Source organism: Leguminivora glycinivorella, chromosome 26 (assembly GCF_023078275.1).
Source record: "Leguminivora glycinivorella isolate SPB_JAAS2020 chromosome 26, LegGlyc_1.1, whole genome shotgun sequence".
NCBI lineage: Eukaryota > Metazoa > Arthropoda > Insecta > Lepidoptera > Tortricidae > Leguminivora > Leguminivora glycinivorella.
In genome coordinates this window covers 2,081,794-2,370,151 of record NC_062996.1, presented here as the reverse complement: position 1 = coordinate 2,370,151, position 288,358 = coordinate 2,081,794, and the positions used below count along the sequence as shown (strand labels likewise).

Genomic DNA, 288,358 nt, shown 5'->3' with positions numbered 1-288,358 from the left:
AAAACAACATATTACACACAGAAAAGACAAAGATATTACATGCTTTTTTTTTTTTAAACTATAACTACTACTGAACGAATCATTTAGAATAGAATAGAATAGAAAAATGTTTATTGCAGAAACCATCATACAGCATCACATACATTAAAAAAGAAAGAAAAAAAGAGATCTTAGGAACTAAATACTTAAAACTATATTGCTTATTATTAAATACAACAAAAGGTGCTGATGCTGCAGATAGAGGCCACAAAAGGACTCCCTCAGCATATGCTCCAGCATATAATGCTACAGCGCTGGTCTTCCGTGAAGCCCAGGAAGTAAGAAGATAGCTCAGAAAACTAAAGGCAGTGCCAATATAAGGAACAAAAAAAAAGTGATTTGATTAAAATAAGGAAGTGGATAGCAATTATTTAAATAATATATAAACAGGTCTGTGAATGTATTAAATATATAATAAAGTAAAATATATAAATATTACGTAAGTAGTTTATAAAATTAAATAGTCATCAGATTTTAAACAACTAAACACTCATACTCATAGTTATCGTTGTAACGCCGTTCAGACATAGAGAAAGTCATTTAAGTATGTATTAGGTAGGTACGCACAGTGTTACGGCTAAAGGCTACTTGCATTAAATTACCTAAATGTGATGTACGGAACGCGAAGAACACGGCAGTTGCAAGCTAAAAAGATATTGCTTGAATTTAAGTTTGAAGGAAAATAATGTTTTGCAGTTGCGTATGGGAGGGGTATGTTGTTCCAGCACTTCGTGGCAGAGTAGCGAAAACTGCCACGAAATGCTGCAGAGCTGCCGTGTCTTGAACAGAGGAGTCGAATCGCTTCTCTCATTGGGCGGGAGGAAAACGATAACTTTTCAAATAGGTAATGAGGTTGCTTGGTATTTATTATCCCAAAAAGTAAGTACAATAATTTACAATGTTTGGTTGTCTGGATAAGTCAACAGTATCGTACCGTTTTAAAGGGTCGGACACCGCTTGGCCGTGCATTAAGCTTGCCAACCAGCGCCATATTTCGGTCTGCGTATTGAAACGTTAAGATATACTTAATTATGTTTTCTCTTGTTCCAGGTACCAGAACATTCCAGATCTACAAATTAAATATAAGCCCGACCAAATAAAGCCAGTGTCATGAAGATGACGCCACAACAGTACTGCTTGCGGTGGAAGCACCACCACTCCAATGTGCAGAACATGTTCGCCCAGCTGCTCGCTAAAGGTGTGTAATGTGTAAACTGTGTAATGTAATATAAGACCGAATAGTAAAGCCAGTGTCATGATGACGCCACAACAGTACTGCTTGCGGTGGAAGCACCACCACTCCAATGTGCAGAACATGTTTACCTAGCTCTCTTACGTCACTGACCAGTTCTAGTCTTACCAGAAGAATTCCAAAATTTTAAATTACACTCCGGCGACGCGGCGTGCGTCGTCTGAGTGTGGATAGTCCCTAAGTGGCCACCATTCCGTAATCCGTACACATTTTAGTCCACCTGTCATCACTCTGCTTAGCAGCATGTCCTCATGTCCTGCCTCCACTTTAGCCAGCGTCCACACTCATGAGACGCATGTCTTGCGGTGCGCAACGGACGTCCGCGCCACGCCGCCTGAATGTAATTCAAAAAACGTCTCCTCAGTACATTTTGTATAGGAAGGACGTAAGACGCGCCCCAGGCGGCGCGGCGCACGCCACGCCGCCGCCACGCCGCCTGGGGGCGCGTCTTACGTCCTTCCTATACAAAATGTACTGAGGAGACGTTTTTTGAATTACATTCAGGCGGCGTGGCGCGGACGTCCGTTCCGCACCTCAGAACATGCGTCTCTTAGATGTGGCCGGTCCCTTAGTTTGGTAATGACGATATGTGTAATGGAATATATAAGACCCATCAAATAGTAAATACAGCCAACATTGATGGTATAAGTACTGCTTGGAAGCAGAGGCCGATCGTAACATCAGCCCGATCGTCTAATTCCTATGTAGAAAATGCCGCCTATCAATTCTTACCAACTTCAACGAACGGACCGCACGCGAGCAGCCGACATTGTGTTCTATTGTGTCGCGCGAAGGTCGTCACCACACAATGGGCCGCGAATACGCGGCCGCCGGCATGTACTTGTAGCTCGGCGAAAGAATCGCGGAGTGAGCCGCCCCTGATTCGGGTAGGCTGACTTTTCACGGTCCGTTTGTTAATGTTGGGAAGAATAAGAATTATGACAGGCGGCATTTTGTGGTCATCAAAGCAGTGAGCCTTCTGTACTGGTACTATTATATATTCTGTGCCCGAATGTTTATATAAAAAGCCAAAATGGCGGCCACAAAAATGCGCCGGAGTCGTTTTCTGAAGCATCCTGCGCTCCGTGAAATTCGATCACGATTCGCGGTATGTGTGAAATTTGATAACGGACACGCCAAAACTAATCTTAATACTTTATGTTACGATTTAATATGTATTGTGTATTTGGAATTATTGCAAATCAATAATTTAAAAATAATAATATTTGGGGAGCGGCATTTCTTTTAATTAGGAGACGTTTTTATAGTGACATGATCTAAATATATAAATGAGGAAACTGACTGACTGATTGACTGACATATCAACGCACAGCCGAAACCTGATTCTAGAGATTCCAAATTTGGCACGTAGGTTCCTTATAAGTTCCGTATAAGAAGCACTAACAAAGGATTTTTCAAAATTTACCCCCTTGGTGAAATGGGGTCCTATGTTTGAATAATATTACTTTTAGTATGCGGGCGAAGCACAGACCACGTTAACTAAATAACTACTCTCGTAACTACTAGACCACTGGTGGGCAAACTTTTTTAATTAAATAAATATTATAGTATAGGACATTCTTACACAGATGGGATGGGATTCTTCTTCTTAATTGCGGGATTTGCGAGTCGAAATTGAAGGAATTTTAGAGTGCATTTTTACTACAGTGTTGGCCATATCACACACTATTTCAAAGGACCGGTGGCGGGCCGGACTTGGCCCGCGGGCCGTACTTTGCCACTGGCCATCGCGACGAACAAAAAGTCTTAATGCTCAACAATTTTTAGCTAATATTACAATAGTATTAATTAGTACTCTGTTTTCAATTCCTTCTGCTTGCAATATAAGTTGATAACTGTTTTAATTTTAATATTACATTTTTGGCAGACGCGACACTGTTGACACCTAACCGGCTAACCCTTTAGCAAGTTTAGCACAACTTGCCTTGTCACGCGCGAGTCCATATATCAACGACTACAAGTATGGACTCGCGCGCGAGAAGGCAAGTTGCGCTATAGAGGGTGTAATGTCGAGTAGTGGTACTGATAATTTACGCTATTTGACGCGTGATTGTCGCTAGATGTCACTACAAATAATTTGCATTTACTGATGTGTGGAGTAACAACTCTTCCCTTAATTATTCCTCTATGGTAAAAGTAACCTTATTTTTTTTTATCTTAGTCCAAATCCGTTACAATCACGTGCGACTGACATGGCCAAATACCAGGGCGTGACTATATCACAGTATAATAAAGAGTACTATCGTACAGTATGGCCACTCCCGCTCCCCGCTGAAAGTGCCGCCCACCCCCTCTCGGTTACCTCACAGTTACCGCCGCGCCTGTCAAAAACGCAAACAGTCGACCTGTCATATTTCACTCATACAAGCATAGTACGCGTTCACTTACACGAGCTTATACTGTGTGCTAGGAACGCGCTTCTTACGCCGTGTCTTGCTCTCATACTTCCATATCGATAAGGTTTGATTTCGTATGCGTCGCATCGCCGTCGCGCGACAATCGCGCGACTGTCGCCCACGCAAGCCACGGCGTTACATATATTTGATCGCCAGTGTCCGAAGTGTGACCATATGCAAATATATATTTATAGCCATCTAATGGGTGCAACAAACTCGAAATAGCTGGCTATTTTTAGATTATACCGTATAAGTGCAATCACAGAGTGCAATTAACGGGTCAAGATTGGAAGGAAGCTAAGTTTAGACGGCTAAGTAGTGCAATAGCAAAAAACTGTGCTTATATTGTTAGTTGGGTTGAGTAGTATAATGAAATGACATAAGAATATGATTTCTCTCACCAGTTTTACATTACTACGAAACCAAAGACTATATGTAACTCTGAATATAGATAGATAAAGTCTAAGAAAAAAACGTACCTCGGAACCATCAAGAAAAATGTACGTTCGCCTAGGTGGTTGATTTTCGGCTAGATGGCGCCTATGCACAGTTTTTAACCCCCGACGCAAAAACGACGGGGTGTTATAAATTTGACGTGTCTGTCTGTCTTTGTGTGTATGTCTGTCTGTGGCATCGTAGCTCCCGAACGGATGAACCGATTTGGATTTAGTTTTTTTTGTTTGAAAGCTGAGTTAGTCGGGAGTGAAAATCGGTCCACTATGTCGCGGTCAGGGGTTTTTTAAAAATTTTAATCGGTAGAAATCATGGTAAGGAAATCGGACTAAAGAAGGCCTAGTTTACTTTCTGGTTTGGGAGGTTAAAATGGCAGTAGTACTAACTAAGGCAGCGTTCCCACTTAAGCGTCGCGTGTCTCGCGGCGCGCAAGGGACGTCTCCGCCACGCCGCCTGAATGTAACGCCACCTGGGGCGCGTCTTACGTCCTTCCTATACAAAATGTACTGAGGAGACGTTTTTTGAATTACATTCAGGCGGCGTGGCGGAGACGTCCCTTGCGCGCCGCGAGACATGCGTCTTATGAGTGTGGTTGGTAGCTGACTCTTGGTTCCCATGAGACGAGCAGTCAGAGTAACTATTGGAAAATGTGTAGTACAGCATAAGATCCATTACATCATAGATTAAATATAAGAAGATCATACCATCCCATACATTAAAATGCGACCGCCTAAGAACGCGCTTACACTACACCACACATAGATGGCGCCATAAAAAATGCCTTGTTGCCATCGATTATTTGTAGATTGGCGTTAAGTGTCACTTTCGAGCCATAAACCTATCTCAAAAGTGACACTTAACGCCATCTACAAGTATAATCGAAAGCTACAAGACATTTGGCGACCGGTCTGGCTCAGTCGGTAGTGACCCTGCCTGCTGAGCCTCGGTCCTGCGACTCCTGCGTTCGAATCCCGGTAAGGGCATTTATTTGTGTGATGAGCACAGATATTTGTTCCTGAGTCATGGATGTTTTGCTATGTATATAAGTATGTATTTATCTACTTAAGTATGTATATCGTCGCTTAGCACCCATAGTACAGTCGACTACAAAGAGATGTATCCATTTTTTCACCTTATTACAATGCAATAAGAACACAAGCCTTCTTGAGCTTACCGTGGGTCTCATTCAATCTGTGTAAGAATGTCCTTTAATAATATTTATTTATTTATTTATTTATACATCTCTTTGTAGTCGACTGTACAAGCTTTGCTTAGTTTGGGGCTAACTTGATCTGTGTACGGTGTCCCCGATATTTATTTATTTATTTTGTGGCGCCATCTATGTGTGATGTAGTGTATGCGCGTTCTTAGGCGGTCGCATTTTAACGTATGGGATAGTATGATCTTCGTACATTTAATCTATGATTACATAGATGTCTTCTAAAACACAACCTTTCTCTTTCAATCCTCGTGTATCCGTTTTAAAATGCAACTATGATATTTTCCAGAGCGATTCTGCGACGTGACGCTATACTGTTCGCCGAGCTTCGCGACGCAGGTCGACAGCAGCAAAGACCTGGTCGACCCGGACAGCATCCGAGGAGTCTCACTACGAGCACACAGGTTCGTGTCTTACTTACAATCTATCCCTATTACGGATGACGACTACATAAAAAAAATGGCATTCTGTTTAGTCAGTCAGTTAGATCGTTCACAAATACTGAACACATATTTTTCGCTTTTTCTAATTAATGAAAAAAATAATACAAAGATATAAAGCACCAAAGTTCCGGAGTAGGGGCTTGTGACGTTACTGTTGAGTAAAAATTGTATACCAGGCGTGACGTCACGCGAAACTTTTCACGCGTCACTTTTCGTCAGAAAAAAGAAAAAAATCGTGTCTAAAATTCTTTGATAATGTAGCTGACGGACTAATTAGTTTTTTTTTGTCGTCTCGCCTATTATAGGTGACGAAACCTCAATCTAACCTCCATGCTGCGCGCGTGTTGGCAGCCTGACCGGTACGGATGCCGTGCCTTTTTAATCCCCGACGCAAAAACGACGGGGTGTTATAAGTTTGACGTGTCGGTCTGTCTGTTTGTCTGTCTGTCTGTGTGTGTGTCTGTCTGTCTGTGGCATCGTAGCTCCCGAACGGATGCCCGATTTAGATTTAGATTTTTTTGTCTGAAAGCTGAGTTAGTCGGGAGTGTTCTTACTGTTCTTAGCCATAAAACCGGCCAAGAGCGTGTCGGGCCACGCTCAGTGTAGGGTTCCGTAGTTTTCCGTATTTTTCTCAAAAACTACTAAACCTATCAAGTTCAAAACAATTTTCCTAGAAAGTATTTATAAAGTTCTGCTTTTGTGATTTTTTTCATATTTTTTAAACATATGGTTCAAAAGCTAGAGGAGGGGGGACGCACTTTTTTTTCCTTTAGGAGCGATTATTTCCGAAAATATTAATATTATCAAAAAACGATCTTAGTAAACCCTTATTCATTTTTAAATACCTATCCAATAATATATCACACGTTGGGGTTGGAATGAAAAAAAAATATCAGCCCCCACTTTACATGTAGGGGGGGTACCCTAATAAAACATTTTTTTCCATTTTTTATTTTTGCACTTTGTTGGCGTGATTGATATACATATTGGTACCAAATTTCAGCTTTCTAGTGCTAACGGTTACTGAGATTATCCGCGGACGGACGGACGGACGGACGGACAGACAGACATGGCGAAACTATAAGGGTTCCTAGTTGACTACGGAACCCTAAAAATGGGTCCACTATGTCGCGGTCGGGGGATTTTTCAAAATTTTAATTTTGTGGTTAGGTTATTAAACATAATTTCTATTCAATAAACCAAATATGTAGAAATAAGATATAAAGTAAATGAGTTGACCGTGACGTCACTCAGGATTTCATATTCATTCCATATTAGAATATCGTTTTGACAGTTCTTAAAAAAAATTTAAAAAACCCCCGACCGCGACATAGTAGACCGATTTTCATGAAACATGGCTAAGAACATTCCCGACTAATTCAGCTTTCAGATAAAAAAAACTAAATCCATATCGGTACATCCGTTCGGGAGCTACGATGCCACAGACAGACACCCGCACAGACAGACAGACACACACACAGAAAGACACATCAAACTTATAACACCCCATCGTTTTTGCGTCGGGGGTTAAAAAGAAGCTGATATAGGTGACGGAAGTAGTATGTACAGATTTTTGCAGTCTCGAACTGTCAATATGCGGCAAATGTTTCGTTTGCACATTTTTTTGTAAAATATTATGTGTAAATAGCTTGTTGTTTGTGTACATTGTTGTCATATACTGTACAGACATATATATTTACGCATTTTATTCGTCTTCGGCGGCCCGACAGCTTATGGCCGCTGTACACATATGGCCAACGGTTCCACCAACCCTTTGTGAAACCCCTTGGCCAAGATAAGAGCCGCTGGTTACACATTGGCGAACCAATCACTTGGCATTGGCTCTTCATGAAAGATGGACGTGGAATGGAAAAGGCTAGGAAATTCTAGGTCTTTTACGTTGTCAGCAAAATTTGATTAAAAAATAATAACGCCGTAGTAAAATTAAATTATTTGATATATTAACAATTTTTTGAATATTCTGATAAGAACATTTATCTTTTTTAGGAAATACATTAAACATTTGCAAGGTTATTTTATTTCCTAAGATCTACACTATTATTGGCATAGATAAACTTATTATTTTCGTAAATATTTCACTACTGTCCTCTGACGGCTGACGACCAACTGAATGAAGCGCCAACGTGTAAACGCAGTTGGCCATTGGCGCCAAGATCCTTTGATGTGTGGACAAAAAACCGACACCAATCGGTTGGCCGGCAAGCGCAAGCGCCAACTGCCAACTTACGGCCAAGTAGCCCTCTACACGCTTGGCCAAGGGGGTTGGTGAAACCGTTGGCCATATGTGTACAGGGGCCATTACACTAATCTTATTCCCAGTCAATAAAAGATGGCCAGCATCAGAGTTACAAATCCCAAGTAGGTCATTTTCTTTTGTTTTCTCTGTACATTCAATTGTTTCTCACGTCACGTTGATATCTCAACTTCTTCTTATTCCAGAGTTGTCCTAGCAGCTTGCTCCGAGCTCCTCGGCGCGTTACTAGGCGCGCATGAGGCGCAAGGAGAACCTGTCCTTGTCATAGACGGCGCGGAACCTAAACACCTCAAGGCGCTTCTCGATTATATGTATACGGGAGAGATGAACGTGCACCACGTAAGTGTATCTAGTGCTATACTACTTCTAGGCGCGTTGCTAGGCGACCACGAGCCGGTCCTTGTCATAGACGGCGCGGAACTTAAACACCTCAAGGCGCTACTCGACTACATGTACACGGGAGAGATGAACGTGCACCACGTAAGTGTATCTAGTCCTATACTACTTCTAGGCGTGTTGCTAGGCGACCACGAGCCTATCCTGGTCATAGACGGGTAACCTAAACACCTCAAGGCGCTTCTCGACTATATGTATACGGGAGAGATGAACGTGCACCACGTAAGTGTATCTAGTCCTATACTACTTCTAGGCGCGTTGCTAGGCAACCACGAGCCGGTCCTTGTCATAGACGGCGCGGAACCTAAACACCTCAAAGTGCTTCTCGACTATATGTATACGGGAGGGATGAACGTGTACCACGTAAGTGTATCTAGTGCTATACTACTTCTAGGCGCGTTGCTAGGCGACCACGAGCCGGTCCTTGTCATAGACGGCGCGGAACCTAAACACCTCAAGGCGCTACTCGACTACATGTATACCGGAGAGATGAACGTGCACCATGTAAGTGTATGAAGTGTATCTACTAGTCCTATAGGGGAGATCCGCCATGAAACAGACATTTAACTTTGAAGCAAGATTACATACTGTAGTCACACCTCGGACACTGGCGATCAAATATATTGAAAGAGGCGCATTCCTAGCACACAGTCTTAGCTCGTGTAGGTGAACGCGTACTATGCTTGTATGATTGAAATATGATAGGTCGATTGTTCGTGTTTTTGACAGGCGGTAACTGTGAGGTAACCGAGAGGGGGTGGGCGGCACTTTCAGCGGGGAGCGGGAGTGGCCATACTGTACGATAGTACTCTTTATTATACTGTGCTGTAGTTGAAAACTTGGGAACTCGTTAACTATCTTTATGAATTTCGGATATTCTATTGTATAATTATTAATACCCTTTAATGAAACCATTTTTATTGAGAAAAACCTATATTTTATTTATCTCATTGAATCGGACAGTGGGTGTCTTGAAGCGGACAAGGAACCAATGCCTTGTCCACTTCTGAACGAAGTCCTGCCTCTCTTTTTTTATAAGCTTTTATTCAACTTGCCTTGTTAGTATGTTAGTTTGGGTCAAAACGCAGAAGCTAAATTTGACCCACTTCCCGGTTTCCGATTGAGTTGAAATTTTGCACACATATGTAAATCACGCGACAATGCAATATTATGGTATCATGGAGCTGATCTGATGATGGAGCAGAAAGGTGGTCATAGGAACTCTGTTATGAAACGTCGTATCCCCATCGAATAAGGAGTTTTTAGAAACGTCTCCGAGAGCAGTAGATGACTGTTGAATGAAAGGTACAGCGATAAAAGCTTGTGCCAAAAATTACATATTTGCAAAAAAAACTTATTCCATCGATGACGTCTCTGCAAAGACGGAGTATCGGATTTCAGGAAGGGATCTAGTAAAGGGATAAGTTCGCCTTTGTACTGTTCGACTTTGTTAAAGACAAGAATTATATCATGTCTTGTATGATTTCTTGTACAATAAATTGTATAACTTACTAGTTCTACAACTAAAACACGTCAAGATTGCACGCTACACGGCAGCGCGGCGCGTACTGACGCGACCGGCATCATCCAGTTTCGCATGTACTCTCTGCACCTCGCTGCGTGCGAGCGCTACCCAAGGACAAACCGCGCGGCGCAAAATTTGTTAGAAGAATTATTACTGGTTTTATACTGTGACCAATCCCACCATCTCTCAGATCTAGCGGCGCACTATGTGTGACTTCCACTCTAGTTAACATAAAAATGCCTCTTGTAGTTCTCTCACTTTTATGAAAGTTCTGACGTGTGAACGTTTATTCCAGTCGCAGCTAGCGAGCCTGCTGAAGACGGCAGAGGAGCTCCGGATCAAGGGGCTCACGGATATCCGGTGGAACAACAAAGATGAACCGCCCGATACAGGTACATCATCATTTTAGCCTTACTTAGTGTGAGCCTTAGTGCTAGCCCGGAAAAAAAAACCTTATGGAATATATTAAGAGGTATTAAAATTCCAAAAATTCATTAAGTTATGCAACATGACACTAATGTTAAAAATTTGTTTTAATTTAGACTCCCTAACAACAACAACGACGACAGCCACCACTGAACCAAAAAAGCCACAGGACAACGCTAAACCCGACCCCAGACCCGAGGCGAAGAGGCCCAAACCCGACTCGCAAGCGAAGCGACCCGAGAGCAGCGCTACTCCCGAGGAAAAAGCAGATAGCGATGTGGATATCAAGCCTGAGAAGTTTAGCGTCAATGGTAAGTAACCTATGCACTGTGATTACACATTTGACTTTGACAGTAACTGCCTAGAACACCCGATCCTCTTAGGTCATACAAAGTTAAGTTGGCAGCGAATTTGACTCAGTATTTGGGTAGCCTAGCGCCATCTCCCTTTAAAGTGTATGTAATATCATCTGTCCTTGTCCCGCAGGTGGCCCGCCGCCGCTGATCAAACTGCCAACCAAAGAAAAGACAAGCCCTCTCAAGCGGGAATTCTCTGACACGTAAGTATAAGATACAGGAGCGAAAATGCTAAAATGAAAAGGGGGGCTCCTTTCAATTTTAGTTAAATATACTAGTGTTATTAACTAGATTTATCGAAAAAATTGTTCATTAAGGGTGCTTTTGAGAAAAACGTCAAAATAATGTAAAATTGATAGTTTTAGTCGGTGAAATACTACACTTTCCGTTATCCAATAGATATATTTAATTCAAGTTTCAATTAGAGCATTTTATTATTTTGATGCTCATCAGACTGGATTTTAGAAAACTAACTCAGTAAATTCATTATGAATTTTTCTCCGATGCACGTTTAGGAAAACCCGCGTATAGCGCTGGATTAGTCGATCTTATTTGTAAAATTTGGACAATTTGGAATACTGAAACTGGTAAATTTATAATACGTATATCCTGTACTACAAACTTCTCAGACTACATTTTTATTATGAAGTTTTAAAAAAGAGTAAACAAGGCTACGACGAATTCATTTTTTTTTTAGAAATTACTTAAAATTAAGTGACAATTTCTTTGAAAATCTACATCACCTCAGAGTTATTTCAGTACAAAATTAATCTGCAAAGTTTACTAAAATTGCTCTTATGCCTTAGTGATTATAAATTTCTATTATATATTTTTGGCAATTTTTTTAAAACGAGCCTTCCCCGTCACAATTATTGCCACTTCTGGACATTTTCTCATATTTTGTTAGACTAAGTAGAAAAAATCCTATAATATGTTATACATACATACATACATACATACAATCACGCTTGTGTCCCATGAAGGGGTAGGCAGAGCACATGAAACTACTCAGGTTTCAGTGCCACTCTTGTTAATATGTTATATATTTGTAAACTACTCAGAAAGCTCTTTAATTTGATACCACACACGGTATGATTAAGCGCTCGGTTGCAATTTCACTATTTTTCACATGAAAGCCCTCTTAAATTAATACCTTTGAGCTTTGAGTATAATATAATAGGCTAGTTTCCTACACTTAAAATAAAATATTGTATGCAGCGCACAAAATAAAGCACCACATAATTAGAAGAAAAACATGGACCAGTAGTTATGTTTAAACATAATTTATATTTAATAAGTCAAAAAGAAAGATATAAAGTAAATGAATTGACAGTGATTCACTCCTCAGTATTTCATAGTAATTCCATATTAGCAAATCGTTTTGACAGTTCTTAAAAAGAAGCTGATTTGACTAGTAGGAAACTAGCCTATTAATCATTTTGATCTGAATTACCGAGAGAAGACTATTTTTATTCCATTCCTGTTCAGGACCAAAACAAAAAAAAAACGACTATAAAACTCATAAATAGAGAAATACAATATTTTATTCTACTCGTCTCTCCCTATCATCGGCGTAACCAAATCCCACAGACTTCGCCGGTTCGGCCACCTACTAAGAATGGGTTCGGATCGGGCTGCCAAGAGGGCGTATCTGGGAAGACCAACTGGTGGCCGCGCGGCGGGTCGGCCCAGATACCGCCGGGGAGGCAGCGTGATGGCGGATCTGTGTCAGCTACAAGCCGATGATTGGCAGGAAGCTGCGCAGGATCGGGATAAGTGGCGTGCTCTCGTTTTGGAGGCCAAGATCCTCTTTGGATCACAGTGCCATACTAGGTAGTGATAACCGATTGTGGTGCTTGCTGTGTCAAGCCCTACGGTCGGTGTCGCGTCACTAGTTGGCGCGGGTGGAGCTGTCAGAGGATCGTCCGCCATTACTGCGTCGTGCTGTGAATTGTCCCAAGCTACGCTCTGTTTTCTAAATGTTATGTATTAAACCTGTATTTGATGATGTCTGGTGTTTCCCCCTTTAACAGTAGTTAGTTAGTTAGTCTCTCCCTAGGATATTTCGAAACTAGCTACTCTTAAATAAATTGTGTTTTTTTGTTTTCAGAGAAAGTCCTAGTCCGAAGCGGCAAAGAATGACAAGCATGAACGAAAACTCGGAAGATGAGTGAGTATTAACTATGTGGAACTTTTTTTTTTAATACTACGTCGGTGGCAAACAAGCATACGGCCCACCTGATATAAAGCGGTCACCGTAACCTATGGACGCCTGCAACTCAAACAGTGTCACAGGCGTGTTGCCACCCCATTAGAAACTTGTACATTCCCTTTTGCTGTGTTAAGTACACAGCAAAAAGGAGTGTACAAATTCCAAGGAGGATTTTTGTATAAGGGCATTTTCAGAATTTGGGACCCCCCAATTAGCGTAAGTTGTTAACAAAAATTTACTCACTGTCAGTTTTGTGATGCTAACTAAGCATGAAATTTCAATAAAATAATTGTTTTTGTGTTAATTACATAAACTTTAAGCGATAATCTACATTCAGAATGTGAAAAAAGTAAATTTTTAGACAGATTTTATGCTTAATTGTCGTCACAAAACTGACAGCGAGTTAATTTTTGCAACTTACGCTAATTGGGGGGACCCAAATTCTGAAAATGTCCATAATATCCTCACAGTTAAAGTAAAAAGTAGATTGTATAACTCGGACATAAATGATCCATATTTTCCTTGACCTGTATCGGTCCTCTCTTACACTCGGACCTATAAATTCACTTTATACCCTTGTTACCCCTACTATACAATATTTTCATGTGCTTAAATACAGTCTGGCTAGCAGATTTCATTGATTTTTAAATTTTTAATTTTCTTTTTTTACAGCGATCGGGATCAAGAACACTGGCAACACGGAAACTTGGTAAGTATTTTTTAAATTGTTTGAGTTGCGTGCACAGACAGAAATATAATATTACGCCGCTACTATTGGGATTGCAGTGGAAGGCCATAAGCTCTCTAGGCTCGTCCTGCCCAATGTGGATTTTAAAGGACATATTCCATTTTTTGGAAATTATCTATTAAAAACCTGGATAGGCATAAAATACCTATTTTTAAATGTTTTACCTAAACCGTGATACCCAGGAAAATCTACTCTATTCATTCAACAATTTGGTTTAAATATCAATGGCTCAAATTGTATATGGTGGGCAGGACGAGGCTAGATCGCGGTTATAAAGTGTACCTACAGAGATACAATTTTGAAAAATTGTAGGTTAGGATTGGGAGACAAATTTCCTATTTGTAGAAACCTGTAATTGGCTTTTCTGTTAAAATTAACACAGATTAACATGATTTTTGTTAACTTAATTTTAGATTTAAAAGCTATTGGTTTTCGGATTAAAATAAAAAAAAATTGTACCTCAATGGTCCATATAAAATCGGTCTAAAAATATTTTTTTTTTCACATTCTGAATGTAGATTATCTCTTAAAGTTTATTTAATTAACACAAAAACAATATTTTTATAGAAATTTAATGCTTAATTGTCGTCACAAAACGGACAGTGAGTTAATTTTTGTTAACAACTTACGCTAATTGGGGGGCCCCAAATTCTGAAAATGCCCTTATGACAAACTGATATAATATGAAACCGATATTAACGTTGACAAAATTTGTTGTAGGATATAACAGCAGAACGCGTAGTAGGCTGGGGCGATGGCGACGCAGCCGCGTCCTGGGAGCGAGACGCGTCCGACGACGAGTGGGCGGACGCGCCCACGGACATCGGCTCCTTCCTGCACACGAGACTGCGGGTCGACGGGGACAACAGCGCCGGTACACTATACTATACTATTACCACGGTGTTTTCAGTCAAAGGAAATAAGGAAATCCGATGTACTTTGGATACGTTTAGGGAAATTAACGATAGAGGGCGTGAAAAACGATTTAAACGCAAACTGACGCGTACAAATACACCGTAGTGCAAGTTGTAACTAGATGTCACTATTACCACTACAATCTGGCTAACGACTTGGCGTCGTAAAATGTATAAGTATTTTTTAATGTCCTAAATTTTTCGCTAGATGTCGATGTACCGCCTGCAAACTAGCGAACGACATTCTATGGTTAATTACAATAATTATGTAATTAAATTGTAAAATTTGATGTTACTATTGGAATTTTGGAAAATAAGTTCGTTTTTTTGCTCAGTATTATCATGAAAACGTCAAACCTATTTAAAAATCCCGCCATAAATATGTGGCGTTCCATGTCTAAAGGGTTTAAATGTTTGAAGTGCTATGACGAACCTTTACGCGTGGAAAGTCACATGAAAAGTTGTCGTAACTTAATAATAGATGGCGCTGCATTCGAAAAACTTTACTGATAACTCTATACCATACTATTCAATATACTCTATATCACAGATAGAGGAATTAAGGAGATCGAACATGCTGGGCGATTTGTATTTAATACGCCTGTCGAAATTTCTTGAATCCAAAGCACATACACTAGTAGATGGACGCTCCTATTGCTCTATACACGCGCATCATTTGCATGTCTGTGTACGTGCGAACGACAGCGAGTCATGTCATCACTCATCAGCATCACGTACGCACACAACGACAACTGTTTTAGTTGCTGTGCTGAGTTTAAGACACACCAATCCGATGCAATTGTAGCGTGACAGGCCACACTCACACTACTACTCCTAACCATGGTATTTAAGTTGCCGTACACTGTAATCCTGGGCACAATAAACCCATATTCATTAACATCAACTTCTCCTTTACTCCCTCACATCACATGGCGACCCTACCAGGATTATAGTCACAATTAGCGTTGGAAAGTGACTGTTTATTTTACAAATCCATACTAATATTATAAATGGGAAACTGTGTGTATGTTTGTTTGTCCGTCTTTCACGGCAAAACGGAGCTAGTTGAAGGGATGGAGAGTGACATAGGCTACTTTTTGTCTCTTTTTAACCCGTGGAGCGTCCTATAGACACACGGTGTTTATAAATAGTGTATAATTTAGGAGGGCGGGTGCTCCACGGGTTACCCCCCCCCACTTCCCTAACATGGGGGGGGGGCAGTTTGTATGGAGCATTCCGCAATTTTCGAATTTAACGCGAGCGAAGCCGCGGGCAAAAGCTAGTAATTAAATAAGAGGCCTATTTTAATTTTTTTGTTTTTTTTAGATGAGGAATCGAACGAGGGTGCTCCAGCGTCCACGTCATCGTCAGCGGGCACCTCCGCCATCGAGCTGCCCAACATGCAGGCCAAAGCCTTCAGCGTCGTACCAAAACGTAAGTCGTACCATAAATTAAATATAACAAGATCATACCATCCCATACATTAAAATGCGACCGCCTACGAACGCGCTTACACTCCACCACACATAGATTGCGCCACAAAAATGCCTTGTTGCCACCGATTATTTGTAGATTGGCATTGTGTCAATTTCGAGCCGTAAAACTATGTCAAAAGTGACACTTAACGCCATCTACAAGTATAATCGAAAACTACAAGACATTTTTTTGTGGCGCCATCTATGTGTGGCGGAGTGTAAGCGCGGTCTTAGGCGGTCGCATTTTAATGTATGGGATGGTATGATCTTGTTATATTTAATCTATGGTCGTACCTAATAGGCTACTTGACCCTTTTTCAAAGTATGTCTTATACTATTAATTACTGTCTAATTAAACGAAAAAAAAAATACCCTATTTTATTACGACTTAAAAACCCGCAAAAAAAAATTAAAGTTTACTTTTACATGATTAGGCAAAAACAACATCAGCCATATTAATCTATAGAATATCTATGACATGACGTAAGTCGATTTAGAAAAAATATTTGACATTGTCACAGCCGAGCAACGACTATGAATTTTAATAAAATAGAGGTTGCTTCTATGGAGATTAGATTAGTACCTCTAATTTCCATAATTGATTTGAATTATGTGACGTCACTCCATTGGCCAACACCGTTTTCGGAGTTCATAATTTAAAGAATAAACATACACACATCTTTATTTAAAAATACGCAGTCATCACGCACTTTTAATCCCCGCAAGCTATAAATATTGATTTCTTAAGTCAAATACTACAGAAAACAATAACTTGATGTGCTAAATTCGATACGAGTCTAGTAGCCTATTAACTTCATAACTATTTTTCTCCCATGGACGGTCCTGCTGGCTGTGGAATGAGCCTAAAAACGAAATCAGGCGTCCGTAGACTATCTACCACATTTAGCACCAACCTGGTACTACAGAATAGTGATTCATACTTTGAATATCTATGAGTTTCGAGTGAAATCGATTTAAAAAATACACAACAGTCTTGCGAACCAAAGAGGATCGAGTATTTAATTGTATGACGACCGGTCTGGCGCAGTCGGTAGTGACCCTGCCTGCTACGCCGCGGTCCCGGGTTCGAATCCCGGTAAGGGCATTTATTTGTGTGATGCTGATGAGCACAGATATTTGTTCCTGAGTCATGGATGTTTTCTATGTATAAGTATGTATTTATCTATCTAAGTATGTATATCGTCGCTTAGCACCCATAGTACAAGCTATGCTTAGTTTGGGGCTAAGTTGGTCTGTGTAAGGTGTCCCCAATATTTATTTTTTTATTTTATTTAATTATAGAGAGTTACTGTCAAAGTCAAATGTGTAATCACAGTGCATAGACTGCCATATCTCGACACAAGCTTAGAACTTTTGAACCTCAGTTTTGATAATTTGGCCCATATTCTTAGCTTGATATGTACCTATTAAAGTGTCAAATATTTATATTAGCGCCATCTAGCCGAGCGTTCCCCAAAGGTGTAACGCCATCTAGGTCACCGTACCTTTTTCTCTATGGCTTTGAGGTACGTTTGTTTCTTAGACTTTATCCGTCTGTACGGAGTTACATATAGTAAGAGGAAGTCTGAGAGTAGCGCCAGTGACAGAGAAGTTGAGAGGAAGTAGATTAGCATGGTATGGGCATGTAATGCGGAGGGATGACAGCAATGTTATAAAACGAGTGGTAAATATGAAGGTGGATGGATACAATGGTAGTGGGCCTAAGAAAAGATGGATGTAATGTATGAACAATGATATGAGAGTGAAAGGTATTAGAATGGAAATGACGGCTGATAGAGAGGAATGGAGGAAGATGATCTGCTGCGCCGACCCCAAAAATTAAGAAAAAGGCAAGGGAATGATGATTAACTCTCTACTTATATAATACTCGATCCTCTTTGTTTTTTAACAACATGATAATATTTTCAGAACCCGTCACTGAGACGTCGGGACCTAAGTCGGGTCCCACCGATCCCCGCTTCACGGACGTCGTCAAACTGAACGACTATCTGCGTCACGGACGGCGCCCGCAGTTCTGGGAGGAGAACTACGTCAAACGGGTAAGATATTTGTAGATTAGTTAGTACTAACTATTGGCTTATAATCACTGGTCCAACAAAAGAGTCGTGAGTTATAGCATAAATTAAATATAACAAGATCATACCATCCCATACATTAAAGTGCGACCGCCTACGAACGCGCTTACACTCCACCACACATAGATGGCGCCACAAAAATGCCTTATTGCCACCGATTATTTGTAGATTGGCATTCCGAGCCGTAAATCTATGTCAAAAGTGACACTTAACGCCATCTACAAGTATAATCAAAAGCTACAAGACATTTTTTTGTGGCGCCATCTATGTGTGGTGGAGTGTAAGCGCGGTGTTAGGCGGTCGCATTTTAATGTATGGGATGGTATGATCTTGTTATATTTTATTTATGGTTATAGTTCGTCGCAATTTATAGTTCATAGGAACTATAAATTGCTCGCTCTCTCTATTTAACCCCCGACGCAAAAACGACGGGGTGTTATAAGTTTGACGTGTCTGTCAGTCTGTCTGTCTGTCTGTCTGCCTGTCTGTGTGTATGTCTGTCTGTGGCATCGTAGCTCCCGAACGGATGAACCGATTTAGATTTAGTTTTTTTTTGTCTGAAAGCTGAGTTAGTCGGGAGTGTTCTTAGCCATGTTTCATGAAAATCGGTCTACTATGTCGCGGTAGGGGGTTTCTTCAAAATTTTAATTTTGTGGTTATATTTACACGGGAGCGCCTAACGTTTAAGATTCTAGGTAAGATTCGCCATCGGAGCATTTTGAACATGGGGGGAACAGTATGACCCTTACGCTGTGACGTAATATGTAGATGACCTCTAATTATCAGGATCACATATAGAGATGTTGATTGGCCTCGGTTTCTGTCCAGCCACAGTATAACAAAGAAACTATCGTACAGTATGACTCCCGCTCCCCGCTGAAAGTGCCGCCCACCGCCTCTCGGTTACCTCACAGTTACCGCCTGTCAAAAATACGAACAGTCGACCTGTCATATCTCACTCATACAAGCATGGTACGCGTTCACCTACACGAGCTGAAAATGTGTGCTAGGAACGCGCCTCTCACATATTTGATCGCCATTGTCCCAGATGTGGTCTTTGATGACCGTGTAGAAAGCACTGAAAGAAGGATCTCGAACTTGATCGGTCCAATTTAGGTTAAGATATCATATTATATTACTGATATTAGGAACCAAAGAAGCATATAAAATCATCGGGCTTCTGAATTACTCTTGTCTCAGAATTCAAATGCGTCAAAAATCTTCATTAACAATTCATTTTAAAAGTAATTTTTATTAAGCAGAAACGTCTGCTAACGATTCTAAACATTCCGTGGCTTCCGTAGCTCAATTGGTAAGAGCATTGCACGGATTGCAAAAACGGTGCGGGTTCAAGTCCCGCCGGAAGCGTAAATTTTTCCATTTTTTCCTTTAATATAAAAACATTTTAAAAGTGCTTATACTGCTTATATTAAGCCTATTTGAATAAAGAATATTTTGATTGATTGATTGATCATTATTCATTTCCCAATAATTTAAAGTGATACTGATAATGACTAAGTGAAATGACTGAAATGACGTGAAAGAAAACTATTTAAACGGATTATATAATGAATTAAGGTTAGCTGGAAGAAATCACTTAAAGGGTTAAGCTCGCCTTTGAACATAACCATTATAATTTATTCACTGTACTTGTAATTTGTTCTGTGCAATAAAGTGTATACAACTACTACTAATTTACAATACCCGACGTTTAGAACCTGAACCTGTACCTGAACCTGAGCCTGTGTGGTGACGGGTTAAGAATTTCACCACCCCCTTTCTTCCCGTGGGTGTCGTAGAAGGCGACTATGGGAGATGGGTTAAATTGTGGCGTAGGCGAGAGGCTGGCAACCTGTCACTGCAATGTCACAGTTTCGTTTTCTTTCAACCGCTTATTTGCCAAGAGTGGCTCTGAAGCTTTAGTAGTTTCATGTGTTCTGCCTACCCCTTTATGGGATACAGGCGTGATTGTATGTATGTATGTTTAGAACTATTCATTATACGCTATATAATCGGTTTCCATAGTTTTATTTCATGAACAACTATCGCACTGACCAAAGACAATATTGTAACAAAATTAATTTTTTGAAATCTTCTTCAGGTGATGGAGGCAGTCCGAGTGAAAGAACTGGAAATGAAACAAGCGGCGGAGATACTGGGCGTCAGCTACGGAACCCTCTACGGGAGATACCGAGACGTCTACGGCTGCATAAACAGACCTTACCGGTAAGTATACCCCTTTATCCTGGCAGGGTCGCCATGAGAGCAACTGAGGTATTTTACGAATAATTCCCGAGTTTGCAATTGTAAATGTAGCAAGCGGCAGATATTAGGCAACAGCAGCGGAATTCTAAGGTCAATAATTCAATATTGAGGTAAATCATTCTTACCGGCAATATCCTTTTATAGGTATTAAGTTTAGGTATAGATTTTACTTACCTCATATCTTTGTATTCGCTGTGTTGTGGCAATAAACGAATCTTCTTTCTTTCTTTCTTTACCAGTTCTTTACCATCATATTTTCAAGGGACCGCAACAATGTCCTGGTCGGGCGATTCCGGCTCTTCCCACTTTACTTTATTTCTGACAATTCCAACAAAAAGCGTATGGACATACATTAGAAAGAGACTCAAATTTTTTAATTTTTTTACAAACTCACCTTTCTGTAGGTACTTAGTACAACCAAAGACATATGTAACTCCGTATAGACGGATAAAGTCTAAGAAAAAAACGTACCTCAAAGCCCTACAGAAAAAGTTACCGTGGCCTAGATGGCGTTACACCTTTGGGGGACGCTCGCCAAGATGGTGCTAATATTCATATTTGACATTTTAACACATTAAGCTAAGAATATGAGCCAAATTGTTAAATTTGACATGCACTGTGATTACACATTTTACTTTGACAGTCACTCTCTATAATACTCGATCCTCTTTGGTACAATTGACTGAACTAACACGGCAAATATGAACTTATTAAGAAATTACGATGGCAAAGGCCATCATAGCCAGAGATACATTTAAACTATTACTAGAATAGCAAAATCGTATACCTGTCCTACCCTCATCAACTGTATGTTAAAATGTATTAATTCGTGGATAACGTTGTTGACTGTGCATAAAACAATACTTATTATGTTGTTGTACAGTTGTTTGTTATCCCTTGAAAATAATTTAAAAATTTTTATTATCATTTCGTTTCAGGACCGCCCGCGACTTCTGGCAAGCCAAAGGCCCGTCGGAAGTCCTGGAGCGCCTGCAGCGCGGCGAGCTGTCTCTCGACGCGGGCGCCACCGCCCTGGGGGTGTCCACCTCCAACCTGGCCGCCTACATGGCCGACCTCAACCCTGTGGAGAGAGGTACGCCCTCCCACAAGACCAATACAGACTCAGGTAACATGGCAACCAACACTAGTATAAACAAGGTGGTGGGAAGTTATTCCAACATCGTGCTGCATGATATCTACAACGCATCAAGTTTGTCGAGTCACGTCATACGTGAAGAAACAGCCAGGAGTTTCGTTTCTAACCTGGCGGTCTATATGGCCGACCTGAACCCTGTGGAGAGAGGTACGCCCTCCCACAAGGCCAATATAGACAGGTATGTCTCGGGTACTGAGGTGGTGGGAGGTTATTCCTGCATCTTGCTGCATGATATCTGCAACGCGCTACACCGTGTATTATCGAGTTGGTCAGATGTCTTTTAGTTATTTTGTTATTTTTTATTGGTTCACTGTCTACTTATGATTACAATTATTCTTGATGTTTTAATTGCCGTTGAAATTTACACCAATTTATTTTAGTTTCTACTTTTTCAACGCACAATATTATTTAATTTTACCTTTTTTATTACTGTATGTTATTTGGTTCTTATTAATTATTTCTCAATTCTTGTTTTATGGAGCGCCAATCTAAGCTAACTCTGCATCAATTTTGATAAAACAACGTAGGCCACGAAATGTAATATAAGCATGAACTTTGTATTTTCATAGACATATGAAATGTATGGTAACATAATAACAAGTCAATCATATCAAAGCTTATACCATGCAGAGATAGCTTGGTCCGGTTCTACAGTATTTATATTGTTAAACAACGAAATGTTAATACTATTGTATTTATATTTTTTACAGAATTCGAGCCGATCCCAATCGAGATTGACCCCTCACTTACGTTGAAGTCGTACACGAATATAGTGAAGACTATGAGGAAAGCCGTCAACCCCACCACTCCTCCCGACAAGGTAATCTTTACTGTAATGTACATTTAGGTTGTATCAGGAACAGAGTACAAGACAATCCCTATAAATAAACTAGTCTCACGTTGAAATCCTCCCTCCCTCGTTGCCTCGTTGAGGCTGCCAGAGCTCAACGAGGGTGCGGTGCTGATGACGGGAGGACTTACGGAACTAACTTGTTCCGTCTATTGTCCTTTGAGTCGTCGGCAACCCGAACCCTCCTTAGGACTTGTACACTCCTTTTTGCTGTGTACTTGACACAGCAAAAGGGAATGTACAAGTTTCTAATGGGGTGGCAACACGCATGTGACACTGTTTGAGTTGCAGGCGTCCATAGGTTACGGTGACCGCTTTACATCAGGCGGGCCGTATGCTTGTTTGCCACCGACGAAGTATTAAAGAAAATCCTACACGGTTGTAGCGAAATCCACGAGAAAAACTGTCAACCCCACCGCGCAATCGGATAAGGTAGATAATTGGATATACCCACCCACATCCTAACCCCCTTATTCATAAAAAAGTTCAGAACTGATTAGTTAAAAGTATTTTGTCCCTTTCTCTCTTGCTGACCTATGTTTTTGCGAGAAAGGGACAAACATTTTATAGCTAATCAGTTCAGTAACTGTTTTATGAATAAGGGGGTGAGTTTTCATCCAGTGTGTGTATGATTTCTGATACACACAAAAAGCGTAACTTTTTAACCCCATCGATAGAACGAGACACTGTCATTTTCACGCTGTCGTGTTGACAATATCACTGAATTTGAAAATTGTATCACATTACTACAGTATAAATTTAAAAGGTGCAACATCGTTGTGTGGGTCCTTTCAAGTCAATATATAGCTGGCATGTAATTTGTTATATATATATATATATATATATGTATTTGTATGTTTATGTATTGTATTTTATTTTTATGTGTGTAGTATATTGTTTTGCGTAGTATAGTTTGTGCTAGATTTCATCTAAGTCTACATTTAGTACACCTACTTACAAGGTTAAATTTATTATTCTCCACTACCTAGGTTGTCTGGAAGAGATCGCTCTTTAGCGATAAGACCGCCTCTTGTTTTACCTCTTAAGTTGTTGTTTATACTTGCTATGTTGTTTCGTGTATTGAGGTGTGCAATAAAGAGTATTTCTATTGTATTGTATATTTACAATATTTACATACCTACGAAAACTGGAGGATCTGTTTGCCACATTTGAAATAAGACAATTAATAAAAATGCGAACGTTTCATAGCGGAAATAAGTCCAGTAACCAGTTTGTGAAATGGGCACCATACTGCATTTTGGCGTCGTTTTTTAAGTAGTATGAATCTAGCGGACCCTGGTGCTAGGCTGGGAAAACGGCTAGGCTCGTTAGCATCAGCAATTTCGATGGTCATATACAAGGTGCTCGCGAGGAACCCATATAACTTTAACGGCATTTTAAGACTAAAATGTCATATAAACTATTCTAGATTTAGTCTAGTTTCAGAGTTATTGCCAATTAAAAAAAAACATTTCCTTATTGTTACTCAGTACAAAAGGTCTTCTTAACGGCGCTGATGCGCAATTGTGGAGCATAGTCTCACAGTCGTCATTGATAGATGTCAAAGTGTGACAAGAAAAACTTCAAAAAAATTTGGTTTTTAGAAAAATAAATTAAGAAACTCATTTTAATTGACAACTTTATGGATAAAAATTACTTTTTATGTGAAAATACGTTCAAAAAAGTTTAAAAAAAAAAACAAACAAAATATTTTTTTTTTTCGCGAAAAATTTTCAAATTCCTATAACATTTTTTCTTTTTTTTGGCCTCAGAAACGCGTGGTTCAAGTTATGCGGGTTCCTCGCGAGCACCTTGTATAGATTTTAACAAAAAATGGATCCATTGACATGTGTAATAATTTCAGCCGAAGAAAATCTTGATAAACAGCATAACGGACGAGGACCCGATCCCTGCGACGGTGATTACCACCAGCGACGGCAAGAAGTCTACTACCGCTACCGCCACTGCCACAAGTAAGTATTCACAAAGATATATACATACATACATACAACATACATACAATCACGCCTGTATCCCATAAAGGGGTAGGCAGAGCCCATGAAACCACTAAAGCTTCAGTGCCACTCTTGGCAAACAAAGGGTTGAAAGAAAACGAAACTGTGACATTGCAGTGACAGGTTGCCAGCCTCTCGCCTACGCCACAATTTAACCCATATCCCATAGTCGCCTTCTACGACACCCACGGGAAGAAAGGGGGTAGTGAAATTCTTAACCCGTCACCACACAGGCTATACAACCATACAACCATATTCCGTTAACTTTAAGGCAAGGTTCTTTAGATTAAATACAATTAATTTCTCTAAAAAACTAGCGTCTTAACTCTTACGGTTATCGAGTTATTAAAAAAATAAAGATAATTACTGAACACGTGTGTGACAACCTTTACCAATTCCTAATGTTATTTGTATTGACATGTGCCGTCAATCACTTGACACTAACTTGAATGTTATTTTTAAGGGTCTCTCACACTAATAAATTAATTTATTATGTATGAAAATGATGAAAAATTTTTTTTTGATAATTTAACTAAAAGTGATATACAGGGTGGTTCCTGATAATGAACCTAGCTACGTGTCGAATTTAACGGAAAACAAAAAAAAACACGATGTATATCTCCAAAATAATGATTTATTTATTTAATCTTTATTTAAGTTGTATGTACCTCTACCTTGTATTTGTCCAATTTGATGTTAAATAAAGTATATTCTATTCTATTCTATTCTACTAAAGAAAAGTCTCACAGTACAAAAGGCGACTTAATGTTCTAAGGCATTTTCTGCCGGTGAATTTCGAGGCCGAGCATAGGAAGATTGTGAAGGATCGCTATACAACTAGGGAACAAATCAAGTTATTTTATTGAATATTTTTCTAGTGGCGAGGACGTTAGCCGCGTAAGCTGAAGACCCGGGTTCGATTCCCGGCTCGGCCACCAGTGGGCCCTGTCGTTTATTCTTTTTACACATACATACATACAGTCACGCCTGTATTCCATGAAGGGGTAGGCAGAGCACATGAAACTACTCAAGTTTCAGTGCCACTCTTGGCAAATAAGGGGTCGATAGAAAACGAAAGTGTGACATTGCAGTGACAGGTTGCCAGCCTCTCGCCTACGCCACACTTTAACCCATATCCCACAGTCGCTTTCTACGTCACCCATGGGAAGAAAGGGGGTGGTGAAATTCTTAACCCGTCACCACACGGGATTCTTTCTATCTATTTTCGGTGAGTAAGGCTGCCAGAGCTCAACGAGGGTGCGGTGTGCTGATGACAGGAGGACTTACGGAACTAACTCGTTCCGTCTATTGTCCTTTGGAGTCGTCGGCAACCCGAACCCTCCTTGGAACTCGTACACTCCTTTTTGCTGTGTACTTAACACAGCAAAAGGGAATGTACAAGTTTCTAACGGGGTGGCAACGCGCATGTGACACTGTTTGAGTTGCACGCGTCCGTAGGTTACGGTGACCGCTTTACATCAGGCGGGCCGTATGCTTGTTTGTCACCGACGTAGTATAAAAAAAAAATAAGGATCGCTATAGTTTATGGATGTTATTGCAGCGCCGCCGGCGGGCGGCAAGTGGCCCTCCATCCGCGTGGCCTCGCTGGACGCGCTGCGCGGGGACACCGCGCCCCCGCGCCCGCCCCCTCCCCTTCGCCCTCGCCCAGCCTGCTCATGCGCACGCGCCCCGACCTCACCATCGTGGCCGCCAAGAAACACGACAAGCGCGACGAGACGTGATCGCGCACACACATCTGAGGTCACTACCACCGAACACATATATACTCTGTCAAACAAGTCTGTCAATAAATAAGAACTAAGAAAACTGTAGATATCCTTTTCTCTATCACCCTAAAGAAAAGGATGCATATAGTTTTCTTTGTTCTTATGACTTGTTTGACAGAGTTTATAACTCTATCTAGACAGAAATCTAACAAAAATACGTACCTCAGTACCATACAGAAAAAGGTACGGTAGCCTAGATGGCATTACACCTTTGGGGTACGCTCGGCTAGATGGCGTTAATATTAATATTTGACATTTTAACACATATCATATATATATATAACACATATCATATTCTTAACTTGATATTTCTTAAAATGTCAAATATTAATATTAGCGCCATCTAGCCGAGCGTACCCCAAAGGTGTATCGCCATCTAGCTCACCGTACCTTTTTCTGTATGGTATTGGGGTACGTTTTTTTCTTAGACTTTATCGGTCTATACGAAGTTATATAGGTCTTTGCACATATCAAGAATATCGGCCAAATTGTCAAAACTGAGGTTCAAAAGTTTTAAGCCTGTGCCAAGAGATGTCAGTCTATGCACTGTGATTACACATTTTACTTCGACAGCAACTCTCTATAATACTCGACCCTCTTTGATACAATATACATTTTGAATAGCAATACAGAGCCAATTATAGTAACTCACAAATAGAATATTTTGTTTCAGAATATTATACACTTATTTAGTAGTTATGGTATAGTATAGATAGTATGGTTAATTTTAGGTGTTGCTGTGCAAAAAAAAAAAGAGTCAAGACTCTTTTCTTGCTCATAACTAACATGTTATTTTTTCCACAGGTTGCCGCGAGCCACTCGACCAGCGACCAAAAACTCTGGCTATTACAATTCGTAGTCTACCCAACCCTTAGAATAATCTTCACTTCAGGCAAGTTGAGTTTACACACACAGCTGGGCCATTTTTTTTTTAATCGTCCCCCTTACTTTTTTTCGATTTGGAAATTTTTATGTGATTTTTCACTCAAAATCGCGATGTCTCTTTCAATCCTAATAGGAGAAAAAAAGTGTCCCAAGGTTTTTTCCAATTCCGTTACCATTTTTTTATACATTTTGTATGGCGGTAACGGTTTGAAAAATGTATGGAAATCTTGGGACAATTTTTTTCGCTTATCAGGATCGAAAGACCTTGCGTTTCTGAGTATGAATTGCGTAAAAAATACCTTTGTTGCAAAAACACTTTGAAAAAAAAATGGCCCAGCTATATTTACATAACACGATGCAAATACGGGGGGGGGGGGTCACGTGGTCTATTTGTATGGCAAACCTAGGCTCCAGGGGGACCCCCATGATCCCCCCCCCTGGATCCGCGCATGGGTGAAATAGCCCTCAGGTTTCATACAAATCTTCAAAAGCTTTTCAACCTTGATGAAACTTTGATTGAATTTGACTTGTTATCATGAAGTCATATCGTCGCTACTTTGAAAAAATCTCGTATCTCACGCTGCTCCTCAAAGTTAAAACGCAGTAAGTATATATGCATTCCATACATACTTACTACAATTTTCTTTTCATTGACAGACGAAGATACAAGTTTTTTTAAAAGTAGTGACGATATATCATGTGTTTGTGTGTGTGACCCCAACTCCAGCCTATAACCTATACATACCAAAACAAATTGTCAGACCAATTTAATATCTATCACTTTCTCAATCATTCATTTTTTATACTTTAATGAGTTGTACAATATCCATAATTATTATAACACATACATACACTTTTCTAACATATTGCATAAATATGTACATATTTGTTGAAAAAGTATAAACTGATTTTCCTAGTTCTATTTTTTTTTTATGTTGCAATATACTATGGATTTGTAGAAAATACACATGTGAAGTAAAACGTAGATCCTTTTGATAAAAGCACTACTATACTATGTACAATATTCAAATGAGACATACAGGTTGTTAATTTACCACTTGCAATAATACATTACATTTATCTTTAAAATATCGCAAGTGAGTAAAATACACCCTGTAATAAAATATACTACACTTAAGTGTTTAAAATGACTAGACAAGATATGTTCTCCTTCGAGACTTATATGTTAGAAAGAGACAAAACATGTTAAATACATTCGTGGCTTTACTATTACTTTAGATTAAAAGATAAACTCCTAAGTGTTGTCCTGTGAACGTATAAGCATAGTTATATATTTTATATACGGATCATAATATATATATTTCCGTTATTATTTCATTTTTACTACAGAGTGCTTATTCAGTGATCTACAATAATGTATTTGGTTAATATTTAGGTCATACTGACTCAGTATGACACTGAGCAACTTGGTACCAACCCAAAATGGCAAAAAGTTGGGTGTTTCATACATTTTGGCGATCTACGGGTCCCATGTTGAAAGTATCTCAGTGTGGCCTATTCAAACTGTAAATTATTGCAGGTGATTCCATACATCCTGTATATTATCAATCTAAAACTTGTAGAGGGTACGTGCATATGTGACATTTTCAAGTAAAAGGTACCGAATTGTCGCTTATCGTAAGAATGAAATTTAAAAAAAAACCTATTAGTGGGCTCTTATGTGGTACCTACAACTTGAAAACGGCATATATTTTCTTATTTACCAGCGATTCTCGCTTTAAGGGTGCCTTTCCACCAGATGCGCTACGTGGATGTGTTTCATATCCACCAATCATGAATCACCAAAATGTTCATTGTTCCATAAAACATAGCGCTAGTGGGAACGGGTTCTACTAAGCATATCTGGTGGAAAGGCAGCCTTAGTGCCCCCACCACGCACTTACATAGCCAATACGTTAGACTATAATTTACCCTTTTATGAAATACTTTTTCGTCGTTATTTGAACAAAACTTGTCAAAAAAATCGAATATCGTTTTCTAATCGTTTTTAGTTGTAAAAGTTAAAATTAAACAAAATATACATTAAAAAATCAATATCATGTTATTATGTAATAAAATATAGTTAAAGATATTATATTTAGGCCATAGTTTACATAATATATTTGTATGATAAAGTGAAGTTAATGAGTAATCATTTAGAGTAAGATATGAGATGTAATTTAAATATAAAAATTAAACTTATTTGTTCTGAAATTCTTACATTGAATTAAATACTTTAAGAATAAAGAGTCTTAAAAATCAGCGTTCGCACTTCGACCAAACGAAGTCATAAATATGTATACCTGGAAAATGTCAAAACATGTCTTAAGGTACTGACCCCATCAAAAGCGAGAAAGTTATGATCTTTCGGCGATAGAAAGGAACAAAAGTAGACCAGTCCCTGAGTTTTTTTTAAAAAACAATTTGACGTTAAAAAATCTCACTCACACGCCAAAGTAACTAATAATCCAATATGTGTGATATCCAAGAAATTTAACTGGTAAATATCGAATGACATTTCGCACATAAGTTCCGAAAAACTCATTGGTACGATCCGGGGTTCGAACCTGCGACCTCCGGATTGAAAGTCGCACTCTTACCGCTAGGCCACTATAAAATGTGCTTCTAATTAATGAATTAAAAATGAAGTTCTCTTGATTTTAAGATATTTTTGCATTTGTTGCCATGTACATATTTATGGCTCCACCCCGCTATTATATGTTAAATTTGTTCCTCTGATATGTATTACTATAAGATTAGTTAATTATTAATTATACAAAATTGTATGTTAATTATTATATTCTTAATATAATTTAGCATTCCATAGCGACAGTTTCTGTTAGGTTTAAATTTGTGTCGTTGGAGCGAGAGGCAAATATCATTGTGTCTCTGTCTCACTCTGTTCTAATATGAAATGCAAGTAGATTTGTGACGTAAGTACGGGAGAATGAGAACGTAAGTACGAAAGTAGATTAAGTATACATATATTTTTTTTTTCCTTTGCTTAAGACAACAAGAGTCTTTTACAACTCTAAAGTTATTTTAGTTATTCGGTTTTTTTCTTCATGTATAATTTTTTTAGATGTACTTTGACACTTAGAGACTCTATACATCTCTAAAATCTCTTATTAATAATCATAATAGCTTTGTACTTTGTATAATTTCTTGTGTTAATATTTTTTTTTTATGAATACTTTTGCTTATTAAATTGTATCTTGTTTTTTTTTAATGCATGTTAAATATAAGATGTAATGTTTTGAAAAGAAGTGGCCCGCCGAGTTTCTTGCCGGTCCCATAGTGGATACCCTCCTCCAACTGAGGGGGGACTGAAATCTTCTCGAGGCTGAGGCGTAGGGTTAGAGCCGGCGTAGTTTTGTTTGACGTTCATAAGCGCATTGTAATATGCCTACTTGGAAAATAAATATTTCATTTCATTTCATTTCATTTCATTTCATTTCATTTCATTTCATTTCATTTCATTTCGAATTGTAAATTAAGTATATTTGTGACTTTCTGCGCAAAAAGGGGCCTTTCTTCAAAAGGAAAAAGGACCTTTTTCATAATGGAATTACTACAGAAATTGGTCATTGTAAATGTAGCATGGGACCCTAAATTGAATTTCACATTAGTCCTCATACAAATGTTAAAATATTTTATGAATGAATTATATGTAATGTCATATAAGTTTTTCAAGCTATGAGAGAATATACTTAATGTATAATTACTCTGAGTCATATATGTTTTATGATAGTTAATTTTAATATTCATATGTATACTTCTAGGCTTTTCTGAACAGCCTCATTTAGAGACTTGGGCACTTAAGAGACGTTTTAAGCTGTAATGTAGATGGCGCTGATATCGTTTACATCCAAGAATGTGTACAAAATACACATAATAACAACAAGACAGAAAGGAATGAAGTGCCACGAAATGGCCTCATCTCAGCGTTGGCGTTCAGCATTGGTGCTAATATCACAGAATACATTTAATAATAGTACTTACACAGAAAAGACACTTCCTACAAAACCGTAGATTGACAGCATTTCAAGGCCAACTGGGGTTGTCCCTTTCTGATGCACCTTTCGACTATTTATGGTTGTCAAAAACCAGGTAATTTCATATAATAATCAGGCGATGTTTGTAAGTGTTTGTTTGTAAGTGCGATATGGGCGGCCAGATGTTTTATCATTTATCGCGCGACCACACTTGCCTGACAGGACGTCAAGTTATGTCCACCCTAATAATTGCTAGGTACCAATTCGGGCCCACTGCTAATAATTTTACCAGCGCCATCTATCGTTTGGTGTCGGTGTCTCGTGCCTTCGTTTCTGTACCACCTTTTTTCCCACCCTTAGGTATTCTTTGTTTAAGCTGATTGTTTTTATAAAATGTGTTATTTGTAAAAAAAACTTCAAATTTATTTGTAAAAGTAAATATATTTGTAACTTATGATGGACAGTAAAAATCGTTCTTGAAAATACTTAATGTAAAATTATGACAAAAAAATTCAGTCAATTTCCTTACTAGAATTATAAATGCCTATGCTCAAGTCAAAATGACTGTAGGCACACCTCGGACACTGGCGATCAAATATATGAAAGAGGCGCGTTTCTAGCACACAGTCTAATCTCGTGTAGGTGAACGCGTACTATGCTCGTATGAGTGAAATATGACAGGTCGACTGTTCGCGTTTTTGACAGGCGATAACTGTGAGGTAACCGAGAGGGGGTGGGCGGCACTTTCAGCGGGGAGCAGTAGTGGATACTGTACGATAGTACTCTTTATTATACTGTGCTGTAGGTATGATTATTTGAAAAAAATAATCATATTTTTCCTTAAGTTTGAACTTTATTTTATAAAGGTGAAACTTATAGTTATCAAATTCTAGTTATGAATCCATAAATGTATTTTCATGTATTTTGTCGTATTTTTTTTACAAATAACACATTTTATAATAATGCACTATTTTAGACAGAATAGTTTGAATTCACTTTTTAGTGCAGTGCTCATAACGTGTTATTTTGTAAGCAATATATTATTTTATATTAAGTTATTGATTTAAAATTTCAGTGCTTCTGAGTGTCTGTAGTGATTGAGAAATTAATTGCTAAAATGTTATACTTTATGTTTGATTGTCGCAAAATAACGCGACTTAGGCTTTTAAAGTAGGGTAAAACTATTATAAAGGCACTGGACCCACCGCGAGCTAGCAAACTATGAGCTATCGGCTATAAAAACGAACAAAAAATAAGCACTGCTGCGTAAATAAAAGAGACACGGCGATGTTTATAGTTACTCGCCCAGCGGTGAGCTATCAATATCGCCGTGTCTCTTTTATTTGCACGGGAGTGATTATCTTTTGTTCGTTTTTATAGCCGATAGCTCATAGCTTACTAGCTCGCGGTGGGACCAGTGCCTAAATTCATGACAGAAATACAGATTAAAAACTTTTATAGTAGGCCCAAAGGCCCGGGGTTGAAAACGAACCAGCGTACCCTGAAATCAAAGCAAATGCCTATTGGAACAGTTCGGGGGAATTTTTCACCATATGAATTCTTTAAGGACTTGTGGCGCCACCTAGCCACCTCTAAGGTTTCTACCAGTCAGAGGCATCCTCCTAAACGGTGTTTCCGATATAGCGAGAGAAAAGTTACACATTTTTTTTAAATATAAAAAATGTATTTGAGTTGCAGGCGTCCATAGGTTACGGTGACCGCTTTACATCAGGCGGGCCGTATGCTTGTTTGCCACCGACGTAGTATAAATAAAAAAATAAAAAAAATGTATATTGGTAACTTTCATTTTAGCAATTTTTACTAAATTTTATCAAGATAGGTAGTTTTACCCTACTACTACTATGGATACAAATTATGCGAATCGTGCATAATTATGTGAACGTTACGCCATGTTTGTGTTCAAAAGGCAAAATTTGCAATGTCGCCTGAAAACTAAAAAGTTCCAACTGCAGATTTACAAAAAAGAACTATTTCAGTCGATTTAAGATTTCAATCCGTTGGAGCGTTTTAGTTAGCAGGTATTTTGTGTTATATTTAGATGATTGTTGTATAATAAAACTTGTTAGCGTCAACATTTTTCTCATATGATATTTAAAAATATGTATTTACCATTAGATTGATAAAATGAGTCTTACAGATAAAAGTATAATTTTAAAACCAGATGGCGCCACATTTTATGCGTGAATAGTTTTACCAACGTTATAGACGGTCAACCAAATCTTGGCACTAAAAAAATGGCGCGAAATTCAATTGTTCTAAGATGGGAATTCCTTCGCCCCTACATTTTCAATAAATTTTTAAGCTCGTTGATGATTCCACCAACAACGTCAAGGTTTAGGAAGGTACGCGTTTAATGAAGTCAATTGGCCGCCGAGCCTTACATTTTTCTGCCGCCCTTTTATTAGTGCCAAGATTTTTTTTATTATGAATGGGCTTACTTTTGACCACAGACTAGCCAAAGGCAAAGACGTGGCCTACGATGGAGTGAGCTCGCCCAGAAGATGCCTGTTCACCCTTGATTTGAAGGTTGCCGGGTTATATGAGCTCGGAAATATAACCGCTGGCAAAAAATTTGGTTGACCGTCTATAGCATTCTCACACAGATTGACTAATCCCCACGGCTATATGATAGATTTTGACGCTACCAACTAGTTATATGTATACATATTTACCTTCTAAGTCTTCTATTACTGTCCAACTTGAATTGGATGTCTCGTACCAAAACGTCATTAATTTTAATCATTATTTGATATGTTTTGTTGTTACTCATAGCGTACTTGTTTATTTATTAGTGCTAGAGTTTTGAATTGTTAGTATTTTTTTTTTACTCATAGTTGGATAAACTCAATATGTTAAGATTAAAGTTTTTTTTAAGTAATATAGTGTGATTTTCTTCATATATCCTTATATACCTTCCTCCCATAGTTTAATCTAAAGTGAAAGAAAACGAAAAATGTTGCGAAATAGTACATTGCGCAACGTGGGACGGAAGATAAATATTGTAAACGAGAAGTTAAATCGTGACGGCTTACCGGAGCGATTTAAAGACTCGAGTTTGCAATGTTCTTACGCGCCGAGTTACACACAATGTTTTCTATCACACTTGCAATGTTAAAAGTTAAAAACGGTACCAGAAATGTCATCTCCAGGGCCCGTAACTTTCATGCCGATGACATCAATTTGACGTCACGTTGCATATAGGTGATTCAAATAGTTTTACTGTAATAATGAATCATTAATCAATTTAATCATGTACAAATGACTTCAAAAGAAAGCTATTCATACGTGGAATAATTAATACCTACTTGATACGTGAAACGAAAAGGAAACAATTTGTTTTGTTTAATTTATTGAAATATGGTAACAAAACTATTTAATAAAATGTATGTATGAAAAATAAACAAATAATTTAATTTACTTTTCACATATCAAGTAAGTATTAATTATTTCACGTATGAATAGATTACTTTTGAAGTCATGATTAAAATGATTGATGAATAATGATTAATTATTAAATAAAACTCTTGAATCATACTTTATGCAACGTGACGTCAAATTTACGTCATCGGCATGAAAGTTACGGGCCCTGGGGCCCGTTTCTCGAAAGGTACAAGCCTTGTATTACAAGTGTGTTTCCATGACAACCCATACGATTTGACAGTTCGCGCACTTGTAATACAAGGCTTGTACCTTTCGAGAAACGGGCCACTGGTCATCTCCCTAGGAAGAACGATTTTTCTAAAACTCTCGCTCCGACTGCGTGCAATGAGGAGACACAGACATTTTATCCCGCCAGGCGGCGCCTGTGCAAGTGTCTAGGCATGTACTGTCATTCATATGTGAGAGAAAGGAAAAACATATCATCTTCTCGCTCTCACGTATGGACTAATAGGGTAGCGCCATCTGTCATTTACTGTGGGAGTGATGAAAACAAATGAAACAACCAAAATAGTAAATACTTTTTATATCACCATAATATGTACAAATTCAATAAATTAAATAAAAAACCTATTTACAGAGTTACACTACAAACATTTTTAAACCAAAAACTATACATCACACAGTCATGTTTCAAAGTAACAATGTACACAGGTACACACATGCAAAAATGCATGCTCACTGAATGGATCTCTACTACGCCTCGGCCGACAATAGGGATGACGACTACATAAAAAAATGGCATTCTGTTTAGTCCGTCAGTTAGATCGTCCAAAAATACTGAACACATATTTTTCGCTTTTTCTAATTAATGAAACATACATACCGGTCAAAATCATAACCCTCCTTTTGCGTTTCCGTAGTCGGGTAAAAAATACAAAGATATAGAGCATCAAAATTCCGGAGTGGGGGCTTGTGACGTCACTTCTAAGTAAAAATTGTACCTAGGCGTGACGTCACGCGAAACTTCAACGCACTGTACCGTCGTCATTTTTCGTTTACGAGAAAACAGAAAAAATCGTGTCTAAAATTCTTTAAGACGATACGGTAGGGGTCAATTCTCCGTACAAACGCTCTCGACTATTTCCTCCCTGGTTTTTGAAGATAGAGCAATGATTTTTTCAACACAGATTGTTATTATTTTTATTTGTGTCGGACCGTTTAGATTTTTTTGATATTCTGCTTTTTAAAGACTCTAGAGCCAATCAAAAATTTCCAAAAACGGCCTTTTTCATTGTGGCGCAAAAAAAGGTGTGATTCTCAAGATTGGTAACAATTAACCAAAAAAGCTAAACGGTCCGCATAGATTATTTCATTGTCATTCAGATTCTCAAATTTCGTTCCGATTGATTAATGTTAAGAAGGAGGAAAGAGTCGAGAGCGGAACCTCGATTTTAAAGATTTTTTTGAAATATCTTTTGACTGAGTTGTTCTTAATGGACATTTTTATATTTGTATATTTGACTAAAATTCCCAACACTTGTATATTTAACTAAAATTCCCAAGTTGAAAGGGGGGCTCCTTTCCATTTTAGCATTTTCGCTACCGTATCCTAACTGACGGACTAATTAGTTTTATTTTAGTCGTCTCGCCTAATCCATGTTATCTGAGGCGTATCTTACTTTAGATACCTAGGTATGTAATCTATTATTACAGCTCGTTTTATAACTTACAAGGGTTAAAGGCGGTAATTTCTATGTAACTGCTATGATTTTACCTCATCAATTGTCTTTGACTAGACCTCTAAGATTTCTAGCATTGGAAGAAACTACCTAGGTGTATCCTATTAATTATTGCTTATATGAGGGTCAGACATGGATACTCGGACAGCATCAAAACGGCTATATTATATCGAACTAGCTTTTACTCGCGGCTTCAATCTCCATCCCTTCAACTATCTCCACTTAAAAAATCACGTCAATTCGTCGCTCCGTTTTGCCGTGAAATACGGACAAACAAACAGACACACACTTTCACATTTACAATATTAGTATGAAAGTATGGATAATAATGACTTTTTTCAAGTTTTGTAATAAAACTACCGTGAGACACTGACATAAATATATAGAGGTATTCAACATGTAAAATAAAATCAGCCTCTCTAGTACAACATGCCTTGTCGCGCGCGAGTCCATACTTAGTAGGGGGAAATTAGCTAAAATTACGGCATAATTAATAGAAGGTTTTTTTTAATTGAAATATGTACGTTATAGACTGAAGTTATTTTTCATCAACCCTCCCCACTCCTCCCCCCTCTGCGTCACCCCTCTACCCTCCCTTAAAGTGCCGAAAATGCGGTTTTTCTCGATTTCTGACAAAACTGTTGAAGATACAGAAAAAGCGCGTAGGAACGAAGTAATCCTTAATAAATTTACTACAAATTATTCATTAACACTTTGGTTCTAGCACTTATAGTTTTCGCGTGATCCGTCACGAAAGTTGGTCCTTTAGTGCAATTTTCTTTAATGAATGTTAAGTTTTCGCCCAAAATGCTTACGAAATCGTCGAAATTTGTTTAATATGACTAAAATATTGTAACCCATGACTAAAATAAAATTAAGGGGGAAAAATCACTACCATGGGTGGAATTTCCAATATGTCTTGGAATTCCAGTAACTATTTAAGACGTAATATTCTCACGGTAGTAGTCACTAGGAGTACCATTGATCCATATAGTATATCGATGATTGGGGATGAGCTTTTGGTAGCTGTTGGTAGAGCCCTGGAGTTTCAATCCAGAAGCTGTGAGTTCAAGTTCCACCCATGGTAGTGATATTTACCCTTAAAATTCATTTTCAGTTTATAATATTTTAGTAACATCAAACAGATTTCGTAAGCAATTTGGGAGAAAACTTAACATTCACTAAAGAAAATTGCAGCAAAGGACCAACTTTCGTGATGGATCACGCGAAAACTATAAGTGCTAGAACCAAAGTGTCAATGAATGATTTGTAGTAAATTTATTAAGGATTACTTTGTTTATACACACTTTTTCTGTATCTTCAACGGTTTTGTCAGAAATAGCGAAAACCCGCATTTTCGGCTATTTAAGGGGGGGAAGAGGGGTGACGCAGAGGGGGGAGAGATGGGGAGGGTTGATGAAAAATAACTTCGGCCTATAATGTACATATCCCAATCAAAAAAAATCTTCCATTAATTATGCCAATATTTTCATACATAACTTTCCAGAAGCAACGTACTAACTAGCGCGCAACAAGGCAGGTTGTGCTAAAGGTCACTCACATAAAACTTGACGGGAATAGCTCGGCATGTTTCGCACCGTAACGAGGAGCATTTTCACTGAGCGCGCGCGACGGTATTCCAACGTTGTTATGGAGACAAAGTTGTTGCACCGCACGTGCCTACATTGATACCCGAAAAAGCGAAAGATTCCAATATTGAACGGCGAGCGTAGCGAGTGGTTCAAAATGTGGAATCTTGAGCAATGCAAGGAGTTCTAAAAAGCTTTCTTGCTCCGCTGCGGCAGTATGGAGTCCTTGGCGAAACTGAAGAATGAGAGCAGCGAGTACTTCTTGGACGTGCGAGACAGGTAGTCCGTCACTACGTTGTTGTCACCTGAAAGTAAGTTCATGTATTTCATTATTTACTTGCAATCAAACGTATCCAATAAAGAAATAAATATTACAGACATTCTTACGGGCATTTTCGCGAAAAAAGATTCAAAAACTTTTTTTTCTAAAATAGGTAAGTAAATTTAATGTTTTTCCTACTCAGAATTACGAGCCCTTTTCATCCTACTAGGCGGAAAAAAGTGTCCCAAATTTATTTTTTCCACTTCGTTACCATTTTTTAACTATTTGTACAGCGGTTACAAAATGGGAAGAACATATGCAAAATAATATAAAATTTTGGGACAATTTTTTTGTCCGAGATCGAAAGTGCTCGTGATTCTGAGTAGGAAAAACATAAAATTTACCTACCTTAGAAAAACATTTTTTTGGTGACTGTTCTCGCGAAAATGCCTTTACACAGATTGACCGAGTCCCACTGTATGTAGGCTCGAGAAGGCTCGTGTTGTGGGTGGGCCATTTTTTTCAAAGTTGTCCACCCCACTTTTTTTTTTGATTTGGAAATCGCGAGCTCTTTCAATTCTAATAGGAGAAAAAAAGTGTCCCAAGATTTTTTTCCCATTCCGTTACCATTTTTTCATACATTTGTATGGCGGTAACGGAATGGAAGGTTCGAAAAAATGTATGGAAATCTTGGGACATTTTTTTTCTCCTATCAGGATCGAAAGACCTCGCGATTCTAAGTATTAATCGCCCATGTTACAAAAAAAGTGGGGCGGACAACTTTGAAAAAAATGGCCTGGCTACTCTGACAACGATAGTAAAGTTAGTAATTGAATTATACTTATTGTCAATATGTTACAGACAGGTTCGATTTTACGACTAGCGACGTCTAATATAATTAATCCTCGACCAGAAATTTATGACAGCGCGCCATATTGCGGAATTTCATTACAACTATTTTCTTCAAACTAAACTATCAGAATAACAGCGCCCTCTTGACAATAGACATATATATCTGGTTAGGCTTTAGGTATACACATGATTGTGATTTATACCATTGTTATGTTTTAACTTTTACAATATTTTTCAGTTATATTACGTTTTCGGGTGTACTATTTTATTTATTAGTAGTAGTAGTAGTAGTAGTAACTCTTTATTGTACAAAAACACATTAAAAATAACATACATTGAGATGCGAAGTACAAAGGCGAACTTATCCCATAGAGGGATTTCTTCCAGTTAACCTTTGAGTAAACGAGAGGAAAGAGTTAAAGAGGGTAACAAAATCTAGCAATTTGTACAACAAGGTACCATAAAGACAATGGATAAAAATCTATATATAGTTATAGGATAAAGATAACTATATCACACAAAAAGCCCCGAGTCTATAGACTTTTAGTTTCTCTAACAGATCACTACTAGCGACATCTATTATAAGTTGATACGCAACTAAAGTTAAACCCTTTTTAGGGTTCCGTAGTCAACTAGGAACCCTTATAGTTTCGCCATGTCTGTCTGTCCGTCCGTCCGTCCGTCCGTCCGTCCGTCCGTCCGCGGATAATCTCAGTAACCGTTAGCACTAGAAAGCTGAAATTTGGTACCAATATGTATATCAATCACGCTAACAAAGTGCAAGAATAAAAAATGGAAAAAAATGTTTTATTAGTAAAGTGGGGGCTGATATTTTTTTCATTTCAAACCCAACGTGTGATATATTGTTGGATAGGTATTTAAAAATGAATAAGGGTTTACTAAGATAGTTTTTTGATAATATTAATATTTTCGGAAATAATCGCTCCTAAAGGAAAAAAAAGTGCGTCCCCCCCCTCTAACTTTTGAACCATATGTTTAAAAAATATAAAAAAAATCACAAAAGTAGAACTTTATAAACACTTTCTAGGAAAATTGTTTTGAACTTGATAAGTTCAGTAGTTTTTGAGAAAAATACGGAAAACTACGGAACCCTACACTGAGCGTGGCCCGACACGCTATTGGCCGGTTTTTTTACAAATCATATGTTCGCACGTTTCCACGAAAATAGGATTGTAAAGGACTACGCTCTACATTTGTACATACTAGTAAGTAATCTTGCATTCGAATACAGCCGTGGCAATTTGTTATTGATTATAATCATATTAAAAGTTTTTTGTGGTTCATGTTTTAAAGGTTTTAGACTTCATAAGGTTGATTTCGAGTACTACTAGCGCCATCTATTACAATAAGGCTGCACTATATTCGGATTAGATACAAACATGAAGAAAAATTTCAAAAAAGATCAGATTGAAATGTGCGCACGGCCAGTATTTCAAAGCACAAAGATATTTTGTGTATAATTATACATTTACTTGCTTCCGCGACTCTTCTGTCTATTAAAATATGGTACGGTAGCCAACTGTGTTCAATGATGTTGGTCGCACCTGTATATTCATGAAACAATACAGCTTTTTATTTAAAAGTGAATGGTTAAAAGAAAATCATACAAAATTATACGATATAATGCAAAAATGTTAAACCTTCTCAACGTTAAAAATGCATTTATGAGTACTACTAGCGCCATCTAGTAATGTAAAAAGACAACACCATTTCAAACAGTAGGATTGGAAATTTATTTTCATAAGGTACAGCGGGGCAAATCTCGATTTGGGGGCAATTGTAACTAATCCATTTTTTCCATTATTACACCTTGATGTTGAGTTCTACATGTATCCACTGAACACGCCTACCGTATATAACCGGTGGACACTCTAGTAGTAGTAGTAGTAGTAAAACACTTTATTGTACCAGAAAATAATACAACACACAGGAAAAAGAGCTTATTATAAGTACAAAGGCGAACTTATCCCTTTAAGGGATCTCTTCCAGTTAACGTTTGAGCAATTCTACTCTACTCTATTTAATAATGCAAACATTGTAAAATATGGAAAAAATGGACCAGTTACATTTGCCCCCCAGTCGAGATTTGTCCCAAGGTACCTTATCCGTTACCCGTTTTGCATCAAAATTCCATTTTTGTTGCTATAAGGACTGCAAGGCTAGTCAAAATATGTGTCCCAATTCAATTCTTGCTTACTATAAGAGGAAATTTGCTAGTGTCTGTGATACCTTTTTATTGATAACGGCACACATAGTTAAGTTGGTAAACTTACCGAGTAATGGCTGTTTTTCCCCCGTAGTAGGCAACACATAGTCATTAGCTGACAGAGATACGAACAGCGCGAACGGCACCACCCACAGGCAGAGAGTGAAGTATGCCAACACCTTGAAACAAGTAAATAATAAATTAAAAATTTGGGAACAATATTGGAGCCACAGAACTTTATTTATTTAATATAGAAGAAACAAGTTCATCTATTTGTATAGGGGCCGAGCGTGTCAAATTTTGTACTGAAGTTGTTTCTTGCCTGTAATTTTAAATATGTCTCAGGCTCTTGATTGTTCATAATTTTTGTTTTGTTGCAATTGAATATCACGTAACGAGGCATTTTTTATGTTTTGATTGACTTCAACTTACAAAAATTGACGCCCGAAAGCTGCAAGCTGCGATTAAAGACGGACAACTCAGTGGATTTCACTGAGTTCATTTGACACGCTAAGTAGATACGTTTGCTTGATCTATGGTATATATGACATCTGTGATTGGAGCCCTAACCAAATGTCATTTGATATTTGCCAGTCGCTTTTCAGTGAAGGAAAACATCGTAAGGAAACCGGACTAATTCAAATAAGGCCTAGTTACCCTTCGGGTTGGAAGGTCAGATGGCAGTCGCTTTCGTAAAAACTAGTGCCTACGCCAAATCTTGGGATTAGTTGTCAAAGCGGACCCCAGGCTCCCATGAGCCGTGGCAAATGCCGGGATAACGGGAGGATGGTGATTGGAGCCCTAACCAGAGCAATTGGCTATGGGGATTCAGATACTGTTTTTAAGATTAAAGAATAATGGTATAAATTACATATCCAAACAAATGCTTCCAGGACTCAGGAGGCTATGTATAACTCGTCATTCATGTAAATTAAGTAAATTTGAGTGAAATCGGAGATATCATGAATTTCTTGCTCTACTGAAACCCATATTATTTTCATAAAACATAACATACAACATACAATCACGCCTGTATCCCATAAAGGGGTAGGCAGAGCACATGAAACTACTAAAGCTTCAGTGCCACTCTTGGCAAATAAGGGGTTGAAAGAAAACGAAACTGTGACATTGCAGTGACAGGTTGCCAGCCTCTCGCCTACGCCACAATTTTACCCATATCCCATAGTCGCCTTGTACGACACCCACGGGAAGAAAAGGGGTGGTGAAATTCTTAACCCGTCACCACACAGGCTCATTATTTTCATATTTTTTACAAAGCAGACTAACCTCAGAAAATGTGTAATGCACCGTCCCAAAGAACGACAATGCATAGTAGTGATGTGCTATAAGCGTCCCCACTGCCAATATGAACGGTGCACTGGTGACCCGCACCGCCGGGAACTCTCGGAGGAGGAGCGCATGTAGCGCTTGCTGGATTATGCCTAGGATGTCTAGGTGGAGGGGCAAGTCTTCAAAGACTAGCAGGCCGATGTGGATGAGTGTGACTACCTGGAAAAAAAATGATCACATAATGTAAAGCATAACATGTGGACGACCGGTTTAGCCTAGTCGGTAGTGACCCTGCCTGCTACGCTGCGGTCCCGGGTTTGAATCCCGGTAAGGGCATTTATTTGTGTGATGAGCACAGATATTTGTTCCTAAGTCATGGATGTTTTCTATGTATATAATAAGTATTTGTATATTATATATATCATTGCCTGAGTACCCATAACGCAAGCCTTCTTGAGCTTAGTAGACCATGGGACTTAGTCAGTCACTTAGGGTGAAGCAATCGCCGAACGATGGGACAGATCCCTCAGCGTGGTTATGGGTTGGCTAAGATCAAAAATTACAATTTCCATAATCCGTGCTACAAGCATGTGTATCCGGGGTACGCGATACAAATTTAACACGTTCAAAAACTCCTTTGGCTTAAATGATGGCGCAGCCCTACCCAATCCTTCCTCCACTTGATAAATTTCCCTGTTTTGTTGATGCTTGATACATATTTGTAATATTTGTAATGATCTATTTGTAACTATCTTTTTGTAAATAAATATTTGTGTCAATCATCTGTGTAAGAATGTCCTATAATATTTTATTTATATTTATAACATGAGTTGGTTAGAAGTGTCACAGTATTTTAACACGTTGACTTTCATGGTCTGAATTGTAAATGTTTCAGCTTTATTATAAGACTTGCTAATCACTGAGGCAGACTGGCCAGGCAGAGGAAATACTGGAAAGAGCTGGAGGAGGCCTATGCCAACAGGCACACTGAACTACGCGACTTCATCTAAACAAACAATCACAAACACCACGTTCAGAAGAAAAGGCTAAATAGATAGATAGAATCACTGAACAGTGAATGAGTTAATACTTCTGAAAAAGTATTCCTTTGATTTAACCCTCTAAGTGCAACACTCCGAAAAATTCCATCCGCTAGTCCTGAAAATTCTGTGGGTGGTCTTTTTTGAGACCAGTGCCCTAAAAGGGGCAAATCTGCATTCCAATAAAAGGTGATTGCAATTTTTTATAGTTTTTAGTTTTACAGACTAATTTTGTCAATGCAGCACCATCATATACCTATGCTTTCTAGCTTAGCTTAGCTTCTGAACAATTTTTACGATGTACAAATTGTTAGCCTCGGTATTTTTTTAAATTACATATTTAACTGAGTACTTAACTACTTACTGCAACTGTCCATGAGATCACATATTTGGCCATCACTGTGTACTCTTCCACCAGTTCAGCTAAGTAGTAGAGCCCTGCCGCTGAAACGTCATAAACGATGAACATTTTTTGTTAGGTGTGACAAAGACACAAAGTATATACTAAACGAGTAAAATATATACCTAAATTTAAATGATAGCGACATATTGAGTTTCCGAGTCCCTTAATATCATTACATAATGACATAAAAACTTTATTGTGAGTAATTAATTGTCGTATAAATCAAATACAGCTGCGTCGAACTGCGTACATAAGAACGTCACAGATTTGGCTACTATTCACTATTATAACACAATTTCGAATTACAAATTAATCTATAAGCTGGTGTACTATCAAACGTTACTAAATAAAAGCTCATTTCATACCGTTTTAATACATAAAACTATATTTTTCTGATACATTTCGTACGAAATACATTTTGTTATAAATCCATAAATACTTACCTAAAGCTAACGTGGCAAATACAGCCTGCACTATTAGTGATAAAATAGTAATTAAGTAAAAGAACCACATGTTTTATTTATGTGTTTTTGCGTTTGTTTTGATATTTTTTGAGTATTTTTGAGGCTATACGCGTTGTCAAGTGCTAGGTCAATGACAAATGTTACGTCAACGTCAGTTCAACGTCAGATGCGTTCGTAAATAAAGGGTTTAATGCTTGCTGTTCATTATCCATCCTGTAAAAACGAGTGTAATGGTCATAAAAGTAGGCTGATTCATAAAATCCTCGTCTCTTTCTTGCAAATGCCATTGTTAGAAAGAGACATAAAAATTGCTAACATACGAACGCACAGCTTCGCGACCGTGGATTTTTTTCACGTAAATGAGAGCGAGAAAGAGTTCATTTTTCTCGCTCACTCGCGGTGCGGTCGTTTGTTACTATTTCACGATACAAGTGCAAATAATTTTTAAGAAAAAAAAAACCGTCGCCTTTTGGGTTCTGGTGAAAGCTACTTGGCCTACTTGCGAATGTTGGATTATGTAGAAATGTGTAAGTATTTTTTAAAACTGCTTTTAATGCTTTAATTATTAGATGGCAACACAAATGAATATACGTATAACGTTAAGGTTTGAGGAGTTTCCTCAATTCCTCATGAATCCGATTATATTATAAGAAATCGAAGCTTGACAAACTTTGACTTGAAAACTCAATATGCTATACAAACATAACTAAATAAATGTCACTGTTCTGAACTTAAATGCATGCTTTTCTTAGAAAAATACCAAAGTCACTATGAGTGTGCCGTTCAGATTTGAGGAGTTCGGTTCTGACTATCATCAGCAGTTCCACTGCACCAAATGTCACTGTTCTGGACGTAAGTGCATGCTGTTCTTATAAAAATACCAAAGTCACTATAAGCGTGCCGTTCAGATTTGAGGAGTTCGGTTCTGACCATCATCAGCAGTTCCACTGTACCAAATGTCACTGTTCTAGATGTAAGCGCATGCTGTTCTTATAAAAATGGCAAAGTCACTATAAGCGTGCCGTTCAGATTTGAGGAGTTTGGTTCTGGCCATCATCAGCAGTTCCACTGCACCAAATGTCACTGTTCTGGACGAAAGTGCATGCTGTTCTTATAAAAATACCAAAGTCACTATAAGCGTGCCGTTCAGATTTGAGGAGTTCGGTTCTGACAATCATCAGCAATTCCACTGCACCAAATGTCACTGTTCTGGACGAAAGTGCATGCTGTTCTTATAAAAATACCAAAGTCACTATAAGCGTGCCGTTCAGATTTGAAGAGTTCCGTTCTGGCCATCATCAGCAGTTCCACTGCACCAAATGTCACTGTTCCGTACCTAAATGCATGCTGTTCCTTTAAAAACACAAAAATCACCATATGTATGCCTTTCAGATTCGAGGAGTTCCCTCGATTTCTCCAGGATCCCATCATCAGAACTGGATCCTGATAAAAATGGGACCAATCTGTATGCATATACATTCAATCAAAAAAAAATTTAATTTCTCTTTTCTCCATTGATAACTATAAAGGTGAACCCAAGAGGTTATGCAAAATAAACATTAAAACTATTAAAAGGTATCAAATGAAAACTAAACAAGTAAACATAGGTAAAGTTTTTTTTATTGAATTCCTTATAAAATACTTACACAGTAATATGTTCGTTAGGCCAATACATTAATTATACGCGTGATGATTCGCTAAGTTCCCCAAATAAGTTTTTTTTTGTCTTAAATTGAATTACACTGAATTCCAAAATAAAAATTCAAAATATTTAGCATATTATAAGGGGTTCTTGAACGTTAAATAAACACAGAACGTATCAACTTAACAAAATTAATCCGCCGTTCAAACTTTGTAACCAGAAAAAAAGCGCGAAATGCAAATGTTCTTTTTTTTTCATTTATTCAGAGCATTGGCAGCACGGCCATCAGCTCAAACAGAAACAGCAAATGTTCTTATGGACCATAAAGTTCATAAACAATAGCGCCTTTTTTTTAATTGCTGCTTTTTCTGGTGACCGAAAAGGTTTGACAGGCTTCAAAAGTGAAACATCTAAGCGATGTGTAAGAGGGTCTCAGCGTAGACTTCTCCAAGGTCGCTGGAGCCCGAGCAGGCATAGTAGCCGTTGTCTTTCTTCTGGACCTTGCTGAGGGTAAGCGTGTCTGCGGGTTCCTTGACTGCAATAAAAAAGTGAAATGTCACTATACATATGTTACTTTAAAATTTGAGGAGTTCCCTCAACTCTAGCCAAGGATACACTAGGGGACAAATGTCCCACGACACGTGTCGCCAGCGACGTCGGGTGAAGTAGCGCGACGTTGTCAGACTTCGCTCGACATTTCTGGCGACATCGCGCGACACGTGTGGGCAAAGACATCGGGTGTCGCGCGATGTCGCCAGATATGTCAGGCGAAGTCTCGCGAAGTCGTACGTCTTCGTTAGACATCGCTAAGGATATAAGTCGCGCGATGTCACCAGATATGTCAGGCGAAATCGGCCGGCTTCGCTTGACATGTCGCCGACACATGTCGTGGGACATTTGTCCCCTAGTATATCCTTGGCTTGATGGATCCCATCATCAGAACAGCTCCAGATTAATATGGGACCACCTTGGTAGTAGCTCCTTTCAAACCACTTCAAATATAAAAATAATTATTGACATCGGACCACGGGTCTCGGAGTAATGTAGCAACATACATAAAATAAACTCGTACCTATAAGTATAATCAAAGACATATACATATAACTCCGTACAGACAGATAAAGTCTAAGGAAAAAACGTACCTCAGTACCATACAGAAAAAGGTACGGTGGCCTAGATGGCATTACACCTTTGGGGTACGCTCAGCTAGATGGCGCTAATATTAATATTTTACATTTTAACACATATCAAGCTAAGAATTATGGGCCAAATTGTCAAAACTGAGGTTCAAAAGTTTTAAGCCTGTGTCAAGAGATGGCAGTCTATGCACTGTGACTACACATTTTACTTCGACAGTAACTCTCTGTAATACTCGATCCTCTTTGGTATAATTGTATAACCTCCTTCTTATTTATTTTCAGTAAAGAAGTCTGTTAAAAACACAATATGTAAGGTACCTTGAAGGGGCTGTCCGTTGAACACCCAGGAGATCTTCTTGGCGCCGCGCACTTTGCAGGGGATGGTGACGTCATCTCCGACCTTCGCGAGCATCACGGGCTCGGGCTGCTGCGTGAACTCAGGGGCTTCTGTCAAATATAATTACTTATGTGAGAATTTTATGTGCAAACTACCTGTAGTATGAATTTTCTGAGATGGTTTTTTGGCTTTTGCCGTAATCTGTTAAACAAAAGCCTTTTTAGGGTTCTGTAGTCAACTAGGAACCCTTATAGTTAGGGTTTTTCGCCATGTCTGTCTGTCCGTCCGTCCGCCCGTCCGCGGATAATCTCAGTAACCGTTAGCATTACAAAGCTGAAATTTGGTACCAATATGTATATCAATCACGCCGACAAAGTGGTAAAATAAAAAGTGGAAAAAAATGTTTTGTTAGGGTACCCCCCTACATGTAAAGTGGGGACTGATTTTTTTTTTCATTCCAACCCCAACGTGTGATATATTGTTGGATAGGTATTTAAAAATGAATAAGGGTTTACTGAAATCGTTCTTTGATAATATTAATATTTTCGGAAATAATCGCTCCTAAAGGAAAAAAAAATGCGCCCCCCCCCCTCTAACTTTTGAACCATATGTTTAAAAAATAGGAAAAAAATCACGAAAGTAGAACTTTATAAAGACTTTCTAGGAAAATTGTTTTGAACTTGATAGGTACAGTAGTTTTTGAGAAAAATACGGAAAACTACGGAACCCTACACTGAGCGTGGCTCGACACGCTCTTGGTCGGTTTTTTTCTATTATTCACAGCGGCTAGCTTCCTTCTCCACGGCACGCGTTAAAGTCTCAGTAATATTACTATTACCTACATATAACTTACGTTGTACAGTCAGCTTAATCTTATGACTCTGTGGCTTGCCAACACCATTGTTCGCCACACACTCATAAGTAGCGTCATCTTCGGCCAACACCTTGGTGATCCAGAGACGGCGGCCGGCGCTGCGGTTGCGGTGCGTGACGCTAAAGGACTAGCTACTAGTGAAAACTAGTTTAATCTTATTAATACACAACTCACGTTGCACTGTCAGCTTAATCTTATGACTCTGTGGCTTGCCAACACCATTGTTCGCCACACATTCATAAGTAGCGTCATCTTCGGCCAACACCTTGGTGATCCAGAGACGGCGGCCGGCGCTGCGGTTGCGGTGCGTCACGCGGTCGCCGGGTTTGCCGTTCACGTTCGTTCGGGTGCCGTCGGGGGAGATCTTGAACCAGTCCGGGTGGGCCATGGGGCTGGAGGAAATTAAGGTTTTATGAAATCCTGGTAACTTGTCAGTAGAATTCAGCTTTCAAACAAAAAAACTATAATATATAAATCAATTAATTCATCCGTTAGGGAGCTATGATGCCACCGACAGACAGACACGTCAAACTACCCCGGTCACCCCGCCGCCCAAAACACCCCGTTGTTTTTGCGCCAGGGGCTAAAATTAGTTTTTTTATGGGATTAAACCAAAATTGCACCAAAAATATGCCATAAAAATAGGTGTATTTTTATACTACGTTGGTGGCAAACAAGCTTACGGTCCGCCTGATGGAAAGCGGTCACCGTAACCTATGGACATCTGCAACTCAAGGAGTGTATTTTTTAACTCAAGGTTTGTATAAGTTGCCGGCAATATACCGCGGTGAGGCCATTTTGTGGCACATTATAGTTTTATTTTATGTCAGTTTTAAATATAGTGTTTATTGTCTATGCTTGAGAATCAATATCATATCATATTCTAGAGTCTGGCTAGCCAAATATTGTTGACAGATATTTCCTTGTGGTATCACCAATTGTCTATGGTTTAAAAAAAAAGGCTAAAAGTCTGCTGTCAATTTATGTCACTTATTCAAATTGTTCGCGGGTTATTAAGGGTAAATCTTAAATATTATAACAATGACGATACCAAGCGAGGTCCGCAATTTGCTGTTTAAGCTAATAAATAATTACAACCAAGAGCGAAGTCGACGTGAAGCGGCATATAATGAAAAACTGCAATGTTTACAAGTCGTAAACAATATAGTAGGTTGGTGCTCTATTAATATTTTGATACTTTAAGTACTAGTTCTAACATTTGCCTATAACTTTGATTAAGTATGTGAATATAATAAAACTTAAATCTCATAAACAGGAAAAGAGTGTAAAGACAAGGAGAAACTCGAAGCTCTGGAAAGCATTCATAAAATAAAAATATTGGAACGTAACGACTTACTTACGAAAAACCAATATTTAGAACAAATCAGTGAAGTGACTGGTCAGTAGTAATTTGATATAAAAATACAAAAAATAAAATAAATAATATAATTTAGCCTATATACGTTCCACTGCTGGGCACAGGCCTCCTCTCATGTCTGAGAGGGCTCGGGCTATATAGTCTCCAACTCTACACGCTAGCCCAATGCGGGTTGGAGACTTCACATAAACCTTTGAATTTCTTCGCTGATGTATGCAGGTTTCCTCACGATGTTTTCCTTCACCGTAAAGCTAGTGGTACATATTAAATGATATTTCGTACGTAAGTTCCGAAAAACTCATTGGTACGAGCCAGGATTTGAACCCGCGACCTCCGGATTGAAAGTCGGGCGTCATATCCACTCGGCCACCACTGCTTATAATTATGGCAATAAAAATATAAAATATATAAAAATATCTTGGTGAAACATGTCTATATATGAGCGGCAAAAATGTCGATAGTGCAATTTCTATTGATTTTCAATATAAGTGTGCACAGAAAACAAAAATATTTTCTAGTATCAAAACTATATCTCCTACTATACCAAGTGTGACCAGCCCTAGATTTTTTGAATTTCCCGCCAAAAGTTGGGGCAATATTTCATTAGCCACACTCTAACATATATTCCTAATACATTACAATAAGTAGTTATTTGTTTCACAATAGGCAGTAAAGTTGTTGTTATCCGCCACAGTTAACCGCTCGTTGATACCCTTCAAGCAAGCGAAAGATTCCAATAGGGAAAGATTCCAGTATGGAACCGCAAGTGTAGCGAGTGATTGGAAATGAAAAGTGGAATCTTGAGTGTACTAGGTTTCAAATTTCGTGGGGTTAAAAAAAATTGCCTTCGAGGGAAACACAAAATTTACGGTTGCACACATTATGGAATAGGTAGGCTAGTTTCCTTTACTTACTCAAAATAATAGTTATTTGTTTTACAAGGGGGCAAAGTAGTTGTTTAACCGCACGTGCCAATATTGATACCCGAGCAAGCGAAAGATTCCAAAATTGAACCGCGAGCGTAGCGAGTGGTTCAAAAAGTGGAATCTCTTTTCACCACACCAACACGAACAAAATACTGACTATAAAACATTGTAACGCGAACATTTACCAAAAACGTATAAACTCAGTGCAAACAAGCTTAGTTCAACCGGCCGCTACTAGATGGCGCCACCGGTACTGGTTTTCCGAGTGAACTTAGCAAATATTTAAGTGTTCCCGTAGACTTAAAATTCTAAAACCTAGTGCAACATGTGTTAACGGGTGCCTAGAATTTTATAGTAATCAAGTCAATACGTAACTCTTAGATAAAATTCGTCAAATTGTTAGTTTGGCTGACCGTCAACAGATGGCGCCACGGGTATCAATATTGTGATATTGAGCTTCGTTGTTTAAATATTTAAGCCATGGAACGCCGTTCCCGTAACCTGTGCATTTTACTGAAGTAACTAGTAAATGTAAAGATCGTAAATAAGTAGTCAAACATGTAAAAAACAAACACCAATGTTGGTACTAAGATCAACTTGTCTGTTACACACAAAGCTCAATAGATGTCGCTGTGCTGTGGCGCATTTCAAAGTTAGTTGTCGCTATTAAGATTTTTCCTGGGATAACGACCTCATGTACTGAACAATGTTTTATTTGAGAATTAGCTAGGAGTCAATTGCGCACACATAGTGTACCGTTTGGGACCTTTGTAAAGCCATTTGACTACGTTTACCACGCTCCCCTTTGCGCTCGTCGGTTGTCCTCAAGGACGCTGTACGGCCTTTGGCACTTCGTTAGATTAGGTTTTAGTTTAGTGTTGGCTGAATAAACGCCTAAGACCGCTACACGCCGCCTTTTCCTTCGCTCACGCGCACGCCCCACCCCTCTTCGGATTTTCATCCCCTACATCTGGCGCCCAACTCGAGGCCGTGCTGTGACGTCACGACGTTGATGACTGTCGAGACACGAAGAGCGAAGGTTTTGCGAGAACAACGTGTAGAAAAAATGGCTGTTAACATGTCAGAAGGACAGTTCCAGCAGCTATTGGAGGCGATCACCAGCGCTGTACGTCCTGCTCCGCCGCCGGTGAAGCATAGCTCCTTCGCGAAGGCAACTTTCTTCTTCGACGGAAAACGGGATCCAGCCTGCGTGCAAACGTTCCTGACGGCAGCGACGTGTTTCAAGCGTGTCGGGAACATTAGCGACAGCGACGCACTAAAAAGTTTACCTCTCATCCTGAGAGATGATGCAGCCGTTTGGTGGAACGGCATAAGCGAGACTGTGAAGACCTGGAAGGACTTTGACAGCAGATTGCGTAGAGCGTTTTCACCGAAGAAACCCGCGCATATGTTGTACAAGGAGATCATCCTGAACGACCAAGGTTCTCAAGAGCTCACTGAGACCTTTGTCGCCAAGCAGAGGGATTTGATTGCTCAGATGCCGGAGCCCCAGCTCTTGGAAACGCAGCAACTGGACATGGTGTACGGGACTCTACACAGGAGGATAAGGGAGAAAGTGCCGAGGGAATCTGTCCTGAGCTTTGATGCCCTCCTCGAGGCAGCGCAATCGGTGGAATTGCTCCTGGATGACGAAGTTCCTACACCGACAGTGCCTAAACGGAAGGAACGTATCCGATGTCACTATTGCCGGATCGTGGGCCATACAGAAGATGTATGCCGGAAGAAAGAGAGGCAAGAAGCCGCTCGAGAAACGGTGAAGGTTGAAGCGCTGCCACCAGCCACAACTACTACCTGCACTGCGCCAACTGCAACGGCAACGCCAGCGCCGTCTCCGCCACCGCCCGTCAACACGTGTTATGGGTGCGGTACGCCAGGCGTTGTTAGGAGCAGTTGCCCGAAGTGTGCAGTAGCTAAACACTACGGAACGCACCTACAGTCTTATGGAAGAGGGGGAGACCCAGAGACTACCCCTGTACCAGCAACCGGAAATGAACGCGGACGTGCTCCCACACTGACTACAACTCAACGTCGACTTTCCTGTCACTGCGCCGGGTCGACTGCAGTTCCAGAGGGGGAGACTGTAACGCGAACATTTACCAAAACGTATAAACTCAGTGCAAACAAGCTTAGTTCAACCGGCCGCTACTAGATGGCGCCACCGGTACTGGTTTTCCGAGTGAACTTAGCAAATATTTAAGTGTTCCCGTAGACTTAAAATTCTAAAACCTAGTGCAACATGTGTTAACGGGTGCCTAGAATTTTATAGTAATCAAGTCAATACGTAACTCTTAGATAAAATTCGTCAAATTGTTAGTTTGGCTGACCGTCAACAGATGGCGCCACGGGTATCAATATTGTGATATTGAGCTTCGTTGTTTAAATATTTAAGCCATGGAACGCCGTTCCCGTAACCTGTGCATTTTACTGAAGTAACTAGTAAATGTAAAGATCGTAAATAAGTAGTCAAACATGTAAAAAACAAACACCAATGTTGGTACTAAGATCAACTTGTCTGTTACACACAAAGCTCAATAGATGTCGCTGTGCTGTGGCGCATTTCAAAGTTAGTTGTCGCTATTAAGATTTTTCCTGGGATAACGACCTCATGTACTGAACAATGTTTTATTTGAGAATTAGCTAGGAGTCAATTGCGCACACATAGTGTACCGTTTGGGACCTTTGTAAAGCCATTTGACTACGTTTACCACGCTCCCCTTTGCGCTCGTCGGTTGTCCTCAAGGACGCTGTACGGCCTTTGGCACTTCGTTAGATTAGGTTTTAGTTTAGTGTTGGCTGAATAAACGCCTAAGACCGCTACACGCCGCCTTTTCCTTCGCTCACGCGCACGCCCCACCCCTCTTCGGATTTTCATCCCCTACAACATCAAAATAAATGAAATCCATCAATTTATTCAATATTTATGATTCAAAATCATCATTTATATATAGGTGAAATCTAGCAGCCAGATTAAGACATCGAGTTAAAATTCGTATGAAATTACTTTGCCCCCTTGTGGATAAAATGCAATTTTGCTATCTATTTTCGAATAGCAAAGAAAGCCTTTACCAGTTGGTGCGGTGAAAAATATTTTATGCAGTGCACGAAATGAAGCACCACATCATTAGAAGAAAAATATTGGACAGTATTAAGTAGTTATTTTTAAACATAATTTATATTTAATAAGTCAAAGAGAAAGATATAAAGTAAATGAATTGACCGTGACGTCACTCCTCAGTATTTCATAGAAATTCCATATTAGCAAATCATTTTGACAGTTCTAAAAAGAAGCTGATTTGACTAGTGGGAAACTAGCATATTGTGGATAAAATGCAACTCTCTTACAAGAATCGGCATGTAACGTAAGTTTAGCGCGGAGTGAGATGTGGAGTAGCTGCGCATGGGGACGAATACCCTTCGCCTGACGCATACCTGTTTTTGACTTCTGCGCAATAACGGTCAGCGCGAAACTTATAGGTACGTACCGCTACTTGTACCCGCTTTTCAAGTTTGAAGTATCAAGAGACCAGTTTGATGTATTGAAAATGAATGGTGATAATAGGTAAAGTAGAATAGAAACTCACGTGCCACCGTAAATGCAGTACATCATGACGGCAATGTCTCCGGTCTTCACGGTCAGGTCCTTGCTCAGGTACAGCGGAGTCAGCTCGCCGCTCTTTGGACCCTTGGCTGGAGTCAGGTCCTGAAAGAAATCGGTGCTTAGTTTTCGACGTTTTCGTACTTTAGACGTTAGTTATTTATAAGTTCATGGTTATATTCTGTCAAACAAGTCTGTCAGTAAATAAGAATAAGAAAACTATAGGTATCCTTTTCTCTAGCACCCTAAAGAAAAGGATGCATATAGTTTTCTTTGTTCTTATTTACTGACAGACTTGGTTGACAGAGTATATCGTAAAAAAAAAAACATTTATTTCAGAAAAAAAAAGAGTGACGACAAACTTCAATGTTGTAGCCTTGCCCTAGTTGTCAAACCTATTTTTTTCGTAAAAACTAGAAATCTCGAAAAAGCTGGATATATATCATAGAAATTCGGTGAGTCGGACGACGAATACGTGTCTTATTCCTGTTTCAAAAAATTATTTCAAATAGGTAGTCTTGTAACTGTTACTTTGATAGAAAAAATTGTAAACATATTCAAAAATATCTGAATATTAAAGTAAACAGAACTAATCCTGAAGTTCATTATATTAAACCGCATAAAGTAGGTAAGTATGAAGCTATAATAACTAACCTCAATGATATGTTCCGCAGCCACCAGCTTATCATCAGCAGCCTGCGTCGCGACCAAGCACACATACTTCACATCCTTCGACACATCCTCCTTCGTCACATTTGTAAAATACAGATCACCCTCCGGAGATTCTAATAATCTCTTCTCCATAATGTCCACGTATTTGCCATCCTTGCCTTGTCTGTACCATTCAATGACTGGTTTAGGGTAGGCTTTGGTTACTGAGCATTCCATTTTGAAAGGTTTCCCTTCTTCAGGAGTATGCTTCTGTAGGGTGAACTTAGGGATTTCTACGAAGGTTTTCTTGACATGGATTGGTCGGGAGGTGGCAACACCTTCGGGAGAGGTCGCTTGGCATTGGTAGACGCCCTCGTCGGAGTCCTGAGGGTTGTTGAAGATGATGGTGCCTTCGTTGGCGCGAATGGTGATGCCTTGGGTTTTGTCGGTGAGGGGGAACGGTTTACCGTTTTTCGTCCATGTGAAGCTGTTAGAAACGGTTGGATTTAAAAAATGATCAAGTGAAGTCCTACTTTCCACTGAAGTTTCCACTAACTGACTTATATTAAGTCAGATCATTAGTTCAGACTTATAGTTCACACTGCTATTATATAGTCCAGCCAAAAATGTTTTTGTCGCAGTCTAGTGAAATGTAGTCCCACATTGTTGATTGCCATAAGGACGTATAATATTGTATTAAGTATTGAATTATAAAATATGAAATGTGTGATGCACACATGGCATCGATTGTACCTATTGATTGTTTTCTATTGTAAATCTATCGAGCTCTAAACAATGAGGGTGGAGGCTAACGTAAGAATTAGTTCCAATTCATTTTTCAATGATGTTGAAATCGGACTATGAAATCGAAAATTCAATTGAAAAAGAATAAGTGGGCTTCCATAGGCCATGGCTACATCTGTAGCTGTACCTGTATTGTGTATTCTCATTGGTTTTAGGGTCCGTCCCACCGCGAGCTAGTAAAATATGAGCTATCGGCTATAAAAACGAACAAAAGATAATCACTCCGGTGTAAATAAACGAGACACGGCGATGTTTATAGTTACTCGCCCAGCGGTGAGCTATCAATATCGCCGTGTCTCTTTTATTTGCACGGGAGTCCTTATCTTTTGTTCGTTTTTATAGACGATAACTCATTACCTTACTATCTCGCGGTGGGTGGGACCAGTGCCTCGGGAATAGTTTTTTTTATGACTTACACAACTTTGTCGTTAACCGCGGTGAGGGCGCAAGGGATGCTGAAGAAGTGTGGTTTGGCATCCGCCCGGAACGTGACCTCGGGGGGAGACTCCTTGAGGACCGGCAGGTTGTTGTCCACTGGCTGAGCTCCGCCTGGATTCAAAGAACCGTTTACCGTGGTGTCTTTATTACATTATGTAGTACCCTTTGAACTATTGTAGGTAAGAAGTTAGTCATGAACTCGACCTATGATAATGATCTATGATTATCAATATCAAAATGAATTCGTATTTTTACTTTAAAATTAATATTACTGTTTAACTCGTAGGCATATAAATACAGGGGGGTGTCCTTAAGATCAGACACAAAACTTAATAGTCTAAAGAACAGCTTGTTTTTCGGAAACCGATGCGACGAATGGAACCTACGCTACGTTATTATCAAAATAGAGCTCAACACAATTTAAAACAAAAAACCGGCCAAGTGCGAGTCGGACTCGCGCACCGAGGGTTCCGTACAAACCTGCAAGGTTTACAAAGTTCGTTCATTACGACAATCGAGTCATAACTATGGTATTTTTATTGCAAAAAAATGGGTAGTAAGGTTAAAATTATTAAAAAAAAATATATTATGTGATGTAACTAAAAATTTATGGTTTTCGTAATTTTTCCTTTATCTATGCTATAAGACGTTGCTTCGTACCAAATTTCAAGATTCTGAGTTCACGGGAAGCACCCTGTAGGTTTTGATTCCCTTGCAAGTGTCGAAAATTTGCGGCATAAACGGCTGTATCTTTTGATTGCGTTGGCTTAGAAGTTTGATTTTTTCACAGCTTCAAGGGACAGTAGACCTGAGTAATTGATATAAATTTCAGCTTCATACCTCCACGCGTTCCTGAGAAAAAGGGTCTTGACAGACGGACGGACGGACGGACAGACGGACAACAAAGTGATCCTATAAGGGTTCCGTTTTTTCCTTTTGAGGTACGGAACCCTAAAAAACTGAAGATGTTACTTACATAAAGCGGCGCTCGCAGCGAAGAGGAGAAATACTTTCGCAGCCATGATTATTAAAAACCTAGAAAATGTATAATAGTTATTTGTTATACAAGGGGGCAAAGTTGTATTTTAACGCCGAGTGTGGAATTGAAAAACGAGCAAGTGAAAGGATTCTATAGTTGAACCACGAGCGAAGCGAGTGGTTCGAGAATAGAATCCTGAACTTGCGAGTTTTTTAACACACGAGAAGTAAAATACATTTGCACCCGAGTGTAACACAAAACTTTTCCCCTCACTATAGCGAGGAAACTACAACGCAAAAAAATGCGTTTATCACTGCTTCCAGTAGTTCCACAGGTGGTAAATCATCTTAGTTACTGGATTCACCTACTTTTATCATTTTAAAGCAGTTAATTTGACTTTATTGAAGGTCAAATTACTTTACCCACTAGTGGATAAAATGCGTTTTTACCCGCTGGTATTAAAGGACAAAACACGTGTTTCCGAGCTAGTGAGGGGAAAAGATATTAGTAATGATTATTCACAGCTCTTGACAAAAATCCAAATTTTATAAAAATTCAATTATTTTAATCCTAGATTTTTTTTTGCTAACTATCTAAACTGGAAAATTGAAAAATCTAGGATTATAACGCCACATTCCTGTTCACCAGTGGGTCGTTAACTAAAAATCAATATTTTTAATAATTTATTTCAATTACTTAAAAAGAAAAAAAATTATATTAAAATCTGAACGCACCCGTAAGTGTAGACACTTTGGCGGGAACCCAACCACTGCAGCAATGGCGGACTCCACGCGTATTTATACTGCACAATATTTACAGGCGCTTTCCTCGTTCTCGTTCGTCACCGGCACTCTGAATAATATTATAATACACTAGCAGGTAAAGAACCGGGAGACAAGATATGAGTAACAATTACTTATGCGTTTTATCAATGATTCAATAACTTAAACCTACTTAAGGTCTACTTAACCTACGTAAGTACTTTCATTGCTATTTTAGTTTAATTTGACTAAAGAATACAATGTAATCGAATAAGTATGATTTATTCGTAAGCACAGACATTTCTGTTTTGTTTTATAGTTGACTGATAGAAAATGTATTAAGGCATTAAGGGCCAGTTGCATCAACCACATTTGACAGACACATCATCGTCACGCAGTAGATGTCTATGGAACTTTCCCATACAATAAAATTTAACGAACGCTTTAACGGTGACAGACGGTTTGATGCAACTGGCCCTAAGTCCGCCATTTGTACTTTCTTTTATTGTGCCATTAAGTTTATAAATAATTTAAAATAGTAAATAAATAAATATTTTTTTCTACTCCCGATTCTCCCGAATTTCGTCATTTACAGGGTCGTGCATAGATCTTTAAAAACCTACATAAAAGCCTATTCCCCAAACCCAGCCCCTACCGGCTTCCCGCGCACGCTTGCAGTAATGAAAAAACTTAAAACACATTGTTTGGCTCTGTAACCATGGCAACGCATTGTTATAACGTTACTGCGCGCGTGCGCGGGAAGCCGGCGGGGGATGGTACAGGAAACAGTGTGAATTTCAAGAAAGTCATTCTAGAAAACTATTAAAAACTAAGTGCGTGGTCGTAGAAAAAGTATTATAGGTATGCAACGGTGCTTAACTGAGTCAAAAAATACTCGTGGTGTCTTTATTAACAATTTTCGGTTACCCACGCCACTCGTCTTTTTTGACCTCTTTTAAACGCCGGTTGCATAAAATACTTTTAAATAACGTTACTTAGTTTACGAAACAAATTACCTACCGGAAAAAATCGTAAAAAATTTTTCATTGACTCAATTCATTCTTCTAAATTTTATTATCAAGTCAAGAGGTATCCCCAGATATTTTTACTACTTGTCTTGGTCGATCTGATATGCTTGATTTGATATCTATAGATCCAAATGCTGTATTTTGTGGTCAAGTTCAACCGTGGTCCGGCCTCTTGGCCCCTTTATCTAACCATCTATAACATGTTACAGTTTCGTATCAGTACAACTTTTCCTTATTATGACTTATGACTGATAGTGATTGAAAACGGAGCGTGGAAATGTTGTAAGGTAAACAAAGCATCTATTTTCCTTATAAGTAATAAGTTTTGCATGAATGGGATGACTGTTGGACTACTAAGTAGAAGACTTGCTCGGATGGGAGTTTTTTTGCTACCTATTGAATAACGATTAGGTATGATTATTTAAGTTACTCGTAATAATGTTTATATTTAAGTTTAGCTATAAATGTATATATGCCTGAAAAGGTAGTCTCAGTGTAACTGAATGTGTAATTGTATATTTTGACCTGCAATGTAACCTGATTCTTATATACAATAAAAACTTCGAAACTTTGAAACGAATACAAATGTTGCTAAGAGGTACAAAAATACTGGTAGTAGGTATTATCTCAAAACACTTTTTATTTACTTATCCAACAAATAAAATAAAATAAATGAATAAATAAATAAATAAATATTATAGGATATTCTTACACAGATTGACTAAGTCCCACGGTAAGCTCAAGAACGCTTGTGTTGTGGGTACTCAGGCAACGACATATTATATAATATACAAATACTTATATACATAGAAAACATCCATGACTCAGGAACAAATATCTGTGCTCATCACACAAATAATGCCCTTACCGGGATTCGAACCCGGGACTGCAGCTCAGCAGGCAGCGTCACTACCGACTGAGCTAGACCGGTCGTTAAATTAAATTATTTTTAAATTTAAATACCTATGTCACGAAAAAAATCAATAATGAAACGAAATATAAAAAAAAATCTTGCCAAAAGTACCCGCAATTGAACCAGGCGTGGGCCTTTTGCATCGCCAGTCGCCACATTTGATTTCAGGGCAAAGAAGGACCCTGAAGTACACCTGTCGTCCCCAGAGATAAATTAATCTGAGGTATTATCTTAATAAATACAAATTCTCTTCAAAATTTTACCGACTGCACATTCGGACACTGGCGATCAAATGTATGAAAGAGACGCGTTCCTAGCCTAGCACACATTCTAAGCTCGTGTAGGTGAACGCGTACCATGCTTGCATGAGTGAGATATGACAGGTCGACTGTTCACGTTTTTGACAGGCGGTAACTGTGAGGTAACCGAGAGGGGGTGGGCGGCGCTTACAGCGGGGAGCGGGAGTGGCCATACTGTACGATAGTACTCTTTATTATACTGTGCTGACTGTATACAATTTCAAATAAAAATGGCAATTACGCCACTTTTCCAATATGCAAATGTAAATAAAAATGCGGCTTATTTATCAAAGTAACGTTTATTTATCTACAAATGCCGCTAATATTGTTTGACATGGTAAAATCTGGTTATCAATACCGTTGAATAATTACCATAAATGCTCATTAGTAGGCAGTTCATTGCGCCAGGGAATTCCCTATACCTGGGAAGATCGATCGTATGGCGAGTCACACATATCGTATGAATCTAGGTAGGTATATCTATTTATTTATCACATTACCTTTTACAGTTTACGGTAGATTTTGCTAAGCCCTCTCTAATGGCCGATATGGTGGAAAGATTCGTTGGCTATGGATAAGGTCCTGCGTGCGTAGCCGAATGGCATTTCTCCGACGCCAAACGAAAACGAAACGCCGCGCCAGTTAGTCCGGCTCTGTCACGCCAATACGCACGAGCGATAGAGATAGATATCTACCAGCGTTTCGTTTCGTGAGCGTTTCGTGAGCGTTAGTGCCATTTGGCTACACACCCTGGTGGCTAAAATGGCAGTGTGCTTTTTTCTACTTTGAAATTTATTCTAAGCTTAATAATATATAACATCGATCGCAGACGCAGCTTGTAAAAATGTCCGACTAATTAGAAAGTCCGATTATGATGATCCGATTGAAACTAAATTGTTTGTTTGTGAATATTCGTTATACTCTTGGGTCGACTCGTTCGTTTTTCGTCACGTTCCTAAATTTGTCCTATTCTGCTTTCGTCGGCCATTCTTCATTCGTCAACTTAGTCTGCAGTCATTATCGTCTTTGACCATAGTGAGTTGTTGGCTTTTTTCTTATTTCGACTCAATCGTTTTTCGTCATTTCGTATTTGGTCATATTCTAAGTTGGTACCGACCTAAGAATACGAAAAAACACGAAAAACATAGATTTAATTTAACAGCGAACATGCCGAAAGAAGATTATGACGAGTACAGAACGAAACGAATTAAGATAAAGATGAACAACGAAATTGACCGTCGTTGAGAAAGACCATCGATGATCGTGACGAATAAAGAATGGCTGACGAAAGCAAAATCGGACAAATTTAGGAACGTGACGAAAAACGAACGTGTCGACCCAAGAGTATACCGAATATTCGGTTTTAAATTCTGTAGCTTACAAGTACACAAATAGGTACCTACTTACATTACATGTACTTGATAAATAAAAAGTGCTAAATGCGAAATAATTTTCCTTATGACTATATTTGCAAATATTTGTGGAGATGTGGGTGTTGGGTGAAGTCCCGCAAATACAAACATATACAAGGAGCCAAGTAAATAATGCACCATTTATTTTCGACAATATTATCGAATGAATATGTGGATTGTGGATGGAATGGAAGTAACGAGAGAGGAAACCCGAGGAAAACGCAGATGGAAAGTTAATGATGAGATGACGGGTCACGGGTGATAGAGATGTATGCAAGGGCGGATCAGGCTCCAGGGGGGGGGAGGGGTCACGTGGTCTATTTGTATGGCCATTATTTTATTATTTGACGACCGGTCTGGCTCAATCGGTAGTGACCCTGCCTACTACGCCGCGGTCCCGGGTTCGAATCCCGGTAAGGGCATTTATTAGTGCGATGAACACAGATATTTGTTCCTGAGTCATGGATGTTTTCTATGTATATAAATAAGTATGTATTTATCTATTTAAGTATGTATATCATAGTCGCTTAGCACCCATAGTACAAGCTTTGCTTAGTTTGGGGCTAAGTTGATCTGTGTTAAGGTGTCCCCAATATTTATTTATTTTATTTATTTATTATGGCCAAACACGACCAAAGGAGTGTTTTAATTTAAATCGACATGAGTTACGAATTTCCTTTTCGCACGCGTATCGTACGACGTTTTTCAGTAGGCCCTCTAAAGTTTCGACCTAACCAATTTGTAGTAGTAGTAGTAGTAAACACTATTGTACAGAACAAATTACATGTACAGTGAACAATTATAACGGTTATGTACAAAGGCGAGCTTATCCCTTTAAGGGATCTCTTCCAGCTAACCTTAGAATAACTGAGAGTGCACTATAGTGTGGGCAAAAAGCACCATCTGTACCTACTGAAAAACATGTTTCGAGCTTTGGGACATTCTGTAACGTGTTCTAATTACTAAAACGTGAGCGTTTGCAATACTTCCCCTTTTATAATCTAGAAGTAACTCAGGTAACTTACCTTATGCCCCTGAGCTTTGATCTATGTATCATCTGCTGTCCCAGTCGGAAAACCTTGAAATTGTTTTTTATTATATTGCCGTCTTTAGTCATGCTATGCATTTATGAGAAGTTATTGTCTTCTCTAGTTGTGACTGGCTGGGATTCCCTGTAGGTAAATCTTGAAGTACTCGAAGGCGTTACAAATTGCGATATTATTATGTCAATGACAAGACATACATACCTATAAGTAACTCCGTAAGAAAAAACGTACCTCTGAACCACCAAGAGAAATATACAGTCGTCTCGGTGGCGCTAAAATTAATGTGTGACAATATCCCTTTGGATGACAGTATGCATTATGCTTCGTCGAGAGATGGCAGTCTAGTTAAATACTTCCGTGGCTGGTCTATGCACTGTGACTGCACATTTTACTACTTACTGTTCTTTTGTAAGGTCTGTGGCCCATTTCTCAAAACTGAAAGTTACAAGTTACAAGCGGAAGTCTCTTTCCAACTTGTCATACATTAGACATTGACAACCACTTGTAAATTGTAGCTTGTAGCTTCGAGAAATGGGCCCCTGGAACCCTACCCAAACATAGTTTCAGTGACAAGAAAAGATGAAACAATGAATGCATCGACTGTGACAATATAGCTTTTCGTCATAGTAAATACATCAGATTCAAGCCAACAATTATTTATTACTATTTTTATTGAATAAATAATTTACACAATAATTTATAGGTCTAGTCTAATCATAAGTATGCTTGAGTAAGTAACTAATTCTCTGTCCCCGATTCTTTTTCATAGCAGGAGTGCAGCACACAAATGTTATCAATGTCCGGGTCTTTGTTAGAAGTCTTCGAGATGAGACTCGCTGTCAGGAGAGGAAATAAGATACTAGCATTTCTAAAAGCTGTAACCAAAGGACCGAGATATAGAGCCAGCGTCACAGGATTTACTTTAGTCGCTCTATTATATCCTGGGCGGTTGTCAGGGGTTATGGGCTCTGCCTTGCGAGGATGCGGGCTTGCAACGTGAGGGTACATTGGAGACGGATGCCTGTGTGGGTGATGTGGAAAGGGCGTTGGCGTCGGCCAGGCCCACCCAGGTTGCTGGTAAGGGAACTGATGCTGCGGGAAATTGGTGTTCCTGTCCGCCATAACATTTTCATCCGTTGCGGAGGCATTCAGTTGACACTCTATATCGCGACAGCGGATCAACCGATTTTTTTGACGAACTCTTTGCATTAAATCCATAAGAGATAGTTCCTCTTCGTCCTTGATTTCCGGGACGGCATTCAGAGTGATAAGATCAGTGATATTCGACTTTCTGCAACTATCTTTTTCGAAATAATTCTTAATGAAGTTTGTATCCTTCTGTCGATCGACTTGGTAATGGTAATGAATAATAGACGCGCTATCGGGCTCATCGCTAATCTGAAAGTCTGAATGCCTGGCAAATTCCTCGATATCAGAACTAGACATGTTCATCACGACGGGCCCTGAAGTCTGTGGCGGTTTAATGATATCGGGATCAGCTTCGACTAACGGTACTTCTTCAATTGATTCTAATTTCTGTTCAAGCTTTTCATCTTCCACATTCTTTGTTGTTACATTTACCGTAGCTGCAGATATATCTTCCGGACCTTTTTCTTCTAACATTACAAAGCCAGATTTTTTGACCATTGGTGAAGAGTACGCTTGCAATTCAGAATATGTCCGTAGTATCGCATCTACGTGTCGTCTATTTATGCCTTCATCTTTATTCGCGCCTTCATCTTTCGAAACATCGTCTTTCTTTTCTATATTTGTGTAGGTTTTTATGCCGTCGTTTCGGTTATAGTCAAACAGGAACGGTGCTGTAACTTTGCCGTTTTTCGCAATGGAGTTGATGAGTTCATATTCTATGGCAAACCATGCTTTCCATAGCTCGCCGTACCGAACTATAATAGCAAAAAGTAAACACGAATTATTGCTAATATTGTGGTAAAGAATGTTTTTTTAGCTATAATTTTAATTAGTGTTATGTAACGATCGATGGTTTAATTTCATGAGTTTCATGACAGTGAGTTAATAAATAAATAAATTTTGTAAGTTATGTTTCATTCGTTTTCCAATAAATAAATATTTAATATGAGATGCAAAGATCGTTATCAAGGTGCACTTTTCGTGGCAAATGGTACGGTTGGCAAAAAAAACAAATACAATTATACTTTAAATACATATTCACTTTGTTCTTATCTACAAAATAAATGCTTTCCTTCTTAGGATTACACCTCTACGGTACAGTCAAGTACAAAAATACGTATCGAAATAATCGTCTCATAAATATGGTACTACGCTCTTATTACACCGGACTAAGATGCTATAGGACATATTTTTGAGTAAGATGTGTAAACCCATATTTTTAGACTTGACTGTACAAAGCTTTTCCCAACCAACTATATATTTTTAAAACAAAATACGTCAAATTATGTCGTAAAAATACATTACGCGAAGTGTATAATATTATTTTAATCCAAATAATCTAATGCACTCTATATACGACTATCTAGAATTGTTATTCAAGTAGTTCAAGTCAAAAGTAATGCGCGAAGCCAAATCTGTTGAACAAACTTTAGTTATTTATTCAATGTAATTTAGAAAAGTAATTATAAATATGTATATATTTCATAATTTGTTAAGTATATGGGCCATTTTTATTTTCAAAGTTGTCCACCCCACTTTTTTTGTATTTGGAAATTTGTATGTGGTTTTCACTTAGAATCGCGAGCTCTTTCAATTCTAATAGGATAAAAAAGTGTCCCCAGATTTATTTTTCCATTCCGTTACCATTTTTTCATACATTTTGTATGGCGGTAACGGAATGGAAGGTTCGAAAAAATGTATGGAAATCTTGGGACATTTTTTTTTCTCCTATCAGGATCGAAAGAGCTTGCGATTCTGAGTATTAATCGCGTAAAAAATACCCATGTTACAAAATAAGTGGGGTGGACAACATTGAAAAAAATGGCCCATATAATGTTTTAAATACTTGTGTATTTGTTTTTTTGTCAACCATACGCTGCCACCGATACAGCACGCTGATAACGATCTTTAGAGATGATGATAAATCTATTTCATAATGCAAGTGAATGAAAATAATGAAATCATGGCCCTGGACTTAAGTTTTTGAAACCTTGCTCGTCTTATTTTCCCTGTATTCGATATTTAACAAATACACGGTGTAACATAAGGAAACTGAATAATTTTAACTGCGTATTCCTGATCATATTTCAAGACTTAAAATAGTACATTTTCGCACGTGTATCGAACGACGTTTTTCAGTACAGATGGACCTCCGAAGTCTCGACGTTCGTTCTCGCACTGGTGCGTAAAAAAACACCATCTGTACTGACAACTACATTTTTTTTGTAATAGCAACACTTTACTGTTCCTATACAAAACTGACTCAATTAATAGTTGCCACATGCAAAAATCGGTTTACATACCCGGTGGCGCCATTATTAAAGACGGTCAACTAAATGTTGGCACTAAAAAACGGCGCGAAATTTAAATTTTAAATGGAAATTAAACTTTCGCCCATAAATTTTCAATTTACAATATAAATTTTATGGATCGTCGATGACTCAGCCAACGTCAAGATTTACGAAGGCATGCGTTTTATGATTCAGACAATAATTGGCCGACTGAGCCCTACATTTTTAATTTAGCCGCCTTTTTTAGTGCCAAGATTTTGTTGACCTGATAATTTCTACTCTTTTTGCCAGGCTGTAAATGAAAATGCTGCCTGTGTGGTGACGGGTTAAGAATTTGTGAGCGTCAGAATGGCGGGTGTACATCAAGCAATCCTGGTGTGGTATACGTCAGGAGTTAGTGCTAGCAATGTGCCAAATGTGCGCCAAAATTCGAGCAATGTGCTCTTTGAACTCCAGAGATATTTAAGAAACTAATGACACCCGCCATTCTGACGTCAGGTTGGCGGGTGTACTTTCAGTTCTAGCTAATAGCTGCCTACTCAAGAGTGAAAGTACTGCCTGAGGTTAGTGCTCGCAATGTGCTTCCACATGTATGAAACACAAACTAATTCAGAGAACCGTTGAAGAGTAATATGGGATTGAATAAATATATCTATGAGTATCACTTTTTTGTGAAAAGCGCCTGCATGTTAATTCTGCATTGCAGGCAATGAACATTGCTATTTTATTTCAGCAGGCGTTATAGATATATTTATTCAATCCCATATTACTCTTCAACGGCTCTATGAATTAGTGTGTGTTTCATACATGTGGAAGCACATTGCGAGCACTAACCTTAGGCAGTACTTTCACCCTCGAGTAAGGAGCCATTAGCTAGAACTGGAAGTACACCCGCCAACCTGACGTCAGAATGGCGGGTGTCATTAATTTCTTAAATATCTCTGGAGTTCAAAGAGCACATTGCTCGAATTTTAGCGCACATTTGGCACATTGCTAGCACTAACTCCTGACGTATACCACACCAGGATTGCTTGATGTACACCCGCCATTCTGACGCTCACAAGAATTTCACCACCCCCTTTCTTCCCGTGGGTGTCGTAGAAGGCGACTATGGGATAATATGGGTTAAATTGTGGCGTCGTAGGCGAGAGGCTGGCAACCTGTCACTGCAATGCCACAGTTTCGTTTTCTTTCAACCCCTTATTTGCCAAGAGTGGCACTGAAGCTTTAGTAATTTCATGTGCTCTGCCTACCCCTTTATGGGATACAGGCGTGACTGTATGTATGTATGTAAATGAAAAATCGATTAAAATTACCGGATTTTTGCCCTGGGTTGTTTTGAACGACCAACGGCAAATCGCTGCGATGCTCGGTATACGGCTTGTTTAGGTGCCTTGGTTTCGTCCAGTCGGTCTTGCAAAATCCTCGGGTAGCTTTATGCACTGAAAATGGAAAACTTTGAGTAAGGCCTGAGCACAGTGAGCACACCTCGGACACTGGCGATCAAATATATGAAAGAGGCGCGTTCCTAGCACACAGTCTAAGGCTCCCCACAGACAGTCTTAAAAATTCATAATCTTAAAAAAAACTTGTATGCAATCTGACAGTTCAGATCTGTCAGTGTCTTGTCAGTGTCAGTTTGAACTGTCAGATTGCATACAAGTTTTTTTTAAGATTATGAATTTTTAAGACTGTCTGTGGGGAGCCTAAGCTCGTGTAGGTGAACGCGTACTATGCTTGTATGAGTGAAATAAGACAGGTCGACTATTCGCGTTTTTGACAGGCGGTAACTGTGAGGTAACCGAGAGGGTGGACGGCACTTTCAGCGGGGAGCGGGAGTGGCCATACTGTACGATAGTACTCTTTATTATACTGAGGCCTGAGTATACGCTCACATTGGGCGTGCAGCGGACCGAGGCGTGCAGCGTGTATGTGAAACCATTGAAAGTCATACTAAGTGTGTTAATTTTTTTTTTATGAATATTTTTGCTTATTAAATTGTATCTTGTTTTTTAATGCATGTTAATTATAAGATGTAGTGTTTTGAAAAGAAGTGGCCCGCCCAGTTTCTTGCCGGTCCAATAGTGGATACCCCCCTCCAACTGAGGGGGACTGAAATCTTCTCGAGGCTGAGGCGTAGGGTTAGAGCCGGCGTAGTTTTATTTGACGTTCATAAGCGCATTGTAATATGCCTACTTGGAAAATAAATATTTCATTTCATTTCATTTCATTTTAAGTGTCCTGAGTCGTCGCTGCATAGAATGTAGGCACGCTCGCCCGCCCCGCTCAACGCCCCACCGAACGCTCCGCTCTGGGCATCCACTCAGGCCTTAAACAAAGGATACTATAGACTAGACAGCCAAATAATAATACCACTACCGAACGAGATGGTCACATACAAATTACAATAAGAGTGACAGAGAGCAAAATGTTATCCTTCGCGGGCACTATGCCAAAGTGTCAAAATGTCCATGGGGACAAAATGCCCAAAGGTCAAAATGTCTATGTGGTCAATACGTCCAAGGGTCAACATGTCCAAAGGTCAAAACGTCCTAGGAGGCAATATGCCCAAAGAGACAAAATATCCTCAGGGTAAATATGTCTAAGAGTCAAAATGTCCAATGAGTGAATGTGCCCAAGTGTCAGAATGTCCAAGTCTCAAAACGTCCAAGGAATCAAAATGTCAAAAGAGTCAATATGTCCAAGGGTCATAACGTCCAAGGAATCAAAATGTCAAAAGAGTCAATATGTCCAAGGGTCATAACGTCCCAGGAATCAAAACGTCAAAATAGTCAATATGTCCAAGGGTCAAAACTTTCAATTAATCTACATGCCAAAGGAGTCAAGAAGTCTATATATGTGCAAGTTGTAATAAATGTGAACTTACAAATCCGGGAATATAGTACTTATTTCTAACTAAAAAGTTGGTCTCTTCATTATATTACATAATATGTTTAGGTATTTGGGTTTACTGAACATTCGCCAAAAAACGTTTCCCAAAGTTTCACAAACGTTTCCCAAACTATTATTCCCAAATTATCATTTCCCAAATAAACGTTTGGCAAAACAACTTACCGCAAATATAAACAAATTCCTTTATTCACATGAACATATTTACGCGAACCTCCCCCCCCCCGTTTAAGAGTTGAGCAAAGTTTAGACTTCAGAATTTTTTAACTAAGTTTTAGTTATCCACTAAATCATAAGAACATAGTTGTAGTAACATATGTAACCATTATCAATCATTTAATAGTTTAATCTTAACATCCGCCTTAAAAATATGGCGTAACCGAATATTCGGCCGAATGTTCGGTTCGGTAAGAGCTGAACCGAATGTTCGGCCGAATATTCGTATTCGGCAAAGTCCATATTCGGCCCATCTCTAGTGTAAGGTGTCCCCAATATTTATTTATTCCTATTTTTCAATATTCACTCCTTGGACGTTTTGACCCTTGGACATATTGACTCTTTGGGCATATTGACTCCTTGGACGTTTTGACCCTTGGACATATAGACTCTTCGAGCATATTGTCTTCTTGGACGTTTCGACTCTTAGACATGTTGACTCTATGGACATATTGACTATTTGGACATTTTGACATTTGGACATATTGACTCCTTGTGCATATTGACTTCCTGGACGTTTCGACCCCTAGACATGTTGACTATATTAACATATTGACTTCTTGGTCATTTTGACCCTTGGACGTATTGACTACTTGGACGTTTTGACCCTTGGACATTTTGTCTCTTTGGGCACATTGACTCCTTGGACGTTTTGACCCTTGGACATATTGACCCTTTGGACGTATTGACTCCATAGACATTTTGACCATTGGGCATTTTGTCCCCATGGACATTTTGACACTTGGGCATAGTGCCCGCGAAGGAATGTTATTTTTTGTCTTTGTCATAGTTTCACTTTTCCGCCGCTGCCACAAACGAGTTTGTGGCAAACAATAAGGACGTGACTTGTCAAGCATATTAACCGCCCAAATTACGTAGGTTGTTTATGGTAAACTGTCAGCCATTTTTAAATTCTTAAATTCGCTCCATTATTCTATATCTGTCCCTTACGGGTGTACGCTTGTGTCAAGTCTATTCGTCTGAGACTCAGGCCTTACAATTAGGTGTTTGAGCGAAAAATTTGTTTTGCCCTATGAATCCTAGTTATGATTGACTGGTACTTAGAGAATGCCTTTACCCATAGAATGACCCTGAAAATGTCACAAATATACATACTATTATTCAGATTGACGTCAATATGAGACTTTGCCATACTGTCTATCTAAATTAGGTACTAGCCTAAATTTTGAAAAACAAACCATAGACGACAAATTTCCATCAAACATGGCTAAGAACACTCCCGACTAATTCAGCTTTCAAACAAAAAAACGAATTCTACATCGGTTCCTCTGTTCGGGAGCTACGATGCCACAGACGTCAAACTAATAGCATCCCGGCGTTTTTGCGTCGCGGGTTAAAAATTACGTGGATTACAATTATTCTTAAGCGCCCTCCACACTCGCGCGCGTATCGCGCCTCAGCAGCGCGGCAGTGTGGAGGGCACTTTAAGCGCATCAGGGATGTTCGCTGAAGGGAGGGTCAATTTCTTCTATGCCACTAGCAAAAGGGCAGCAATTGCAGCGTCCCTGGTGCGCGCCAGTCCCAACATCATCCTGCAGATGATAGGGGACAGGTTGAACTCTCCGTTGTTTGCTACGCTGCTGTCTGCTACATGTGACGAAGTCAGAAAATGGGAAATGTCATAGTTCGTTATAGGTATTCTTAGGTTTACGAACTAACACAGACTTTAGCATTAAGTGGTTACATTAATAATTTTCCAGTTAATGAAAATATTACCTGCTTAATTATAACGCCAATTTAGTAGATACATCATAATATGTTAATCGTCTCTCTTGAATCTTGCCGAATATCAGTGTCAGAACAAGTCAGGCGTTTCGGGAAACCAGTGCAAGGGAGCTCAGGGCAGTTAGGTCGGACTGGGCCGGGCTTCGGGTATGGGCAGCCGTGGTACGGACACTGCAGTTTCCTCTTCTTGTGCTCCACGGGGAACGGCCACGACGGAACCGGCGTCCACGGCTCGAAATCCTTTATTCTATTCAGTTTCAACCCATAAGGCCTATCCGTCTCCCTCGTCATGCCAGGGAAAAGCATGTTTTTCGATTCCAGAAAGCCTTTTTTTACTAACTCTATTACAGACCTCAAATAACCAGTACCAGTGTCAAAAAGGTTCAGGTAAGGTATAGCTACAGGTTCATCAAAGTCAGTAGATTGACATGGGCATTTAGGCGGTGCAGGGGGGCATTTCGGTGGTGGAGGACAAGGGCACGGACATTTCGGTTCTGGAGGACACTTGGGTGGATCCGGTGGACATTTAGGTGGATCAGGTGGACATTTAGGCGGTACTTTAGGAGGTGGACATTTAGGTGGCTCTGGAGGACATTTCGGTGCCGGCGGGCATACGGGTTGTTTCTTTGGCGGCGGGCATACGGGTTGTTTCTTTGGCGGTGGACATGGGGATTTCGGTGGCGGTGGACAGGGCTTGGAGCATTCAGGCGGCGGTGGGCATTGCGGCCTGTCGCTCGGAGGACACCTTTTCTCCTCCGCATACAATACTGACATGCTTTCAAATTGTTCTTTTATTTCTCTGAGATATTGTAAGCGATTACGCGCCCGAACGCGTCTAAGGAGCTCTGAAAGTGATAAATTCAAATCTAGCTTGAGTTTATTTGCTGTATCGTCATCTTCGGTAGGTGTCGATGTCGTCTGTACGCAGCTTTGTACCATGGTTTCAGTTCCTCGGGACGGCTGCCGCGTTTTCTCCGCTTGTACAAGTGTGTCAATCGGCACCACAGCCTCATTGTTTATATTTAGCTGTTTAGGCTTTTGTACCGCCAGGGATTCAAACGTTTCGTGAGTATTTTCATGCGTTGCAGTCTCTTGATAAGGTGGATGGTCATATATCATTGTTTCCTTCAAAGGCTCATTGAATGTCGCTTTTGGCGGATTACGATTAGTTTCAGGTGCTGCTTGAGGCTGCATTTGAACAACGGAGTGGATACCCTTAACCGAATCTGTTGTGTGTTTCAACTTAGGTGGCGGTGCTCGGACTTGTTCCATTATCTTGTCATGTATTATGTTTAAGGGGGAATTATTTGCAGGTGGTTGGGGATTCATTTGTACAAGTGGCGAATTATTTACAGGTGATTGGGGATTCATGTGTACAAATAGGGAGTTATTTTCCGGTGATTGGGGATTCATTTGTACAAGTCTCTCAAACCCTTCTCGCGGTTGTGGCGTGTTGTTTGAGGTGAGGTTATTTGCAGGCGATTGAGGATTCATTTTTACAAGTCTCTCAAACCCTTCCCGCGGTTGCGGCGTGTTGTTTAAGGCGAAGTTATTTGCAGGTGAATGAGGATTCATTTGTACAAGACTCTCAAATCCTTCACGGGCTTGTGGCGTGTTTTTCGAAGCAATACGTGCACCAATTTGTTCCATAACTTTAGCATTTATAAAAACCCTTAATTCAACTTCCTTATTATTGGGATCTGGTGTGTTATGTGGTACCGTACCAGGTTTATTGCTTTTCGTTGCTTTTTGCACGTTTTGTAGTACATCCTTCAGCTGCTCCGCAACATTTGGTTTCACGATGTTATCCTGAGACATTAATTCGGGATTTGGGAGCGACTGAGAATTAAGTCTGTGAAATCTTTCATTGGGGTTTGTTGTATTATTTGGAACAGTATGTGCACCAACTTGTTTCATAACACTGGCATTTATAAAATTACTTAAATGAACAGTTTTGGGGTTTGGCTCCTGTGGACTTTGTATAATTGTCTCAGATATTTCGTATTCCGTTGGCGTGTTCTTTAGTACATCCATCATGTTATTAGCGGAATTTGGTTTTTTAACGTTTTCTTGAGGCATTGTTTGAGGATGAACTTGTACAAGTCTGTCAAGAGTTTCTTTGGGTTGTGTTATGTTTTCCGGAGTATATGATTTAACCTGTTCCATAACGTTCGAATTTATAATATGATTTTGTTCAACTTTCTGTTCTATAGTTTCTATTGCATCAGATTTTTCAGCATCTTTTGGTTTTGACAGACTTATGCGAGGCAGTGGCTTTACTACGTGTTCTTTCTCCTTTATTAATTCTTCTACCGGCATTGTTTTTTGTTCAATTTGTCTAATTGGCTTAGACCCCTGTGCTTTGTCTGTTACCGTTTTTAGTTTATGTTGATTACTTAATGGGACTTCAGCATTTGTACTATAGCATGGAAAAGTATAATCAAAATTTGTAATGTCCCTGTCCTCATATAGTAAAGTCTGAAATATTCCAGTTTCACTCATTTCAGGTTTTGGTTCTCTTTCATCTCCATAGAGTAATTCCTCGAAGGATGATGTACAAAAATCATACTGTTCCAGTTGTTCAATAGCATTCAAAGCAGAATTAACCTCATTATTCAAGTTTCCTTGAAGGGCAAAGTGACTTGGCTGAGTTTCATCAACCTTTATGTTCTCAATGGCGGAATAAATCTTACAATCATTACCGACTCTCAAATCTAGTTGGGTGAAATCCTGGCAATTGAATAGATGAAATGGTAACATATCATCATGTTCTTCAAATCCGAATTTCTGGAGGGGTTTATTAATTTTACTGCTTTTATAAAACGGATCGTAATCTACGAAATGTAAAGGTAGCATGTCATAGTGGAACGTCCTGTCAGGTGCAAAAACATTATAATTTTCATGGACATCTTCCTCTGGAACTTCAGATAAATCTTTAAAATAAAGATTGCACCAGTGTTTTTTGTCATAGTAATGTGGATTGCTTACAGTCGCCTTTTTCTGTTGAGACTCGACAGGCTTCGACGAAAGCTTTTCACTGTTATCTTCCTTTTCACAAGAGACGTTGATATTTGGACTCATAGCTTCGCTTGTGTTAATGGGTAAACCCATACGCTCCATATCTTGTAAGAGCCGCTTGTCAACTTCATCTATATCCATTGATAAATAATTTTTTGCTAGTTCATCAAAGGAATCTATCTCGTATCGGTGACGGATATTTGCGGGACGCGTGGCTGGATCAAAAATGATATCATGATTTTGACGAATAAGTTCGGGTTTCTGGAGAAGTTGGTCGTCTTTGGTCACATCACTATCATGTATGGGTGCAAATCGCCAAACGTTGTCTATTTGCAGCGAATCATCTTTTGAAAACTGGTCTTTCTTATCCGCTTTTGCTTTAGCGGCCTCATCGACAGATGCCTCATTTTGTTGTTCTGCATCATCAATAAGTAAATGTTGTGGAACTCTTTGCTGGGATGCAAGTTTTCTTTGAAGACTTTCTAATAATGTTTCAGTATGTTTATCACCATCTTTACCAGTATCCACTAGTGTGGTTTGTGCTATGTACACCATAGGTCTTAATATATTGGGGTCATCATATTGGTGAATGCCAATAGCATAATCAATCGGTTTTTGGTACTTCTTGTATATATCTACTCCATCTGGTGGCTGGCTAGAGCTCGAGTTCCTCTCAATACTGTACGACACGTTGGTATTTGCTGAAAATAGCGAAAAAAAGCCATGTTAATATCAAAATATTTCTACTAAACTCTCTATTTTACAAATTTGAGTAAAAGATAATATTTTTAATAATAAAATGATAAAGTTACACATGGACTTTTTTCGCAATTTTCATTCACATAGTTATGGACATTTATGTTTTTTATATTAAGATAAAATGTGCAAACGCGTATAATTCCTACGTGTTTGGTATACAGCGATAAAAAGTGTACAGACATAGGCTAAAAAAACGGTAACAAAAATTGAAATAAAAAAAATTACAGACTTTCCGGTCGCGAAATACTTCTAGCTTCCAGCTAAGTGCATTTTCACATTATCCGATCCGATATCGGATGTCTAAAAGATTTCAAGGGCAAAAATCAAAGATGGTGGATTAAATGTATGGGATATCGGTCCTACATTCCGATATCGGATCGGATAATGTGAAAACGCACTAAGAAGTGAGATAGGTATATTTTATTCCCCCGTTGCTCTCAACAAAGATAGTCAGATAGTCAGAGATAGTTATATTATACACGGTGTAACTTAAGGAAACCGATTAATTTTGACCACGCATTTCTGAGCCCAAAAGTAAGAAAAAATTATAATTTTCGAATGAATTAGGTATCTACATCATAATTATAATCATAATCATTTATTTCTGAGAATATGGTACAGTTTTTGATTAGTAAAATAGGTGTATCAGATATGTGAATAATTAAAAACTCTAAACTAATTAAAAAGCTAATCTGACCCACTACTTAATCTTAAGCCAATCCAATAAGGCATACATATAGGTAGGTATCAAGATTCTGTTTAGCAACTAGCATTTACTTTTTGTACAACAATAGGTACTTACCTGGTCTGCAATTCCTGCAAAGATATCTACTAGTCTAAAAGTCTATGCGACGAATTTCTGGCTACCGAATTTTGAACATCTATGGACTATATAGCCTGTGATATAGCTATTAAGTATACTTCAGGGTCAGTAGGTCTATCACTTTCCCCTCAAATCCCCTTTTTTACTTTTACAAGACAGGTGCACACGGGCAACTTTTCGATGCGATTTTTTTGTCGCATGGATGTGTTTACTTATATGAAAAGTGGCGTCCCATCGTGGGTTGCACTTTCATACTAGCCCATGGACCGATGGTGTGAGCGACAAAAAGTCGTATCGAAAAGTCGCCCGTGTGCGCACCCTCTAAAAGGTTAAATGGAAAAACTATTCCAAGCTTATACGACGTTAAAGCTAGGAACATATTACGCGGACGTGCGCCGTCGCGCGACCGCGGACGCGGATCTAGTCAATGAATATACACTTAACCGTGCAAACTATCGGTCGTCGGTCGTGGACGTGGCCTTGAGCGCACGGACGTCCGATCGAAACATGGCTCGCTGGATGTTTTGGTCAGCCGAAGCCTCGTCCCGAAGACCGTGCACACTGATCGGTCGCGGTCGCGCGACCGCGGACGTCCACGTAGTATGTTCCTAGCTTGATCAAGAGTCTAAGTAGGTTTTTATACCTAACAGATACTTACGCCTGCGGAACTTGCTAGGTCTGCAGATACCTTCACGGAAAATCCTTGGAACCATATTATTTTATCGAACTCTTTTTAATATTGGCACGTGGTTTGATGCATTGATAATTTGGAGTAATTAAATAATTATTTTATTAAAAATACAACTACTAATCAGGTATACATTTTTCTATTTGTCATTTATTTTAATTTTAAGTTTTCTTTAATAGTTCTAGAAATGTGTGGCTAGATTCTTGTGGCCAGTACGATTTGGCGAAAAAGAATGTTGGATATCGCATGGGAATCTTTAGATGAAATATTTTGAACGCATCCATAATCGCGTTTTGTTTACCATTTTTGCAAAACGAATAATTTAAATGAGATGTAACAATTATTTTATTAATAATCTTTATAAGTACATTATTGTAATACAAATGCACACATTTATTAAATAAATCTAAAGTTATACTAAAATTAAACTTAAAATAAAAATTAAACTAAATAAATCTAAAATTAAACTAAAATAAATCTAAAAACGGCCCCTGTGGCATGGTACCGAAGACAATTATTTTTACCATAAGTTTGATGTCACTTTTTATGTTTAAAATTATAATTTAAAATACGTTCGCATATTTTGGATGTAAGCAGTTGTTTAAGGGAACAAATGTACCAGAATACCGAGAATACGCACTTTATGTGGCATACCCAATGTTGAGCAATATCGAAACGTCATTTCAAATGCGAGAAAATAACAAAGATGGCCGAAGAACAGGTGAGTACCAAAATATTGCGATTTTTATGCAATATTAACTTAATTCGGGCTATTTTACACTCACAGATGATCCTATAATACTTTAAAATTCAGGTTATCAACTTATTTTCCAAGTTCATGCATAACTTGCACGTGTTTCGTGAAGTGCATTTCCGGACTCCATACCATGGTTTGACATAGTTTTTGCTATAAATTTTAGTGTTATTTACCTATTATACATGATTATATGGTATGCGGTTATGCGTCAGATGTAGTAATATGCAACACTTGACACATAAACCGGCGCCTTGGTTATATTTTGATGCTAGTTGTTGACGTATTTCGTGTACCTCATACCCTTGAATTTGGCTTGTCAATGTTTTCATTCCGTTGCCGTTCCTATCACAATATTTCGCCATCCGAGACATGTTCGCTAAACAAATCTACCTTACACTTATTTACTTAGGTAGCTGTGCTATTCTATTCTTATTCCTAATTGAACATCATGATCAATATTTTGACCAACGAAAAGAACCCTGAATTCTTATTAGATTTTCGCAATCTGAGTAGATATTTGAGTTTATTTTTTACCATAATTTAAACAGCTTTCAAATAATTCATTATGACTATGAGCCTAACCTTATTATGTGTGTGGTCGTTAAAAATAATCTTGGTTGTGCATCTTGGTTTAGAGTGGATATAACTGTTCTTTAAAAAATCCTAACAATTTGGTTAGTTAAGACCTATATCATATTAGTCATATTACACATAAACATATACAGACACACTTCGGTTTTGTGGTAATTATTATGGCGCCCAAATCCTCCACTAATCCTCTACTATAAGAAACTGATAGAAGTTGCTTACTTTCAAGTCCTTGCACCAAATGTTCAGTATATGACGTAGGAACTTTGTGATAAAAATATGCAACCTAATTGAGTATGAAATTTAAATAATTGTCTCTCTGAGCATTAGGTATAAATATATAAAAAAATAGTTTATTTATTAAAATAAAGTGTTACAGTTTTATTTGCTGTTGACCACCACACTAGGCTAAGCCCGTATCGTGGAGTCAGTTCGAGCATTTCCATTTTAGACATTTCTCCTATGTTGAATTTCTCATTAGTTCCCTGTAACAAGAAAGGTACAGAAGTTACCCCCAAAAACATGTACCAGAACCAATTTTTTTGACAAAAACCTGATTTATTTGAACTATTATCATAATTATGTTGAAAATATTTCAACTTGTGCTATTTTAAAGTAGTCACACTACTATATACATAAAATTAAAACCAGAGGCAGAGGGCGCTACTAGTCCTGGTATAGTAGATTACTCATACAAGAGATAATTTTGACCTCAGCAACTGTAACCTGTATGGCCGAGTGGTAATAGGCAACTGCCGCGATTGCAGAGTACGCTGGTTTGATTCCAGCCTCAGGCACCAGAGGCCTTGGTCACTTTTTCTTTCATCATCATCCTCCTTGCGTTATCTCGACATTTGCCACGGCTCATGCGAGCCTGGGGTGCGCTTTGACAACTAATCCCAAGATTTGGCGTAGGCACTAGTTTTCCGAAAGCGACTGCCATCTGACCTTCCAACCCGGAGGGTAACTAGGCCTTATTGGGATTAGTCCGGTTTCCTCACGATGTTTTCCTTCACTGAAAAGCGACTGGCAAATATCAAATCACATTTCGCACATAAGTTCCGAGAAACTCATTGGTACGAGCCGGGGTTCGAACCCGCGACCTCCGGATCGAAAGTCGCACGCTCTTACCGCTAGGCCACCAGCGCTTCACTCACTTTCACTCACTGGTCCCTTTTTCTTTTATATTATGTGTAATTTGTTATCATATGTGTGTGCAGGAGGTGATACAGATAGAGTTGCTGTGCAAGCAACTTTACGAGTCCCAGGACCCAGAAGTGCGGGACCGCGCTGAGAAGGCTGTCGTCGCTTTTCAGGTAAATTTTTATTTTGTACCTGTGTGGTGAGCGGGGTTAAAAGGGTTAGCCCTTTCCAACTGAAGAAATTACTCCCCGGGATGTCCCTCCGGGACATTGCGGCGTCCGATTTGCGGATAAAACAGAGGTTCCCTCTAAATTCCCAATTCTTCTATACAAAAAAAAAAACTGAAGAAATTGAACACTCCCTTTTTAGGGTTCCGTACCAAAAAGATACAACAGGAACCCTTATGGTGCGACTCTGTCCGTCTGTCTGTCCGTCTGTCACATTCCTAAATATCTCGAGAACTACTAATGCTATCAACTTGAAATTTGGAATAGTTGTGAACATTGTAAACCTCTACAAATAGAAAGTATATTTTTTTTAAATATATTAATTTTAATTGTAGAAAATGGCCAAAATGAAAGGGGGGCAAACTGTAAATTTCAAGTTACTAGGTCAAGTGGGGTATCGTTGGAAAGAGCTCAAATTGAACGTAAATAAACTATTTTTTATAATTTTTTTGTTGTGGAAAAAAAAGAATTTTGAAGGAAAATGTAAAAAAAATACCGTTCCCCCCTTATCTCCGAAGGTTACCAACGAAAAATTATGAAAATTTTAGTAAACATTGGTTTTATGCTATATATTACAGGAAAAATGTAATCGTGTTTGTATTTTGAATACTTTTTTTTTAATTCACAAAAAACTTTTCAGATTTTTACTTTCAATTTACCCACCCTTGCGGATGTATATCGTACTTAAAATTAATACGAGATGTTACGTAAACCATCTTCTGTCCAATAAAGTAAAAACTGTTTAAATCGGTTAACATTATAAAGAATTATCCCTGAAAAACCAGATCGCGCAAATTAGTTAGCAAATTGACCGGGAGATGGCGCTATACACTATAATACTCATTAGTGCCTATACTTTTGTCTTCTAGTCAAGTCATTAGAGTTATATGAAAATATGAGATTATTTTTACTAGGTATAGTTTGAAAGAAAGTTTGTACGGAACCCTCGGTGGGCGAGTCCGACTCGCACTTGGCCGGTTTTTTTTATATTATATTTATTTTTTGCTGTGTACTTAACACAGCAAAAGGCAGTGTACAAGCTTCTAATGGGGTGGCAACGCGCATGTGACACTCTTTGAGTTGCAGGCGTCCATAGGTTACGATGACCGCTTTCCATCAGGCGGACCGTATGCTTGTTTGCCACCGACGTAGTATAAAAAAAAAAATTGAGGTTTGCTAAATAAATTTTGAATTTTAATGACGTGGGTCATTTCAAAAAGTTGTCCACCCCACTTTTTTTTTTTATTTGGAAATTTTTATGTGGTTTCCACTCAGAATCGCAAGCTCTTTCAATCCTAATAGGAGAAAAAAAGTGTCTCAATGTTTTTTTCCCATTCCGTTACCATTTTTTCATACATTTTGTAACGGAACGGAATGGAAGGTTTGAAAAATGTATGGAAATCTTGGGACAGTTTTTTCCCCCTGTTAGTATCAAAAGAGCTCCCGATTCTGAGTATGAATCCCGTAAAAAATACCCATGTTACAAAAAAAGTAAGGTGGACAACTTAGAAAACATGTTAAGATTGACAATTATAATGTTAACAACCAGCTAACAACAACCTCATGATTGTATCAGCTTGGGTGTAAAAGGCTAAGAATTTCACCACCGTAGCTTTAGTCAATGCCTTTTTGCATAATATGTAGTTTTAACTATAGCCTAATCTCTACAACCGAAATGGCATATCAGTCAATGTCAATTACAGACTCATCAATTCAAAATCTCAAGTGCAATATAAATTTTTTGTACATTAGATGTTTTAGAACTAAAATAAATGGTACTATATGCACTTATGGGTTAAGTTTATTCTTAATATAGTATTTTATGCAACAGGCGTTTAAGGGAGGTCAAAAAAGACGAGTGACGTGAGTAACAATTTGAGGCGAAACCGAAAATTGTTATTAAGACGCCACGAGTATTTTTTGACTCAGTTAAACACCGTTGCATACAATACTTTTTCTACGACCATGCACTTAGTTTTTAAAAGTTTTCTTAAATAACTTTCGTGAAATTCACACTGTTTCCTGTATTTTGACGCAAAGGTTTGCACTGTCAGCTCAGCTGCCCAAAGCCTTCCCGCGCACGCGCGCCGTATCGTTATAAGGCGTTGCCATGGTTACAGAGCCAAACAATGCGTTTTCAGTTTTTTCGATACTGAATGACGAATAACAGTTCGGGAGTAGAAAAAATGTTTTAATTGATTGATTGATAATTTAGGGAGCCTTTTCTATGCATTAACAACAGAACATTTTTTTCTCTTAGGGCCGGTTACATCAAACCGTCGGTCACCGTTAAAGCGTATGGGAAGTTCCATAGCCATCTGCTGCGTAACGATGATGTGTCTGTCAAATTTGATTGATGCAACTGGCCCTTACTCTTGTATAGTTTTTGCTATAATTAGAGATGCACCGAATATTCGGTTACTATTCGGTATCCGGCCTATTCGGCCTTTTTTAATATTCGGCCGGATACTGGATGTGCTATTTTTTATTGAATTATTTTGGGGTAACAAATTAAATGTAAAAAAAAAACGGTTATGGTTATAATACTTAGGTATAATAATACTGGGGACGCTATTGCTATGTCTTGTATGGGAACCCTGCATTTTATGATTAAGCACTGAGACTTGGCACAGTTGTTCATTGGGTGGCCCTGAGTAGATAGAGATCGGGAGGCATCGAGAGCCCCCCTTAATTTAGGAGGGAGGAGGGGGGGAAGGCTGGCGCCTCCGCGCTTCCTTTGAAACCATATTTCTCTAAAACTATACAAAATAGGGCATGCGATATATCATTTTCGGATAAATGAAAGACGAGGAATTCATTTTTGGAACAAAAACAATGTATTTTAGAACAAAAATACAAAATAAAATGGGAAAATCTGAAAACGAGATTTTTTTTTATACATATTATTGCACATTTTATGAAAACTGTAATGGTTTTTTCTAAATAAAAAATATTATTTAATAGCTACATTTATCTAGTTTTAGAAAATGTATAATTTGTTATAGAAATATATTATACGACGAGTGATAAAAAATAATTTACATCGCCCGATAGGGTGATTTGAATGCTCATTTCAATAAGTTTTGTCAATGATTTCAGGTATAATCACTATTTTTAACACACGAAAGCCGTAATCATTCTATTTTATGGCTATTTTAGTGATTAATGTACTTAAAATAAAAAAAATACAAAAATTAAAAAAATTTAAATGTGATAACTTTTTTATAACATTATCCTATTTTGTTCTTTCTGTACAATATATATCTAAAAGTAATAAATATGAATGAAAAGCCACATTTATGTAGTTTATAAAAATATATAGTTTGTTATATAAATATATTACGAAACGCGAGATAAAAAATAATGAAAGTGACGTGGCAGGGCGATCTTGATGTACGGTACGGGTCAGCTTGTATAATTCGATGAGGTGAGGTAAAGGTACTCAAAGCTCTCAAAAAGTGTAGTTATTTAGAGTACTTCAAATTAAACAACATACTCCTATATAGTCTGAATTTAACTATTTATATTACATGAAATGATCGATTGATATGATAGGTCAGATATATACATTTTTGCATGCTAGTACAACCTGTATAGTACAAATAGCAGAATAAGCAACCAAATGTCACCTACCAACTAAGACACTAATGTACCTACTTATTCTTCGCAAATAAACTTACTTACTTACTTACTTACTTACTTACTTACTTACATCTGATCCTAATACATCTTGTGAAATAGTAGATAACTACTAGATATGTTGTTGTTGTTGTTGTATGTCCTAAGGCACCCCATAGGTGCATAGGGCCTCCACAAGATCCTTCTACGCCTTTCTATCTAAGAGGGAATATGGACTGAGCTGGAACGAGGCCAAGGTGGTGGCTCAAGACTAGATATGATTTGCATAATTTATGGATAATTCTTTCTTGACATATTTATTATTCCAGATCTGCGTCCTGTACTTTGGTTAACGAGTGCCGAAAATAGTTATTAACCAAAAAAGACCGCCAAATTAACAGCATTTCACCGACAAAAGCTGCCTTGCACCATTTTTGTAAGGGTTCCCAATTCAAAATTTGCCATTATTTGCTACTTGTGGCTGGACGAAAGTCTGTAATAATTGGGATTTGGGAGCCTACTTGCCCGCAACGTTGCCTGTTGCTGCAGAAACATGCCTCGAAATTGTCGGATGCAAGTGTAAAAAACAGTGCCGCGTAAGGTGCAATCGTAAAAAAAGACTTTTTAAATTAAATGTTCGGAGCTGATGTGCTTATGCAGTGGATGTTGTGATATATACATAATTAAATTCAGACTATTCATGTTGTTTTATTTGAATAACTCAAAATAGCTACACTTTTTGAGAGCCTTGAGCACTAGCCCCGATACACATGTTTTCGTCTAGTCAGACCATTTTTTGAGGTTCTCCTTTGTAAAAAAGCAATGTCTTAGTTCAAAAATCATTGATGTTTAATGCTAATACGAATCTAGTTTATTTTTTATGGCACTATTGCGCAATAACTAAGTATCATCGATACTGAAAGGAAGAATATGACGATAAAACCGGTAAAACCGATTTAAGGGGGCCCAAAGGAAGTAACTAAATTCTGCTAGTAAACTAAAAAATCTTCAAGCCTATGCATGCAGAACTGCTTTAGGAGAGGAGAACGTGATTAAGACATTTTTTTTGCAATATAAGTCACATGTAATTTTATTTTACAATCAAAATAAACTATATTATAGGACTTTTACAATTTTCTTTACTGGGTCGTGATATACCTACATGTGTAAACGTTATTAGAATAAGTATATTTCTGTATTACTAGACGAACTCCACTGCATAGCCTTTACCTCACCTCATCGAATATTGCAAGCTGACCCGTACATTAAAATTTTCATTTTCATAATTTTTTATCTCGCGTTTTGTAATATATTTATATAACAAACTATATATTTTTATAAACTGCATAAATGTGGCTTTTTATTGATATTTATTGCTTTTAGATATATATTGTGTAGAAAGAACAAAATAGGATAATGTTAAAAAAAATTATCACATTTTTAATATTTTTTAAATTTTTTGTATTTTTTTTATTTTAAGTACATTAATCATTAAAATAGCCATAAACTACAATGATTACGGCTTTCGTGTGTTAAAAATAGTGATTATACCTGAAATCATTGACAAAACTTATTGAAATTAGCATTCAAATCACCCTATCGGGCGATGTAAATTATTTTTTATCACTCGTCCTATAATATATTTCTATAACAAATTATACATTTTCTAAAACTGGATAAATGTAGCTATTAAATAATATTTTTTATTTAGAAAAAACCATAACAGTTTTCATAAAATGTTCAATAATATGTGTAAAAAAAAATTTCGTTTTCAGATTTTCCCATTTTATTTTGTATTTTTGTTCTAAAATACATTTTTTTTGTTCCAAAAATGAATTCCTCGTCCTTCATTTATCCGAAAATGATATATCGCATACCCTATTTTGTATAATTTTAGAGAAATATGGTTTCAAAGGAAGCGCGGCGGCGCCAGCCTTCCCCCCCTCTTCCCTCCTAAATTAAGGGGGGCTCTCAATGCCTCCCGATCTTTATCTACTCAGGGCTACCCAAGGAACAACCTGTGCCAAGTCTCAGTGCTTAATCATAAAATGCAGGGTGTTGTGCAATAGCGTCCCCAGTATAATAGCCATTTATTATTAAAAAAATAAACATTGATACAAAATCGGAGTACGCGCGAAGTTCACACGAAACAAGTCTTACTGCTTAAATTGTAGGTAAAATTCTGCTGTCCGAATATTCGGCGGCCGGATACCGAATATTCGGCCCACCCATCAGCTGAATATTCGGGATCCGGCCAAACAACTATTCATTGCATCTCTAGCTATAGCTATAACCCAAATTATGATGTACAGGAGTCCCCGGACACCTTAAGCAAATGCCAGGCGCTGCTGGAGCGCGCGGACTCTGCGTACTCGCAGCTGCTAGCCGCCACCACCCTCGCCAAGCTCATCAGCAGGTGAGACCACCACATCCCTTCTATACACCGTGTTTATATTGAATTTCGCTAACTTTAAGCAAAGACATATCGTCACTACTTTGAAAAAAACTTGTATCTTCTTCTGTTAATGAAAAGATAATTGTAGTAAGTATGTATGAAATGCATATAGACTTACTGCGTTTTAACTTTGAGGAGCAGTGTGAGATACGAGATTCTTTCAAAGTAGTGACGATATGTAACTCCGTATAGACAGATAAAGTCTAAGAAAAAACGTATCTCAAAACCTTACAGAAAAAGGGTACGGTGACCAGGATGGCGATACACTTTTGGGGGACGCTTGGCTAGATGGCGCTAATATTAATATTTGCCATTTTAATACATATCAAGTTAAGAATATGGGCCAAATTGTCAAAACTGAGGTTCAAAAGTTTTAAGCTTGTGTTGAGAGATGGCTGTGATTAGTGATTACACATTTTACTTTGACAGTAACTCTATAATACTCGATCCTCTTTGCTACTATATTGAGTTCCGGTAACTTTAAGGGAAGGCTCTTTAGGTCAAATATAATTAATTTCTCTAAAAAACTAGCGTCTGAACTCTTACGGTTATCGAATCATTAATTGGGCTTCACGGAAGACCAGCGCTGTAGCATTATATGCTGGAGCATATGCTGAGTGGAGTCCTTTTGTGGCCTCTATCTGCAGCATCAGCACCTTTTGTTGTATTTAATAATAAGCAATATAGTTTTAAGTATTTAGTTCTAAGATCTCTTTTTTTCTTTCTTTTTAGGGTTCCGTAGTCAACTAGGAACCCTTATAGTTTCGCCATGTCTGTCTGTCCGTCCGTCCGTCCGTCCGTCCGTCCGTCCGTCCGTCCGTCCGTCCGTCCGTCCGTCCGTCCGCGGATAATCTCAGTAACCGTAAGCACTAGAAAGCTGAAATTTGGTACCAATATGTATATCAATCACGCCAACAAAGTGCAAAAATAAAAAATGGAAAAAAATGTTTTATTAGGGTACCCCCCCTACATGTAAAGTGGGGGCTGATATTTTTTTTCATTTCAACCCCAACGTGTGATATATTGTTGGATAGGTATTTAAAAATGAATAAGGGTTTACTAAGATCGTTTTTTGATAATATTAATATTTTCGGAAATAATCGCTCCTAAAGGAAAAAAAAATGCGTCCCCCCCCTCTAACTTTTGAACCATATGTTTAAAAAATATGAAAAAAATCACAAACGTAGAACTTTATAAATACTTTCAAGGAAAATTGTTTTGAACTTGATAGGTTCAGTAGTTTTTGAGAAAAATACGAAAAACTACGGAACCCTACACTGAGCGTGGCCCGACACGCTCTTGGCCGGTTTTTAATGTATGTGATGCTGTAAGATGGTTTCTGCAATAAACGTTTTTCTATTCCATTCTATTAAAAAAAAATATTGAACATGTGTGTGACCTCCTTTGCCACTTCCTAATGTTATTTGTTTTGACATGTGCCGTCAAACTCTTTACAGTTTAGACTAACCTTTAATGCTATCATTAAGGTCCTCTCATTCTAATTAATTTATTTTTTCTACTCCCGTGTTGTTATTCGTCATTTACCGTGTCGTGCATAGATCGTTAAAACCCTACATAAAAGATGCCCGCCCCCGGCCGGCGCCCCGCGCACTCACGCATACGATATAGCTCTTACAGCATTGTTAGGTAGCCTTTAAGAGATATAGCGGGCCGCGGGGCGCCGGCCGGGGGCGGGCGGCGGCGCGGTGAGTGCGATCGACAGGGTGAGTGCAGAAACATTGCAGAGGACAAGTCAAAATACTTATAGTAAACTGTGCGAATTTCGCGATAGTTATTCTAGAAAACTATTCAAAAGTAAGTGCATGATCGTAGAAAAAGTATTGTATGCAACGGTGTTTAACTGAGTCAAAAAATACTCGTGGCGTCTTAATAACAATTTTCGGCTTCGCCTCAAATTGTTACCCACGCCACTCGTCTTTTTTGACCTCCTTTAAACGCCTGTTGCATAAAATACTATATTATACACTAGCTTTTGCCCGCGGCTTCGCTCGCGTTAGAACGAGACAAAATATAGCCTATGTCACTCTCCATCCCTTCAACTATCTCCACTTAAAATCACGTCAATTGGTCGCTCCGTTTTGACGTGAAAGACGGTCAAACAAACAGACACAAACACTTTCCCATTTATAATATTAATATGGATGTATGAAAAACGAAAAAAGTTCAAATTCTGAAAATTCCCAGTAGTATGAAAACAGCTCACCCCTGCCGACCTATGCTGATGATTGATGACTCAATACAGGGTGTAACAAAAATGGTGGTGATCCGTTTAAGGGCGTATTCAGTATCGTATTCTCATCAGGAAAAAGTAGGATAAAAATTTATAAATTTTTTTGGCGAAAAAAAAATTTTCTTCTACTTTTTCCTGATAAGAATACGATACTGAGTACGCCCTTAAACGGATTACCACCATTTTTGTTACACTCTGTATATACAGACGCAGACGAGTCTGTTCATAGTAGTGTGTCACCATGTAAACGCAAGTTGTAATGAATATAATAATTGTTTAGATAATTTTGATAAAAATCAGGGCCTACACGTGCCTTATCTTTACTTGCAATTTGTATTTGTTCTTACTCACCTAGCAACCTGATTAGTGCAAATATGTATTATACCTAATATACACCGTGTTTCACTTAACACTTGAGTGTTGTGTTTTGAAACCTGAAAACCGTTTGTTCAGAATCTAGAGTAGAATCGATTGAGCTATATCTTGATGGGGGTAATTTTTTTTTAATTAGTATTATTAGTTATTTTTTACGTGCCCATTCTACAAATTCGTAATACAACAGTGTGCATATCGCATTGCTAGAGGTTGTATACCTTTTTCAGTATTTAGGGGTATTCATACTGGCTGGTTACTTGGACGACTATTTTTTCCGCTACGAGTTTGACGTTGTTTGTCAGTTTAATTTTAACGTTTACCTCTAATAAGTCATAAGTCATAACAAATTGAACTCGTACCTAATTACAACCTTGTTATTTTAAATGTTGGGTTTAAATTTGCTTACTGAGATTATCTGTCCAATTTGAAGTTTGCTGTGACAAAGCTTTAAAGTGTTTTACAGTGACATTATGGTAAACCTTATTTCGTTGCAGTAACGTACACAAATAAGTAGTTTGAAGGTTTATGATGGTAGCTAGCAACTATTTTTTTGAGTGTAGAGTTAAAAGTCGAGTAGAGCTGCACAGAAATTTAAACATTCAATTTAAAAAATTAATAAACATCAGATTAAAAAATGAATACTATAGATAAGTTTAAAAAAATAAAAATCAGTTGGGGTGTCTGAGGTTTTGAGTGATAACGGAAACACCGTGTATAACTCCGTATAGACAGATAAAGTCTAAGAAAAAAACGTACCTCAGTACCATACAGAAAAAGGTACGGTGGCCTAGATGGCATTACACCTTTGGGGTACGCTCAGCTAGCTGGCGCTAATATTAATATTTGACATTTTAAAACATATCAAGCTAAGAATATGGGCCAAATTGTCAAAACAGGTTCAAAAGTTTTAAGCCTGTGTCAAGAGTAGGGATTGCAATCCGGTCTGATATCCAATCCGGCCGGATTCGGCCGGATTTTGGTCCCAATCCGGCGGATCCGGCCGGATTTTGGTCCCAATCCGGCGGATCCGGCCGGATTGACCTTGAGGATTAAAAGTACCCAAATAGTAACTTTTTTTGTATGTTTTCAGCATAATATGAGAAATATGATGGTATTTTGCTTCACGATTAATAAACCAAAACTTGAAAGCTTAGAAATCAACATTTTTACCAGGTAACAAGTAAATTTTACTAAAATAATCAGTCGCAAATAAAATTCTTTCGTTCTTTTTAAACTTTCATAGGATAACAAAATTATTTTTACTGTATTGTTTTAAAGTAATACCTATAGAGCTTTTAAGTTATTAAGAACGGACATTATAACATTACCTACATGCATTATGAGATAACTATTTAAAAAGAGATAATTATGTTATGTGTTATTTTACAGTTAACTTTTCTCACACGCAAAGAAGAATTTAAAAAACTACAGTAGCTAAATTAAAGTCATCAAGAGTCTTACTGGATACCTTTTAAAAATGTTCATATTTAAGCTTTGAATTGTTTTTTTATGATTTTTGTAGCAATGTGCCCTCATACTTCTTATATCATGCTGAAAACGTTGTTGTTCTTGTAGTCCTACGTCACCACAGAGATGCAAAGGGCCTTCTCAAGCTCGCGCTATGCCTTCCTATCTTCAGCTACCCTCGTGGCCTCGCTTCAGCTCGACCCGGTCGCTCGTAGTTCATCCTCAACGGACCGCTTCCATGAGTTTACAGGGCGCCCGGAGCCAAGGCTCCTTCCAGCGGCAGGCGATTTCCAGCCGAAAGAAATGGTTGCGTTATTTCGTTAGAGGAAACTCTTGGAATTGTGTGCTACCAATGTACTTTTTGTGTCACGGTTTCCTCACTAATGGGTGTTTGCTGGCATATACTCAATAGGTCTTGATTTCGGATAGTGTTTGGCTAGAAAACGCGAAGGATTGACCTCAGTGACATGTTAACGAAAAGTTTTGTCGTATGGCCCTTTGTCACTCTCCACTATTCCACATTTTGCATCCAAGCAAACAATTGCACAGATTTCACTAAAGATTCAAAGACGGAAAGTTTGACGCGTCACTTGAGCACATTATTTTACTTCCAAACGGCCTAGTAAATCTACTCGTAGTAATGCAAAAAACGTATGTATTAAATTATTTTTTGATTGGAAATCAGAGCGGATTGCAATCCCCTGTTGAGCTACGTTCAAATGTTAGCGTAAATGTTATTTTTTTGCACTATTCTAACATATTAAATTACATTACCGGATCCGGTACCGGATCCGGCGAATTTCACCGGATCCGGTAGCATGAAAAAAGTACCGGATCCGGCCGGATTACCGGATCCGCCGGACCGGATTGCAATCCCTAGTCGAAGAGATGGCAGTCTATGCACTGTAATTACACATTTTACTTCAACAGTAACTCTCTATAATACTCGATCCTCTTTGATTATACCTTCTACAACCTGTTTTTAGGGTTCCGTAGTCAACTAGGAACCCTTATAGTTTCGCTATGTCTGTCTGTCCGTCCGTCCGTCCGTCCGTCCGTCCGTCCGTCCGTCCGTCCGTCCGTCCGTCCGCGGATAATCTCAGTAACCGTAAGCACTAGAAAGCTGAAATTTGGTACCAATATGTATATCAATCACGCCAACAAAGTGCAAAAATAAAAAATGGAAAAAAATGTTTTATTAGGGTACCCCCCTTACATGTAAAGTGGGGGCTGATATTTTTTTTAATTCCAAGCCCAACGTGTGATATATCGTTGGATAGGTATTTAAAAATGAATAAGGGTTTACTGAGATCGTTTTTTGATAATATTAATATTTTCGGAAATAATCGCTCCTAAAGGAAAAAAAAGTGCGTCTCCCCCCCTCTAACTTTTGAACCATATGTTTCAAAAATATGAAAAAAATCACAAAAGTAGAACTTTATAAAGACTTTCTAGGAAAATTGTTTTGAACTTGATAGGTTCAGTAGTTTTTGAGGAAAATACGAAAAACTACGGAACCCTACACTGAGCGTGGCCCGACACGCTCTTGGCCGGTTTTTATTGATTTCCGTTGGAATTTTCTTTAGGTCAACTACAATATTATTTATCTAAGAAGCTGCTATCACAACATTCACAACTCTTACTGTTATAGAGTTCGTCAAAATAGTATTTTATGCAACAGGTGTTTAACCTCTCGTATGCTTAGGAGCAGATCTGCTCCATATTGTTTCAACTTTAACATGTAGTTATTATGACTAATATATTAATGACAATTTTTTGACAGACGCATACGAAAGGATAAAGGAGGTCAAAAAAGACGAGTGGCGTGGGTAACAATTTGAGGCGAAGCCGAAAATTGTTATTGAGACGCCACGAGTATTTTTTGACTCAGTTAAACACCGTTGCATACAATACTTTTTCTACGACCATGCACTTAGTTTTTAATAGTTTTCTTGACTAACTTTCGTGAAATTCACACTGTTTCCTGTATTTGAATCAAAGGTTTGCACTGTCAGCTCGGCTGCCCAAAGCCTTCCCGGGCACGCCCGCAGTGTCGTTATAAGGCGTTGTCATGGTTACAGAGCCAAACAATGCGTTTTCAGTTTTTTCGATACTGCACGCATGCGCGGAAAGCCGGCGGACGCTGGCTTTGGGGAATAGACCTTTATGTAGGGTTTTAAAGATCTGTGCACGACCCTGTAAATGACGAATAACAAGGTGTACCACAACCTTTATTACTACTTACTCGTAGTATTTTTTGACATGTGCTGTCAGATACTTGTCACTGTTTTGTTATTCTTAAAGCTCTCTCACTTTTATTAAGTCACTAGCTTCCGCGGCTTCGCTCGTGTTAAATTCCATCCCCCATTTTAGGGAAGTGGGGGGGTTAGAAAGAGTCAAATAGTAGCCTATGTCACTCTCCATCCCTTCCAAAACACGTCAATTCGTCGCTCCGTTTTGCCATACGGACAAACAGACAGACACACACTTTCCTATGTATAATATTAGTGTGGATATAAAAAAATTGTATTGTTTTAGATCGACGACGAGTTTGACAGTCCAGCAGCGTCTAGACATCCGCAATTATGCCCTGAACTACCTCGCCACCCGCCCCAAGCTCGCAAACTTTGTCGTTCAGGTATGTGTAAATCTAGTTCTTGTGTTCATTACCAGAAACATACCAACTATGCTTTCCTGTTTGGCCTATAAGTAGACTGGCCAAGAATTCTGTGCAGAATTAACTCCACCCTGCCATTTTTTTTAGGGTTCCGTAGTCAACTGGGCCATTTTTTTTCAAAGTTGTTCACCCCACTTTTTTTTAGATTAGGAATTTTTTATGTGTTTGCCACTCAGAATCTCGAGCTCTTTCAATCCTAATAGGAGAAAAAAAGTGTCCCAAGGTTTTTTCCCATTCCGTTACCACTTTTTCATACATTTTGTATGGCGGTAACGGAATGGAAGGTTCGAAAAAATGTATGGAAATCTTAGGACATTTTTTTTCTCCTATCAGGATCGAAAGAGCTCTCGATTCTGAGTATGAATCGCGTAAAAAATACCCATGTTACAAAAAAAGTGGGGTGGACAACTTTGAAAAAAATGGCCCAAGTTGGAACCCTTATAGTTTCGCCATGTCTGTCCGTCCGTCCGTCCGTCCGTCCGTCCGCGGTTACGCGAATGCCGAAGACTCGGGTTCGATACCCGCGCCCGACTTTGCCGCCTGCGAACTTGGTCACTTTAACACTTCTGGTGTTTCGGGTGTCCATGGGCGGCAGTGATCGCTTACCATCAGGCGACCTGTCTGCTCGTTTGCCTCCTATCCCATAAAAAAAAACTTCAATACAGAAAATAAGTGACATGAATTTTATCGAAACCTCAAGAGTTGTCGCTATGCGACTACTTTGTAACTTGCCATAAACATGGATATACACGATACTCTTCTTGTATAGATAAAACGAAAGTCTCGGCTTGATTTTACCTATTATCGTGTTCGTGTCTTTATGTGGCGGCAGTGCCGTGTAAACTGAATAAAAATGGACGCAGTTTTGCACATTTACGGAGCGTTTAGAATGCGTCTAGATGGCGTGGTGCGCGTTTTGTGTACGTTTCTAACACTGACGGTCACATCAAAGTCGCCACGCCGATACGTCCAAATGGCGTGGCGTGGTGGATTTCAATCCAAATGGAAATCCACGTTCAGGATGCCGTTTAAAAAACATTACACGTTTTTGACATTCACGGACCGATTTTGGAATGCAACCACGCCATTTGGACTGTTGGAAGGCTCGTCAGTGGCCACCTTTAAACCGTCGTATGTCTAAGCATTTGATTTAACCTATTGTTTTAGAGTTGAATTTGTTAAATAAATGTAGCAGTATAATAAATGATTGTTGTTTTGTCTAGGCATTGGTGGCGCTGTTCGCACGCATCACCAAGCTGGGCTGGTTCGACATGGTCAAGGAAGAATTTGTGTTCCACAACGTCATGGGAGACGTGGGGACTTTCCTACAGGTGAGTGTGTTCGTTGATCGGAGCGCTCCGAAAATTAAACTTGACGTTTTTGTGTTGCTCTGCTAAATAGCTCGCACTCGCTCGGCGCAGTCACACACTCGTTCTCGTTCCGAACCGCTCGCGCTCGCCGATCCTATACTGAACTAAATGAACAAAGACCGATTCACAGAGCATGGAAAGATTCAGTTCATTTCGGTCATTGATGGGATTTTATTCCTAAAATTCATAGTTCGAAAACGACACAAGCCTAGCGGACAATCTATGCAACCAGGCGCACAACCTTTTCTGATAATCTAATAGTAACATTAAATTTATTCTATCCAGGGTCCGGCAGAAATGTGTACAATAGGAGTCCAGCTACTATCGCAGCTGGTGCTAGAGATGAATCAAGTGTCAGAGGCTGATGCGAACCGTTCACTGGCCAAACACAGGAAGATCGCTTCGTCGTTTAGGTATGTATTAAATTTGTATAAAATTAGTAATTAGTTGGCAAATCTTCAGTGACCGACCGAACCATGACTGACCTTTCTGGCCGAAACCGAAGGTTCGGCCTTGGCTCTAGTTTCGGCCGATATTTGTTAGAATAGCTGAAAAAATGTATAAAACCAGTTTTATTTATACTTATATTATCTAGACCGCTGAAGCGCTGGTGGCCTAGCGGTAAGAGCGTGCGACTGTCAATCCGGAGGTCGCGGGTTCTAACCCCGGCTTGTACCAATGAGTTTTTCAGAACTTATGTGCGAAATGTCATTTGATATTTGCCAGTCGCTTTTCGATGAAGGAAAACATCGTGAGGAAACCAGACTAATTCCAATAAGGCCTAGTTACCCTTTTAGTTGGAAGGTCAGATGGTAGTCGCTTTCGTAAAACTAGTGCCTACGCCAAATCTGGGGATTAGTTGTCACAGCGGACCTCAGGCTCCCATGAGCCGCGGCAAATGCCGGGATAACGCAAGGAGGGATGATGATTATCTAGATCAGACTATGAAGTCTTGTATGTAAGTTTTTTTTTGTTCACTATTTGTTATTTGTTGAACTCTTTATCGCCTTATCAGGAATTTTAAAATCCTGGAAAAGTGAGCCCAACGCTACCCAAAAGTAGAATTTCGTTGGTCAAAAATTTGGCCGTTTTTGGCCGAAACATGTTTTTTTTGGCTGAAACTGGCCGAAGCCGATAAATTTTTAAATATTTTTTTTAAAATTTCTTTTTTCATTCTTTCACAGAGACACACAACTATTCGAGATGTTCCGTCTCTCCTGCTCCCTCCTCTCGGGCGCGAGAGGGAAGGCGCTAGACCCATTAGATGCCAGCCAGCACGCCCTCATAGCGAGCCTGCTCCGGCTTGCCCACAACTGTCTTACATACGACTTCATAGGCACTGCTGTCGACGAGTGTTCTGATGATTTGTGCACTGTGCAGGTAAACTTCCTTAGATTCCACAAATAATCCTCAATATTTCATGAATAATAACAGCTAGGACTTGGATTCCACAAATAACACACTAGATTCCAAGAATAAATACAGCCTTAGGTTCCACAAATGAATATTGATAACAGTTAGGAACCGGATTCCACTATATTCAACATTTCAAAAACTAGGAACTACGAACCAGATTCCACAAATAGATCTCCAGATTCCATGAATGACAAATAAAAAACAAAATAACAACAGCGTGGGCTTGGATATCTCAAATAACCATCAATATTCCAAGAATAAAAACAGCTAGGCATTAGATTCCACAAATAACACTCAATAATCAAAGCATGGCAACAGCTAGGAACTAGATTCCACTAATATGTATTATGTAACCCTTATGGTTGGTAAAATTATAGGCCGTAATATTTTTATCTTTTATTTACTCAAAAAAGGTAACACAGTATTATTCTGATTATAATATTTGTCCAAACTGTATGACAGTTTTTTGGTGAACGCAAGCACTCACTATTATTATTTATTTCCATATCGTCTTATCAATGGGTCAATCCGTCAAGAATAAATAAATAAATAAATATTGGGGGACACCTTACACAGATCAACCTAGCCCCAAACTAAACAAAGCTTGTACTATGGAAACTAGGCGACGATATACATACTTATATAGATAAATACATAATTATATACATAGAAAACATCCATGACTCAGGAACAAATATCTGTGCTCATCACACAAATAAATGCCCTTACCGGGATTCGAACCCGAGACCGCGGCTCAGCAGGCAGGGTCACCAACTACGCCAGACCGGTCGGAAGAGTAACATGAGTCACGATTTTATGGCATGTTCTATTTATTCACGACGTAAGTTCAAGTGATAATCTATCTCTAAATAAGTGATACATTCGGGTTGAGGCATCCGTTCGGTTAACGGAGTACGCTGGTTCGTATCCAGCTCGGAACACTTGCAGGCATTGGTCATTTTTTCTTAGTATATGATATTTATTTAATGTTTAAGTGATACTTTCCCGATATATGCATAAGTAGATCCTTTAATTTGCAGCTGTAATTTGCAGAAGTCGTGACTCACGTTACTTTCACGTGGATTCACCCCAATATGATTTAATTCCAGATCCCCACATCCTGGCGCGGCTCATTCCTCGGCGGCGGCACATTAGAGCTGTTCTTCGAGCTGCAGCAGTCGCTTAGCGGCGGCGGGCTGGCCGGGCTGGCGCTGGCGTGCCTGGTGCAGCTGGCGTCGGTGCGCCGCTCGCTGTTCGGCAACACCGAGCGCGCCAAGTTCCTCAACCGCCTGGCGCACGGCGTGCGCGCCATCCTCGAGAACACGCAGGTGCGCTAGTCCTCGAGACGAGTATAGAGACAGTCGCAGCAGTCCCTGTCTACACTCATTATCGCACTTATAGAGACGAGATTCCATAAATAATCAACGAGATTCCAGAACTAATCAACGATTGATCGCAGCTTCCAGAAACTATTCTCGAGATTCCATGAATATTCCACGAAATTCCATAAATAACTAATGAGATATATATATAGAATCACAGATTCCGGAAACTATCCTCGAGATTCCATCCATATTCCACGAGATTCCAGTTAAAAACAACGATATTCCAGAAGGAATCCTAGAGATTGTAAAATTAATTACAAATTCCAGAAACTTTTCTCAAAACTGCATCAAATTTCCCACAGGATTCAGCAATTGATTCATGATATTCCAGAAATAATCTAAGAGATTCCATAAGTAACTTACGTAGATAGTTCGTCGAATAATTTATAATTTTTTAATTCCAGGGCCTCTCGGATCCTTCAAACTACCACGAGTTCTGCCGGCTGCTAGCGCGGCTCAAGTCGAACTACCAGCTAGGAGAATTAGTCATGGTGGACAACTACCCTCGTCTCATAGAGCTTATAGCCAAGTTCACAGTTCAGAGTTTACAAGTACGTACCTTTTGAATTTATCATTATCATGTATGTTTATTCAATGATATATTTACCAGTGGTGAAAATCTGTTCACCTCTTGCAAACTGTTCCGTTCGTCTCAGCATTGCTCTGAGCAACCTTTAGGACTCACACAATTTAAGACAATTACATTATTTTTGACAAGCCTAAGGCTCTGGGGCCCGTTTCTCGAAAGCTACAAGCCTTGTATTACAAGTGTGCTTCCATGACAACCCATACGATTTGACAGTTCGCGCACTTGTAATACAAGGCTTGTACCTTTCGAGAAACGGGCCACTGGTCGCGCCAAAATTGAGTAAGCGATGACCTATCGGCGATAAAACCGAACTATAGAACCGCTCCCGTGTAAATAAGAAAGAGCTAGCGATTTCTACTTCATCGTCGCGTCTCTTTGATTTACTCGGGAGCAACCATCTTCGGTTCGATTCGACTTGCTGTTGCGTGAAACTTTTTTCTTCTCTATGATAAATCTATTGTATTTTGTGTCATTATTGTCATAAAGTCACTACAGACCGCTATCAATATTACAATTTATTCATATTTAGTGTTGGCAAATCCTAAATTCAGTATTATATCTGTGTAATGATGAATTTATCAGGGTTTGAGGATATATATCAATGGATATATGTCAAGATATATATCCGATATATATCGGATATATATCCAGCGGGGTTCGACGATATATATCAATGGATATAAATATCTGATGAATATATTTTTTTTATAAATATTGCAATACAAAAATGGTTTAAAAAAAGTGTAACATTGTTAAAAATATAGTTTTTTTGTGTTTGTTACTGTTTTTTTTTACAAAATGTTCTGTTTTTTAGTAGAATTTTCCTTATCTAAAGTTGTATTCATAAATAATGCAACAAAATAATAATATGCCTTCCATACAAAATTGATATATATCATAAATATCCGATATTTTGATTTTTATTATAAATATCGGATATTTTCGAACCCTGGAATTTATTGATTTATTTCATTTTCTCATCATCATCGGCCTCAAAGTCTATAACAGACTACAGAAGCAGTGTCAAGAGGGGCGACATCGTTTTTCATGACTATGTAAGCCAATACGGGAGCGACAAACACGACCACAACTCGGGCAGGTGAAGTGTGCACGTTTTTCGACGAACACGTATCGCGCTGATGACGCTTGGCGCGCTTACTTGCGAGTGTCGCAAACCAAGAGTTGTCGTGGATTTTGCGTCCGTCGAATACCAGTTTGCGCCATTTGTCCCTGTCCTCGGCAAGCTTTTCCCATGTGTGGACCGGGATGCCAAATGCGTGCATGTCACGTTTGGTGCAATCTTTATAACGTAACATTGGCCGACCAACGTTCCTTTTGGCATCAGCTATGGCACCAAGCATGACACGCCGTGGCAAACGAGCAGGTTGCATTCGATGCACATGCCCCAGCCAGCGCAAGCGTCTCTGCTTTAGCAGCGCATAGAGGCTGGGCAGCTGAGCAATCTCAAGCACCCTCTCGTTCGTGACCTTGTCTTTCCAATTTATGCCCAAAATATTCCGGATGCAGCGCATGTGGAATGCGTTGAGTCGACGCTCGTGCTTGGCGTACGATATCCAAGTCTCAGCCCCGTACAAGAGTATGCTTAGGATGCAGGTTTGATAGACTATTGTCTTGGTTTTCCTTGTTAGGTGTTTATTTTGCCATACTCTTGTACTCAACTTCCCAAACATCGTCGCGGCTTTTCCGATTCTAACGTCGATTTCTACATCCGGAGAAAGGTTATTAGCTATTGTCGACCCGAGGTAACAAAACTTGTCGACTGACTCCAGCGGAGCGCCATCCAACATTATCATCGGTGTTTCCGCGCACCCTTGAGCCAGCACAAACGTTTTCCGGGGATTGATGGACATAGAGAACAGGGCACAGGCACGAGAAAACTTATCCATAATACTCTGGAGCTCTGACTGCGATGTGGCGACGAAGGCTGCGTCGTCGGCAAACAGCAAACTGTCAACGAATAAGTCGTCTCGCTTTCGTTTAGATTTTAGCAAGGAAACGTTGTACAGTTTACCGTCAGCTCTTGTATGCAGATGGATACCCTGTTGGTTGTCGCCAAAAGCAGTTTTGAGCAGCAACGAGAAGAATATACCAAACAGGGTAGGTGCAAGGACACAGCCTTGCCGAACACCTCGACGCACAGAGAACGGGTCAGACACATCGCCGTCGAACACCACTGCTCCCCGCATACCCTCGTGAAAAGACTCTATAAGTCTCAAGAGATTTGGTGGGCATCCGATGTGTTCCAGTACAGCATAAAGACCTTCACGGCTGACCGTGTCGAAGGCTTTATTCAAATCAACGAATGCAACAACCAATGGTGTCCTCTGTTCTCTACACTTTTCCTGGATTTGCCGAAGTGTAAAGATCATGTCTGTCGTGGAACGCTGGGAACGGAATCCACACTGACTTTCGGGATATAGGCGATTAGCAAGTTGCTGTAATCTTGACAGTACTACTCGACCAAATAACTTGCCTACAATACTAAGGAGAGAGATTCCCCGGTAATTGTTGCAATCACCACGGTCTCCCTTCCCCTTGTACAGTGTGACGATATTAGAATCGCGCATATCTTGTGGAAATTTTCCTTCCTCCCAGCATTTCCTCAACAGACTATGAAGGAGCGGACCCACACACTCGAGCTTTACGACGTCGGCTTGAGTGCCATCACTGCCTGGACTCTTTCCCCGTTTCAGCTGCTTGACAGCCTTGTGAAATTCCTCTAAAGTGGGTGGTGCATCTAGTCCGAACCAGGTTCCTAACTTTGGCGTGTGAAGTAAGGCCTCTGAGTCAATAGCAACCGGATTCGAATAGAGCTCGGTGTAATGTTCCACCCATCGTCCGAGTTGACGGCGGCTATCTGTAATGACAGTGCCATCCAACTCTTTAAGAGGGGCTGTCTTTTTAGGTACAGGACCTAGAAACTGCTTGATGCCTGAATAAACACCGCTGAAGTTACCGGTGTCGACGCACTGTTGGATGTTTGTGCACACATTCGTCCAGTACACGTTAGCGAAGTGACGCGCATTACGCTGCAAAGTCGACGTGGCGTTTTTAAGGTTTTCCCGTGTTTGCGATGTGCCCGACATGCGGTGTTTGATTGCAGCTTCACGTTTAGAGTCCAGCAAAGGTTTTAAATGTTCTGCATGTTCAGCAAACCAATCCTGGGTTTTGGTTACCTGGTAGCCAAAAACAGAACTAGCAGTGTCCGTCAGTAGCGCTTTAACACTCCTCCACATGTCATCTGCCTGTGTATTTTCACTCCAAGCTGACTGGGCGCGTCTCACCAACTTCTCAAATTCACCCACCATCTCGTCATTCCTGGTATTAAGAACATTAACTTTCCTTTTACCAGGAGGTCTGGACGAGTGGATTTTCTTTTGAGTGAAGGCAATGCGCGCTGCCACCAAGGAGTGATCGGTGTCACATTCTGCACTGTGAAAGGTTCTAGTGTGGAGTGTCTCGCGGAGGTCTTTTCTTTTGGAAAGGATCATGTCCAACTGGTGCCAATGACCCGAGCGAGGGTGTTTCCATGAAACTTTGCGAGACAGTTTACCCTTAAAGTATGTATTGGTGACACACAGTTGGTTCCTAGAACAAAATTCCAGCAAACGTTGACCGTTCTCGTTTTGTTTACCAATACCGTGCTCACCAATACAATCAGGCCACGGAACACGGTCCTGACCGACCCGAGCATTGAAATCGCCTAAAACATACAAGCGATCGGAAGATTTTACCCTACGCACTGCTTCATGGAGCTGGTCATAAAATCGGTCCTTGGCCTCATCCGTCGATGCTAGTGTTGGAGCGTACGCGGAGATGAGTGTAACGTAGCCGCTGGTGGTGTTAACTCTCAACACCATGATACGCTCAGAGACGCCAAGGGGCTTTTCGATTGCCTTAAGCAGATCGTTGCGAACGGCGAAGCCAACACCGTGCTCACGAATAGCATCCGTCCCTTTACCCCTCCAAAAGAATGTGTAGTGGGCCTCGTGCAAGGAGCCTTCGTCCGGAAGCCTGGTCTCTTGCAAGGCCGCTATAGCCACATTAAGCCTTTGCAATTCGATACTGATTACAGCAGTCTTACGCAGGTCGCATGCGTTGCTTGTACTTGAGCCTCCCACGGTGTCCGGGAGGCCTGTCCTCATAGTACGGACATTCCATGTCGCTATGCGCATGGATAAGCGAGTTGTTGTACTTTTTGTTTTGGACCGTTGTTCAGCAGGTGAAGTATGTTACGACACCGGTCGTCTAGCTGAAGCTAGTGCTCCCTACACCCAAAGGGAACAGACCAGCACCGAGGCGGATCAGTACCTAACTGACCGAGGGCTGCTCAGCTTAAGCGGGCGGTAACTGATCAGTGGGCCTACGATGGACCCTCCCACTGTCAGGAGTGACCCCTAGCATCCTAATTTACGCCTATACATTTGGACTTATAACTGGTCACTGCCACTCCCCGTGTTGTTTTCTACGCGGCTAGGCCGTCGTAGGTGAAGTTTCCTCTCCACAGACACTGCATCGCCTGGGACACAAGGTAAGAGACACAGGGTTGCCCAAGACCTGTGACTCTCTCTCGACCTCACCGACTTGGTCCGCGGGAAAGACAAGTCAATACGCGCGGAGTCGGGTCGGTTGCAGGTGCATAACGGCTGGCACCGAGCCGGGTTTCTTTCAAGTTTTCCTTCTCTGGTGCTATCTCTTCCGTTAAACAGCAGGAGGACCACGTGCAGGCGAGACAAGCTGGGGGACTAAGATGTTGTTCGTACCCCTCCTCCCCTTTTAACACATATCAAGCTAAGAATATGGGCCAAATTGTCAAAACTGAGGTTTAAAAGTTTTAAGCTCGTGTCGAGAGATGGCAGTTTATGCACTGTGATTACACATTTTACTTTGACAGTAACTCTATAATACTCGATTCTCTTTGATACTGTTTTTCACATGACCCGTGTGGAAATTGTATAAGTGTGTGTATTTGTTGGTACCGGTTACGACGATGCTTCAATATTTTTCCAGGGACGGCTTAGAAGACCCTTTAGACGAAGTAGGCTGCGTGCAACAGCAGTTAGAACAGTTATCTGTAATCGGACGGTGCGAATACGGCAAAACGTGCCAACTGCTAGTGTCACACTTCGACAGAGCGGCCGCCGCCTACAGTGTAGAAGGGAATGCTCACCAACTAACAGTGCTCAGAGGTATGTGGAACTTTCTAAAACATTCGAACGCGTGGTCGGTCAGGTAGTTTGAATTTGGAATGTTCTACATCGCGCTATCGAAATTTTTTAACGCGAGAATATATATCCCCATAGTTTCTTATGTAAAGTTGTGAGTAGTAGAACTATTGCAACTACCTAATAGGTTAGGCAAGAGTGGCAAGACGTGCCAACTGTTAGGCCTGATTTAGACGGCGTGCGAACTCGTATGCGATTTTAGTTACATTGCAGGCTGTTGAGGTTACACACAATTTTGCACAGCCATCAAATACCGCAATGTAATAAAACTCGTATACGAGTTTCTCGTACCATCTAAATGGGCCCTTCGACAGAGCGGCCGCCGCCTACAGTGTAGAAGGAAATGCTCACCAACTCACAGTGCTCAGAGGTGTGTAAACAAAGCCTTGGCTTTAAAGGACAAAGCATCCAGGCCATGATTATTTAAAAAAAAACAGGTATGTGGAACAGCTCATGGAACTTTCTAGAAGCTTTCGAACACGCGGTCGGTCAGCCCGTCATTTTGAATTTGGAATGTCCTACATCGCGCTATCGAGATTTTTTAAAGCGGTTATTCATATACAGAGATATACTGTGTGTATTCACAGGTCTCTCCACTGTATGGGTAGGACAGCCAAGGCTCCTCTGGTTTTAGTAACCAGCAGATTTTGTTAGCCTTTACTACGGCATATATTTATCTGTTGCCTAAAATAAATGTTTTCTGTTTTAGGACAACTAACTTGGCTGGTGTACATGATTGGCGCCTGCATCGGCGGTCGAGCGTCCGTCAACATCTGTGATGAAAACGACGCGATGGACGGAGAACTCGTCTGTCGGGTCCTACAGCTCATGGACCTCACTGACTCCAGGCTCGCTACTGTAAGTTAGTGTTTCACTAGTCACCGGATGATAGGTAAGGTCCGATCGAGATTCTCGGCCGCAACTAAGTCGTATAAAGTCTCGGCCGGACTAGTCACGGCCGGCCATAGTCTCCGTCGAACCTTACCCGGATAAGTCTCCATTGGAATGAAATGACTTCCTCACCTCAGCACCGGAAAGAACGTTCTTTGAACGTACTGCAAATAATTATACAGAAAAACATAGTTAATATGAGTTAATCTATGGAGCCCGGTTCAAATTTAGCAACTTGTTCGTGTCCCTCACTACGCTCAAGATTCTAAATTAGAACCACTCGTGAATCTCGTGATTCTATTATAAGATCTTTTGCTTCTTCGAGACTCAAATTTGTCACTCAATGCGAATATAAACTTTACAAGAGATTGTGTGCTATTTTCATAAATAAAACATCATCATACTTATATATACATCAATAATACTAGGTTGATACTAAAAAAAAAAACACGCTGGTAGCCTAGCGGTAAGTACGTGCGACTTTTGTTCCGGAGGTCGCGGGCCCCGGCTCGCACCAATGAGTTTTTCGGAATTTATGTGCGATAAGTCATTTGATATTTTGCCAGTCGCTTTTCGGTGTAGGAAAACATCGTAAGGAATCCGGACTAATTCCAATAAGGTCTAGTTTACCCTTCGGGTTGGAAGGTCAGATGGCAGTCGCTTGCGTAAAAACTAGTGCCTATGCCAAATCTTGGGATTAGTTGTCAAAAGCGGACCCCAGGCTCCCATGAGCCGCCGGGATGCCGCAAATGCCGGGATAACGCAAGGAGGATGATGGTGAATACTAGGTTAATACTAGGTTAGTGGTAAAGAAGCATACGGGTCGTCTGGTGAAAAGTAGTCTCATAGCCTATGGACGCTGGTAACTTCTACTTTTTTTTTTTTATACTACGTCGGTGGCAAACAAGTATACGGCCCGCCTGATGTAAAGCGGTCACCGTAACCTATGGACGCCTGCAACTCAAACAGTGTCACATGCGCGTTGCCACCCCATTAGAAACTTGTACATTCCCTTTTGCTGTGTTAAGTACACAGCAAAAAGGAGTGTACAAGTTCCAAGGAGGGTTCGGGTTGCCGGCGACTCAAAGGACAATAAACGGAACAAGTTAGTTCCGTAAGTCCTCCCGTCATCAGCACACCGCACCCTCGTTGAGCTCTGGCAGCCTTACTCACCGACAGGAACACAACACTATGAGTAGGGTCTAGTGCTATTTGGCTGCGGTCTTCTGTAAGGCGGAGGCTGTGTTCTACTTTTTGATGTGTCGAGGAATTAAAATATCCATACTTCCAGACTTATATTATAAATGGAAGAGTGTGTGTGTCTGTTTGTTTGTCCGTCTTTCACGGCAAAACGGAGCTACGTATTGATGTGATTTTTTAAGTGGAGATAGTTGAAGGGATGGAGAGTGACATAGGCTACTTTTAGTCTCTTTCTAATCCCCCCATTTCCCTAAAATGGGGGGTGAAAGTTTGTATGGAGCGTTCCGCAATTTTCTAATTTAAAGCGAGCAAAGCCGCGGGAAAAAGTTAGTAATAAAACAAATAATTATTTACATTTCAGGGTGGCTGTGAGAAATTAGAACTGGCTATGATGTCTTTCTTCGAGCAGTTCAGGAAAATATACGTCGGCGACCAGGTTCAAAAGAACAGTAAGGTGAGACAACGTTACATAATACATTTACGTAAGTCTCAGACGAAGAATACTATAGATTTGACGTAAGCGTACACCCGTAAGGGACAGATATAGAATAATGGAGCGAAATTAGGAAGTACTTTAAAAATGGCTGACAGTTTACCATAAATAACCTACGTAATCTGGGCGGATAATAAGCTTGACGTCACGTACATATCCCTTACCGCATGTAACGTATACAATATTTGTTCAAATTTGAACTATAACAGTTGTCAGTAGAGTAGAATTTATAACGGCCAAATGTGGAACAATATGCGGTAAAGGGTTATTGTTTGCCACAAACTCGTTTGTGCCAGCGGCGGAAAAGTGAAACTATGACAAAGACAAAAAATAACATTTTGCTCTCTGTCACTCTTATTATAATTTGTATGTGACCATCTCGTTCAGTAGTGGTATTATTATTTGGCTGTCTAGTCTATAGTATCGTTTGTTTAAGACGTAAGTGCACTGCACTTTGCCAAATACACGTTCAATATCCGGTTGAAATGTTTGCTAACCTCTAAGGGAAGAGTTGTAACTCCGTACATCAGTAAATGCAAAGACATATATAACTCCGTATAGACAGATAAAGTCTAAGAAAAAAACGTACCTCAGTACCATACAGAAAAAAGTATGGTGGCCTAGATGGCATTACACCTTTGGGGTACGCTCAGCTAGATGGCCCTAATATAATTATTTGACATTTTAAAACATATCAAGCTAAGAATATGGGCCAAATTGTCAAAACTGAGGTTCAAAAGTTTTAAGCCTGTGTCAAGAGATGGCAGTCTATGCACTGTAATTACACATTTTACTTCGACAGTAACTCTATAATACTTGATCCTCTTTGGTAAATGCGAGTTATTTGTTTAGGCATAGTTATAGTGATGTTAGCGACGCGTCGAAATATATGTAAAATAGCATAAGAATTCGATTAAGACTGTATTCGCAATAAAGATTATTTCGTAGGTAGGAAACGGGTAGAACTGCGTTAGTTAAGTTAATTTTGTCAATTCCGATTATTAAGTATGATAATAAGACTCATATGTGATGTATTCGATAGCAGGCAATTCCCATATTCCTTCCTTCCCAAGTCGCGGAAACCGAGTCCAAAGTTCAATCTAAACACAGACTGTCCATTGGACTACGATTAATAGCCAATAAGCACTAACGTGAGAGGCTTAGAGCGAGAAAACCGAACTCTCCTCTGATTGGCTAAAAATATTTCCTTAAAGTTCCGAAATCATTTTCCTTTCACCCGAAAATTGCCTTAGGATTACTCGAATCCAAGCCAATAACTCGATAACTATAAGACATATGAAGATGTAAATAGTTTTAAAACGTAGCTGGGAACTTACGTAACACGATAACCTACATTTCCATAGTAATATTCCGTTATCGATAACAATGGAGCTCAAGGCGAGCCGCGAAACCAGTCTATTGTATGGCCCGGACGGCTAATCACCTCTTCTATTGTGTAAAAACGTAAACAAACGCAGGTGCATTCCACTCGAGGTGAATGACCCTAGTGTCAGGTGCATTGTTACGTAATTTCGAAGCGATAGCCTAATTAGTTTATAAGTAATTAGGATTTGAACGAAAAATGATAGCGTTAAATTCACGTAATCGAGCGCCGTAACGCGTTCGACCAATCACTACGCGCCATCCGTCGCCTATCGGGCGCAATTATTTACCTCTCTATCGCACGGAGCCTCGCGCTCAGCCGAGTCGTGATTGGGCGAATAAATTGAAATGTTTCTTTCCGTGAAGCGTAGGCGCATTCTGAAAAGGGGTATAAAAGGAACGATCGCTCGGTATGGGACATTCGAATTCGACCGGAACAAGAAGAACCAGCAGCCTCCAAGGAAAACCAGCAGCCAGCAGCCTACTACAAGCAGCCTACAGCCAGCAGCCAGCAGCCTACAGCCAGCAGCTAGCAGCCTACAGCCAGCAGCCAGCCACCCTCCACGACGGGTAGCGGCAGCAGCAGAAAACGACAGCATCGCGACGTATCGTCCGTACCGAGCGTTTCGTTAGGATCAAGTTAGGATATTAGCTTAGGAGTATTTTTATAACCGCGTTAAAATTAGAGTCGTTGATTTTTGTAAATATAAACCATTTGATTTGATTCGTTTTTTAGTTAGTTTAATCCAAAATCATAATCGGTACGGTTGATTGCTGAGGACGACATCGAAGCTCAAGGTACAGGCCCGGGACGAAAGAGTGAGTCGCACGAGCTCCAGCACATTCTCTCCACTTCGAGCCGTCGATAGGAAGCTTTGCGGACGCGGTCTGCAACAGTTTCTGGTCCTTCGAGCCGGATCTTCGTGCGGACTACGGGTCTACAGCGACGTACCTGTCATGAGCGACGACAGGATGGTAAGGACGAGGTCCAGGTCCAACCGAGCTGCGTCAGTGACGAGCGAAGAGGAGAGGCAGCAACTACTCGACGAAGGCGCGTCGGCGGCCCGCGAACGAGAGGCCGCACGCGCAAGCGCTGAGAGGGCGATGGGCGCCGACGCGGCGCGCCCTCCCTCACCTCCTCCGGACCCGCTGGCGTAACGGAAGGGCTTAGCGTCGCCGGCGCGCAACCGATGGGCGCGGCGACAGCTAACAGCACGCTCAGGTATGGATTAACCGTAGAGACACCGAGGTCACCGTCCTACGACACGACATTGCTATGGCGAAGGGATTTAGCCAAGCGGTTACGGCGTCGTTCCAGACCCACGCCGATCCCAGCTAGACATCCCAAGGCTGCCGTCATAGACAGAACTACCGAGAAACGAAAGTCGCTGCAGGAAACTACCAAGGAGGTAAATAAACCAATTATTAAAGCTCAGTCCGTCAGATCACATGCGAGCAGTCGCACTGTGATAGAAGCGCAGCTGTCTCAGGCGGAGCTCGAGGCCAGCGAACGGCTAGCGGAGATATCCCGGAGGGAGTTGCAGCTAGAAGCGGACATGGTACGTAAACGGCTAGACGCCAGAAAACTGCAGATCCGCGCTAATGCGGATAGCGCAGACGAGCACGAATCTGCTGGTAGCGTGCGGAATTCGAATCAAGATCGATTAGACGAATGGCTAGAGAACTCGCGAGACGCGACGTCAAAACCCATTTGTAAGAGGTTAACCGACGAACCTCTACCCAAGTACGAGACTCCGAGACGACCTGCGCAGGCGGAGCGGCATATTCGAGGCCTCTCACCGGACCGCCAGGTATATCGGCGATCGATATCGCCACCGTCGGAGTCGCGTAGGCGATCGATATCGCCACCGGAGCGACGCAGGCGATCGACGACGCCGCCGGCGCGTCGCGAACGATCGACGTCGCCACAGCTGGACGCGCGTACTCCGCACACGGCGCACACGCGCGCCACCGAAGGTACTGTAGCAGAGTCCATGCTGCACCTGTTCGAGAGGATGCAGATGGCGGCCCGTCCAGCCCCGAAGGATATATTCGAGCTGCCGCATTTCTACGGAGACGTCAGCGAGTGGAGAAGTTTCTACAATACCTACGCAGAGACATCGAAGCGGTATAAGTTTACTGACTACGAGAACGTGGCGCGGCTCAGGATGGCTTTACGCGGGGACGCAAAGACGTGTGTGTCTCACGTGTTATCGACAGCCACCAGACCCGATATGATCGTGAGAATACTGAAAAAGCAGTTTGGACGCAGCGAGGTATTGTTAGACAAGGCGATTGACGACCTGCGAAAGTTGCCGCAGTTGGGGCCTACCGCGAACGACCTCAACACTTTCGCGATAAAAATAATGAACGTGGTATCTACAGTTATGGATATCGATCGAAGGCACTATGCCGATAACCCCATGCTCATCAGAGAGGTTACGGACAGGTTGTCGCCGCATCTTCGAAGCAGATGGTGCGACTACGCGAAGAAACATCGAGACAGCAAGGACCCGGAGATTCTGCAGTTGGCGGATTTCCTCATGGAGGAGAGCGAACAGGAGATGTCCTTCTGTCACGCCCGCGCCGCCCCGAGGCGAGCGCAGGCGCCGTTATCAGTGCCGCACGCGCGCGCAGCCGGCGCTCGCGTGAAAATATCCGCAACGCACAACCCGCCGAGAGCTCCCACAGGACGTCAACACGAGGTGCAGAAAGTGACGTACGCGACACGTCAAGCCACAACATCCCGTTCGACGACGTGCCTGTTCTGCGGTGGCGGTCACCTGACGCCGGACTGCCGCAAGTTAGCCGCCCAATCCGTGGGCGCTAGATGGGAGTGGGCGAAATTAAATCGTATATGCTATCGCTGTATCGACGCGAAGCATATGAAAACACAATGCAAGGCCAAAGCGTGCGGCGTTGCAGGCTGTCCTCACGTACACCATCGACTGCTTCATGCGGACTCGCCGCAGGAAGTGCGTGAGGATACGGCTATGGTGCTAACACAAGAAATCAGGTCAGTACCTACATCGTCAGCAGTGACGTCATCGGCCGAGCCAGCGGACACGACGGAGCCGCGAGCTGCGGACGACGAGAACGACGCCCGCGTGTACGTGTCGTCAACACCGGACTACAGCGTGCTGCTAAAGGTACTACCCGTAACCGTATCAGGTCCAAAGGGAACGGCGCATATCTTCGCTTTCCTTGACGATGGATCCACCTTGTCAATGATCGACCAGGACGTCGCGGACGAGATCGGCGCGGTCGGTCAAGACGAGCCGCTATGCATAAGAGGTATTCAGCGGTTGAAACTTAGCTCAGTGACACAGACGGTCAAGGCTAAAGTAAGCCCCGCTCGTGGCGGCTTGACATACGATATATCCCTAAAAACGGTAGACGGACTAGGGATACGCTCGCAGTCATTAAATAAGAAGCGTCTATTGGAATACGAACATCTGGCGGACTTGGGCGACGAGTGCTACACGGGCATGGGCGTGCCGCAGATGTTAATAGGCGGAGACTTCAGTCATCTTATAAACCCGACGGAGGTGAGGCAGGGCGGCGAGGACGAGCCGTGCGCAGTTAAAACCTCGTTAGGATGGGTTTTCTTCGGGCGAATGCCGAGGTATGTACCAAATAACGAGCAGGTCGTGATGCACTGCCACAGTGACGACAGTGATCTCGTGGAGCAGGTCAAGAAACACTGGGCAGTCGAGGCGCTTGGCATAACGGCAAAGGACAACATTCGACCCGACGACCAGCGAGCGATCGATACATTCGAACGAACAGTAAAAAAGGTAGGACAGAGATACGAAGTCGGCCAACTATGGGCTGCCGACGACATAAAGCTGCCACCGAGTTTCAACATGGCGAAGGCGAGATTACGCAATCTAGAAGCCCGCATGTCGAGAGATCCTGACTTCGCCAACGAGTATCAAGCACAGATACACAAGCTTCTGGAAAAGGGGTACGCAGAGCGCATCATGGAACCACCGCAGTCAGATCGGATGTGGTTTCTGCCCCATTTCAGCGTCTACAATTTAAATAAAGGAAAGTATCGCGCTGTATTCGATTGCGCCGCGAAAAGTCAGGGATGTGCATTGAACGATTTCATCCTCGCGGGACCGGATTTACTACAGAGCCTGCTGGGGATACTACTTCGATTCCGTGAGTGGGAATTCGCCGTCACCGCGGACATACAGGAAATGTTCCTTCAAATACAGCTGCGAAGAGAGGATCGGCATAGTCAGCTCTTCATCTGGAGGGGATCGCGGCGTGACGTGACACCGTGGACGTACCAGCTAAACCGGGTATGTTTCGGTAACATCTCTTCTCCTTTTCTCGCACACTCGGTGCGGAATAGGAATGCGACGGACAACAAGGATCGCTATCCGGACGCGGTCTACGATATCCATAATAATCACTACATGGACGATTATGTGGCATCATATGAGACAGAACGGGAACTCATATCAACAGCGACACAGGTGAGACTAGCACACGCGGAGGCTAGCTTTCGGCTGCGCAGCTACGCTAGCAACAGCGAGTTGTTAATGCGAAACATCGATCCGGAGGAGCGAGCGACGGGACCTTCTCATCTCGGAGAAAAGCAACAGACCGTCCTCGGAATGACGTGGGACCCAGAGACGGATACGCTGGGGTACAACACGAAAATGCTACGAGTGCCAGACGACGTGAAAAGGTACGAGCGATCGCCCACTAAAAGGGAACTTTTGAGTGCCGTAATGTCAGTTTACGACCCATTAGGCCTCATAGCGCAGTATATGATAAGCGCTAAGATCATATTCCAACGTGTGTGGACAAAGGGCACGGACTGGGACGAGCGGCTGCCGGCGGAGGAAGCGGAGGACTTTTTCCGGTGGCTGAGGGCACTGAGCGACGTGTCCGCGCTGCGAATACCCCGACGATACGCCACGCCCACCGGTGCAGTTAGAAGAGAACTGCATATTTTCAGTGATGCATCGACCGAGGCCTACAGCGCGGCGGCCTATTGGCGAGTATCGAACGACGAGGAGGAAACGCAAGTGAGCTTAGCTATAGCGAAAAGCCGAGTTTGCCCGCTAAAGGTAATGACAGTTCCCAGGCTCGAATTAACCGCAGCAGTCGTCGGCGTGCGGCTGGCGGAGACAATTTTACGCGAGCAGCGTTATCCTGTGACAAAGGTGACGTATTGGACAGATTCCATGGTTGTTCTCGGATGGGTTCGCGATGACGCGCGAAACTATCGTCCGTACGTGTCACACCGACTTGCGGAGATCGCCGAGAAAACAGATAGAGACGCGTGGAGGTATGTACCAACCGCTCAGAACCCCGCAGATCGAGCGACGAGATGTCAACCAGCGCAGAGCGTGCGCATCGAGGACGAGTGGTACGAAGGACCGCGCTTTCTCTATGGACCCGAGACATCATGGCCTAGTCACACATCGAATCGAACAGACGACCTGCCTGAGAGGAAGGCGAGGCCGTCAACCGAGACATCACTGGCGATCATCTCAGCGAAGCCAGACCCTTCGAGCGTACTGCCAGACGTGAGACGATTTAGCAGTTACGACAGACTGTTGAACGCGACAGCGAACGTCTTGCTATTCATCGAGAAAATGAGAACGAAGAATAAAGCCTTGCAGCTACAAGTCAGACATTTGAGAAAGGCAGAACACATGTGGTTGCAATACAGTCAACGACGAAGCTTTCCCGAAGAGCTTCGAGCCTTAAGCCAGAATAGGCTCATCGATCGCAAATCGCGATTATACGACCTGGCACCCGAGCTAGGCGATGACGGCGTGTTACGCATGAAGACGAGGCTGGGCAGCGCTCCAGTATTGTACACCGCGCTACAACCGATAATACTGGATGGCCGCGAGCCGTTCACCCGTCTACTCATCCTGCGAGCTCACCGACGATCAGCGCACATTCACAACGAAGCAGTAATCAACGAACTGCGACAAGAATATTGGATACTACATCTGCGGCCGACCGTGAAGTCTGTAGCTCGAAACTGCGCGCTATGCACACTACGACGAGCAACACCGAGAGCGCAGCCCTTAGGCGATCTCCCGCCCGAGCGACTACAGGCGTATCAACGTCCCTTCACTCACACCGCACAAGACTACATGGGACCGATGTTCGTCACGATCGGACGGCGCAGAGAAAAACGCTGGGTGTGTCTATACACGTGCCTAGTGACGCGCGCTATTCACCTTGAAAGCGTGCACAGTCTTTCAACCGACAGCGCGCTACTATCACTACGAAGATTCGCCGCGAGAAGAGGATGGCCCAGGACGATGTACAGCGATAACGCGACGTGCTTCAGGGCGGCGGCGACGGAACTACGTGAGGCGTACCGGCAATGGCTGCCTGTACTGCAAACTTACGCCACTCAGAACCGAATGGAGTGGAAATTCATCCCACCTGGCAATCCTTCGGCCGGGGGCGCGTGGGAGCGAATGATAAGGACAGTTAAGATAGCGATGTCCTACACTTTCAACGAACGAGCACCGAAACCCGAAGTTTTCGAAACTCTACTCGCCGAGATAGAGAATATCGTCAACCGACGACCACTTACACATGTCAACGTCGATCCAGACTCCGAAGAAAGTTTGACTCCAGCACACTTTCTACTTCTTCATAACGCTAACCTACCGATGATTGGCGTTTACGACGAGAACGAGAAGAAGCAATGGAAGATGGCCCAAGCGCTTGCCGACCACTTTTGGCGGCGCTGGACCAAAGAGTACTTTCCTCTACTGGCACCGAGGAAGTCGTCCCACGACGGAGGGCGGCAACTTCAACCAGGCGATGTGGTCATCGTCGCTGAACCCAATGGTCCACGCAGCGTGTGGCCCCGAGGCGTCGTCGAGACTACCTACCCGGGACCCGATGGACGGGTCCGCTCCGCTGACATCAGAACGAGACACGGGACGCTACGCAGGCCCAGCTGCAGGCTGGCGGTCATCGCGTCGCAACCCATGCACCAGGAGTCTTCGACTGCGGGGACAAAATGTTAGCGACGCGTCGAAATATATGTAAAATAGCATAAGAATTCGATTAAGACTGTATTCGCAATAAAGATTATTTCGTAGGTAGGAAACGGGTAGAACTGCGTTAGTTAAGTTAATTTTGTCAATTCCGATTATTAAGTATGATAATAAGACTCATATGTGATGTATTCGATAGCAGGCAATTCCCATATTCCTTCCTTCCCAAGTCGCGGAAACCGAGTCCAAAGTTCAATCTAAACTCAGACTGTCCATTGGACTACGATTAATAGCCAATAAGCACTAACGTGAGAGGCTTAGAGCGAGAAAACCGAACTCTCCTCTGATTGGCTAAAAATATTTCCTTAAAGTTCCGAAATCATTTTCCTTTCACCCGAAAATTGCCTTAGGATTACTCGAATCCAAGCCAATAACTCGATAACTATAAGACATATGAAGATGTAAATAGTTTTAAAACGTAGCTGGGAACTTACGTAACACGATAACCTACATTTCCATAGTAATATTCCGTTATCGATAACAATGGAGCTCAAGGCGAGCCGCGAAACCAGTCTATTGTATGGCCCGGACGGCTAATCACCTCTTCTATTGTGTAAAAACGTAAACAAACGCAGGTGCATTCCACTCGAGGTGAATGACCCTAGTGTCAGGTGCATTGTTACGTAATTTCGAAGCGATAGCCTAATTAGTTTATAAGTAATTAGGATTTGAACGAAAAATGATAGCGTTAAATTCACGTAATCGAGCGCCGTAACGCGTTCGACCAATCACGACGCGCCATCCGTCGCCTATCGGGCGCAATTATTTACCTCTCTATCGCACGGAGCCTCGCGCTCAGCCGAGTCGTGATTGGGCGAATAAATTGAAATGTTTCTTTCCGTGAAGCGTAGGCGCATTCTGAAAAGGGGTATAAAAGGAACGATCGCTCGGTATGGGACATTCGAATTCGACCGGAACAAGAAGAACCAGCAGCCTCCAAGGAAAACCAGCAGCCAGCAGCCTACTACAAGCAGCCTACAGCCAGCAGCCAGCAGCCTACAGCCAGCAGCTAGCAGCCTACAGCCAGCAGCCAGCCACCCTCCACGACGGGTAGCGGCAGCAGCAGAAAACGACAGCATCGCGACGTATCGTCCGTACCGAGCGTTTCGTTAGGATCAAGTTAGGATATTAGCTTAGGAGTATTTTTATAACCGCGTTAAAATTAGAGTCGTTGATTTTTGTAAATATAAACCATTTGATTTGATTCGTTTTTTAGTTAGTTTAATCCAAAATCATAATCGGTACGGTTGATTGCTGAGGACGACATCGAAGCTCAAGGTACAGGCCCGGGACGAAAGAGTGAGTCGCACGAGCTCCAGCACATTCTCTCCACTTCGAGCCGTCGATAGGAAGCTTTGCGGACGCGGTCTGCAACATTTTTAGCTAATATTACAATAGTATTCATCAGTACTTTGTTTTCAATTCCTTCTGCTTGTAATATAAGTTGTAAACTGTTTTAATATTACATTTAAGACAGACGCGACACTGTTGGCACCTAGTGTCGAGTGGTACTGATAATTTACGCTAGTTGACGCGTGATTGTCGCTAGATGTCACTACAAATAACTTGCATTTACTGATATATGGAGTTACAGCTCTTTCCTTACTTATTCCTAAGGCTCGGAACCGATTTATTTTTTACCGGTTAAAACCGGTTTATTTCGATTTTACTCCGAACTTTGTAAAAAACTCTAATGTTATGAGAACTTTATTTTAACCGAAATATTATTATTCGACGAGTAATATTATTATTCGGTTTATTCAACGAGTGGCGAGACGCACCGGCGCGCGTATATACCTACGTTCACGCAGCGACTTTTTTGTTTGGTTAGAACAGTATTACCTATCATGCTGCGGGATAAACCGGTTTATTTTGTCCTAAACCGGAATGGAATGTGTAGTACCTATCCATATGTGGTTTACGCTGTGAAAAAGTACGGTGAAATGAGACTGTAAATTCAATAATTATCGGTATAATATTTTTTTTACAATTATTTTCACACTTTAGTCGAATGAAACTTTTATGAAACCGTTCTACTAAAAACCGGTTTAAAGATAGCTGTTTTTCGAGCGAAAACGAAATTTAAAGGTTTGCCGCAAGTACATGATAACGGTTTGAAAATTTAACCGGTATCCGAGCCCTGCTTATAGCTAGGAACATACTACGCGGACGTCCGCCGTCGAGCGACCGCGACCGATCAGTGTGCACGGACCAAAACATCCAGCGAGCCAGATTTCGATCGGACGTCCGTGCGCTCAAGGCCACGTCCACGACCGTCGACCGATAGTTTGCACGGTTAAGTGTATATTCCTCAGATGAAGAATACTATAGATTTGACGTAAGCGTACACCCGTAAGGGACAGATATAGAATAATGGAGCGAAATTAAGAAGTACTTTAAAAATGGCTGACAGTTTACCATAAACAACCTACGTAATCTGGGCGGATAATAAGCTTGACGTCACGTACATATCCCTTACCGCATGTGACGTATACAATATTTGTTCAAATTTGAACTATAACAGTTGTCAGTAGAGTAGAATTTATAACGGCCAAATGTGGAACAATATGCGGTAAAGGGTTATTGTTTGCCACAAACTCGTTTGTGGCAGCGGCGGAAAACTGAAACTATGACAAAGACAAACAATAACATTTTGCTCTCTGTCACTCTTATTATAATTTGTATGTGACCATCTCGTTCGGTAGTGGTATTATTATTTGACTGTCTAGTCTATAGTATCCTTTGTTTAAGGTATATTCATTGTCCAGATCCCCGTCCGCGGTCGCGCGACGACGGACGTCCGCGTAGTATGTTCCTAGCTTATTTATCTATGATGTAAATGACCTTTCTAATGTGATATTTCACTTTCCAGGTGTACCGACGGTTGTCTGAAGTGCTCGGGCTCAACGACGAGAGCCGGTTGCTGAGCGTGCTTATGAGAAAGATGTGAGTTATATTGTGTTACAGATTTCGGTTTAAAGACATTTATTCGTAAGAACAAATAACCACAAAATTAAAATTTTGAAAAAACCCCCGACCGCGACACAGTGGACCGATTTTTATGAAACATGGCTGAGAACACTCCCGACTAACTCAGCTTTCAAACAAAAAAACTAAAAAGACAGACACACACACAGACAGACAGACACGTCAAACTTATAACAGCCCGTCGTTTTTGCGTCGGGGGTTAAAAACAGTTCACTTGCATGAGATTACAGTAAGATTATGTAATATATTTCAACACATCTTAATATACTTCATTACATATTCTTTGATTTTAAACTTTTAACTTGATTTGAAAGGGTTTCCTTAACATCTTTTGGTAAGTTAAACATTTGTGCACCTTCGGCCAAGATAGTTTTTTTTCCGTAGTTAGTTCTGTGCCTAAATAATTTTATTTTATTAGTGTTTTTTAAGTTTAAGTTATATTTGTCCAATATGACCGTACTATTACAGTTCTAGGACGCGTTCAGCGACATGCAGGCATGAGTGCTCGCGGCGGCCAGCCGCTAAATATCATTTTTTTGACGTGTCTATCTGCCTGTTTGTCTGTCTGTCTGTGTGCGTGTGTCTGTATATGGCATCGTAGCTCCCGAACGGATGAACCGTTTTCGATTTTTTTGTTTGAAAGCCGAGTTAGTCGGGAGTGTTCTTAGCCATGTTTCATAAAAAACGGTCTACTATGTCGCGGTAGGGGGTTATTTCAAAATTTTAATTTTGTGGTTAGGTTATTTAATATCAACCTGTTTTATCCAATAATTTTAATTGTAACATTGTAATAATATGATATTAAATAAAGTGTTGTCGCACAAATAAATAAAACCAAACAAAATTGTATATGTACATATTTAGGCAGTGATATATTTAAGGTTTATTGTGTTGAGCCGATTTATATAAAAAGATGTTAACATGATTAGTTAGGGTTATTCCAGCAGGGAAGTTCGTAACAAGTTTCGCAAGCAAGCCGAATAGTTCCGAGTTTGCCCGAGCGAAGGTAGCGAGTTTGATGGTTTTGAACGGAGCGCCACTTTGTTCAGAACTTTCCTTCTGGTAATAGACCCAGAGCCCAGGCCCGCCAGACCTTCCTCAAATTCTCAAGGCTGGAACTTTGGGACAATGTAGAGTTCACATCGGCGTTTAATGTGTGCATATTTTCTAGTTCGGCCCATCGGCCAATTTTTTGCTATCAAGTGATGAAGGTGAAAAAAAAAAGTGCTTACTTTCCTTAAATTCTCAAGGCTGATTTTTATATATGTGTTAGAGCACGTTGTTAGAAATTGGTTATCATCAATGCCAGACCGTTTCCGCCGGCCATAACTTTTACCAGACGCGACAAAGTTGGCAAAAAACGACTCTAACTTACCTCATTTTCTCAAGCCTGATTTTGGTATATGATACGCAGGGACCTGTAACCAGACCGTTTGTAAGCAGCCAGACCAATCGGATGGACCCAACCATCCGCCAGACCGACTTAAAGTTTCGATATGAGCATTAGTAGAATTGAAATATTCTGGGTCTATAAAAGCTAAAAACTTGAATTTTCTACATTAAGCTACGTGTATATTGTATACTTGACGTAATAAGCGACTTTCAAAAATTTTACTTCTAAGGAAATAAAAAAATGAAAGTTTATATGTGGTGCAAGATTAATTTTAAGCTATGAATTTTATTTACACTGCGTAAGTACATGTGTATTTTATTATAAATATAACTTTTACCAGACGCGACAAAGTTGGCAAAAAACGACTCTAACTTACCTCGTTTTCTCAAGCCTGATTTTGATATATGATACGCAGGGACCTGTAACTAGACCATTTGTAAGCAGCCAGACCAATCGGATGGACCCAACCATCCGCCAGACCGACTTAAAGTTTCGATATGAGCATTAGTAGAATTGAAATATTCCGGGTCTATAAAAGCTAAAAACTTGAATTTTCTACATTGCTACGTGTATATTGTATACTTGACGTAATAAGCGACTTTCAAAAATTTTACTTCTAAGGAAATAAAAAAATGAAAGTTTATATGTGGTGCAAGATTAATTTTAAGCTATGAATTTTATTTACACTGCGTAAGTACATGTGTATTTTATTATAAATATAACTTTTACCAGACGCGACAAAGTTGGCAAAAAACGACTCTAACTTACCTCATTTTCTCAAGCCTGATTTTGATATATGATACGCAGGGACCTGTAACTAGACCGTTTGTAAGCAGCCAGACCAATCGGATGGACCCAACCATCCGCCAGACCGACTTAAAGTTTCGATATGAGCATTAGTAAAATTGAAATATTCCGGGTCTATAAAAGCTAAAAACTTGAATTTTCTACATTAAAAGTTATATTTATAATAAAATACACATGTACTTACGCAGTGTAAATAAAATTCATAGCTTAAAATTAATCTTGCACCACATATAAACTTTCATTTTTTTATTTCCTTAGAAGTAAAATTTTTGAAAGTCGCTTATTACGTCAAGTATACAATATACACGTAGCTTAATGTAGAAAATTCAAGTTTTTAGCTTTTATAGACCCAGAATATTTCAATTCTACTAATGCTCATATCGAAACTTTAAGTCGGTCTGGCGGATGGTTGGGTCCATCCGATTGGTCTGGCTGCTTACAAACGGTCTAGTTATAGGTCCCTGCGTATCATATATCAAAATCAGGCTTGAGAAAATGAGGTAAGTTAGAGTCGTCTTTTGCCAACTTTGTCGCGTCTGGTAAAAGTTATGGCCGGCGGAAACGGTCTGGCATTGACGATAACCAATTTCTAACAACGTGCTCTAGCACATATATAAAAATCAGCCTTGAGAATTTAAGGAAAGTAAGCACTTTTTTTTTTCACCTTCATCACTTGATAGCAAAAAATTGGCCGATGGGCCGAACTAGAAAATATGCACACATTAAACGCCGATGTGAACTCTACATTGTCCCAAAGTTTCAGCCTTGAGAATTTGAGGAAGGTCTGGCGGGCCTGGGCTCTTGATCTATAACATATCTTGTTTAAACATTGTATTTGTTAGTAATAAGAATATTGATTAAAAGGCGTCGTAAACACTTGTTTGATTTAATAAAAGCCTTTCTATGTCTATGTCTAATACTCGTTGCCGCATGTTTCCAGCATCACCAACCTGAAGTACTGGGGCGGCTCCGAACAGATCATCGCGAAGACGCTCGGACTGCTCAGCGACCTCAGCGGCGGGTACTCCTGCGTGCGCAAACTAGTCAAGCTGGAGGAGGTCCAGTTCATGCTCACACACCATACGGTGAGTCAAACCAAAGAGGATCGAGTATTATAGAGAATTACTGTCAAAGTAAAACGTGTAATCACAGTGCATAGACTGCCATCTCTCGACACAGGCTCAAAACTTTTGAACCTCCGTTTTGACAATTTCGCCCATATTCTTAGCTTGATAAGTGTTAAAATGTCAAATATTAATATTAGCGCCATCTAGCCGAGCGTATCCCAAAGATTTATGGCCATCTAGTTCACCGTACCTTTTTCTGTATGGTTTTGAGGTACGTTTTTTTCTTAGACTTTATCGGTCTATACGGAGTTATATAAGTCTTTGGTCAAACTCACACGTCAAAGGACGTTGCTATACCATCTGTTCCACAATCGCCTGCGTGGCGATGGGGTGGCCCTTTTCTGGCTCTGTTGAACCAAATTACAATCAGATCCTCCTGCGTGCGCAAACTAGTCAAGCTGGAGGAGGTCCAGTTCATGCTCACACACCATACGGTGAGTCTAACTCTGTCAGAGGCACGTTGCTATAGCAACTGATCCACAATCGTTTGCGTGACGATGGGGTGGCGTTTTATGGCTCTGTTGAGCCAAATTACAATCAATCAATCAATCAAAATATTCTTTATTCAAATAGGCTTACAGTAAGCACTTTTAAATGGTCAACAATGTACAATTTTCATCTTATTCATAGATGAATAAGTAAAGGAAGAGTTGTAACTCTATACATCAGTAAATGCAAGTTATCTGTAGTGACATCTAGCGTCAATCATACGTCAATCACGGGTCAAATAGCGTAAATTATCAGTACCACTACTCAACACTAGGTGTCGACAGTGTCTCGCCTGCCAAAAATTTAATATTAAGACAGTTTACAACTTATATTACAAACAGAAAGAATTGAAAACAGAATACTGATTAATACTATTGAACTAATATGAACTAAAAATTGTTGAGTATTAGACTTTTCGTTCGTCATGACATCTATTGACAATTGACTCTAGATGTCACTACAAATAACTCGCATTCACTGATGTATGGAGTTACAACTCTTTCCTTCTTATTCCTCTATGGTTCATGATCATGATGGTAACTGCATCGAAATATCGGGAGCTCAATAAAAATCAATAATGTGTAACCAGTCTATAGTTCGCCTCTGATTAGGTATATGTTTGGTTTTCCAAATGTCCCGCTAGATGTCACTATACCCATGAACAAACTGGGTAACAAGACGTGATCCTAGTTTCATCCAGTCTAGATGTGCGATTAACATTTCTATTCATTTTTATTTCTATTTTCATTTTCATTTTTCTATTTTATTTTTTCAAGTTTTTGAACTGCACCCGTAGCTTGAAGCTGCGTCGGTGTCGATTTAATTTAGTATAAAATTTGTGATACACAGCTGCGTCCGCACTAAAGAATGCAATCTCGACGAGATTGGGGCCCAGGCCCAGGGGTTCATCACACAAATAAATGCCCTTACCGGGATTGAAATCCGAGCCCGCGGCGTAGCAATCAGGGTCACTACCCGCTGGGCTAGGCCAGACCGGTCGTTAAATATATAATAATAACATATTACAATATATAGTAGTGTGACTATTTAAAAAAGAAATAAAAAAATATATAATACAATAATTTGATTTTTTGAGTGTAAAATAGAAATTGTTATTGGTTGCCTAACAAACGAGAGTCGTAGTGAGGTTGTTGTAGGCTTCTGCTCTCTCGACATCCAACAAAACTCTGTGCACGAAAATTCGTAAAATAGATGATTATATACACACAGCCATAAGTGTAATACCATAATGGCGAATCACGCAAATAGGTCTGGCTGACACCTTTCGAATTATTTCGAAACGGTCTGAATCTGTCATTCGTCATTCCGAACTCAGATAGGTAAATTATTGAGCGAAATAAGCGAGTTGAATCTCTCGATCTCTATTGAGTTAACAAGTTGGCGAGTTCAGTTAAATGATATAGTTCATATAAATCATTTACAGCTTGGGAAAGAAACATGACTAGTCATTTCGCGAGCTTTTTATGCTTGAGTTAAATCTCGTTGATCTCGCAAGATCTCGTCAATTTTTCGGCCGAGATCAATCTCGCTAAAAATGACCGAGATCTCGTACAAAAGAGATCTCGCGAGAACGAGATTGCATTCCCTAGTCCGCACGCTTGGCACTGGCCGCAAACTTCAAATCTCTACAAACGTTTGGCTTGATTTTGCAAATCAAACGTCGCTATCCACACGCTTGCCAGATCCTTAGTTTGTTGTGAGGAGGCAAGAGGTTGTTGTTGTGTGGGCCATACCTAATTCAATTGTTCTATTTACGATTTAATGGCAATTTGAAATAGAAGAATTATGTTTTGAGGTTACATATGTGTTTACTAAATAAGACAAGTTAATCTGAACAGAGTCTAATTAGTATGAGTGTTAATCTTTTTTTAATGTTTTCTAAATGTGACCATAAGAATTTCTTTTTTTGCTTTTAGTTCCATTACTGTTTTATTTAATGCGATTCGATGCATCGGCACCTTTTTTTTCATATCCTTATGGTCTGATGGTACGAGACTGAGTGCGCACAAACATGTGTACGCGTCGCAAGCGCTTGCGGCAAATCTCTTTGACTTGTGACGAAAAAACCGACACTGGACGGATTGGCTACAAGCGCTTGCAAACCAAGCCAAACACTCAATCCACACGTTTGAATTTGTGAAGGCTTGTAGAGGTTTGCCAAACGTGCGAACGCGGCATAAACGAAATAATATGTATAAAAACTTAGTAAACACCCGGGATTCGAACCCAGCACCATCAGCTTAGCAGTCAGGGCCACTACCCACTAGCACACCTCGGACAATGGCGGTCAAATATATGAATGAAACGGGTTCCTACGCACACAGTCTAAGCTCGTGTAGGCGAACGAGTACCATGCTTATACAAGTGAGATAAGACATCTTCTAACTTATTTATTTCACTTATTTTTTTATTTATTTGACGACCGGTCTGGCGCAGTCAGTAGTGACCCTGCCTGCTGCGCCGCGGTCCCGGGTTCGAATCCCGGTAAGGGCATTTATTTGTGGGATGAGCACAGATATTTGTTCCTGAGTCATGGATGTTTTCTATGTATATAAGTATTTATATATTATATATACCGTTGTCTGAGTACCCACAACACAAGCCTTCTTGAGCTTACCGTGGGCCTCAGTCAATCTGTGTAAGAATGTCCTATAATATTTATTTATTTATTCTAACTGTATTAATGACAAAAGTACGATTAATCTATCTCGCGGCAATCATGTGCTTGACCTACAGGTTGTAACGCCATCTAGGCCACCGTACCTTTCTCTTGATGGTTCCGAGGTACGTTTTTTTCTTGCTTTATTTGTCTATACGGAGTTACATAATATATGTCTGGTGAATTTCTGGACCCAATCTTATAGATCCCCATACTAGAGATATCCATGTTTTCATAAGAACTAGAGCGAGGGCATTCGTACAATCTATTAGAAGAAGCTATAATAGTGTCAACTAGTATCTAAAATAATGGACAACCTGTACTGAACCTCTGCGGAGATAATCTTACATATATCTTACGCTACACGCCAATGTAGACAAAATTCGACGTCTTTGCCTCTAAAAAGTAGTAACCCGTCTTTTAGTATATTTCCTTAACTCCAATACAAATTTTACCCGTGGCTTCTCTGGCCATAACTCGTTCTATTCTTTCAGTTGGTCCCTAAAGTAGTGCAGCGATTCGTTTCTTTTGGTTTCCGAAATGTCCCGCTAGATGTCGCTATACCCACGAGCAAACTAGGTAACGAGACGCGATCCTAGTTTCATCCAGTCTAGATACACGGTTTGTGTAACTCATTTATTTATTTATTTATTAAGTTTTTGAACGACACCCGTAGCTTGCGGCTACAGCGGTGTCGATATAAATTTGAATCAAGAGTATATTACGAAACGAGTGCTTTAAATAAGATATTCCACACGAGTTGCGAATTATATTCGCACATACCAATAAAAATACTCTACTGGGTGCCCGGTAATTAATGGACAACCTTTTAACCAAGAGGGCACCTTATACTGGTCCAGAAAATCGACTAATACTACCTAAAATTTTAAAAAGTGTAAATATCTCGAAAACCAGGCGACTTTTACTAAACCTTAAAGTCGATTTTCTGGACCAGTATAAGGTGCCCTCTTGGTGGTTAAAAGGTCCATTAATTACCGGGCACCCTGTATATTGCATACCTTGATAAAATACAACGATACAAAATAAAGAAGTAACACCAGGCCTACGTCACTCGCTCCGCTCGCGGTCTCGCGTTAAGTATGTACCTACACGCTAGCCGTTCATTCGAAGGAACAAGTGGCCGAGGGGCCGCCTGTGTAGTCACGTGGCACGTACCTACTATTCTTCTGAGTTTTACCACAGAATATATAATAGTACAAGTACAGAAGGCCCACTGCTTTGATGTTCACGACATGCCGCCTTTTTAAATGCCTACAAAATTCTAACAAAGAAACGAGCCGCACGTGCGCGGCGCCCGGCGATAGGGTTGCCTTTGGACTAAAACGAATTAATACTCAGATAAAATGTTATACTATTATATTCAAGTCTTAGGTACTTTCTAGGTATATATATAGTATTTATATATTTTAGTTTGAGTTCCAACATCACAAGCCTCATTGAATCTTTTTGGGGGAGTTAATCAGTAGTAGATCTGTTTAAAAATGTCCTATGGTATTTATTTTATTCATGATATCTATTTAACTATGCATTATTAGCCATTCAACACGCGGGCATCGCATATGAACCTTAAAAAAAACTCGCGATGTAATGTAACATTAGAAGGTGCGAGCGTGCGTTCCGTGAGAACGCGCGCCACCCCTGATTAGGCCGCGAACTCGCGGCCGCCGGCATGTACTTGTAGCGCGGCGATAGAATCGCGGAGTGAGCCGCCCTTGGTATTAGTTAAATAAAGCGTAGGTATTTGTCGTTTTGCGGGCAAGTGAAGGATCTGTTACGTTAGTAACTTATTAATAATCTATGGAAACACGAACAAAGGTAAACAACAGGCGGTCTTATCGCTAAAGAGTGATTTCTTCCAGACAACTTTAGGTAGTGGAAATTGATAAATTTACATTACGTCAGTAGGTGTCAGCAAAATAAAAAGCAAGAGAGAATCTTATAGCACAATAGGCTACTTGCCTCCTAGTCAAATCAGCTTCTTTTTAAGAACTCAAAATTTGAAAGTCTTGCTAATATGGAATTAATATGAAATCGAATTGAGTGACGTCACGGTCAATTCACAGTTACTTAACATATTTCTACCTCACTTATTAAATATAAATTGAATTAAAAATTAACCATGTGTTTTTCTTATAATTTATCTGATGTTTTATTTCGTGCATGGTATAAAATATTTTAAGAACAGTCAAGTTCCCTATACAAAACAAACTGAAAATACGCACACGTATCGTACAACGTTTTATAGTACACTAGCTTTTGCCCGCGGCTTCGCTCGCGTTAGAAAGAGACAAAAAGTAGCCTATGTCACTCTCCATCCCTTTCCCATTCATAATATTATTAGTATGGAAGTAGTGATTCATACATTTGGCTAATTCAATCTGACATATTTGCGTAGGTTTGGTTTAAGGTGGCTCGCCTAGGTTACCCGAAGCTCAGGCTGCGTAAGATGGCGTTAATCTGCAAATTACCAGTCTTATTTTTTTTGTGGAGTCGTACAGGCATTTATATACTTTCAATTATGCTTCGCGAACATTTAATATTAAAATTGACGTATTACAACAAACATTCAACTTCTCATTGTAACGTTAATCCCCTTAATGTAAATAAATTTATTATTTAGGTATAAATAAAATATTTATGTTTATGTAACTACTTATTTCTTAGTTTTTGATGTGTGCAGTTTTATTCTACACGTAATTTTCATGTTGGCACTACCCGTTTCATTGTTTCTGGTAATTTGTTTCCTGCTACCCAAAGGTTGTCTGGTAGAGATCGCTTTTAAGCGATAAGACCGCCTGTTGTTACCTAGTTTTAATCGTTTTATTAATGTAATCTCCTGTTAATAAGTGGTGCACAATAAAGTATATATTATTATTATTTGTATGTCCTTTCCAGTTCTCGGGACCATGAGGTCCCGGACTTTTGGGAGGCGTGCGTGGGGCCGAAGCCAACAGCGCAGAGGCCCTTTAAGACAGTTTAATTTAAAAAGTAATGTGACACTAACCGGCGATTATCCCTGTCTGCACTATAGAAATGCACCCAAGGACAAGCCCCGGTTAATGTAGAACTATTGTAAGAAAACGGTACAAAAAGAAACCGGGCTATTAGGTTGAGTTGCTGGTGGATTGGTAACCGGTACTATCGGAAATACTATGGCACCTGCCTTGCTCATATGTTATAAAACATGACAAAATAGGCAGGCGGTGACTCGCCAACTCACTATATGGGTCCCCGAAAACGGCCGCTCGCACGGAGCGACAAGGGGACAACATTTCGTGAGCGGCTCAGGGTGCGGAGAGGTGTGCGCCGCTTTCTACCCAGTCTGTACGAAACAGCCACTGTGCCAACTCGCGTCTTATGCATATTTCACTTCCACCCTGCGAGCATATAGCTCTGGCACCCCACTCTGGACGGCCGGTTAAGGCAAGCCAGAGGTGAGAGTCCTGCGGCCCCTGCTCAGTGTTCACTCCGGCCGGCCAGCGAAGGCAAGCCGGAGGGAGGGGCCTGACCGACTCTCGGGGGCATGGGACCCAAGGGACGCCACTTCCCATTCAGCTCGCCACAAGCTGCCCTGGGGGCTTATTATTATTATTATTAAATTTACTATTTTACACTATTTTTAAGTACCACTCACACATACAAACAGTGTTTTTGTATTCATTCTAGTCGATAATTTCACGCGGCGACAGCTTGTCTAAATAGCCTTGCGGTAAATACGTGCCATCGCATGATTTGCATGGAAGTACTGGGTTCGAATCCAGGACTTTTTCTCTTTTTTTTTTAATACTACGTCGGTGGCAAACAAGCATACGGTCCGCCTGATGGAAAGCGGTCACCGTAACCTATGGACGCCTGCAACTCGAATAGTGTCGCATGCGCGTTGCCGCCCCATTAGAAACTTGTACACTCCCCTTTGCTGCGTATGCACAGCAAAAATGAGTGTACAAGTGTGTTTGGGTTGCCGACGACTCAAAGGACAATAGACGGAACAAATTAGTTCCGTAAGTCCTCCCGTCGTCAGCACCCCGCACCCTCGTTGAGCTCTGGCAGCCTTACTCACCGGCAGGAACACAACACTATGTGACACTATTTTTTGTTCGTCGAACTCAGAATTTCTAACATAATTATCCTAATCTGATATTTTAAAAAATTCCAAAAAGTATAGATAAATTTTAGTTTCTAAACTACGATCCGAATGATTTTTAGGGTTCCGTACCTCAAAAGGAAAAAACGGAACCCTTATAGGATCACTTTGTTGTCCGTCTGTCCGTCCGTCCGTCCGTCTGTCAAGACCCTTTTTGCTCAGGAACGCGTGGAGGTATGAAGCTGAAATTTATATCAATTACTCAGGTCTACTGTCCCTTGAAGCTGTGAAAAAATCAAACTTCTAAGCCAACGCAATCAAAAGATACAGCCGTTTATGCCGCAAATTTTCGACACTTGCAAGGGAATCAAAACCTACAGGGTGCTTCCCGTGAACTCAGAATCTTGAAATTTGGTACGAAGCAACGTCTTATAGCATAGATAAAGGAAAAATTACGAAAACCATAAATTTTTAGTTACATCACATAATATATTTTTTTTAATAATTGTAAACCTTGCAGGTTTGTACGGAACCCTCGGTGCGCGAGTCCGACTCGCACTTGGCCGGTTTTTATTTTTTCTAATTGTTTATTTTTGATGGAGCAAGGGTATTCAAATCGCTTTTGAAATCTTAAATTAGTAAATGAAAATGCAATAGTTAACTGAGTAACGTAATGCTTTAAAAACTCAAGTGGACTTTTTTTATCTAAGGAGTGATTTAGATAAAATATTATATTTAGCGAGGGTATTAAAAGTAGTGTTTTATATCTCAACTTAATAAATAGAAAATCAAAATGACAATAAAAAAATCAATATGTTCTCTAAGACAAAATTGATACCTTCGGCTCTCCATTCTTGCTCAGTCAATAAAAAAAACGAAATTTATATCCAAAAAAATACAAAAAGTTTATAGAATCCTGGGAATCGAACGCACCTTCACGGCGTGACAGACGATTGTTCCCCAACGACGCCATTACATAACACGCTGTTACCGATGAAATTGGGCTATACATATATAATTATTTAAATATAAATAATAATGTCAAATCCATACTAATATTACAAATGGGAAAGGGTGTGTGACTGAGGAAAAATTACAATGTGCAAAAGCTACCTACATACATATTCATATATATAACTATTTAGTTGTTGAAGAAAAATATTCACACAACAATAACATAGGTCAACTCTAGCTCAGTAAATGTAAGGAAGTCAGCACATTACTAATACTATGCCCACGCTATGACCTATGTACCTGACCTGACGTGTAATATTTTATTTTATCAACAAAGGCATAATAAAGATTATAATGTATTTTTGTATGAAAATAATAAATAGGAAAGAAATATAGTAAGAGTCTTTTTTAATAGAATATTTATTCTATTAAAAAATAAAAATAAAACTTGATAAATCCAAAAAAAGTTCAAATTATTAAAAAAGAGCCCGAAATCGAACTCGAGATCTTCTGTTTCATAGTCAATGCATTTGACCGAGACGCCATTTCGATTTACACTAGCAGTGTCGAAATACACGATATGTATCTTTATTGACAAAATGCGTCATTATTTCTGAGTCTGCTTGAGTTAAGTAAACCAATATCTTTAAATAATTACTTGTCAAGAGCCAAGTGTCATTGATGACAATGTCAACTAAAAATGCGCGAAATATGACGGCTCTGTGTCTGTACACAAAATTTGGCACACACATTTTCGTAAAATTAATAAAAAATTCACATGGATTTGTCCATGATTTCTGTATGAAACAATGTATTTCGTTCAATACTGCGACGATGGATAATGTATAGTTTGTACAAAAATTAAGGAAAAAGTTAAATTTGTTTTTATTATTCCTATTTTGTTACTGAGATTTTTTTAATGAATTGAGATTTTTAGTAAGTTTTATTTGGTCATTAAAGTTCTCTAGTATCTATATTTTCTTAATTATAACAATTATCCTGTATATATCTTACGAAAGTCGACTTATATAACTAAATGTTGGTAACAAAATAGGATCAATTAAAATTTGCTGACGTGGCTATGTACAAAGTTGACGGGAACTGCTCGTCTATAGTTTGCCTCTGATTAGGTATAGGTTTGGTTCCCCAAATGCCCCGTTAGATGTCGCTATACCCTCTAACAAACTGGGTAACGAGACGCGATCCTAGTCTCATCCAGTGTGGAGGTACGGTTTGTTTAAAATTAATCATTTGTTAAATTTGTTAATTGTGTTTTTGAAAGTCACTCGTGGCTTGAAGCTACGTCAGTGTCGATGTATAATTGAAGCCACACTCAACAGGTTATGACAGATGGCTCCACCTTATTAGTCCATTGCACAGATAAAAAATTCATACATGAGAGCGAGATGAATTGTTTTTTTTTCTCTCTCGCTTTACTTAAAGAAGTCATTATTTACCTTGTTACTTTATTAAACTAACCGATAGGATGTCTTTCCCATCACGGAACAATGGTGTTACGGACCTTTGGGAGGCGTGCGCGGCGCCGAAACCAAAGGGTAGAGGCACGTAGAGGCCATTTTGACACTTAAATGAAATGTAAGGGGTACACCGAGCGGATGTTGTCCTTGCCCGTATCATGGGACACACGCAGAGGCAGCATCCGCCAGGGTGTAAGCACTATTTGAGAGTTAATGGAATATAACATGATCTGGGGGCCGATTTTTGAATCTCACGGCGTTCGAATTCAGAAAATTGTCACTGAAAATAGTAGGCAATTTCGGTGACAATTTTCTGAATTCGAACGCCGTGAGATTCAAAAATCGGCCCCCTGGGCTATTGGATGAAAGTGATGGACTAAATACTGGGCTATGGGATAAAAAACCGGACGCCTGCCTAATAAAATAATAATCGATAGGATTATTATTCAGGATAAAATTCATCTAATAAACATTTGGTCGAAAAAATAAAAATGACCGTTAAATTTCCTTTTAGTTAGTTCTAGTCCCGAGCGAGGTATGCGAGTTTTAGGAAATCTTTGCAATGTAGTTTAAGTTCTTAAAAATAACAACAACAACATACAATCACGCCTGTATCCCATAAAGGGGTAGGCAGAGCACATGAAACTACTAAAGCTTCAGGGCCACTCTTGGCAAATAAGGGGTTAAAAGAAAACGAAACTGTGGCATTGCAGTGACAGGTTGCCAGCCTCTCGCCTACACCACAATTTAACCCATATCCCATAGTCGCCTTCTACGACACCCACGGGAAGAAAGGGGGTGGTGAAATTCTTAACCCGTCACCACACAGGCATCTTAAAAATAATGTCTTGTTTATGTAAAATGAGCCAGCCTGTCTGTAATTTCCCTCCAGAACCCGACTTATCTTTCCATACTGTATAGGTTTGGTTTCCCCAAGGTCACGGTAGATGTCGCTATACCCACGAGCAAACTGGATAATGATAGCGCTCCTTGTTTAATGTAGTCTATGCAGGTGTAATGTTAAAACAGTCATATTTATTTATTTATTTTACAGTTTTTGAACGACACCTGTAGCTTACTGCTATGTGGGTGACGATTTAAAATAAACACTAGCGATTGCCCGCGGCTTCGCTCGCGTTAGAAAGACACAAAAAGTAGCCTATATCACTCTCCATCCCTTCAACTATCTTCACTTAAAACTTCACGTCAGTAATTTGTCGCTCCGTTTCGCCGTGAAAGACGGACAAACAAACAGACACACACACTTTCCCATTTATAATATTTGGAAATAGATATCATTCAATGACCCTTAGTCTCTGAAGCCCTTGTGCAAATCAGTTTTTTAAATCAATTCATAATTCATATCAAGTTGAATTTTCAGGTTTATATGAGATTTTATAAACCATTAGGTTAATTATGCATTAGGAAACTTACTATCAACATTTTTATGATATAATGCGTGCCGTGCGTAGCCGGGGCGTTAAGCCTACAAAATATCTTAAACCATTAAATGATTCTAGCACCTGTCGTACGTCTAGAGAATAACAGAAAGGGTGTTATAAACTTCACTGTAACTTTATACTACCGTGAGCACAGCATAATAAAGAGTACTATCGTACAGTAAGGCCACTCCCGCTCCCCGCTGAAAGTACCGCCCACCCGCTCTCGGTTACCTTCACAGTTGTTACAACCTGTCAAAAACGCGACCAGTCGACCTGTCATATCTCGCTCATAAAAAGATATATCATATTTAGATAGAAGCATGGTACGCGTTCACCTACACGAGCTTAGACTGTGTGCGTAGGACCGCACCTCTTTCATAAGTTTACACAGTTCACCGCTAGATGTCGCTGTACCCGCGAGTTAACTTGCTGACGAGTTGCGAACCAAAATTCTACTTAGTGAAATCATTCAGGTTTGATCGGTATGTATTTAAGTATTTATATATTAATTTTTGTATGAAGGCTGTTAGCTTACTGCTAAGGAAGCTTCGTGTAATTTCTAATTTAATTTTCTTTGGACGAGCACTTGTATATTCGTACTTCCATACTAATATTATAAATGCGAAAGTGTGTGTCTGTTTGTTTGTCCATGTTTCACGCCAAAACGGAGCGACGAATTGACGTGATATTTAAGTGCAGATAGTTGAAGAGATCTAGAGTGACCATATGCTACATTTTGTCTCTTTCTAACGCGAGCGAAGCCGCGGGCAAAAGAGAGTTTATTTATATATGCTGCGATCTCGGAAACAGCACGATTTCGCTATATTGACATTTTAATACATATTGTATAACCCGGCAGCCTCCAAATCAAGAGTGAACAGGCATCTTCTGGACGAGCTCACTCCACCGTAGGCCACGTCTTTGCCTTTGGCTAGTCTGTGGCCAAGAGTAAGCCCATTTATAATAATAAAAAAAATATATATCAAGCTAAGGATAATTGGATCAACACGCACTTGTTATGTTAGAGAACATTATTCACCAACAAACTGTGCTCAGTTTGGCGAAATAAAAATACTTCAGTCCATAATCGAGAATATTTAGTTTCTAATTAGCCCGTTAGATGTCTCTGTACCCACGAGACAACTGGGTAACGATATGTCGCCCAATATCATATACTTACATTTATACATCTTTTTATTGAAAGGGAATTTGTGCAAATCACAGATTGTCCAACGTGACAATCTTATTTTTGCAAGCGTCACTATAGACCGTCAACCAAATCTTGTCACTAAAAAAAGGCGGCAAATTTGAAAAATCGCGGGCTAGCAACACTATACTCCAATTGCTAATTCGAGTCCAAAAAAACTACTACGATGTTGCCACTGCAATAAAATGTTTGTAAAATAGTATAATCCTTTTTTATAAAAACACACGCCAAGATAATTTATTTATTATTTATTTCAATCCTTTGATTTATATATTTAATAGTCTTTTATTATTTACATAAATACTAGGACGCTCGATCTTCTTTCTTTTTTTCCGTGATTTTTAGTTGTAAAGTTGGTATTGCGATTGTATCACTTCAGGTATCAATAACATTTGGTGCTATATTTTGCGGTATAGAACAAACTATTGATGATATAGATATTGTGACCAATTTTTTATACATATATTTTACAATTAGCTAATCAGCGAAATAATGTATATTGGGCTTTATGGTTGCCACGGCCGCCATTGTTTTGGAAGCGGCCATGACACCATGGTCTGTCAAACTGTATTTGAATTTACTATTATGCATGATACACAGATATACAGACTACATCTCTGATATATGATAGACAGACGTTAATATGCAAGTAGCGCTTTATTGACAACCGACACTTATGAACCTTTTAGATAAAAAATGGCACATGTAATGATCTATTGTTTTACCTTAAAGAGAGTATGTAAGTTTGAGTAATGTTCTTCAATTTATGGTTCCAAATCTCCTGAGGAGTCTCAGAGATACATTGGGCACTCGTTACTAAGGAAATACCTTTCGTGAGCCCCTGACTTCGCCACGCGCCATTCTGTGAGCCAGTTCAGGTGCTACCCTTCAGCAATAACATTCTAATATTGGTAATGGGTTGTTAGACTCCAATGACTAATTTAATAAACATTGGCGAAAATTGCACCTGACTGAGATAGGGCAGCTTTAGTGCATACATTTGTCTGGTTTAAGTTTTATTATTATTAGCAACGTGAATGAAGGTGATGTTGATTGTCACATATACACGTAATATAATGCGAATTACCAACATTTATCATTAGTGGCGACCGGTGGAACTAATTTGACGTATGAGAATTAAAACAAAAAAACTAAAACGAATTTTCTTCACAATTTTATCATCAAGTATTCTTGGATTTCTTACGTGCCAAATAAAGAATGTAGAAGGTTGGCGAAACCTGAAAAGTATTTTGACAGTGACATAAGTGACATTGACAGCTGTGACATTGACGTATCTGTCGTAGTTTTTTTGGACTCGAATTAGCAATTGGAGAATCGGTGGAAATTCGCGTGTCATTTGTATCTTATCTGTGGAAACATCCACCCTACCAAAAAGAGAAATAACTAGCATATATCCATCCTTTTTTAATACATTATCTAATTCGTAAGGAAGTAAAGGATGAGTATTGAGTATACGCGTTTCATATGTTTTTTTATTAGGGAGGCATTCCAATGTTGCAGGCCCAACGAGCCCCTTGAAAAAAATCTCTGTGGCTGTTCGACGTACATTGCTGGTTTTTGTTCGTTTCATAGGGATACCATACTTTAGTTTGATGTACATTGCTACTGCCAAAATTTGGTTGACAGGCTATACTTTAAAGTTTCGCTTTGAATTCGAAGTGAACTCTATCAATAATATTTGTAGTTTCATTTTTCTTTTGAAGCTAATGCAACGCACAGATGTAATTTTAGTCTTGTTTTAATCGTCGATTTAGGGAACAAATCAAATTATTTAATCTTTTCGAAATTCCTCTTTCGTATCGTAAACACTATTGGCATTGTGTGTTTACCATTGAATAAATTATTGAATCTGAATCTATTTCCAAAATGTCATAGGAAAATCGGGACGTCTTTAGGTTCCTTCCCTTTCTTTTTAAATAACACGGAAAAGTAAAAAGCTCTAGTACATTATGATTTTTTTAACAACCACGTACATTGAACAACTGTATCATAGTACATTACGATACAAGTGCGTAAAAAAGGAAGTTTCGCACGTGTATCGTACGACGTTTTTCAGTACAGAAGAGCTTCCGAAGTTTCGATCTGTTATATAATGAACCACTTCTCGCACTAGTGCGTAAAAAAACACCATCTGTACTAAAATAGTACATTACGATACAAGAGCGTAAAAAAGGAAGTTCGAAACGAGTGGCGATAAATTAAAACACGACCGAAGGGAGTGTTTTAAATCGACACGAGTTACGAATTCCCTTTTCGCACGTGTATCGAACGACGTTTTTCAGTACAGATGGACCTCCGAAGTTTCGACCTGCCATATAATGAACCACTTCTCGCACTAGTGCGTAAAAAAAACACCATCTGTAGTGAAAAAATAGTTTTTTTGTTATCAGAAAATACGAGTATCTAACATTCAATAGAACGGTTCCCCGTTTTTTATTGTAACACCTTAATTATTGTTTACATTATAATAATGCACGTAATATTACTACACTAGATTCTTTCTCTCTAAGAAAACTTACTATGTTTTAGTTACACAGTCCCTCGCTAGATGTCGCTGTTCCTTTAAACAAACTAGATTACGAAATGCTATTGATGTTTTACTAAGTCCGCTTAATGCGTTGAAGAAGCACTTACTTACTTACTTACTATTTTTTGTACGGCGTTCTCTAGCAATTTGCTACGTGAACGTTGACTTTATTCGATATAGGCTTGTGTCGTTCACGGACTATGATGAATTGTTAGGAATAAAATCTTATCAATGACCGAAATGAACTGAATCTTTCGTGTGTGTGTGGATTGAGTGAGCACCTTCCGAAAATAAAAAAAAATATGCTGATCATTTAGTAAAAGTTCTAAAACAATTGTAAAACGAATCTCTGAATTTGTAAAAAGATAAATCAAAAGATACAGCCATTAACATGTGCTCACTCAGTTCTCACAAACTACCAACGAAAACAGTGAATATATTCATTTAACATATAATATTTATATACTAACATTTAGTAAAAAATAGGCCAACCTACCTCTATAAATATTAGATCACCTAGTGACGTATTAAATTTTTTACAAATAGTTTCTTATGCTCACTCAATCCACACACTTTTGAAAAGCCGAATTTTGATGAAAAACATAAGATTTAGACCGCTATTATATGTGTATAGTTTAGTAAAAGTGAAATGGGAATTTGTAAAATACAAAACGAACCACTAACGTGTCAGGTTTTTTTATAATAAATTTTTGTAAGTGCTCACTCAGTCCACACGTTTTGAGAAAGTTAAAAATGTAAATATCTTACGATTTGTAGCACCTAAGACACTCGAAAGTACTTCAACATTTAGTAAAAATTTTTACTAAATATCCACCATCTAATATTTTATATTCGTTGTCTGGTTTTAAAGATATTCAGACATAACTTTTCTCATACAAATGTATCAATTAGGGTGACTACACTATGTCGGCTCCTGATTTTCCCCACCTTCCCATTGTCATATTGAGATTGGGGAGTTTCGTTCGTTCAATTTTGATAATATTAAACTAATACCATATTAATTATCCATCTGCAAACTGTTTTTAGGTTATTATCTTGGCCTAGTGATGATGTGTATTGTGTAATTTTTATCGACGTCAGGATAATAACCATATCGACATGCATGCATTAAAAAGGACATGAATGATAATTGGTAAGAAACAAAGAATATAATACTTTACTAGTAAGAAACCAGAACCTGGTAATCTAATCGCGCTAACAGATGAGCGTACCGGATTTGTAAGTGGGAGCGAGAAATAGTTATTCTTTTCTCGCTCCCACTTACAAATCCGGTAAACTATTATCAAAATTGAACGAAACTCCCCAATCTCAATATGACAATGGGAAGGTGGGGAAAATCAGGAGCCGACATAGTGTGGTCACCCTACTTGATACATTTGTATGAGAAAAGTTATGTCTGAATATCTTTAAAACCAGACAACGAATATAAAATATTAGATGGTGGATATTTAGTAAAAATTTTTACTAAATGTTGAAGTACTTTCGAGTGTCTTAGGTGCTACAAATCGTAAGATATTTACATTTTTAACTTTCTCAAAACGTGTGGACTGAGTGAGCACTTACAAAAATTTATTATAAAAAACCTGACACGTTAGTGGTTCGTTTTGTATTTTACAAATTCCCATTTCACTTTTGCTAAACTATACACATATAATAGCGGTCTAAATCTTATGTTTTTCATCAAAATTCGGCTTTTCAAAAGTGTGTGGATTGAGTGAGCATAAGAAACTATTTGTAAAAAATTTAATACGTCACTAGGTGATCTAATATTTATAGAGGTAGGTTGGCCTATTTTTTACTAAATGTTAGTATATAAATATTATATGTTAAATGAATATATTCACTGTTTTCGTTGGTATTTTGTGAGAACTGAGTGAGCACATGTTAATGGCTGTATCTTTTGATTTATCTTTTTACAAATTCAGAGATTCGTTTTACAATTGTTTTAGAACTTTTACTAAATGATCAGCATATTTTTTTTTATTTTCGGAAGGTGCTCACTCAATCCACACACACACAATCTTTCCGTGAATCGGTCTTTGCTCATTTAGTTCAGTATAGGATTGGCGAGCGCGAGCGGTTTGGATCGAGGAGTGTGTGACTGGGCCGACTGAGAGCGAGCTATTTAGCAGAGCAACACAAAAACGTTAAGTTTCATATTAATCTTCGGATACTTACAACCTTTCGGCCCGGAATTGTTATTATCTGTGGACTATTCGTATCATTTTGACAATATTCGGTCCGATTCGTTCTGATCTTTCCGACCGTAGTGGTCGCTGGTTTGGCCGAACTAAATGAGCAAAAGACCTAAAACAGCGAACTAATTCCCACGAACCACCAACAAACCAATCTCGTTCAATCGCTCCCACGAGCGATTGAACGAGATCGGAACGCTCCTATCAACGAACGAAACCGCACTAGCCTAATTCGATATAAATAAATATACATTGGCCCATAATATTGGCTGACATTGTACACAGATAACCAAGCCCCAAAATAAGCTTGTATGTACTATGGGTGCTAGGCGACGAATCGACGATATACATATTCTACTTATCCATACTAATATTATAAATGGGAAAGTGTGTCTGTTTGTTTATCCGTCATTTATTTTTATATGACTTTTTAAGTGGAGATAATTGAAGGGATGGGGAGTGACATAGGCTACTTTTTGTTGCTTTCTAACACCCCACTTCGCCAAAATGGGGGATGACAGTTTGTATGGAGCTCTCCGTAATTTTACGCGACGCGAGCGTAGTCGCGGGCAAAGGCTAGTATAGATATATACATAGAATACATGACTCAGGTACAAATAAATGTCCTTACCGGGATTCGAACCCAGGACCATCGGCTTAGCAGCCGCCAGCCAGGGTTATTATTATTACCGACTGGGCCAGACCTGTCGTTTATAAATAGTTAGGTAATTTGAAAAAAATCACAGCTGAAACGTATGTTGGTTATTACAAAAATAATTGACAACATTTCATATTTTTGAGTACTACTTTTTATTGTTTGGTTTGAAAGAACTCAATACTAAAAGATACACGTATTTTTTATTTTTCTAAAAACTGCTATTTTAATGAGAAATTCCCTTTTTATTACTGCTTCGAGCAGAAACAGCGTAAGTTACAAACGTCAAGACACAGCTTCGTGACTTCACATGTGTTGTTTCATACACTTAAGAAAACGACAAAATCATTCCTAAAAAAAAAGTTTTAACAGTCAGCTTAAACAGTCCGGTATATCTGACTGTCAACCACTAGTGAATGACTACGAATCATAGACTAAGCCATGATTTTTTAAATATCTTTGCTACGAACTGTGATAAGTTTCACTGTCAAACTCAAGTGACATCCCAACTGGAAGATTTTTTTGATATAGTGGCAGCTCTAAATCAGCTATTTGACGTCACTTCCCCTATTTTTAAGATTTTTTATACTAAAAATGCGGAAAAAAAAATTTCAAAAAATGATTTATGTAATCTACAAGCGTATATCTCGAAATGGTTTTCGATTTAGGGACATTGAAAATTTTGAAACGTTGTCAATTGCCTTTACTGGATTAGAACACAGGGCCCATCGACTTTATAAGTATAGTCACAGCCATAAGTGATGATTTCTGTACCTCGTCGCTTTTAATTGGTCGATATTTCAAATAAGACGTTAATATGACAAGGTAATCATCACGTATTTATGCCGGTGACTGTACCAAGTACCAATCAGGGTTGATTGGTCATACAAATTATAACCATAGTATAAATTAACTTCTGTAAACTGTAATACTTTAGGCAACAGAATCAATGTTTAATCATTGTTTACACTGTACTTTAATTATATAGCTAACTTGTTTTTCTAACTTTCATGACATATAAATGCAATACAGGTCTCCCGCGGTACAGGCCTAGCCTAGTGCGGGGACCCCTGGAAACTTGTGTTAACAATAATTAGGATATGCACAAATGGATGTAAATTTTAACTATCTTTTGCAACAAATGTCTTTGTGTTTATGTGCAACAATAAAAACAAATGTCTTTGTGTTTATGTGCAACAATAAACGATTTTTACTTTACTTTTACTTTACTTACTTTAAATTGACGTAATATCGAACCACCGCTAGATGTCGCTATACCGACAGCAAACTGGTTAACGTTCTGTGTTTCGAGTACCTAGTCGTCATTTTATTGTAAATCTTGTTTTAACCCTTTTACTGATGTATTTTTGTAAGCGACTCTTTTTAGCGAGTGTTGCTGAATCCATACTAACATTATAAATGTCAAAGTGTGTGTGTCTGTTTGCTTGTCCGTCTTTCACGGCAAAACGGAGTGACGAATTGATGTGATTTTTTAAGTGGAGATAGTTGAAGGGATGGAGAGTGACATAGACTACTTTTTGTCTCTTTCTAACGCGAGTAAAGCCGCGGGCAAAAGCTAGTATATAATAATAAAGAATAGCATAGCATATTCTCCACAGTTGTCATATATCGTCACTACTTTTAAAAAAAATTGTATCATCGTCTGTCAATGAAAAGAAAATTATAGTATGTATGGAATGCATACAGACTTACTGCGTTTTAACTTTGAGAAGCAACGTGAGATACGAGATTTTTTAAAAGTAGTGACGATATACCATAGATTAAGCAAACGTATCTAGGAGCGTGTCAAATGAACTCTGTAAAATCCATCGAGTTGTCCGTCTTTAATCGCAGCTTGCAGCTTTCGGGCGTCGATTGAAGTCAACAAACTTAAAAAAATGCCTCGTTACGTGATATGTAATTGCAATAACACAGAAATTATTAACACTCAAAGGCCTGAGACATATTTAAAATCACAGGCAAGTAAAAACTTCAATACAAAATCTGCTACGCTAGGCCGTCATACAAATAGATGAACTTGTTTCTTCTATCTAAATCTAATTCTGTGATTTTCTTTAACATGCAATGAAATATCTTATAATGGACTCGGAAGTATCAGAAGCGCTGGTAGCCTAGCGGTAAGTGCGTGCGACTTTCGTTCTGGAGGTCGCGGGTTCGAACCCCGGCTCGCACCAATGAGTTTTTCACTTATGTGCGAAATGTCTTTATTTTTTTTTATTTTTTTTTTTTAATAAGAAACAAACAGTCGCATATATGTACATTGACATAGATTAAAGCACTTAAATTGCAGACTTACAGTTTCCTTAAAGAAAATATTACTTACAAACCATAACATGCTATAAGTAGATAGCTCGATACATTTTCAATATGTGAAGTGCAAACTCGAATGAACTAGAAAAGAAAAAAAAAAAATAAATAAAAAGAAAACAATCAAAAACAGAAGAAGAAAACCGTATAAAGCAAACCAAAATTACAAATATCTATAACACTGTGATACATTGCAATGATAAGCGTTTAAAACTGCATACATTTTCATGGAATATATCATTTGATATTTGCCAGTCGCTTTTCTGTGAAAGAAAACATCGTGAGGAAACCGGACTAATTCCAATAAGGTCTAGTTACCCTTCGGGTTGGAAGGTCAAACGGCAGTCGCTTTCGTAAAACTAGTGCCTACGCCAAATCTTGGGATTAGTTGTCCAAGCGGACCCCAGGCTCCCAACACAAGGAGGATGATGACTATAATTTTGTTGACAGGCAGAGCATTTCCCGTTCCTCGGCATCACGGGAGTGGGTACGACGGAGATGCGATGTCGCACCATGCTCTACACGGCTCTGGGGCGGCTGCTGATGGTAGAGCTAGGGGAGGACGAAGAAAGGTTTCACGCCTTCATGATGCCGCTCACAGGTACAATCAAATACAAGTTTACTATCTATGCGTATATTATCAGTAAAGATCGTTATCAGCGTGCTGTATTGGTGGCAGAGTATGGTTGCCAAAAAAACAAATACACAAGTATTTAAAACATTACATATACTTAACAAATTATGAAATATATACACATTTATAATTACTTATCCAAATTACATTGAATAAATAACTAAAATTTGTTCAATAGATTTGGCTGTCAGACGTTCACGTCAATTAGAAAAAATCAATTTTAAATAACTAAATGACCTTTCTACGTTGACAGAAGTTACAGGAAGGTTGTTATAAAATCTAGGTATTGTGTCATATCCATACTGGGATTATTCGTGCACTTTATTACACTCCTTCGTGCACTGCTTTTGACTTAAACTACTTGAATAACAATTCTAGATAATTAGTCGTATTTAGAGTGCATTTGATTATTTGGATTAAAATAATATACACTTCGCGTAATGTATTTTTATGACATACATAATTAATGTCATTTGACGTATATTGTTTTAAAAATATATAGTTGGTCGGAAAAGAATTGTACCGTAGAGGTGTAATCCTAAGAAGGTAAGTATTTATTTTGTAGTTAAGAACAAAGTTAATATTTAAATGTATTTGTTTTTTTTTGCCAACCGTACCATCTGCCACGAAAAGTGCACCTTGATAACGATCTTCAATTATCAGCAGAGTACGCAAATTCGGGAGCTAAACTGAGCAAGTATGGAGTCGGCTTCTTAAAAATAATATTATTTATGATTTAAATCCCGGGATCCCGGGATTGTATGCAACATCAGAAAATTGTTAATGTGTATCAATTGTCGTTGGGTTATGCCTTTTTTAGCGAATTTCGTCAACATATGTATAAATTTATTTCTAATAACACTTTAAAGATGCTTACTGCTACAATTTCGCCAAACCAAAGTTTAACGGCGAGGTTATGCACTCTTATATTAAATACTTATAACTATTCATTAACATGCACCATCAGTTAATACAAAACTAACCACTAACAGTTGAATTTGGAGGACACGTAACATGTCAACAGATCCAGTCATATCCTATGCTACAATCTACATTAGGTATGTATGCACGTAGGTTGTTTACATCTTACGCCGCCTCCCAAGAGCATAGTATACTAAAGCTACTTATTGATAAATGTATCTATGTTCTTTAAACTAACACTGAAATGATCTAAATGAGAGTATCTAATAGGAACTTTTTTACTCTGTTTTTAAAGACTACTTTACTACTACTATTGTTACATGATTCTTCAAGGAAAACATTGTTAAAAATTCGGGGTGTCAGGTAACTGCGCGTTCTCTTCCCGTAATAGTTACTAGCCAAAGGTTCAACATACTTATTTAAAAATATTTTAAGCGGGTTACTCACGTATTAAGTCGATATAGCGTTCGACATGTTTCGGCTCAATTTCGAGAGCCTTTCTCAAGAGTAGCGACACCCCGCCTCTACACGTCTCGAGCGCGACGCATACTGCGGGCGCTTGCTCGGTGCGCGCGGCTGCTGAGGACAGGCGCAGGGGGGGTCGGCGGCGCGGGCGACGTCACCGTGGCGAGATCGGAGCTACCCACTATGTTACTTTTGTCAAAAGCAGGATTGCACACAACACTTATTACGTCACTTGTTAAGGGTGCGTTTACACTGGGGACCGACGTAGTGCCTAGAACTGTTTTCCAACTCGGTGGCACCGACCAACCACTGTCACGATTGAAATTAGGATGACGACTAATTTCTATAGCTTCCCGTATTTTCCGCTGAACGAAGAACTTTTCTCGCGCCAGTACGGTTTTGAGTTTGTGTGATCCTCAGCACGTAAACCGGGAATTGAGTCATGTTAGGGGTGTTTTGGAAAGTAACGGTTACAACTGGAGGCATAGTAATCGAATTGCGAATGCATCCGCGCGACCACGACCACCGGCGGTGGAAAGGCTGCCCTTATACTTGCCGTACATCAAGGGAGTGACGGATAAGATCGGACACTTGTTACGCCGAAGATATAGCATCAAGACGATTTTCCGTCCTCACACGCAGCTCAGGAAATGGATGCGTTCGCCAAAAGACAAGGAGCCCTTAAATGTTCCCGGGGTGTACAGGATCCCGTGTTCCTGTGGGAAGTCATACATTGGAGAGACCGGCCGGAACATCTCGACAAGGCTTTCTGAACACATACGTAGTATGAAGGGCCGGGACACCCACAGCTCTGCGGTGACAGAACACGTATTGGATTCGGACACGACGCACTATGTAAGATTTGATAGGGTAACCGTACTGGCGCGAGAAAAGTTCTTCGTTCAGCGGAAAATACGGGAAGCTATAGAAATTAGTCGTCATCCTAATTTCAATCGTGACAGTGGTTGGTCGGTGCCACCGAGTTGGAAAACAGTTCTAGGCACTACGTCGGTCCCCAGTGTAAACGCACCCTTAACAAGTGACGTAATAAGTGTTGTGTGCAATCCTGCTTTTGACAAAAGTAACATAGTGGGTAGCTCCGATCTCGCCACGGTGACGTCGCCCGCGCCGCCGACCCCCCCTGCGCCTGTCCTCAGCAGCCGCGCGCACCGAGCAAGCGCCCGCAGTATGCGTCGCGCTCGAGACGTGTAGAGGCGGGGTGTCGCTACTCTTGAGAAAGGCTCTCGAAATTGAGCCGAAACATGTCGAACGCTATATCGACTTAATACGTGAGTAACCCGCTTAAAATATTTTTAAATATGTATGAGTCTCACGGGAGTTTTATAGTTAAAAAGTTCAACATACTTTTGAATAGTCGTATCTCTTAAACTACGGTTATATAATTTAGGCTTTTTAAAATCAGTTTTTTTAAATTGGTCCGTTGCTATTAGGTACTTTATTTTTTCACGCACCGGCAAGATTTCCATTTTTTGGTATAAGACTTTATAGTTTCGGTTGCACTGTTCTAATATTTTCTTATCTGATATGGTTTTTAATATCCTAGTTTGTAACTGTAGTATTCTGTCAAGATAAGTATTAAAAGTACGCCCGTAAGCTATAGCTCCATAACCTATAACTGCGTCTGCCAGTGCATGATATATCATACATAGGATTTTCTTACTAGCTACGTTTTTCAAATTAATAAATTTACATAATATTGAACGCAATTTGTTACAAAGTGTGTCTACATGATTTTTCCAGCTGAAATGTTTATCTATAGTTAGGCCAAGATATTTAAATGATTCTACGACTTCTAAACTTTTACAATTGCACTCTTTTTCTCTTCTATGCAGGCAATCATAGGTGTGTCCAACTACACTAATAGACTGAACATTCGCTTTCAAATAGGGAGAACTTATGATCATGCACTTAGTTTTTGCTACGTTTAATATAATCCCATTATCATGCGACCATTTAATAATATTTGTAAAATCCTCCTGTATACATTGTTCAATCTTATCCATGTCTTTATCCGCATACAAAAGGCATGTATCGTCGGCATACATATATATTGAACAGTTGCGGACCACATTAGTTATGCTATTTACATGCATTATGTACCCGACCGGGCCATATACCGATCCAGTCGGAACACCAGTCAGTACCTCTGCGTCTTCGCCTTCGACACCGTCGATAGCGGCGCGCAGTGTCCTTCTTGAGAGGTATGTTCGGAACCATTTCAACATTGGACCACGAACACCACATTCATCCATCGCCTGCAGCAGCTGTTCGTGATCCAATGTATCAAATGCTTTTTTAAAATCAATGAAAAGTATACCTACATACCTCTTCTTATCTAAGTTACTATTTACTTCATCTGTAAAATCTGCCAAGGCTGTAGAGGTACTACGACCGGTTCTAAAACCATACTGCTTGTCATTGATAATTTTGTTTTTCTCTATAAAAGCACTTATCTGTTTTATTACAATTTTTTCCGTTATTTTATTAATTATAGACAAAATCGCTATAGGCCTGTAATTACCATAATCTAAGTGGTCTCCTTGCTTAAATATAGGCCGTATAAGGGCTTGTTTTAGTTCATCCGGGTATTTTCCCGTAGATATACACATATTAACAAAGTTTGCTAAAATGGGACTAATTTCCTTTGAAACATATTTTAAATCTTGCAATCTGATCCTATCCCACCCAGGCGATTTTGTACTCATAGTATTAAAAACTTTCTCGACTTCGATGTGATTTATTTTTTGGAATCTAAAACTAATATTACATTGGTTAACATAACTTTGGCGGTCTAAGAACTTAATGGTACAGTTATGTTTAATATTAACTATTTCTTGAGTAAACGTGTTAGCAAATTTTGTGCATATGTTTTTTACTGAATCAGTCTTTCCTAGGTATTTCAAAACAACGGAGTCGACCGTCGGTCTGGGGGCCCCTAGCCAAGAGTTTATTGTAGCCCAAATTTTTCTAATATTATTTTCGCATCTTTTTATTTCACTCTGTTTATATTTTTGTTTACATGTATATATATATTTATTAGTCAAATTTCTAAAGTTGGTATAATTTAATCTATTAGTGGAATTTTTTGGATTATTCTTCCATATTCTAAAAAGTTCATCTCTTCTTTGTATCATGTTACTAACAACACTGTCCATCCACGGCTCCCGTTTTTTTCTCTTCTTGTTGTTAATAGTAGTTTTTGATTGGTCATAAATAGAATTAAAAAGATTAAACAGTTTTTTATATAATATAATAGGACATGTAATGCATTTAAATTCACTCCAGTTCACTTCGTCCAACTTTTCCTTAATTATATTAGAGTTCAACACACATACCGATGACCCTCCATTGTTTTGTTTACTCGAACAGCTGTTCCCGGTCGCTACGGTTGCACCCACAACATAATGGTCGGATAGTTTATATGTGAGGATGTGTGCGGCGAGGCGGTGCGCCGGCGCACGCACCCACACATGGTCGATGCACGACGTTACTAGCCGGCCAGCCGTTATCTCCTCCCGTGTGCACTGGTTTATCAGACAGCGTAGGCCGCGTCCACATAAGGTGCTTGTATAGGCCTCGGTGGCGTTGTTAGATGTCATTAGGTCGATGTTTGTGTCACCCGTTAATATTATATGATCCTTTTCTGGTATATCCTTTATTATGCTATCTATTTCTTGAATAAAACATAACCTATTTGTGTTAGGTGGTCTGTAGATTCCTATTATATGCGTAGGATGTTTTGACACATTTATCACTGCGTGTATTACTTCCATTGCAGATCCCTGTTGTGTACTTTTTATATTTACTTCAATACTATTTTTCGTATACATTAAAAGTCCTCCACCTCTACGATTCTCTCTCGTAACTGAATGCATATCGTAACCATGGATAAAGTAAATAGGTAACTCATCTTTTTTTACGTTAATTTCACTTAATATTATAACGTCAATTGTTTGCTCTGTTTTTTTAAGAAAACATGTTAGGGGGCGTCCATTAATCGCGTCATACTGTATAGGGGGGGGAGGGGGTCATAGAAAAATCACCAAATATCACCATGGGGGGTGGGGGGGTCAGGAACATATCACGTGTATTTTTTTTGTTCCTGTGTGATACACTGTGCTGTGTTATAGTTAGTAAACAAAAAATCATATTTCTGAGCAATTTTTTTAATATATCAACTTTAACATGACCAGACTGTCAAAACCTGAGCTGAGTTTTAAAAATTCATGCGCCGTAATTTGCCTCGCAGTTGGCACTTGCGTTGTGCAGTGCAAAGAGCAGCTGGGTGCAAAAATCACGTGTATTTTTTTTGTTCCTGTGTGATACACTGTGCTGTGTTATAGTTAGTAAACAAAAAATCATATTTCTGAGCAATTTTTTTAATATATCAACTTTAACATGACCAGACTGTCAAAACCTGAGCTGAGTTTTAAAAATTCATGCGCCGTAATTTGCCTCGCAGTTGGCACTTGCGTTGTGCAGTGCAAAGAGCAGCTGGGTGCAAAACGGTTATTATTCATTTTCAAATATATTTTTTAGTTTGCCCTCATCACGTATACCTACTTATAGACGGACGGTCAACCATCATGGCACTAAATATTTTGTTAAGAAAAAAAACGCCGCTTTTGGGTTTCTGGTGAAAGAAACTTGCGAATGTTGGATTATGTAGAAATGTGTATTCTTTAAACTATCCCTTCACTAGAACTTGAGCTGATCCAAAATGTGACATGAAAACCCAACATTCTGAACGAACATAACGAAGAAAATAAATCTCCTAACATGAGCTACGCGTCGTTGAGGAGTTCCGTTCTGCTCATCATCAGCAGTTCTACTGCACCAAATGTCACTGTTCTATACTGTTCTTATAAAAATAGTTCTACTGCACCAATTGTCACTGTTCTATACTGTTCTTATAAAAATAACAAAGTCACTATAAGTGTGCCGTTGAGATTTAAGGAGTTCAGTTCTGATCATCATCAGCAGTTCCACTGCATCAAATGTCACTCTTCTGGACATAAATGCATGCTGTTCTCATAAAAACACAAAAATCACTATATGTATGTATATACATTCAGTCAAAAAAAAATTCAAAATCGGTCCAATAATGAGTAGATATCAAATAACAAACATTAAAAAAAAACAGACGAATTGAGATTTGGGCGGCGGTTAAAAAGGCGACAAATTTCACAAATGTTGGGCTCAACGGCTAATTGTCTTCATAAAACCTGTCCCTTCCTAAACCTTGACGTTGTTGGCGGAATCATCGACGAGCCATAACACTTAAAAATTTATTAAAGATGTAAAGGCGAAGGTTCTCGGCATCCAAGCTCTTGCTTGGAAGGCAAAACAAGGTGGTACTGGTACGGATACCGGGACACGAAGGCTTCATTGGCAATGAAAATGCTGATGAACTTGCCAAGGCCGGATCTGAAGAAAACTTCATAAGTCCGTAACCTTTTGTGGGTCTTTCACAAGTAACCATTAAAACGGCTATGAAAGACCGAACAAAGGCTAATCACCAAAAAGAGTGGGATGCCCTGGTAAATCTGAAGCATTCAAAGCTCTTTATGCGGAGGGTTGACTCTGGATGAAGCAAAAAGCTAGGAAAGCTAGGCAAAAGACAACTCCAAATTATAACGGGGGGGTTCACAGGCCATTACGGGGTCAAAGTAATCTTGGCCGGAAAGGCCCCCGCAGATTTAAGATAAGATAAGGGCGGAGGTTTGATTCCCTAAGAAAATTTGAATTTCGCGCCATTTTTAGTGCCAAGATTTGGTTGATTCATGTATTCGAAAAAAATCTACTTAAGACCCCTTATTCCTTAGAGCGCTCATCAATTTCACGAAACGGCCATCGATAGATGGCGTTGGCGCTCGGTACGCGAGCACCGGCAACTCAACGCGCGTTTCAACGCAGACACGAATAATCTTGATAGTTTTGAATTAAATTGCTAATAACATAATTTTCAATTTTATATGGGGACTCTTTATTTAATTTCATATTCATGGTATGGTAGTAGTAAATAAGGTATATGAATGTAGTAAAAGTATAGTATTAGTCTACATGTACATATATAAATTCAGGTTTCCTAATTGATTGATTCAACAACCAACACCGCTGAGCCGAAACTACGAAAGCTAGAAAGTCGAAATTTGTATAGATTGCATTAACAAAATTTCGAAGAGATAAGAATCGATTATGAAAATTTACACCCCTAGTAGAGGGAAAAAGGGGGTGAAAGTTTGTAGCGGGATCAATTTGTTTTTTTTTTATTAGGAAAATTTTAGTTAGGAACTTGAAATTAGAGAATAGTTTAATAGTGATTTCTGTTTTTTAGGGTTCCGTAGTCAACTAGGAACTCTTATAGTTTCGCCATGTCTGTCTGTCCATCCGTCCGTCCGTCCGTCCGTCCGTCCGTCCGCGGATAATCTCAGTAGCCGTAAGCACTAGAAAGCTGAAATTTAGTAACAATATGTATATCAATCACGTCAACAAAGTGCAAAAATAAAAAATGGAAAAAAATGTTTTATTAGGGTACCCCCCCCTACATGTAAAGTGGGGGCTGATTTTTTTTTCATTCCAACCCCAACGTGTGATATATTTTTGGATAGGTATTTAAAAATGAATAAGGGTTTACTAAAAGTTTTGAATGATTCACGGTTATTTTCATTAGACTATATTGACCGGGATATAGACCGTGATTACCTTTTTGATTTTTGTCGAGCTCCCGATATTTCGACGCAGTTGCATGCATCATGATCACGGAAAACTAACGAAGGCGGGTGGATGTTAAAGTTGTATAGACAGCGCGCGATCTACCCTCCGTCGCGCGCGTCGGCTGCGTTCACTTTCAGCGTTACCACTGGTCGCGTTCACACTCGATGGTCTGTCCAAACACACTACACTCACAGTGTCACTACGTTTGTTCAATTCTGACTTCACCGGTTTTTTACACAAATAAATCACTGGATTCCATACATTAGATAGTTTGAAGCCATCCTCACGATTGAAATTTTTATATTTGTGAATCTCAATGGCTTCTCTGAATGGCTTCTTTGGCCGGTGAAGTCAGAATTGAACAAACGTAGTGACACTGTGAGTGTAGTGTGTTTGGACAGACCATCGAGTGTGAACGCGACCAGTGGTAACGCTGAAAGTGAACGCAGCAAACGCGCGCGAAGGAGGGTAGATCGCGCGCTGTCTATACAACTTTAACATCCACCCGCCTTCGTCAGTTTTCCGTGATCATGATGCATGCAACTGCGTCGAAATATCGGGAGCTCGACAAAAATCAAAAAGGTAATCACGGTCTATATCCCGGTCAATATAAGTCTAAGGGTTTACTAAGATCGTTTTTTGATAATATTAATATTTTCGGAAATTATCACAGTTATAGTGACTTTCATATTTTTATAAGAACAGCATGCACTTACGTCCAGAACAGTGACATTTGGTGCATTGGAACTGCTCATGATGTGTCTCTTTTTAACCGTCGCCTCAAATCTGAGAGATTTGAGGCGAGGTTCTCAATTCGTCTGTATGTTTATTTATTTTTTTAATTTTTTTATCTTTGTTCCTCGATATCTCCGTTGTTACTGGACCGATTAAAAAAAAAATTATTGAATGTATATGAATACAGATAAAAAAAAAATAGTAGATAAAAAAAAAAATATCTGTCCCCTCTTTACATGTAGGGGTACCCTAATAAAACATTTATTATTATTAACAACCTTCCACATATTTATAATGAGCCCAAACATGATGGGGTTATGATGAGGAGAATAGCAGTTCTGTTGACCACCTCCTGACTCCATCATGAGAACTTGGACCTCGTCTAGTTCGATGGTGCTCGTCAGCCCAAATCTAATGAGCCCGAACATGATGGGGTTATGATGAGGAGAATAACAGTTCTGTTGGCCACCTCCTGACTCCATCATGAGACCCTGGACCTCATCTAGTTCGATGGTGCTCGTCAGCCCAAATCTAATGAGCCCAAACATGATGGGGTTATGATGAGGAGAATAGCAGTTCTGTTGACCACCTCCTGACTCCATCATGAGACCTTGGACCTCATCTAGTTCGATGGTGCTCGTCAGCCCAAATCTAATGAGCCCAAACATGATGGGGTTATGATGAGGAGAATAGCAGTTCTGTTGACCACCTCCTGACTCCATCATGAGACCTTGGACCTCATCTAGATCGATGGTGCTCATCAGCCCAAATCTAATGAGCCCAAACATGGTGGAGTTATGATAAGTAGAATAGCAGTTCTGTTGAACATCTCCTGCCTGACTCCATCATCATGAGAACCAGAACCTCATCCTGGTCCCAAAATATAATAATAATTCAAACTCTCAACAAACTTCACGTATAACTTAAAATCCAAAATCATATGAAAAGCATGTCGAATGCTAAAATTGCATAAGGTGTAAAAAGGATCAAGATTTGTTTAGTCGCAGTTTACGGCACTTCTCGGAACTATCGCGCTGCTTACGAAAGCTAGGTGCGCCGGACGATCAAACGCAGGTCCGTTGTCTTCGAGCGCTCGGCGCAGACTGAGCGGGCTCGCGTTAGCACAGTGTCTTTTATTCGAATTTTAGGTGTTTTAAAAACATATCTATCGACAGAAAGGTATGTCTTATATGTATGATTTTTTTTTTATAGGTCAATAAGAAGTTCTAGTTTAGGATAATATTATTTAAGAGTTACAAAAAATGCAGGAATCGCAGGAAAAATACATAATGTAAACCTCTTTTTATCGAAAAAATGGGGAGGATACGGAAGGTTATTTATCCACCATTTCAAGTAAATCTTAAAATGTCAAAGTATTAGCTAACTCGTACAGGATATAACAAATAGGATTGTGATCATTTATTACCCCAAATAACATTTTTAACAGCACAATCACGATTCTAAACGAGCTATTCCACTACGAAATTTGAAAACGTCTTCCGAAAAAACTGATTTTTCGGAAGTATAAAAAGACATATTTTAAAGTAGTACCAATTGACTTTCTAGCTTAAGATATGTACTTTTAGGAACATTATCATTTTTTTAATAATCATTTATAGTTTCTTTATAATTTTGAATGAAAAAGGTTCTATTTTGCAAAAAACGCTCGTCTTTAGGAATAAGGCCTCTTAAGTTGCCAAAAAATTACACGTCATATTGGCCGGGGGGGGGGAGGGGGTCCTGAAAATATCACCAAAGATCACCATGGGGGAGGGGGGGGTCTAAAATAAGCCAAAAACGTATGACGCGATTAATGGATGCCCCCTTAGCTCATTAAAATTTTTGCGTAGCGATCTGATGTTCAAATGAATTATTTGTAAGTCTTGCCCATTTTTCTTTATATAATTTCTCCATTTGTCTATACTCTCAAACCTAGTAAACTCAAAATGATCGCTGATTTCTTCAAGTATGTCTCCTATGATGCGCTATTTAAGTAAATCACGTAGTGTGTATACACCCTAGCGTAACCGCTATTGAGTTGCAGGTTGCAGGTACCGCTACCGGTTCGTTGTCTGTACCCAGGTGTTTCGCGATATCGGCGTCGGATTTTATGTTATATATCCTGGAAGAATCGGTTTTTTTAACTAGGATTTTCAGGTCTTGTACCCATACATATTTGTAATTTCCTTTAAGAGAGGTTTTTGTATTCCAAAATAGTTTTCTTAATTGTTTTGTGAGGTTCTCATTGATATATATACGGTTACCGTTATTATTGTCAAATATGTCCTTATTACACAGACTTGTTTTCTTCTGTTTGAGCCAGGCGGCACGGTGGGCTTTAGAGCGCAGCTTGATAACAATCGGCCTTGGGCGCGTCTCGCCTTGCTTCTGTCGCCCTACCCTACTTACTGATTCGATACCGTTACAATCCAGGTTCATTTTCTCAGCAATTTTTAAGACTATGGTACTTGTCTGCTCGTTAGTAACCTCCTCTACTCCTGCCAACTCAATCTCTTCTTCAACTTCCTTCATCTCTAACTGTGTTATACGCTCCTCAAGTGACTCGTTCATGTTTTGCAAGTGTACATTTTTCCTCTCTAGCGCTGTTATCTTGTTTTCGGCATTTTTCTTGAACTCTGTCATTAACTGATATTGCTCAGAGTAAAACTCCACGCTCTTAGTTAAGCTGTCTATTTTTTCTTCTAAATTAAAAATTACTTCAAGTTTTTCATTGATTTGCGCTAGTATGGCCCGAGATTCGGGGGTCGCTTTGGTAATATCAAATGATATTTTTGTAGATTGATGCACACCCGGGCTCAGAATGCTGGCGCTACCTTCATTTTTAGAACAAGAATCGCACATCCCATTATTAGAAAATTGCTTATTAAGACACTTTTTGTGGTATACTGTGTCACACTGTCCTTTGCACTTAACAACATCATCCTTTGTCGTCGATACAAATTGCTTACACTTTTTGCACTGATTCATTTTACACTAACGATATGTGCACGTTAACGATAAACTCGCACGTCCGCACGCAGAGCGCATTCGCACAGACTGTCGGCGACTGTAACGATATGTCGGCAGCATGTACAAAAAGGACACGTGTTAGTCCATTTAAGGCCTTAATTTAGGTATTGGTATTACGGGAAGTCCCGGGAAATTTATTAGTAAAACCAAATTGAGTCCGCCTCCATACTAGTCAACATCACGCAAAACAAAAGACTGAGGTCGAAGTTTAGGTATAGAAGCTCCCGAATTTCCGATCACTGATTATCAAATGACTTCACTTTAAATGTGACTAAAAGCCAGATAATGGACGAATGCTTTTCTGACTTATTATTGTTTATACGACATAGAAATGAAATTACAGAGTGGGGCCTGTAACAAAGGCGAAGAATTGAACTCTAGGCTATTCTCCTTATACTGATCAACATTTGTTCGGCGACTTTTAAAAATAACTTGTATTTTGATTTTTATCACCCTTGAAAGTTTTTTCTAAGAGGTAATGTATTGCGAATTCTGTTAAGTCTAAAAGTGTGACAGACAACGTCAATGAGAACAATAATGGCGTACATTGAAGCTAATATTTATTTTGTATGAAAAATTAAAAATTTAAAAACTTCATAATTTTTAAAAGTCACTGAACAAATGTTGATCAGTATAAGGAGAATAGCCTACAGTTCAATTCTTCGCCTTTGTTACAGGCCCCACTCTGTATATGGAAAATGGCTCTAATTTCCAGTAATATGGTACCTCCGTGTCAGCAATAGTGCCGGATTATCGAAATTGTACTGTATTATTGTTAAATAATCGATCAGTCGGACCGTGTGCCTGTTTGCCACCGACGTAGTATTAAAAAAAAAGATAATTAGAAGTAAATTTGGACAGTAGTTATTTTTAAACATAATTTATATTATCGGATAGAAATTTATAAATTAATGAATTGACCGTGACGTCACTAAGTGCGTTATCTTATTAATAGCAAATCGTTTTGTCAGTCCTACTAAATCTAAATAGGTTCATCCGTTCGGGAGCTACGATGCCACAGACAGACAGACACGTCAAACTTATAACACCCCGTCATTTTGGTTAAAGTCGCCGTCAATGGAACTACTAAACAATGTAAACAAACCGCCATTTTGAAATTGTCTCTGAATGATGAATTTCTTAGTGATGCGAAATACTTTGTCAAATAATGTCCAAACGTCAATTAAGCGCTCTCCACACTCGCGCGATATTCGATATGCAGAAAGAGTCCACACTCGCGTTCGCGGCATCGGCATGTGTACATGCCAAGAAAAGCAGTTAACGAGTAAAATAATATTGAAACCATCAGTACCGTCATTTTTTTATTTTTTTACCTACCTAAACAATGATAGTTGGCACTAAGGGTATTGAATCACTACGTGATTTTGGTATAGAGCGTGAGTTGGGTAGCTTGTAGCTGGCTTTACAATATCGGCAACTTTAGTCCCAGGTCCCAGCCCTATCCATCATAGACAGTTGTAGAACTTAAAAGAAACAATAACGTCATTATTATTTCGTCATAATAACCTAACTTTTAACCATTTCAAGTTTTTAATGAAATCTCCAGATTAAGTTATTAATATAAGGTTTTGCATGTTACGATAATAGGACCGTTTCAGTAATGTATGGTTTCAGTGGTGTTTAATGAGGTAGTGTAAGAATTCAAGGAGAAACAGTGATAAAACCATGTGATGCCGTTTGTTTACATTGTTTGGAAGTTCCATTGACGGCGACTTTAAAAAGAAAGATTTGACTAGTAGGAAAGTAGCCTATAGGCGGACACTAAACTGATTCTATTTCCAGCTGCCTTCGAGAGCCTGGTCAGCCTGCTGGGCCCGCCGGAGAGCCCGCTGTTCTCATCGGAAGACGCCAAGAAGACGCTCATCGGGCTCGCCAGGGACCTCCGGGGCCTCGCCTTCGCGTTCAACACTAAAACCACATACATGATGCTCTTCGACTGGATGTGAGTATTACACTAACTGTAACGCTACAACGCTAGTCAGAGTACAAGTGTCCTCATCAGACGACGCTCATCGGGCTCGCCAGGGCCCTCGGGGGCCTCGCCTTCGCGTTCAACACTAAAACCACTTACATGATGCTCTTCGACTGGATGTGAGTATTACACTAACTGTAACGCTACAACGCTAGTCAGAGTACAAGTGTCCTCATCAGACGACGCTCATCGGGCTCGCCAGGGCCCTCGGGGGCCTCGCCTTCGCGTTCAACACTAAAACCACTTACATGATGCTCTTCGACTGGATGTGAGTATTACACTAACTGTAACGCTACAAAGCTAGTCAGAGTACAAGTGTCCTCATCAGACGACGCTCATCGGGCTCGCCAGGGACCTCCGGGGCCTCGCCTTCGCGTTCAACACTAAAACCACTTACATGATGCTCTTCGACTGGATGTGAGTATTACACTAACTGTAACGCTACAACGCTAGTCAGAGTACAAGTGTCCTCATCAGACGACGCTCATCGGGCTTGCCAGGGCCCTCAGGGGCCTCGCCTTCGCATTCAACACTAAAACCACTTACATGATGCTCTTCGACTGGATGTGAGTATTACACTAACTGTAACGCTACAACGCTAGTCAGAGTACAAGTGTCCTCATCAGACGACGCTCATCGGGCTCGCCAGGGCCCTCGGGGGCCTCGCCTTCGCGTTCAACACTAAAACCACATACATGATGCTCTTCGACTGGATGTGAGTATAAAATAAATAAATAAATGTATTATAAGACATCTATAGATCAAGAGAGTTACTGTGGAAGTAAAATGTGTAATTACAGTGCATATACTGCCATCACTCGACACAGGCATAAAACTTTTGAACCTCAGTTTTGACAATTTGGCCCATATTCTTAGCTTGATATGTGTTAAAATGTCAAATATTAATATTAGCGCCATCTAGCAAAGCGTCCCCCATGGCAGTTTATGCACTGTGATTACACATTTTACTTTGACAGTAAATCTCTATAATACTCGATCCCTTTTGGTTTACTGGCTTATCGGGAACATGAAATTCATGGGATAAGCCATCTAGGGTTCGAATTAGTATTTTCAAGTTAACATAGATGGCGCCGTCACCGGATGACAAGTTGACAGGGGTATTCGTATTGTCCTAATATTAATTTATTACCATTTTATTTTCCAGCTACCCAGTGTACATGAAGGTCCTCCTCCGCGGCATCGAGACGTGGTTCTCCGAGCCCGCGCTCACCACCCCCGTGCTCAAGCTGACGGCGGAGCTCGCCCAGAACAGAAACCAGCGCCTGCACTTCGACGTGTCTTCCCCTAACGGCATCCTGCTCTTTAGGGAGCTGTCCAACATCATATGTGCCTATGGTGAGTCTCTCTGACACTAGTTAATGGCTGAGCTCCGCTCTTAAAGCTAAGAGTCGGAGCAAAGGTTCCTAAGGGTATCCTAGGGAGCTGGGTAACATATAACAGAACCGGAGCCAACGTCTCCACTTCGACGTGTCTTCGCCTAACGGCATCCTGCTCTTTAGGGAGCTGTCCAACATCATATGCGCCTATGGTGAGTCGTGAGTCTATACCTCTCTGACACTCAAGCTAATGACCGAGCTCCGCTCTTCAAGCTAAGAGTCGGAGCAGAGGTTCCTAGTGGTATCCTAGGGAACTGTCCAACATCATATATGCCTATGGTGAGTCTCTCTGACACCAGTTAATGGCTGAGCTCCGCTCTTCAAGCTAAGAGTCGGAGCAGAGGTTCCTAGTGGTATCCTAGAGAGCTGTCCAACATCATATGTGCCTATGGTGAGTCTCTCTGACACTTGTTAATGGCTGAGCTCCGCTCTTCAAGCTGAGAGTCGGAGCAAAGGTTCCTAGGCGTATCCTAGGGAGCTGTCCGACTTCATATGCGCCTATGATGAGTCTATATGTAGCTCTGAAGGAGTACTAACTACTGTAGTCCTCAAGCAAACGGCCGAGCTGGCCCAGAACAGAAACCAGCGCCTGAACTTCGACGTGTCTTCCCCTAACGGTATCCTGCTGTTTAGGGAGCTGTCCAACATCATATGTGCCTATGGTGAGTCTCTCTGACACTAGTTAATGGCTGAGCTCCGCTCTTCAAGCTAAGAGTGGGAGCAGAGGTTCCTAGGGGTATCCTAGGGAGCTGTCCGACTTCATATGCGCCTATGATGAGTCTATATGTAGCTCTGAAGGAGTACTAACTACTGTAGTCCTCAAGCAAACGGCCGAGCTGGCCCAGAACAGAAACCAGCGCCTGCACTTCGACGTGTCTTCCCCTAACGGCATCCTGCTCTTTAGGGAGCTGTCCAACATCATATGCGCCTATGGTGAGTCACTTTTAGACTATACAGTACTAGCTTTTGCCCGCGGCTTCACTCGCGTTAGAAAGAGACAAAGAAAATACTGCCCTTTTGCCTGTGACTATCATTTTTGTCATTCGTTTACTTTAGTAATGAAAATATAAATACTAGCTTTTGCTCGCGGCTTCGCTCGCGTTATAAAGAGACAAAAACTAGTCTATGTCACTCTCCATCCCTTCAACTATCTCCACTTATAAAATTACGACAATTCATAGTTCCGTTTTGCCGTGAAAGGCGGACAAACAAAGAGACACACACTTTCCCATTTATAATATTAGTATGGATGTAACTGAACGAAAAACAAATACTCGAACCAGTTAATGTTCATCTGAGCTACTTTAACTGTTAAATCAACCCCGAAATCGCGAAAAAATGGCCATTTCAAGCATTTTGCTCGTCTTACTTGGAAATTTTCAATGGGAGAGTCAATTTTTTCATCGGATGGTGGCTCTGTATGACTTAAACATTAACGGGTTCTAGTTTGGTTGGATTCTAAAGAGATCCTGCTGTTTAGAGAACTGTCCGACATCATATATGCCCATGGTGAGTCTCTGACACTCAAGTTAATGGCCGAGCTCCGCTCTTCAAGCTGAGAGTCGGAGCAAATGTTCCTAGGGGTATCCTAGAGAGCTGTCCAACATCATATGCGCCTATGGTGATTGTTCATGGATCACCCTATGAGAACCCGAAAATTAGTACAAATGTATCAAAGTCTAGTCAAAGAGCCCACTAAGTACCTAACTTTCCATAAGAAAGAGATTCCCCTGTGTCAGTACGAAAAATGCTCTTATGGCAGGCTACAAAGTAGGATTGTTGTGAGCTTAGAAGTCATAAAAAAATCAACGACCGGTCTGGCTCAGTCGGTAGTGACCCTGCCTGCTGAACCGCGTTCCCAGGTTCGAATCCCGGTAAGGGCATTTATTTGTGTGGTGAGCACAGATATTTGTTCCTGAGTCATGGATGTTTTCTATGTATATAAGTATGTATTTATCTATTTAAGTATGTATATCGTCGCTTAGCACCCATAGTACAAGCTTTGTTAAGTTGACCTGTGTAAGGTGTCCCCCAATATTTATTTATTTATATTTATTTATTTATTTATAACACTATCGAACTGCTCTTTGGTGATCCATAGGTGGGAATTAAAAAATCATATATGAGCTAAAACCCAAAATAAATATCACAAAAAAGTAGTCTTGAGCTGACCGCAGCTGAGCTGACCGAATCGAACCAGGGTCCTCTGTTTACGAGACAATTCCAAGCATGTAACAATTTCTGAAGGCTGGCATCCCATATTAACTGGTGACTATTAGCGACATCTTCTGGGTGTTTTTAACAACTTTGGCAAACCTTCGGTCTATATTTGAAAGTGACAGAGTTTCATTAAAAAAAAAACTTAATTTGTGTTACTATTAATGTTTGCATAAATGGATGAAAAGAGATTGCATGTAGCAGAGATGAGAATGTTAAGATGGATGTGTGGCGTCACAAGAATGGATAAGATAAAGAATGAGTATATCAGAGGAAGTCTGAAAGTAGCACCGATAGTTGAAAAAGTAAGAGCGAATCGACTAGCATGGTATGGACATGTAATGCGGAGGGATGAAAGGCATGTGACGAGAAAGATATTACGAATTTATGTGGAAGGTGGTGGAAGTAACGGGAGGGGAAAACCGAAGAAGAGGTGAATGGACTGTGTGAGACATGATATGGAACTAAAACAAGTTAATGATGAGATGACGAATGACAGAGATGTATGGAAGAGAAAGACATGCTACGCCGACCCCAAGTGACTGGGATAAGGGCAAGAGAATGATGATTCATGTTTGCATAAATGAATATTTCTACTATTTTATTGCAGGCAGCAGAATATTGACGATAGACGTGAGCAAGAAGCAAATGTACGCGATGAAGCTGAAAGGCATCTCGCTCTGTTTCTGCATACTGAAGGCTGCGCTGTGCGGGAACTATGCCAACTTTGGCGTCTTCAGGTAAAAAAATAAATTGACATCATGAGCAAAATCTTAGAAAACACTCTTAGACGAAAGCGTGTGCCCTGTGTGATCTCGCCTTTATATTTAAACTAGCTTTTGCCCACGCCTTCGCTCGCGTAAGAAATAGACAAAAAGTAAAAGCCTACGTCACTCTCCATCCCTTCAACTATCTCTACTTAAAAAATCACGTCAATTCGTCGCTTCGGTTTGCCGTGAAAGACGGACAAACACACATACTTTCCCATTTATAATATTAGTATGGATGTAGATCTCATATTCCTCCCGTGTAATATCTCCGGCGGTGGAATGAGCTCCCAGCCTAGGGGCTAGGATATATAGAGATACTAGCTTATAGATTGCTAGCGCCATCTAGTAGAAAACACAGTATAGAGAGACACAACCGACGTCATGAAATTAGCCTAACCAAAGACCTATATAACTTCGTATAGACAGATAAAGTCTAAGAAAAAAACGTACCCCATAACCATACAGAAAAAGGTACGGTGAGCTAGATGGCGATACACCTTTGGGGTACGCTCGGCTAGATGGCGCTAATATTAATATTTGACATTATAAAACATATCAAGCTCAGAATATGGGCCAAATTGTCAAAACTGAGGTTCAAAAGTTTTAAGCATGTGTCGAGAGATGGCAGTCTATGCACTGTGATTATTACACATTTTACTTTGACAGTAACTCTCTTTAATACTCGATCCTCTTTGGCCTAACTTACATACTTGTGGCTTGTTTTTCTTTCTCCGCAATCATAATAATAAAACAGCGGTAGACTATTCTTTTAGAATAATAAGATTAATAAGAAATAAGGGTGACAAAATTTTATTTATGTTTTTTTTTTGTTTGTAGGTTATACGGTGATGAATCCTTGGACAACGCGCTCAACATGTTTGTCAAATTACTATTAAGTATACCTCAAAGCGATCTCTTAGTGAGTATTTCTAAAATTATATAACTATTCTTTCTAAAATTAATTTAATATTTCATATTTACTTACGAAATGTCAAGTCGATTTGCACTCACATTATGTTTTTCACCACACGCTCGCCTCTCTAGTCTTCAAATGTGAGTGTGTATAGTAAAACGCCCCACTTTGTCGGTTACCATTAAGGTGAGATTTACTTGTATATATGAATAAACTGATAAAGCTGCTTTACAGCAATCGACAAAGTGGGACGTTTTCCCGTGCACACTCACAAATAAAGATAAAGCTGTTTTCTACAAAACTAACCTATTTATTCAATAAAAATAATCGAATTGTAATGTTTTTATAATTGTGTGGTGTTTATTATACACGGTATAACTTTCGTAACGCTCAAAATTTTCTTTTTTAATCAATGACAACGTTTCTTCTTAAAAGATATATGCTCGGGGTTTAATATTATACTACTAAGTAGCAGTACTGATAATTTACGCTAGCTTACGCGTGATTGTCGCTAGATGTCACTTAACTATGCCTATACAAATAACCCGCATTTACTGATGTATGGAGTTACAACTCTTCCCTTACTTATTCCTCTATGCTAGCTAGTGCGTAAAAAAACACAATACGTACTGAAATAGTACATTTCGATACAAGTGCGAAAAAGAGGAAGTTCGAAACGATTTCCTTTTCGCACGTGTATCGAACGACGTTTTTCAGTACAGATGGACCTCCGAAGTTTTGACCTGACATATGATGAACAACTTCTCGAACTAGTGCGTAAAAAAAACACCATCTGTACTGAAATAGTACATTACGATACAAGTGCGTAAAGAAGGAAGACACGAGTTTCGAATTTCCTTTTCGCACGTGTATCGTACGACGTTTTTCAGTACAGATGAGCCTCCAAAGTTTCGACCTAGCATATAATGCACCACTTCTCGCACTAGTGCGTAAAATAATATTTCAGTACAGATGGCCCTCCGAAGTTTCAACCTGACATATAATGAAAAAAAAAACACCATCTGTACTGAAAAGATTATTTATAAAGAATTTTATTTCGTTTCAGGATTATCCAAAGCTGTCACAAACGTACTATGTACTCCTGGAAAGACTAGCGCAAGATCATATGGCATTTTTAGCGTCCCTACAACCTGAGGCTACTCTGTATGTGCTGTCGTCTATATCTGAGGGACTTACAGCGTTAGGTGAGTATCTGTAACTCTGTTAGCGTGTCCATAGAGTATATTGAATAGTAATTCCAATGATGTTACAAACGTACTACGTGCTTCTAGAAAGAGCGTGTCTATCTATTCCAATGATGTTACAAACGTACTACGTGCTACTAGAAAGAGCGTGTCTATCTGTTCCAATGATGTTACAAACGTACTACGTGCTACTAGAAAGAGCGTGTCTATCTGTTCCAATGATGTTACAAACGTACTACGTGCTTCTAGAAAGAGCGTGTCTATCTATTCCAATGATGTTACAAACGTACTACGTGCTACTAGAAAGAGCGTGTCTATCTGTTCCAATGATGTTACAAACGTACTACGTGCTTCTAGAAAGAGCGTGTCTATCTGTTCCAATGATGTTACAAACGTACTACGTGCTACTAGAGAGACTAGCGCAGGATCATATGGCATTTTTAGCGTCCCTACAACCTGAGGCTACTCTGTATGTGCTGTCATCTATATCAGAGGGACTTAGGGGGTGAGTATCTATAACTGTTAGCGTGTCTATCTGTTCCAATGATGTTACAAACGTACTACGTGCTACTAGAGAGACTAGCGCAGGGTCATATGGCATTTTAGCGTCGCGACAGCCTGAGGCCACCCTCTATGTGATGTCATCTATATCAGAGGGACTTAGGGGGTGAGTATCTATAACTGTTAGCGTGTCTATCTGTTCCAATGATGTTACAAACGTACTATGTCCTACTAGAGAGACTAGCCTAGGATCGTATGGCATTTTTAGCGTCCCTACAGCCTGAAACCAACCTATATGTCCTGTCATCTATATCTGAGGGGCTCACGGCGCTAGGTAATTAATATCAGAATATTACATGAATAACATCGAAAAAACGTCATATCAGACAAACACAGCCTATTCGATGCACGTGGTTAGCACCACCTTCACTTTTATTCAACTTGCCTTGTTAGTATGTTAGTTTGGTTCAAAACGTAGTAGGGTCAAAAAGATTTAGTAAAAACGTCACTTCTGTGGACAATATTATAATATTAATACTTTTATAAAAGTTAACGACTCTGGTACATTCGTATCCCGTTTTTCCTATTTGAGTGTCACGAACTAAAAAAATGTTTCCCGTCATTAGAATGTAGTCTAAAAATTAGCACAAGATTTTCTTAACTTTTGTAATGTCCACAGGAGAGATATAACCAATTACCCATTCATTAAAATCTATTTGACCCAGAAGCCAAATTTGACCCACTTCCCAGTTTCCGATTTAGCTGAATTTTTGTATACATATGTAAATCACGTGACAATGCAATATTATGGTATCATGGAGCTGATCTGATGATGGAGCAGAAAGGTGGTCATAGGAACTCTGTTATGAAACGTCGTATCCCCGTCGAGTGAAGGGTTTTTAGAAACGTCTCGGAGAGCAGTAGATGACTGTTGAAAGAAAGGTACAGTGGGTGATGAAAGCTTTTGCCAAAAATATTTTTTTTTGCAAAAAAACTTTTTTTTGTTATATACGGCGTTACCTTTGGAGGACGCTCGGCTAGATAGCGCTAATATTAATATTTGACATTTTAACACATATCAGGCTAACAATATGGACCAAATTGTCAAAACGGAGGTCAAGCCTGTGTCGAGAGATGGCAGTCTATGCATTGTGATTACATATTTTACTTTGACAGTAACTCTCTATAATACTTGATCCTCTTTGATAATAATTTCTTATAATTGTGTTGCAGACACGAGCGTGTGTACAGGATGCTGCGCGACGCTTGACCACATAGTCACATATCTATTTAAGCAATTAGTACAGAAATGTGAGTATATTTTTTTATAAATAAATACACAGATCAACCTAGCCCCAAACTAAGCAAAGCTTGTACTATGGATGCTAGGCGACGATATACATACTTAGATAGATTAATACAATAGAAAACATCCATGCCTCAGGAACAAATATCTGTGCTCATCACACAAATAAATGCCCTTACCGGGATTCGAACTAGGGACACTACGCGCTAGGCCAGACCGGTCGTCTTAGTATACCTTCATACTTCTTTATTCATTCATACCACAGGCACATCTCAGACACTGGCGATCAAATATATGAAAGAGGCGCGTTCCGACACACATTCGAAGCTCGTGTAGGTGAACGCGTGCCATGCTTGTATGAGTGAGATGTGACAGGTCGACTGTTCGCGTTTTTGACAGGCGGTAACTGTGAAGTAACCGAGAGCGGGCGGGTAGCACTTTCAGCGGGGAGCGGGAGTGGCTATACTGTACGATAGTACTCTTTATTATTCTGTACCACATGCCTGAACGAAATGTAAATATGTATTGACAAACAAACGAAGTTGAAGACATCTTCGTGCTTCAAATTTCATGACTATTTTAGGTAGAATTTTTTTTTTTCATTTTGGGTGTATTAAGGGGCTTACTGTAAATGCAATTAAAAAAGTTAATATGTTAGGAGTTGGAACTAATTTGGTTGTTGTTACTAAGTTGGATCCGTGCTTGGAGTGACCCACCCTATTGTTTATACTGTGCCAATGTACTGAAATATAATTTGGTATGAATTCCAGCAAGCAACAAAATCCCCCACGGGCGGCAGCCGGAGGCTAGCAACATGTTCATACAAGTCCTGCAGCAGCGGCCCGAAATCATGCAGCAGCTTCTCGCCACGGTAACATTCAACACTAGCTTTTGCCCGCGGTTTCGCTCGCGTTAGAGAGAGACAAAAAGTAGCCTATGTCACTCTCCATCCCTTCAACTATCTCCACTTAAAAAATCAAGTCAATTCGTCGCTCCGTTTTGCCGTGAAAGACGGACAAACAAACAGACACACACACTTTCCCAATTATAATATTAGGATGGATTTGATTTTAGATATAAATGTTTCCGTCATAAAACGGGGACTCATCCTCCTTGCGTTATCCCGGCATTTGCCACGGCTCATGGGAGCCTGGGGTCCGCTGTGACATCTAATCCCAAGATTTGGCTTAGGCACTAGTTTTACGAAAGCGACTGCCATCTGACCTTCCAACCCAAAGGGTAACTAGGCCTTATTGGAATTAGTCCGGTTTCCTCACGATGTTTTCCTTCACTGAAAAGCGACTTGCAAATATCAAATGACATTTCGCTTAGTTGTAGTGTCCTTATAAAAAAACTATGAAGAACGGTTCAAACCCCGACTCGCACCAATGAGTTTTTCGGAATTTATGTGCGAAATGTCATTTGATATTTGCAAGTCGCTTTTCAGTGAAGGAAAACATCGTGAGGAAACCGGACTAAGGCCTTATTGGAATTAGTCCGGTTTCCTCACGATGTTTTCCTCATCATAAGTCCTTATTGGAATTAGTCCGGTTTCCTCACGATGTTTTCCTTCACTGAAAAGCGACTTGCAAATATCAAATGACATTTCGCACATAAATTCCGAAAAACTCATTGGTGCGAGTCGGGGTTTTGAACCGTTCTTCATAGTTTTTTTATAAGCACACTACAACTAAGCAAAGCTTGTGTTATGGGTGCTAAGCGACAATATACATACTTATAATAAATAAATACCTACTTATATACATAGAAAACATCCATGACTCAGAAATATCTGTGCTCATCACACAAATCAATGCCCTTACCGGGATTTGAACCCGACCGCGGCTTAGCAGGCAGCGTCACTGCCGACGGAGCCAGACCGGTCGTCTAAATTTGCATTTTTCCTTTTGTTAAATGTCATATTTCTCCGACAGGTCCTAAACGTAATAATGTTCGAAGACTGCTGCAACCAGTGGTCCATGTCGCGGCCGCTCCTCGGGCTCATCCTCCTCAACGAGGAGCAGTTCAGCCGCATCCGAGCCGAGATGATCGCGCTACAGCCGAGAGACAAGCAGCCGCAGCTAGCGCAGTGGTTCAGCGGCCTTATGCAGGGCATCGAACCTAATCTGCTTACTAAGAATAGGGACAAGTGAGTATGATGATGATGATGGTGGTGATGATGATGATGATGATGATGAAGAGACAAGCAGCCGCAGCTAGCGCAGTGGTTCAGCGGCCTTATGCAGGGCATCGAACCTAATCTGCTTACTAAGAATAGGGACAAGTGAGTATGATGATGATGATGGTGGTGATGATGATGATGATGATGATGATGATGATGATGATGAAGGGACAAGCAGCCGCAGCTAGCGCAGTGGTTCAGCGGCCTTATGCAGGGCATCGAACCTAATCTGCTTACTAAGAATAGGGACAAGTGAGTATGATGATGATGATGGTGGTGATGATGATGATGATGATGATGAAGAGACAAGCAGCCGCAACTAGCGCAGTGGTTCAGCGGCCTTATGCAGGGCATCGAACCTAATCTGCTTACTCAGAATAGGGACAAGTGAGTATGATGATGATGATGGTGGTGATGATGATGATGATGATGATGAAGAGACAAGCAGCCGCAGCTAGCGCAGTGGTTCAGCGGCCTTATGCAGGGCATCGAACCTAATCTGCTTACTAAGAATAGGGACAAGTGAGTATGATGATGATGATGGTGGTGATGATGATGATGATGATGATGAAGAGACAAGCAGCCGCAGCTAGCGCAGTGGTTCAGCGGCCTTATGCAGGGCATTGAACCTAATCTGCTTACTAAGAATAGGGACAAGTGAGTATGATGATGATGATGGTGGTGATGATGATGATGATGATGATGATGAAGAGACAAGCAGCCGCAGCTAGCGCAGTGGTTCAGCGGCCTTATGCAGGGCATCGAACCTAATCTGCTTACTAAGAATAGGGACAAGTGAGTATGATGATGATGATGGTGGTGATGATGATGATGATGAAGAGACAAGCAGCCGCAGCTAGCGCAGTGGTTCAGCGGCCTTATGCAGGGCATTGAACCTAATCTGCTTACTAAGAATAGGGACAAGTGAGTATGATGATGATGATGGTGGTGATGATGATGATGATGATGATGAAGAGACAAGCAGCCGCAGCTAGCGCAGTGGTTCAGCGGCCTTATGCAGGGCATCGAACCTAATCTGCTTACTAAGAATAGGGACAAGTGAGTATGATGATGATGATGGTGGTGATGATGATGATGATGATGATGAAGAGACAAGCAGCCGCAGCTAGCGCAGTGGTTCAGCGGCCTTATGCAGGGCATGGAACCTAATCTGCTTACTAAGAATAGGGACAAGTGAGTATGATGATGATGATGGTGGTGATGATGATGATGATGATGATGAAGGGACAAGCAGCCGCAGCTAGCGCAGTGGTTCAGCGGCCTTATGCAGGGCATCGAACCTAATCTGCTTACTAAGAATAGGGACAAGTGAGTATAGTGACGAGCCAAAAAAATAAAGTCAATATAGAATAGACTAGAATAGAATACATTTTATTCGTAAACACACAAAAGTGAAAAATATTACAAATAGGAACACATAAACACGAGAAGGTGCCACGAAATGGTTTAACCTCAGCATATTGCTGGCGACTTCCAGCGCTGATCTTCCGGCTTAACCATCCGGTGAAAAACAATCACGACAGGTAACATGAACAAAATTATGGAAAACAACATAATACACACAAAAAAGACAAAAATATTTCATGCTTTTTTTAAACTATAACTACTAACTATTATTTACAATTTGACGACCGGTCTGGCTCAGTCGGTAGTGACCCTGTCTGCTAAGCCGCGGTCCTGGGTTCGAATCCCGGTAAGGGCATTTATTTGTGTGATGAGCACAGATATTTGTTCCTGAGTCATGGATGTTTTTTATGTATATAAGTATGTATTTATCTATTTAAGTATGTATATCGTCCATATATCGTCGCTTAGCGCCCATAGTACAAGCTTTGCTTAGTTTGGGGCTAAGTTGATCTGTGTAAGGTGTCCCCAATATTTATTTATTTACAATGTTTGGTTGTCTGGGTAAGTCAACAGTACTCCCATATATGTCCAGTACTTTCAGCATCAAAAATACTACCTTTAGCTGGATTTTCACTGACCGAGCAGCCTCGCAAAGTGTTGCCTGGCACGGACAACGTATATGCTCGTGCGCGCTCAATATCCCTCGAGTCAATGAAGAGGCACACTGAAAGGTCATAATAGATGGCGCCACCTTAAGACGACTTTGGTACAGATAAAGAATAAGACTGCTTTTTACTTTATCTGTCGGTGTTTGTTTAATACCCATAAAAAATTACTGGACAATGTCCATGTCATTTCATACGTGACGTGAGAGCGAAAATAATGAAGATATTTTTCTCCCTCCCACATATGCAATAACTTTTTCATCACACCCGCACTTTAAATGTGCTATTACACGCAGGCGGAGCGTGAGTTATAGAAAAATCGTTCTCCCAAGGGAATAATGAAATTTCTTGTACCGTACTTAACTTTTTTACATCTATTTACATATTTTTTACATTGCGACTGTGATGAAAAACATTGTGTGTAACTCGGGGAGTATGAATATTACTAACTCGAGTCTTTAAATCGCTCCGGCAAGCCGTCGCGATTTAACTTACTCTCGTTAGTAATATTCAACTTCCTCCCCTTGTTGCACAATGTACTATTACCGGTAATGTGTGGGGTTATTCGTCCATTTTCACATTATCTGATCCGATATCGGATGTCGGAAGGATTTCAATGAAAAAAATATATAAGATGGCGCCTGTAATGTATGGGATATCGGTCCGACATCCGATATCGGATCGGATAATGTGAAAAAGCACTCACGCCTAGTGACAGGTTGTGAATGACAGTGACATACCTATGCGCCTACACAGGCGCCTCTTGGCGGGATAAAACGTCAGTGTGTCTCCCCATTCGCTAGGCCAAAGACATGTGTAACTCCGTATAGACGGATAAAGTCTAAGAAAAAAACGTACCTCAAAGCCCCAGAGAAAAAAGTACGGTGGCCTAGATGGCGTTACACCTTTAGGGCACGCTCGGCTAGATGGCGCTAATATTAATATTTGACATTTTAAAACATAATATCAAGCTAAGAATATGGGCCAAATTGTCAAAACTGAGGTTCAAAAGTTTCAAACGTGTGTTAAGAGATGGCAGTCTATGAACTGTGATTACACATTTTACTTCGACAGTAACTCTCTATATCCTCATTCGCTAGGCAAAACGGCGGCCCTCCGTCAGCTGTTCAAAATAATATGACAGATAATTGAGAATAACGCCATACATATTTTATGCTTTCGTTACAGATTCACACAAAACCTGTCAATGTTCCGGCGAGACATCAACGAGCTACTGAAGGGCGCCGTCAGCGGAGCCGCGTGTAACGACATGATGACGTCATAGGCCACACATACACACCCACGCGCACACACGCACACACACACACACACACAGAAAGAGACAAAAGGTTTTCCTTCGTATTGTTACGGAAACGTACGAACGTGTCATGCTATTTCAGTCAGTCTCAGTACAAGATGTACTGACATTGACTGAACTAACATGACAAATACTAACATTTCTAGAAAAATACGAAGGAATTGCTATTCGCACCGCATCTGTAACTTTCATGAGCCATATTCAAATAAGTATTTTAATTTTATCATACTTCTAAAAACATTCATTAGTTTCATTACCATCACAATCAATAATTGTTTTATATGTAGAACAACAAAGTTGATTATAAAAGAGCAAAAATACACGGCACAACATGAGGTAACCGAATAATTAATTTTCCTCATCATATTAGAAGAGTAAAATGTCATAAACTTTTCTGGATTTCGCCTTTCAGAGTAATAAGCATAAAAAAAACAATTACTTATTATTTCTTAGAACAAAACGCTATTTTGATGGCGATAATGCCGTTATCGGACATAATCTAACTATCCTCGTTGATAAATTCAAAAAATAACTAATTGCAAAAAGTATTTCTTTTAGAATTTTTTTTTTAAGGGGCTGACAACACCCAACTGCGCAATTTTGATGTTACTTGCGCAGTTTTTTAAGACAAACTAGTAGTTTAAGTAAGGCAAGTAAATTATATGTTATTATTCATTATATTTCAATAAACATAGCCGTACTCGATACACGATATAACGAAATCGGTTCGATAGAAAAAAAAATGCAAAGATTGGTCTCGAGTTTGTCATTTAACTGTTCTATGTCGTTCAATCATTCACTTAGTTGTCTTTAATTAAAATTACAATAACAAAAATATACATATCTAAAACAGTAACGAAACATTTTGCAGAAATAATGCATCTTTCTATTTTATTTCAATATTTTTCCGTACTTTTCGTACCTAGCCGCCCTGTTTTAGTGACATCGCGCTCTCACTTACTCCCATGCGAATAGACAGTGTACGCTAGCGTCAAGGTCATTGGGTGTTGTCAGCGTCTTAAGTGCCAGTTTTACGAATAACATTTGCTTATTACATGAAAATACATCCAACTGAAAAAAATTACAAAACAAAATTTGCTTGACGTCATATAATATTTTATCTTTATTTTGCCTCCAGTAATGCATAGTTAAAATCTTTCGGTTCCCTCGTGTTACTCCGTGTATATTTAAATAATGCAATAATTATTGTAATCATACTCTGTCAAACAAGTCTGTCAGTAAATAAGAACAAAGAAAACTATATGTATCCTTTTCTTTAGGGTGCTAGAGAAAAGGATGCATATAGTTTTCTTTGTTCTTATTTACTGACAGACTTGGTTGACAGAGTATATAAATTCTTATACAGAAACTAGGCAGTAACATAGACTGTGTGCCCAAGTCTCGTTATTTGTACAATAAATTAAATTTTATGCCGATTTTTTAAGGAAACGGCGCTATGAAAAAGTTCGTTTTAAAACTTGTAATCCCATATTGGTGTAAAAAAATATCGGTCGATCTCGGACGGTCTAGAACGCAAAATGCCTATTATATTTTTTCCTTTTTATCTTAAAGCGATATGGAGCCTATTCTATGCATATTGACCTTCGGCCATTTGAAGATACCTGACGAACCTAACCTACGTATATAAATGTGGTGTGGTGGTATAGGTGCCTATATAAAAAAGTTTCCATTTTGCATTTTAGGCTGTTTGCTATGTAGACTATTAGCGATATATAAATACTTAATATTACAATAGTCATTTTGCGTTCCAGTGAGCGTAGCCGAATGCAATGCTCACGATACCTCTTTCGTAGCTATCTATCTCTATCGCTCTTGCGTATTGGCGCGACAGAGCCAGACTACATTTCTGTGGCGTTTCGCATCGCAGAAATGCCATTCGGCTACGGGGCCAGACCATCCAAGATCGACCGTTAGTTTTCGTAGACCAAACGATTGTCAATTTGGCAAGGTGACTGTCAACTGAATGTGTGAGTTGTGCGGGTGCACTCTGAAGCATTTAAAACGGGTCGCTACTTATCAAAATAATCCTAAGGCACTCGTTGCACCCAAAGGGAGTAAACTATGAGCTATCGGCGAGTAACGAACAAAAGATTGTCGCTCCCGTGTAAATATAACCACAAAATGTTGAAAAAACCTCCGACCGCGACTTATGGACCGATTTTTATGAAACTTTGCTAAGAACACTCCCGACTAGCTCAGCTTTCAAACAAAAAAAAATCGAAATCGGTTCATCCGTTCGGGAGCTACGATGCCACAGACAGACACACACACACACAGACAGACACGTCAAACTTATAACACCCCGTCGTTTTTGCGTCGGTTAAAAAGAGACGCGATGATAGCGCGGGCGAGTTATAGTTCATCGCCGAGGGATGAACACTAAATCGCTCTCTCTCTTTCATTTACACGTGAGCGACTATCTTTTGTTCGTTTCTATCACCGATAGCTATCGCTCGCTTTTGATGGTACCAGTGCCTTATAGAGCCGCCCATTTTAAACGCTTCGAAAGAGCGACTATTTCGTTATCATGTGGATAAGTAATGAATTTTATTTTATGTCGATGTATGTATTTCATTCGAGTGTTAAAATGACTAGCGAATTGTTGATCATGGTCGTTAAAATGAGTACGTTTACAGATTAAGGAGATATTGACCAATTAATGAAGTATATTTTCTAACAGTGAAGTTTCTCAAAAAAAAACACATTTTTCTGACCTCCGGCTCGAAAGCTTTTCAGGCCGCTGCGCTAAACGAAGTTATCGCTTCCCGGGTCCGTCGCACAGAAAAACTCCTTGGCCAGTAAAAAAAGCCTTAGATCACATGGTTGTAGACCTCGGCTTCGCCTCAGCTGACAATTACATGTGACATGGAAGGTATGGTCGCGCGATAAATGATAAAACATCAGGCCGTCCCTGTCGCACTACTTGTAAAGCTGAGTTTAGACGTGCAAGTTATTGCTGCAAGTTTTGAGACAGAAGTATACGCAAGAAAGAGATGCAGATATTTGCCACTCACTCTTACCTATAGTTGCGTCTCAATACTTGCAGCAATAACTTGCCGGTCTAAACTCAGCTTGAGTGCGATGTGCGATAGCGACGGCCAGGGGCCCATTTCTCGAAGGTACAAGTTACAATTTACAAGTGTCTTCCGCTTGTAACTTGTAACTTTCAGTTGTGAGAAATGGGCCCCAGATGTTTTATCATTTATCGCGCGACCATGCTTGCCTGCCAGGAAGACTTCTTACTTTACTAGCATGTATGTAAGTAATCTACTTTTTTTATGAGAATAACATCTTGATATGAAGAAATATCACTGTTAGAAAATGTATACTACAAATTGAAAATCTTTTTCCTGTTCCTGTAAGTAATTTTGGACGCGATTTTGAAGTAAAAACTGTAGAGTCGATACTATAGAATAAATTGCCTTTCTTGTCCGAAACTAACAGGAGGAACCTTTGTTTTTAAACTGAGTATTTTTGTACAAGCAAATTTTAACTTTTCTGTGTCTATTTTTGTCTCTCATCCAGTCTCATCATCCCCCTCTTTGCGTTATCCCGGCATTTGTTACGGCTCATGGAAGCCTGGGGTCCGCTTTGACAACTAATCCCAAGATCTGACCTTCCAACCCGAAGGGTAACTAGGCCTTATTGGAATTAGTCCGGTTTCCACGGAAAAGCAAATATCGAATATTAAACAACCTATGACAAACAACGCCATCTATATTAACCATTTAAAGTTCTTAGTTCTAAGCTCTATATCCTTTCTAATTTTTCTATTCCGTTACACAGAAAAGTTAAAAATTGCAACATTACAATGGAGAAATGCTCCTCATGTGACAGGCCGTACAGGGTTTTATTCCCATTTGTCCCCAGCCATAGATGGGAACATTCCCTTTAGTCCCTGTCCCAACGGGCCACGTGGGGACAAATGGGAATCTCTGTCCCCGCTCCAAACGGCTACTGGGACAAATGGGAACCCCTGTATAGTGTTGTAAAGTGTTGGTTCCGTATACCCTAGCCTTGTATACTTGGGTGTTAGCGTAGCGGCCGGTGTAAATAGTTGATGAAATACATTGTGATTTGTACAAAGTCTATTCTGATTTTATTTCTGTCCCTAATACAGGGTGTAAACCTAATACGGGCGAACCTCTTAACAGTGGTGAGTATAGGACATAAAAATGGAATTAAATAACTTTTACTTAAAATTGAAATATTTTTTTTATCCATACAAATTAATTCGGCCCGCAACGTAATGCAAAAACACTCGCATTAAACTCTCGTTGACAGTTGTCATTGATTGTCATCGCAACCACCTTTACAGTACATTGCTGCTGGGAAAAAAAATTCTCTATGGGGTGAAATTTAAGAGTAACTCAAAAACACCTCTTAATTAATTATAACAATATTGAATTATATGCCTGGTTTCATTTATCGCCCTTATTACGTTTACGCGCTGTATAGCCTTCTAAGGCTGAACCTAACAAATAAGTTTTTTTGCAAAAATTTCATTTTTGGCACAAGCTTTTATTGCCGACTGTACCTTTCTTTCAACAGCTATCTCCGAGACGTTTCTAAAAACCCCTTACTCGATGGGGATACGACGTTTCATAACAGAGTTCCTATGACCACCTTTCTGCTCCATCATCAGATCAACTCCATGATACCATAATATTGCATTGTCACGTGATTTACATGTGTGTGCAAAATTTCAGCTAAATCGGAAACCGGGAAGTGGGTTAAATTTAGCTTCTAGCTCCCGCCCGCGCGGTCACGGTGAAAGGAGAGAAATAAAAAACAAAATAATAATTACAATTTTTATTTTGCTTACATCAGTTCCAAGTGGCGGCACATAAGTTTAGCGCTGAGTGAAATGTGGAGGGGATAGCTGCGCATGGGGACGCGTACCCTTCGCCCCCTGTAATCCCCTGAGATACCTGTGTTTGACTTCTGAGCAATAACTGTCAGCGCTAAAGTTATGTGCCGCCACTGTAAAATAATCAATTATGTAAGGAGGTATATTTAATAGGTATATTCTAGATAGGGGTGCGTACAACTTATCAAAAATATGTCCCATAGCACTTTATGTCGGCGGAATAAGGTCTCGGTACATATTTTTGAGCGGATAAAATCGATACGTATTTTTGCACTTGACTGTACCAAATAAAAAACTGTAATGATGAGATTTTACTCAATGCTTATACAATTATACATAGGTATAGGTGAAAATAAATGCTTGTCAATCTACCAGGTACAACACTAAACTAAAAAAAGCAATAAAAGCATGACTCGTAAAAAAAACTATTAGAAACCTCATACAAGTAGGAGAAAAACAGCCATAATTGGAATTAAAGTAGGAAATTAGGAATACATATCTATAAAACGCCAACTTAGAGTTAGCGAGGGTCGATTTCGGACCGTCTCGAAGGAAATATTATTTCCGTTTTTAACCCCCGACGCAAAAACGAAGGGGTGTTATAAGTTTGACGTGTCTGTCTGTCCGTCTGTCTGTCTGTCTGTCTGTCTGTTTGTCTGTCTGTGTGTGTGTCTGTCTGTGGCATCGTAGCTCCCGAACGGATGCACCGATTTAGATTTAGTTTTTTTTGTCTGAAAGCTGAGTTAGTCGGGAGTGTTCTTAGCCATGTTTCATGAAAATCGGTCCACTATGTCGCGGTCGGGGGTTTTTCAAAATTTTAATTTTGTGGTTATATTTTAAACGGTTATAGCGGATACGAAGCTATTCTATGCAGATTGGCCTTCGACCATTTCGATATACCTACAGTGATACCTACCTAACGAAGCTAATCTACCTATATAAATCTGGTAATATAAAAACGTGGTCATTTGGCGTTCTAGACCGTCCGAGACCGACCGGTTAGCGACCACGCTGTCGTGAAAATTGTCGCCCTTTCATAGCTCATTGCACCTTATAAAATTAACGTAACTTACTTCAGTGACAACGACTGCCCCGCATGAGTAACAATATGATCGTTCAGCTCACCCTTCCCACCAAAACTCAGCGAGCAAACGTTACACTGGAAACTCTTCTGCACCGGAGACGAATGCTTCTTCGCGTGCACATTCAAAGTTCCCAGATCAAAGAACTTTTCACTACAAACTGGACAGGTAAAGTTTTTCTCCTTCAAATGAACTCTACTCACATGACGATTTAGCAATGACTTGTTTAAGAATGTTTTTGAACACTCTTTACATGTGAACTCCATCTTCATATGAGTGCTATGCATATGAAGACGCCTTAAGTAATGAGATCCGAACATTTCATCGCATTTATAACATTTGAAGGATTTGATGTTATGCTCTTTATATTCATGACTAATTCGGTTCGCGTCTAGCTTAAAAGTTTGATTGCAGTGGCTACATTTGAAGTCAGCATTAGAGTGATGAGATTGGACATGCTTTCTTAAACTAAAATCTGAAAAGAAGTTTTCACCGCACGTCTCGCAAATGCGCTTAGTGCCTTCCACATGCACTTTATTCATATGAGAATAAAGCATTCCGAAGAACTGATAAGATTTAGCGCATTTCAAGCAAGATATCTGATGATCAGCTAGTTTGAAAGGCAAGAAACACTCTTGATCTATATCTCCTATCAATTTATGTGTTTTCAGATGCGTAATCAGTCCTTCTAAGGTATCCTCCTCGTGTTTACACTTGAGGCATTTCAAAGTTTCTCCGATATCAACTTTTATAGGAGCGAAGTCTCTAGTTTGCGTTAAATGCTTCATGATAGCCAGATTCTGGTGCGTCCTGGTGTGTGTTCGTAAGCCGGAGGCTTCTGTGAAGGTGTAATGGCAATAGAAGCAGATGTAGCGGTTGCCTCGCCAACGAAAGGGGAGGAGAGAGGAATGGGTGAGGACAGTGTGGACGTAGCGCCGCGCGGCCGCCTTCTGCCATTCCACCTGCGTCGGTACGCGGATGTCGTGCTTCTTTGGATCTGTGGAAATAAAGATAAACAATTTAAGAGGGCATTCAACGAAAACGTCGTAATAATGTAAAATTGATAGTTTTAGTCGGCAAAATGCTACACTTTCCGTCATCTAAAAGACTTATTAAGTTCAGGATTCGATTAGGACATCTTCTTAACTTACATGTTGTGAGACTGGATTTTTAAAAACTAACTCACTTAATTAATTATGATTTTTTTTCTGGTGCATGTTTAGGAAAACCCGCGAAAAGTGCTGACTTAGTCCGTCTAATTTGTAAAATTTGGATAGTTTTGAATGCTTCAAGTGGTAAATTTGTATTATGTATATCCTGTACTACAATCATCTGAGACTACTTCTTTGTTATAAGGCTTTAGAATAGAGTAAATGAGGATATGATGAATCCAATTTGTTTCAGAAATCACCTCAGAATAAGTGCCAATTTCTTCGAAAACTTACGTGTTTTTGAAGTAGTTTTAATATAAAAATAATCTGCAACGCTTACTCAAACAGATTTTATGCAAAAGTTTTCTATTAATTGCAATTTAATATTTTTGACGATTTTTTAAAAATGCCTCCTTATTACCGGTTACGCGCGCTTGCGATGTCAGTACCGCGGCAGAGCTTGTAGAGGCAGGACGTATGTTAGTCCGCTCCGCACGCGGCTCGACGATCGCGAAGTTATTTTGTCATTGTGTGCGGCACCCGCCGTGTCCAAAACCGCACTTGTGTGCGTGTTTGGCTGTACTGTTGCATGTATACTGCGACCGAAAACTTTGATCCTTGGGTTGACGACTTTGGTAACTAACTAATTAACTTGACTAATATTTTTAGTAAGTATTATTTATTATTGAATATCATTTGAGGTTACTGACTCGTCTCAACAAAATCTTTGACAATAGATGGTACTCAGGATCTGATGATGAAGTCAGATGGTAGTCATGAGTTCTCATCAACCAGGTCTTGAAACCATTTCGTGTTTGGGCTCGTTTGATTTGCCTCAACAAGATCTTTGACAAGAGGTGATGGTACCCAGGATCTGATGATGAAGCCGGAAGGTAGTCATGAGTTCTCATCAACCAGGTCTTGAAACCATTTCGTGTTTGGGCTCGTTTGGTTCGTCTCAACAAGATCTTTGACAAGAGATGGTACCCAGGATCTGATGATGAAGCTGGAAGGTAGTTAAGAGAATTCATGAACCAGGTCTTGAAACCACTCCGTGTTTGGGCTCGTTTGGTTCGTCTCAACAAGATCTTTGACAAGAGATGGTACCCAGGATCTGATGGTAAAGCCGGAAGGTAGTCAAGAGTATTCAACAACCAGGTCTTGAAACTCTTCTGTGTTTGGGCTCGTTTGATTCGTCTCAACAAGATCTTTGACAAGAGATGGTACCCAGGATCTGATGATGAAGCTGGAAGGTAGTCAAGAGTATTCCACGACCAGGTCTTGAAACAACTTCGTGTTTGGGTTCGTTTGATTCGTCTCAACAAGATCTTTGACAAGAGATGGTAATCACTCTTTTATACTCTGGCGCATCCACTGTCTCAGTGTGTCAACAGTCAACTAAAGCAGGTAGGCGTAGCGTAGAGTTGTATTTCCTTACAAAAAACCAATACATAGATGTGGACCTTCCTGTGCTCCATGCAATTAAAACAACATAATATTTAAAAACCGGCCGAGAGCGTGTCGGGTCACGCTCAGTGCCTACACTGAGCGTGGCCCGACACGCTCTCGGCCGGTTTTTAAAGCCGCGTTGGTAAATAGCCGCTCGGCTCTTCCGTAGTTTTCCATATTTTTCAAAAACTATAGAACCTATCAAGTTCAAAACAGTTTTCCTAGAAAGTTTATAAAGTTCTACTTTTGTGATTTTTAAATATTTTTTTAATATATGGTTAAAAAGTTAGAGGGTCCCCCCCTCTTTTTTTTTCTTTAGGAGCGATTATTCGCGAAAATATTAATATTATCAAAAAACGATTTCAGTAATTCATTTTTAAATACCTATCCAACAATAAATCATACGTTAGGGTAGAAATGAAAAAAAAAATCACTCCCTACTTTACGTGTAGGGGGTACCCTAATAAAACATTTTTTCCGCTTTTTATTTTTGCACTTTGTCGGCGTGACTGATATACATATTGGTACCAAATTTCAGCTCTCTAGTTCTAACGGTCACTGAGATTATCCGCGGACGGACGGACGGACGGAGGGACAGACAGACAGACATGGCGAAACTATAAGGGTTCCTAGTTGACTACGAAACCCTAAAAACACATTTTAAATATTAAACTTATATTGACCGGGATATAGACCGTGAATATAAGTCTAATGAAAATAACCGTGAATCATTCAAAACTCTTACATTTTAAATATAAAAAAAAACTACTTAAAATTAAAGAAAACCGATCTTAGTTCCATTATATACAGAGTGGGGCCTGTAACAAAGGCGAAGAATTGAACTGTAGGCTATTCTCCTTATACTGATCAACATTTATTCAGTGACTTTTAAAAATTATGAAGTCTTTAAATTTTTAATTTTTCATACAAAATAAATATTAGCTTCAATGTACACCATTATTGTTGTCATTGACGTTGTCTGTCAGACTTTAGACTTAACAGAATTCGCAATACATTACCTCTTAGAAAAAACTTTCAAGGGTGATAAAAATCAAAATACAAGTTATTTTTAAAAGTCGCCGAACAAATGTTGATCAGTATAAGTGCGTTTTCACATTATCCGATCCGATATCGGATGTCGGACCGATATCCCATACATTACAGGCGCCATCTTGGATTTTTTCTATTGAAATGCTTCCGACATCCGATATCGGATCGGATAGTGTGAAAACGGCTTAAGGAGAATAGCCTAGAGTTCAATTCTTCGCCTTTGTTACAGACCCCACTCCGTATATGTACCTAGAAAACATCATCATCTTCCTTGCGTTATCCCGGCATTTGCCACGGCTCATGGGAGCCTGCGGTCCACTTTGACAACTAATCCCAAGATTTGGCGTAGGCACTAGTTTTTACGAAAGCGACTGCCATCTGACCTTTCAACCCAAAGGGTAAACTAGACCTTATTGGAATAAGTCCGGTTTCCTCACGATGTTTTCCTTCACCGAAAAGAACCTAGAAAACATATCATATACAAAATAAAATAAAACTAAGAAAACGGATTATATTCATTATACGCGATATAATCTGATTCCATAAATTTATTTCATGAGTAACTATCGCGGTGACAGAAGACAATATTATATACACAATTTATTATATTATAAAAGTTTTTAATTTATTTCTTCCAAGGCTACACACGTTTTAATAAAAAAAACTGTGATAAGTTTAATAATTAAACTAAAAGGTCAAGTATTTATGCACGAAATCATGTATGCAAATATGTAATATATATGGTGGTGTTTTTACGCAAGTATCAATAATGGTTAGTCCGCAACGCCACTGACGGCGTGGCGGTACCGACCATGAATGCTATCCCTTTCGCTCTAGCCGCACGTAAGGTTGGTTCGAAGAGGATCGCACGCTATGTCTGTACCGCAGGCTACAATCGTTATGCTTCTGGTTATAGTGTGCGTCTGCACACAGGCGCACGCCAGCGCCGCCGGCGTCGAAATGCGAGCAAGCAGATTTTTTGAAAGCGCTCTTAACAGAAAAGGCAAGTATTAAAAGCGCCTATGTGACTGAAATGTGACGCGGATAAGAAGCTTAAGTACCTATTTTTAACCCCCGACGCAAAAACGACGGGGTGTTATAAGTTTGACGTTCTGTCTGTGTGTCTGTCTGTTTGTCTGTCTGTCTGTGTGTCTGTCTGTCTGTGTGTGTGTCTGTCTGTGGCATCGTAGCTCCCGAACGGATAAACCGATTTAGATTTAGTTTTTTTTTGTCTGAAAGCTGAGTTAGTCGGGACAGTTCTTAGCCATGTTTCATGAAAACCGGTCTACTATATCGCGGTCGGGGGTTTTTTCAAAATTTTAATTTTGTGGTTAGGTTATCCTAGTTAGTTAAGTCTGTAGCAGTAGTAGTAACTAGGCAGTGATGGTAGATGGTAGGTATATTATTTTCGTATTTGGAGGTTACTGTTTTTTGTTATGTAAGTATTCAACGATGAAATACTTTCGTGATAACAACCGGGAATAAAAAACAAGTTGAGGTAACTTAGGCGAATATTTCTCTGTTGCGAAATTCTGGGTACAGTAGGTACAGCCAGCCTAGCCGATGCGATAACTGTTGACGCTACGCGGCGATCAAAAATGCAGTTAAACTTTGTCGCGCCACTATAGAAGAGCAATAGGGAGAACTGGCTGCGATACGCTACGAAGCATAAGCGATTTTGACGTTGGGTAGGTATCCAAGTAAGAAAAAATCTGTAGTTACCGCGTTCATGGTGGAAATTTGTCAGAATTATCCTTATTTTCCGGCACATCTGACATGTAGGTATACTTATAATTAAGCGCCATGCGCGTTGGAGAGTCTGCTATCTTATGGTCTCAATCGGAAATGTGTATAAACAAATGTGATTTCTTCACGCCTAAGTGCTCCCTTTACTATTATCGTGCGTAGTAATGTGCTATCTTATCTTGTGGGCTACATAAACTTTATATTAAAGTCTCGGGCCAATATCTATATATATCTGAAGCCTCCTGAGCAGTCCTCGTTCGATAGTTACGTTTCTTATAGACGCGCAGGCAATATGAGTGAGAGGTACCTATACATGCAATGAAACACCCAAGTTAAATCTATAAGTGTTTATTAAAAACATTTTCTAATACATCCAAGTTTGACTATAAAACAATGGAATGATGCACTCTCGTATGCAGCTTCAGGCTCGTCCACTGCACGAACGACCTCCCGCACTCCTTACACTGGTATCTTTTATCATTCGTATGTATCCTCCTATGGAACTCCAAAGTCTTCTTCCTCTGAAACGTTTTGTTACAGAACTCACACACAAACGGTCGAGCATCATCATGCTTTACCATATGCCGCTTCAAAAGGTCTTTACTAAACACTTTATGTCCACAAATCTCGCACGCTACATTCCTCTCTTTCAAATGCACGCGCAACTTATGTTGTAGCAATTTGTTTTTTAAAGAGAAAATCTTCTGACACTCGTCGCATTGGAATTGCGCGCTTTTCACATCGTGCACGAAAGCCAAATGACGTTTCTTCAAGTATTTACTGCCTAGAACTTCTGGACATTTCGGACACTTGAATTTGTTGGCACTAGTGTGGTTTTTTTGACTGTGATAAATAAGTTTGTGCTGCGTTTCGAATGTTTCGTCACACTCCTTGCACTTAAAGGAACTTGAAGTTTTGTAATGTGATTTCCGATGGCTTTCGACGTTCGCTTTAGCTATGAATCCTTGTCCGCATATTTCACAAATGAACGGCTGAGTTTTTGTGTGATATTTATGCGTGTGTATTAAAAGAGGGCCGAAAAATCGGAACGACATCCCACAGGCCAGACAGGACATGTCGTCGTCATTGAGAATGAATGGGTAGCAGCATTGGGAAGCTTCTTCGTTTATCGTGAATCCGTGTTCTTGTATATGAGTGAAGAACTCTTGTAAGTCACTCATAGCTTCGTTGCATTTCTTGCAAGATAGCTCTGAGATGTCTAGTTTTATGCTCTTGCTTTTGGATACTGTGGTGCTCAAGACAGTTTTGAGTTTGGCGTCCTCGTGTTCGGTATTCGTGTGGTGTTTAAGGGTTGAAGAGTCGGCGAAAGGGCATCCGCAGTAGAAGCAAAGGAACCCGTTGGCGTGCCACTTGAAGGGAATAACGGTGGAGTTCTGAATGAGTACGGTGAGCAGTTTGTTGAGCTCCTCCCGTTTGCGAGCCTCCTGGTCTGTGTCTGAAATTAGATAAGATTCTTGTCACTTGGTTGCGCTTAGGGCATGCTCTCGGTATTTCCCGGTTCTTGATTTCCCGAAAAATCCCGATAATTTTATGGTGGCGAAAGAACCGGAACAAAAATTTAGGAACCGGTGCTCCCGGTTCTTTTCAAAATATCCGATTTATTCATTTTTTAAATTGTATCTGCATTTTGATTTGTGCGATGGCATTTTTAGTATTTGTAAATAATTTGTAAAGTTAAATCTGACAAGATAAACATGATATTTATCGCAAATAGCGCCATTTGCAACATTGCTTGAAATGATGGTCCTTATATAGAGGTAACATAAACAAACCACAGTAAAGAATTGTTTGGGGCAATAATTTGTTAATTATTTCCAATCCAATGTGCTTATTCTCTCAAAAAACTCATACGGACTGACAGAGACATAAGGGTTCCTTTTCAATTTTTTTGGTATGGAACTCTAAAAATACTAAGAACCGGGAAAGAACCGGGTCTCCCGGTTCCAGTTCCACTTAGAACCGGGAAATGAAATATTTGGAACCGCTCCGGTTCTGCATGCCATAGTTGCGCTGCTCTCTTTTGTGATTGATCAGGATTTTTTTACGGTTATGCAAACACACAGAATTAATGCAGATTAAAAACTAAATCTACCTACCAGGGAAAAGTAAATCTTGTAAACTTACGAGTACTATAATTATCTTCTTATCCGGTAAAACACAATACTTAAGGTACAGCGGGGAAAATCTCGACTGGGGAGCAAATTTAACTAGTCCATTTTTTCCATGTTTTACAATGTTTGCATTATTAAATAGTGTCCACCGGTTATACAGGGTGGAAAAATCGAATGCCACATGGATGGCAACTACCTTAAATATTGTAAATAGGACATTTTGTGTAAGGGAGACTTTCCTTTGTTTTTTAAAACAATAAATTCTGCATTTAAGGATTTATGAAAAATCGCTTGCCTCAGTCGGGACTCGAACCAGTCAAATGTGACAAAAAATAACGTGCCGTATTTTATGATGCAGATTGAAAGGGTTACTGATAAGGTTCATTTTTCTCTAAATAACAAATACAATCAGAATAACGGAAGGCCATGAAAATTTGGCACATTATTTGGCACGTTTTTTTTTGTCACATTTGACCGGTTCGAGTCCCGACTGAGGCAAGCCATTTTTCATAAATCCTTAAATGCAGAATTTATTGTTTTTAAAAACAAAGGAAAGTCTCCCTTACACACAATGTGCTATTTACAATATTTAAGGTAGTTGCCATCCATGTGGCATTCGATTTTTCCACCCTGTATATGGTAGGCGTGTTCAGCGGATACATGTAGAACTCCACATCATAGCGTTAATAATGGAAAAAATGGATTAGTGTCAATTGTCCCTCAGTCGAGATTTGCCCCGCTGTACCTTATAAGTAGTTTAACCCTTCAACCATTTGACGTTTGTTTCTAGTTATTTAATTTTGAACTGTAAGTCATATTGTAGAGATGGGTTTTAAGTATGATGGCAAGGATTTTTCCGCTACCGATTAAATGATTACCGGATAATTTTATTCAGATTTGTAACGTTTTAATCATTTTGATAGAGTATAAAGAGAGCGTGAATGACAAGCTGCAACGCAGGAGCTCCTCAAGTTCCACCATTAACCGATTTAGTATTAAAATCGATGTTAAATATTTTTTTATTATTTTTCCCAAAGTCAGACAACCATTGCCTATCTCATATACCTATCGCGTTAAGAGAAAAAATCACGCATTTAAGGGTTAAGGTAGCCGTGGTCTGTAGCTATTCTGATCTTGAGATCCTCACGCATACCTATAAATGGTTGTGTTGATACTTATTTCACAATCGATTAGGAATTTTTATCGGGTATATACTTAGTTCTGTTTTCGAAACGAAAACATCTGTATCCGACTTTCAGAAGGTCTCAAATATAAAACAAGCTTTTAGTTAGTTATTTTTACATGTATTTATTTATAATAATTATGCATAATACCAGCAACAATACAAGTGTGTAAATTACCAAGTATTAATTTATACCGTAGTAGGTAATGGTTTTCTAAGATAACCAGACAAATATAGACGACTCATTCGTATTATAACGTATTATGTTACTAACTTACATTATAGTAATAGTTTAATTAATTAAAATTTAGGCGGATTTAACTAGATTATATGTATATCCCACAGATATATCCGTAGGAAGAAAGATTTTTTATGAATTTTGATGTCAGAATAATCTATTGAACTTTGAAATTGCGTCTAGATCTAATTCAGTGTGCGTAGCCTAATGCACAAACGCTCACGATAATATCTGTTTCGTAGCTATCTATCTCTATCGCTCTTGCGTATTGGCGCGACAGAGGCAGATTACAATTCTGCGGCGTTTCGGTGGCGTCTCGCGTTGCAGAAATGCCATTGGGCTACAGGGCCAGGTTCTCGTTAACCACAAAAACATTGTCTACCCACACATTTATTTCCTTGTCCAAATCAGTCAAAATATTAGTTCTGCTCCGCTTTCTTCTCAATCCCGTGATGCACTCTCAGATGCAACTTCAAGCTCGCCGTCTGCACGAAAGCCGCGCCGCACATCTGACACACACACCTCTTATCCCCCGTATGCGTTCTCACATGCATATCCAACCCCTTTTTTCTAGTAAACTTCTTATTACATATTTCGCACTCGAATGGTTTTTCATCGCTATGGCGCACCATGTGGAGTCTCAACAGGTTATTGTTGAAAAACTTGTCTCCGCACACCATGCACACTTTGTTCCTCTCTTTGAGATGTACGCGTTGGACGTGGCTGACTAGATGGTTACGGAGCCGAAATATTTTAGGACAGGTGTCGCATTTGAACTCTCCCATGATATTATGAACATTCTCTAAATGCATTGCCTTTTTGAATGTACTGCCTAGTATTTCCCCGCAGATATGACATTTTCTAGCTTTTTCATCGTGAGTTCGCTTTTCATGCTCGCGCCTGTTACGAGCAGACGTGAATGTTTTTTCACAATGTCCACAGGGGAACACTTCTGGGTTTTCATGAGTTGTTTGGTGTTTTTTCAGACCGTATTTGCAGCTAAAGCTCTGTCCGCATGCTTCGCATTTTAATGCGCTTTCTCTATGAGATCTTACGGTGTGAATGAGTAAGGGGTAAAAGTACTCAAATATTTCTCCGCAAATGAGACATTTCATGTTCCCGTCAGATATTTTATAGCATTCGATATGTTTTGTCGCTTCCATTGTGAATATTTTCTTATGGTCCTCCTGCAGATGAACTAAAAATGAATTCAAATCGTCATAGTCCATATGGCAGAGTTTACATTTTAAATCAGTGATGTCTAAGCAGGTTGGGAACTGTATGGCGCATCGTTTGACGGTGCGGAACTTGAGTCCATCATCGTCGTGCGAGTCATGATGTTCGCGAAGGTCACTGGCCTTGTTCATGTTCTTGTAGCAGTAGAAACACTTGTAGATGTTGGCGGCGCGGCGGAAGGGCATGGCGGTGGAGTAGTGTATGATCTGGTGTAGGAGTTGTCTCTTTCGCGCGCGCTCCAGGTGGTCACTTTGCACTGAGGGGTCTGAAAGGGAAATTGGACGGCTGTTGGTTTAATATTCTCGGGGTTTCTTGCCTTATTTTGCTATCGTTCGTGTGCATTATTGGTGAGTGGAGTTTTACTGACCGAATTAGGATGTACCTAAATAAGTTGATGTTTTCTTTAACATTAGAAACCTCTACCCACCTTAAAAAAAAGATGCGTGAGCGTGTACCTCTTGACTTGCTACTGTAAATAAAATTAAGTGACTTTTATGTCTTTTATGAGAATAAATATCTTTAAACCTAAACGTAAATCTCTAGCATCGAATATAATATTTCACGCTTTCTCTTAAGTATCTTCAATAATTTAGGTCATATAACCTACGTAATGATAATACGATTTCATTTTAAAATAATTTATTGAAATAAAATTAGAATATACGCAGGTACAGACGTCATTACTCTAGCAGTACCAAAATATAAGAAGCATACTAAAAACTAGAACTTAGAAAGCAGACTTAGAATTATGATGATTTATGATGAAACCATAAAATGATAGACGGATTTTTCGCAACTCGCGCTCCATTGCAGAAATATTACATACTAGATGTTGATCTAAGTTGTAGTTTTTTTTTCTAATAACTACGAGTATTATTGAAAATCGTTTTAGCTCGAAAGATCAGCTCAGTTCGTTTCAGTCTAATCGATTCGAAACGTGTTATTTAGTGTTAAACCATAAATTTGTCTAGAAGTCATGAGACTGCAGCATAAATGGTTTACGGTGGTTCAAAAGATTAGTGACATCTAAATAAGCGGTGATGTTTAAGTAACTACGGTCATAAACAGACCGCGCTGTATAATTCTGTGGGTCTAGTGAAAAAGGGTATAACTCAAATTGACTCGGTGAAAAAGGTGACAAGTCCGAGAATTTTTTTAGATGTTAATACCCCACATAGCCATCACAAGCACTCATAACTACAGGCGCATTCTTATGCATCCTCGCGCAGTGCGCTTTCATAATCTTCTTCGTAGTAAAAGCCTTGTCGCAAGCGGTGCATTTGAAATTCTTCTCTCCGCTATGCTTATACATGTGGTTCTTCAGTCTATTGCTGTTAAAGGCCTTCCACCCGCACACGCCACAAACATGGTTCCGGACTTTTAAGTGAGTGTCTCTCAAATGCGTCATCATCATACTTCTGAAGACAAACGTTTTTGGACAATGGAGACACTTGACTTCCTGTCGGTTCTTGTGTTCTGCCGCCATGTGCCGGGACCTTTTATAGTGGCTCTGGAATGTAAGAGAACAGACGAGACACTTGTATTTCTTTTCCATGTCGTGGTGATTTTTCTGGTGCGTTTTCAGCTTGGCTCTGGTCTCAAATTTTTCGCCACATTCAGGGCAGAGGAGTCCCGTGTTTTCGTGAACTGTTTTTATATGTAGTCTGAGTAAGTTGGCGTCTTTGAAATGCTGGCCGCATATGTCGCAGAGAATAGCGGAGGTACCTTTATGGTCTTTGTTTGTGTGGTGGAGTAACGGTCCAAATGTGTAGAAGCTTTGTCCACAGGCGAGACAGTTCACTGAAAAGTTATCCAATTTGAATGCCACCATGCAGGTGCCGACATCTTTGTTATAAACGACTCCGTGTTTAGCGACTAGATGGTCTATTAAATCGTACAAGTCTACTATGTTATCGCTACAAAGTCTACAGCTTAGATTGGATATGTCGATGTAGACAACGGGTTCCCAGAAGTTACTCATGGCCTGTTCCTTGATTTCGTCGCCAGAGTGGACTTGCTGGTGATTCTTTAAGTCTGAGGCTTCTTGGAAGATGTCGTAGCAGTAAAAGCAGCGGTAGGAGCTCTTGAGCCACCGGAAGGGCATGACGGTGGACTTGACCAAGACCTGGACGACATTGTTTCGGAAGATCTTCCGTTTCTCCTTGGGCGAGAGAGTTTTGTTGGCGCTCGTCAGGGGCTCGTCGTCGCTTTGCGAGTCTGAGTCCGGTTTGTCTTTGGACTGATTGTGTGGTCCTACGTCGCCTGAAATTAAAATTGGTCTTGCTTCGTTACTTTGCGGTATTATACTTATTTCCTAGTCATGCATGTCGTTGGGATTATCTTGGTAGATTGCCGTCTAGTTATGGTATTTGAGGTAAGGTGAAGTTCTGGATTAAAAATTATGGTTATTATTTGTTTTCCTAAAAACCTAAGAGTTTCATATTTTTCTTGTAGCGTTTTGACAGAGGCGTAAATTCGGTAAATTGCATACTAAGTATTATTGGTACGATGTACCAATGTAATGTACTTATAAACCTAACATCCTAACATCCATACGACTAGAATATGTTAGCATGTTTGGCAACACTCATTACAGACATGAAGAATAGCACTGTAATTAAGTAAGCAAACGCAGATAATTTGAATTTGGGTTTTTAAGAAGGGCATGAAATAATTCAAATAATAATGATATTTGTAAAATGATATTGATATCGACGACAGATTCCGACCAAACTAACAGCATTCTGCATGGCATTTGAAATGATTAATGATGCCAATAATATCATATCTATGTAACCGTTTATATAATCACGATTCTCCCCCACTTTATTCTTTTCAAGCCACAGCAAAGTTAGACGCGAGACCGACTAAACATAGGCATATTTCTTGTAGGTATAAGCACATTTCGGACACTGGCGATCCTACACTACCTACTGGTGACCTATATGAAAGAGGCGCGTTCCTAGCACACAGTTTAAGCTCGTGTAGGTAGTAACGCGTACCATGAGTGAGATATGACAGGTCGACTGTTCGCCTTTTTGACAGGCGGTAACTGTGAGGTAACCGAGAGACTCAGCGGGGAGCGGGAGTGGCCATACATTACGATAGTACTCTTTATTATACTGTGGTGTAAGTCAGAAGGCATCTTAAAACTAACCTATGTCCGAGATTCATTTGACCTGGCTTCATCCAGTTTCTGCAGCCGTTTCCTTTCCCGTTGCAATCGTTTCTGCTCCCTCTGTCTCGCTCTAAGTTCTTCTAACTCTATCGGGGTCATCAACTCTTTCTTCTTCTTGAGAAACCTCTTGATTCTCTCGCACTCTCTTCTCTTGTAGTCTGGGTCCTTGAGTATCTTTTGTTGGCGGCATCTCTGCAGTCTGATCGCATTCGAGCTGCGGTGCGGATCTAATAGAAATTGAGACAAATCAGACTCAAGAATTAGGGGGAAACTTAGTTCTATGATTATCACTGCACATCACATGTAGGTAATTGATAATTAAATTCATCAAATTTTGATGATTCCATATAACATTTCCCGAAGAACAGGTACTCCGATATACTCATTATGTCAAGTTAGATATACGTAAATATATTATAACATTATTATTTGTGTAATTATTTAATTGTAGGAGTTTTGAATGATTCACGGTTATTGTTATTCAACTTATATTGACCGGCATATAGACCGTGATTACCTTTTTTATTTTTGTTGAGCTCTCGATATTTCGACGTATCTAACATGATTTCCGTGATCATGAATACGTGTCGCTTAACTTCAAACTCGGGTAAACCCATTCTGCTGTAAGGTTGATTCCTTTCCAGATGATATTATACAGGAACCCGACCATATTATACAGGAACCCGATGATAATAAATTTAAAATTGCCATTAAGAAAATATTACTTGACAAAGCATATTACTCCGTAAATGAATTCTTAGAAGACAAAACATTGATGTAAATTACTACCCGCTGACATCTAATATTTTTATAATGAACTTATATTATTTATTTATTTCTTATTATTATAATTCTATATACGCAATTAATTAATGATTCTTAATGTGAAGCTATAATCCCATTATAATTCCACAATGGTAACAAAATTTAATTATGAATTCTCCTTATTATTTTTCTTTTTATGAACTATTGACTCAAACTAAATAAGAAATAAATAAAACTAACTGTTACTCATTTCAATTATTTAATAAAATTGCAATAGAACTATTAATTAGATAATATATTGTATAAGTCATAAGTTAAGTATAGCTTTAAGAATATTGTGTGTCCTTACAGGGCGTCATGTACCTACCTATATATACTTGTAACACCTACTGTATCATGCACATGACTACAATGAAATAAAGAATAAAGAATAAAGAATATATATTTTTATACATAATCAATCTTAAAGCAGAATAGATTTACCAGAGTTTGAAGGTACGCGACACATATGAATGATGAAATTTGACATTCAAAATGTGTAGTGGAATAATGAGAGTTGTATTAGAAATAAAATGTTGACATATTTAAAAACCATTTAATATCACAAGTAACATAACAGGGGCCCGTTTCTCGAAAGGTACAAGTCTTGTATTACAAGTGTGTTTCCATGGCAACCCATACGATTTGACAGTTCGCGCACTTGTAATACAAGGCTTGTACCTTTCGAGAAACGGGCCCCAGGTATGCCAAAACTTACGTAACTAAATAATTAAGATAAGTTACTAAATTAATGAAACTTTATGTACCTAATAGTAATAAATAAAAAAATCACCCTACGAGAGACAAGTAACTAAGATTTGGAGAAATCAAAACTAGAGATTGCTACAAGGCAAGGCAAGGTAAAGCAATGTACCATTGTAAATAATACAATACTCTTGGACATCTCACATATGTAGTTACATATGAATTATCAATTTATCATTTCATCAAGTCTTAATAAAACTGCTGAGCACAAGTCACTGGTATCTGGTCACTGATATAAAAAATCACGAGAAAACAGCTAAACACCTTATACTTGTACTTCAGAATTCGGGAATTTGCCATATTCTCACCAGCATTATAGAAGTCCTCAAACTTCAAATACAATTTCAATAATACCTACTTTCAATTTCTAAGGGTTCACAATGTTCACAACTATTCCAAATTTCAAATCGATAGCATAAGTAGATCTCGGAATATTTAGAAATGTGACAGACAGACAGACGGACGGACAGAGCGGCGCCATAAGGGTTCCTTTTGTACCTTTTTGGTTCGGAACTCTAAAAAGGGAAGGGGTGTCCACGACGCAAGTGTTTTTAAACCTTGTTTATAAAGAATGAGATTGAGACAAATGAGTGTTGAGTATATTATGTCCTGCTCTAGACATTTACCTAAAATAAATATTTAAGTAGATTTATGTTCAGCAAGCCAAAACACGTGAAATGCCTATTAGTTACCTACTTTATAAGTTTTGGTGATTAGAGTATCATATTTCAAAAGAACGACGACTGTCGCAAGTCGCAATTTCACTGAACTTTTGAACGCATTACGTAATAAATAAAAACATCATTCGCATGGCGAACGGACATGACTATATTGACTATGTTACGACGCCTTAGGCGTAAAATACACACGGGCGGCGAGGGACGTGGGGCGCAGAGCGGACGCCTGCGCCGCGTCGCTTGAGTGTAATTTAAAAAACGTATATTCAGTACATTTTGTATAGGAAAGACGTAAGACGCGCCGCCTAGAGGCGCGGTGGCGGCGGCGTGGCGCCGCGTCGCTTGGGGCACGTCTTAAGTCTTTCCTATACGAGTACAAAAGGAGACGTTTTTTAAATTACACTCGGGCGGCGCGGCGCTTGCGTCCGTTCCGCGTCTTACGACGTGCGACGCCTCTGTATAGATAGTCCCTTAGATATTTTTGGTGTTCTAAGGGTCCCCCCACATCTAGCGTCTCGCGAGCGTCGCGTCGGGCCAACTGTATGGGCAAAACCTGACGCCGCGTCGACGTCGCGTCGATGCGGCGTCTTTTTCCATACAGTTGGCCCGACGCGACGCTCGCGAGACGCTAGATGTGGGGGAACCCTAAAAATTAAAGGATATAGAACGTTCACGATGACTCGCAAATTTGTCGTGACCTATAGGATATATAGAAATTTATACGTAATTATTATAATAATGAGACTCCTTCTCATGTTTTTCTAACGTCTCCAAGTCAGTAAAGCCCTTCTTGCACCAGCGGCACACGCGCCCGAACAGCCCCGTATGAACCTTCATGTGAGCGCGCAGATTGCTCGACCTTCCGAACAGCCTGTCGCAAATGCTACACGCGTACTCTCTCTCCCCGAAGTGCTTGCGTTTGTGAAGCTTTATCATCCATTTTATAGCCGTCTTGTACTCGCAAAGATCACATTCATATCTAACATCGGAGTGCATAGACTGCGCGTGGAGCAACATCGCTCCTTTAGTCGTACAAATCTTTGGACAGTGCTCGCACTTAATTCTATACTTCTCAACATTATGCACTTTTCCTAGATGTACTTTAACCTGGTAATCGTTGTCGAACTTCGCGCTACATAAATTACATTCATGCGTTTTAGTTTGTCCGTGGATCCTTTCCTTGTGTCTATCTAGTTTGTGGGAGGCATCGAAAATTTTGTCACAAATCTTGCATTTGTGACCTAGATGGCAGTTGTTTATGTGTCTAGAGAGGCGCACTTTGTCTATGAAGCTAAGTCCGCACACTTGGCAAATGGAATGATGAGTTATATGTTCCTTATACATGTGTGTGACCATAGACGGGAAGTTGTCATATCTGTTCTCGCATAAGACGCACTGCATGATATCCTTGTTTAGGATGAAGGGAAAAACGCAGACTCCGGCTGAGTTGTCGTATAATTCTCCGTGGATGGATATAATGTGTGCTATCAGCTCTTCTACGCTGCTAAGAGGTTCAACGCACTCTTTGCACGCTAAATCTGTTACATCTATTTTCACTGGTACATTTTTGGTTAATATTCTCTGGGGTATAAAAGTTTCTAGATCAACGTTTGTATGCTTGGTCAGCGTATGTTCCCTTAAAGTGTCGCAGTCTTTCATAGACTTGGAGCAGTAGAAACAGCTGAACCCCTTAGTGTTCCAGTGGAAGGGCAGTGCGTTACCGTAGCGCAGCAGGTAGAGAATGTTCTGGCGGACAGTACTGAGCCGTTCCAAATAAGTGTCGTATGCCCTCCTTCGCTTGGTGCCTGGAAAGAGAGGAGTCCATTTTACGGGTTGGTAACGCTGTGGGGAAGACATCCGTATGTTGATGCACAAGGTTGAGTCACTTTAGTAGTTGAATAACTGGTAGATTAGATGTAGAGTTTAGAATGTAGTTAGGTGTCTTATCTTAACACTAGCGACTATCCTGGCTGCCCCTGTATGGGTGGTGCTTAAAATTAAGACCAACTGGCTATCTGTCGCGCGAGTGATGTGATGTGTATCAATACGTTAACTTATTTTAATAAAAATTAAAATTTTGAAAAAACCCCCGACCGTGACATAGTGGACCGATTTTCATGAAACATGGCTAAGAACACTCCCGACTAACTCAGCTTTCAGACAAAAAAAACTAAATCAAAATCGGTTCATCCGTTCGGGAGTTACGATGCCACAGACAGACACACACACAGACAGACAAACAGACAGACAGACAGACAGACAGACAGACAGACAGACAGACAGACAGACAGACAGACACGTCAAACTTATAACACCCCTTCGTTTTTGCGTCGGGGGTTAAAAATTAGACGCCATGAAAAAATCGTTTGAAGTTAGCGAAATCTAAAGTCGACTACATCTGGATACCAACCCAACGTCGCAATCGTCTACGGTAATATCGTTTATAGATCTAAATCGCGCCAATACTGAAGCGAGGTAAAGAGAGCGTAAGCGATTATGTCGTTCGCTAGACTAGAAATTTCAGTATGTATTAAAAATTTTAAGAAGTACTTAGAGAATGCAATTGGGAGTACTCACACCATACGAGGCCAGCCTTTGGCTAATCTGTGGCCAAGAGTAAGCCCATTCATAATATTAATTAATAAATAAAAAACTATCCAAGTGGGTGTTATTGTTGTGTGAGTCAAAGAAAGTTTTCTAGATATTGTATTTACTTGCTTAGTTAGTATTCTCCTCTCTTTCTCTCATGTCCCTATAGGTAACCATTTAGTAAATTAACTAGTGCCAAATATATTATATATGTATTTCTCAGTTGCTCGAAGCTTAGCTGGAAGAGATCCCTTAAAGCGATCAGATCGCCTTTGTACACTCTTATTATATTCTTTGTACTTTATTTGTTTTGTGCAATAAAGTGTTTTACTACTACTAAATTATCCTGGCAGAATTTTCGACCGTCTCTAAAATAAAACATTATTAAAAGCGATATTTATTAAACCATAATTAAATATAGTACAGCAACACAAATATACATCCGAAACCACGATTCCCTTATTGGACAACATACGTCCCGACCACTTCAGCGCCCTCTAAGCCCTCAGGAATAAACTCGTGCTGCGCGTACACCACCTCCACGACCTCAGATACCGGAACTTCTGTCACCATCTCTTCTTTCATGTGTTCGTTCGACTCTGTGCTCTGATGCATGCTCTTCATATGCATGGAAAGGTTAGTATGATACGCGAAAGCTTTATTACATATATTGCAGGTATATGCTTTCTTGCCAGTATGCATAGCGGAGTGGGAATTTAAATTGCTCTTTTTAGAGAACTTCTTTCCGCAAACGGAGCAGATGAACGCTTTCTCCCCGCTGTGTTTCAGCATATGAAGCTTCACGTCGTAAGGACCGAAGAACTTTTCACCGCACACCTCACATTCCACATTTCGTTCTCTTAAATGAACTCGCCTCATATGTCGAGACATGATGCTTTCCTGTGGGAATACTTTAGGACAGTACTGACATTTAATCTTTAACTCTTCGACTCCGTGAACGTTGGCTAAATGCAGCTTTTTGAAATAAGGACTTTTGAAAGTTTCAGGGCAGTGGGGGCATTTGAGTAGATTGACCATATGGACATTTTTTTCATGGATAATCTTTTTGGAGAGAGTTGTTAAGCTGACGTCGCAATAGTCGCATGTGTATCCGCCTTCCCTATGGTAGTATCTGTGGTGCATTTTTAGATGGTTTTCTCCTTGGAAGCTTGTGCCGCATACGTCACAGATGTACTCATGTGACAAGTGGTATTTGTTAGCGTGTCGGAGTAAGTACTCGAAGAAGACGAACTTCATGTTGCATGTGGGACAGGAGGGGTTGTCCTTGTCGAGTTGGAAGGGCAGGAGGCAGTTGGGGACGCTGACGTCATACTCTGCGTCGTGGCCGATGATGAGATGGGAGATGAGTTGCTCGAGGTTGGGTACCGGCTGGGGGCAGAGCTTGCACGAGATACCGGTGACATCTATCTTGATGGCCGCGTCTTTGTTTCGATTGTCTTTTGTCCGATCGAACACGGCGAGTTCTAAGTTGGCGAACTGGTGAACTTTAGCGGTGTGTTCTCGCAATATTTCCGGGTTTTTCATAGGCTCGGTGCAGTAAAAGCATCGGTACTTGCCCTTATACCATAAGAAGGGCGTCACGTTCCCGTACTGGAGGACGTACTCTACGTTCCGCCGTTTGATCAACTGTTTACGTTTGATTTCCATTTTCTTATGTTTATCCTCCACTGAACTGATTTTTGCACCTGCAAAGAAACGGGTCGTATTTAGCGTTTCATCATTTTGTCCCACTGCCCTTCGCTCGTCATTTGTTTTGTCTTTTAAAAAAAATCGTGTATGCTTACTGTAGTAGGTTTGGCTGCGCATAGCGGGGATGAAGTAGTGAAAAAAGTAAATGATATGAATATATTTCTCTTATCACAAGTATCTTCAGATACTTAAAAAGAGACATCTACCCTGCTACTGTAAACAGTTTATGTGCTAAAGAATAAAAAAACATTTTTATTATTTTTATATTTATTTGGCAACAAAATTCTTAAAGTAGGTGGATTATTAAAAGCTACAATCACGTAATATGCAAAATGATTTAAAATTTTAAACGATACTCTATAGTCAACTCATTATCTATAGAAAACCGCCCTAAAGCGAAATTTATTGACTTGTTTTAACTCAATTAAAAATGCATACTAACAGGAGAAACTTTTCTCGTAAAATCGAAATATATTTCGCTTCATTAAATAATAAAAAAGTCCCTAAGACTTAACACTCAAAGATGAAAATACTGATTAATAGTGCCGACCGACTGAAAGTCGAAAAAGATAGATACAGATTGTCTATGTAAATATTAAGGCTAGTTTTAATTTCGTGAATTGACTTGTTACATTACTACTTACGTATAGTAAGTGCGTTTAGAAACATTAATATTTTAGTAAGCCACTGTACATAATTTCCGACCTAAAGGAATGATTTTCATAATTTTCGAACTGTAAAAACAATTAAACTTTTATGCGTCCCCCAACGTGCCTCTTCAAATGAGCTTTCAGGGTACTCTTCCTCAAATAAGCCTTGCCACAGACATCACACGTGTACATCTGACCGCCCGTGTGTTTCACCATATGCGCGTCCAAGTGCGCCTTGTTGAAGAACTTGTACCTACAGACTTCGCATTCTACGTTCCTCTCCTTGTAATGTACTCTACGGACATGAGCCAGCATTATCCCTTTCTGCGGAAACAACTTTTGGCAGTGAGGGCATTCGCTGCGACATTTCTCTTCGCCGTGAACAGTCGCCAAGTGAAGATTCTTGTAATATTTACTTTTAGATATCTCAGGACAGTAAGGACACTTCAAATGGTCGATTAGATGGTAGTTTTTCTTATGATTGTACCGTCTCGCGGCTGTAGTGCATATAAGGCCACATATATCGCAAGGGTAGCCGCCTTCTTTGTGGTAGTCGTTGAAATGGGTCAAAAGAGCGTTTTTGCGATGGAAAGATTTTCCACAAACCGAGCACATGAAGTCGTGGTTGAGGTGATTTTTATTCGCGTGTCTGAGGAGGTATTCGAAGTAGTTGAATTGGATGTTACAGATCGGGCAGGTGACTTTTTCGTTGCCGAGCTCGAAGGAGAAAAGACAGTCTTTTATGGAAGTGTTATAATCTGCGTCGTGAACTTGGATGAGATGGTCGATGAGTCCTTGTAAGTCGGAGATGGGTTGTATGCAGAGCTTGCAGGAGATGTCTGTGACGTCGAGCTTGACGGGCAACTCGCTGTCCCACGTGGTTGATATCCTCATGTTGAGTATTTGGTCGAGGTCGAGGAACTGGTGCATGGCCTCTATGTGGTGTTTGAGTTCATCGGGGTTGGTGGCGGGCTGCTTGCAATAAAAGCAGAGGTAGGTGGAGCGCGCCCACATGAAGGGCGTGACGTTGCCGTACTCTAGCACGATATGCACGTTCCGCCGAATAAGAGAGAGTTTGTAGCGCCGGAGCGCGGTTTTCTGCTGCTTGTTTTCCTTTGGTTGGACATCTGTAAAGAAAGCGCAGCGTTTATTGTCGCCTTCTTCTTCTTAGTCCGGGTTAGGGGAACTTCACAGTTTGCCGGAGGGCGCAGTGGTGAATGACATGATGAACATACATCGATCCCAGCGCGCCCTCACGAACGACAGAAAGGATGACACGCCGGAATGGGTTTAGTGTGTAGCAGTAGCGTTTACTTGTAATCAATTTTAGGCAAGCCGGTGGGAATCGACTTGTATGGAGCAGCCGCTGCTGGTGTGTAGGGCCAAGTTTCCCCCCTCTCGCTAGGGGAGGGGAAAGAAACGGCGAGTCCCACACATCGTGCGTAACTGCATTCCCACTCCGTCAAAAAAAAGGGTCACAGTCGTTTTTAGTTTTAGGTAGCTCAATGCTATTGAATAGTTTACGAGAAGGTCTTTCTTTTGTTCGATAACGAGAAGAATAGAGTCGCCAGGCGCATTTATGGTTGCTATTTTCGACTAACTGGCAGTAGTTTAAAATTGTACGTGTCACTAAAGCAATAAAATTACCTTTGGTCCTAGCTTTATTAAATCTACGTGAATAAACGTTTGTAAGCGATATCAGCACACATCATAGGTATGCCGTTATGAATCAAAATTGAAGACCAATATGCATTAAAGTTACTCGGTGGCTCGTGTATATACCTATCTATCGTCGTGTATTGTACCTATCTATGCAAAAATGGAAGTAATTCTATCTAAAATAATACTAGTTCTAACAGTAGAAATGAAACGATATAGGTAAAAACGTTATAACTTTTTAATTGTAAGAAGTATAAGATTTTACAAACGCATCTATTCTGCTTCTGTGCGTGTGTATGACGTTCACGTTGACTCAAGTTTATCCTCATCTTGCACATCTGACTTGGAATGATACAGTTTAATATGCTTCGTGAGGTACGAGTTCCGCATAAAAGTTTTTCCGCAAGTATCACAGCTGAACTCCTTTCGTCCTGTGTGCGCCTTCAGGTGGATCTTCATCTGGTAGCTCTCGAAGAACTGGTCCCCACACACCGGGCATATGTTTTCCTTGACCTTTTGGTGCACACGCTTCAGGTGCCGCACCATTATGTTATCCTGAGGAAACACTTTCGGACATTGCGGGCATTTGATCCTCTTGTCCTCCACCCCGTGCACTTCAGATAAATGCACGTTCCTTAAGTAAAAACTCCTCAAAGTCTCGTTACACAACGAGCACTTGTACAGTTTGGCTTGATGGACGGTTTGCTCGTGGAGAATCTTCTTCGGGTTAGAGGTGAAGGTTATGTCACAGTATTCACACTCGTATCCTCCTTCCTTGTGGAAATATTTTAAGTGTACAGAGTAATAGCGTTCGGAGAAGAAGCTTTTCCCGCACAATTCGCAGATGAAGCTGTGTTTTAGATGTTCTCTGTTTGCGTGTCGCAAGAGGTATTCGAAGAGATCGAATCGTTGGTCGCAAGTGCCGCAGGTGGGCATTGAGGTGAGTCGGAAGGGGAGGAAACAGTTGGGTATGGCGAGATCGTATTCGACGTCATGACTGTCTACCAGATGATGTATGAGTTCGTCGAGGTCCTGCAAATTGGCCGAGCATAGCTTGCAGTGTAGATCAGTGATTTCAACTTTGATGGCCGCCTCGCCGTTGCCGCGTCGCTGAGTGTACTTCTTGACGGCTACGGGCAAGTTGACGCAGTCGTGAGTTTCGTAGTGGCAGAGTATTTCGTTGGGGTTTCGCTGCGTGTCCATGCAGATGAAGCATTTGTATTTGCCGCGGTGCCAGATAAAGGGTATGACGTTGCTGTACAAGAGGACGGTCTCGATATTTCTCCGTTTGGTGTCGACCGTCCATCGAGCTTCTGGTTTGGTATCGTTGAGTCGCGACAGGTATTTCGAACCTGCAACCAAACGAGAGCTTTGCTTAGTATTCTCCATTTTGGATATTGAAACGGTCTCGTCCACAGTAGGATGGTGACGGATTACAATGGAGGCGAAGGTTATTGTTGGGAAACAAAGCTCAAGACGGATCCAGATGACGGCGCGCTGTGGACAATCTCAGTCCCATCTAGAGGCCACAGAACACTGAGTCAAGTAAGACATCTTGCTTCCAATATAAAATCAATGACGAAGGAGCGTTATCTAAGCTTCAATATCTATGGGTCGTGCGGTTAATCACACATCAAAGAGCAAAGTAAAGATAACTACATTTAATCACTTTCACTTCACAGTAGCCTAACGATATTGACAGGACTCCTAGGGTCTCCCCAAATCCATCGCTTTCGCCGACCAAAAATAGTTCGTTAGTATGGACATGCGCACGCATGCGGTTTGGCTCTCCGACGCGTAAATGTTTTCATAATGACGAGCGATTAGTGGTCGGCTAGAGCAGATTCCTCGTCGATAGATTTGGGGAAACCTTTAGTTGTAGCTGTAACTTAATTTCTGCTGTAATATGCAATATAAAGCACATTACACTTTTTGTAAATACCATGAACTCAAGGTTTTATTCACCTCTTTCTGTTCATTAAACACTGTAACTAGCGTTCGTGGAAGAAAATATTGATAAATTAATTTGTATAAACCTAACAAATTAATTTATCAATATTTTCTTCAAGAGGTGAATAAAACCTTGAGTTCATGGTATTTAAAAATCGTGTAATGTGCTGTATATTGCATATTACAGCAGAAATGACATATCTCAGACTCGAAGAAAAGCACAATAAGCTAAAAAATCGGTCAGGAATTCTGGCTGTTTTTAAACATAGTTTATAACCATAGGGTTAAACATCATGTATGCGGAAATTGACTCTCTTTGTTTTTCTTTTGCTGTTTGATTTTACTTAAAATAAATCTAACTAGGTATTTCCTTGAATACCGTAGACTTAAGTTTATTTAACCGTTCTTGTGTTTTTTCTAATATATCTCTATTATATTTATATATATATGAGTATAACTAATATAACCTATCGTTATTTATGTAAAAATAGTATGTAATTGCATGTACGATAATATATTATATGTCTAAGGTTTTGATTGATATTTCAAAATTGGTCTCTTAATGCACCGCCTACAATCTTCTGCTTTGCCCAAAGGATGACTGGTAGAGAATGCCTAGTGGCTTTAAATTCGCCTTTTGTACATTAAGTTGTTCTTTTGTGCAATAAAGTTTAAAGAAATAAATTCTATTAGAGAGGTGGCCTGTCAATAAAACAAACAAGTAAAACTTTAGTACGTATATTTATAAACCGTACTAGCTGTTATACATATACAGCAGTGGCGGAGCGTCGATACAAATCGATTCCCAACGGGTTCCCTAAAATTATCTAGTATCTGTTAGAAGTCCATACAAAACAGATGCCAAAAACCCCTCCGGTTTTACCAACGAAAATGTTCACGCCCCGCCACTGATATACAGGTCCTTAGGGCTAAGAGTATTAACTTAGAAGGCTAATAGTAACGCTTCTTACATACAAACATATGGAATTACATAATAATGCTATTCAAAATATCCTTCGCACAACTCAAGTTACATTGTAATCTGTATTTTTAAAATACTATAATAAATACAAACATATTTTTGTTCAGATCATAACTTAAAGAAAATTAATAAATATACAATATTGAGTAATTTAGATTCCACATAAAATATGTAAAAGATTCGGATCTATCGAATTTTTAATAACACATTTTTAATATAGAACTGGCAGGCGGATTTTTTTATCAACCTAAATAAAAGAGTTGTTAAGGTAATAGTTTAACGATACTTACAAAATAAATCATTATCAAACGTTATTGACATTCAATTTTGACTAATCGTATTTTGTTAACTTGGCAAAAACTGATCAATCAGTAAGTAAATACAGGTAGATATTTTGGGTAAATTATTGATTACAAACATTTGTGGAGTTCATAGGTAAAAGTAATGAGCATGAGGACCCTTTTACGATGGAATAACACATTTGCAATCAATGATTTCTGCGTTAGTAACACTAGCACAAAAACAAGACTATTTCTAAAGGAAGGACGAAGAATTTGTACATTGATTGATTCACATCCCCATTTCTCTACTTTGCTGCCCTATTCAGTATTATAGCATCATGACCAAGACAAGAATATTTGTGCGCAATCAATGTACCGAATTATTCTTACTTGGCGTCCTTACTTTAGAATTATCAGATGTTCAAAAGACTAAAGGTGTTTCGACAACTAAGCTAATATAAGCTGAGTAACTAGAAAATAGAAAAGTTTAAACAATATCGTTTTCATCACATTTGCTGTTTAAAAGTCTCATTGCGTCTACGTGTACTGAAGAATAATGTACTATTTTATTCCCAAGGAAGTAATGGATTTAGTTTTAAAATCTCATAGGTACAATCCGTACAATACTTCAGGCAAAGTATGATGTTTCAATACTTTCAATCAGCCAAGGTTTTTTTTTTCAATTGTGTTTTTTTGCAATGTTGTTTGAAATTAATTGTGACGACCATCTCGATTTGCGCTTGACCGCGTTGCCATAACAACGGGCAGTACAACAACGCCATTCATTGAAGGTTTTGCCTTATGATTTTTTTTCTCTGTGTTTTCCTCTCAAATGTGATGAAAAATATTGTGTGTAACTCAGGAGGTAAGAATTTTGTAAACTCGTGTCTATAACTCTCTCCAGCCTGCGGCTGTCGCGAGTTATTAACACTCGTTGACAAAATCCCCCTTACCTCCCTTGTTGCACAAAATACTATTGTAACTCTTACGAATATAATACTTAAACGGAAGACGATCACCTTATTAACTAATCCATTTACAAATACAAAAATAATTGTACTCGCAATTTGAACTAAAACTTATTCAAATCAGTTATTATGCGCTTAATGAGATCGAACTAAACCTGAACATGGCCGTATTTTTTATGCATGTCCATATGTGAACTGAGATTACTTCGTCTAAGAAACGCTTTGCCGCACACTTCACAGCTGAACTTTCTCTCTCCCTCATGCTTAACCATGTGCATGCGAAGGAGATAGTTATCGAAGAACTTTTCGTTACACACGGAACAAGGCACGTTTTTCTCCTTCAAATGCGTTCTACGGATATGGTCCTTCATGAAGGAGTTTCTTGTGAACATTTTGCCGCAGTAAGAGCATTTGTGGCCGATGTCGTGGGTCGTTATTAGATGTTTCTGCTTGTGGTACTGAGATTGGAACTGTTCGGGGCATTTGGGGCACTTGTAGTCTTTCGCATTGTGGGTTTTAGCCTTGTGTCGCGCGAGACACCATTGGTTTTTAAATTTAAGCCCGCATACGTCACATTCGCATGAACCGGTATGCGCATAAGTGATGTGAACTTTGAGATTGGTGACATTTTTGAAACTACGTCCGCAGAAATCACAGATTCTGTTGTTGTTGCTGTGTTCAGAGTTGATATGTCTTAGAAGGGTGCTGAAATATCTAAATGTTTTATCGGAACATAGGGGACATGGCATATTGTCTTTGATTATACGGAAAGGTTCGAAGCAACGTTTTAAAGACTTGTCGTAATTAGCCTTATGGTCAGTTATTAAATGATCTATTAATATGTCTAAGTCGTCAATAGGCTGACAGCATATTTTGCAGGCCAGATTGGCGACATCTACTTTAACATTTATCCTTTCACCTTTGCATTTCTTCATACATTTAGATTTGACGTCGCACACCGGGTGCTCTCTCAGTGTATGTTCTTTAAGTTCGTCAAATTCGACAAACTTTTTAGAGCAATAAAAGCAAGAATATTTTGAAAAGAATTTGAAAGGTATAGCGGTAGACATGTTGAGTACGCATTGGATGTTTTCCCTAATTTGTAAAATGTTCTGTTTCTTTCTGGGCTCGACGTACGACTCTTCAAAAGCGTTACTGGGTAGAGGGGCATCGATTTGAGAAAGTAATCTAACTTCGCATTTATTAAGATGCTGTTTTAGACCCTGCTTGGAATGCAGTTCTTTTGCGCAATATACACATTTTAAACTGCCATCGTCTGGATGATCTAGCTGCATGTGTTTTTGTAGTAGACTATGAGACGCGAAAGTTAAAGAGCAGTCTTTGCATTTTCTGAAATGGAATGTGTTTTGGTGTTTCCGGAGCATGCCTTTCGTTTTGAAGTTACTAGTGCATTGGTCACACGGGTACCCTCCCTGGCGATGGTTGTCTCTCGAATGCAGAGCGAGGTCTCTCTTCTTATTGAATGTAAGTCCACAATCGTCGCATATGAAGCAGTTCTGTGGATGAGCACTGTTCACATGTTTCACCAAATATCCGAAGTAGCTGAACTGCTCGTCACAGAGTAAACATCGGAAATCGGAAAGTCTGTACAGCTGGAACGGGATTTGCACGCTAGTGTCGTATCTCAGATCATGTTTGGAGTTCAAATGTTCGACGACTTCGTCAAAACTGTTAAAAGGGTCGCAGCAGATCTCGCAAACTATATCAGAGACGTCGATTTTGATCTCTATGTGGTTCCCTTTGATTATTTTAAGGGAGTAATCGTTCGTAGAGCAGAGCCCGTGCGACTTTGTGTGCTTTCTGAACTCCGGATACTCGGTATAGTTTTTCCCGCAGTAGAAACATAGGTACGTGCCTCTCCATTTGAATGGCATCACGGAGGTGTTATTGAACAATATTTGTAAATTTTTCCTCCGCCGCTGAGAGGTACAGCTGTCGTACGGGCGGTGCGGATATTCATCTGAAAAGAAACGATTCTTGCTGTCAATTCACTCTTACTTAAACAACGTCTCTTAATATCAGGTAAGCGCTTGAGTAGCGTGTTTAACATGGGAGGCCATGTGGCCCCGGAGGTTTTTCTTCCATAGAAACTTCTTACCGCACACGTCGCAATGGAAATTTCTCTCCCCTATATGTTTCACCATATGGTTTTTAAGGAGGGCGGCGTCGAAAAATCTGTCGTTGCAGAGGGAACACTGCACGTTTTTCTCTTTGAGATGCGTACGCCTGATATGGTTGTCCATGAAGGAGTTTCTGGTGAAGAGTTTACCGCAGTAGGTGCACTTGTGGCCGGAGCCGTGCGCGGTAATGAGGTGGCGCTGCACCGCGTACTGCGAGACGAACTTCTCCGCGCACTCGGGGCAGTCGACGACCTTGTCGCCGTGGACGCGGCCCATGTGCAGACGCAGGTCTACCTTCCTCCTGAACTCTAGTTTGCAAGCGTCACAGTTGTAAATCTTGCCTACCTTGTGACGCCGCGCTATGTGCGCTCGTAAATTTGGTTTCGTCCTAAATGATTTCCCGCAGTACATACATATGTTTTTATTGTCCGTATGGGCCATACTAACGTGCCTTAACAGTGTGCTAAAGTATCTAAACACTTCTCCGCAAAATGGACACGCAAAATTGTCTTTTATAAGTCTAAACGGTTGAATATTCATTTCTACAGACTTGTCGAAACGCGCCTTATGTTCGGAGGTTAGATGGTCTATCAAATGGTCTAAATCGGTCATAGGTTCAAAACACATTTTACAAGATAACGAAGATATATCTATTTTGAGTGAAATGTCCTCCCTGTTGCGTAATTTCATGGATTTGTACTTGGAATCGCAATGAGGATGCTCGATCATAGTGTGTTCTTTGAGTTCATCACATTCTATAAAATGTCTGGAGCAATAGAAACATCTGAATTTGTTCATGAAATGTTTGAACGGTACAGCCGTGGACATGTTGAGGATACACGCGATGTTATTCCTAACCTGTTTGACCTTGGGCCTCCTATCTGTATCGTCTACGGACACGATTTCATCGATGATACGTTGCGACTTGGAATCGTCTTTCGCGGAAGTGCAACCGGCTGCGTGTCGCAAAAAACCCTGTTTCGTATTCATAGTTTTTAAACAAAATCCGCACTGGAATAAACTATCACCTACATGTTCTGTTTTCATATGTTTTAGTCGCTTATCGGACGTGGAGAAGCTTTTGAAGCATATATTACAAGGAGACACGTGGGTCTTTGATTTATGATTACTGAGGCCCCAGTTGGTGGGAAATGAAATAGCGCACATGTTACAAGTGTAGCCTCCTTTTTTGTGGTAAGATCTGATATGGGCTGTCAAGTCCCGTTTTTTATTAAATTTCTGATGGCAGACATTACAGGATAGAACTTTTTGAGGATGGGTGTTGTTAACGTGAACGATGAGTTTGCCCAAATGATTGAAGCTATCGTCGCAAAGTAAGCATTTGAGATCGGCGAGTCGATATTTGACAATGAGAAGGTCAGCGTGTTTGTCGTAGGGCAAGTTGTGTTTGTGTATTAAATGGGAGACTATGTCGTCGAAGGTTGGGAAAGATTCGTTGCAGAGTTGGCACGTGATGTCGGAGACGTCGACCTTGACCTCGACATCGGCTCCCGAGACGCGAGCGACGGCGCGGTCGCGGAGCGAGCATGGCCCGTGAGCCCTGGTGTGTGTCCTAAGCGCGTCATAGTCGGGAACGTCGTCGCCACAGTAAAAACAGAGATATTTTTGCCGCCATTTGAACGGTATCATCGAGGTGTTGTTGAAAATTATTTGTAGATTTCTTCTCTTCCGATAATTGGTGCTTTTCACGTTTTTCAGCCCAATTTCATCTGAAAAGAAATTTACTTTTCTGTAATCTTCAGTTCACATTCACATTTATGCCAATTTTGAGCAAATTTTGTCTAACTTTCGTTCTTTCGTAACATTTAAATATATACTTAATATGTACACAACAATTTGACACGCCGATAACAGTTAGAGTAAATATAATTGACGGAAAACTAAGCGCTCCTTTTGTGCGAAGACATGTGGCCTCTTAAATTTTTCTTCCAAAGAAAAGTTTTCCCACAAATATCACAATGATAGTTCCTCTCCCCGATATGTTTCACCATGTGTATGTTCAGCCTCGTCTTGTCGAAGAACTTCTCTTTACATACGGAGCATTCCACATTCTTCTCCTTCAAATGTAGTTTTCTGATATGGTCTTTCATGAAGGAGTTTCTAGCGAACACTCTGTCACAGAATGAGCACTTGTGTCCCGAGCCATGTGCGTCTATGAGATGTTTCTCCTTGAGATACTGAGTCGCAAATCTCTCGCTGCATTTGGGACATTTGAACGCCTTAGCTCCATGAGCATTGGCTCTATGCGTTATAAGCTTAGGCGGATTAGCAAACACTAGATCGCAGTCGGGACATTTGCACGAGTTCGGTCTGTGGTACCTCGCTAGATGACCCCTATAGGACGGCGTGCTCCTGAACGCTTGGCCGCAGTACACGCATATCACATTATTATTAGAATGGCTTTCGTTCATGTGTTCTAAAAGTTTTACAAAATACCTAAAAGCTACATTGGGGCAGAGAGGACAGGCCATATTATCCTTAGCTATTTTAAAAGGTTGGACTATGTCCATCATTAATTTATTGTGTTTCGTTTGGTGGTCCGATACTAAATGGTCTGACAGAGCGTTTAGATCGGTTACTGACATGCAGCATAACTTGCAAGCTAAGGAACTAATATCTACTTTGATTATGGCATCTTTTCCTTTGATTGATTTCATGGCTACCCCCTCAGGGTCACAATAGGTGTGTTTAGTGAGAGTATGTGTTTTGATTGGTTCAAATTCTGGATGATTTTTTGCGCAATAGAAGCAGCGAAACCTATTCATGTAAAATTTGAAAGGTGTGGCTGTGGACATGTTTAGGATACACGAAATGCTCTCTCGTCTGAGCTTGGCTATTCTTTTCTTTTCTGATGTATCGAAATTTTGTGTTTTCGCTTTAGTTATGATATTTGGTTCTTCTTTAATGTTTACTTGCTCGTCGTATTTATTATAATCGTAGTTATGAACTAGCTGTTTATGTAACATCAGTCCCTTTTTCTTGTTAAACATTTCAGAGCACAGCTCACATTGCAAATTGTTTGAATGTGAAGCAACATGAGCGTTAAGGATTTCCATTTCAGTAAAATTCTCTTTACAAATTGGACAGCTAAGGTCTATTAATTTGAATTGTACTATATACATTTCTACATGCCTATTGTATTTTAACTCATGCTTCGTTATTAGATGATTAACAAGGTTGTCTAGATTTTGTAAGTTTTCCTCACAAAGTTCACAACTCGTATTTGAGACGTCTATTTTTAGATCGTCTTTTGGCCGTAACTTGTCTAAGAAGTGCTTTATATGATTTTTATCGTGAGATTTAGAGTGTTTAAGGAGCTCCTCGCTCAGAAGGCCCTTGGATCTACAATAGCAACACGTAATGGAGTTCCATTTCCATCGGAAAGGTATGACGCTCGAGTTGCTAAAAAGCGTTTCCAGATTTTGCCGCCTCGCCGTTTCGCAGGCCTTTTTGTGCGTTTCATCTGAAAACAAATTGTTCCTTTGTATGTTCGGATTACTGTATCACTATTTTCTAATTTACATTTGGTTGGTTTATGATATCATAAATGCCCCAGGTTATGTGTCTATTAGAGGTGGTTCGATTTCATTCATGACTTCATTTAAAGTAATTCTTAAATTACCTACTTACTTCAGTCATTACGTAAATTTAACACGAATGAAAGTAAATTGAACGAGATACAAGAGAATATCGAGCAGAGGCCTATAAAAAGTACACAATATGATTAAATAAATCGACTTTTAATACTATAAATTTAATATTTTAGCTTGTTTATTATGCGAAGCCATATGCACTCGCAAATTCTTCTTCCAATAAAAACTCTTGCCACAAACATCGCAATGGAAATCTCTTTCCCCAATATGTTTCACCATATGAATCTTAAGCAGAATATTGTCGAAAAACTTATGATTACAAACTGTGCATTGAACGTTTTTCTCCTCCATATGTGTGCGTCTTATGTGGTTTCTCATAAAGGAGTTTTTGACAAACATTTTACCGCAAAAAGTGCATTTATGGCCTATGTCGTGAGCTTGGATTAGGTGTTTTTGTCTCTCGTATTCGGAGGGGAATTTTTCAGGGCACTTATGGCAGGGGACCTCTCGGACACCGTGTGTTTTTGCCCTATGACTCTTCAACTTTAAAGCCGAGTTTAATTCTATATTACAATCGGAACATTTGAAGACTTTAGGACCGTGTATTCTAGCTATGTGCATGGTTAGAATCGCTTCGCTAGCGAAAACCGCCCCGCAATTCGAACAAAGATGAGTTTTAGCTGAATGCTCTTGATTCATATGCTTTAGAAGTATATTAAAATAAGAAAATGATTCGGGACAGAGAGGACACCCCATATTATACTTCTCAAGTCTAAAAAGCTGCATAATTCCAGATACATTTTTGTCGTAATTAGCTTTATGATTCATGATTAAATGATCGACTAATAAATCAAAATCTGTGAACGGCTCAAAACAAATTCTACAAGATAATGATGATATATCAAGTTTTATACACAAATTGACACCTTTTAATGATTTAGGACATTTTCGCTCTAGATCATAAAAAGGATGTTCCATAAGCGTGTGTGTTCGCATGTCTTCATGTTCGTTAAAGTCTTTCGAACAGTGAAAACATGTGAATCTGTTCTGATAGTACTTGAAAGGTATCGCCGTGGTCATATTTAGAATGCAAGCGATATTCTCTCTATTCCTTTTGGCTATAGCGTTCCTCTCGCGCAGTCTTTTCCTTTGCGTTTCAATTTCGCAGTCTTCTAAATCTTCGAATGGTGTTAAGGCGTCTTCGGATGTGATGTAAGAGTTTCTTGCTCGCAAGCCGGACAGGATTCTAGAGCACTTTCGTTCGGAGGAGCCGTGGGTGTTGATGAGATGTAGGCGGAGCAAGCTAGAGGTACGGAAGCAGCGCTCGCATTTAACGCACTGGTAGCCGGCACGTCTGTGGTATATCCTACAGTGAGCCATCAGTTCTGACTTCTTGTTAAAGCTTCTATCACACTGCTCGCAGGGGAGTAACTTCTCCATATGGTTCTTTCTGACGTGCATCACTAAATTACGGAAGTATTCAAACGTTTTGCCGCACTCGGTGCATTTGAGATCTACTAATCTATATGCAGATAAAGACATCGGGACTTGCTTATCATAATTCAAACCGTGTTTCGTATTTAAATGGGATATTATATCGTCTAAGTTATTAAATGGTTCATCGCATAGTTCACAGGTTATACTCGAAATGTCTAATTTAACTTCTACAGTGCCAAACTTTTGGTTTATCAAAGACTTGTGTTTGACATTGCACGGGCCGTGTGATTTGGTGTGTTTAAGGAACTCCTTGTAGTCGGGGTACTTGTCCCCGCAGTAGAAGCAGCCGTACTGGCTGCCGCTCCTGAACGGTACAACGGAGGTGTTGTTGAAAAGCGTGACGAGGTTATGCCGCCTGCGCTCGGTGGCACTCGGCCCGCCGATTGACCGCTGTTTTATATCTGAAACGATATATACAACGTGTCAATCGGGGGCTAACACGCTTTGCAATACATTTGATACTTTTTCGACTAGGATCTGCCTATTTTTGACGAAAAATAGGCAATAGGTCGGGCATGCTTTGTTCTTAGCTTCGTCCAAATGATCCATACTAACATTATAAATGGGAAAGTGTGTGTGTCTGTTTGTTTGTCCGTCTTTCACGGCAAAACGGAGCGACTAATTGTCGTGATTTTTTAAGTGGAGATAGTTTAAGGGATGGAGAGTAACATAGGCTGTTTTTTGTCTCTTTCTAACGCGAGCGAAGCCGCGGGAATAAGCTAGTCTTTAATAAAATGCTTATTTGATGTATAATAAAAATAAATAAGTTTATTTACAGCCATGGTCAAATTTATGGCGACCAATATAAATTACTAAAGCTAAGTGTATTAAATAAATGACTAGAATACTTAAATGTGCACAGGATTAATATGCTTATTATGTCTAGCCATATGCGTCCGCAGGCTTTTACGCCAGAAAAATCTTTCACCGCAAATATCACAATGGAAATTCTTCTCGCCGCTATGTTTCACCATGTGGCGTCGCAGAAGAATGTTGTTGAAAAACTTCATGTTACATATGGAGCATTCTACGTTTTTCTCCTTTAAGTGCGTTCGTCTAATATGGTCCCTCATGAAGGAATTCCTAGTGAATAATTTACCACAATAAGAACACTTGTGGCCCGAATCGTGAGCTTCGATCAAATGTTTTTGTCTAAGATATTGTGTTGAAAAACTTTCAGAGCATTTAGGACATTTAGCGGCTTTGACTCCATGAGCTTTGGCCATATGCATATACAGTCTAGAAGGTATATTACATTCGGCGCCACAAATGTTACACTTAAACCTGCCGTCCCTGTGGTGACGCCAAATGTGAACACGAAGATTTTGGTCCCGCCTAAACGTTTGACCGCAATACACGCAGATAATATTATTGTTGGTATGTTTGTTGTTCACGTGTTTTAAAAGAGTGCCAAAGAATCTGAATATTTCGCCTGGGCAATGTGGGCAGGCCATATGGTCTTTAATGAGTCTGTAAGGCTGCAAGCAGGTCGTTATTGACTTGTCGTAATTCGCGTTATGCTTTAAAATTAGATGGTCGATGAGTGTGTCGAGGTCCGGTAGAGACTCGAAGCATAGTTTACACGCAAGGGCAGAGATATCTATTTTGACGCACGCTACAGATTCCCTACACTTCCTAATGCATTTTTGTTTGACATCGCATGTAGGGTGTTCTATTATAGTATGTTGTCTCATTAAGTCCGAATCGGGAAAATCTTTGGAACAATAGAAGCAGTTGAACTTGTTTTTATAGAAATTAAATGGAATGGCTGTGGACATGTTGATGATTATGACAATGTTCTCCCTGATTTGTTTCACGCTCGGTCTTTTGACTGGGTCTTCGTAATTCTGATCCAGGTCCATCGGGTCGTAGTCTTTTTTCCTAACGTCTATGCTGTAAAGCTCTTCCTCTCCCTTGCACTTTCTTACGTGCATCCTAAGACCCTGCTTTGTGTGGAACTCTTTGAAACAGCTGTCACATTGTAGAGAGCCGTCGTCAGGGTGTTCGACCTCCATATGCTTCTGTTTCAACGCCGCTGACGGCAGTTTTAACTGACAGATACTACATCTAGTTAAATGACGATTGTTCCTATGTTTTCTAAGGATATTTAGAGAGCTAAAACTTAAAGGACACAGTTCGCATTGGTAACCGCCCTCTCTATGATAGTTCTTCATATGAGAGAAGAGATCGCGTTTTTTGTTAAACTTCTGCTCGCACTTATCACAGATGAGACAGTTTTTAGGATGACTATTATTAACATGGGAGACTAAATAACCGAAATACGCGAATTTTTCGTCACAAGCTAAACAGCTAAGATCGACTAGTCTATACTCTTCTATGGCCATTTCTACGTCACGGTCGTATTCTAACTTATGTTTAATAAATAGATGAGTTATAATATCGTCTAAAGTGGGGAAAGGCTCGTTGCAAATTTCGCATGAGATATCAGATATGTCGATTTTAATTTCCATATTTTGGCCTCCTTTCAAGACCTTTAAAGAGTGATCATTTGTGGAGCAGCGTCCGTGCGACTTGGTATGTTTCCGGAGCGCGGGGTATTCGGCAATGTCCTTGCTGCAGTAAAAGCAGAGGTATTTGCCCCTCCACTTGAAGGGAACGATGGAGGTGTTGTTGAACAACAGCGCGAGGTTGTTGCGTCGTCGCATCGAGGACGATTCGCAGCCCTTGTATTTCCGCGGTTTTACATCTGAAAAGAAATTCGCCACTGTAAATGTACCCGTGTTAGACAAACTAAAACACTCGAAATTTTAAAAAATGGTGCAATTTCAAACTACTAGGGTACATTTAAAGTGCTTCGATTTCGTATGGGATGTGATTGTGTGGATTCAAAAACGCGTGGAGCATAACATAATTTAATGTTTCGTTTGTATAAAGATCCTTATAAAAATATATTTGATATCAATAACTTAAATACACGTAAAGATGTCCTACTACTTTAAAAAAAATCTACGCATCGATGGACTCGGGATGATGTACTCTCATGTGCAACTTCAAACTGTTATTTTGAACAAACGCTTGGCTGCATAGCGCGCACACATATCTCTTATCATTGCTGTGTATGCGCATATGGTCTCTCAAAGTCTGCTTCCTAGCGTACGATTTCTTGCAAATTTCACACTGATGGACTCTCTCCCCGAAATGTTTGACCATGTGCTTCTGAACGTGAGTTTTGGAGAAAAACTTCTGGTCGCACATCGTGCACGAGTAATTTTTCTCTCGTAAATGTACTTCTTTGATATGGACTTGCATTTTGCTCTCGATTTCAAACGCCTTGTGGCATAACGGGCAATTGAATGTGGGGATCTCTAAATTGTGGATAGAGTGGTGATGTCTTTTGCGTAGCATGTAGCTCGGGAAGGTTTCATCGCAGTAGAAGCATTTGCAGACTTTCCCCTTGTTATGAACTTTGGTTTCGTGATTAATTCTTAAGGTTAGAGAATCAAAGGTCTCTGAACACATGGTGCATTTGAATCCAGAGCCGTGGCTGAGAACGTGGCACCTAAGACGGTTTTGCGACAAAAATCCTTTGCCGCAGAGTTCGCAAATGTAGTTTCCGAAATGTAGATTCATATGTTCGTTGAGTTTGATAAAGTATTGGAACTCTTCTTTACAAATAGCGCATTGGAAAGAGGTGGAACTGCTTTCTAGTTTGTACGGGATCAAGCCGTAGCATCCGGTTTGTTCGGTGAATGTTTTATTATGGGTTGAGGTGAGATGAGTTAAGAGCGAGGTAAGGTCGTCTAATTTAGAGTTACAGAGTTTACATTCGATGTCAGTGACGTCAATTTTGACTTTTTCGTCTCTCCTTAGGTAAGAAACGGCCGCTTTGATGTTAGATCTCTTGTGTTCGTCGCGGGTGTGGTCTTTTAAGGAGTCTGTGCTTTTAAAAGTCTTGTGGCAGTAGAAGCAGAGGTAGTGCTGCCTCTGCCACTTGAAGGGGAGGACGGTGGAGGTCTCTAGCACTAGGGCGGCGTTGGCCTTCATGAGCCGGTTGCGTTTGGTGGCCGAGATTGGCTCATCGCTCGGTACTACGGCCCGTTTCTTACCTAAAAAGTGAAATAACTGTCAAAATTGACGACTGCTGTCTGAGAGCTTAGATATATCGGTAAGTTGACTGTTGTTTAGAGACGTGTAAAATACGTTTTTGTATATCGAATATAGGTTTAGTTGGTATGTAAAATAGATATTTCGATGAAGACAGCGATGACCAAGCGGTCGAAGTGCAACCTCAGTTTAATTCAAAGATATAAGTTTCATTCGTACTTCGGTGGCGATAACGGAATCAAAACATTAACACAATACAGAACGATATTACAAAAACAACGGGTCTTTAGTAGCTCAGCTACAGGGATTACCATAAAAGAATAAATAAGGGTTTCTCTTGTACTTTTTTGGTACGGAACCCTAAGAACGGAGTTTTTATAACATCATTCTGTTAATAACGAGTGATTTGACACAATTTAAGCGATTAAATAAAGGCCTCCTTATACTCTCGCGATCTCTTTTGCACATGAATTACGTCAAGAATCGAAACGTCCTAAAGGCAAGACAGGCCTTGAATTGAATATACCCGACACCTATGCCTTAACAAGTATGATGTTTAAAAACGACCCTACAGACTATACTTCATTGGGGTCAACACCACACCACAGTACCGCATTTGGCAAGCTTGTCTTAATTCTACTGGTTTAAGGTCACGGAGCGAAATCACCGTTGATTCGTCATTCAATGAATGAAATACCTGGGTCCTATTTGTAAACGAGAGGCCTTTCCAAAAAATAATACAGAATGGTCCAAAATTAATACTTCTATTTTACTGCGGCAAGAATTTAAAGATTTAATCGTATGTTGTAAGAAATGTACAGTATTAAAATGTCTATAAACATTATGCCAACTTTTGGACCATTTTGTAAATGCTAAGTGCCAGTTACACTAACTACCAAAAGATTTTTTTTTTTTTTCTATTGGGGACACCTTACACGGATCAACTTAGTCCCAAACTAAGCAAAGCTTGTACTATGGGTGCTAAGCGACGATATATATACTTAAATACATAGAAAACATCCATGACTCAGGAACAAATATCTGTGTTCATCACACAAATAAATGCCCTTACCGGGATTCGAACCCAGGACCGCGGCTTAGCAGGCAGGGTAACTACCGACTGAGCCAGACCGGTCGTCACTTGTTGTTTGACATAACGATTTTTATACCATCTACAGAACTGCTACACTGTCATAAATATCAGTAGTTGGTGAAACTGGCTTCGTGTGTCAAATCACTAAGCAGTAAACATGTGCGTTTGAAAACCTTCCTGTTGCCATTAGGTATAAAATAAAACATGCCATTTGAAACATCCATACTGATGATTGGTGCACTATTGAACATGCTTGTGAAGATGGTCCTGAGTGGGTTCGACTCCCAGTAGGTATCTATTTGTCATGACACTCATGACTCATGAGCACACATTTGTTCCTGGGTCATGGATATTTCGTATGTATTTAAGTTTTTGTATATTATTGCCAACATCCGGGCTTATACTAATATTAAAAATGGGAAAGTATGTGTGTCTGTTTGTTTGTCCGTCTTTCACGGCAGAACGGAGCGAGGAATTGACTTGATTTTTTAAGTGGATATAGTTGAAGGGATGGAGAGTGTCATAGGCTACTTTTTGTCTCTTTCTAACCCCCCACTTCCCTAAAATGGGGGGTGCACGTTTGTATGGAGTATTCCACAAATTTTCGAATTTAAGGGCGAAGCCGCGGACAGAAGTTAGTATAATTATAAATAAGTGTGTCTGTTCTGTCTTCACACTGTAACTACTGAATCAATTTTGATGGAATTTGGTATAAAGCAGAGTTTTGGGTTATATAAAATAATTTTAGCTTCTGAGTCAGAACCAAAACTAGTATCAAAGAAGTCAAAGGTATAAAAACTAAAGAAATGAAATAAACAAAAAGAAAAAAAATTGTCTCACCTCACACTAATTTTTTTGTTTATCATATGGTAACAATAAGGTTTTCAAACATAAGCTTCTTGAGAATGTGTTGTTAATTTTGTGAAAGATTAAAGAATTAGTAAAGTTGTACCCAATTGTGGTATGCTTTATTTTTAACGTTATTTCGTAATCAGGATATATTTATGGCAGTTTTCAACTGTCGTCACAAGAAATGAACACAATAAATGTGACTTTTACAGACAGACGCTATAGGACCTATCAGAATCTCTATTGGAACTTCAGACAAACTAGTCTCCATTGCACATAATCTAGAAATATCACCATACCACACCATAACCTATTATAATAATGTGCCTTATATGGCTTAGTCAAACTTTGCTCTATGGTGCATATATGTCCAGATAATGTAGGTATTGATTTTAATTTAAAGAAATAACGCGAGCATTGCTCTCGACTGGAAACCGCAAAATACAAGCCGTGGCCCCGGGCGCCCAGTCCACTCATGGAAGCGGTCAGTCGAAAATGAGCTACGAGCGGCTGGTTTGAGCTGGAGCGAGGCCACGAGGGTCGCTGAAGATAGGAAGGCGTGGCGCGAGCTTGTGAAGGCCCTTTGCACCTCTGGGGTGCCTTAGGACTACAACACAACAACTACATACTATCCCTCTTATTAATAAACGTTCACTAAGTTATCAAGCCAATAAAGTTCGTTTGTCCCTTTCTATCACACCAATACATCGGAATGAGACAAACAAAATTTATCGGCTTGATAACTTTAGAGAAAGTTTATGAATAAGGGGGTATAAATTTAACAAAGTCTCTTCCCTCTGGCTGTCTGTCTATTTGTCCCTATGGATACTTAAAACTTTAAGATTTAAGAAGATTTATATTTAAAGTTTGATAAAAAATATTTCATTTCTACTTTTCAAGTGTTCATCAATAGAATTTTGTTCACACAAAGTTATCAACACACCCTCTCGAGCGACACAAACAGTTACAACCTACCTTTAGCAACAGCTTTCTTCGGCTTTTCTTCAGTCTTGGCCACCTTAGCCTTCTTCTCGGGCTTGGCTGCGGACTTCTTGGGCCGGCCTCGCTTGCCCTTCACCGCTAGGGTGGACACTGTGATGTCTTCGGAGACGGAGGCCTCAGCATAGTCTTCGTTTTTGAGGAGCTCCTCTGGAAGTTATACTTGAGATGTAGTAAGTGAAAAATCAAATCCGGTCTGTGGGAATTAAAATTGTTTATTTTGGACCCATTAAAAATCTATAAAACTTGTTAGTATAGACTTAATATCCTAAGGATAATTCTACAACTATACTTAATAATAAAATTAACTAAACTAACTAAACATGTATGCAACATGTACTTAATACTACTTATCTCTTATACAAATATAATTTTTTAAAGAGCAAAATAAATCTCTAAATTCCTCAAAATGTAGGTAAGCAGAAAATGTACAGTTTTCTGTAGAAATTCATGTAAAAAGGACTCAAAACAGAGGTGAGTACTTGATTTTTTTTCTGTTTGTACTCTTATGAGACTACCTGGTCAGTCCACAAACCAGCTTCAGACGAAAAGTTACTAGAGAACCACCGATTTTATTACCTTTTATTGATTTTATTGGTTTTTCTAATAAAGCTTTTTTTTAATTAGCTTCATGATGAGATGAGGCCAAAGTAGTAACTAAATACTTATCACGATAGAGGCAGACCATAAACAAAATGGCGGGACAACCAAGACGCATTTAAATTATGCATATTAATGAAACCATATGCAATTACGGAATATACCATTATGAATTATGCATATTAAGGCGGTGGCTCAAGATAGAAAGGCGTAGAAGGATCTTGGGGTGCCCTAGGACAATAAACAACAACAATGAAACCAAAATGATTGGAGGGTGGAACGGAACAGCCCAACGCTCAGGCAGTTGTTGCTATGATTGAATTGGAGTTGTAACTCACCTTCAACGAAATCCGCATCTTCCTCCAGATACTCAACTTCGCCACCATCGTCACCTCCGGTCTCTTCCTCGAGATCCATCACATGTTCAGTCTTCATCTGTGTCTGGTACAGCAGCACTGAAAATTACAGCCTTGTAAGTCAGTTTTTTATTTTATTAAGTTAATGTCAATGCTAACATTTTGATATTAGAAGTGGAATTCTCTTAATGTATCTCGCGGCTGGCCGATTTCTCACAGGTCATACAACAATCCTCATAGACATTTTTTTAGTAACATAGTAGTAAAAACTTGTAACCAGGTCCTGGAGGAAGTGATATCGACCCAAACTATCAACGAATGTAAGAACAAGTTCGACCTTTTTCTTGCACCCTGTATGTTTTTTCCAAAATTTGTAAACACCAATTTTCATAAATTAAAAATTGAAGGATGGTCTCCTAAGACAACTTTCACGTAGCAGCACAGCGTCTGGTAGCTCCCCTCACTGACCCACTATCAAAATACTCCCTGTATAGGCATTATCAGTTACTACAACTGCCTGCCTGCTTTACAAATAATAAATAAAATATTTAAATAAATAATAATAATAATAAATAAATATTATAGGACATTCTTACACAGATTGACTGAGGCCCACGGTAAGCTCAAGAAGGCTTGTGTTGTGGGTACTCAGACAACGATATATATAATATATAAATACATATATACTTAGAAAACATCCATGACTCAGGAACAAATATCTGTGCTCATCACACAAATAAATGCCCTTACCGGGATTCGAACCCGGAACCGCGGCGTAGCAGGCAGGGTCACTACCGACTGCGCCAGACCGGTTGTCAAATAAAATATTTGCAGTTTTACAATTTACAAATCTTCTGTAAAATCTAGAACCAAAGTGGAGGCCGTCTAGGCTGACCAAGTCCATATTTTAACTTAATAATTCACTGACATTCTTCTCTCCACATACATATAAAGATGCCATGGTGACCTTCCTACTCTTCCAAGATTAGTTTTTATATTGTTTATACCTTTTGGCCTAAACTCCCCGCGACCGACCATGTCCACAAACTTCTTCTCAGACTCCAGCACCTGCTTCTTGAAGTTGCAGGCGTCCCGCAGTCGCGTGATGCACACCTCGCATATCAGTCGGTTGGAGCCGTTCGGGCCCGTCGGGTGTTGAGATATCTGAATCAAGTAAGAATACCAATTTAACTCATTGATTCAAAAATATACAGAAAGAATAAGATACAAATGTCTGACAAAGAGAAATAAATTCATAAGATTTAAGATCAACAAATAGAAAATCTGCTTTAAAATGTGTTTATATATATTATACAATACAATACAATACAATACAAATACTCTTTATTGCACACCTCAATACACGAAACAACATAGCAAGTATAAACAACAACTTAAGAGGTAAAACAAGAGGCGGTCTTATCGCTAAAGAGCGATCTCTTCCAGACAACCAAGGTAGTGGAGAATAATTATAGAGCACATCTAATTAAGTTTTTTTTAAAACAAAATAACTTATTTCAATCAAGCTGTGGTGCTATACACCCTGTTTTTATTGAATTTCGTTAACTTTAAGGGATGGTTCTTTAGATCAAATACATTTAATTTCTCTAGAAAGTAGCATCTTAACTCTTACGGTTATAGAGTTATTCAAAAAAAGAAAAATAATTACTGAAGTTGTGTTACGAATTTAACTAAAAGTGATATACAGGCTGGTTCCTGATAAGGAACCTAACATGTCGAATTTAATGGAAAACAAAAAAAAACATGGTGTATTCACACACAAATAAGTCAAACTTATAACTTTATTTAGGTTAATTAAAATACATAATTAATTTTGAATTGTTAACACAACACTAAAACAACTTAGGTTATAAAGTTATAAAAAATTTGTTGTCCTTGATTTCAATGCTCATTGGAATTAATAATTGCAGAATGAAAAGTATACGTTTTTATTCTCCATACATATTGTTGTAGTCCTAAGGCACCCCAGAGGTGCAAAATACTTTGCACCGTACATATTACATGCGCAAAAATTACTTTTTCTACATTTAATTCCCATGCAGAGACAAACAAAGCTTTGGCTGGCACACCCCATGTCCAGTTCAAAGACAAAAGAATGACAAACTATGAAACGGATATTGGGCGTCTAAGTGCAAATAAGAAGACTAGAAACTTACACTAATATCAAAGCATTCCAGCAACATATCAGCGTAAATTTCTGTTTCACTCATCCAACTATATTCCGATCCAAGGTCCTTGTAGCATCCCTCAGAAAGACAACACCGGCACAAGCCGGGGCTTTCTTTTACTACAATTTCATCGAAATCCATTTTCGTAACACTAATAGAACATAGTAAGATTACAAATAACAGTTTTAAACCCTTAAAATTACTACAAAACGCAAAGCGTCGATAATTTCACAGCCCACCCGCCATTTTGTCAAGAACGTCTTGTTTTTTTTCAAGACGCTTCGATCAAAAAAGTACCGTCTACCTACGCTACGCCCTTTTTAATTTATTTAAACTTCGGTTATAAATTGACACATAAAAATAATGAAGTAAACACAAATTAAACAAGATATCATTATATATGTATAAACATTTTTTTGTATGGATATTTATGGCAGTTAATTTTTCGTTCACGACTTTGTTAACGCCATCTACTATGGAGTAGCGGTACTATAAAACTACTTCCGTGAACTAGACATTTTACGCCATCTTGAAACTATTGAACTATGGAGATTAGAAATATATCTCTAGTCTCCCTGTATTGAACGACCAAAGTGCCTAGACAACTTTTACTAGTAGCCGACAATATATCTATAATCTTAAAAAGTGTAAAAGGCTATCAACAACACGTAAAATATTTGTACAAAATAAATTACAAGAAGTACGGTTTTGTACGAATTTGATAGATTATTGTTGTGTATTCGTTTTTTTTTTACAAATAGGTGCCATCTACCAATGTTGATTTTTATTATGAATGTTTATTTTACTGTCATCTAGAAGCGAGTAGCTAAACCAAAAGGAACAGCCAGACTTGTTTCTTTCTACTTAGTTGAACTATCGGACAACAGATGTCGTATATGTTGAAAATAGTTTCTTATTTGTTTCATAGATGTCGCTTATCGCCTAGAACGGCTAGAACTCATTCCATCTTATTACACAAAGTTTTCAGGTCCTTAGATAGTATCTTGTAATAGTACATTGTGCAACAAGGGGAGGAAGTTGAATATTACTAACGAGAGGAAGTTAAATCGCGACGGCTTGCCGGAGCGATTTAAAGACTCGAGTTAGTAATATCAAAGACCTATATAATTTCATATAGACCGATAAAGTCTAAGAAAAAAACGTACCACAAAACCATACAGAAAAAGGTACGGTGAGCTAGATGGCGATACACCTTTGGGGTACGATCGGCTAGATGGCGCTAATATCAATATTTGACATTTGAAAACATATCAAGCTAAGAATATGGGCCAAATTGTCAAAACTGAGGTTCAAAAGTTTAAAGCCTGTGTCAAGAGATGGCAGTCTATGCACTGTGATTACACATTTTACTTTGACAGTAACTCTCTTTAATACTCGATCCTCTTTGGTAATATTCATACTCCCCGAGTTATACACAATGTTTTTCATCACACTCGCAATGTAAAAAATATGTAATTAGATGTAAAAAAGTTAAGTACGGTACAAGAAATTTCATTATTCCCTTGGGAGAACGATTTTTCTATAACTCACGCTCCGCCTGCGTGCAATATCACATTTTAAGTGCGGGTGTGATGAAAACACCTTTTATAACTTACGATGTTTACGGCCGAGCAACTTTTGCCTCGTCTAATAGCCGACCCGGCTAATAATAGTTATTTCTTATACAAGGGGGCAAAGTTGTATTTTAACGCCGAGTGTGGAATTGAAAAACGAGCAAGTGAAAGGATTCTATAGTTGAATAGAATCCTAAACTTGCGAGTTTTTTAACACACGAGAAATAAAATACATTTTCTCAAACATGCAATGAAATATTGTCTTTACGTTCCTTAAAATGGGCTGGGAAGTATCGCTTTTTGGGCGCAACAACTCGAGAGGACTGTAAAGGGATTTCATATTATTTTTTAGGGTTCCGTAGTCAACTAGGAACCCTTATAGTTTCGCCATGTCTGTCTGTCCGTCCGTCCGTCCGTTCGCGGATAATCTCAGTAACCGTTAGCACTAGAAAGCTGAAATTTGGTACCAATATGTATATCAATCACGCCAACAAAGTGCAAAAATAAATAATTTTCCTAGAAAGTCTTTATAAAGTTCTACTTTTGTGATTTTTTTCACAATTTTTAAATATATGGTTCAAAAGTTAGAGGGGGGGGGACGCACTTTTTTTTCTTTAGGAGCGATTATTTCCGAAACTACGAGTATTAATATTATCAAAAAACAATCTTAGTAAACCCTTATTCATTTTTAAATACCTATCCAACAATATATCACACGTTGGGGTTGGAATGAAAAAAATAACAGCCCCCACTTTACATGTAGGGGGGGTACCCTAATAAAACATTTTTTTTTATTTTTATTTTTGCACTTTGTTGGCGTGATTGATATACATATTGGTAACAAATTTCAGCTTTCTAGTGCTAACGGTTACTGAGATTATCCGCGGACGGACGGACGGACGGACGGACGGACGGACGGACGGATGGACGGACGGACGGACAGACAGACATGGCGAAACTATAAGGGTTCCTAGTTGACTACGGAACCCTAAAAATGGAAAAAAATGTTTTATTAGGGTACCCCCCCTACATGTGAAGTGGGGGCTGATATTTTTTTTCATTCCAACCCCAACGTGTGATATATTGTTGGATAGGTATTTAAAAATGAATAAGGGTTTACTAAGATCGTTTTTTGATAATATTAATATTTTCGGAAATAATCGCTCCTAAAGGAAAAAAAAGTGCGTCCCCCCCCTCTAACTTTTGAACCATATGTTTAAAAAATATGAAAAAAATCACAAAAGTAGAACTTTATAAAGACTTTCTAGGAAAATTGTTTTGAACTTGATAGGTTCAGTAGTTTTTGAGAAAAATACGGAAAACTACGGAACCCTACACTGAGCGTGGCCCGACACGCTCTTGGCCGGTTTTTTATGCCTAGGCCTGCAAAGTAACTTTTTTTTATAAAATATTGTCCTTTAGAGCATTTTTATTTTATTTCATTGTATGTTTGAGAAAAGCACTATACATGCCTCGGCGTGAAAACGGATTCCCGGCCTCGTATCCCTATCCGGCCTCGCTCGCACGCTCGCTCGGCCGTATATACCCACTTGGCCGGAAATCCTCATTTTCCCGGCCTCTGATGTAATGTACTATTGCACCCAAGTGTAACACAAAACTTTTCCCCTCACTATAGCGAGGAAACTACAACGCAAAAAATGCATTTATCACTGCTTCCAGTAGTTCCACAGGTGGTATGTAAATTATCTTGCTAGATTCACCTACTTTTATCAATTTTAAAGCAGTTAATTTGACTTTATTCAAGGTCAAATTACTTTACCCACTAGTGGATAAAATGCGTTTTTACCCGCTGGTATTAAAGGACAAAACACGTGTTTCCGAGCTAGTGAGGGGAAAATTATTAAATTCATTGGACAAAACAGGGAACAAAAAACACAACTATGTGAGACCTCTTTCTTTATTCTGCAATTCAACATCTAATCATATCTGTGTATTATTTTTGATGCTTATTATTAGCAAAAACAATAAATAAACCACTTCTAGACCTATTTACAACGGCGTTTAAGTAAAAATATATTTAACTGAATTTACAACATACCTACAGGTGTTTATAACAATAATTACATTTATATAACCGATTTTAAATATTTTTATGTAAAATGAAGGCCGTGTGGTGACGGGTTAAGAATTTCACCACCCCCTTTCTTCCCGTGGGTGTCGTAGAAGTCGACTGTAGGATATGGGTTAAATTGTGGGGTAAGTGAGAGGCTGGTATCCTGGCACTGCAATATCACAATTTGGATTTCTTTCAACCCCTTTTTGCCAAGAGTGACACTGAAACTTAGTAGTTCATATCATATGCTCTGCCTACCCCTTTATGGGAAACAGGCGTGATTATATGTATGAATGAAGCCCTTGTATGACTGAAAGAGAAAAGTTCCTGTTATGAACTAACTTCGATAATTCAAAATATCATTAAATCACGGGTGGCTTAAGCGTTTTTTTCACCGAGCAACAAGTCCATGCCGACGGCCGCGCATTCGCGGCCATTTAGTGGTGACACCTCCGCCTTCGAAGCGCTGGTAGCCTCGCGGTAAGTACGTGCGACTTTCGTTCCGGAGGTCGTGGGTTCGAAGCGAACCCTGGCTCGCACCAATGAGTTTTTTGGAATTTATGTGCGAAATGTCATTTGATATTTGCCAGTCGCTTTTCGGTGAAGGAAAACATCCTGAGGAAACCGGACTAATACCAATAAGGTCTAATGGCAGTCACTTTCGTAAAAACTAGTGCCTACGCCAAGTCTTGGGATTAGTTGTCAAAAGCGGACCCCAGGCTCCCATGAGCCGTGGCAAATGCCGGGATAACGGAAGGAGGATGATGATGACCTTCGCGCGGCGCAATAGAACTCAATGTCGGCTGGTCGCGTGCGGTCCGTCGTAATGTAGGAAAGAATTATGAAAGGCGGCATTTTGTGAACATCAAAGCAGTGAGCCTTCTGTACTTGTACTACTATATATTCTGTGGTTATAGCCAACGTTCATGAAGACGCCAAACATTGATGGATTTTTGTGTGAAAGAGGGGGGGAGTATGACAAATAAAGATGAAAGATAAAGGAGAGTGGAAGAGGAAGACAAGTACAGACCGCCATGCCACTGGTACGAAGTTAGATGCAAAATGAGCTGGTTTTTCTATGTCTTATCGGACTACAGCGGCACAGTATTTAATAAAGAGTGCTATCGTACAGTATGGCCACTCCCGCTCCCCGCTGAAAGTGACGCTCACCGCCTCTCGGTTACCTCAAAGTTACCGCCTGTCAAAAACGCGAACTGTCAACCTGTCATATCCGACTCATACAAGCATAGTACGCGTTCACCTACACGAGCTTAGAATGTGTGCTATGAACGCGCCCCTTTCATACATTTAATCGCTAGTGTCCGAGGTGTGACAGCGGTTAAGTTATTCGATAGAAGGAATATCGCAAGCAGCCATACTAATACCGTGATTCGACAACAGATGGCTCTTCAAGCTACACTTCTGCACAAAAGTCATCGCACACACATCACACTTGAACCGTCTATCATTGTTATGTATCCTCATATGCTCTCGCAGCGTATACTTCCTTGCATAAGACTTGTGGCAAACTTCACACGAATACTTCCTTTCTCCGGTGTGTTTCACCATATGAGCAGTGAGCGCTTTCTTACTAAAGAACTTATACCCACATTCCGTACATTGGCAATTCCGTTCCATCAGATGAGTTTTTTTAATATGATACATAAGTAAACTTTTAAGTATATAAGCTTTATCGCACACATTACATTTGTATTTCGCTTCGGAGTTGTGAACTTTCACCAAATGTTGATTCCGCTGGTAGTAACTCCGGAAAGGTTCGTTACAGAACGGGCAGTTTGAGATGTTTCTTGAGCCTAGATGCTTCATTTTCACATGGTAGTGCTGTTTGGACTTGCTAGCAAACACTTTGTCACAGTGTGGGCACTTATGACTGCCTTCGACATGAGTTGTGCGATGAGAATGCAATGATCGCTTAGTAGCGAACGAAGAATCACATTTCTTACATGAATAATTAGGGTAGTGCTTATTCATATGCTGTTTTAACATCTTAAATGTCTCATAAGTGGACGAACATAACGCACAATCGTACACATCACCTTTCTTAAGCTTAAACTGTATTATATGATCTTTAATATCGTTATAAATAGTTTTATTGTGCACCTGAATCAAATGGGTCTTCAGAACGTTTAAATTGTCAATTTTTTCATCGCATAAAGTACAATTTAGGTCTCCTACGTCTAATTTAACGTTGTACTCGGTCATATCGAATGTAGATTGGAAGTCTAAACGTTCTTTTTGATGTTCTTTTTCTGTGTGGATTCTTAAGTCAGCTGGGTCGGGGAATTTTTCATCGCAATACCCACATAGGAAGCCTAAAAGCGACTTATTCTTGAAAGGTGTAGCGTTGGAGTAAGTAAGTATAGTTTGTAGGTTTGCTCTGTGTTTTTTCTTGTCGTTTTTCTCCCGTGAAGGCCAGGCAAGGTCTAACCTGCCGAGGGGTTCTGGTAGGGCAGGCTTGCGCCCAGTTTTAGCGATCTGGGTTATTTCTTTCTTCTTTAGAGTGGTTATGTCTGGGAGTTCACAGGAATCTGGAACAGATATATTTCCGTCACTTCAGTTGATAAAAGGAAAACATCATATGTGACTTTGCTTAGGATGTCCATCCCATAAAGAACCCTTATGCTTATACACATGGACTGTCATACGTCATTATGTAACTTGAAATATTTTTTTGAATTATTAGCAATAAAGAGTATAAACACAATTAGGGCTGTCTTTCCACTGCGTCACGCCCTTGATTTTATTACTCTCATCCTGTTCCTGAGTGGAAAGGCAGCCTTACGTTGTCAATTTTTCTAGAGCCAACGGTCACTGAGATTATCCGCGGACAGACGGACATGGCGAAACTATAAGGGTTCCTAGTTGACTACGGAACCCTAAAAAAGGGGCTAAATAGATAGATAGATAAACTTACTCATGGAGGTGGCGAGCCTGTTGACAAGAGATCTGATCTTCCTGGCCCTATCTCCTTCGCTCTTGGCCGGCCTCTTCTGCGCCTCGGCCTTCTTTCTAACCTCCCGGGCTTCGGGCTTCACCGCTGTCACGTGAGCGTCTTGTCTGCCTGAAAGACAATAGTTATCAAGGCTCGGAACCGGTTTATTTTGTACCAGTTTATTTCGATTTTACTCCGAACTTTGTAAAGAACGCGAACGTTATGAGAACTTTATTTTAACCGAAATAAACCGGTTTATTCGAAGAGTTGCGAGACGCGCCGGCGCCGCGTAAATACCTACGTTCACGCAGCGACTCGTTGGTTAGAACAGTATTACCTATCATGCTGCGGAATAAACCGGTTTATTTTGTTCTAAACCGGTTAATCGAACGAAACCTTTATGAAAGCGTTCCCCTAAAAACCGGTTAAAAAATAGCGGTTTTTCGAGCGAAAACGAAATTTAAAGGTTTTGCCGCAAGTACCTGTAGGCCTAGCACATGATGGCCGCGGGAGTATGTCGCCGCGAGATAGACTACCCGTCCTTATGTCATTAATACAGTTAGAAGAAGACGTGGCATCTATCTCGCGGCGACATACTCCCGCGGCCATCATGTGCTAGGCCTACTGATAACGGTTTGAAAATTTTACCGGTATCCGATGCCTGATAGTTATCTTATACCTTTAAACGAGCAATTCTTGTATATTTATTTATTTATATAACGATCCGACGATCTCGGAAACCGCTCTAACGATTTTTAACCCCAGACGCAAAAACGACGGGGTATTATAAGTTTGACGTGTCTGTCTGTTTGTCTGTGTCTGTGTGTGTCTGTCTGTGGCATCAATCAATCAAAATATTCTTTTCTCAAACATGCAATGAAATATTGTCTTTACGTTCCTTAAAATGGGCTGGGAAGTATCGCTTTTTGGGCGCAACAACTCGAGAGGACTGTAAAGGGATTTCATATTATTTTTCAGGCCTAGGCCTGAAAAGCAACTTTTTCTTATAAAATATTGTCCTTTAGAGCATTTTTTATTTTATTTCATTGTATGTTTGAGAAAAGCACTATACATGCCTCGGCGTGAAAACGGATTCCCGGCCTCGTATCCCTATCCGGCCTCGCTCGCACGCTCGCTCGGCCGTATATACCCACTTGGCCGGAAATCCCCATTTTCCCGGCCTCTGATGTAATGTACTATTATTCAAATAGGCTTACAATAAGCACTTTTAAATTGTCAACAGTGTACAATATTCATCTTATTCTAAATATCAGAGCAATTTATTGGTGCAATAAACAATATTGTTTTAAAACTACATTGATTTAATAAAATGATATCAATCTAAATTGTATTAAAAAAAATACTAGTCTAAAAACTTCTACAAAAAATTCTAAATGTCAAAAAAAATTGTATAAAAATACATTGAATTATCAATATCATCATTAATAAGCTATATAATTAATGGTTTTCAGCAATACTTGTATCCCACGGTGTTTCATCATTCATGTAGTCTTGTGTGCTTACACTTTAGGCTTTAGAGATCAGTATACGCTTTACATAATGTTTAAATCGATTAAAAGACAGTTCAGTGATGGCATTAGGAAGTTTGTTATAAAATCTTACACAATTACCCATGAATGATTTTTTTAATTTTATGGAGCCGAGTGAAGGGCACTGCAAGCTTATGCTTATTTCTAGTGTTTATATTATGTACATCACAGTTTTTCTTAAATTTACAAATGTTTTTACGTACATACATAATATTCTCATAAATATATTGACAATGCACTGTCATTATATTAATGTCCTTAAACTTATCTCTAAGTGAGTCTCTATGGTTCATTTTGTATATTGCTCGAATAGCCCTCTTCTGCAGAACAAATATGGTATTTATCTCTGAAGCACTGCCCCATAGTAAAATACCATATGACATAATGCTGTGAAAGTAACTAAAATAAACTAATCGAGCTGTTTCCACGTCTGTTAACTGACGGATCTTGCTCACTGCAAATGCTGCAGAGCTCAGTCTATTCGAGAGGGTAGCAATATGGGGACCCCACTGAAGTTTAGAATCATCGTAGCTCCCGAACGGATGAACCGATTTAGATTTAGTTTTTTTGTCTGAAAGCTGAGAAAGTCGGGAGTGTTCTTAGCCATGTTTCATGAAAATCGGTCTACTCTCTACACTCAGTGACGACCTTCGCGCGGCGATATAGAACTCAACTCAATGTTGGCTGCTCGCGTGCGGTCCGTTTGTTAATGTAGGCAAAAATTATGATAGGCGGCATTTTGTGAACATAAAAGCAGTGAGCCTTCTGTACTTGTAGTAGTATATGTATTATGTATGTAGGGGAGTGTAGGTACTAGGTACCTGTATCTACTGATGTGCCGACAGAAAGTTTCCAAAATTCTGAAATTTTCACATAGGGAAACTTCGGAAGCTTGCCATAATTTGTATGGACAATTGTATGGGTGGAAACTTTCCATTTCATAAATTTAAATTCCCTTTATTTTTCGTGAAAGTTTCGTAAATTTTTCAAGAAATTTAAGATTTTTTTGGAATTTTTCTGCAACTTGCACATTACTACCTGTATCTGCCAAGAAGTAGTTATCGGAGTCATTGTCATTATCACTCTCGTACTTGGGCTCCAGCTTCAATTCAAAGGGCTTCTCTTCTGTAATAGAAAAAAAAATCTATCAACAGAATTAACATTTTTTATTTTAAAATAACTATTACAGTTTTTATAAAATGCGCAACAATATGTATAAAAAATAAAATTCGTTTTAAGATTTCCTCATTTTATTTTGTATTTTTGTTCTAAAGTACATTTTTTTTTCAATTCTAATGAAGTTAAATTATAATCTATTGAAAATATTTCAACTTGTGCTGTCTTAAAGTAGTCACACTACTATGTATATAAATTAAAACCGAAATAAATTACACATATGAAAGAAAAAGTGACCAAGTCCTCTGGTGCCTGAGGCCAGGGGCGGCTCACTCCGCGATTCTATCGCCGCGCTACAAGTACATGCTGGCGGCCGCGAGTTCGCGGCCTAATCAGGGGTGGCGCGCGTTCTCATAGAACGCACGTTCGCACTTTCTATTGTTACTTTACGTCGCGAGTTTTTTTTAAAGTTTTATATGCGATATCCACGTGAGAATGGCTAGTAATGCTTAGTTAAATAGACATCATGAATAAAATAAGACAATCTTACACAGATTTACAATTATGTCCCACGGAAAAGGTCAATAAGGCTTGTGATGTTGGGACTTACACAAAAATATATAAATACTGTATACAGGGTGTAACAAAAATGGTGGTGATCCGTTTAAGGGCGTATTCAGTATCGTATTCTCATCAGGAAAAAGTAGGATAAAAATTTTTTTTCGCAAAAAATTTTTTTATCTTTGTATGGAGATTCGACCGATTCGCGCGGCCCGGCTCATACAAAAGTGAAGAAAATTTTTTTAGCGAAAAAAAAATTTTCTTCTACTTTTTCCTGATTACCATTTTTGTTACACTCTGTATATACCCAGAAAGTACCCAAAACTGGAATATAATAGTATAACATTTTATCTGAGTATTAATTCGTTTTAATCCATAGGCAACCCTATCGTCCGACGCTGCGCACGTGCGGCTCGTTTCTTTGTTAGGATTTTGTAGGCATTTAAAAGGCGGCATTTCGTGAACATTAAAGCAGTGGGCCTTCTGTACTTGTACTATTATATATTCTGTGCTGAGGCTGGAATCGAACCAGCGTACTCTCCAATCGCGGGAAATGCCTCTTTATCCGCTCGGCCACCCAGGTCACAGCTGTCGAGGTCGAAATTATCTCTCATATGAGTAATCTATACAAGGACTCGTAGCGCCCTCTGTCCATCCCTAGGGCAGAACGGTATGGTTCTTGCCCCCCGTGTGAACCAAACTCAGGTTGGTTTCGACACAGCTCGAGAGATTGGAGAGTACGCTGGTTCGATTCCAGCCTCAGGCACCAGAGGACTTGGTCACTTTTTCTTTCATATGTGTAATTTATTTCGGTTTTAATTTACATTTTTTTTGTTCCAAAAATGAATTCCTCATCTCTACTTTATCCAAAAATGATATATCACATGTCCTATTTTGTATGGTTTTAAAGAAATATGGTTTCAAAGGACCTTCCCCCTCCTCCCTCCTAAATTAAGGGGGGCTCTCGATGCCTCCGGTCTTAATATAGTCAGGGCCAGTCAAGGAATAACTGTGCCAAGTCTCAGTACTTAATCAGAAAATGCAGGGTGTTGTGCAATAGCCTCCCTACTATTTTTCATACTGACATACTGAGTTAGGATTTCTTATACAACTTGTTATTGCTGCAAGTTTTGAGACGCAACTATGGGTAAGAGTGAGTGGCAAATATCTACATCTCTTTCTTGCATATACCTTTAAATAAATAAATAAATAAATATGAATAAATAAATATTATAGGACATTCTTACACAGATTGACTGAGGCCCACGGTAAGCTCAAGAAGGCTTGTGTTGTGGGTGAGTACAACAATATATTATATAATATATAAATACTTATATATATAGAAAACATCCATGACTCAGGAACAAATATCTGTGCTCATCACACAAACAAATGCCCTTACCGGGATTCCAACCCGGGACCACGGCATAGCAGGCTGTGTCACTACCGACTACGCCAGACCGGTCGTCAAAACCTTTGTTTCACAACTTGCAGGTGTAAACTCAGCTTAACACATCATGTATCTTTTATTTAACTTGCCTTGTTAGTATGTTAGTTTGGGTCAAAACAAAACATAGAAGCTAAATTTGACCCACTTCCCGGTTTCCGATTGAGCTGAAATTTTGCACACATGCAAAGGTGGTCATAGGCACTCTGTTATGAAACATCGTATCCCCATCGAGTAAGGGGTTTTTAAAAACGTCTCGAAGAGCAGTAGATGACTGTTGTTGAAAGAAAGGTACAGTCGGCAATAAAAGCTTGTGCCAAAAATGTAATTTTTGCAAAAAAACTTATTACATTACATTTGTATGACTGATTGTTGCCTAAATAAAAAAAAGGTTGTATTTTACTCACCAATTTCTACACACAGCTGTATCTGCTTGAGCAGCTCTCGCTCGGAGACCATCACCTGCTCCTTGAAGCGCATCGCACTCCGCAGTTGCTTGATACACTCCTCGCAAATGTTGCCGTTCTCCAACTTGGTTAGCTGAACAAAATATACAGATGTAGTACGAAAAAATTTGACTTTGTATCGTTACGGAAACGTACGAACGTGTAATGCTATTTCAGTCAGCCTCAGTACAAGATGTACTGACATTGACTGAACTAACGTGACAAATACGAACGTTTCCGGAAAAATACGAAGGAAACCCTTTTCGCACTATATCTGTACTTGTTATTAGGCACATCCACACAGTAAAAATAAATCTAACAATAGTACATTTCGATATAAATGCGGAAAAAATTATAGACGAATTACGAACATCCTTTTCGCATATGTTTTAGTACTTTTTTTACGCATGCACGCTGTAGTTGATAAGGACTTAAAAACGCATTTCTGACTGTTCAAAAGCAAAGTGTTACAATGAGAGGTGAAACAACAAAAAAAGAACATCGCAATGTAACTCATTTCCAAATATCACGTCTAGCTAGTGTCCATTTCGTAAGCTTATCTGCGCTGTAGTTCTGTGGTTGTATAGTAGTTTTAAACGATAATAAAGTGTACTTACAACGACATTGAAGCAGCCCTGCAGCATATCAGAATAAACTTCTGTGGTGTCCATCCACACATAGCTAGAATACAAGTTCTTGACCAAGCCCTGGGATAAACAACATCGACACACACTTGATAGTTCCATCTTGTTCGTTATATCATTACTTAGAAATACAAAATAATATTTGATGTACTATATGCATCTATGATGATCTGACTATAGTGACTATGTATGTTAAATTGTAAAGATTTTTCTGATATTCCGATAAACGATTGAGATGACGGGCGAAGATAATATGTCATGATTGACAGGTGACATTTGACAGCATATTTGTCGCGTTCCAATTCTGAAGAACACAATAAAAATATGTTTTATGAATGAACAAATATTAACAATAAAAATACGCTTATATTTTACATATACACGTATATTTTTGCATGTGAATATACAAGGTGTAAATTACAATCATCTAAAGTTTAATCGAACTAATGTAATACTAGAAAGTGTGTTAGTGCCCTCTATCGTCGAGTAGAGTAACTATTTATGTTGAATAGGTTGTTCTTATTTTTCCTACTTGTTCCAGTTTCCACAAACTACTAAGAAGATTGATGATGATGACAGATATTTGTTCCCGAGTCATGGACGTTTTCTATGTATATAAGTATTTGTATATTATATATATCGTTGTCTGAGTACCCAGAACACAAGCCTTCTTGAGCATACCGTGGGGCTCAGTCAATCTGTGTAAGAATGTCCTATAATATTCATTTATACTGCAAATGTTAGGGACATATATTATGTGTGTAAAATTAAATAAAAAAAGCCCCATTATAATTATAAATTATTTAATCCATTTCTTGCGTAATTAGAACGATAAATTTAGGCAGTTTCATACTTAATTATGACCATTGGTGGCATTTTACCAGCAGCATTATCAGGTATTATCACAAATAAGCAAGCATTGTTTGTCACTGCTTGCAATGCGTTGATAAATACTCTTATATTTATCCTCTCCTAGTCAAAGCCCCACGAGTCAAACCGGGGATCCGGCAGACCACATCGGCGATGGCGAGATAACCTCGACTCATTTTTGAGTGGTTGGTCAGACATAGCACTTAACAGAGACGAATGGAAAAAGAGGGGGGAGGCCTTTGCCCAGCAGTGGGACACAGCAGGCTCCTAATAATAATAATAGTGAATACTTTCTTAAGTACCCGCAGGTATACTTAACTCAGCCTCCTTCGAGTATCATTCATCCATGGTACACGAAGGAGTCGGTCACAAGCCCGACAAAAATGAGGAGTGCAATGGTCGTTTTGTCGTCTCGGGGTAACCCGTCATGGCAACTCGCCCCAAAACCCCCAGGGTCAAGGTGGGAGGACGTGCCGAGGACCCTCACAGCCGGCTGTGGGCAGCGGGGGGTGGTGCCCACAGCCGGCTGTGGGCAGCGGGGGGTGGTGCTGATTGGGCTCGCAAGCGGGAGAGGGGAGGGGGACAGGACCTGTGTTGTGTCTGGTTTGGCGGGGAGGGGTGGTTGTCGCGGAACCCCGGGGTGTCGGGGAGAGATACCCTAGGGGTGAAACACTTCCACTCTGACCCGTCGACTGGAGTGGTGGGGAACATGTGTGCAAGTGCTAGCCTCGGGAGCCCATGAGCGGGTTCCTAGGGGTGAGCCGACGCGCACATTCCCACTACAACAAGCAACACAGGAGCTGTCTTACCATGCTTGCGAGCCTACTCAGCACAATCGCTGTCGTTAACGACTATGCGCAGGGGGGTGGCGCCACTGTCGTAGGAGCTAACTTTTTGCTGGGTATATGCACGGGGGCTCTGCATATACTCTAGTCTTGAAATACTCCTACACTTATATAGTTATAAATCACAGATAAATATGGAGAATCTTACGCACAAATTAGAGAAAACTATAAACAACACCGCGTCAGCGGCGAAGCGACCCGAAAGGGTAGAAGGGTGTGAGGGCGGGAAGTCTACGGACAGACCCCCGATCGCTTTGGAGAGTGGACCTCTGAGCTCCGATAAAAAGGAGCTGGGTGGACCACGGCAAGGAGCTAGGCAGGGTACTCCGGATGTCCTACAACTGGAAGGCCTGTCTCTGAGAGAAGAGGAAGATCTGCTGCGTTCACCAAAGGGGGGGAAAACCATTAGGGAGGCCACACCTGCGGAGAACGAGCCGTTCTACAAGTATGAGTCCAAGGCACAGAAGAAGAGAGCCAAGGAACTGAGAAGAAAGGCTGCGATTGCTCGGGAAAGGGGTGGTGTTCCGGTGGTGGAGTTTAAGGGGGACCCCAAACCTGGCCCGAGCAAACGCGGTCTCAAGATGAAGAGGCAGAGTACTGATGAGGGTCGTTCGGAGCGTCCTCCGGCGAAGCGCCAGAATCAGGGCAGGGCGGCTGCAGATGGACCACGGAACGTCGCTAGGTCGAACCGGGGTCTGGCTGTGGCTGTCAGTCGTGAGGATGGGGCTTCGGTGGACGAGGCTCTGGCGAAGCTCATCAGGAAGAAGCTTACGCAGTTGATAGAGGTGGTCGTCCTGCAGGTAGTAAGGGGGGAGCCAGGCGTAGTAGCACCAAGGTTCGCTGCGTCGGGTTTGGTGTCGGAAGGATTTTTCCTTGTGACACCAAAGTCGACGGAGGCTAGGGACTGGCTGCTGGGTCAGGACTTCGGAGTGCTGGGCGGACACCGAAATCATCGTGCGTAAGCTGGAGCAGACTAGGGTGCAAGTTTGGGTTCCGGGCGATGCGGATACGGAGTACGTTAAGGAATTCCTTTACGCTCAGAATCCGGATCGCCGGGATCTCAAATTCCTGGAGTGGAAGGCTGCAGGCAGGGACACTCTAGAGCTAGGGACCCGGTTGACCTTTTTGGTCCCGGAAGGAGTAGAGGAGATCTGGGGCGAAGAGAAGACGAAGGTCATGGACTTCTCCGCCACCAGTGTGAGAGTCAGGATTCTGAGGGCCAACACCACTCAACAACCCTCAGAACCTGACACAGAAGAACCCGAACTGAGAAAGGAGGGCACGGCACCGAGCGGCGTCAATACGGAAGAGAAGGAGGGTATGGACGTCGTCGACGGGGGCGAGCTCTCCGAGTAACAGTCCGGGGACAACAACACTACACACAACTAACACTATGGACACACAAAGAACACTACACAAGCACCTACACACAAACACACACACAAACATATGCCAAGTAAACCTCCAACACTGCAAGGACGCTATGTCTGAGCTAGGACAATATGTTAGGAGGGCCAAAGTTGAAATAGCACTGCTGCAAGAACCTTATGCATGGAGAAACCGGGTGGCAGGCCTGGGACATCTGGGGGGAGCTCTGTACTATGAAGGAAATGGTGAGCTACCTCCTAGAGCATGCATATATGTGAGTAATAAAGTGAGAAATATGGGATGTTTCATGACCATGTGTTCAGTGTTGCAGAGACCTTGTCGTGGTGGAGACCTACTTCATCAATGACGAAGGGAAGAGATGCAAGGTGGCGCTGGCGTCCTGCTATCAGCCGGGCGACGCAGAGACACCTACAAAGGAATTGGAAGAAACGGTTCTGAGGTATAGAGGTAGGAATATACCCCTGATAGTTGGTTGCGATGCTAACTCACATCATGAGGTGTGGGGTAGCACCGACACCAACGAAAGGGGGGAATCTCTATTAGAATTCATAATAAGCAATGACCTGGAAATTATAAACACAGGAGATACACCTACGTTTATAACAAGGGCGAGGAGAGAAGTGCTGGACATCACCGGAGCATCAAGGGAGATATCAGGCAAGGTAAAATGTTGGAGGGTGGACGAGGAGGACAGCATGTCTGACCACCGTAGGATACTCTACAGCATTGATTGTCGGGTAGAAAAGATGAAGGTAAGAAATCCACGTAAAACAGACTGGACGAAGTTCGGAGAGGAGCTAAAGAGAGCATCCGTCTCGGGTGGAAGGTACGAATGTATTGACGACCTGGACAAAGGAGCACTCAGGCTAAAGGAGCTAGTAACAGCAGCATACCACAAGGCATGTCCAGAGAGACTCGTGCAGGCAGGTAAAGGTCAGCCATGGTGGAGCAAAGAATTACAGAAGGTAAGGAAGAAGGTTCGCAAGGCTATGAGGGTAGCGGTAAAGAAAGGCGACGCTCATAGCTGGGACGAGTATAGAGTGGTCAGGAATAAGTATACCAGACTAAGAGAGAGAGCTAGACAGGAGAGCTGGAGAAGATTTACAGAAGACATAGACAGCTACTCAGAAGGTGCGAGGGTGGTAAAGCTGTTAGCTGGAGACCGGGCGTGCCAACTGGGGAGCCTAAGAGTGAACGGAGACTTGATCACAGAACCGGAGAGGGTACTGAGTATTATGCTGAGCACACATTTTCCGGGCTGTGAAGAGGTGACAGAGACAGATGAGCAGTTAAGCCGGGAGGAGGCCGACTGGGAGGGAGCAGCGGAAGTGGTGGAGGAGAGCAGGATAGAGTGGGCGCTCTTCTCCTTTGCACCCTTCAAGTCTGCGGGTCCGGACGGAGTCCTACCGGTACTACTGCAGAAAGGGTATGAGCACATAAAAGACGACCTACTGGAACTATACAGGGCAAGTATTGCTCTCAGATACATTCCAAAGGTGTGGAGAGAGGTAAGGGCGGTCTTTCTACCTAAACCAGGCAAGAAATCATATCAAGAGGTCAAATCATTTAGAAGCATAAGTCTATCGTCTTTTGTCCTAAAGACCCTAGAGAAGGTGATGGACAAGCATATTAGAGAGAAGGTCAACTGCAGTGAACACCCGCTTCACGGGAATCAGCATGCATATATGGCTGGGAAGTCAACGGAGACGGCTCTTCATAACCTAGCTGTGCGGGTAGAAAGGGCACTAGAATCAAAACAGTACGCTCTAGGCTGCTTCTTCGACGTGGAGGGGCCTTTGACAGGGCTACTTTCCAGGCCGTTGAAGAGAGCCTAGAGAGAGAAGGCATCCGACCGACATTAGCGCAGTGGATAGGCAGTATGCTTAGGTGCAGGTCTATAACGGCGGAGTTGGGAGGTACAACAAAGACGATTAGTCCCAGGAGGGGGTTCCCGCAGGGAGGCTGCTTGTCACCCTTGATGTGGTGTCTACTTCTGGATTCTATGGTAAGAGAACTCAACAGGGAGGCTTGTATATGCAGGCCTACTCTGATGACGGAGTACTACTGGTGAGAGGTATGGTCCTTAGTGTCATGAGGAACATAATGGTAAGAGGTCTCAGGCAGGTACTGGGATGGTGTAGAGGAGAGGACTGGATCTCAATCCGTCGAAAACTAAGCTGGTGTTATTCACTAACAAGAGGAAAAAGAGATGGAACCCATAAAGATAGAGGGTGTAGAATTAGAAATGGTAGACGAGCTCAAATATCTGGGTATTACTCTTGACAGTTCACTCATATACAGGACTCATATCAGAGAGCAGACGGCTAAGGCCATAAGAACGCTGTATCAATGTAAAAGGGCAGTGGGGAAGAACTGGGGACTGAAGCCGGGTATGATCCACTGGATTTACAAGGCTATTATCCTACCCAGGGTGCTATATGGGGCAGTGATCTGGTGGCACAGGACCCATATTGGAGAATATCGGAAGAATCTGACAAAAGTACAAAGACTAGCCTGCCTCATGACGACGGGGGCTATGAGAACCACCCCGACTCATGCTATGGAGGTGCTGATAGGCTTAAAGCCCCTTTGGATTGAGGCAGAGAAGAGAGCCATGGAACAGTGGTACAGAATGAAAGCATGTAAGGAATGGAGAGGAAGTTGTGTGGACAAGAGACATGCACTGATACAAAGAGAGGCACTATCAAAACTAGAAATGCTGATGGCCAATAATGACCTCATAAAGAGGGAGGAGATTTTCGATAAGAAGTACAGGGTACATATAGGAGAAAGAGACAACTGGAAGGTAGGGGTCGTGCACCCAACGACTATATGCTTCACAGATGGCTCTAGGAGAAGCTCTACAAAGTTAGCAGGGGCGGGAATAGTAATCCCGAAACTAGGAGAAAAGGTGTCAATACCACTAGGGAGATACACTAGCGTGTTTCAAGCAGAGGTATGTGCCATAGCGCGCTGTGCACGTATAATAAAAGAAAGTGACATACAAGATGGAGCCGTGGTAATAAACACTGATAGCCAAGCGGCGCTAAAGGCTCTGAAGAGAATATCGGTGACCTCGTCCCTGGTGAAAGAATGTAGGGAAGAGCTCAACTCGATAAGCAAGGATAGAAGTGTAACGGTTGCGTGGGTACCGGGACACCAGGGAGTTACAGGTAATGAGAAAGCGGACGAGTTGGCAAGGGCGGGGGCGGAGACGGAATTCTTGGGTCCGGAACCGGCTCTGCCGATGTCAGCTGACGTCACGAAAGGAGTCATTGAGAAGATAAAAGAGATGGAAGCACAAAGAGACTGGGAAAAAGAGACCAGTTGTAGACAAACGAAGATGATGATAGAAGGTAGAGACCAAAGGAGAACTAGGTATCTTTTGAAACTAGGTAAGAATAGTCTAAGAATGTTGACCGGCATCGTAACGGGACACAACACTCTCAACAGACATATGAAGTTAATAGATATCAGTAGCGACGAATCCTGTCCACATTGTGGTAAGGAGGAGACTAGCTTGCACTTACTAGCAGAGATTACATTCGGCAGAGACAATTTGGGAGAAGATGAACTCAAGGATGTCGAACTTAAAGATGTCCTTCTGTTCTGCAGGAAAACAAGAAGATTTGAGGAGAGAAGTGCGGGAGGGCAGCCGGGACAGTAACCTGCAGCTCCAACTCCAGGGAATTGGGCTGAATGAACGCACCAGCGATCGACAGCCCGCCTGTATCCGGCCAGGCGTCCCTACACTACATCTACATCTACATCTACCCGCAGGTATCAAAGAAACGCTGAAATATCTGCATTGTCAAAACAGCGTAAATCCTGTAAATATTGCATAATCAGTAATCATACACTTCAGTATGTTAATAGTTTATTTTAATTTCTTCTTAGTTTTTCGGTTCTTAGCAACTCTGGAAATTGTCCGACTCTGAGAAAATTTTATACTTAACTCAGGATGCCTTTTCATAAAACTTTCTAGCCAATGTCTGCCGGGCCGGTTGTTTTTGAAAGGCGTTATGATTTTCTTGTCCTTAACTATAGTTTGGACGGTGTCTAATAACTGCTCCTTGATGACAGGTAAACCGGCATTTTGCATATCTTGAATCCACTTAACTAAACCTTTCTCTATATCTTCTGGTACAAACGTTTTTGGACCCATGCGGCAATTGCGTGCCGTTTTTCCGTTAACTTTATTGGACAAGGTTATTCGCGGGATGCCATATTTCCTCGCCGCCCGGGCGATGGGCGATCCTTTTTTCACATCCTCTATGGCCTTATCTAAATCCTCCTGAGAATATCTCTTCCACTGACCTGAAATTACACAGATTTTTACTATAAAAAAGCGTTTTATTTCTTGCAAAAATATTACAGATTTATATTTTATTTTTTAATTTTTTATTAGGGTTCACCAACAGTGGCAACAGTAACTTATATGAAGAAACAAACATTTTACAACTTATGAAATGAAATAGTTTATTAATAACAAAGTTACACGTCAGGTTGGTATTATGTCTAAGATTTGTATACATAAAACATATTTATTCAACTTTACAAATTCATATACAATATACACAGAATTTAATTACAGAACTTTGAATTTGAAAAGCAAACCCTTTGTGCCTTACCAATAGTTGGCGTGATTCCTACACTAGGCAATGCCTGTCCCGTAGGAAATCAAATTACAACCGAGTTACCATACATTTATTGATATAAATAATAAATAATAATTTTAAAAGTTATCAGGATTATTATAGAGTAATTAAGTACAAATTACAATTTCATTATAATATTATGTCAGGATAGGTAGGTTCAAAAACTCTTCAAGAGTATAAAACAAGTGGGTCACTTAGGGCCCCCCCACATGTATCGTCTCACGAGCGCACAACTGTATGACAAAGTCTGACACCGCGTGAACCGCGTCAAGACACTATTAACAGTTAGGAACTAAAATTTTTCGTTTAATACAATACAAGTAAAACAATTAATTTAATTACATTAAAACCATGAACAATATAATACCCTGAAATGTATCGGCTTTTAGGCTTAAAACTAGATGTGCTATTCGCAGCCTCGAAGTGGCCAAAATCATATTTTCTCCAAATATTAAAACGAACAATTTAAGTTCCGTAAGGCGTAAATTCCTTCCAATACTGCAACTATGATCGACAACTTCAGAAAGAATTTAACTATCACCAATAGACAAGTTACACCAAATTTTGGACCATTATTGGGAGCTTCCGTCTATAGTTGGGGAGTTTTGGTTCTACAAAATTTGGGAAAAACATGTCAACTCACGGTTGTCTGTTACCCTGCCAGGCAGCAATTCTATACTGATTTCGGGCTCCACATAGTCTTTGAGCTCGTCTTGATCCCAGACCGGTTCCTGCTTTAGCTCTTCAAACTTATCTCCAGGATATATGTAAGGATCTACCTCTACTGTAACAAACTCAGGCTCATTTGGTTTATCTTCTTGTATCACGGTTTGCGAAGGCATTGTAAAGCTTAAAATCGCGAATTAGGTAAGTTAGTAATATACCTAATTATTTAATCATTATAGCTCATGAATAGATTATTTGTTAGTTCAGTTCAGTTTTTAAAATTAAATGGCTTCAGTCCATTGGGACTATTTCGCCAGTGTCAAGGTGATATGAGCTAATATTAGTAATTTTTGTACGGTAAGTACGATATTGTACGGTGACTTAGCACTTGTAAATTGATAGCTAGATTTTACAAGAGCACGTGGACTACCGGCCGTTTACGACAAAAAAGAGGCTAAACGCGTTTCGAGAACAATTCTTCATCAGCTTCTCACTACACCATTAGTTTACTGCATAATACGCTATCAATATTACACTTTAAACAACATTAATGAGTAAAAGAAAAATAAATTATTCACGACACGAAACCGCTATGATGGCGTCCCAACCGGAAGAGCAAAATCAGATTATTTGTTAAGGTAAAATCCTGAATTTAATACAAAAAAGAAAACTTAAGTCTGTAATCACTGTAATCAACTATTTGACGAATAGAATGACAAATGACAAGCGTTCGAGTACGTTCGGAGACCATAAAATAAATGCCAAAAAAAAGTATAAAACCAATATAAAACTCAAAATGAATGAATTGCTTTCATAATTCTATGTATATTTCACTAGCTTTTGCCCGCGGCTTCACTCGCGTTAGAAAGAGACAAAATGTAGCCTATGTCACTTTCCATCCCTTCAACTATCTCCACTTAAAAAATCACGTCAATTCGTCGCTCCGTTTTGCCGTGGGAGAAGGACAAACAAACAGACACACACACTTTCCCATTTATAATATTAGTATGGATTAACAGATGTGACTGAATTACGCTTTTTGTATATAAACAATCACTAATTAGTAATTATTCACAAACGATAATCATTGATAGGAAGAAATTCTGCACGGGAAGCATTGAGGTATATGTACTACGTACTAGAGGCGACGTTGCCAAGCAAAAACTGTTCCAAACTCTGGGGAATAAGTTTGGAACAAAGAGAATTAAAACAATTGCCTGAATTCATCTCCAAAGGTTTATCACTATAACTGCTATCATTATAACTCAATCTGTACAAACGTCAGTCAAGCAAAGGAATGATTCATACCTTTGGTTAGCAGTGGCTACACTGCATGTATGGAATGACTGTTAGAGCCTTTCTCTAACCGCTGTCCTCGTTGCTTCCACACTGGTCAGCATGACTGGCATCTCAAGATCTGTATTAAAAAAGGGGTAACTATGACTTACAAAGTCACTAAATTATCTCTATATAATATCACACATTTAGTTCTATGCAAGTATTATTACAAGGTTAATCTCATATTATATTCTTTCCATTATAGGTTCTCAAATCTCACTGAAATCATTAATTCCAAGTTGCTTATTAAAGTTATCACAGTTCCAACTATTTCATCATCATCATCATTATCATTATCATGACCATTATCATTATCATGACCATTATCATTATCATGACCATTATCATTATCATGACCATTATCATGTTAGTTCCCTTTGAACTACATAAATGTAGTACTTAAATACATATGTAAAGTATCTCAAAGATACTTTCCAGTCACCATTATGGTGCATCAATATTCATACCAAAGTACTACACAAATAATGCAGTAAATCAGTAAACAAAGTCAATTTCTAACAACATTTGTCTTTCATTATAGTTGCTATTATCTCAACTAATGTATTGAGATATATCAACTTAATTCAGCATATTCAGGATACAAAATTCCATATATAATAGCCAAACTCAATATGAAAGCTTTGTAACCATTCTCTTACAAAGTACACTTCTCAAACATGTCTCTCATAAACACAACTAAGGCAAGTACATTAACACCACACATAGATCAACACATTACAGATTATTAGAGATATTTCATAAACAACAGAACACCTCTGTCGTACACATATTATCAAAGCCACTTATAGTTACATCATAGATGTTTCATAAGCCACAGAACCTCTCTGTGGTAACCACATTATCAAAGCCACTTTTAGGTAAATCATAGGTGTTTCATAAACCACATTATCATATCAGTAATTACTTTCATAAACATGAATTTAACCAACACATGAAAAACCCATAGGGAAATCAGGTAGTTCTTTCATCTGGCACATTACCAAATCCATCTTTATCAAATCATACATTTTCTTAGACACAATATACAAACTTAAAGCTATACATTTACATGGTGTCACAACGCTCCACACCAGTGGCCAACGCTTGACAAATATCATTATTAGACCCAAAATGTGTATGAAGGTTCGTCAACCCTCTCAGAGTAGCGCTAGTCTGTACACATACCTGACGGCCCTTACAGTGATCACCATCTTGGGGGTCTTCCCAGAGGACGCGTGAACCCATGGCCTTCAGGTGTCAGCGGCCAGGTCTCACAAACTCACTGGCGTTTACCAAGGCCTGGGGCGCGACTCCAACCCCAGCCAAACTCATAACTTTCCTCATATTAAATAGATAGCACAATTACCAAGGCTGGACCGCACCCCCCAGTCCTCGGTGGCGGTCATACCAGCATCAGGGCTACCCGATGCCTGGTCCCAAACTCGTTGGGGCCGCGCTGACTTACAGCCACGTTGGCTCTTTCCCGCATTCCACATGCGCCATTTTGTGATGCAATCATGTTAACTACATGATCTTTATATGCATAAACGTGTAACAACTCCCTGCCACACTCATTTCAATATATCATCCATAACGGAAACATCATCATTATCATAAAGCTTGTAATAATGTATAGCAATAATCGTCCATCATGAGAAGTTAAAGTTATAAGTGAAATGAACAAGAAAGTTTGGGAGAACCACTCCTCTTTTAACCTAGAGATATAAAACACCACTTAGCTTTCTTTGGTGACTCAGCTCCCCTTGATGAGCACTGATTCGAATATTAATTTACATAATTAAATTCAACACGCCATAAAGTGACAAACAGGTTTTTACTGGTTTGAATGGAGGTTGTTTCGTTCAGTTGGTAGTGTTGCCAGGTAACTCGCGAAACGTCGCGACACACCCGACGACGAAAGTTTAATGAAAAGGAGTTAGTGTAAGCAACAAGTGGCGGGACCACTCTTTGATCTTCTCCAATTGCTTGGACCGCTGTTGCTCTCTTTTGTCTCTCATCTCTAGGCGTCACTGACTCTATGCCATCTTGTGCAAATCACTCTGACATATTTTCAGAGGTATACATGATTTCTGTTTCATTGATGCCTTCTACTTAAGCCTATATCCACCTTATTTTATCTCTGAGTACTTAGTATGTTATTATCCACTATCTCTTCCTTTGATCTATTTTCCATTATGTTTCACATCTTCTCTTTGAACCGGTATATCTACTTCTATATCAAGATCCATCACTTCTTCCTCATGAGATGTTTATCATTTAATATATCCTTTGCAGGATCCACAGACACCATTGATTCTCCTATCTCAAGGACACAAATGTGCTATATATCCTATAAATATAGTATTACCTAATTTGCTTTGGCCACTCTACATTGCCCATTTATTTCTGTAATTAATTTTGATATACGATCAACTTTCTGAGTCTCTCTGTTCTCTTGATTTTTTCTTAATTTGTACATACTATGTCACCAACACAACACGTGGTGCCACCTTAACTTGAACTCTCACTTGTTTATTCTTAACCTCTCACAATTCGAGAGACCCTCCCGCGCCAGAAAAAGAATTGTCAATCATCTGATTGTTAAAACATTTAGATGGGCTATATAACAAAACTTCAGAACCATTTAAGTAGCCAAAATGTAACTTTTCTATGTCATTTAACGGTCCTTTTGCCACATCAGCCGGATTCAATTTGGAGGGTATATTAACGCAGATCCAAGTTTCTGTTCTTTTACATTTCTTCTATCCCTTTTGTTACAAATAGTACAAGTAACTTGTTTGACTGCCACCTATAACAATCTGACTGTTATACTCTAATAAATGTTTACTTAGTCACTTTTTATTGGGAGATATCTTTTTACATATTATATTAATCTATTTTCTATTGAGGTGCCTCATAGTTCTAAACGGACTATTTTTAAATCATCTTTGATTTCTTATGAGAGTCAGTCTATTTCAGTTAATACCTTTGCTGTATATATTATAGTTAGTATCTCTATGCACTATAGCAGAATATGCATTGACTAATGCGTCTGTGAAACCATATATTTGACAAGTTTCTTCCCTGGATATATTTCTAGGTAAGTATACCTACATATTTCTTTTGCTACCTCTAATTCTTTAATATAGTTTTCCAGTAAGTTACAATTTCTTTTAATAAGGTAGAGTTCCATCTAATATTTTTATCCATGAAGATTGTAAGAGCAATTTAGCTGGTAAATCGATAGGCGCTGCAAGCCCACACGGATAATAGATGTAAGCTATGGTATTTAGTATTTCTCTTTTGGTAAAAGTAATTTTTGTTGGATTTGTACTTGATTTAAGTATCTTTGCACATATCACAAACCAATCCTAAAGTTTTTACTGTGCCTTTATTGTCTATTTCTGGAATGATTTTCCAGATCCGTAGGATTTGTATCCATAGAATACGTTTTGTTAATGTTCTCTAGCCATAAAATCTAGTCACATGTCTTATCCTTTTCATTTAGTCCGATTTATAAGAAAGCTTTCTCTATATCAGCTATTTGTTATTCTATGACATCTGAACTTGACCACGAGTTGGATGAGATCTTTTAGCATCAGAGGGCTATGATATAGACTCAATCAAACTTTTACCTTCTCTACCCTCTGCTGAAACGTTGTACAGTTCTCATGGCCTTTCCCCTCAATGAAATTCCATGGTGGGCCAAAATATATCGAATGGTCTACCTGGCTGTGATTAGGGACAAACTCTATAATCCTTTTATTCAATCGGTCTTGTGGGATTTTTTCATAAATGATCAGTGCGACTCTCTATAGCCCCTTTCACTTGACTGACTAGGCTACCTTAGGCCAATTCGAAGCTTGCAGGTAGATCCGTAGGATACTCATTCTACCGCTAGCTAACTACATGACAGTTGTTAATAATAGTAGTGGTCTTATTAATTATTAATAGTTTCTTCATCTCTATCCGGGCTAGAAGCCTCTGTGATACTAATGGATTCTAGTTCTCACACAACTTTCACATTTCCTACATCTAAAGTAGGGTCAGGTTTTGTCAATTTATTCTCATACAAAGTCTGAAAGTAAGTTAAAGCCATCAGGTCATTTTGTTTCTATGATCAGGTTTTCCTGATAAGATCTAGCCTAATATAGATTTTCTGAAAATTCTGTTTCTCAGTATTCATAAAGAATAATAATAATAAATGAGCGGGCTCGAAAGACCCGAGAATTTTAAACGGAGATGCAAATAATAATAATAATAATCTCTTCCTATAAGTATGTCAATACGATCTGACAAAGGGTTATCATCTACTAAATTTATCCTTTTATTGTAATTGCTGGTGCCATATTGGTAAACAATAATCTTAATACCTATATTTTCAAGTAAATTCCAACCAGTTTACTTTTAATTTCCTTTAGTTGCTCAGTTTCAAACATGAAAATAAATAGGCCAATTTTCTCTTCTGTGCTTAAATATAATTTATTTTCAATTCTTTGTGTCATATAACTTCTTTGAGAACTACTGTCCCTCAATAAGTGACATTTATTTCTTGACAATTCCATTCCTATTTATAGCAGATAATGCAGCTGTTTGTAAAACAGTGGTTCCTTCTCTGTGTATGTGTAAGGTGTTGACAGGTTTTATTTACTATTTGAAAGTCATAGCTTCGGACACAAGGCCTTGCAAGGTATTGCAATGAACGCATTTGACATTTTGATTATATTCTTTTCTTTATGTCTTCCTTTAACACAAATGCAGCAGCTGTTTGTTAATTTCTTATACGGTTTTTCATGACCTCATAGATAAGGCAAAATCGCTGTAATAATACATACATACATACAATCACGCCTGTATCCCATAAACGGGTAGGCAGAGCACATGAAACCACTAAAGCTTCAGGGCCACTCTTGGCAAATAAGGGGTTAAAAGAAAATAAAACTGTGGCATTGCAGTGACAGGTTGCCAACCTCTCGCCTACACCACAATTTAACCCATATCCCATAGTCGCCCTCTACGACACCCACGGGAAGAAAGGGGGTGGTGAAATTCTTAACCCGTCACCACACAGGCAGGCTGTAATAATTGTTTTCACAAAGTGTAAATAAATTTTCTTGCTTTCCATTTAAGTGGATATTTTATATTTTCACTCTTGGTGTCATAAGGCCTCTTTAAAAGGAGAGCCTTAATTTTAATAGGTGATGAAGTATAGATAACCAACCTTAGTTATCAGATTGCTGTCGATATACTCAAAAATAGGTCTGAAAACCCAAGCAAGTGGTTAATATCCATTATGCCACTCTATACAGAGTGAAAGGTTTGAAGATTGGCGCAAGACCATAAATGAGATCCAATAACATCTCATATTCTTAACAGTCATTAGGGGAAAATATTGATCATCATCACTTGAGGTTCATAGTCATAGAAAAGTTTCCAGAATATATAATATATGAAGTGAAACTAAGTAAGTTTAAATCTACACAAGAACTTAGAAAACAACTTGATATTGTTATAATGGCAAGAGAATCCTCTCTCTCTCGTTTCGAGGTCACAAGAAAATTAATAAAACTGAAGAAGTTCAATTACTGAGGTCCTCCATACCTCCTTTAGGTATATTAATTTATCAACATCACATCAGTCCCACTGACTTATACAAGAATGAAACTGGTCCCATCAAGGGGTACCAGTCCAATACATTTCACTTAAACTTGTGGAGTATAAACTCAGATAATTTGCTTCGCTTATTAACCCGTAGTTTACTTAATTGTATGTTAGACACCTTTATATCAAATTGTAGAATTAAGGCATTTTCAAATTCAGCTAGTTCTTCTTCACCTTCGAGCTGTGAGGTAGTCACTTTAGAAATTTCATTGGTACTTGTTTGTTTACAATTTTAAAATACTGATAAAGTTCAGTATTTAACCGGTTTATTATAGTGTGTAATTTTTGATGAAATGATGACGCTTTGTTCTGATTTGTTTTTAACTCATGGTATTAGTGCACTTGGTGTCAGTGGTTAACTTCTCTATATTACTAACAAATGTGGATACTTGGGCAAGCAGGCTTTGTTAATATGGGCATAAAATGGTTGATTCCAATAAGAAGTATTTTAACAACGTCAATTATGTGGTTATTTCGTAGTTAATCTTCAGAGTATGGGTTTCTACTAAGAAACGATAAAGAGAATTTTTATGTGATGAAATTGCAAATGATGAATCATATCAATATTTCAATTTTATGTGATGTCAAACAGAGCGATTCATAATAACACTGTAATGATGAGTACCTATACTCAATGCGTAAAGATATTTTGAGATGAACACATTCGTACAATACAAATTTGCGTGGAATTTCATTATTTATCATTTGCCAAAAGATGCAAAACTGAACATGTACAAAACACCTTTATCATTCATATCCCCTGACTTTAAAGTAGTTAAAAGCTTTTACAACACTCACCGAGTCTTTCAACATTTTGCCCCAAGGGCGTTCATATCGCCACAAGGGCGTCCTTGCTAGGGATTAAACCCCAAACCTCTTTGCTGTGCCTGCTTCCCAATGAGCCATAAAACCGAATGTCTGCATTGGGACCACAGTGGCTAGAATTAGCGTAGATTTATCCTGGTACTACCTCCCTGTGTAGAAACGGACTCCCCGTCATATTTTCAGGTAATCAACAAGTAATTTCACTTTTATTTATATACATATTTCGCCGGTAACAATATTTTCAATCCTTTAATGTCATATGTCAAAGACATAGACGTTCCGAAATCGACTGCCTCCAAGCGTGTTTATCGATCGCATCGATTTTTCATTTATGTTTTAAGAAACAATAATTACAGAAAGCAATTATTTGTCCTTTTATTTGTGTATTAATTTTGTTAATGTTTAACATATTTATTAATTTATAATAAGCATTTGAAAATAAAATGTTGTAAGTACTAACAAACCTCGTAAACTTGAGCTCTACAAACTTCGTAAACTTGTACTTATCAAACTTCGTAAACTTGCACCAATTGTCAACCTCACTTTGTCGAACAACAAACAAACATTCTTTATCAATATTTCTACACATAATTGGTATGAAGGGAAATCACAATAAAATAAGTATACAATTCGTACATTCATGCTTAAATAAAGGAGCAATATATCTTTATTATAACACACATAACGTAAATGCTATGCTGCCAATTTCTGTGTCCATCTCGCGGCTATCACTTCTACTCGACGCTGGATGATATTAATAGTTTCAAATCAGCTTCTTCTAGTACCTGTTAAACCTATTTTTCATTAAATTGATGAATGTAGAACACAAATAAATAATTTTAAATGATATGAATCACACATCCCATGAACTGACGTCTTTATGCAATTTCTCAGATACCATAATAGAATTTTAACAAATGAAATGTACTTTTAACTTTATTCTTTCTGTGATTTTGGCAGCGTCTCCCCAGCCACTACCAAATATCCCAGACTAACTCAACCAATTTTGTTCCAAACTCTGGGGAATAAGTTTGGAACAAAGAGAATTAAAACAATTGCCTGAATTCATCTCCAAAGGTTTATCACTATAACTGCTATCATTATAACTCAATCTGTACAAACGTCAGTCAAGCAAAGGAATGATTCATACCTTTGGTTAGCAGTGGCTACACTGCATGTATGGAATGACTGTTAGAGCCTTTCTCTAACCGCTGTCCTCGTTGCTTCCACACTGGTCAGCATGACTGGCATCTCAAGATCTGTATTAAAAAAGGGGTAACTATGACTTACAAAGTCACTAAATTATCTCTATATAATATCACACATTTAGTTCTATGCAAGTATTATTACAAGGTTAATCTCATATTATATTCTTTCCATTATAGGTTCTCAAATCTCACTGAAATCATTAATTCCAAGTTGCTTATTAAAGTTATCACAGTTCCAACTATTTCATCATCATCATCATTATCATTATCATGACCATTATCATTATCATGACCATTATCATTATCATGACCATTATCATTATCATGACCATTATCATGTTAGTTCCCTTTGAACTACATAAATGTAGTACTTAAATACATATGTAAAGTATCTCAAAGATACTTTCCAGTCACCATTATGGTGCATCAATATTCATACCAAAGTACTACACAAATAATGCAGTAAATCAGTAAACAAAGTCAATTTCTAACAACATTTGTCTTTCATTATAGTTGCTATTATCTCAACTAATGTATTGAGATATATCAACTTAATTCAGCATATTCAGGATACAAAATTCCATATATAATAGCCAAACTCAATATGAAAGCTTTGTAACCATTCTCTTACAAAGTACACTTCTCAAACATGTCTCTCATAAACACAACTAAGGCAAGTACATTAACACCACACATAGATCAACACATTACAGATTATTAGAGATATTTCATAAACAACAGAACACCTCTGTCGTACACATATTATCAAAGCCACTTATAGTTACATCATAGATGTTTCATAAGCCACAGAACCTCTCTGTGGTAACCACATTATCAAAGCCACTTTTAGGTAAATCATAGGTGTTTCATAAACCACATTATCATATCAGTAATTACTTTCATAAACATGAATTTAACCAACACATGAAAAACCCATAGGGAAATCAGGTAGTTCTTTCATCTGGCACATTACCAAATCCATCTTTATCAAATCATACATTTTCTTAGACACAATATACAAACTTAAAGCTATACATTTACATGGTGTCACAACGCTCCACACCAGTGGCCAACGCTTGACAAATATCATTATTAGACCCAAAATGTGTATGAAGGTTCGTCAACCCTCTCAGAGTAGCGCTAGTCTGTACACATACCTGACGGCCCTTACAGTGATCACCATCTTGGGGGGTCTTCCCAGAGGACGCGTGAACCCATGGCCTTCAGGTGTCAGCGGCCAGGTCTCACAAACTCACTGGCGTTTACCAAGGCCTGGGGCGCGACTCCAACCCCAGCCAAACTCATAACTTTCCTCATATTAAATAGATAGCACAATTACCAAGGCTGGACCGCACCCCCCAGTCCTCGGTGGCGGTCATACCAGCATCAGGGCTACCCGATGCCTGGTCCCAAACTCGTTGGGGCCGCGCTGACTTACAGCCACGTTGGCTCTTTCCCGCATTCCACATGCGCCATTTTGTGATGCAATCATGTTAACTACATGATCTTTATATGCATAAACGTGTAACAACTCCCTGCCACACTCATTTCAATATATCATCCATAACGGAAACATCATCATTATCATAAAGCTTGTAATAATGTATAGCAATAATCGTCCATCATGAGAAGTTAAAGTTATAAGTGAAATGAACAAGAAAGTTTGGGAGAACCACTCCTCTTTTAACCTAGAGATATAAAACACCACTTAGCTTTCTTTGGTGACTCAGCTCCCCTTGATGAGCACTGATTCGAATATTAATTTACATAATTAAATTCAACACGCCATAAAGTGACAAACAGGTTTTTACTGGTTTGAATGGAGGTTGTTTCGTTCAGTTGGTAGTGTTGCCAGGTAACTCGCGAAACGTCGCGACAAAAACACTGCACATGCTGACAAATGCGCGGGGTGCGGGGAGCGGTTATTTACGCGTAGAGTAGGTCTACCACCAGATGTGACACATTATTATATTCTGCCTAACGGGAATTTTACATTATAGTTAAATACGGATATTCTAGTCAAACTTATTTATTTATTTACAACTTAAACAATACAAATTAATACAAAATAAATGTGCTGTATTTATCTTCTTCTTTAAAATAGACAATGAACATATATTATGTGTGGTCAGTTGGTAACCAAGTTTCCTCAGCACGATTTTTTTGGACAAAGCGTATAAATTGTTCCATTTTTTCATGACCAGGCCGAAGAAAACTGCAAAAAGTGAGCGTGCTAAAAATACAATTTTACTCAAAAACTATTAACTATATATATTAAAAAAATATTTTTTTTAAAATATTTTAGTAACATAATTAATGAAATAGTAAGTAGTTACTTATTAATTTTCCAAATAGAAATATTTATATTTCGCAACTCTATTAGAGATGAAACACATTACATATGTAGTAGGAAGGAACAGTGTAAATGGCACATCTGCGCGGTTAACTTTTTATAGTCTATGATTGCGTCACCAAAATGGCGGCAGTGTCGCGCCCGCTCGCGAGTTTGTAGAATATTCAATCTTAAAATATTATAGACGAGTTTTTTGTTTAATTTACCGATGAAATGTCACACCTTGGCTTATTATTTGATTTCCTAGAGTGATTAGTACAATTTTTAAACACACAAGAAGGCATTATTCACGTGGAAAGTAAATGCATCACGGCACGTCACTGCACCGCAAGGACCCGGTAAGGACTGACAACGTTGCGGTCCAGTGGACCGCAGTGCGTTGTGCATTGAGGTATATGTACTACGTACTAGAGGCGACGTTGCCAAGCGAAAACACTGCACATGCTGACAAATGCGCGGGGTGGGGGGAGCGGCAATTTACGCATAGAGTAGGTCCACCATCAGATGTGACACATTATTATTATATTCTGCCTAACGGAAATTTTATATTTTAAAATACGGCTAGTCTAGTCAAAATGATTTATTTATTTACAACTTAAACAATACAAATTAATATAATTGTGCTGTACTTATCTTCTTCTTTAAAATACAATGAATGAACATATATATGTGTTGGACAAAGCGTATCCATTGTTCCCTTTTTTCATGACCAGATCAAAGAAAACTGCAAAAAGTGAGCGTGCTAAAAATACAATTTCACTCAAAAAATATTAACAATCAATAAAGAAATAAACTTTTTAGGGTTCCGTAGCCAAAATGGCAAAAACGGAACCCTTATAGTTTCGTCATGTCCGTCTGTCCGTCTGTCCGTCTGTCCGTCTGTCCGTCTGTCACAGCCGATTTACTCGGAAACTATAAGTACTACAGTGATGAAATTTGATGGGAATATGTGTTGTATGAACCGCTACAAAATTATGACACTAAATAGTAAAAAAAAAAGAATTGGGGGTGGGGCCCCCATACATGTAACTGAGGGATGAAAATTTTTTTTCGATGTACATACCCGTGTGGGGTATCAATGGAAAGGTCTTTTAAAATGATATAAAGTTTTCTAAAAAACATTTTTCTTAAAGTGAACGGTTTTTGAGATATCAGCTCTCAAAGTCGTAAAAAGTATGTCCCCCCCCCTCTATTTTTATAACTACGGGGTATAAAATTCTAAAAAAAATAGAGGTGATGCATGCTAATTAACTCTTTCAACGATTTTTGGTTTGATCAAAGTATCTCTTATAGTTTTTGAGATAGGTTGATTTAACTGTAATTATATTTGCTGCTACGGAACCCTTTGTGCGCGAGCCCGACTCGCACTTGGCCGGTTTTTTTTTATATTATAGTAACATAATTCATGACGTAGTAATTAGTTACCTAATCATTTTCCAAATAGAAATATATATATTTCGCAAATATATTAGAGGTGAAACACATTAGTAGGAACAATGTAAATGGCACATCTGCGCGGTTAGTCTTTGATTGCGTCACCAAAATGGCGGCAGTCCCGCTCCCGCTCGCGTATTTGTAGAATATTCAATCTTAAAATATTATAGACGAGTTTTTTGTTTAATTTACCGATGAAATGTCACACCTTGACTTTTATTTGATTTTTTCGAGTGATTAGAACAATTTTTAAGCACACAAGAACGCATTATTCACGTGGAAAGTAAATGCATCACGGCACGTGACTGCACTGCAAGGGCCTGGTGACGATTGACAACGTTGCGGTCCATGGACCGCAGTGGGGTGTGTAAAAAATTCTCTTAGCAGCGTCGCCTCTAGTACGTAGTACATATACCTCAATGACGGGAAGTATGGTCGCGCGATAGACGATAAAATATCAGGCCGTCCCTATCGCATTTACAAATAGTGCGATAGGGACGGCCTGCTATTTTATCACTTATCGCGCGACCATAATTGCCTGCCTGGTGATATTAATGAAGTTATCTTCGCATGTTGGCCGGTGGCCGCTAATGTACAGCCCAATAATAGGCGTCTACTTTTTGGACGCGTCGCGTATTATTTGAGTAGTACAATATTGCCCTGAGAAAAATTGAAAATGACATTGGCTTCTCATTCTTGCCCCGGACCGAGCTTGTACACACCGATAATGCTCAACCCAATAGTACGAATCCATTGAGTGGACACCAAAGGCCTTTACAGGGGACAGCGCAATCACAATTTTTGCCATGCGAAATTGAACCTTCTCACTGAGACAGAAAGGCGATCGTCCCAGACTAACGAAAACGGTCCGACATGAGAGGGCATTTGTTTGGGCTGGTGTCTCTCTCGCACGTGCGGCCAGTGTTAATGAAGTTGCCATAGTAGTATAAAATATATTTTTTGTATAAATACTATTAGAGGTACTTAAATATTAGGTATCTGTATTATCATTGGAATAAAATAAAACTTCATCTGAATATTTAGTTTATCACGTTATAGGAGGAATTCGCTTATACCTAAGCGAAGCATATAACGTGATCTATATAGATTATATACACACTTTATTCATTTCATTTATTTATTCTGCGATCAACATAGGATCAATAATTTTATTATATTATTAAAATTATAATACATTAAATTGTACATAAGATTACAAAACACGTTTCATACAAATATTTCATTCTTATCCCCTATAAAGAATCTATTCCAATCAACCTTGAGGTCCTTGAGCAATTAAAAACTAAAAGTTACAAAACAAATAAAATAAATATTAAACACAAGTCTCTTGAGGAAAGAATAAAGTAAATAATTTACGGAAATCAACTGCCATGTGGTTGAGTTCGAAACGGTCTATGTTTTCTTTGGAACGGTTTTATCTGTATTAAGCATCTTCGTTTAAACTTTTAAACACCATTTCGCATTTCTGTATATGCACTTTCAAGTGGCTCGTCTTCGTAAATCCCCTCTGGCACACTTTACAGACGTACGGCTTAACGCCGGTATGTGTTCTCACGTGTTGCTTCAAATTACTTAACTGCGCAAAACTTTTTTGACATGTTTCACACGAGTATGGCTTTTCACCAGTGTGAATCCTCGTATGTCTCTTCAAGTCACCGGTATCCGAAAATCTCTTATGGCATAACTCACACGAGAGCGGCTTTTCGCTGTGGGTGAACTTATGGCGCTTCAGGACTTCTGGGAACCTGAATGCCTTATTACATATTTCACAAGCATAAGGTTTGTCTTCCGTGTGTACTCGTTTGTGGGCCTTCAAACCGCCTAATGACATCAAACTCTTATTGCAGACTTCACAAACGAACGTCTCCCGTTTCACTTTATGTAATAGTAAGTGTTTTTTTAAGCGGGTTTTGTTTAAAAAGCTCTTTTGGCACGCGTGGCAGATATACGGTTTTATGCCTTTGTGAATCAGTCTGTGTTCTTGTAGATGGGACAGTTGCTTGAACGATTTTTCGCAGTCATCGCAGCGGTAAGGTTTGTCGCCTGTGTGAAGCCGTATATGCCTGCGTAGTGAGCTTAGGAACGTGAATTTTTTTGGACATATAGTGCAGGGGTGTTTTTTCTTCGCTGTGTCGTTGGTTTCTGGTCCGTGAGTTGCGGTAGTGGTAGCATCTGACTGCTCGCAGGCACTCGCATCCACTGAAACAAAAATACATTACATCAGAGGCCGGGAAAATGAGGATTTACGGCGTGGGTATATACGGCCGAGCGAGCGTGCGAGCGAGGCCGGATAGGGATACGAGGCCGGGAATCCGTTTTCACGCCGAGGCATGTATAGTGCTTTTCTCAAACATACAGTCAAGTGTAAAAATATGGGTGCGTACAACTTATCAAAAATATGTCCCATAGCACTTTATGTCGGCGGAATAAGGTCTCGGTACATATTTTTGAGCGGATAAAATCGATACGTATTTTTGCACTTGACTGTACAATGAAATAAAAAAAAAATGCTCTAAGGACAATATTTTATAAAAAAAAGTTACTTTGCAGGCCTAGGCCTAAAAATAATATGAAATCCCTTGACAGTCCTCTCGAGTTGTTGCGCCCAAAAAGCGATACTTCCCAGCCCATTTTAAGGAACGTAAAGACAATATTTCATTGCATGTTTGAGAAAATAATATTTCAATGAGGTATTTGACTGAATTACCAGTAAATTATTTCACACCACGCATGAAGTAAAACAGCAGAAGATAATAAAATTGTAGACAGCAGTCATATTTAGATACTTCTATTTTATAAATCATACAGAATTCTAAAGCCAGTTGTTATATACATATATTCATATAATATTCGACAGTCTCTACCGTGATGTTATGTATCATAGTTATATCGTTTCGATAGTTCAAAAAAAGAAGCAGCCTCGGCCGAGGTACGTCTACATTAGCCGTTTGTGCGGTAACTAACTTGTAGGAGGTAGGGCATAGCGAATGATATTCCGCTTTGTGTGGTAGGGCACAGCACAGCGGATATCACCTCGCTCGAATCTAGAGTAGAGCCCAACTGGGGGAGTACCTCCGCCTTACAGAAGACCGCAGCTAAATAGCACTAGACCCTACTCATAGTGTTGTGTTCCTGTCGGTGAGTAAGGCTGCCAGAGCTCAACGAGGGTGCGGTGTGCTGGTGACGAAAGGACCTACGGAACGAATTTGTTCTGTCTATTGTCCTTTCGAGTCGTCGGCAACCCAGACCCTCCTTGGAACTTATACACTCCTTTTTGCTGTGTACTTAACACATCTCTAATGTTGGCTACGCTCCTTGGGTTGCAGGCGTCCATAGGTTACGGTGGCCGCTTTCCATCAAGCGGACCATATACGTAGTATAAAACTATAATGTTTTAGCAGCGTTTGGACATGTGGAACACGGCTTAGCAGTAACTCCAACTATCACTTACCAGTATTACCGCGCAACAAGCAATCCCTTGGGTATTGTTCGCTTGAGATCAACGGGCTCTGCTCAAGGTCGCCGGCTGTCGAGTCAGCGATTGACTCTTCTCGCTCCAACTTTATGATCACGTCAACGTTCAACAGCGGATCGGTGACTGTCAAGTAAGAAAACTATTATTTGTAATTTTGTGCCTTTGCTTGGAAAGCACTCTTCTATCACAGAGCGAAGCAAGCCGGGAGGCAATGTGAAATGTTGGGTGTTCCGGAGGTCATGACAAGTCAAGACTCAGGGAATAACTGTCTATACACCCTGTTTTTATTGCATTCAGTTAACTTTAAGGGAAGATTCTAGATCAAATTCAATTAATTTCTCTAAGAAACTAGCGTCTTAACTCTTACGGTTATCGAGTTATTAAAAAAATAAAGATTCATGGAAGATTCAAATTAGACTGCAGCAACTATGTACATTGTAATGTTCATTGGGCCTTACGAGGTTGAAGCGTTGGTGATCGGAACTTTATAGTTATTTTCTTCTCTAATGTAAACACGTTATTTTAAAATGAAATGATAACTAAAGGGAGTGGTTTGACAATATGTAACTCTTAACTTTTGTTAGAAGTAGGGATGTACCGACTAGTCGGGAAAGCCGAGTATCCGGCCACTTCTATAGTCGGCGATTAGTCGACAACTAGTGAGAAAAAAAGGGCGATTAGTCGACAACTAGTGAGAAAAAAAGGGCGATTAGTCGACAACTAGTGAGAAAAATAGGGCGATTAGTCGACAACTAGTGAGAAAAAAGAGCGATTATTCGGCAACTTTTCTTCAACGGTTCTTCAAAAAAGGAGTGTACCAGTTTCTAATGGGTCGACATCGCGCATGTGACACCCCTTGAGTTGCAAGCGTCCATATGTTACGGTGACCGCGCTTTCCATCAGGCGGACCGTATACCTGTTTGCCACCGACGAGGTATAAAAAAAATCCTTAGTGATAGAAAAACAGTAGAAAAATAAATTAACAGCTGTTGTGGTTGTATTATGTGTACCTATGCCTTTCATAGTCAAAACAACAAATCGTCACTACTTTTAAAAAAACTTGTATCTTCGTCTGTCAATGAAAAGTAGTAAGTATGTATGGAATGAATATAGACTTACTGCGTTTTTACTTTGAGGAACAGCGTGAGATACGAGATTTTTTAAAAGTAGTGACGAAATATCTGTGAACATCACAGAAATAAAATTTTATGTCCTACTTAAGATTATCAATTTGATGAGCAGAATCACTAATACGCTACCTATTGTGCCAAACCGGTCGTTAAAAATGGAATATGTTTATAAATATTCTCATAGATCATAAATAGACCTTTGAACCTGCAAATAAAACGCGCGAACGAAGAATCAGAAATGACATTAAAAATGTGAATTTAGTCGTAAATCATGTTGTGACCGACGAATCGGCCACCCAGGCGCAGACTAGTCGGTAATCGGCCTAGTCGGCCAAATCAATAGTCGGTACATCCCTAGTTAGGAGCTATTAAAAGAATCGGTAAAAAATATTCACTTTCTGCTATATCCTCACTCATCCTGTAATCAACCTCCAACTCGTCACGTTCTTTATCTAAGCTATCTGAAACAACAATAAAAATTACATGTGGGTGAATCAACTTTTCTTTGCCAGCAAAATTACGCATACGTCGACTACATGTGGTCAGAAAATTTAATTTGTATTTAGTGTAATTAGTTTATACTTATTATATTAAAAACAGATATACAAGCTATGCAATACATCATGTTTTTATAGGATTTGCTATTTTATTACTTTATTTCGAGCAGTGACCCAGTGGACATAGCTGTCCCTCACTTTTGTGTGAAAAAAGTGTCTCTTCCACTGGGTCACATCTATGGGACCAGCAATAAACTCGGTGGGCCACTTCTTAAAGTTTCATCCATCAATCATTACTTGCCTTTAGCTAGTAGAGTCTTCAAGCGCGCCTGCAGCTCCGCCTGGTTGCGCTGCATTTCCAGCTCTGCCTTGCTACGCTGCAATTCCAGCTCTGCCTGACTCCGCTGCACTTGCAGCTTGAAGCTGTATGCATTTCGTAAACAGTACACGCATTTCTGGCAGATCCCATATTCCGAAGCCTCAATTGCCTGCATACATAAACATACAGTCAGAATAAGCAGCATAAGTCTTTTCACAGTGTAAGAGACTATCCACACACAGGCGACGCATGTCCTGAGACGCGGAACGGACGTCCGCGCCACGCCGCCCGGATGTAATTTAAAAAACGTCTCCACAGTACATTTTGTATAGGAAGGACTCTACCCATCCTCATCCAATATCATACTATTATATTGCAACAGATTGACCAAAATGTAAGCTTAAGGAGGCTTGTGGTGTGGATAGTCATTTTTTTATATGATAGGAGGCAAACAAGCAGACAGGTTGCCTGATGGTAAGCAATCACTGCCACCCATGGACACTCAAAACACCAGAAGGGTTGGAGGTGCATTGCCGGACTTTAAGATGGGTGTATATCGACGACAACAACGTACAAGGCGAAATCTGCGATTTTTTTTTGTAGCAGATAGCACCTTGTACGTTGGTGGGTAAGGTGTAATTTTCTGAAAAAAATAATCGCAGTTCGCACCCTATACGTTGTTGTCGTCGATATATTGATCCAGAAATACCACATACAATTCATTCTATAGTTTAGCTGTGTGAGGCAGGATAGCCCCATCCTGCCCACCATATTCAGTTTAATCCATTGAAATTAAAACCAAATTATATAAATACTAGAGTAGTTCTCCTTTGTGTTAAGTTTCAAGTTCAGATATTTGACCACGATCACACCTGATGGTAAGTGATGATGCGGTCTACGGCGGAGCACGCTTACCTAAGAGATACCCACAAACTACTAAGAAGATACTACGTATATACGTGGAGATACCTAAATTGGTGGCTTTGATGGTAAACATTAAACACCTAACAAAAGAAACAAACAATCTTGTCCATACGTTTTCATATGTGTCAAATGAGGAGGTGCCTTAAGAAAAATATAATTACTTGTATATTGAAGCATTCTTTCAGCATAATCCAGTGTATCTTCGTGTTGATATCGCCGAATATACGTGAGTCGGATACTTGTGAAGCGCGCAGCAAGCAACAACCGCACGAACGCAAGTCCGTAAACTCCGTTGACGTCATTACGAGTTAGAACTTGTGAAAAGAGTAATTGCACTATTCAATTAAAAATGAACAACTTAGCGGAACTGTTTTATATATATATTTTTTTTTTTGTTAGGATTGGCTTTTGCTGCCAGGGCACTTTGCCAATGTCAAGTGAGTAGGGGTGATTTCAGGAGTGCACCTAAAAATTTAACCCCAAATTTTGCATCAAAAGTAATAAGTTGCATACTTGGTACATAATATTATGAACATAATAAACATATACAACTAGGTATATACGCAATATTTACAAACTGATATTATTTTTTTCAAGAAAATGTGCTATCATTTTTAATACTTTGGGATCTGAGCTAGCTAAAAGAGATTTTATATTACAAGGAAGAGGGACTTTCAATTTAAGTAAGAGATCGTATAAGCAAAAACGGTTCGATGGGCATTCAAAAAATATATGTTCGATTGTGCCCACGCCATAACCACATTGGCATTCTGGGCTAGCTTTTTTCTTTATCTTGTATAGGAATTCTGGAGAACAGACATGACCCAGTCTAAGGCGAATCAGGCAGCTCGTTACCTTCTTATTAAATTTAAATTTAAAGAACCAAGGTTTGGGGTAAATTTTTTGCTGAATTTGAAAGAACTGTAATTTATTATTAGTAATCCAAAGATCTGACCAATCAGAGTTCAGCTTTGTCGAGGAAATCACATCCAAGTCCTTACTAAAACATTGATAGAAACACCTACTACCAGTTACAGTTGCCTCTTTTGCAGCTTTATCAGCCAATTCATTACCATGAATGCCTTTGTGGCTTGGGATCCATGATAACTGAACGTCTAAATTTAAAAGGTGACAAGTAAAGAGGGATTCTTTGATTAAGCAAATTATAGGGGTTTTCGCACAATTTTTGATAGAATTACAGGTGATAGCCTGGATTGAACTTAAGCTATCGGAGAAGATTACAGATTTAGACAGTTTGTGTTCCATAATGTATCTGATTGCTTTCAAAATGGCTACGCATTCCCCAGTGAAAATAGAGCAAACTGAAGGAAGTTGAAATTTGTGGACTGATTCGAGGTTATCATGAATGAAAGCACAGCCAACAAAGCTATTGACAGATTTAGAAGCATCTGAGAAAAATAAATCCCATTCCTTCCATTTGTATCTTATTGCAATCAGGAATTTTTCATTTATGCTATTTGAACTTCGCGTAACGCCGATTTTGACAGATTTTTGTTCGAACATTAAGGCAGCATAAGGAACAGTATAAATGGGTATTTTTGGAAATTTAGCTATGGGGACGTTGATATCATATAATCTGTTTAGACTGGTATAAAGGTTTGGTTTTTGTTTTCTAAGCCAGAAAGCGTTTACTTCAATATGGGCCTGCAAAATTTGGAGTTTTGGAAAAATGGGATGATTTTCTAATTGAGAAGCGCGGAGTAGGTATCTGTCAGCCAAATATTGGCGACGGAAATTTAGAGGAGGGTCAGCACACTCCACCTGAAGTGCTCTAACAGGGGAAGATCTCATAGCCCCTGTTACTATTCTGAGGGCTTTTGCCTGGATAGCATCTAATTTTTTAAGATCTTTTTTGCGACATGGTTCTATTATTATGGAACCAAAGTCCATGAGTGATCTTATTAAGGCATTATAAAGCAATTTTTGGGTGTAAGGATGAGCTCCCACCAACAGCCAGAGAGAGCACGAATGATATTTAGGTTTTTTTCACACTTCCCAATTGTATTATCGACATGTTGTGTAAACGTTAATTTTGAATCAAATGATACACCTAGAAATTTTACAATGTTATGGACTGGGATGTTTTGAGAACGAAATGAAACATTGACTGGTGGATGATTCTTGCTTCTTGAGAAAACTAGAGCAGAACTCTTAGATGGGGATAGGTCAAGACCATGAGTATCTAGCCATAAACCTAGAGATTCCAGAGAATGATTTACATAACGGGTCGCATCTACGATGTTCTTATGGACCGAATAGATTGCAATATCATCCGCATATTGTAGGATATTGCAATGGTTATTAATGGATTGTTCCAAGTCCGACGTATATATACTGTATAGCAATGGACTTAAAACCGAGCCCTGTGGTAGGCCCCTCCAGAGAAACTTTGGATTGTTCTGCATGTTAGGTACTCTTAAAGAAATCTTTCTGCCCGATAAGAGATTATTAATAAAAAGCACAACTTTCTCTGGAATTTTCATAGAACGCAGTTTCCTGCAGAGAACCGGGAGTAAAACATTGTCATATGCTGCTGCTACGTCGAGAAAGGCAGCAACGACGGATTGTTTTTGAGAAAATGCTATTCTGACATCTGTTGATAATAGAGCATGGCTGTCAGTAACACTTCTACCTTTTCTAAATCCGAATTGGGTCTCAGCGAGAAACCCCGAATTCTCAACAAACCACTCTAACCTATTTTTAAGCATATGCTCAACTATCTTGCACAGAACTGACGACAGAGCAATTGGGCGGTAAGAATTGTAATGCTCGGGATCTTTACCCGGTTTTAAAATAGGAAGAATGATTTGATGCTTCCACGATTCAGGGATATTACCAGACTCGAAGATTCTATTAATGAGATTTAAATAAAAATCATGACAAAATGGGCCCGCTTTTTTCAAAAAAGAGTACATGATCCCATCGGCACCAGGAGACGAGTCCGTTACTGCAGCAAGCGTCGTTTTGAGTTCATCTAAACTAAAATCTTTCTCTAATAAATTATCAGATTTGTTAAAAGAGTAAGATACTGTGATATCGGACTCGTTAGGAACAGCAGGAGGGGCTAGTTTATCTAAAAAATCGTTTACCCAGTTGAAAGACGACCCAGAGGCGGACACAGGAGCAACGCCTCTACGAAACCTTCGTATATTCCTCCATACAAATGTAGAGGGAGTGGAGGGCGAAATAGATTCACAGAAAGTGTTCCATCCATCAGTTTTCTTAGTTGAAAGGATTTTACGACATTTTGCTCTAATTTTTTTAAACTTTATGTAATTTTCTATAGTTATATTTTTATTATATTCCAATTCGGCCTCGTTTCGTTCTTTAACTGCTGCAGAACACTCAGAGTCCCACCATGGTTGCGAGGGCTTGTTATTACGGCGAATAAAGGGTTTTTTCAGAGGGAATGTTTCCTCTGCTGACTGGTGGATAGCAGAGACGAATGACTCGTGGGCAGAGTTTATGTTTAGGTGAGCAACAGAGAAAAGGGTTTGAATTTTTTCATCTAAAGTGGATGAGTATTTATCCCAGTCTGCTTTGCCTAATCTATATTTTAATAGCGGGGGTAGAGGCGCTGGAAAATTAAGGTTTCCGGGTAAGGAAATAAATATTGGAAAATGGTCACTATTATGAGATAGGGATGAGATATTCCATGATAGCTGAGGGACTAAATTTGAGGAACAAAGAGTCAGATCTACTGCTGAGGAAAACTGATTAGGGGCAGTACGTCTAGTTGGTCTGCCGTCGTTTAAGTAACAAAGGTTCAATTTATCTAATAAACTGAGTAAATACCTGCCATTGTTATCAGAGGTGCCCGAACCCCACGATGTATGGTGGCAGTTCAGATCGCCCATAATAACAATCGGATTGGGAATATTTTTTACTATAGAGAAGAATTCGTTCAGATTGGCTATGGAGGGATGTGGGATATAAACTGAAACATAAGAAATATTATTTATGCTAGCTGCAACGATATATATGTTATTAGAGTGTAAAGGGAGGTGTATTTGGTAAAAGGGAATTTTGTTATTAATTAAAAGGGCGGAACCATCCCACCCATCGACTCTGTCATCTCTTAACACAAAAAATCCCGGCAATTTGAAAAATTGCTGGGGTTTGAGCCAAGATTCGCTAATGGCAAAAAGCATTGGATTATGTTTATTGTGAAGATATTTTAATTCAGATTTTTTGTTTAAAATACTACGAGTATTCCATTGTACAGCCGTACACATCCTGGAGTCGTTTATTAAGCATTACACATAAGGATTCAATTTTAGAAGCAGCGTGGTACGGTAAATTGTCTAAACTGAGAAGCATCAACAGAGAAGATAAAAGGGAATCAAGAACTTTGTCATTTAGTTGGGCTTTCCCACGGGAAGAATCCTGGGGTTGACGATTAGACGCAGACGAGTACATATTGTCATTGATGGAGATATTTCCTAAGTTAGTGTTCTCCTTTTCACGGAGGGCACAACCGTTTCGAGGATCAGGGATTCTGTAACTATTTATTATTTCCTGGTGGGCTACTTTGTCATATCCCGTTTGAAGGGGGGCTCTAGGTTTCCTTGATACTGTAACTGTTTTCTTGTAGGAGTTTGTAGGGGAATCAGCAATATCAGCGTAAGAGCGTTTTGTGGATGGGAAAAGGAGCGAAGCTTCATTGAAAGAAATGGCCTCCTCTGACATGGCAGCTTTAATTTTGTGTTGGCGGTTATACTCAGGGCACTTTTTATCATTTGCTGGGTGTGCACCGAAGCAGAAAAGACAGACTAAATCATTATGTGAGTTACATTGGGAGCTTAGGTGTGGTTGACTGCATTTTGCACACCGTGGCTGTGACCTGCAGTGTGCCATAATATGCCCATAACGGCAGCATTGCCTGCACTGAATGACAGGGAAGTTGTATTGTTCAGTGAGGAAAGAGTTATGAAATAGGTATACTCTCTGGGGTATTTTTTGGCCGTCGATAGTTAGGGCCATTGTCTCCGTAGGGACCCATTCAAACCCGTCACCTACCTTCTTTTTTGCATTGAGACGCCTCGCTTTTATAATCTTACCAAATCCTTCTGGAGTCACCATAGACGCAGCTACTTCCTCATTGGTCAGGTCTTTAGGAACTTGGCGAATAATAAATATTCTTGCCACGTGAAAACTTGGGATAAACGCCAGGTATTGAGAGTCCTCCTTGTTGACCGTGTCTAAAAATCTGTTTGCAAACACACCTGTTCAGTTTTGCCCATCATTTTTCGGATATTTTTTCATGTTAACTGTGGCAACACTTTGTCACGGTTGAAATTCGAATATTAAAAAAAAAACGGTTGCTCTGTCATGCAATTGACAGAGCCAGTACGCAACAGATTCGCGAACAGCCACCATCACCTTAGCTAGTCTCGCTATTTCTCGCAGTGAATCATTAAAAGCACCATCACCCGTAGTTTAATATCATTTCAATAAGTGTTGTGTATCGGAGAGCGCCAGGATCATCCGTGGAGAGAACGTCGAAGGTCTAAGTTGAAAGCTCGAAGGTAACGGTTTTACGCTTCCTCTAGCTTGCGACAAGGAGCTGAAATCACCGCCAGCGGGCCTACAGCGCGACCAACGACTCAGTCCTCACATTCCCGGACTGTAAGGTAAACTTCGCTTACACTTATTTCACACTTAGTCGTCTAACATCACATTTATCATCTTCACTCCATACCAACTTCCTTGCTGACTCGACCCTAAATTCCACTCTATCGTTTTCCCCTTTTCGCCCCCATACAGTCCATTAATTGTCGAACATTTTGGCCTTCGACCCGCATACTTTGATAAAGCGCCTATGATTTGTCGTTTTCGTTTAAATATTCGCTTTCTCAAATTTGTATTGTCATTTTTCGCACTTTAAAATTTAGGGTAGACTTGTTAAAAATTTGTGGGTAAGCAAGAAAGTTGGTCGGGTAATGGTGCTTTAACAAAAATCATTCACTCACTTTTCATTTTACTGGCAACAATTTTGTCAAGTGTCACCTGTCAGCTGACACCTGTGACTCCTGTCAGTGTCAATCAACCGACTTTTGTGTTGTGATTTATTTTGTGAATATTAGTTTTGTTGTAATTTCATATTAATATCGCCGTTTTTAGTGTAATTTAACGCCGTAATAATGACGAATGGCGATAAGTCTGTCGGAACAGAGGTTGACACGGTGATGATTGCTCGTGACTATCAGGTAATGAGAATTGAATATTTGCAAATGTTGTCGGACTCCGAACTTGCGCTATGTGACGAGAGTGAGCTGTGTTCTATAGCGAAGAACTTCCATGAAGCGCAAATAAAGTTATTAAGTAGTGCTCCTCGTTCCGAACACAGGGAGATCTGCTCACATACCGCGATGTTCGATTCGAAAGTAAGGGCAGTACGGTCGAGGTTGCAGAATAGGAAGCCTTGTGCTGGGACTTCGTCAGTCTCGGGCGTGCCGCAGCCGGTCTTGCCTAAGTTACCAAAACTGCAAATTAAAGCATTTGATGGGAAAATTGAAAATTGGGTAACATTTATGCAGTTGTTTAATTCTTTGGTGGACAAGCGGACTGACATTGCTCCGGTTGAAAAATTACATTATCTTTTGTCCAGTGTGCAAAACGAAGCTTATGACCTTATAAAGAATTATCCTGTCACCGATGACAACTATAAGGTAGCATATGAAGCGCTGTACAAGCAATATAACAAAACTAGATTAATTGCTACTACATACTATGAGAAGCTTGTACAGTGTGAGCCGGTGAAGGCATCTCGGGCTAGTGACCTGCAGCGGGTTTATAGGGTTTTTGCTGAAAATTTGTCGATTTTGAAAGGTTTCAACTTACCGGACAAAAATTTCCTTCTTGTACAGCTACTGTGGTCGAAGCTTGATAGGAACACTAAAGAGCAATTCGAATTAGAACATAACTCTGATGACATTCCTGAGTTTAGTAAATTGCAGGATTTTATTGAAAAGCGACACCGTGCCTTAGACGCGGCAGGGGCATCGGGGTTTGTCGCTAGTGCTCCGCAGCCAAGTAGTAGCAAGCCATCTAATAAGCCAAAAGTAGCCTTGGTAGTCTCGGCTCCTAAGTGTGAGGTGTGTGGACAGGCCCATAGTCTTACATCCTGTCCAACCTTTTTGAATTATGACCCCGCTTCTCGGTTTAAATGTGCAAAAGAATTCTCTTTTACTTACAACTTATTCAAGTTGTGTATTCTGTGTTTGTCGGGGTCACATCCTATGAGGTCTTGCAAGTCGAAGCAGCGGTGTGAGCAATGTCGGTTCTCTCACCATACGCTGTTGCATTTTAATAGTGGTAAGGTGCCCGTACCCCCGGCAACGGATGTGGATAATTTGAAGCATCCATCGAGCTCAACAAATCCTCTGGTGATGGTAGCCAATAATGTTGCCGCTTCATCTCTATTTTCGACTGCGAGAGTATTGGTGGAGAATGCCAGAGGTAATTTAGTTGAGGTAAGGGCCTTGCTTGACTGTGCCAGTGGTTGTAATTTCATAAGTGAGGCATGTGCACAGAGACTTGGTCTCCGGGCAGAATATGGGAACCATGCCATCACTGGTATCGGTGAACTCGTGTCGAAGCCTGGTGGCACATTGTCATGTACCATCACACCGAGCGTTGGGAAGGCTGATACTAGCCTCTCGTTTCAGGCTTATTTGCTGCCTAAAATTTGTCCTGAGATGCCGCCTGATCTTGTCGACCTGTCATCATGGCAACATATTAGGGGCTTAGAATTAGCTGACCCCTACTGGCACATTCCAGGACCTGTTGATCTATTGTTGAATGTCAATATTTTCGCTTCTTCGTTGCGCCCAGGTTTAATCCATGGGGCCCCGGGCCAGGCGACTGCCGTCAACACCGTTTTCGGGTGGATTCTGATGGGAGACGCAGGCGACTGTACTACGGACATTTGTCGTTCTCGGTTCCGTAACAACAGTTGTCAGCTGGTAGTGGGCAAGTTATCGCTTGACGACTCCATTAAGAGGTTCTGGGAGTTGGAAGATGTCAACTCTCCGAACACCGTCATTTTATCGAAGGAAGATCAGCTGTGCGAGGAATACTTTCTCGCTAATTTTCGTCGCACAGAAGAAGGTAGATTTGTCGTTCCTTTACCTTTTGCTGATACTTCTAATAAACCTATCTTCTCGGGCTCTCGAGCCATCGCTCTTAAGAGATTCTTGTCGTTGGAGCGGAAGTTATTAAGTAACTCCGACTTCTACCAGAACTATGTAGCCTTCATGAAGGACTACAAAAGCTGTCGCCACCTTGAGGAATGTGATCCTCCAAAGGTGGATTTGGGGGGGTTCTTTTACATACCCCACCATGGAGTGTTGAGGCCCTCGTCGACCAGCACTCCTCTTCGGGTAGTCTTCGACGCTAGTGCCAAGGACAGCCGGGGTGTCTCACTAAATGACGCGCTACTGCCAGGGCAGAAGCTGCAAAACAACATCTTCCACTTGCTCCTTCGTTTTCGGTGGCATAGTGTTGTGTTCACAGCAGATGTCAAGCAAATGTATAGGCAGATCTTAGTATCCCCGGAAGATGCTGAATATCAGCGCATCCTGTGGCGTCCGTCTGTCAATGAGCCTATCCGGGACTATCGGCTGTTGACCGCTACTTACGGCGTGTCCTCAGCTCCCTACCAAGCTCTTCGGACAATAGCTCAACTGGCGAAAGAATCAGGAGAAGAATACCCTTCTGGCTCAGCAGTGCTAGACCGAGACATCTATGTCGACGACGTGGTGTCTGGAGCTCAGTCTGTCGAAGAAGCACGGAAGCTTCGATCGGAGCTGTCTACCATCTTAGCTTCTGGTGGCTTCCATCTACGGAAATGGACGTCCAACCACCAGGAGTTCTTCGAGGGTGTCCCCTCCTCAGACCTATATTCCGAGGACTTTCGGGAGTTCAACTCCATTGGGGACATCTCACTAAAAATTCTCGGCCTCTCGTGGTTACCCCAGACGGATGACTTCACCTTCAAAGTGTCTGTCGAGGATCGACGGTGCACTAAACGCACTATCCTCTCAGAGATCGCTCGAATCTTCGACCCTCTGGGCCTCCTCTCACCTGTGACGTTCTTCGCGAAGTACCTCATGCAGTTGCTCTGGGTCTCAGGTGTTTCATGGGATGATGATGCGCCAGAGAACCTTGCATCCGAATGGCAAGAATTCAAAGCGCAGCTTCCTTCGTTGAAATCGGTGTCTGTCCCGCGCCGTATGGTCAAGGATTTCGTCTCGCTCGAAGTCCACGGTTTCTGCGACGCCTCAGAGCGAGGGTATTGCGCGGTGGTCTATTTACGGACGTCAGGTGAGGATGGAACGCGATATGTTCATCTGGTCTGCAGCAAATCAAGAGTGGCACCTCTTCGTAAGCTGTCGATACCCCGTCTAGAGTTGCTGGCTGCGGTTCTACTTGCTGACTTGATAGCATCTGTTGCAGAGGCTCTGACGCCCCTCCACAAGATTTGTGAAATTTGTGCGTGGTCTGATTCCAGCGTTGCTTTGACGTGGATAAAGTCTTGCCCGTCCAGATGGCAAACTTTCGTGGCTAACCGCGTGAGTCACATTCAGGATATCATCCCTCCAGACTGTTGGCGGCACGTGAGGACTGGTGACAATCCTGCAGATTGTGGATCGCGAGGACTCTTGCCAGATGACCTGGTTCACCACAATAACTGGTGGCAGGGCCCATCTTGGCTAGGTTTGGATAAGGTTGACTGGCCTAAGTCCACGGTGGCAGTGGATCTGGACGTTCTACACGAAGAGCGCAAGGTCACTGTGCTCACTGTCTCAGTGAAAGAATCATGGACAGACAACCTGATGAATAAATTCTCGTCGCTAAGGACACTGCAACGTGTCCTTGCATACTGTCGCAGGTTCGCATATAACGCGAGGAATCAGAAGATGCCCAACAACTTGTTGAGCGGTCCCCTGACACCGCTAGAACTTAAACAGGCCCTCATGTTCCTCGTGTGCCATGTGCAAAAGCACCACTTTGCTTTGGGGATCGAGAAGGTGACAAGTAGTCTTTCGAACTCTCTCCCGAAGGCATTTAAAAAACTGTGCCCATTCCTAGATGACGCGGGTCTCTTGAGGGTGGGCGGACGCTTGTCGCGAGCCTCTCTCGAATTCGATGTTAAACATCCCCTTTTGCTACCTCGCGACAACCGTCTGACCTACCTCTTGATTGACGAATACCACAGGCGGTTTATGCATCCGGGCATCCAAACGCTCCATAATTTGCTGGCGCAGCATTTCTGGATTATGAGTCCTAAGCGGGCTATCTACGCCGTGGTCTCAAAGTGCATGAAATGCTTCCGGGTTCGCCCGCTGGGCGCTCCTGCGCCATTCATGGGAGACCTACCAGCTTATCGCATCACTCAACTAAAGGCTTTTTCGAGCTCAGCGGTCGACTTTGGTGGACCTTTCGATATCGCCCTTGGTCGTGGTCGCGGGAACAAGACGTACAAGGGCTACATCTGCGTCTTCGTTTGCACCGCGACAAAGGCGATACATACTGAGCTGGCTACGGAGTTGTCCTCAGACGCCTTTCTGGCTGCGCTCCGGCGTTTCGTCGCCCGTCGAGGTCGGTGCAGTCGGTTAGTCTCTGACCAAGGCAAAAACTTTGTCGGTGCGAGCAACATCCTCCAACGTCTCGTGGAGGATGCTGCCGCACGCGAAGCAATTCATTTCGAATTTAACCCGCCAGGGAGCCCACATTTCTCGGGACTCGCTGAAGCCGGGATCAAGGCGGTAAAGACACACCTCTCGCGCGTCATAGGGAACCAAAGGCTGACGTACGAGGAGTTTTCGACGGTCTTAACTCAGGTCGAGGCTTTGCTGAACTCAAGGCCACTCACTCCTCTCAGCTCCGACCCTAATGACTTTTCAGCCTTGACTCCGGGTCATTTCTTGACCACAGAACCCCTGTCGGTCGTGCCTGAGGACGATCTGGCAGACGTCCGGGTTGGCCCTCTCCAACGCTGGAAGCTGCTGCAGAAAATGCACCAAGACTTCTGGAGCAAATGGTCTAAGGAGTACATGCATACTCTCCAACAGAGGATGAAGTGGCACGACAAAGAGTCTAACATCCAGGTCGGAGCACTCGTGCTCGTCATAAACGAGCAGACGAGCCCAATGAAATGGCCCCTGGGTCGCATCGTCGAGACACACCCCGGATCCGATGGAATCTGTCGTGTGGTTTCCGTGCGCACTGCCACAGGGTTGTACAAACGGCCTGTGGTCAAGCTGTGCCCAATGCCGGTGTAGCTGCTGCTCTAAAGCGGTTCAATTGTGTCGTCTATTTTCTCGTTTAATTTTAATGTTTTCGTATCCGTATCGTTTTCGCCATTCTTTTTTTTTATTATTTTTTTTCTCGCACTACGTCAAAATACTAGTGTATTTTGGTGGGCGGAATGTTCAGTTTTGCCCATCATTTTTCGGATATTTTTTCATGTTAACTGTGGCAACACTTTGTCACGGTTGAAATTCGAATATTAAAAAAAAAACGGTTGCTCTGTCATGCAATTGACAGAGCCAGTACGCAACAGATTCGCGAACAGCCACCATCACCTTAGCTAGTCTCGCTATTTCTCGCAGTGAATCATTAAAAGCACCATCACCCGTAGTTTAATATCATTTCAATAAGTGTTGTGTATCGGAGAGCGCCAGGATCATCCGTGGAGAGAACGTCGAAGGTCTAAGTTGAAAGCTCGAAGGTAACGGTTTTACGCTTCCTCTAGCTTGCGACAAGGAGCTGAAATCACCGCCAGCGGGCCTACAGCGCGACCAACGACTCAGTCCTCACATTCCCGGACTGTAAGGTAAACTTCGCTTACACTTATTTCACACTTAGTCGTCTAACATCACATTTATCATCTTCACTCCATACCAACTTCCTTGCTGACTCGACCCTAAATTCCACTCTATCGTTTTCCCCTTTTCGCCCCCATACAGTCCATTAATTGTCGAACAACACCATTAGTAAAATCGAGGCTTATACGATTTCTACCTATCTTGCGAATTCCCCCTTCGTGTAGACCTTTAATATTATTTGAGCACAAATATTGACCGAATTTCACCGGGTGTAGCTGTAGGGAAACGTTATCGGAGGAACCGACTGGTTTTAGTTGTACGTGAATTACATACGGTCCAATGTCTGAGTTGGTGTAACATTGTCTCCCGATGGGAGGCGATGCTGATGCGTGATTATTTGACTGTGTGATTTTTGTTTTTTTTGGAATGTCAGACGGCATTTCTTTTAATTTTTTTGCAGCTCGTTTAAGGGTTGGTCTAGCTAGAACAAACTCTTCGTCTATATCAGGAGAGATCGTTGACTGACGGTCCATCTCCGGGGGACTTTGCGGCGAGTCCATCACAGGATTAAGGGCCGGCTCGGGCGATGGGTTAGAAGAACCCATCACTCTGCCGGCCGTATGGGAACGTAATGTCCCTAACAAGCTGAAATATATATATATAGATTAAATAAATAAACAAATAAAGTAATATTTTCAGATAAAAATCACTACAATAAATTAAATAAGAATTTGGGCCGAGAAAATTTTAAACTGACAGCTCCCGTCCCGCACTCCGAATCTAACTTCCTTTTATATATTTAAACACCTAACAAAAGAGACAAACAATCTTGTCCATACGTTTTCATATGTGTCAAATGAGGAGGTGCCTTAAGAAAAATATAATTACTTGTATATTGAAGCATTCTTTCAGCATAATCCAGTGTATCTTCGTGTTGATATCGCCGAATATACGTGAGTCGGATACTTGTGAAGCGCGCAGCAAGCAACAACCGCACGAACGCAAGTCCGTAAACTCCGTTGACGTCATTACGAGTTAGAACTTGTGAAAAGAGTAATTGCACTATTCAATTAAAAATGAACAACTTAGCGGAACTGTTTTATATATTTAGCAAAAACAATTCGTTTGGGAGATGTGACACTGACAGGCAGAAATCAGATCATAGAAATTATATAGAAATGACATGACAGTTGCTCCTTAAAAAAAACAGTGGCCTGGCCCGGATGCGAGTATTTATGTCATGACCACTTAAATACGGTCGCATAACTTCATAGCCGTACATTATTTACTAGCGAGCTCTAGCGGGTAGTAGCATTAAACATTTTCTTTTAGTTTTGTTACGCTACTGTCCACTAGATGTCGCTAGTATTTTTACTGAGCACTTAGAGAATAGAATATAATAAATACCTCTCGGAATCATATCACAATTTTGGCTGAGGAGACTCGGGATTGATTTTGTCAGTGTAAAATGTGTATGAACATGAAGTAATAATTAATATCTAATAACAAGGATTCTGTATACATTCTTAAAGTATTTTTATGCATTTTATTTTTCTGATGCAGGACAATACAACCGAAGGACGCACAAATGGTGACCACCATACACATTCAAGACGCTGTACACCGTTTATCTGGAAACAAAAAAACTAAAAGGGTAGTGGAGCAGTAAATGAAACAATAATTTAGCAATACTCATGTTAAATTATAATATAAACATATATTTAAACAAATATCATTGTAACAAATCAACATTCAACCTTCAAATCTAACAGTGCTTCCATTTTGCCTCTTATTAAATCCATACTAATATTATAAATGGGAAAGTGTGTGTCTGTTTGTCCGTCTTTCACAGAAAAACGGAGCGACGAATTGATGTGATTTCTTAAGTGGAGATAGTTGAAGGGATGGAAAGTGACATAGGCTACTTTTTGTCTCTTTCTAACGCGAGCGAAGCCGCGGGCAAAAGCTAGTGTATTATAAATGGGAAAGTGTGTGTGTCTGTTTGTTTGTCCGTCTTTCACGGCAAAACGGAGCGACGAATCGACGTGATTTTTTTGTTGGAGATAGTTGAAGGGATGGAGAGTGACATAGGCTACTTTTTTTCTCTTTCTAACACGAGCGAAGCCGCGGGTAAAAGCTAGTATTACATAACATAATGCGACAGGATAACATGATCGAATTTATAGAGTTCTGTTACGTCCCACATTATGATATAAAACATTTTTCATCACACCCGCACTTTAAATGTGCTATTGCACGCAGGCGGAGCGTGAGTTATTGAAAAATCGTTCTCCCAAGGGAATAATGAAATTTCTTGTACCGTACTTAACTTTTTTTTACATATATTTATATATTTTTTACATTGCGAGTGTGATGAAAAACATTGTGTGTAACTCGGGGAGTATGAATATTACAAACTCGAGTCTTTAAATCGCTCCGGCAAGCCGTCGCGATTTAACACACTCTCGCTAGTAATATTCAACTTCCTCCCCTAATTGCACAATGTGCTATTACAACAGTCAAAGTGGGGGTACCATAAGGCCTCATACATTAAAATAGCTGAATGCATTTAAAACATTATTAAGTTAATTAACTAATTCAATATGAATATCATCAACATTAATGGCCTTATCGTCTGAATCAGACGAAATAAGGTTCTAAAAAAAAAAAAAAAAAAGAAATTAGTGGCCTTACGAGGTTAAACCAAAGATAAGTAAAATAACGACTGCGAAGCTCTCATTTAAAGTCTACATAATTTTAATTTACTTATTTGATAAAATTATAATGGTACATTACGAATTTCATTTTCGCACGTGTATCGTTAATTTCCTGTAAGGTCGAAACTTCGGAGTGCCATCTGTACTGAAAAACGTCATACTATACACGTGCGAAAAGGAAATTCGTAACTCGTGTCGATTTAAAACACTCCCTTCGGTCGAATTCTAATTTATCGCCACTCATTTCGAATTCCCTGTTTCCCGCACTTGTATCGTAATGTACTATTACCGTTGTATCCATAATCAGGGGCCTTTAAAAATTTAAAATACATTATTGCATTTTAGAATACTAGTTGGCAGTTATAATCTATATACATTATTTCGTTTCTTAAATATTTACATGAGCCTGTCAGATTTGTACAGTATGTTCATAGATAAAATAAAAGGTGGCAATTATGTACATTACAAATATTTAAAATACATATACATAATACATACATACATAAAATCACGCCTGTATCCCATAAAGGGGTAGGCAGAACACATGAAACTACTAAAGCTTCAGTGCCACTCTTGGCAAATAAGGGGTTGAAAGAAAACTAAACTGTGACATTGCAGTGACAGGTTGCCAGCCTCTCGCCTACGCCACAATTTAACCCATATCCCATCCCATAGTCGCCTTCTACGACACCCACGGGAAGGAAGGGGGTGGTGAAATTCTTTACCCATCACCACACAGGCCAAATAATATAATAATTCTTCATATTATGCACATAAACGACCAAATATTTTCTTCATACTATACTCAACAGGCTATTTGCCTCCTAGTCAAATCAGCTTCTTTTTAAGAACTGTCAAAACGAATTTTAACGACTTGTTAATATGGAATTAATATGAAATCGAATTGAGTTACGTCACGGTCAACTCAGATAGATAGATAGAATACTTTTTATTGGCACACCTCAGCAAAAGATACAGTGGAGACAAAATAAATGATTATAAATAGAGGCAGACAACAGGCGGTCTTATCGCTAAAGAGCGATCTCTACCAGACAACCTTTCCAGTTGCTTTATTTATTTCTACCTGACTTAATAAATAGAAATTGGATTTAAAAATGTCTTCTGTCCATGTTTTTCTTATAATTATCTGATGCTTTGTTTCGTGCATTGTATAAAATATTTTATTTTAACTACAGTTCCCTACTGTCACCGCATACATCAGAATAACAGCCTCTTGACAATAGTCATATAGTTCTGGTCAGGCTTTAAGAGGGGGTAGAGCAGGGAGAATTTTCAGAATCTGTCAAATTACCCCATTACACACACAAACACCCTTCACTCACACTACCTCAATTTACTGTGAAAGGTCAGTGACCCTTAATTTTTTTCAAGAGTGTTATTTTGAGTTTGTAGTCAACTACTGACCTCCTTTGAGAAATTAAAACTGTAAAAAAGGTAGCATACAAGAAGACAGAGAAAAAATACGCATCATCTAGCTTTCCTTCTCTGTTCATGTCTCATGTGAATTTAATTTACCTAAATATGTAGATAACGTTCCTTATTCAATTGATTGTTTATCTAGGTGTATTTCAAATTACTTTGCACTACATTTTGCGTTACTTTTCTATACTTAGATTAAAAATCGTCAGCCTGCCTATCCCCGCAAACATTATTCAAAGACGTGTGTGAAGGGCTAAAGGCCGATACCTCCAGGCAGACAATTATTATGGTCGCGTGATAAATGATAAAACATCAGCCCTATCACACTATTTGTAAGTGCGATAGGGACGGCCCTATGTTATACCATTTATCGCGCGACCATGATTGCCCTGCCGGTCTTCGGAGGCCTGTGCTGTGCATTACGTATATGCGGGGTGTATTAAAGACTAACAGATAGGTACTTTATTCTTTTTGGTCGTTAGGTTTTTGACGTGATAACGTCTAATAACTCGTTACTACGGGCAGCATGCACGAAAAAGATGACGTCATTGTCCCGTTTCGCAATATAGTTTTTGTGCCATCTATTGGCGCGCGTTGGAACTAAGCGGCTGATCGATGCGCTCGGTATGGTTATAGCGTGTGGCCTAAGTAAAGCACCACAGCTGGGACAGATGGCGCGCCCGTGTGTTGTTCTCGTTAAGCTGAGTTTAGACCAGCAAGTTATTGCTGCAAGTTTTGAGACGCAACTATAGGTAAGAGTGAGTGGCAAATATCTGCATCTCTTTCTAGCATATACTTCTGTCTCAAAACTTGCAGCAGCGCCGCAGAGATGGGCAAATCGTAATCGATTCCGGATTACACGATTACTTGATTTTACTTTGTAATCCACTACTGGGTGTCAGATTACTTGTAATGTAATCAAGTGAAACGGAAAATTACCATTACATATAAAGGAATCACTAATCATCTATACAATAATTACTATTACCAATAATTCGGAATCATAGTCGATTCAAAATAACTGAAATTATTGACTTGATTACTTTCAGATTACAAATATGTAGTACCTCAGATTGCTGACTGTCACTTTGACACAAAAGTCATCATGGGTGTCGTAAAATAAGTTTTAGGGAGTGCTGATTCCAAAATTAATGAACAATGTGGAATCTGACATTGCTGACTGTCACTTTGACACAAAAGTCGTCATGAGTGTCGTAAAATAGGTTTTAGGGGGTGCTGATTCCAAAATTAATGACCAATTTGGAATCTGACATTGCTGACTGTCACTTTGACACAAAAGTCGTCATGGGTGTCGTAAAATAGGTTTTAGGGAGTGCTGATTCCAAAATTAATGAACAATGTGGAATCTGACATTGCTGACTGTCACTTTGACACAAAAGTCGTCATGGGTGTCGTAAAATAGGTTTTAGGGGGTGCTGATTACAAAATTAATGACCAATTTGGAATCTGACATTGCTGACTGCCACTTTGACACAAAAGTCGTCATGGGTGTCGTAAAATAGGTTTTAGGGAGTGCTGATTCCAAAATTAATGAACAATGTGGAATCTGACATTGCTGACTGTCACTTTGACACAAAAGTCGTCATGGGTGTCGTAAAATAGGTTTTAGGGGGTGCTGATTCCAAAATTAATAACCAATTTGGAATCTGACATTGCTGACTGTCACTTTGACACAAAAGTCGTCACGGGTGTCGTAAAATGGGTTTTAGAGGGTGCTGATTCCAAAATTAATGAACAATGTGGAATCTGACATTGCTGACTGTCACTTTGACACAAAAGTCATCATGGGTGTCGTAAAATAGGTTTTAGGGGTGCTGATTCCAAAATTAATGACCAATGTGGAATCTGACATTGCTGACTGTCATTTTGACACAAAAGTCGGTATGGTTGTAGCGTGTGGCCTGAGTAAAGCACCACAGCTGCGAATATTAGGGTTCTAAGATTAGTAAATGGCACTAGCACTTTAATAAAATTAACGCGTCACTCGCAAACGGTCTAGGATACAAAATGACGACTTTTATATAGGTATAAGTTAGGTTCGTTAGGTATCTTCAAACGGCCGAAGGCTCCTATTCTGTGCAGTTTCTGTAATAAGCGGGGCTCCGTCGATATCGCTTTCTGTCTCTGGCGCCTTAGTAATGCTACGGGAAAATTTTGCAACTTTGCACCACTCTAACTCCTAAATTAGTAGGTTTTAAAAAAACTTTAATTTATAAAAGATGCTTATTTTAATGCATTCTTTCTAATAAGAACAAAACACTATGCTAGAAAGAGTGCAGAGGAAGTTCTGTAGGCACATTTACAAACGACTGTACGGATATTACCCATATATGTATCCATCTCTATTCGTAACAGGAATGGTTGGTCTTCAAACTCTAGAAACCAGACGGAAACTGCTGCATATTATGCATTACCGCCAACTGTTTCACCATAGAGTAGATGACGCATCCGTGCTTGAGAGAATGGGGCTGCAAGTGCCAAGAGCGAATGTGGTGGTTGGCATGCCGGGCGCGGTGCCGGCGCGGCGGCGGCGGCGCCTGTTCGCGGCGGCCGGCGCACCGCTCGAGCCCGAGCTGCTCTTAACCGCATCATGTTGGAGACAGACGATATTGACACATATTTTCTGATAGTGTTGGTGTGTTTTACAGAAAACTCTTAAGGTTCATAGACTCTACACTCCTTAGGTGATTAATGTAATAACCATAGTTTAACTTTTAAGTGTGTTTGCTTTTATTTATGTCAATTTAACATGTACATAATTATATTACCACATAAATAAATAAATAAAAAAACGTGAAAAAAGTCCCAGAATCGGGCCCCTTTTGCTATACTCTGACCGCCCCTGTCTATACTACTGTAATGTTTGACGTTATCACGTTAAACTACCGTCCGTAAACCGACTTTACAGACAACCAATTTTTTATCAATTTATCATTTATTTTGATATAAAAATAAAGTATGTGTATAAAATAAAAACCTAATGAATAGAGTACAGCTAGCAGCAGTCATGTCAGAGACACAAAGAAAGACAGGGAATATCGACGCATATCTTATCTTATCCAATACTGCCATCGCCATCTGCATCAGACTCTTGATCTTACCCAATTTCCGAGTCCCTTCTCTTAATTTCAGTTCCTTGAGTTGAAAATGTTGAAACTCATACTTAGTATTAAATAAACCACAAATACATATAAAAATCACAATATAATTTTAAATTATGGCTTGGGCCCTGTACCAGTTGCAGTCGCTACGTCTGTAAAGCCCCTTGTAGTTTCTTTTAAATGGCTAAATACCTAGATGTCATGTCATAAACATCTGTGATGTAACTGAAAATTAAAAAACATCGCTCAGAGATAAGGTTCAAATTAGCATGGCAAAAAATACAGTGCAGTCAAAATACCATCAAAATACGAAAAAGCATATGTCAATGTCAATATCACTGCCGTATGCCGTATTTCAGGCCACGGAAGTATAACTAAAGCATGGAAGCCATGCTAAAATAAGAGCTCGGTGACATGTATCTTACTCACACCACACTATTACCTTTTTTATATGAGCGAATGAGACAATATTCCACAACTTCTTTCGTTTTCTCGAAGGTTGTCCCTAAATGCTGATGTCAAAACGGACCTGGGGTCCATTTATTATACGACAAAATTAAATATACGTTTGTCATTTCACACTCGGTCTCCATCTTTGACAACTGTACATAGTCGTATTATATTGGTTCGAGTTTTTAGCGCGACTTCAATGGTCGTCTTGACGATATTTATTTATTTTGTGAGGATTTCTGATAGATCGTGGAAAAAATACCCCAGTGTATATTTGTGATAGTTCCAAGTTTCATTTCTGACTATGGCTTGTGTGATCAAGTGTTGCAAATCACATTCAGGAAGAAAAGAAAACACGCAAGAGGTTATTGTTTCAAACTCTGGGGAATAAGTTTGGAACAAAGGGAATTAAACATTGCCTGAATTCATCTCCAAAGGTTTATCACTATAACTGCTATCATTATAACTCAATCTGTATAAACGTCAGTCAAGCAAAGGAATGATTCATACCTTTGGTTAGCAGTGGCTACACTGCATGTATGGAATGACTGTTAGAGCCTTTCTCTAACCGCTGTCCTCGTGGTCTCCACACTGGTCAGCATGACTGGCATCTCAAGATCTGTATTAAAAAGGGGTAACTATGACTTACAAAGTCACTAAATTATCTCTATATAATATCACACATTTAGTTCTATGCAAGTATTATTACAAGGTTAATCTCATATTATATTCTTTCCATTATATGTTCTCAAATCTCACTGAAATCATTAATTCCAAGTTGCTTATTGAAGTTATCACAGTTCCAACTATTTCATCATCGTCATCATTATCATTATCATGACCATTATCATTATCATGACCATTATCATTATCATGACCATTATCATTATCATGACCATTATCATTATCATGACCATTATCATTATCATGACCATCATCATGTTAGTTCCCTTTGAACTACATAAATGTAGTACTTAAATACATATGTAAAGTATCTCAAAGATACTTTCCAGTCACCATTATGGTGCATCAATATTCATACCAAAGTACTACACAAATAATGCAGTAAATCAGTAAACAAAGTCAATTTCTAACAACATTTGTCTTTCATTATAGTTGCTATTATCTCAACTAATGTATTGAGATATATCAACTTAATTCAGCATATTCAGGATACAAAATTCCATATATAATAGCCAAACTCAATATGAAAGCTTTGTAACCATTCTCTTACAAAGTACACTTCTCAAACATGTCTCTCATAAACACAACTAAGGCAAGTACATTAACACCACACATAGATCAACACATTACAGATTATTAGAGATATTTCATAAACAACAGAACACCTCTGTCGTACACATATTATCAAAGCCACTTATAGTTACATCATAGATGTTTCATAAGCCACAGAACCTCTCTGTGGTAACCACATTATCAAAGCCACTTTTAGGTAAATCATAGGTGTTTCATAAACCACATTATCATATCAGTAATTACTTTCATAAACATGAATTTAACCAACACATGAAAAACCCATAGGGAAATCAGGTAGTTCTTTCATCTGGCACATTACCAAATCCATCTTTATCAAATCATACATTTTCTTAGACACAATATACAAACTTAAAGCTATACATTTACATGGTGTCACAACGCTCCACACTAGTGGCCAACGCTTGACAAATATCATTATTAGACCCAAAATGTGTATGAAGGTTCGTCAACCCTCTCAGAGTAGCGCTAGTCTGTACACATGCCCGAGGGCCCTTACAGTGATCACCATCTTGGGGGGTCCTCCCAGAGGATGCGTGAACCCATGGCCTTCAGGTGTCAGCGGCCAGGTCTCACAAACTCACTGGCGTTTACCAAGGCCTGGGGCGCGACTCCAACCCCAGCCAAACTCATAACTTTCCTCATATTAAATAGATAGCACAATTACTAAGGCTGGACCGCACCCCAGCCCCCGGTGGCGGTCATACCAGCATCAGGGCTACCCGATGCCTGGTCCCAAACTCGTTGGGGCCGCGCTGACTTACAGCCACGTTGGCTCTTTCCCGCATTCAACATGCGCCATTTTGTGATGCAATCATGTTAACTACATGATCTTTATATGCATAAACGTGTAACAACTCCCTGCCACACTCATTTCAATATATCATCCATAACGGAAACATCATCATTATCATAAAGCTTGTAATAATGTATAGCAATAATCGTCCATCATGAGAAGTTAAAGTTATAAGTGAAATGAACAAGAAAGTTTGGGAGAACCACTCCTCTTTTAACCTAGAGATATAAAACACCACTTAGCTTTCTTTGGTGACTCAGCTCCCCTTGATGAGCACTGATTCGAATATTAATTTACATAATTAAATTCAACACGCCATAAAGTGACAAACAGGTTTTTACTGGTTTGAATGGAGGTTGTTTCGTTCAGTTGGTAGTGTTGCCAGGTAACTCGCGAAACGTCGCGACACACCCGACGACGAAAGTTTAATGAAAAGGAGTTAGTGTAAGCAACAAGTGGCGGGACCACTCTTTGATCTTCTCCAATTGCTTGGACCGCTGTTGCTCTCTTTTGTCTCTCATCTCTAGGCGTCACTGACTCTATGCCATCTTGTGCAAATCACTCTGACATATTTTCAGAGGTATACATGATTTCTGTTTCATTGATGCCTTCTACTTAAGCCTATATCCACCTTATTTTATCTCTGAGTACTTAGTATGTTATTATCCACTATCTCTTCCTTTGATCTATTTTCCATTATGTTTCACATCTTCTCTTTGAACCGGTATATCTACTTCTATATCAAGATCCATCACTTCTTCCTCATAAGATGTTTATCATTTAATATATCTTTTGCAGGATCCACAGACACCATTGATTCTCTTATCTCAAGGACACAAATGTGCTATATATCCTATAAATATAGTATTACCTACTTTACTTTGGCCACTCTACATTGCCCATTTATTTCTGTAATTAATTTTGATATACGATCAACTTTCTGAGTCTCTCTGTTCTCTTGATTTTTTCTTAATTTGTACATACTATGTCACCAACACAACACGTGGTGCCACCTTAACTTGAACTCTCACTTGTTTATTCTTAACCTCTCACAATTCGAGAGACCCTCCCGCGCCAGAAAAAGAATTGTCAATCATCTGATTGCTCAAACATTTAGATAACAAGAACTTCAGGGACAATTTAAGTAACCAAAAATGTAACTTTTCTATGTCATTTAACGGTCCTTTTGCCACATCAGCCGGACTCAATTTGGAGGGTACATAACGTAGATCCAAGTTTTTGTTCTTTTACATTTCTTCTATCCCTTTTGATACAAATAGTACAAGTAACTTGTTTGACTGCCACCTATAACAATCTGACTGTCACACTCTAATGTTTGCTTAGTCACCTTTTATTGGGAGATATCTTTTTACATATTATATTAATCTATTTTCTATTGAGGTGCCTCATAGTTCTAAACGGACTATTTTTAAATCATTCTTGATTTTTTATGAGAGTCAGTCTATTTCAGTTAATGCCTTTGCTGTATACATTATAGTTAGTATCTCTATGCACTATAGCAGAATATGCATTGACTAATGCATCTATGAAGCCATATATTTGACAAGTTTCTTCACTGGATATAGTTCTAGGTAAGTATACCTACATATTTCTTTTACTACCTCTACACAGTTATATAGTTTTCCAGTATGTTACAATTTCTTTTAATAAGGTAGAGTTCCATCTAATATTTTTTATCCATGAAGATTGTAAGAGCAATTTAGCTGGTTAAAAGATAGGCGCTGCAAGCCCACACGGATCATAGATGTAAGCTATGGTATTTAGTATTTCTCTTTTGATGAAAGTATTTTTTGTTGGATTTGTTCTTGATTTAAGTATCTTTGCACATATCGCAAACCAATCCTAAAGTTTTTACTGTGCCTTTATTGTCTATTTCTGGAATGATTTTCCAGATCCATAGGATTCGTATCCATAGAATCCGTTTTGTTTATGTTCACTAACTATAAAATCTAGTCACATCTCTTATAAAGCTTTCTCTATATCAGCTATTTGTTATTCTATGACATCTGAACTTGACCACGAGTTGGATGAGATCTTTTAGCATCTGAGGGCCATGATAATTATAGACTCAATCAAGCTTTTATCTTCTCTACCCTCTGCTGAAACGTTGTACAGTTCTCATGTCCTTTCCCCTCAATGAAATTCCATGGTGGGCCAAAATATACTGAATGGTCTACCTGGCTGTGATTAGGGACAAACTCTATGATCTCTTTATTTAATCGGTCTTGTGGGATTTGTTCATAAATGAGCAGTGCGACTCTCTATTGCATGTAGACCCGTAGGGTACTCATTACACAGCTAGCCAACCGTATAACGGTTGTTAATAATAGTAGTGGTCTCATTAATTATTAATAGCTTCTTCGTCTCTATCCGTGCTAGAAGTATCTGTGATAATAATGGATTCTAGTTCTCACACAACTTTTACATTTCCTACATCTAAAGTAGGGTCAGGTTTTGTCAATTTATTCTCATACAGAGTCCGAAAGTAAGTTAAAACCATCAGGTCATTTTGTCTTTATGATCAGGTTTTCCTGATAAGATCTAGCCTAATATAGATTTTCTGAAAATTCTGTTTCTCAGTATTCATAAAGAATAATAATAATAATAAATGAGCGGGCTCGAAAGACCTGAGAATTTTAAACGGAGATGCAAATAATAATAATAATCTCTTCCTATAAGTATGTCAATACGATCTGACAAAGGGTTATCATCTACTAAAGTTATCCTTTTATTGTAATTGCTCACATATGTAAGCAGATCTTCTCTGGGACATGATACACTTGGTGTAATTGCTGGTACCATATTGGTAAACAATAATCTTAATACCTATATTTTCAAGCAAATTCTAATCAGTTTACTTTTAATTTCCTTTTGTTGCTCAGTTTCAAATATGAAAATAAATAGGCCAATTTTCTGTTCTGTGCTTAAATATAATTTATTTTCAATTCTTTGTGTCATATAACTTCTTTGAGAACTACTGTCCCTCAATAAGTGACATTTATTTCTTGACAATTCCATTCCTTTTTATAGCAGACAATGCAGCTGTTTGTAAAACAGTGGTTCCTTCTCTGTGTATGTGTAAGGTGTTGACAGGTTTTATTTACTATTTGAAAGTCATAGCTTCGGACACGAGGCCTTGTTAATTTTCCCTGTAGTATTGTAATGAACGCATTTGACATTTTGATTATATTCTTTTCTCTATGTCTTCCTTTAACACAAATATAGCAGCTGTTTGTTAATTTCTTATACGGTTTTTCATGACCTCATAGATAAGGCAAAATCGCTGTAATAATACATACATACATACAATCACGCCTGTATCCCATAAAGGGGTAGGCAGAGCACATGAAACTACTAAAGCTTCAGGGCCACTCTTGGCAAATAAGGGGTTAAAAGAAAATAAAACTGTGGCATTGCAGTGACAGGTTGCCAACCTCTCGCCTACACCACAATTTAACCCATATCCCATAGTCGCCTTCTACGACACCCACGGGAAGAAAGGGGGTGGTGAAATTCTTAACCCGTCACCACACAGGCAGGCTGTAATAATCCTTTTCACAAAGTGTAAATAAATTTTCTTGCTTTCCATTTAAGTTGATATTTTATATTTTCACTTTTTGGTGTCATAAGGCCTCTTTAAAAAAAGCCTAAATTTTAATAGGTGATGAAGTATAGATAACCAACCTTAGTTATCATATTGCTGTCGATATACTCAAAAATAGGTCTGAAAACCCAAGCAAGTGGTTAATATCCATTATGCCACTCTATACAGAGTGAAAGGTTTGAAGATTGGCGCAAGACCATAAATGAGATCCAATAACCTCTCATATTCTTGACAGTCATTAGGGGAAAATATTGATCATCATCACTTGAGGTTCATACTCATAGAAAGTTTCCAGAATATATAATATATGAAGTGAAACTAAGTAAGTTTAAATCTACACAAGAACTTAGAAAACAACTTGATATTGTTATAACAGCAAGAGAATCCTCTCTCTCTCCTTTCGAGGTCACATGAAAATTAACAAAACTGAAGAAGTTCAATTTAGTACTGAGGTCCTCCATACCTCCTTTAAGTATATTAATTTATCAACATCACATCAGTCCCACTGACTTATACAAGAATGAAACTGGTCCCATCAAGGGGTACCAGTCCAATACATTTCACTTAAACTTGTGGAGTATAAACTCAGATAATTTGCTTCGCTTATTAACCCGTAGTTTACTTAATTGTATGTTAGACACCTTTATATTAAATTGTAGAATTAAGGCATTTTCAAATTCAGCTAGTACTTCTTCACCTCCGAGCTGTGAGGTAGGTAGTCACTTTAGAAATTTCATTGGTACTTGTTTGTTTACAATTTTAAAATACTGATAAAGTTCAGTATTTAACCGGTGTATGGTGTGTAATTTTTGATGAAATGATGACGCTTTGTTCTGATTTGTTTTTTAACTCATGGTATTTGTGCACATAATAACTTGGTGTCAGTGGTCAATTTCTCTATATTACTAACAAATGTGGATACTTGGGCAAGCCGGCTTTGTTAATATTGGCATAAAATGGTTGATTCCAATAAGAAGTATTTTAACGACGTCAATTATGTGGTTATTTCGTAGTTAATCTTCAAAGTATGGGTTTCTACTAAGAAACGATAAAGAGAATTTTTATGTGATGAAATTGCAAATGATGAATCATATCAATATTTCAATTTTATGTGATGTCAAACAGAGCGATTCATAATAACACTGTAATGATGAGTACTTATACTCAATGCGTAAAGATATTTTGAGATGAACACATTCGTACAATACAAATTTGCGTGGAATTTCATTATTTATCATTTGCCAAAAGATGCAAAACTGAACATGTACAAAACACCTTTATCATTCATATCCCCTGACTTTAAAGTAGTTAAAAGCTTTTACAACACTCACCGAGTCTTTCAACATTTTGCCCCAAGGGCGTTCATATCGCCACAAGGGCGTCCTTGTTAGGGATTAAACCCCAAACCTCTTTGCTGTGCCTGCTTCCCAATGAGCCATAAAACCGAATGTCTGCATTGGGACCACAGTGGCTAGAATTAGCGTAGATTTATCCTGGTACTACCTCCCTGTGTAGAAACGGACTCCCCGTCATATTTTCAGGTAATCAACAAGTAATTTCACTTTTATTTATATACATATTTCGCCGGTAACAATATTTTCAATCCTTTAATGTCATATGTCAAAGACATAGACGTTCCGAAATCGACTGCTTTTTATGCGTGTTTATCGATCACATCGATTTTTCATTTATGTTTTAAGAAACAATAATTACAGAAAGCAATTATTTGTGTATTAATTTTGTTAATGTTTAACATATTTATTAATTTATAATAAGCATTTGAAAATAAAATGTTGTAAGTACTAACAAACCTCGTAAACTTGAGCTCTACAAACTTCGTAAACTTGTACTTATCAAACTTCGTAAACTTGCACCAATTGTCAACCTCACTTTGTCGAACAACAAACAAACATTCTTTATCAATATTTCTACACATAATTGGTATGAAGGGAAATCACAATAAAATAAGTATACAATTCGTACATTCATGCTTAAATAAAAGAGCAATATATCTTTATTATAACACACATAACGTAAATGCTATGCTGCCAATTTCTGTGTCCATCTCGTGGCTATCACTTCTACTCGACGCTAGATGACATTAATAATTTCAAATCAGCTTCTTCTAGTACCTGTTAAACCTATTTTTCGTTAAATTGATGAATGTAGAACACAAATAAATAATTTTAAATGATATGAATCACACATCCCATGAACTGACGTCTTTATGCAATTTCTCAGATACCATAATAGAATTTTAACAAATGAAATGTACTTTTAACTTTATTCTTTCTGTGATTTTGGCAGCGTCTCCCCAGCCACTACCAAATATCCCAGACTAACTCAACCAATTTTGTTTCAAACTCTGGGGAATAAGTTTGGAACAAAGGGAATTAAACATTGCCTGAATTCATCTCCAAAGGTTTATCACTATAACTGCTATCATTATAACTCAATCTGTATAAACGTCAGTCAAGCAAAGGAATGATTCATACCTTTGGTTAGCAGTGGCTACACTGCATGTATGGAATGACTGTTAGAGCCTTTCTCTAACCGCTGTCCTCGTGGTCTCCACACTGGTCAGCATGACTGGCATCTCAAGATCTGTATTAAAAAGGGGTAACTATGACTTACAAAGTCACTAAATTATCTCTATATAATATCACACATTTAGTTCTATGCAAGTATTATTACAAGGTTAATCTCATATTATATTCTTTCCATTATATGTTCTCAAATCTCACTGAAATCATTAATTCCAAGTTGCTTATTGAAGTTATCACAGTTCCAACTATTTCATCATCGTCATCATTATCATTATCATGACCATTATCATTATCATGACCATTATCATTATCATGACCATTATCATTATCATGACCATTATCATTATCATGACCATTATCATTATCATGACCATCATCATGTTAGTTCCCTTTGAACTACATAAATGTAGTACTTAAATACATATGTAAAGTATCTCAAAGATACTTTCCAGTCACCATTATGGTGCATCAATATTCATACCAAAGTACTACACAAATAATGCAGTAAATCAGTAAACAAAGTCAATTTCTAACAACATTTGTCTTTCATTATAGTTGCTATTATCTCAACTAATGTATTGAGATATATCAACTTAATTCAGCATATTCAGGATACAAAATTCCATATATAATAGCCAAACTCAATATGAAAGCTTTGTAACCATTCTCTTACAAAGTACACTTCTCAAACATGTCTCTCATAAACACAACTAAGGCAAGTACATTAACACCACACATAGATCAACACATTACAGATTATTAGAGATATTTCATAAACAACAGAACACCTCTGTCGTACACATATTATCAAAGCCACTTATAGTTACATCATAGATGTTTCATAAGCCACAGAACCTCTCTGTGGTAACCACATTATCAAAGCCACTTTTAGGTAAATCATAGGTGTTTCATAAACCACATTATCATATCAGTAATTACTTTCATAAACATGAATTTAACCAACACATGAAAAACCCATAGGGAAATCAGGTAGTTCTTTCATCTGGCACATTACCAAATCCATCTTTATCAAATCATACATTTTCTTAGACACAATATACAAACTTAAAGCTATACATTTACATGGTGTCACAACGCTCCACACTAGTGGCCAACGCTTGACAAATATCATTATTAGACCCAAAATGTGTATGAAGGTTCGTCAACCCTCTCAGAGTAGCGCTAGTCTGTACACATGCCCGAGGGCCCTTACAGTGATCACCATCTTGGGGGTCCTCCCAGAGGATGCGTGAACCCATGGCCTTCAGGTGTCAGCGGCCAGGTCTCACAAACTCACTGGCGTTTACCAAGGCCTGGGGCGCGACTCCAACCCCAGCCAAACTCATAACTTTCCTCATATTAAATAGATAGCACAATTACTAAGGCTGGACCGCACCCCCAGCCCCCGGTGGCGGTCATACCAGCATCAGGGCTACCCGATGCCTGGTCCCAAACTCGTTGGGGCCGCGCTGACTTACAGCCACGTTGGCTCTTTCCCGCATTCAACATGCGCCATTTTGTGATGCAATCATGTTAACTACATGATCTTTATATGCATAAACGTGTAACAACTCCCTGCCACACTCATTTCAATATATCATCCATAACGGAAACATCATCATTATCATAAAGCTTGTAATAATGTATAGCAATAATCGTCCATCATGAGAAGTTAAAGTTATAAGTGAAATGAACAAGAAAGTTTGGGAGAACCACTCCTCTTTTAACCTAGAGATATAAAACACCACTTAGCTTTCTTTGGTGACTCAGCTCCCCTTGATGAGCACTGATTCGAATATTAATTTACATAATTAAATTCAACACGCCATAAAGTGACAAACAGGTTTTTACTGGTTTGAATGGAGGTTGTTTCGTTCAGTTGGTAGTGTTGCCAGGTAACTCGCGAAACGTCGCGACAGTTATATTATATCATTTCATCGGTAAGTTTCTTGAGTTTTTGATAATATTTATTGATACGACCTGGCAGAAATATAAATGTACATATTAGTAGTTTATACAATTCAAATCTTATTCAATTCTGTATAGATTTTTGCATATTTTTTGGAAAATTTCTCAAACTCGGAAAGGTTATGTTTTTTAGCATAGTGATGTGATGTGTTTTATCGACCTTGCAATAATAACCTATCAATATTCATACCTTAAAAACGCCATCAATGATTATTGTTCTTTGTTATGATTCTCTTGTTATTTAGCTATTTTACAAATTCAACTTTATATATTTCTTAGATTTCCGAAGAAGAAGACCGGAAACACGAAGTTCAAGGTGCGATGCTCGCGGTTCCTTTACTCCCAAGACTCCACCAAAAAGAAGGCCAAGAAGCTGAAATGGAGCAGGCCCCCAGATGTCTCCCCAGGTGTCTACCTTTGACAATTGTACATAATCGTATTATATTAGATCAAATATCTCGGCGGTCGTCTGGCCGATTTTTAATTTAATTGTGTTTATTCCTGATAGATAGTTGATGATCCTGCTAAATTCTTATTTGTGATGTGTTCAAGTTCCTTGTGTGATTATGGCTTGTGTGATTAAGGACTGTAATTCACGTACATGGAGAAAAGAAAACTCCCAAGAACCTGCTGTGTTTCATTAGTGAATTTCGGTCAGTTATTGATACTATTATTTGTAGGATCTAAACAAAGCATAAAATACGATCTTTTCATAGTTTATATAATAACTACTACCATGTTAAATTCTGTTCTGAAGTTTCTTCAAACTGGTTTTAGGTTATGTTTTTGTACTAGTGATGTGTCATTTTTATCGACGTCCCGACATTAACTCTATTGACATTCTTGCATTGAAAAGGACATAAAAATGATTAATGATGATCAGGTATCACAGACTGAGTAAATCGTAACGTAATGTAACATTTCTAGTGAATTAAACTTATAGTATTTTTTAGTTTTCCAGAAATTCTCAAACATTATTAAAAAGAAACTAAAAATAGGTGAAACTATTGAAATAATAAATTTTGGTACCTACACTGCCGTTTTGTTTTATTTTCTATTTGATAGAGAAAATATTATTGAGGTAAGTATAAGTAGATTCTTGAGTGGTGGACTAGAAATTAATAGAGGGATGCTACACGAA

At 39.7% G+C, this 288,358-nt stretch overlaps 11 protein-coding genes across 21 annotated transcripts; 3 read left to right on the top strand and 8 right to left on the bottom strand.

Annotated features, from left to right (window-relative positions):
* Window positions 1-37,866: 37,866 nt before the first annotated feature.
* On the bottom strand, window positions 37,867-44,608 carry LOC125239921 (protein TEX261). The gene is made up of 5 exons (XM_048147694.1): window positions 44,447-44,608; window positions 43,965-44,044; window positions 42,558-42,779; window positions 41,338-41,449; window positions 37,867-38,234 (listed from the first exon to the last, which is right to left on the bottom strand). Exons 1-5 carry the CDS (start codon window positions 44,514-44,516, stop codon window positions 38,116-38,118), a joined length of 603 nt encoding a protein of 200 aa, XP_048003651.1. The 5' UTR covers window positions 44,517-44,608; the 3' UTR covers window positions 37,867-38,115.
* A 1,457-nt stretch (window positions 44,609-46,065) lies between these two features.
* LOC125239819 (hemolin-like) lies at window positions 46,066-58,061 on the bottom strand. The gene is made up of 8 exons (XM_048147524.1): window positions 57,986-58,061; window positions 57,249-57,307; window positions 56,251-56,383; window positions 55,034-55,517; window positions 54,366-54,484; window positions 48,634-48,851; window positions 47,567-47,695; window positions 46,066-46,644 (listed from the first exon to the last, which is right to left on the bottom strand). The coding sequence occupies exons 2-8, from the start codon at window positions 57,292-57,294 to the stop codon at window positions 46,520-46,522; spliced, it is 1,254 nt and encodes a 417-aa protein (XP_048003481.1). The 5' UTR covers window positions 57,295-57,307; window positions 57,986-58,061; the 3' UTR covers window positions 46,066-46,519.
* A 5,302-nt stretch (window positions 58,062-63,363) lies between these two features.
* LOC125239818 lies at window positions 63,364-76,406 on the bottom strand. Of its 2 annotated transcripts, none has more exons than XR_007178563.1 (3): window positions 71,014-74,585; window positions 67,467-67,592; window positions 63,364-64,614 (listed from the first exon to the last, which is right to left on the bottom strand). XR_007178563.1 is itself a non-coding variant. In XM_048147523.1 (3 exons), the coding sequence occupies exons 1-3, from the start codon at window positions 76,333-76,335 to the stop codon at window positions 63,449-63,451; spliced, it is 1,347 nt and encodes a 448-aa protein (XP_048003480.1). In that variant the 5' UTR covers window positions 76,336-76,406; the 3' UTR covers window positions 63,364-63,448. The 2 variants fall into 2 exon arrangements, 1 of the variants encoding a protein (XP_048003480.1); XM_048147523.1 differs by lacking the exon at window positions 71,014-74,585 and adding an exon at window positions 76,281-76,406.
* Window positions 76,407-77,006: 600 nt separating this feature from the next.
* LOC125240081 (exportin-7-B) lies at window positions 77,007-168,141 on the top strand. Its single transcript, XM_048147927.1, has 25 exons — window positions 77,007-77,031; window positions 78,876-78,971; window positions 84,956-85,059; window positions 91,730-91,829; window positions 93,092-93,199; window positions 93,524-93,651; window positions 94,423-94,618; window positions 95,764-95,982; window positions 96,444-96,590; window positions 98,680-98,966; window positions 101,660-101,838; window positions 102,584-102,732; window positions 104,327-104,419; window positions 115,769-115,842; window positions 119,025-119,169; window positions 139,764-139,914; window positions 153,640-153,799; window positions 154,995-155,185; window positions 158,054-158,183; window positions 159,051-159,132; window positions 160,193-160,331; window positions 162,066-162,143; window positions 162,909-163,009; window positions 164,073-164,287; window positions 167,542-168,141. The coding sequence occupies exons 1-25, from the start codon at window positions 77,017-77,019 to the stop codon at window positions 167,636-167,638; spliced, it is 3,384 nt and encodes a 1,127-aa protein (XP_048003884.1). The 5' UTR covers window positions 77,007-77,016; the 3' UTR covers window positions 167,639-168,141.
* A 5,138-nt stretch (window positions 168,142-173,279) lies between these two features.
* LOC125239775 (zinc finger protein 62 homolog) lies at window positions 173,280-217,692 on the bottom strand. Of its 9 annotated transcripts, XM_048147448.1 has the most exons (6): window positions 217,434-217,692; window positions 216,264-216,420; window positions 215,239-215,355; window positions 214,277-214,450; window positions 202,162-203,913; window positions 199,918-202,023 (listed from the first exon to the last, which is right to left on the bottom strand). In XM_048147448.1, the coding sequence occupies exons 1-6, from the start codon at window positions 217,584-217,586 to the stop codon at window positions 200,192-200,194; spliced, it is 4,185 nt and encodes a 1,394-aa protein (XP_048003405.1). In that variant the 5' UTR covers window positions 217,587-217,692; the 3' UTR covers window positions 199,918-200,191. The 9 variants fall into 9 exon arrangements, with proteins under 9 accessions (XP_048003414.1, XP_048003410.1, XP_048003409.1 ...); XM_048147457.1 differs by lacking the exons at window positions 199,918-202,023; window positions 202,162-203,913 and adding an exon at window positions 173,280-174,641; XM_048147453.1 differs by lacking the exons at window positions 199,918-202,023; window positions 202,162-203,913 and adding an exon at window positions 179,397-180,496.
* On the bottom strand, window positions 182,502-187,113 carry LOC125239778 (zinc finger protein OZF-like). Its single transcript, XM_048147460.1, has 2 exons — window positions 186,987-187,113; window positions 182,502-184,094 (listed from the first exon to the last, which is right to left on the bottom strand). The coding sequence occupies exon 2, from the start codon at window positions 184,012-184,014 to the stop codon at window positions 183,013-183,015; it is 1,002 nt and encodes a 333-aa protein (XP_048003417.1). The 5' UTR covers window positions 184,015-184,094; window positions 186,987-187,113; the 3' UTR covers window positions 182,502-183,012.
* Window positions 217,693-221,777: 4,085 nt separating the features above from the next.
* On the bottom strand, window positions 221,778-230,989 carry LOC125239777 (zinc finger protein 37-like). 2 transcript variants are annotated; one of them, XM_048147458.1, is made up of 7 exons: window positions 230,961-230,989; window positions 230,664-230,783; window positions 229,784-229,931; window positions 229,128-229,260; window positions 226,635-226,721; window positions 224,029-224,175; window positions 221,778-223,642 (listed from the first exon to the last, which is right to left on the bottom strand). In XM_048147458.1, exons 2-7 carry the CDS (start codon window positions 230,684-230,686, stop codon window positions 222,438-222,440), a joined length of 1,743 nt encoding a protein of 580 aa, XP_048003415.1. In that variant the 5' UTR covers window positions 230,687-230,783; window positions 230,961-230,989; the 3' UTR covers window positions 221,778-222,437. The 2 variants fall into 2 exon arrangements, with proteins under 2 accessions (XP_048003415.1, XP_048003416.1); XM_048147459.1 differs by lacking the exons at window positions 230,664-230,783; window positions 230,961-230,989 and having other exon boundaries at window positions 229,784-230,023.
* A 4,170-nt stretch (window positions 230,990-235,159) lies between these two features.
* Window positions 235,160-236,759, top strand: LOC125240080. Its single transcript, XM_048147926.1, has 2 exons — window positions 235,160-236,270; window positions 236,695-236,759. The coding sequence occupies exons 1-2, from the start codon at window positions 235,160-235,162 to the stop codon at window positions 236,757-236,759; spliced, it is 1,176 nt and encodes a 391-aa protein (XP_048003883.1).
* Window positions 236,697-238,924, bottom strand: LOC125239779. The gene is made up of 3 exons (XM_048147461.1): window positions 238,869-238,924; window positions 238,216-238,493; window positions 236,697-237,231 (listed from the first exon to the last, which is right to left on the bottom strand). The coding sequence occupies exons 2-3, from the start codon at window positions 238,412-238,414 to the stop codon at window positions 236,792-236,794; spliced, it is 639 nt and encodes a 212-aa protein (XP_048003418.1). The 5' UTR covers window positions 238,415-238,493; window positions 238,869-238,924; the 3' UTR covers window positions 236,697-236,791.
* Window positions 238,925-253,046: 14,122 nt separating this feature from the next.
* Window positions 253,047-257,787, bottom strand: LOC125240079. The gene is made up of 5 exons (XM_048147925.1): window positions 257,585-257,787; window positions 256,482-256,668; window positions 256,079-256,144; window positions 254,530-254,676; window positions 253,047-253,141 (listed from the first exon to the last, which is right to left on the bottom strand). Exons 1-5 carry the CDS (start codon window positions 257,723-257,725, stop codon window positions 253,047-253,049), a joined length of 636 nt encoding a protein of 211 aa, XP_048003882.1. The 5' UTR covers window positions 257,726-257,787.
* A 5,800-nt stretch (window positions 257,788-263,587) lies between these two features.
* LOC125240078 lies at window positions 263,588-268,732 on the top strand. Its single transcript, XM_048147924.1, has 2 exons — window positions 263,588-263,653; window positions 264,980-268,732. The coding sequence occupies exons 1-2, from the start codon at window positions 263,588-263,590 to the stop codon at window positions 268,730-268,732; spliced, it is 3,819 nt and encodes a 1,272-aa protein (XP_048003881.1).
* Window positions 268,733-288,358: the final 19,626 nt, after the last annotated feature.

Excerpts from the sequence above, each read along its gene's own strand:
- LOC125239819 (XM_048147524.1), bottom strand. The coding sequence starts at position 57,294 with ATGGCTGCGAAAGTATTTCTCCTCTTCGCTGCGAGCGCCGCTTTAT. Across the intron at positions 56,384-57,248 it reads CGCTGCGAGCGCCGCTTTAT|GCGGAGCTCAGCCAGTGGAC; the intron begins GTAAGTAACATC and ends CTTTGAATCCAG. Across the intron at positions 48,852-54,365 it reads TACTGCATTTACGGTGGCAC|CCCCATGGCCCACCCGGACT; the intron begins GTGAGTTTCTAT and ends AATTTCCTCCAG.
- LOC125239775 (XM_048147448.1), bottom strand. The coding sequence starts at position 217,586 with ATGGATTTCGATGAAATTGTAGTAAAAGAAAGCCCCGGCTTGTGCCGG. Across the intron at positions 203,914-214,276 it reads GAAGAAAGCTGTTGCTAAAG|ATGAAATTGGGCTGAAAAAC; the intron begins GTAGGTTGTAAC and ends ATTTCTTTTCAG. Across the intron at positions 202,024-202,161 it reads TTTCCATTGCGACGTGTGCG|ATGAATATCCGCACCGCCCG; the intron begins GTAAGAAGTTTC and ends GTTTCTTTTCAG.
- LOC125240080 (XM_048147926.1), top strand. The coding sequence starts at position 235,160 with ATGGTAGACGAGCTCAAATATCTGGGTATTACTCTTGACAGTTCACTC. Across the intron at positions 236,271-236,694 it reads AACGAAGATGATGATAGAAG|GTATCAAAGAAACGCTGAAA; the intron begins GTAGAGACCAAA and ends ATCTACCCGCAG.
- LOC125240081 (XM_048147927.1), top strand. Across the intron at positions 78,972-84,955 it reads AGGCTGTCGTCGCTTTTCAG|GAGTCCCCGGACACCTTAAG; the intron begins GTAAATTTTTAT and ends TATGATGTACAG. Across the intron at positions 163,010-164,072 it reads TGCAGCAGCTTCTCGCCACG|GTCCTAAACGTAATAATGTT; the intron begins GTAACATTCAAC and ends TTTCTCCGACAG.
- LOC125239778 (XM_048147460.1), bottom strand. The coding sequence starts at position 184,014 with ATGCCCTTCCGCCGCGCCGCCAACATCTACAAGTGTTTCTACTGCTAC.
- LOC125240078 (XM_048147924.1), top strand. The coding sequence starts at position 263,588 with ATGACGAATGGCGATAAGTCTGTCGGAACAGAGGTTGACACGGTGATG. Across the intron at positions 263,654-264,979 it reads TGATTGCTCGTGACTATCAG|AGACTTGGTCTCCGGGCAGA; the intron begins GTAATGAGAATT and ends GCATGTGCACAG.
- LOC125239921 (XM_048147694.1), bottom strand. The coding sequence starts at position 44,516 with ATGTGGTTCTTTTACTTAATTACTATTTTATCACTAATAGTGCAGGCT. Across the intron at positions 41,450-42,557 it reads TGCATTACACATTTTCTGAG|GTGTTGGCATACTTCACTCT; the intron begins GTTAGTCTGCTT and ends ACTTGTTTCAAG. Across the intron at positions 38,235-41,337 it reads GGAAAAACAGCCATTACTCG|GTGACAACAACGTAGTGACG; the intron begins GTAAGTTTACCA and ends ACTTACTTTCAG.
- LOC125239777 (XM_048147458.1), bottom strand. The coding sequence starts at position 230,686 with ATGCCACCAATGGTCATAATTAA. Across the intron at positions 226,722-229,127 it reads ACAGCTGTGTGTAGAAATTG|AAGAGAAGCCCTTTGAATTG; the intron begins GTGAGTAAAATA and ends TTTCTATTACAG. Across the intron at positions 224,176-226,634 it reads CTACTTCTTGGCAGATACAG|GCAGACAAGACGCTCACGTG; the intron begins GTAGTAATGTGC and ends ATTGTCTTTCAG.
- LOC125240079 (XM_048147925.1), bottom strand. The coding sequence starts at position 257,725 with ATGACGTCAACGGAGTTTACGGACTTGCGTTCGTGCGGTTGTTGCTTG. Across the intron at positions 256,669-257,584 it reads AAGAATGCTTCAATATACAA|GCAATTGAGGCTTCGGAATA; the intron begins GTAATTATATTT and ends TTATGTATGCAG. Across the intron at positions 253,142-254,529 it reads CTTGTTGCGCGGTAATACTG|GCATATACGGCTTCACACAG; the intron begins GTAAGTGATAGT and ends CTCACTACGCAG.
- LOC125239779 (XM_048147461.1), bottom strand. The coding sequence starts at position 238,414 with ATGCCTTCGCAAACCGTGATACAAGAAGATAAACCAAATGAGCCTGAG. Across the intron at positions 237,232-238,215 it reads TGGCAGGGTAACAGACAACC|GTCAGTGGAAGAGATATTCT; the intron begins GTGAGTTGACAT and ends GTGTAATTTCAG.
- LOC125239818 (XM_048147523.1), bottom strand. The coding sequence starts at position 76,335 with ATGGTTCCAAGGATTTTCCGTGAAGGTATCTGCAGACCTAGCAAGTTC. Across the intron at positions 67,593-76,280 it reads ACCTAGCAAGTTCCGCAGGC|TGCATAAAGCTACCCGAGGA; the intron begins GTAAGTATCTGT and ends TTCCATTTTCAG. Across the intron at positions 64,615-67,466 it reads CAACCCAGGGCAAAAATCCG|TTCGGTACGGCGAGCTATGG; the intron begins GTAATTTTAATC and ends TTGCTATTATAG.